General features: G+C 46.9%; 6 protein-coding genes, 1 long non-coding RNA gene and 1 other non-coding gene across 14 annotated transcripts; 5 read left to right on the top strand and 3 right to left on the bottom strand.

The window, feature by feature from the left end:
- The first annotated feature begins 36,811 nt into the window (after positions 1–36,811).
- On the top strand, positions 36,812–47,708 carry LHX8 (LIM homeobox 8). Of its 2 annotated transcripts, none has more exons than XM_062004005.1 (8): positions 36,812–36,892; positions 37,171–37,329; positions 40,155–40,276; positions 41,804–42,024; positions 42,461–42,564; positions 45,600–45,695; positions 46,719–46,902; positions 47,632–47,708. In XM_062004005.1, exons 1-8 carry the CDS (start codon positions 36,812–36,814, stop codon positions 47,706–47,708), a joined length of 1,044 nt encoding a protein of 347 aa, XP_061859989.1. The 2 variants fall into 2 exon arrangements, with proteins under 2 accessions (XP_061859989.1, XP_061859988.1); XM_062004004.1 differs by having other exon boundaries at positions 36,812–36,907; positions 37,129–37,329.
- Positions 47,709–58,987: 11,279 nt separating this feature from the next.
- On the bottom strand, positions 58,988–133,559 carry SLC44A5 (solute carrier family 44 member 5). Of its 4 annotated transcripts, none has more exons than XM_062003466.1 (22): positions 133,332–133,559; positions 103,412–103,460; positions 96,577–96,650; positions 91,371–91,455; positions 87,032–87,116; positions 84,175–84,303; positions 81,752–81,812; positions 80,035–80,158; positions 78,799–78,882; positions 76,975–77,087; positions 76,441–76,572; positions 74,582–74,681; positions 71,065–71,157; positions 70,053–70,140; positions 67,961–68,223; positions 66,823–66,917; positions 66,344–66,447; positions 65,005–65,078; positions 63,351–63,421; positions 61,901–61,989; positions 61,193–61,277; positions 58,988–59,184 (listed from the first exon to the last, which is right to left on the bottom strand). In XM_062003466.1, exons 1-22 carry the CDS (start codon positions 133,366–133,368, stop codon positions 59,072–59,074), a joined length of 2,148 nt encoding a protein of 715 aa, XP_061859450.1. In that variant the 5' UTR covers positions 133,369–133,559; the 3' UTR covers positions 58,988–59,071. The 4 variants fall into 4 exon arrangements, with proteins under 4 accessions (XP_061859450.1, XP_061859448.1, XP_061859449.1 ...); XM_062003464.1 differs by lacking the exon at positions 133,332–133,559 and adding an exon at positions 133,019–133,078; XM_062003465.1 differs by lacking the exon at positions 133,332–133,559 and adding an exon at positions 108,112–108,349.
- On the top strand, positions 100,741–101,617 carry LOC133626194 (uncharacterized). The gene is made up of 3 exons (XR_009819332.1): positions 100,741–100,820; positions 101,384–101,421; positions 101,502–101,617. It is a non-coding gene; the product is annotated as an uncharacterized LOC133626194 (long non-coding RNA).
- Positions 133,560–140,170: 6,611 nt separating the features above from the next.
- On the top strand, positions 140,171–149,651 carry RABGGTB (Rab geranylgeranyltransferase subunit beta). Of its 3 annotated transcripts, none has more exons than XM_062003810.1 (9): positions 140,171–140,234; positions 141,041–141,148; positions 141,712–141,909; positions 143,164–143,269; positions 144,768–144,820; positions 144,952–145,062; positions 147,001–147,126; positions 147,873–148,022; positions 148,682–149,651. In XM_062003810.1, exons 1-9 carry the CDS (start codon positions 140,232–140,234, stop codon positions 148,820–148,822), a joined length of 996 nt encoding a protein of 331 aa, XP_061859794.1. In that variant the 5' UTR covers positions 140,171–140,231; the 3' UTR covers positions 148,823–149,651. The 3 variants fall into 3 exon arrangements, with proteins under 3 accessions (XP_061859794.1, XP_061859795.1, XP_061859796.1); XM_062003811.1 differs by having other exon boundaries at positions 140,207–140,238; XM_062003812.1 differs by lacking the exon at positions 140,171–140,234 and adding an exon at positions 140,671–140,957.
- LOC133626320 (small nucleolar RNA SNORD45) lies at positions 142,209–142,294 on the top strand. Its single transcript, XR_009819408.1, has one exon. It is a non-coding gene; the product is annotated as a small nucleolar RNA SNORD45 (small nucleolar RNA).
- A 3,733-nt stretch (positions 149,652–153,384) lies between the features above and the next one.
- Positions 153,385–180,509, top strand: MSH4 (mutS homolog 4). The gene is made up of 16 exons (XM_062003974.1): positions 153,385–153,652; positions 155,977–156,141; positions 157,397–157,560; positions 159,359–159,469; positions 160,467–160,582; positions 160,999–161,172; positions 162,307–162,479; positions 168,425–168,561; positions 168,974–169,077; positions 169,847–169,971; positions 171,705–171,905; positions 173,627–173,745; positions 174,256–174,384; positions 175,953–176,127; positions 178,606–178,694; positions 180,324–180,509. The coding sequence occupies exons 1-16, from the start codon at positions 153,385–153,387 to the stop codon at positions 180,507–180,509; spliced, it is 2,436 nt and encodes an 811-aa protein (XP_061859958.1).
- A 35,752-nt stretch (positions 180,510–216,261) lies between these two features.
- LOC133626269 (acrosin-like) lies at positions 216,262–220,641 on the bottom strand. The gene is made up of 5 exons (XM_062003916.1): positions 220,607–220,641; positions 218,553–218,714; positions 218,056–218,324; positions 217,418–217,563; positions 216,262–216,339 (listed from the first exon to the last, which is right to left on the bottom strand). The coding sequence occupies exons 1-5, from the start codon at positions 220,639–220,641 to the stop codon at positions 216,262–216,264; spliced, it is 690 nt and encodes a 229-aa protein (XP_061859900.1).
- Positions 220,642–232,135: 11,494 nt separating this feature from the next.
- LOC133626235 (cilia- and flagella-associated protein 45-like) lies at positions 232,136–237,287 on the bottom strand. Its single transcript, XM_062003832.1, has 11 exons — positions 237,016–237,287; positions 235,639–235,781; positions 234,951–235,098; positions 234,504–234,674; positions 234,166–234,344; positions 233,945–234,074; positions 233,529–233,675; positions 233,335–233,448; positions 232,884–233,077; positions 232,490–232,714; positions 232,136–232,312 (listed from the first exon to the last, which is right to left on the bottom strand). The coding sequence occupies exons 2-11, from the start codon at positions 235,743–235,745 to the stop codon at positions 232,255–232,257; spliced, it is 1,473 nt and encodes a 490-aa protein (XP_061859816.1). The 5' UTR covers positions 235,746–235,781; positions 237,016–237,287; the 3' UTR covers positions 232,136–232,254.
- Positions 237,288–255,861: the final 18,574 nt, after the last annotated feature.

Below are 255,861 nucleotides of genomic sequence, written 5' to 3'. Positions count from 1 at the left end.
ACATATGGGTCATGCATTTCTAAGTAAAATGCCGTATTTTCCTGAAGATGCATGAGTATGCAAAGCACATTTATCACTAAGAGGGACTCCGTAAAAACATTCGTCTTGTTGCTTTTTCGATTGATTATGAACCTTGTAGATCTTCCGTGTATGCTACAGAGCCTCTGTCTGTTGAGAGGAGAAAGCAAGTCCCTCTTACTAGTGTTCTCTGATTTTCTGGACATTTCTTTGTCTCTGCTTTTCTTCCCAGACCCTCAACCGCTAACCAAGGTCACATCATGGTCTCAGTGCTTATCTTGGTCACACCCAGGTCACTGTGGTAAAAGAAGTATTTACTAATAGCTACTGCAGAGCAACGTCCAAGGTAGTGCCATATTCCCCTGAATTTAAAGCAAGAGATTATATTTTAAGTGTTGTGACATCTCACAAAAACAATTAGGTGTTACCAGCTTTGGATAGTCTATTATATTCTCCAAACCTTCTAAGAGCTGAAGTAGTTTCAGTGAAAATTCCCTGGAGTACATGCCTAATAGCACAGAAATGTAACTTAAGCACTGTTAGCTGATCACATATCATCTGTGAGAGAACTCTAGATTAAGTGGTAGGTCACTACTTGCTTATTGAAAGACAACTTCTGACAATAATCATCAAAATATAGTTGTGCAAGACTTTAATAATAGGATAATAGTAGCTAAAAGAGAAAAAATCAGATTGGAATCCCATCTCAAAGACTGGTGGGAGGCACACTCTGCAGCCCTGTGAGCAGAGCTGTAATGAAGATGATGCACTGTCACCATGTCCCATCCTTGCCAGCTCATGCCAGAGAATACTGCTCTGAGCAACTCCCTGTCACATCTGGGTGCTGCAGACCGTGACTGCTGGCAACCTACAGCCGTGTTCACAAGTTGCTGAGACCTTGGTTAGAAAAGATGCATCCAGAAGCTGAGGCCAATCATTAATGGCTGGCAATATTGCTGTATCCTAACAAACACACAGGCAAAACCCTCACCCCAGCACTCTGCGAGTTCCTCTAGTGCCCACAGCCCTCAGCCAGACAGATGCCACACTGCCAGCCCTTCTCCCACTGCCCAGATCTCACCATCCAGGACGAGGCACAGCCCTCTTCCTCCTGGCCCTCCTGCAGCCCCAGGGAGAGCTAGAGCCCCTCACAGCCACTTGCTTTGCAGGGGAATGCAGCACCTCACCTGTTCTCTTCAGCATGCTCTCACAGAAACACCACGTGCTTCCACAACAGCAGCTATGGCAGGCACAGCACTTCTGGTGCAAGTATTAGCCAAGGTTCACACCACTCATGTTCAACATCTGAAAGTGCAAACACAAGATTCTTACTCCAAAAGGCCAGTTTGAGTTATTTGGTTGATGTGACAAAAAATGCAATGTCATGCAACACACAAAGGCAGCCAGAACAAGTATCTACAGAAAAGGTGTGCAAAATAATTCTCACTCATGATAAAACTGGAGAAAATTCCAACTCCCACAGTACACAATTAAAATTACCAGCTCCAGAAACACATTCCTATCTGTGCTTGCATCCTCTGCTCTGTATTCTTATCACCTTGCCAAGGCTTTTTAGAGAAATGTTTCTTTTTTAAGATATGCTGATTCATCAACACTGGTTTTTAATGCAGGGAAAAGGTTTCATTACCACAGTTTCAGTTCCAGTGTCCAACTGAAAATCCAGTTTCCATAGTCAGAATGAAAGCTTCCCATTCTTCACCCAAAGCCAATTTCTCACTATGAAAATGTGATCACCTATAGTTAAAATGTAACGTTAAACAAAATAACCAAACCAAACCAAAAGGATAAATTCAGGACAAAACATCCAGAAGTATTCCAAGCAAGTGGTTACAACTGGCTGGCTTTTTAAGAAGTGTTATTTCCAGTGGTCCCACACATCCTAACCATACACCTGGAAACCTCTAAAGGTCCCTTCCAGCCCCTACCATTCCATGAAGTCTTGATAGTGGTCTTAAGTCATTTCTAATGATTTTTTTTTGTCTGCAGCATTCTTCTGAATACCATCAGTAGCTATCCAGGCTTCCTATTAGCACAATTCAGGCGAACACAGGGAGCTCATGGCTCCAGCCAGACACACCAAGACAGTCACATCCCCATGTGTGACAAGCCTGAGAACCTGCACTGACAAAAATTTCCCATTACAGTGCTCCTCTCACAGTCCTCTGCTAAGGCTCCATCACAGCCTGGCACACAAGAGACAGCACTCTGAAACCCCCTTTGGAGGTAAAAGAGTTTATCTCCCTCAAGCACTTGTTTTGTTCCCTCAGTGGCAGCCTTATGCTGTGCAATCATTATTTAGTGCTTGGTCCATCTTTCTTACTCTCATCTCCCTGTTTTTCTGCTTCCTGCAGGGAGCACAGAGGGCTGTCTGGGCTCCCCAGGAGCCGGTCCCTCCTGGGGTCACCCCCGCAGTGGCTTGTGGCCGCTCTGAGCCCACAGCTGGGCTGGAGAAGCGGCGCCTAGCCTCCACTGTCCTTTGCGGGGAGTGAGGGGTGACAGGCACCAGGCAGCCATCCCTGTGGGCACAGACATTTGCACAGTGTTGTGCAGGGGCACCTCCTGGCTCCTGGGCACCTTCAGGACATTGCAGACCCCGAGGTGACAGCACAAAGTGGTTTACAGCTTGGTAAAAGTACACTGCATCACTAAACGCTGTGCAGTATGTGCTGTCCCAAACTACCAGCAGCAGCAGCCCAAGGACAGAAACCTAGACCAGACTGCAATTTGCTCCTGCATTTTAATCAAGAAGTAACACCTAATCAGCCTTTCTTTTATCTCCTCACTAAAACAGCATCAGGAAGGCCTAACAGCATTTGTCAAAGCTTCTTTCTACAACTTGGCTTCAAACCATTCCAAACCAAGGAAAGGTTATGTCTTCAGTTCCAGGTTTTCAAGGCACTTAAACTCCTTCTGCATTAAAACCACCCCACTTCTTTTGTCAGCAGAGTGGGGAAGATCCCTTTTTTCCGTGGGTAAAAATGACAACTGGGATTTACTTATTTGTTCTGAGTGTCTGTGAGGCACCCCACCGCCAAGGCACACCTACCTCCCCCCGAAGACACGCGCCTGGGAAGGGCTGACCCATGCCACACGCATGGAAACGTGCCCTCTGCTACCCACAGTGATCACCACCAAATGTCAGAAAAAAGAGCACGTGGAAAAATTAAATTAGAAAGAGGCAGTAGTACTGAAAGGGTTTCTAGTCCACAAGATACACTTTCACACCCTGACAAACATTTTGCTTTCAAAGGATGGCAATCTGGGAAGCCCAGAATATCTTGTGAGGGACATAGCCAACAGAAGGATCATAAAGTTAAAAAGTCTCTGTTAATCAATGACAAATTTAGTACTTGTTGCTACAATTACAAAGATAATAGTTCCTTTATGTCAGTGTCTTGGGTTTTGCAGCTGTAAAATAGCTTTGAAATTCAGCATTTCAAGTAACAGAAATTAATAGGAGGTCATTTCTACCAGCGAAATTTTAGGGGCCCATCCTCTCTAATCATCATTAAAAACTAAATCCACAGGAGAAGAGGCACTTTACTGATTGTCAAGTGGAAGCTATTATTCATTTGATGAAGCTCTTGGCACAGTGCCATTTATTCTGCTGTAGAGCCTGCTGGTTGCTCTACTTCATCTCATGCAATCAAGGTTGTTTCTGCCTGCCAAGAGTTATTTATAGAGCAGGAAAAAAAAAATCCCAATATGTTCTCTTGCTTCAAAAACAAGTTTAAAACTTTCTAACTGAACAACTGCTTCCCTGCTCCCCAATGACATTCTTTTATTTTGAGCCCCATTTGTACAAAAACAAAAGCACATTCCTCGTTTTCATCTTCCCTAAAACATGGCAACAATTCCCATGCTAAGCACATTTTCATTGAGAAATCGTCTGATTTTCTCAAGGTAAGACTCTGCATAGCTGCACACCTCTGACAGCACACATCCAGCTTCACCACACAGCAGCCCCCTCGGCCCCACCAGTGCCAATGCGGATGTGCAGGGGAAGTGCCACCTTTGAAGGATCACCTTCACTGGTGCAATTCACATGGATCTAAACAGTGGGGAAATTTTGCAGGTGATGGGGACACTTTGCCTGTCCTCACGAAGCTGCCAGGATGAGGAGGTAGATGAGGTATTTGGGCTGAGGTAAGCTATCCCAAAACCTGATCCTCCAGCATCTGGATCATGTGTGATCCTTACACCCAACCAGCCCTTTAGTTGGTTGTTTCTGTCTTTGCTAAAAGAAACCAAACCAAGCCTAGAGAAACTAAATTTGAAGAGCAGTCCCATATAAACATAGGGCTACTAAAATGATGAGGGCACTGGAGCGTCTCACTTGTAATAAAAGGCTGCAAACCCTGGGGCTGTTTAGGCTGGAGAAGAAAAGGCTGAGAGGGGCCCTCATCTCATCTATGCTTACAAATACCTAAAGGGTGAGTGTCAAGAGGATGGAGTTAGTCTTTGTTCTGTAGTGCCCAGTGAAAGGACAAGGGGTAATGGGCACAAGCTGGGACACAGGAGGTTCCTCTGGAAAACCATGAGAAATTTCTTTGCTGTGTGAGTGAGGGAGCCCTGGCCCAGGCTGCCCAGGGAGGGCGTAGAGACTCTTTCTTGGTAGGTTTCCAAACCCACCTGGACATGTTCCTGTGCCCCCTGGGCGAGGGGAACCTCCTTTAGCAGGGGCTTGGGCTGGAGCAGCTCTGCAGGGCCCTTCCAGCCCCCATCATTCTGGATTCTGTGATAAAGCTCAGACTAAACTTCTTGAAAGCAGGGAAAGTGAATGTCACGCACAGTAGAAGTCTCACAAACGCTCAAGAAGCAGAACTATCAGGGTGCAACTAAGTAACTTTGCAGCTGAATTCCAGTTTGTTCAGCTCTATGAAACAGAAAGCAAATCATGCTCATTTTCACTCCAGACAGAAATCCTAGATTTCCAGAACTGTTAACCAGTCCCTTTAAACAGATAGGCTTGTTTTGAGTTTACTCATTGCAGTTCTGATGCTGCCTTTACTCACACGGAATAGTACTTTGTTCCATGGGTGTTTTCCCTGATATCACACAATTACTCCCCGAACAAATTACCTGACACTAGTATGTCCTTCCCTCTTTACCTTCTGACTTCATACACACTAAACAAAGCACGATCCCTGCACAAGAGGCTCACTCCTAAAGCAAAACTCTGAATGTTCCCTAATCCCCCACACAGAAAGTGTCTCCAGTGTCTGATTAACTGACTTGGATAGAGCAATGTCAGGGGCAGCTCAGTCATGTGCAAACAGTGAGGGATCACTGCAGCGGCTCTTCAGGTGATCACAGCTCACAAATTTCTTGTTTGGTTTGCCAGCTTTGTGTGGGGACTAACAAAGATGATTAAACTGGCCCTGTTCCTGAGCTCTTTTTACTCATATCGTTGAATGAACCTCATAGACAAAAAGCAGAGATGTGATTCCAGATCATCGTTTCCTAAATAAAATACCAACCAAACCCAAAAAAGCTACTTTTGAATGGGTTTGATTCCTTTCTTTTTGGACAATATAATACTTGGTATCATTTAGTGGATCTTTATTTAAACAGAATTCATCAGACATACAGAGAGCTACTAATAACCAACTGCCCTTTCGAGTGCCAGGAAATCCCTTCAGCATAGAGCATGCTTCGCAATTGTTAGCCAATTTCCTAGGGATTTTACACACAATAAGCAAAGCACATTAGGAGCTCTTGATTTAACAAAAAACCCTGAATTATGCATTTGTGTAATGACAAGTACTGTAGGCAACACTGACATGAGTATGCAAATGTTATGTAAAACCTAGTTTGCATATGGTGCAACACCCATCCCCCCACTTAAAACCTGGGGTAATTCCAGGGAGGAGTTTTCAGCAGGTACTACCTTCTGCTGCATGGGAAGCACTGCACAAATTGACTGAAAAGGCACGGGTTTCTAACATAACCAGCAAAGCTATTGTTCTAACTGGGATGTGAAAAATCACTGGGAAATCACGTGTGGTTTGATGATTATGTCTCCAAGCTGGTTTTCCCATTGGATGGCATGCCAAAGGCTGGCCACCAAAACGGGTTACGCTGAAGAGCAAACACCAGTCATTAACTTTCCCGTGGTTTAATAATTACACCTCTTCCTGGGGATGTGATTAAACCACACACAGCATTAGAAAACAGAGGGAATTAAGTCAATATGCCTCAGAGCTGAAGAGTAAGTGAATGTGTATAGTACAAAAAAAAGAGCTGGATCAGATGGCTGGATGTATATTTTCAAGGTCTCTACAGCAGTGCAACACACGAATGCAATAAGAATAACATCATTACCAGATGTAACAGCGATCTCCCTCTCCACAAGGGAAATGCAGCATTGCATTACAGAAAGACACGAGGGGCACCAAGATCAGCAGAGACCTGACCCCCCACCATGAGCCTTGGCTCTTTGAATGGAAGGATGACTTCTTGCCAAAACTTTTCGGCCCACTGTTTGCTTCAGCGTTAGCATGATGTTTTTATATTCCTTCCTGGAACACAGGGGAAAAAGCACCTGAAATGCCTGGCAGGACACCGCTGCTTCTTAAAAGTCTAAAGAGAGTAAAACTGAAGCCTGTGGAGAGAAACACTGGGCCTAAGGACAAACCCCCTCACCCACATACACGCCTGGCTGAGGCCAAGTTGAGTGGTCAGCCACTTTGCTCTGACTCCAGCGTTGTAGTGTTAGAAACGTTTCCAGTCAGTATAGTATCACTACATTACACAATGACTCACGTGGCACTGTAAGAGGACACAAACCACAAGAAATGGCATCGCTGAAGAACTGCATTAAACAAAAGCTTCCCTATTTCTACAGTTTTCAGCTGCAGTAACTTCGGGAAATTCACTTGAGCTACTTCTGGCTGGGAAGAAAGGAAGGGAAAAAGCAGTTTCTCTGGTTTTTTCCCTGCCTGTAAGAGAAAGTTGTACAGCACCCTCTCCATGGGACACTGATACTTACCAAAGCATCTACAATGAAAATAACAAATTTAAAGTATGATACTGCCAGGGAGAGATTGTCAGATCCACTCTGGCACTTGCCCAGTCCTCCCCGTGTTTCTCTCAGCCCACTTGCTTTCCAACCCACAGCTCTGCCTTTGAGACTGCAGATTAGCTTAGCAGCAGGGGAGGCTGTAAGTGGGAGGACCACTCATTCTCCAGCAGCACTTGGCTTGCATTGGATAGCTACACCACATTGCCCCAGAGAGAGCAGCTCATGAATATCGATCCAGCCTGGATCTGAACCAGTGACTGAGTGAGAAGAGACCTTGTCAGGATGTCATTTGCCACCCAGTGCTTCTTTATCTGATCGCAGTTTTTGCTGCCAAATGTTTGTGGACCTTGGGGAATGAGATTTTTTTCCCTTTAACACTGGTATCAGTGCAAAGGTAAATGTTCTAGAATTGTTTCTTAAAGACATCAATTAAGAAAGGAGTTATTCAAGTCCTGCTTCCCCTTCTCTGGAAAAGACAGCATTTGTAACAGCTGACAGAATCTGATGCAAGCAAAAAAGTAGTAAATTCAGAGAGGTAAGTTTGTCTCCAAAACCCTTCCAGCTTTAGCAGACCCACTGTTAATACATAATTAAAAAAATCTTCAGGTGGAGTGCAAATTTCTAGGTTGGGATATCTCTTTCCCTAATTACAAGCCTTTGCCTGCTGACCGTGCTCTCTGAACACAAGCCTGGAAGGGGTGGGAAGAGGACTTGTCCTAAAACCATTTTCAAGCAACAGCAACAAGCCAAAAGAGATTTGGCAAAGTTTAAGAGGATGCTGGCTCAGGAGGACAAATTGGTTGGGTTTGATGGAATGACATCAGGGAGGAATTTCAGACTTTAGTCATTTAGGCTCCAATGCCACCATCTGGTTTCGGACAGCTCTGTAACTGTCAGTGCTCAGGGCTGTGCTCCTGGGAAGCGCTGCAGCATCGTGCCAGAGCAGGCAACAGCAGAGTCCTGTGCTGGCCAACGGCTGGTTTCAGTTCCCGTGGTGGGGGAAGTGACAACAGTGACAAAGTTGTCATCTTCTCTGAATGTTTTTCTTCAATAGAAAAGATCTTTCAATCATTTGAGAAATAAAATGAGTGGTAACACCCCCAGAACTTCACTGTAAGTGACTATCCCTGTGTAAACTTACATCTTTTATCTCTGCTAAAGAGCAAGAAACATGTTCCCCAAAAATCTGTACTTCAAGCATATCATGGCAAATGGTTTTAACTAATTTCTTCCCCCACTTTCATAAAAGAAAGAAGAAACTTGCCATAGCACAGCCAGGATGAACTAAGGCAGCAGCCCTGGGGTTTGCCCAGGTGCTCCAATGAGTCATTGAGTCAGTCACCAAAGCCTGTGGGACAGCAGTTTCCTGAACTCAGGCACTACCCCTCACATCCTTCTGAAAAAATTGCTAGTATCAGTGACAACCCCAAATACAGTCTGTAGGAGGCTGGCTGCCCATTATAGCCCTGAATTTTCTGGGGCAACTGGTCCCTCTGGGAGCTCTCCATGGATGATAAGGCAGCCCTGGGAAGAGGCTGACATGTCAGCACATCCACTCCAATAACCACGTCACTTTCTCGCCCTGAGTGCTCTCCTTCTCACAGAACCATTAACGTCGATTCTGCTTCTTTGTGTCCTGGAGTAAAACGTTTAAAAATATCATGTTTTACAAAACATTTTTTTGGGGCTACTTCCACAGTTGCACTTCACCATATGTATTGCACATATTCATTTCCTCCTGAGGTTTAAGGAACTATGCAGCATGTGTGCATAGACACTGTCATTTTGAGCAAAGCCACACTATCCACACAGACCTGTGGATGCAAAGCTCAAATGACGAATTTCACCAGATTCTACTACAAACCCTGCTTAAACAAAACAAGATTTACTGTGTATGCTTTACAAGAAGGTATTTTTCTAGCAACCTCTGGGATTAGCCTAAAGGAAGTGTGGGACAATAGATTTCAAAACTTTGATAAACATGTGATTCCCTGGGGAAATTACAATTTAAAAGAGAGATCAGTTGTTGTGGTCTGTGGGCCAGACTGATTATTTTCCTCTGCCCTGTTATTTCATCTCTCTATTCTTGCAGTGCTTACTGGGGCAGACTTGCTTCTCTTCCTGCAGCTTCCACAGAGGCCAGCAGCCATGGGAGCAACTCGGGGAGCATGGCAGCCTCCTCTTGGCAGGGAAGGCCACGTCCCACGGGTGTCCCACTGCCTGTCCAGGAAAGCTGAGGGCAGAGCCCTAGAGCAGGGGCCACAAGCCAGCCTCAGCACCAGCAGTGCTGTGCCACGGTCAGCCAAAGCAGGTTCCCTGCACCACGGCTGCTCCACATGCAGCCCCCTGTCCTGGGGCTGTGAGCCAGGGCACGGACAGGCTGAGACATGGGGTGAGTGCAGGGCGACATCTGCCTCAGCAGCCCCTCCACACCAGGAGGGATTCTGATGACCCTGCTGGAACAGCCACTGTGAGACAAAGTGGCAGAGCTCTGCCATTCACGGCTCACCCTCACCTCACCTTTGGTCTGCTTCATCCTGCTCTTCAGTTTGCTGTGAGTGCAAACCGGCTTGTTTTGTTTGGAGTCACTTACAGGTTCAAGGATTCTGTTCCTCTGTGCAATTTCACCCACAGCTTCCCAGGGAATTGAGTTATATAAATATTGACAGAGAATTATAGGTAGCAAAAATATTTGTCATTTTTGTTTTTCTCAGTGTTAGAATTCCCTGTCAGGGCACAAGGTACCTGTTTCAGGGAATATGTTCATTAGTAGAAACAACAAACAGGAGCAGAAGATGTTTTTTAATAGGATTGATGATGCAAGCCCTTATTTTAAACTGGTCCTCGGTGCCATGCCCATACACACGCACAAGAAGCCACTAAGCAGAACAGGGTGCCAGCCCAGGGACAAGCTGGGAGCAATGCCCCAGCATCCTGCTCCCTGGCACAGCTGCTGTGCTGCACTGAAAGCTCTGACAATGCCACTTGCTGAGCAAATCTCGAGGCGGGCTTACCAGCGCAGGTGCACACTGACAACGGCGATGCCCAGTACCTCGTCCTGACTGTGTTTAAGTCAGGAGCAATTTGTCCTGGACTGTGCTTCCTAAGGGATTGCACACAGTAATGAATACAAAAATACACACAAGGAGTCTCAGAATAGCACCCCAGGAGCATCATTCCCAGTTCCAGTCAGAGGAATTCTGCCTACCTGCAACTGCTAACGCAGCACAACACATGGTATTACACAGAGCCCTATGCAAGGCATCAGTCACAGGCCAGAAATTATACTGAGAACAGCTTTCACTTCCAGTACCTTCTGCTACAGACACCATTTCTCATCACCAAGAACCCGGTGAACAAGCCCAGGAGAAGGGAGACAGATTGAGGTGTCCAAAACAGCGGCATGCTTTTTGATACAAGCTGATTTTGTATCATCTGCCATAAGAACATAGGGGGAAACATATTTATATGAGGTGGCTCAATTCATAGATACATATCACCTAGGCAAAACATAAGCCTATGTTATTTCTGTCATTACTTATAATTAGAGAATTCTAATCAACCCCCTGCCTGCTCCAGTACTCAAAAGTGTTTGAATCTGCAATTTTACTTGTGTTTTTCATTAAAGAGGGGGAAATGAAAGAAATCCATTCATGAAATTCCCACCCATATAAAATATTTTTATTTTAGTTTTTGCCTTTATCATATGTATCTTTAGTTCTTTGATAAGGGAATACAGTTCTCCTTCTGCCCTGCCTCCAGTAACAACTCTCCCTATGAGAGCCTGTTAAAGGCTAGACATTTCTCATTCCCCTTCAGCAGTAATTATAGGACTTTGGTGCAAAGATAAAGAAGAAATATTAAGGGAAGATAAAGATCTTTTAGACAACCCCAGGAGGTATTCATTGCACACACTTTCTGGTGCAGAAGGGCAAAATCACTTAAAAATCTTCAGCATCTCGAGTCTCAACTATTTCCAACAGATGGTGCTGATGACATAATTGCTAATGATTAAATTTCAACTTCTATTAGTGAAGGATTTTGAAAGGCACAAGTAAGCAGCATCAGTCCCAGACTGAGATCCTCACTGGGGCTACCCAGTTGCTGTGACACCAAATTCCACTTCCACACACTCCACTGCTTGCTTTCTACACTTTGGGTTCCACGCAAACACTGGACAAAAACCTGTTCCTATGCTCACTGCTGAAGTCTGGAGTATTACCTACTACATCCTCATAGGGTGTCACAGATTTCAGAGGATGTTGGACTTAAGAGCTTCACAGAAATGAGAGACAGAGTAACAACCATCCTTTTTTACTCTACCACATCACTGCCTAGAAAGGTACCATCCATATATGCTGTAACATGAACAAAGGCTTCATTAAGTCAAATGTTTCACTCTTACAACCAAACCACATGCTACTAACAGAGAGACAAGATCAGGCCACCTCTGCCTGACACTTCCACGCTTGCGTGACATCGATACAAGAGACTCACACAGGTGATTTCAGAGACCAAGCTGCATGCCAAGGGATGGGAAGGAGGTAAAGAAACACAAAAAGGGTTCTGCTCTGGGAAAGACCACAGATCTGCTGATTGCTAGAATCATGAGTGTGTGGCAAGACCCACTACTCAAACATCCAAGGGGAATATCTTTTTCCTCAGAAAGCCAGCACAGTTTACTGCAGTGTTTTTGTCTTGGACACAGCTAATTGTCTGTATGCTTTAAAGAGCTTGTAAAGTTTCAGCAAAGTTTTGTGCTGCCTTGTGGAGGCAAAAAGTCTCCCTGAACCTAGACTGGAATAGGCAGAAGCCCCAGAGCAGAATATGTCTGGCTTTCATGATAAATAACCACATATGTCAAATACGTGGCCCCACTGCCAGCTCTAAAATACCCTGAGAGTACATTGAACTCCATCAGTAATCGGGCCACGGCTTAATGGGTACTTGAATCCCATGGGTTTCAGTGTTACTGAAGTATGCATGCAAGAACCTTTACTGAGAGGCTTTCCAAGCAGGAATCAGAATGTGTAACATTCATTGAGCCAGACAGACCTGTGTCCGTTTCATCCCATTTGCAGTCCTGCCTCTCAGGAAGGAGCTATGAGGCAGGGTAACACCAGGCAATGCAGCACATGCTGCTCCCAGCAGGCAGCACCCCATGTTGTGTGCAGTCAGGTGGGCTGGAGGAGCAAAACAGACAGGAATCACAATCTGCCTATTCAGCTTACCTGGATGAGGTGCATAACTATCTCAAAGACTTTCTGTTGGTATAAGCCAAGTCAATGAACTAGGCAAACAGACAAACCCACAGCTTGTGGAGATGCAGTGATACTAATTTGCTTACAAGCCCATCATTCGTGTGGCCTCAGTGCCAAGGATCCAGGCATGCCCCTGGGATCCAGCGAGTTCACAGACCTGGCTGTCGCTCATCAGCAATCCTTGTGGGCAGGGATGGGCTTGGACTGAGCAGCACTGCTCTACAGGGTGAAGTTGCAATGTAGATAGACAAGGGCTACAGGGCTTCCTGTCACTAGTGTCCCCGTCACAGAAAGCTAAAAAGAACACGTGTGCCAAGGACAAGCAAATGAGCTTGTGATCAGAACAACAAAGCTCCCCCCTGAGTCACCTCAGTAGTTCAGCTCAGCATGCTGAAAGATATATCAGTGTTCTGGTGCTCTTAGTACTGAGGCTCTTAGAGGAGAGGAACAAGCACCGTGTGATCAAACGGAATCAAATGTTAAAAAAAGCACCTCTCAGGCTCAAAAAACTATTGTATTGAATTTACTGCAGTACTTCCATGTCTTCTGCCTCCCAGAAACCTACAAATACTGCCCCACACCTCATTGATTCTGATGTCCCAGGCAACATATGGGTTTCACTCCATAGGAAATCCTTTGCCAGAGTGGAACCTCCAGGGCCCCGAGACAACCATAGCTCCAGAACACAGAGCTGGGTTTTCTGGTAAGATAACTCCTCTCCTTACCAATTCACGTCCACAGAAACCTGTGCCTGGTTTTGTGCCACTGGAGCAGCCTGGCTCAGCCCCAACAGATGTCTGAGAGCCACCTGTACAGACTACTGAGTCCCATAGTGCTGTTCCAGTGATCACCTTCTATGCCACAGGCCTGTTAGACTCAGTGTTTCAGATCTAAGTGGCACATAGAGCCTACCATGAGCAACAAGCATGTTTCCAGTTAACTTATCCTGATTTCTGACACCAGCATTTCACAGAAAAATTAAGAATAAAACCAATTAACAATCAATCAGCATGACAGAATTGCAAGAACATATCATCTACCTGCAAATTAAAAGTAAGGACAGAGTTAAAAAAGCCTCTGAGGGGGCCCTGCACGGTTGTATGCACTTGCTTTCACTGCTCTCAAGAGCAAACACATTCATTCTGGCTGTGTCAACACTCTTCTAGGAACTTGACTCAGCACTGACAGCATGGCTAATCCAGACATGGTGCTGCACTCCTCCAGTTTCTCAGACAGTTTTTCATTCAGCTAGGACAGCTTCACAAAATGGGTCTCTCAGCAAAGGCACTAGCTTCCCTGCACTCTTCATCATCCACCTTGGTACTCCTTTCTTCTCCACTGATACCATACATCCACAGCCATCTCACTCTCAAGGTTTGCTGTGTTCACATCTACCTCAATTCCGCTATCTCCTGTACATAAAGTTGCTCAGCTTTAGCCAGAGGCGTGGCTCGTCCTCAAGACCATCAAACATCCTGTTCTGTTTTGTGGGGAAGCCTCCCAGGTACCAAGCATAAGCAGCAGGGTGCAGAAGGCATCTTTCAGAGCCGCTGAGTACGCACAAAAGTGTATGTCGACGGCACGAGTCTGCACCATGTTCACGGAAAATGTCACTCCTACGGAGAGTCTCAGGGGTCTGTTGAGTGTTCAGCTCTTGCTGTAACTGTAGCAGTGACACCAAAAATCTGATCCATTGTGTATTACAACTGGATGAGAAATGAGGATTATTTTGACAATGTATTGACTCTTCCCCACAGGTGGCACCTGCTCATGCCGTAGTTTTTATGGCCACCACCTGATCTCTAGCCAGTAAAGCAAACCAGATTCACTTCTGGCTTCAGGTGAGGCAGCTTCTATGAGTTAGGAATTCTAATCCTGTGCCCTGCTAAAAAAAAAGTCATGCCCTAGAACTTCTACCTTTTCACTCAATGTACCTGATGCACGGGACTAAGGACTTGATCAGCAGTGGTTATCTGTTACAAACTGTCTTTTCTCATACCCCAGCACAGGCATCCTCAGCCCCGCAGCACTGAGCTGCAGCTACCTCCTGCCACTACATCTGGAAATACATGGCTACCCGTAGCAGCCTCCAGCTCTCCACAAAGTCACACCAGCCTCCAGGTCACGAGTCTCCCTGTCCGCTCATGCGCCACTCCAACACTCCTCTCTCTCATCCCCTCCCCTCTCTGCCACGGTCCTTCCCCAGCACTTACCTACACAGTCCTGCCCAGACGTAAGCCGTAGCTGTTTCCAGATGGCAGCACTGCCTTGGGCTGTGTTATTTTCCACAGGGTGTGTAATTCTTGGCGCTGGTTCCTGAGATGGCAGCTTTGAGCTCCAGATTGCTCAGCCTCTTCTCGTCACGTCCGCAGACAGTGTGCAGCTCACCCTGCCCCACCTTGCTGGCTTTCCACACAAAAGCCTGGGTCTCCCATTTGTTCTCTCTGTATTTTGTCCCCACACTTAGTCACAGCTGCCTCCCCTTTCCCCAGGCAAGCTTCCCAGCCCCAAGGAAAGGCAGCAGCAGAGCAGAGCAGAGCTGGCCAGAGCCAGAGGCCTGGGGCTGTCCCAGGCCAGGGACGAGCTGAAGGTGATCCTAGTATGGGCCTGACGAGCTCCCTGGCCAGTGGGTGGAGACCCCAGGAGAGGCTGGTTGGGCCCATTAGGCCCTAATGGTGCTCACAGGGCCTTGCCACCTCTGCCCAAGCACAGGAGGAGGCTCAGCACTCTGCAGGGCTGTCAGGAGGAGCAGCATCTGCTGTCAGGAAGGCCACTCTGGCTTGCTGAGCATGGCTGGGGTCCAGCCTCTCCCCAGCTCCCTCCACAGCTCCAGACTCTTCTCCTTGTGTCCTGGCTGCCAGAACAGGGCACATTAAATCTTGTCTTCATTGTGAAATTAAGCCCAAAGACGTCCACTCATTTAACACAAATTAACCCCAAAGCCCTAGGGTTTTTATTTGCACGCCTCAAATAAAAACCATGTATATGGCTTCATATTTGAGGTCTGGCCTGCTAAAGCATGACCTCTGCACTTGCAACCAAGCAAAGAAGAGCCCCAGCAACAGATAAAACTTCTGAAAAGTCTCACGGCTAGCTCAGTGCTTGCAGAGGCAGGCACTGAGTGTTACACTTAGGACGTTTGGGAAGTCAAGGCTGGGAACCAGAGTAACAGCTCAGACTCCACAACAGGCTAGTTTTAGCAAGACTAAAGCTTTTTGGAAGGAGGCCTAGAGGAGCTCTCTGAATGTGCTCACCATGGCAGTAGGCAATAACTTGATGGGAACTCTGGTTCCTTGAAGACAAACCTATGTCCTGAGCCCCCAGAACATGGGAAGGAGGCTTCAGAGGCCCAGAGCAGAACAGGCAACAGAAGAAAATGACTCTGAAGACTACTGAAAATGAGAGAGAAATGGGTTGAGAAGCATTGCCAGAGTAGCTGTAGCTTCCCTAAAAGCACTACAGATAGGATTACTCTGGAAACGAGCAAATTCTCCTATGTGTTAATGTTTTATGATGCACTGTATTTGGGCTTTATAAATCGGCACAAAGGAGCAGCAACAGGAACAGCAACCACAACCTAACCTGTGTTCCTTACTGATGTTGTAAATGTATGTATTGCAGCCTTATTTAGGCAGACTGCAAATTCCATCCCTAACTGGATCATGACCAGGCTTGTGAAAGGGACTGCAAGGGTAACATTGCACCCACAAATCAAGAAACCTTTTCACCCTTCCTGGAACGAGTGGAGGAGTCATTTTACAAGGATCAGCAATAATTGCTACAAGGCTTAGGGGAGTTTATGCAGATGCTCCCCAACTGCCTATCACGACATGCCAGACGTGAAAACCAGAGGGGATCATAAGAATAGCTTATTAAAAAAACCCTCACAAATGTTTATGAAAACTTTTAAAACACAGAAGATGAGGTGGCTGCTGAAGCTACAGGAGTGCTCTGTATTCAGCAGTGTACATTACAGTAAATCTAGCAGTAACATCTTCCAGTAGCTGCATCTTGGTGGGCAAATGAGCTTTTCCATTGTGAATGGCATACTAGGTGCTCTTTGCATTGAAAAGTGATTAAAAGCTTGATTGAAAGGGTCCTTTTTCACCTCTGTGGCCACTAATGCTTCAGTAATAACTGAATGTGAAAATAATCTAATTACTTGGTAACTTTCAAGACAAAATAAAGCGAATGCTTTGAACTTTGGCAATGTATTGTCAGTTGCCATTGGTAATAGTAGGTCAGCTTCAGAGATTAAATGTTAAACTTCCACTAAGTGCAAAAATTGTTCTACATTTCAATGTTCACATTAAAAGGGAGTGCATACTTACTGAAGTTTATGATGATGCAATAAAGGAATGGTAGGTTAGAAAAAAGGGTTAATAAAGAACTAGCTGATTACAAATGTAACTAATGCAAAAAAGGGTATCAGAAAACAGCAGAAGAAAACAAGAAGCTATTTGATTTTAAAACAGCTGTCTTCAGCAAACAAACTTAACCTGATCCAATCACTTATCCAAGGGGAATCAAAAAAAAAGGCTTTTCAGGAAATCCTGAACGTTGCTGAATGACTGAAATTTCACAAAAGACTGCTTATGAGGTTGCTTGTCTGAAGATTTTATAGTGAATGGTTCATCAGAGCTCAGGCCTCAGTAGACTAGTATTGACACTGAAGATCTGTCTTCAAATACTGCTACTATCCTCAGTTTCTTAAAACTGTTGGAATGTATCATGTCCTTAAATGCAGTAAGGGAAAGTACACTTTACTGCATACACGGATTTGGACAGAGTGCAGAAAAATGCTGAACTGGGCTTAAAAGTCAAAAAAGACATTAAAAAATCCTTTCTTATTTAATTAGAAACAGCCCAGTTGTATCAAAACAGAATCTAACGGTCTGAACAGTAAAAGTAATAATAGAGTGGAATATTTGAAGACGGTTGAGATATACACTGGAGGGGAAAATCCATGTCACACTGACCAACTTGTTTTGCCCTAAAACATTCCTTCAGAGAGTTTTCCTGGGTTTTATGCAGTCTGTTACTTTCATCCAGGAAAGATCAATGAACTACCCAAGCGTCAGAGCAGTTCTGGACACACAGCATGGCCCAGGCAAGGCAGCACAGGAAAGGGGATGTGGAGATGCAGGGAATTTCAGGTAAGAAATACCGAAGGGCAGGATGGTGACTGTTGGCACGTGCTTTCCCTACACTGCTCAAACTCCTTCCCAGACTACTACTTGTAACAATTTCCCTAAGAAGACATTTTCTATGCCAAGAAATCACCTCTGACCATTACCCAAGTGAGAAAAAACAATCTGCCTCTTTGTTGAGGATGCACCCATTGCCCTGTCCTCACGGAGAACTTCCATGCAGAGCAGGGTCAGGATCCCACCCCACTTGGACAGGCTGGCACCATACCATGACCAAGCCTGAAAGGGGTGGGACGTGGCACCAGGAACAGGAAAGGATGCAGAAGTTTTGGGTTGAGATTAGGGGAGACCTTTGCCACCACCAGTTAGCCCCATGCTCCCAGTCGCTCCTGCTCCTGTGTTTGGGCTGCCTGGCTAATTGTGGCATGCGAATGGCAGGCTGCACTGATGTCAGATGTCATGCTCTATCTGATGAAGAGGTCTCTGCCTCAGGCTGTTTATATATGACCTACCAGAATTTCCTGCTGCATGATGAAATAATTAGGGGGCCCTCATGCAGGGAATAGTGCTGTGAGTAGCTTGCAAAGGCATTACACATACAAAAAGAAAATCCTAAGCATTTTTGCTTATCTATGATATAATCTTCCAAGACTCCTTACATACATTCAACTTGTTTGTACTATTTCTTTTAAAGTTCTCCATGCAGATGCTAAATGAAGGCTTCAGAAAGTTTAGCAGTGTGCTTTCCTTTATGCTCAGGTTACATAGTGGGAATAGTGGCATAAGCAAACAGGAAAAAAGGGAGATTATTTGTTTGTTTTAAATCAAGATTGCTTTTTGCCTCTTAAGGCAGCAAACTTTAACTGTGGATAGTTTAATAGAAGCTGATCCTGTCATCAGAATGAGTCTCATTTTTGTGGCTCTTGTTTTTCCTAACCAGTTTTAATTTGCAACTGGTTTTATACATAATGTCCATATGCCCACAGATGCTCAACGTACTGATTGATCTCAGTCCTCTCCCCCTCCAGCTACACTAGAAAACCAGCTGGATCACATCTTTGGCTTCAGCCTGGAACAGCTTACCCATGACTATCAAACTTTCAGGTAAAACTTCTAAACCTGAGGTAAGGCTCTGACCTCACATGTCCCACATAATGTCCAAGGCAGGTGAACTGGGTGATTCTGCTGGTCGGCAGTGGTGGAGAAGCCAGCCTGGGCAGGAGCTTGGCAGGCAGCTCTGTCCAGAGATACCCTCAAAGCAGAGGCTCACATGGCCACTTGCTTGGAGCAGGGTGATGCCCAAAGTCCCCAGCCCTGCAGCCCTTGAAACCAGTTCACCAGGAAGGCTGCAGGCAGTGGCCTGGGGCACACTGGGCCCTCTGGGAAAGCCCCTGGTGCTCCACAAACCCGGTATCAATGAGGCTGGCAGGTCTGAGGCAAGAGTTGAGAATCATCTTACTGAAAAAAAAGTTTGTTGCATCTTCTACACTAGGGAGCTGGTTTCCTGGGCTGGAAAATGGAGAGTGTTTGAGAGAGCTGGGACTCTGCAGTTTAGAGATGAGAGGGCTTGGGAGGTCTTACCTGTGTGTACAAGTACCTAATGGGAGGGGAGGAAGAAGAGGCAGCCCACTGACAAGAGTCAATGGGCACAAACTGCAACACAGGAAGCTCCGCCTGAGTGTAAGGAAACACTCCACTGTGAGGGTGGTCAGGCACTGGCAGATGTTGCCCAGAGAGACTGTGGACTCTCCATCTGTGGAGATACTCGAAACTCAGCCTCATGTAGCTGACCCTGCTTGAGCAGAGGCCCCTCCCAACAACAGCTATCTGTGATTCTGCGAAAATAGCATGAGAAAAGTCCGACATGCCTAGAAAAGCTTCCTGGAAGCTCATTTAATCTGCACTTACTCTAGTAACTACTTACAGTGCAGTGAAAAACATTGTGCTATTTCCTCTCAGTTTGGAGACAGACACAGTCGTTAACCTCCCCTGACATTCTTACTGCTCAGGTGACTTCAGCCTTGGGACTTTCCCTCTGTCTTTCTCAGAGTGATTACCTGCTTGGATAGATACTTTATTTAGAAATGTAAATACTTAATTTCTGGTTTTCCTGTTTCCAAAGTATATTTGTACTAAGGGAGGCTTAGAAATGGCATTCTCATTGTTTTTCAGAAGATAAAAATTATCAGATAAATCCTGCAGTTCAGGTTAAGAAAGTAACAGAAAATGAATTCTCAGGTTGGGTGTGTATCTCATAGCCAGATAGCCTGAATTTTCACTCACACATCTGGAGACAGCATGAATTAGTCATAAGCAGATCATTAAATAATCAGAAATCTTTCCAGGCAGTTGAGTAAAACGGGTACTCTCACAGAAAAGCAGCAGCAAGCGAGGAGATGCTGAGGACGGGATAAATTAATAAGTCAAAGTTCTTTCTAAATTTCCCTTGTCACAAGTCATAAAGTAACGTTGGTTGGCAGGTACCTTGGAAGGCGACTTGGCAACCTTTACTCAAAGCAGGGACACTTTGAAAGCAGTAGTTTTGAATGTTTCCACGGATGGCAGCAGAGGAAGGCTAGCCAGCCACTGCTTACCTTCACTTGCTAATCTCCCTGACTGCATGAGCCTCTGACACTTTTGTTTACACAGAGTGTCAGTTACAAACAAAAAAAGAGTAAGCATACCTTCTCATTATCAATTGTGTATTAGTTGCTAGCTAGTCAGGTCCCATTTGAGAGAACACTTCAGTCTCTCAGCAAGGTGCAATGGGTATTTTTGGATCAGATCACTACACATCTTTTTCCTCCCGGTGACTTCCCATTAACTCTTCTTTTTAACTTTGACCTCGTGATTAGGACAGCTGGATCCACATTTCCACTAGATCACAGCATGAAAAAGAAGTTCACATTTCCCAAATATGGCACTGCTCTACAGATAAGGAACACAAATCCTATTTGTAAATTATCATTGCCTTCTTATGTCCATTGATCATCTCTGCAGTCTTTGTTTCCACATCTCCTTTTCTAAATGGATTCTGTCTTTTACCAAAAGTTCAATTTATTGGAGTGTATGCTGTCCCTACAGCCTTCAGTTCATGTTAATACTTCCTAAGTTAGGTTTGTACAGAGCACTGCCTACAGAACTACCACGAAAGTCAGTCTCAAAGGTTGGAATAAAACTTTTTCTGGATCTTAGTCCCCCACTAGGCTCGTTATTTAAGAGCCTATTTAAGAGCCATCTAGCTTACTAGCTCACCACCATTTAAAACAAAGGCTTACTAGCTCACCACCATTTAAAACATACAGGTACTCATCATCAGCCAAGGCTTTGGATGGGGAGAACGGCTGGTGGGACAGGGGTGCATCTCATGTCAAGAGCAATAGTATTCTGCTCTCTGAATAAGACAGAACTGTATTCGAGCATGCCCATATCACAAAGAAGCCGCTGCCAGCTCCATTTCAGTTCCTTATTCTAAGTGTACCAGTGCACCTTCAAGAAAGAATAAAAAGACCACAGACAAGAAAGAAAATCCCTCTTGCTCCTATATTTGAAGACTACAACCATAACAGACATGGAGCTGCCTGTCATCAAGGCCAGGGCCCCCTTGACAGCAGCCATTCTTTTCTGTAGGGAAAATCAGCAATGATATATGATGATGGAAGGCACTGCCTTCCTCAAGGGCCAATTTAGCACAGCAGGGGAAAAGCAGCTAAGGCAATATGCATCTGAAAGCAGGAGAAAAATTAAAGGTAGGAAGAGTGGATTTGGAAGGGAGAGTATGGGATGAAAGTAGCAGTAGAACCATGGTAAGGACAGTGGATAAAGATGAACAAATGCAGTCCTTGCAGTTCATTACTGGAGAGAATATCCGGACTGAGAAAACTGGGACATCATAAGCAGAGATGGAGCCTGGAGAAGTGCAAGTTTACCAGAATATCTGCAGCTCTGTTCAACTTCTTTCTACCAAAAGGCAAAACATCTGTAAGAAGCCCACATCTGAGTGTCAGGTACCACTTGCTGTGGGCACAGATTGCATCACTCACTTCTGACTACTGCACCAGGGTGAATAACGGTAACTGCTTCTGCTCCAGCATGTCCGTTCCCTCCCAACCCAACACAATCCAGGTGAATGACTGGAAGTATATCTTCCTGGCTATCTCTCTGGCTCCCTGGCCCAGTGCTTGGCACGGCCACTTCCATGCAGTGCCATCCCTTTCTTGTCTAGCTGGAGTTCAGCACAGTCACCCTGAACGAATCAGAGCACCCTCGCACCACGCTACTCATGTGCACCCACACCAGGACATGCTGCTGGGGTAGCTCTGTGCTAGTAGACCCTGATCCTGTAAGGACCTTAGGCAAGTTATTTATCTCCCTGCACCTCTGTCTGCATCTATTAAAGCTGAAAGCCGATACACAGAATACACATTTTTCACCCTCCCAGAAATGTGGTCAGTCCTTCAAACCAAAACTTCCATTAAATAAAACCCAGGACTCATTTTAAAAGTGGTTATGGATTTAGGCAGTCCACTTGAAAGTATTCTCCTGCCTGTTCAGTCAGTGAGGGATACCAGTCAGTTCCAGGCCCATACACCCTGCTTCTGAGGGTACCGAGTACCCCACACGCAGCACCAGCTCATGAGGACAGACCAGTAACTGCTGAGTTTGGAGAGAGGCCCGGGGGTCAGCGGTGCAGCCTTGCAGAGCTGCAGCAGGAGGTGTCCTGGGGCCTGGCTTGTGGTGGCACTGATAGCCCATCCCCCAGCTGCTGCCTCTTGTGAAGCCAGCAGCTTCCAGACAGCCTGCTAGGATACTGCAGGCCTGTGAAACAGTCCTTTCAGGGACAGGATCTCCTTCCAAGCAGTGCTGCAGTTGTGTTCTCTTTGGGTCAGAGCCTGCCCTTTTCGCCTGTTCACATGCCTCCCTGACCTTTAGCCCCCACCACACAGTAAATCAGTAATGGGCTTTTTAACCACTAATGATGGATACCTCATATAAAGACATGCAACACAGAAATCAAGTAGAGTTTTACAGGTTCACAGGAAATTTTGTCTTGGTGGTCTACTTGATCGCGTGTATTTGAAGGATAACAATGAATTGTTCTCAGTGTGAAAAGGACTCGGGTCTAGGGGAAACGTGAGCTCCCTTGCTGCCTGTCCCTATGATTTCTGTGACTGATTATATACATAGCCTCATCTTAGTTTTAAGCTATTCTTCATTTATTTCATTTGCAACATTTGCCTTTCCCTGATAATCATTTTATTCCCTTGTCTTCTTTTCATTTGGCAACAGCTGAGCTGGCAGCAATCCCAAAACATGGCAAATGACAAATCATTACCAGATGAAGCTGTGAGTTTTACATAGAGCATTTCCTCCAGCCACAGAATACTTTGAGGCCCAATAAAATTACCAAACTGACTGAGAATTATACCAAGATCAAGATTTACATGAAAGCCTCCCAGTTACTAACCATACTAATTCTTGAAGCCGTAAATCAAGTAACTGGGTTAATGAAGCCCCAGAAAAGCTGTCAAATCAGAAGCAGCAATAGCAGTGAAAATCCATAGCAGGTCAGGGTGTAATACTCACTGCCTCCCCTGGGAGCAGGAACAACCCTTTGTCTCCCTAGGGAGGCAACAGCCACGGAAAGAAATGCTCCCCAAGAAGCAGAAATCCCCCATGCCTTATCTGTGTTTAAGCTAGAGAGCTGTGCCTAGTTACCTCCCTACAGATGGGGCTCAGAGAGAGTGGTGCTTTTGCAACACATCCACAGAAAGCTTCCCGGCCATCCAGGATTCTGGGACAGAGAAGAAGGCAATACCAGCATTGAGGGCTGCTGATAACCATAGTAAATCTTTCTCTGGATAGTGCATTCCCCCTGGAAGGTGAAAGAAAAGTGGGATGACGTTACAATCAAGGAGAGAGATGTTTCTCCTGAGTACCCTCCAAGCAGGACAACATTACCTGGGCAGTCTCTGTGAACCCAGCATTGAAACAAGGCATGAAACATGAATGTCTTCCTGGAGCATGTTTCACCCTCCAAGGGGCTAATGCCACAGGACAGCACCTTTTGTTACCCAAATTTTCTGACAAGAATTGCGACACTCTATCTTGCAAAGAGGCTTCCACGATTTTTGCTTGGTAGTTTTTAATCAAGGCTGTGGCATTTACAGTGTCCTGGGAGCTCATGCATAGAGTTATATTGCTTTACCTAGTTGTACAGACAGAGGTCTGAATTTCTGTCTACAGTAGTTCTATAGGAGATATAGAATGATAAACAAGATGTAAACTAAAAGCATTCTGTGTCCCATGATGTAGACTAAGCAATGCCTGGCTGTGGACATAACCTAAACACAAAAAGTGAAGCCACCAAAGTCCCAAACAGAGAAAACACCCCTGAGGTACACTCATGAAAACTTCATCTTTGCAGTTAAGCATCACCTGAGAAATAATCACCCTGCATCCTTTCAGCCTCCTCAGCTCACAGACCTGCAGCCCTGCACTGTGGGCCACAGGACAGCCCTGGCCCCCTGGGGCTGGGCAGGGCAGGAGGAGGGGCAGGAGAGGTGCTGGGGACCCACGGCCTGCTCCCCGGCTCCTGTGGAGCAGGACCCTTGTGCCCCTGTGGCACCCAGCTGTAATAACCACGGCAGCATCTGCAGCTTCCAGGCATGTGGGAAAAGGGACCACAGCACTGAAATTGCAGCAAGCTGGTAAGTAGAGGTGAGGGAAACTTCAAAGGGTCAAATCCAGACAATACCTTCCTGTCTCGGGGAGTCACCCGCAGCCTGGGAGAGGAGGGCAGGGGGAGGCCTGTCAGCCTTCATTGGCCACAGGTAATGGTACAGGGTAATTTCTTCTCATAATGTCACTGGAAGAGGAAATCCTACAGACTAAACTCATTAAGGTCTTGAGGGGAACATGGCAAGAGGCTCTTTCTGCAGGAATCAGCAGCGTAGGCTGAGTTCTGGGGGCTCACAGACTGGAAGCTCTCAGGGCTTCCTTGTCATGTTAGTTCCTAAAGCCTGACTTCTCACTTTCAAGTCGAAACCCACACGTCCTTCCAAAAAGTATCCCTCTCCCCAAAAATATAAGGTGGCAGATTGATGCTCAGGACACAGTAATTTGGAAGTATTTGAACAACTTTCCTTCATTGGTGCTCTTGTATGAAGAAAGCCAATACATAAGGTATTGTGTTTCCATAAGTGCTTGTTCCAGAGGCTGTTAAATGGAATGCAGACATGTCCATTAGCTTTGGATCAAGACCATCAATGTCTTGCAGCTGAGGCTTTCCAAGTACTCCATGGGCAGTGGTGGAATAGTCCTCAACAGCTCTTCACCAAGGGGTGGCACCATTTGCCAACAACAACCACTGTTACCCACAAAGGCACCTGAGCTATGTAGAGATTCAGCACCCAGTTCTCCTCTCCTTCAGGCATCTGCAGGTCTAGAGCAAGTCCCCTGTGGCATGGGCAGGAAAAGGCACCATGATGTGGGACTGCCCATGAGACGAGCAGCCTGTGCCCCCAGGCACCAGCAGCCTTGCCAGCCCTGTGACCATCATCTGCTCTGACCCTGCCCAGCCACGCACCGCAGTGCTCAACCAGCTGTCCCACACATGCTCTCGGACTTCTAGGCTGTTGCTGCTGCAGCTGCTTTTCTGCATACTGGGAACAGACTTGGAGAGAATTGTGCAAGTATCCCCTCTTCCAAGTCCATGGCACAGCAGCAAAGCTCAGCCGACTCAACACGACAGACAAGGTCCCTTCATTTCAGCGGCAGTGCAGCCCTATCCCTGGTGTTTTGACGGTGCAGCAGTTGAAATTAGGTAAAGCTGGGATGACTGGCATTGAATCTGATAATCCTTTCAGAAATGGTTAACTTGAAAATATAAGACAAAGTTTTAAGTGTATGTCTCCCCTCTTGGCAGGGCAGGTGTTAGCCCTGCTGGCACACAGCTCTGACCCATCCTGCTGAGGAGGAGGAAACTTACTGGGGTCATCATCTTGGCCACAGCTCCTCTCCTGCATCAGCAAAGCCATCCCACCCCTTCTGCCACAACACAGCTGGATCCCACCCATGTCTAGAGAAGGATTTATTCTTGCAACTTGGCACAGGCAAATTTCAATTCAGTGGTTAAAGAAATTTGGCCTCATCAAAAACCAAACAGCGATCGCGAGTACGTGCCAGCACCAGACAGAAAGTTCCTGAGATACCTCGGAAAACCAGACCAGCTTGTCAGAGTGAAACAGGCTACTTTTGAGGAATGTTCATTGTAAAATAAAGATGAAGAGAAAGCACTTCCAGTAAAACAAAATACCCTATTTCTACCTTTTTTTTTTGGTTTTGAAACTAATGTGGTCCAATACACTGTAAAATGAAAGACCGTTATGTCAATAAAGGGGCTTGGTTTTGTTAATCAGACTGCTCACCTTTCTCTTTTTTAATTGAGAATTCAAGATCACAGGAAATGTAGAAGAAAATAAACCACCTGTTCCAAAACAAAAGGCTGAAACCATAAACTACCCTACGAAATCAGAAGTCCTACACCCGCACCGCTGCACTTGGAAGCATTTACCCGTATTTATAAACTATGTTCTTTCACTCAGCATATTTCAAACGTCAGCATAACCATTCTTCTGCGCACAAACATATGTATTTCATCTGTGTGCATGTGTACTCCCATGAAAAACTTACAATCTGCAGAGAGAAGACCAACCTTGTGGTCTTTATTGAGACTGAAAGCAGCGGGCACTTTGACAGAGCAAGGATCACCGGATTGTTGCACGAACAGTGCTGGGATTTGATTTTCAAACAGAACTTCTACACTTGTCATCGCTAAATACACAAGTAGCTTTTGCATCCAAAAGCATGAGTAACACATTACAGGAAATAAACCATTTTCTCTAAGGTGGCCTTTCCTAGAAATGAAAGACAAAATGAAGAAGAGTACGAACTCTCTGAAAATGCAGTAAATTGAATCACCGTGACTCCAGTCCGGGAGAGATGTTTTCACTCAGAATTGGTCTGCTATGCACAGAGTAAGTCAGAAAGCCTCAAAATACCCAGAGGCTAGGTTGTGCCCAGCCAAGTGAAACAGGCGCTGTTTCTCTGCAAAGCAGGTACATACACACTGTAATGGCCACACGTGTGTACATCTGTACTGCAGCACTACACATCCCATTTCCCTCTGCAAAAGGAGACAGTCCATGGGCCACGCTCTGCCTTGCTCTGCCTTACACACCCCAGCAGCCCAGGAAGAGCCAGCATGCAAGCACAGGGTGCTCCTGCCCCGCCACGAGCGCCGGCACCCACAGCTCCGGCCAGCTGCAGGACCCCCACAGAAAGAGAAATCCGACCACATCATGTCTCAGCTACTGGGGCACACTTCCCATGCAAAACTCTTGATACTGGATATTATGCTAAAACCAACCAGCATTGAATACCCACAAGTGACTGAGGTGGCAGAAACCACCATTGGAGTCACCATGAGCTTTTTGCTCTGGGATCTGACAGCTCAAATGACGTCCTGTGACGATAGCAGGGGGCCCAGGCCCGGCCGCATCGAAGTCAATAAGTTCATTGTCTCCACACGGGGCAGGGTAAGCCTAGTGTGAGGCCAGCAAGGGTCTAAATTACTTTTTTCAGATGTACACTGCAGATTGCTGGACTCTTACACAAGGCGTAGGGACACTGCAGCTAGAATCCGTGGTTTCAGATTGCAGGGCAGAGCACTGAGCAGGCAGTGAGAAACTGACTATGAAAGCTGCCCTTAGATGCATGTGTGTTTACTTAATCTGTCCCGGGACTGTTTATTAGTATTGTGAAATGTACACATATAACCTTAAAATAACCCCTTCCTCCAGTATCCCATTTGCAGAGGAAGATATTACACCCCTTAACTGGATCCATTACTCTTCCAATCCTTCCCTAAAATAACTGTTTTGATTTGGGAATTTAAATGGAAGGAAGCATATTTACGTAGGCCAGAGCATATTTAAAGCACCACTTCTGTTCACTGAGTTGGTCAAATTCTGGTTCCTTCTTCATTCCTGATCATGGTCTTTAAAGCACTTTGCATCAGAACCATGAGCTCGTGCTTTTGGCTGGTTATTACCTTACATCTAAAACAACAGAAAGAGGTTTTGTGAGCAGACAAATCCTGCACCAATACGGCCCATGGGCTCTCAACGTGGGACAACGGTGATTCAGGGGAACTTGGAAAAGGTGAGAGCTCTTCTCTCTGCTGGGCTGAACTGAATGGAGTCTCCATGCACACCTTAGTGTGTACCTTGCTAAAGACTAACATGAACCCTAATGAATACACTTTGTGGGAGCATCTGATCTCAACTGGTCTTCAAAGTTACGAACCTTCCATTCCCAGCATATAGCTCTTCTCTAAAAGTGAGGCAGAAGAAAATACCTGCCTCATCCTCTGTGACAAAATGAGAGATGTTGCTGTCAGTGAAACCATGAGGATGCACTTCTAGTGCTGGCCGCCCTATGTTAACTATTCTTTACCAAAATGCAACTGGTGCTTACAAACAGGGGATAAAAATAAGTTCAATTGTCAAATCAAACTGGCGAACATACATTTGGTTCTAATTTCGCTTAAAGTAAAAGCAACTCACTTCACGTAGCATCTCTACAAGCCCTGAAAGACAGCAGAGCTAGAGATACCTTTGTTGCACTGAGCAGAACTCCTTCAGTGAAATGAACTGCAGAAAAAGCAGGATGCAGGAATGTACGTAACATTACTTCTTCAGACTGACCCTGAGAACAAATCCTGTTTCTCTTACATATCTATTTTAAACTACACATTTTCCTACTCCAATAAAAGTGCTGTTGCCTTTGAGGCCTTAATCATATAATTAGTGACAATAACAAATCCAAATTCATTAATCCTATTCTAATTTATTTTGCCTGCAACGTTAAATAAGAAGTACACAAAGCACAATTAAGTAATTTTCAATCCTCTCTTTAAATCTTACTCGTGAATTGCTACATCTAGATAAAAACAGAACAGAACAAAACTTTTCCTTCGGTGTGAGCTGAGAGAGGTGCGTAGAGAGCACATCTCCCCACCAGCTCCAGGGACTGCTTGGGATTCCTGGTTAGAAACTTGCTCAGCAGGATCAGGACTGTGCCCAGATGTTTACACAGCATCTGCTATTTGGAATCATTAGTGCAAGGAAACTTGAACTACAATATGCAATATACAGAAAGACATCAGCCTGAGGATGAGGAAAATCTGATAGAAGAAAAAAACAGATGGAAATGTTTTGTTGACCTGTGCTAACATCTCCCTCTTGTTTGGCAGTGACATTTCTGCAGGGCAGCTCACTCCAAGGCAGCTGTCCATTTTTAAGCTACCACGCAGAACTGAGACTTCTCTAGCTAAGGCACTGCAACGTGCCCAGGTAACAACCAGACACATAGCTCACAGACCACATTTGAGGAGCTTGGAACATGCCCTTGGGACACACCAGCCAAAGACAAGTGTGAGAGCAGTAGCCACGCATCAGGAAAAAAAGCTTTCTCCAGGTAGCCAGACAGAGTTGACTCGTTGTTGAATGTTTACACAGATTAAAACAGTTGCCTTTAAAATCTCCGACGATTCCCTCTGTCACTTATTCCTCCTTCTTGCAACCCCAAGTTGAAGCAATCAACAGAAGATTAACACCAGGTTACCAGTGAAAAAACTCTTCTGTCAGACATTTGTTGTGGAGTACAAAGAGTACTGAAAGTGGCTCTTGGGCTCTACAAAGGGGACAAACAGTTTTGTGTGGAGCAGCTTCTCCTATCTGTGCAATCAGTAAATTTTAGCTGTTTAATGTGCTGCTTAAGAAATCGATGTTTTCTGTTACTTTTGTTTCTTCTTTTTTTCTAGGAAGCTCAGTGAAACACTCCCTTGCTGCCCTTCAAAGAGACACCGTAGTGAGGGGTGTTACCAAGCGCAGTAGGAATAGGACTGGATCCAGATCCCCAGCAGTTACAGACAAGGTACCACAGTGCAGTGCTTTTTCCTAGAGCCACAGTTTTCTCACTGACAAAAGGTCAGTTTTAAATCCTGACCAGTGCTCTTTCATGTGTGAACAGATCAGTAAATCTCAGAAAACTGCTTGAAACGGGCAAGTGGACCAAGGGAGCTGTGTTAAACTTGCATGACAGCACTTCCTCTACCCTGTCACCTGCCCAGAAACACTGGACTGCTTTCAAGCACTAAACTCAGTAAAAGCAGATGGTCTGGCAGAAACATGCACCGTCGGGGCACTTCATTCCACTCTAGAACAATATCACTCCTGCATCAGGTAAAACTTTCCCACCTCGTTCTACAAGTGTCAGTCAAGAGTAAGTGTAGCCCTACCCATGGAAAATGATAAACACAAAGAAGAATAGGAATCCTTATTTCTGCATAAAACACTGCACTGAACACTTGCAGCCTCTGCATTTTCAAAGGGAATGTCTGTAATTTCAGAGAATTACAGTAGCTCTTTGTACACACCAGTCACAAAACTGTAAATCTAGTTCCCTACTTGTAGACACATGTAAACATTTTGGCAATTGCAACCTGTGAGGAGCAAACTGGGATCTTGTTTCTGGAGGCTTGCTGTGGTTTTCAGACGTGGGATGAATGAATCACCTTTTTTCACGAGCTCCCTTCCCAACTTGTCCACTCAGTAAAGAAAACATCTCTCAGTAGGTAGTGCCAAGCATGCTCGGTTTATAACAGATATTTTCATTTTAATACACACGCTGGGCACTGCAACAACCCACAAAGGCATGAATCAGCTGGGGAAGGCTTTGAAGGCTTACATTTTAGAACAGAGTGAACCTGGCCCTTAATTCACATCTCAAAGAATAGCCAGGAGAAAGTCCCAGCACGCCTGTGCAGTGAGGTGTTCATTGCAAACGCTCTGAGATGTGTCACTACTTTCATCACAGTGACCAAAGTCATCCCCGTCTCTGTGCAATGGCCAAAATTTCCAACGGTGATGAGTGGTTAAAGAGATAGAAGTATTAGAGTGCCAGAGGCCTCGACTCCTGATGTTCACCAAGCTAAGCACTACTTGAGAGGTCCCCTGGACACGCCTGCCGCTAAGCTCTGAAAAACTGAAATCCAGACACTTAGAAAGACCTGAATAAACCTGAAGAGAAGGCAAACACACTTCCCTGGCTGCGGTGTGCTTCGGTGCATGGCACCTCTGTGAGCACACAGGGCTGCGGTCCGCGCCGCGCATCCTGCCCGCTCGAGCGGCCCCGGCGCTGGCAAGAGGTGGGATTCGACACCAAGGTAGTGAACACGTTTTTTCTCTGAACAGCGTTTAACGGTTGCTCTCTCGCGGGCGACCGCGGAGTCTCGCCCCAGCCGTCTCCTCTCCGTCTGTCTTCCGCTGCCACCTCCGTGCTTCCCGGCGGCCGGAGCGGGACCGGCCTCTGTCGCTGGCTCCGCCCGAGCGCACGGGGCGGCCGGCAGCCCGAAGGTGTTCGGGGAAGCGCTGCCGCGGAGCCTTCCGCTGCTCTCCTGGGGCGGGCATCGGCGGGGCCAACCGCGGCAGGCAGCGCGGGACCGCGAACAGGGCAAGGGCGGAAAGGCAGAGCCGGGCGGACCGGGCGGCACGGCGCGCAGGATGCGCGCAGCGCCGCGGACACGCGGACCGCGCCCCCATCGGGGCGGGACTCCGCTCCCTCCAGGAGCGGGGCAGCGCGACACAGGCTCCGTGGGGGCGGCCGGGCGGCTTTGGGGCTTCAGCAACAACTGCCGGGGGTCCCGGCGCGGTCTGTCTCCCAGGCCGAGATGCGTCGAGCCGCCGGTGGCATCCCCTACCCCAGCCGAGTCGCGCCCCGACGGCCCCGGCCGAGCGAGGACTGGAGCAGCCGGACAGCCTGCGAGGGGGCAGAGATTGCTGCCGGGGGAACCCTCCTGCTGCCGCAGTCCTTCGGATGCTCCGCAAAAGCCCTTCCAGGGTAGGGGCTCACGCGGTACATGACAAACACCTCCCCCCACCCCCCACCGCAGCCCACAGGGCCGCACGGGGAACAAAAGGTCCCGCTCCTCATCGGCGGTGGCCGAAGGCGCTGAAAAGCTTTAGAGCTCCTTCGAGCCTTCTCGTCCATCTGACGGCTCAGGTCTCCTGCCAGAGCAGTGTTTATTCATCGCAGTAAACCGAAGTGAAAGGGATTAAACGGACAGATATGATGGCTCAGGGAAACCTTTCAGGCTCTCCAGCAGGGAGTTACTGGGATCATAGAAAACAGACCATCATTACAAACGAAAAGATGCAGCGAGCTTTGTAGCTATGCAAATGTTTATAAACAACCCACCATGGTTTCCATTTCGGTTTTGCCCTCCGGTACGTTAAAGGCAAAATGCTCTTTTACATAATCCGATTGCTGCCTTAATTACCTCTGTCCCAGCAGTTTCCCTGCATGAATGGCAGAGTCACACAATGAGAGCATATGCTTAAAAAGTCAACCTCTAGCTAACGTGCTCACTGCTGTTTCAGGAGCGCATAGGTACAACACCGAATTGGAACGCACACAGGTTTCGTCCAGGTGATTTGTTCATAGTGCACGGACCTGAGGTGAAATAAGTAGATAAGTAAATGTAACAAAATTATTGTAGTTGCCATAAGGTGCCAGAATTACTCCCTGCACTTCCTCCCGCAGCGCGAAGGCCAGTGCTCTAAAAAGATGCAGAGCTGCATCCCACCAGCTCCCTTCTTGACCTCTGCCTCCCCGGTCGGGTTTGTTTCCTTTTATTGGGGCGGGGAGGGGGGAAAGTGCGACACTCTGCATGAAGTTCTGGGTGTTGGTGGTGGAACCCCTGGCTCAGGAATCCAAATAGAATCTAAAATAGAAACTTTTCCCTTACGACTGATCTGGTCATTCACAATTAAGCAACACAGAGCTTCACACTTGGAACAGCCGTGAACAAAAGCCACATGTGTGCGGCTTTGGAAGATCCTGGAGACAGCCTGGCCCGGGAAAAGTGCATTGCACTGATATGGAAAACAGGTAAGAGATTGGGTTCGTTTAGTGCTCGCTAAACCATCCCAGAAACAATAATTCCGGGCTAATCCAAACCCTGCAGCTTTTACCAGCGGCTGGAGCCAGCGGGGATGAAAACTCACAAAGAGCAAGTGCGAGAGCACTGGATTGATTTCCTTGCCTGTCTTCCAGAGAAGCCCCCACAGCCCGAGACGCCGCCGCCTACAGATGGAAAACCTCTGGCAGGTGTGCAAATAACAAATGCATGTAAGGAGATGGCTGACACAAGAAAGGAAGCTTGCATGGGAGTGAACTTTGTCCCGCGACGGCTGGCGGGCCTCCGAGCTCTCTCCTGCCAGGCAGCTGCTGGCGAAGGAGGCGACCCCACGGCCCCGGGGATACTGCGGGCAGTGGGAGCCTCCTGCCCGCGGCCCGCCCCTCTCCCCATCCGCGCCCATTCGGGCGTGCGGGGATCCCGCAGGCCCGTGGGCGAGCGGAAAGTGCGGCGGGGTCCTAACACCACAGGGCAGGAGGCGAGGAACGGCGAATCCCGCAACGGGGCTGCCGCGGTGAGCGCCCGGCGCGGCGGAGACCTCTCCGCTGCCCCCGCAGCCCTGGAAGCGCTCGGCCCGCCCTGTCCCGCAGCAGGGCAGGGGGGAGCCGTCGGTGCCGGGCGGCCTGGTCTACTGCCGCCCTAGTCTCAGTGTCCGTCTTTCGTAAGCTGGCCACAATGTCGCTTTTAATTTCTCAGCAGAGCGTGTTTTAACGGGACTTTCACTAGAGCAAACTCCAGCCGCACGCACTTGCGCTACGGTGCAGTCTTTAAGGACTCTGTGTGCCAACACCTTCTCGTTAAAACAACCCCAATTCTCCGCGTTCGGTATTTTCTTCGTGCTGTACCCTATCGTCAGATATTTAAGATACCTCTCCTATGTGCTGCTGATTATCACCCCCACATACACATATCCCCTGATTGCTCGTGCGAGAAAGGAATCGTAACCAGCCGCAGTCCCGGCCGTCTCACTCTAGCCTCGACAAGACCAGGCTGGGGCAACCTTTCCCGGCCTCGGCAGACCGCCTGCCCGCCGGCCGCTCCCCCTTCCGTCTCTGCTGACAGCCGTCCGAGGCTGCTCCCCCCCGCCGCCGCGGTGTCCTGCCCCAAACCCCGGCACTCCGAGCGTGGAGCCCGGGCGAGGAGCGGCGGGATCCCGGCGGCATGAGCCGTGCATCCATCCCCCCGGGCTGCATGGAGACAGCAACAGGGAAACGAGGGCGCGCAGAAATCGGAAATTCCCTAAAGCCTACGTGTCTGCGTGTTTTCAGCTCCTCAAAAACCGGTGCTGGGAATACTCACTAAAATATCGAGGGCGTGTAACTGAAACGACGAAATTTAGATTGGCCTTTGGAGAGAGAGGTGATAAAAGCGCGCTGGCGAAGCACGAGTGGAACTCGGATAATCAAGCACATGCCCTTTCCACGTCCACAATGTAGACCCCAGAGCGCTTCTGACCTCTTCTGGGAAATAACGCTTTATTTCCATTCGCTCGGTAAAAACGCTCACCTCTTGCCAAGCACCCCTGGCCATAGCAATAACCGCAATACCTGACTGTCTCCGTGCCGCTTCTCCAGGCACCTTGTCCCCCGGCCCCCGCGCCCCTCGCGCCCCCGGGGAGGCCCGTGCCCGCTTTCCGCCGCCGCGGGGGGCGCACGGGCAGGGGAGGGGGCGCGGAGGCGGCCCAGGTGCCGCTGCCTGAGCACGGAGGGAACCGCGAGAAGGAGGCCGGGGGGGCGGCAGCGGGGCACCAGCGACGCGGGGAGCCGTGCGGCCGGGGGAGAGGAGGGGGGGCCGCCTCTCCCTGTCCGCCAGCGCCTCCGCCGCGCCTGTTCCTGCCTGGCGGAGCCGGGCGCTGGAGACACACGGAGAAATCTCCGGTATTTTTCTTTCCCTCGACACGTACTCTGTGAAATATAGCGGCACAGTCACAATCGCCGTAAGCAGCAAAGCGCGGATTGACTTTGTTGGCTAACACCGCCCTATTTTTTTTCGCAGAGAAAACCTGTGCGCATACAGAAAGGCAAGTTATTTCATAGAAATCTAATGCGCAGCCCTCCGTGAAGAGCGCACGAACACTCTGAACTAATTCGTTGACGGCGCAGAGAAAGGACCGACGAGCAAAAAATTCGACGCTGCTCCCGTCCGTCTAACTACTCCGTCGCGCCTCGGGCTTACCCCGAGCTCTCTTCAGGAGGGTCTGGCTCCCGTTTCCTCCACAGCACTTCTCTTTGGCGGCCCCTCGTCGGGTGTTCCTTCTCTGTCGTGCCGCCTAGGACAGGTGACAACACTAATGTCGTACCGCTGATGGTCAAGGGTGGCGGACGGGGAGAGCCGCGCCGAGCGCTGAGCGCGGCTCCGGGCCGAGCCCCCCGCGGGACGCGGGCGCTCGGTGCTCCCCAGCGGAGCCCCCGGACGGCCTCGGACACCGTCCGCTCGAGCGCTCCGTCGAGGACGGCCTGTGCCACACCACTGCGGACGGGGAGCAGAGCCCGGAGGGGACGTCCCAGGCGGCTGGCCGCGGGTCGGTAGAGGGAGGGGGCGCGCGGCGAGGGGCGCTTACCCCGGGGCAGCATCCTGTCGTCCCCCGGGGCGGGTGACCCCTCAGGCAGCGCGCCGATGGGCCCGGAGTCTGCGGGACCGAGTCTGCCCGAGCTGGCAAGGCCGCGCTCCGGCGCCGCGGGCCGTCGAGGGAGAGGGGCTGGGGCGGGGCGGGGCGGGAAGCCTCGGGCACGCCGGCGAGACGCCCGAAAGCCGCTCCGGGCCAGCGGCCGGCCAGGGCCCGGTGGTGTCCCGCGGCCGCCTCTCGAGGCTCCGAGTCGCCGCTCCGGGTCACCGCGCCCGCTCTGTCCGCCGTGCCGTGCCTGGGCTGGCGCCAGGTCCCACTGCCCTGACCTTCGTCGCGGCGCGAAAACCCCCACACCCTTGCTCGCTTCGCAGTGACAGCGGCTATTAAGGACGTTAAGACTAATTTGAAGTGAGATTCTGACCAGGGTTAGATCGGTTTTATCGATGGACAAACGAGTGACTGACCGGAGACGTCCCGGTTTTTCCAGCGCTCGGCACCGCCGCTCGTTGAATTACGCCCCTGCAGAATCGGGTCCTGCAATTCGAAACAACGAACGTAATTTGTAGGGGGAAAAGAACACAGGGTTTCACCTTTTATACAGCTACTCAAAAGCAAAATTCGCTTTTGTCAAACTCTTCATATCTCTAAGCGTAGGGGGTTAGCTCTCGGTTTGCTTTACTGTGGCTCTGCAACGTGTCTCGCATCTATCGTCAGGCGGAGCTGAAACAAAGAGAGGGGGGAAAGATGGAAATAGAACGACAAGTTTAATTAAAAACACCTGGCTAGTTAAATACGTGCGGAGAAGCAGACACCCCGGTTATTTACCTCACCTGCGCTGGGTGAAGCTGTTGCTTTTATTGTCCTGAAATGTCCCGAGACCACCAGCAGTATTTGGTCTGAGAGAGTTCTGCGGGCAAGGTTTGTAATCGTGAAAAAACTGTGCCAGTAACCCACAGCCCCCTCCTCTGACAGATATGTTCTAGTTTCAGAGGAGCTGCGGACAGCCAGCTCCCGGCACCCTCTGTCCACGGCGCGACCGAAGACCCCAACGTTAATTTGCAACATCTGCGTTCTTTCAGGGTGGGATTCAGAACCGGAGTAACGCCGCGGCCTTTGGGCAGCTCAGATGCTCCTCTTTTAGCTTAATGAGAAAGGTTTTATCAAGGGATCTTGGAGACAGGAGCAGGAGTAGAAGCAGCAAGGCAGATTTAGGAGTTGTAAGTCTAAGCTATAGGATTGCGCTCGGGTTTGGGTTTCAGAAGAATGGAAACCCCTTTCCTGTTCATACGTACTGCCGGTTTCCGTCGTGTTTGTCTTCTTTGGTAACACAGAGATATAACGCGAATCTTTGTTCGGAGTAGGGCGGCGGAGGGAAGCTGTGGCAAACGACGAAGACAAAAGCGCGGGGGTGGGGGGGAATCCTCTGTAGCTTTTTTTTTTGCATTGCTGTTCTTTCTGTTGCTGGGTTCCCGTGTCCCCCCAGCCCCCCACCCCCCTCCCCACACGAGCCCCGGTGCGGGCTCGCCGGCGCAGCCAGCGCTGCCGCCATGCTCGGAAGGCGGGTTCTGCGCGGGAGGGGAGGCCGGCGAGGCAGGTCCCCGCTCCGCGGGCCCACCCACTTGAAAACAAAACTTTTTTCCTGCAGGCGCTGAGAGCAGAGACCTGGCGCGGGGTTCCCGGAGCCGCCGCGCCGCCCGCCGCCGGGCTGGTATGCGGTAGGGCAGGGCCATGTATTGGAAGAGTGACCCGATGTTCGTCTGCAGGCTGGAGGACAAGGACCTTCCCGCGCTCGGCGGCCCCTCGGAGAAGGTGCGCGGTGCGGCGGCCGGCGGGGAGGGGGCGGTGCGGGGCGAGTGCGGCGCCGGTGCCCGCGCCCGCTACGGGGCAGCGGCCGTGCCCGCCGCTTGGCGGATCTGCCGCTCCCCGCTCCAGCCTGGCGTCCGTGGGCGCGGTTCCCATGGCCGGTCCCGCAGAGAAGCGCCGGCTCCCGCCGCGAGCTCCCTCGACGGGGCCCCGCAGGTGCGGCGGCCCGGGCTGGCGCGGAGCTCCCAGGCGCTGACCGCGCTCTCCCGTGTGCTCCCCCTCAGGCGAGCCCCGCGGCGGCCGACGAGGACTCCTGCTCTTCCTCTGCCGCTCTGTCTCCCTCTTCCTCGCCGCGGTCCATGGCCTCGGGCTCCGGCTGCGCCCCCAGCAAGTGCGTGTGCAGCAGTTGCGGCCTGGAGATCGTGGACAAGTACCTGCTGAAGGTAGGTGTGCCCGCCCGCTGCCGCGCCGGGGAGACACCGGTCCTCGGGCAGCGGGGGCGGCCGCGGCTCGTCCCCGACGTGGCGCCGCGGCTCGGGGCGGTGTCGGCCGCGGGAGGGATGGCCACTGGAGGACCCTCGTGGAGCTGGGCTCAGCCAGGGGACAGCGGGCTCCGGGGGAACTTGTCCCCTCCCGCACTGTTGTGGCTGGAGCTGCGCGTTAACGCGTTCTGGCTTGCTCCCGAACCGGCCTGTCCTCCGGCTTGCGAATGGAGCTGCCGCAGAGACGGGAGTGTATGAAAGTATGGAGTTAGTTGCCTGCTTGCTTGTGAGATTTTACCATGGAGGTAAACGGGATTGCTGCTGGTGTTTTGGGTAACGTTTTCCTGTGCTGGGATTGTATTTGCTTAACGTGCTGTAGGAGACCGCGGGGAAGAAAGCTCGTGGTTCATAACACGGGGAGCTTCCTTGCTCTGCTTTGTGCTCCTGCTTAAACGGTGGCCGTGCGACCCACGTTTTGTTAGCTTAAATGAGTCTTTTACTGGGATGTGAATCTCAAAATGTGCCTCTTGAGAAACACGGAAACGAGTTATTTCTGTAAAAGGCTGTCTAGTGTCTGTAAAAGAAACAAGCTGTGTGATTGCAGAGTAGTATTTAGGACTGAGATCCCTCAAAAACAAACAAAACCATGTGACTTTAAACAGGAGGTGTTAATGTGGTTGGGAGGGGGGCTATTTTCCTTCTGTATTACCACCCCTAAGATTATTCTGGATCAGACTTTTGTCTTCTCTCCTTTCAAAAATGAGATCAGACAGTCGTGCTAGAAGCCAGTTGATTCCATTAGATGCAGCCTTAAATAAAGTCATTGTACATCCTGCGAAGAGAAAGTCAGCAACGTTGCTGAGAAGGTCTCGCTGCTGTTATTAGGTCATATGCTCAGATCGCAGTTGGGGTGAGGAAGTCTTTGCAATGTCTCTCCTGGGTTGATGTTCACTGAAAACAGGGTCGCTGCAGGTCTGGGGAGCTACTGTACATCTTTGCTAGCAAACTCTTGCCACCTTTGCAACAGGCTGGGCTCACACATGAGTAGGACTAGGAGCAGAGCTCACTTGAACTTGGTTCCAGTTCCGTTAACTCCTGTGGCACTTTGTTAGCTGATCATTGCTGTCTCTTAAGAGCTGGGATAATGTGGCTGGGAGTAAAAATCCTCTGAGTTAAAACTTGTTAAATTAGCTGTTACGGCTTCCTCCATAGGTAGAGAGACAGAGATCTGTACTGGCAAACAGGTATCTTGCTGATCATCAGCAGGATGGCTTCTAGCTTTAGCCCTTTAAATGAATACGTAAGCATGTGGACAGGTGACATCAAACGCGACAAACACCAGTGCTACTGATGTCCTGCTCTGTGGAGGAGCGTTGGCCTCCGAAGCACAGGCAGCAAGGTGAGCTCCGTGCAGCGGGGATGTCAGCTGTGCTCCCAGAGCTGTGCACCAGTGGCCTGGCTGCCCGAGGGCTTGCTGGCGTGCACGTGGGCTCCTGGCGTGGGGGCGGCTGGGCAGGCTCAGGCTCTGTCCAGTCCGGGTACTGCTGTCTCCCTGCGGTGCAGCCGTTTCCACAAATGCTTTAAGAAATAGCTGGGAGGATCAGCGTGGTGACAGCTGTTATCATCAGTTTCACATTACGCTGTGGTGTGCTCGGGAAGATGCCTGCCAGCAAGGATAACAATTGGGAGCACATTGGGCAACTGCAAACTGCAGTCTTATAACCCGAAGAATGACTGGAATGGCTGACTCCAGCGTGAGTGTTGGAGTCAATACCTCACTTTCCCTGTGGTTTGTCCGGCAGTGGTCTGATGAAAAGCATCCTGGATGATCTCAAACCTGCTGCTTTGCCATAGGCAATATATGGACTGTTTGATATGAGACAAAAAATTGGCTCAAAATAAGAATAAAAAAGAAATGAAAGTATCTAAACTAATCATTGCTAGGTTGACAGAATCCTTCCTTTGCAGCGTGGGATTATCCAAACTTACTTAATTTTTATGGTTACCGAGAGTCTTGGGTTTTCCAGTTATTTAGCTTGTGTTGTGCACAACGTCTGCACAACAAAGTTCTCTTTATTGGAAAATAAGTTAAAATAATTGTACTCAATTTATTTGCCCTAAAATTGTACGAGAGTTTTCAAAAGCGCTCTGCTTTCCCTGACTATCCAGTTTCACTATGGCTACGACACGTTAAAGCATTGTTGAACTTGTCATTGAAACAACGGCTGATATTTTGAAACTCCCCCTTTGTTTGCTAACTTTGCTTTAACAGAAACCTGGCAAATGTGGTTCGTGGACTGTTCCCATTTGACAGACTAATTTTCCCCTTCTATAAGTGCCCCTTAAAATAAAAAAAGATCCCTTTGCAGAGTTTGTCCTTTGTTAGGATTGTACAGACTGGGAAATAAAAGCATGTCAGTTATCTGCCTTCCCAAGGTCACACGAGGCCAGAACTTGCCCTGTTACTCTAATGCTATGAGAACAGAACGGCACACGATTATCTACCTGGAACTAGAATCTCTTGCTTCCTTTTCTGCTGTTTTTAATTACAAAAGCATGAAAGCTGCTTCTTAAGACCTCCATCAAATTAATTAACCCTTATTATGCACACAGTCCTATAGGAAACATGTTTTGCCTTGAAGATAAATTTTCTGCGTATCATTGTACATGTAAATTTTGGCCTCATCTCTATGGACAGAAAAAAATAGGTTTTTTTTTTTTGTAGATGGGAAATCTGATATTGGCAGCAGAAGGGTTAAGGGGTGTTTTTCTTTTGTGCTTTGCAGGTGAACGACCTCTGCTGGCATGTGCGCTGTCTCTCCTGCAGTGTCTGCAGGACTTCTCTAGGAAGGCACACCAGCTGTTACATCAAAGATAAAGACATCTTCTGCAAACTGGATTATTTCAGGTAGATCACCCAGGACTGTAATATCATTAGATAACCTCACCCTTGCTTGTTACTTTTTAAGTGACAGCTGCAACAGAACTGCACATTTAGGCTCTTTGTTCTTTATCTGCTGGGCACTAGTTAAACTGACATTTCTTGCAGGGGGCTTGGGAAACCCCAGATCTGTGTAATGGAGATACCTCCTAAGTCTCCCCTCTGCCTCTCTGTTGTTAATTAAGCATAGCTGTTGCATTTATACAGTAATTTACCTCTGTATGCGCAGAGAGCAAAAAGCTAAAGTCAGGGTCCTGCCAGGGTAGGGTTGTAAAGCTATTGTATGTGCAAAGATCCATCCTTAGGTAATGCTGACTGAGAGTACCAGGTGGAGATGAGATGATAGTCAGTTTGGACCAGTACTTTGCTGGTAGGAGGCTTAGGGGTATCACATGGAACTACAAAAAAACCCCACCAAAACCCCAAATAAATCCTATGACCTTGGAGAGAAGCTTTCAGCAGTTATACCTTTGTGTTCAATTTGATTGAGAACAGAAGCATTCTTCATGATTAAGGTCCAACTCTGTAAGGGACAATATTATTCATGTTGGCATTGAAAGTACTTATCTTCAAAATATTTAGTCCAGAGAGGAGCAAAAAGTGTTGCTGTTAAGTTTGTTGTGTTTGCTAGCACTTCCCCAGACCAAAACATTGATGGGATTCTCACCTGTGCAGCGAATGGATCGCATTCAGCTACTTAGTTTTGAAACAGAGAGGGAGGGGACAAGCTGACCACTGATAGTTTCTGGAAAAACAAAGTTGTATGGAACTTGGGGAAAAAAACCCCAAACAAAAAACATTAAAAAAACCAAAAACTCACCGAAACTCCAAAGACTTACAAGCCTGCAAAGGTTTTCAGGGCATTCTTACTGAATAGTGAACATATCTCGGTAGCTGATTTTCTCTTTGAAGAAAAATATTCTTCCGTAGTAATGTAAATACTTGCAGATATTTGAATTTCTTTTAAGATCATAATGTAGGGGTAATTAAGGAAATAACTATGAAGATACAGGTTTTCCTTCTTCTGCTGAAGGAGAATGAATAATTACTGAAGAATAATGTAGCTAAATATGATAATTCAGACTACCATGAGTAATGTAAGATATATTTGAGTAATTGGGAGAATTTTGAACACAAAGTCAGCTGTTTCTGTGACCCTGTCGCAGCTTTTTAAAGAGCAAGTATCTCTATAAAAGCAAAGATGAGTTGTAAATTCCTGTAGCGGTCAAGGTGCTTCAGTTTCACTCTTTGCCCTATGAAAATGACGACTTTGGTAGTGCAGCAGTGGTCTTGCCTCAAGCTATTAGATAGCAGCTGCTTTGATTTTTGTGCAATGAACCAACGACTATGGTGTCCCTTCCTCCCTCGTGATCAGCCTGCTTGCTGAGGGCCTTGGCCGCGCTGCCACATCCAGGTCACCTCTGCCCCTCCTGGAGCCACGCTCTTGCCCAAGGTGGCTGTGTCTGTGCCTTCACCTTGCCCTTGTTTTTGCAGGCGGTACGGCACCCGCTGCTCCCGCTGCGGGAGACACATCCATTCCACTGACTGGGTCCGAAGGGCTAAAGGAAATGTGTACCACTTGGCATGCTTTGCCTGCTTCTCCTGCAAAAGACAGCTCTCTACTGGAGAGGAGTTCGCTTTGGTTGAAGAGAAAGTCCTTTGTAGAGTACATTACGACTGTATGTTGGACAATCTGAAAAGAGAAGTTGAAAATGGTAACATACTGCTTTTGCTAAGAACTGTGTGGTTTAGTTTTAATTAAATTGCTGAGTTTTACTTCGTCTTCCTTAATAGGTGGTAATTACCTGGCTTTACTAAGGCTGGAAGCACAGGTTCTTGAATTGACGTGCAAATTATTCGATTTTCTTTTTTAGGTTTGTATAACTTGTTTTCTGTCCTAAGGAAAAGAAGGAAAGAGCGTATCTAGTTGACAAAGTACAATGCTGGATGCATTCCTTCACTTGCGAGGGAGTAATTTTGGGTGTAATGGCTAATGGTGCCAGATTGATTAAACTGAGAAGAGAATATATATGGATCTTTTTAAAAGGTGGACTCAACTGGCTGAATGTCATTGGAGGACTGTCTGACTAATGAAAACGATGGTTTGAATGTTTAGCAGATGGTGTTGTTTTTCTCTTTAATGCTTTTCAGGTAATGGGATTAGTGTGGAAGGAGCATTATTAACAGAACAAGATGTTAATCATCCAAAACCAGCAAAAAGAGCTCGGACCAGCTTCACAGCAGATCAGCTCCAGGTAGAGGCAGTGCTGCAAACTTGCGTAGTTGAGGTTTATGCAGGACATAGATGCTGGACTGGTAGGAAATTAGATGCATATGGGGGGAAAGAGGAAGCTTGCATGCTTTAAACTTTCATAAACTGTCAAGACACAGCATGTTCCTGGAATTGTTTGTTAGCTTCAGCAGCTTGATATCAAATAGTCACTCTTCAAGCTTTTTATTTCCCCGGGGGCAGACAGTAATTCTGCAGAGTGGAAATAAAGAAGTTGTTCTGTTTTGATGGCTTGATGAAATCAGGCTAATCAGGCATTTGGATCACTGCACATAACAAAGACAAAATACTTTTAGAATTATGTAATGTGAAGAGTTGCACTGAAGGGGGATACTGAATATGACTTTAAGACAGTAATAGGATGGAAGCTTGAATTGTGTTGTAAAGCACAATAAAGTCTGCGAAAGAGTGTGTTCTCAGAACAGGTGAGTATCGTGGGCTTCTGTTTATATTCATATGAACACAGATTGACTCCCATCAATGACTATGTGTTGTTTTGCTTTGCTTTGTAGAGAAAATGGGGAATAGCTGTGTGTTTATGTTTTGTTTGCCCTTTTTCCTCCTAAGACAGTTGTCCTCAATACTTGCTTATGCTATAGTCTTGGCTTCTACACGTGTCCACCAGAGAGAGAGGCTATAGATGGGGACTCATCTGTACAGTCCTTCCTTTTCTTCTCCCAGACTTTCTGATTTCCTCAAAGCGACTTTGAGCTTTGCCTGGTAAAAATATGCTAAAGTCATGATAGTCTAATGCTGTGTTTCAATATTGCCTAGCTTCAGTATTTGATGCTGCACATTTTAGGTGAAAAATATGCGCTTTTTTCATAGAGCTGGATGTAGTGAAATACAGGCAAAGCATGTTTGGAGTACTTGGTAACGATTGTTTACTGTCCAGTTTGTTCTTGAACACGAGGTTTTCCCAACATACCTTCATATAAGCTCATCCATTAGTTCTATTCCTTTTCTTGGTCAGGACTAAGGGAACTAGGAAGTCTGGATAATATCAGATTGGAACCCCTCCTGTTAGGGTCGAGCCTGGCCTGAAGAGGGAGGGGCAAAGATTGCCCACATCTGCTTTGCTTTCCAGGCTTCTTGTCTTGTTGCTACCTTGGTGAAAGTTAGCTTTGGACTGCCTTAAATATGAGTTATTTCACCTTCTGGATCACCATCTCACTTAAATGAGCTTTCTAGGAGGGAAAAAAACCCCACCATGATTAGGGCCAGCTTGCTGTGAAACAGGGTTGTGGTGAGACTAGGTTTAGATGTTTCAACCTGTAGTGAGAAGCAAGCTGTGGCTTTCTACCTAGTGCTAGCTATGCACCCCTGCTTTCAGTTTCTAGCATGTCTTTGAATTTCTTGTCGCACACGACCACCATACCATTTGCTATCTTAGTCTGAGTTCTGCTTTGTTGGCCTCTTGTTCACGGTGAGAGCAGTGGAGGAAAACTAAAGCTGAGGCGTAATAACAAACCGAAGCATTTAAGCAGTGCTATGTAACATGTGGCTGCTCAAAGCTTCCTTTTCTGTTTCTGCCAAGCACGTTAGCAACAAACTGACAAGTGCAGAGGGCGAGAGCTCTGGACATCAGGCTCAAACTTCTGTGAAAGGATTGTCAGGCATTGGAACGGGATGCCAGGGGAGGTGGAGATATTCCAGATGTGTAGCTCTGCTGCTGAGGAACGTGGTCTAGTGGTGGCTGTGGGGGTGCTGGGTTAATGACTGGGCTTGAGGGTCTTAAAGGTTTTTTTCCAATGTAAATAATTCTGTGATCCTGTGAAAGGCATCTTTCTTTTCCAGCTGTAGCTGGAGGGGAGATAGGCCCAGCCATCAGGGTAGGGACTGTATTCAGGGCTTCTTCCCATTTGCTGTCACTGAAACTTCCATGTTCCCCTCTTTTTTTTTGAAATGGATTGTAACCTACTTCAGCAGGTGTTCTTAAGGCCTCTTGTTGTTTAATGACATTTGCTATCTGCTCAGTGCATGCTGGTATAAGACTTCCATCAAGAGAAGCATTAGAGGTGGAAGTGACTGTCAGAGTGGCAGCGTGTAGCAACACACACGGTGAAGTACTTGTGCAAAAGGATGTTCACGTGTCTTGATGTCTTTGTTTGAAACAGTAGGAGATTAAATGGCTTCAGCATTTCTGAATATAGAGAGAAATAGCCTTAATCTTCAAAGATGAAGCCAGGAAAAATTTACAGACCATCAAGGGTCAAAATGCAGAAGCGAGAAACTACAGCTTACAAAGCTGCTGAAATCCAGGAAGCTTTACTGCCTTAAATAAGGTACATTCCTACAGGCTCTAAAACTGTTCAGGATGCAGGTCAAATGTAAGCTTGACAGCTACATGTAATTCATGTACTTATGACAAGTGTTCATGTCAGTTTTCTGTAAAAAGATGAGTGTAGCCAAACAATTACATGGTGCAGGTCAGCCAAGGCAAAGCCTCCGTGTTCCTCAGGGTGGCTAATGGCAGATGAGGAACAGAGCAGTTACCCATTGCCTGCACTGTTGTGCAGCTGAGCAGAGGGTTAAGTGGCTCCATGGAATATGAGATGCAGATAGCGACTGCCAAGTCCAGAGAGATGGATCAGAGTTCATTCATTCTTTGTGCTGTGTCCTGCTGCTATGGATGTCTTCTTTATGGTGCACGTTTCAATTGCTTTGCAGTGAATTTTCTCCCGTGGTCATTTTAACACAATCTTAACAGAGTACCTCCTCCACTTTTTACTATTGCCAAATAGAATTCATTTCTCTCATTTCTGGTAAATGTCTTGGCTCAGTTAAGCATTATAATGGGCTTGTATTTTGCCATTGATTGGGTTCTTGTGTGGGGTTTGGTTTTATTTTCTTAATGTATGGGGAACTGTCTGGGACTAGTGATTGCAACAGTTTCCTAAAACCAGGCAACAAGTGGTAGGACCATTGTCTGAGGAGTGTCTGACAGTGTCCTGAGGACTGCATATGCAAAAACTGCAATCTCCCATCTTGCTTTCTCAGGTTATGCAAGCACAGTTTGCTCAGGACAACAATCCAGACGCACAAACACTTCAGAAACTGGCAGAAAGAACAGGCTTGAGCAGACGTGTTATACAGGTAACTGTGCTGAATTACCCGACTGACAAAGTCTGGTACTCATCCACTGGAGATGCTTAATGACAGTTTTCTCCATGTAGTTATTCCTAGATGGAGAAAGAGCTAATCTGTCAGTTTTAACGTACCTTCAGACAACATTCTTAGTCAGGAGTAGCTCTAGTGCCAACATGCTCACTTGGAAAAATTGCTGTATTCTTCTTGCACTTTCTGTGGAGCACTAATAATCTTCCAGGAAGAAACTTCTCAGCCTAACTAGTATACAAATTGGCACTGAACTTTGCTATATACCGATTTCTGACTTGAACAGTCTGTTAACACTTGAACTCTTTCTGAGGATGGGGGGTTGTGGAGGCTCCTTCCTTGGAGGTCTTCAAGCCCCGCCTGGACATGTTCCTGTGTGACCTGATCTAGGTGACCCTGCTTCTGCAGGGGGGTTGGACTGGATGATCTCTAAAGGTCTCCTCCAACCCCCACCATTCTGTGATTCTATGGCTTGTGGTATAATGCATTAGGAGTGAGTGAATATCTAGTGTTCTGCGCTGGAGAACAGAGTTAAAATATATGCCCATGCCATCTGAAACACAAACAGAATCTTTGCTTGAAGGTGCCTCCCAGCAGATAGGATATGCGTGCTCTTTTTAGACATAAATAGAAAATTTTGTATACATTCTGCATGTATATATAAAGAAAAATAAGTTTGCAGTTCAGAGGCAGGGCCTGAGCACCTGTGCAGGGCTGTGGATGCTGTTGGTCAGCCTGTCAGGGAATGCTGCCCCAGAGCCGTGCAGCTCTTTGCCGTGCCACTGCTTGGTGGGCTGCTGGTCACTGCAGAGGTTTTCCCGACTTGATGATGCTTCTGTGAGGCACCGCGTAGGCTTAGAATGATATGTCTTCATTTGGACCATGGGGGTTATGTGAAAGGCCCAACTAACTGGTGCTGACTTCAGCTGAAGGTTTTTGTTACGCTAATGTTGAAACAGAATGCAAGCTATCAACACAATGTACATTTTTCCCCTTTGTCAGGTGTGGTTTCAAAATTGCAGAGCACGCCATAAGAAACACGTCAGTCCTAATCACTCCTCTACTGCTCCTGTGACAGCAGTGCAGCCCTCCAGGCTCTCTCCGCCCATGTTGGAGGAGATGGCGTACTCTGCCTACGTGCCCCAGGATGGGACTATGTTAACTGCTCTGCACAGCTACATGGATGGTAGGTATAATGACTTCACATATCAAAGTAAAATCAGTATTGACTGTAGCAAAAAGCTTACCAAGTACTCACTAAAGAAAATCAATGGAGTTTTAATTTTTAGTGTTATCTATAGAATATCTTAATGCTGTACTTGCTCTCTGCACCTCATTAAGTATGCCTCTTCAAGCAGTAGCCCTTCACTGTAAGAGCATAGCTGAAGATCTGGGTGTGAAGACCACTTTTTCTGCTTCTCTCAAACTATGAACACTAGTAATAAGAAACCAAACACTTTTTAAAACTTCCATGCCACTTTTTCCATTAAAATCACATTATTAAAAGCTGTTTACCAGCAACTGCCTGGCTCTTAGCCCAAGGACTTCAGCTTCCCTTGCTTGTAACACACGGGGTGGGGAGAGGGGAGGTCTGGTGGTCAAAAGTATGTTTTGGTCATTGTGTATCTTATTGACCCATCAAGTCGACAGCTTTGGCTCAGGTGTGTGATTAGGAGAGACTGTGAAGGTTTGGGGAGCACTAGACTGAGCCATATGTATGTCCTGAGCTGGTTTCTCTCCAAAGCAGCAGTGCAAGGTGGGCTGTGGGTGGAGGAGTGAGAGTGCTGGGCAAGGGAAAACAGAGCGTATGCGGCAGTGGGGACCGGAGGGCTGTTATTGCCCAATGGCATTTAGTAGCATAAAACCTTTTTCTACTTCTGATGAAGTTGACTGGTAAATATTTCTGTTTTTGTAGCTCATTCACCTACAGCTCTTGGACTCCAGCCTTTGCTACCCCATTCAATGACCCAACTGCCACTAAGTCACACCTAATTCCTTTTTGTCAGGGATATAAGCTATTAAGGATGTAACCTTAAGTCATTTATTGTGTATTAAAAATACCATTGGAAAGAGATGAATGTTAACTTTTTATTTAACATTTAAAGCATTTTCAAGATCACTTTTGCTGCCCAGGTATGTAAGTATATTTAGCCTGCAAGACACTTTTATGGATTCTGCATAACTATTACGTTGTTTACAAGCCTTATTAAACACCTTTTTGTATTGTCTGGAAGTAGTCCACTCTAGTTATGTGTGTGTTAATTTATTTGTCATCAAAAGAGCACTTTGCCTAAAAGAAAGGACTGACAATTGTGCAAAATGTTTACAATTCTTTGTGAAATTGTAGATGATCATTAGTTTGTGTCTGTAAGTTATTGCTAAGAGTATGACCTGTATTTGAGTTGTACACAGCCTCTATGTTAAAGCTTATTTCTGTGAGTTTACAAAAATAAATTTTGGTTGCAGATATTTTCGAAACAAAGCGAATAAAAGTTTGTGCTGTAGCATGCCAAGCAAAGCTCTTGCTGTGTTCATGGCTGGACTGTGGTCGCTTGTCAAGCGCTGAACTCGAGTCCTCAATTTTAAGAGAAGGTGGTTCCTGGTATAATTAGCTACACTACACCAAAGTCTTTCAGGAGAGTTCATGTATGTCTCAATCTTTTAAATCACTTAATGAGCTGAGATGGTTCTTGGAAACAGCCCAAACAAGTACTCTTCTAAAGTAAGCATACACACAACAGTGCTGGTCTGCAGGGTCAGGGAAACGGATGTGTAGGATGAATTTTTAACCGTGATTTCAGTCAGCAGGAGCAGAACCTGAATTCTCATCTGCTTTAACAGTTTGAGTTTTTACTACTTCAGCTTCTGTTTTCATAGAATCACAGAATGGTGGGGGTTGGAAGGGACCTTTAGAGATCATCCAGTCCAACCCCCCTGCAGAAGCAGGGTCACCTAGATCAGGAACGTGTCCACGTTGGTCTTGAAGCCCTCCAAGGATGGAGCCTCCACAACCCCCCTGGGCAGCCTGTGCCAGGTCTCCCTCACTGAAACAGGGAAATAGTGTTTTCTTATGTTTAAGTGGAACTTTTTGTGTTCCAGTTTTCTTCAGTGGTTTTATCTTCTAGTTTTGTTAAGCAGGATGGTCACTAATATTGCAATGCTTTAAAGAGAGCCTGCATTTTAAACCAAAATGGAGTTCAGTACTTTACCTGACCTGTATCACACTGCTGCTGAAAGGAGGGAAATTCAGTGAAATGCCTGAAAGTCTCCTGTGTTACACTGTTAGTGTGCTGACACTTAGTTGTGAGATCTGCTTTGCTACCCTGATTTGATGGACAAAGTCTAGCGCATACCATCAATTCCCAGACCAGTTTCCTTCCTGCACACCTAAACTTGCATCAGAGGAAATGGTACCTTTGAAGGGAAGGGGTATGTGTGTCTGTGAACCTTTTTATTTTCTCTCCCACCTCTGAGGTTGGGTGTCCCCTCTGAAATTTCTTATGTGTCCCATTGAATGTGGAAATGACAGTATTCTCCTTGCCACCATGGAAACATGTTGGCTTCTGAGAGCATCACTTCAATGGCAAGCCCTTAATTACTCAGGCATTCCATGAATTATATGTTGCCACTGTTTCAACTGCTCCTCTCACATGTTTGAGCTAAGTTGAAGGGCACAAGCAATCTATTTGCACCAGTAGTTTGTCTAGGCTCATATCCTGCCACATTTTTTTTTCACACAACACTCTAAGGACAGGGGCTGTTGTGAACTTGACTGCCCTTACATTGTACTCTAACATATGTGACTTACTAGTGAAATACTCTATTTGACGTGTCCTTTTTCAGTACCTGAGCTAGTTCCATGTGTCTGCATGACACAAAACTGCATGTGCAGCAATACACAGACTTGGCTTCAGTGCACGTGTTGGGTCTGAGCTGCAAGTAGGACAACCTTGCTGCCCAAGTTTACCAGTTAAATGCCAATTAATGCTAATTTAGGTGTTAACTTAGCAAATTAAAATGCTATTCAATTGTCTTGTTTTAAAATGCAACTTACATCAAGTCTCTTTTTAAATAAAGTAATTATTCACTCTAATTGGAAGCACTAATGGCTTCAGGTTGCCAGAAACAAAGTAAGTCTAAGCTTATTTATGAAACACCCTCTTCAGTTCCAAAGTTAGTGCAGGATTAAAGTAAATGCAATTTTCCCATTTCCCCGTGAAAATGGGAAGCAAGAGAAGTCATCTTTTGCTATGGTGAATGTTTGAGCAGCCCTTTGTACGTGTGTCAGGGACACACAATGTTGAAAACAGGATGCTGCCAGCAGAGGAGCTGGACTTGTGAGTTTTCGTTTAAGAGTGCCAGGCTTGTGCCACTGTCTGACTTGATCTGTCTGCAGCAGGTGTTGGGCTGTGCAGGGCTGACAGAGCATGTGGACAATGGAAGGCAGTTTACGTCTGCTGCTCTGCACTGAAGCTGCTTTGAGTGCTTATGCTGTTGTGCCCTGGCTTGCATTTGTGACTTTGCCACTGAGCTGTTCTAACACTAGAGTTGTCCTTACTGCTTCTTGCACTTTCCAGATTGTTGTTGCTGCCCAGGCATGTGAGTATATTTAGCCTGCAAGACACTTTATGGATTCTTCTGCATAACTATTACATTGTTTGCAAGCCTACAAGGTAGGATTATCATATGGCACTTGCTAACAGTGAAATCCAAAGTGGAACTAATGATGCAAAACATATTTTGCACCAAGAGGTTCTCAAAGGACAAAATATCACTTTAACTTCCTAAGTTGTGACACAAAAGTACTATGAGAGACTGGCTGTCGCTTTCTACTCCTTTTCCCCTTCCATCCCTGGCCTGCCTAACCGATGCAAGTTGGGGCTGGCTTGCACTCTACTGTGTTTTGAAACAAGTAACTATACTACAAAGGAAAACTAAACATTTATTATAGTCAACCTGCTATAGGAGGAGGCAGAAATACAAGTGAAAAATGTCCTCCTGCTGCAAAGTTCAGAGAATCTCTAAAGGAGGCCTGCTTATTGTTAGAAGTTGATAGTCCTTCTGTATGCAGAGTGAAGAAACAGTCTCTTGCTGCAGCACCTTCTAAATCTTTTAGAAATATTTCAAATTGTGCAATTAAAAGGATTCCAGAAGTACTGGACTCCAGATGTACTGAAATTCTGCTCACTGGCAGTATAGGTTTGTGTTCATATAAAGATATTCTTTAGTCTGCTTGTCACCCCAAGGCACACACAGGGAAATAGCTACTGCTGGTGAGGATGTCTGACTAAGCTGTTTGTAAGTGACAGCAGACATTTTTACAGGCTCCATAGGAAATCTGTCGCTTTCTCAGGAACAATAGGAAACCCCCAGTCTTCTCCCTGCCAAACAAATCCGATTTATCAAGTTTTTCATACCAAGTAATACTTTCTAAATGCCTGGTTGTTTCCACACTGTTGTCTGTGTCCTCCTTGGAGCACAAGACTCAGTTTTAGCCAGGCCCTTTCTGATGCTTGGGCGGGAAGATCAGGGAGTGTGAGTTGCTCATTGCTGTGTGTTCTGGGATGATGCCTGTCTCCTGTTCACCGTTCCCCATAGATCATTCCACCCTAGGTAAGCAGCTTCTATTTTACCACACTGAATTTCACCCCACTTCTTTCTTATTTCTCAGCTTTCAAAATCATTTGGAACTCTAGTTCTGAGCTCCTCAATTCTGATCTCTTGTGCTGTCAAAAATCCACCAAGAACCTCGTTATTGTGGCACCCAGGTCATTAACTAAAATACTGACTAGAATGTGGTCCCTTGCTAATTCAGTTTTTCAAAGAGGAGAACTGTTTACACGACCTGCTTTCCAGCTTTTCTGTCTGAGGTTATTTCCCTGTCTTGCTGTGTCAGATGGAGACGTAGAACTGCTTGACCACCCACACAGTGTTACTCTTGCTCAGACGAAGCCAAGCTGATTAGAGAGTTTCATTGCTTGTATCGTTGTTATTGCTGGTGTGGCAAAGTAGCTCTGCCAGCCCTGGCTAAGGAATTACTTGATTCCATACTGCTGATTTCACCCATGTCTTTCATCATTACAGTAACATACATATAACAAACATTCAGCTACTCCATAGGTGCTCCCTAGACAACTACTTGGAAAAAAATGTGTTGCTGCTAATTAGATTTTAATGCCTGCTAATTAGATTTGAACACCTGCTAGTTCCACAGTTAAAAGTCAAGCAGCCAGCTTTGTCACACAAGTCACTAACAACATGACAACCAATCTTTTTCAGAAAATGGAAACGATTTATCACAGGTTTAAATGAAGAGGTGAAAAAAGCCTGAACTGGTTTGGTTCATTTCTGAATCCACAGCTTAGCTGCGTGTGTGCAAGTCCCCAGAATAGAGACAAAGATGGCACAAGATTAATAATGAGAGAAACACAAACTGCCTCTAAGTTGTCAATAAACTGATTTACGCTGAAGTACGTGTTTGTGCATTTTAACTCCACTATTTACTTTTTAGAATAAAATTAGTAGCTCCTGAAAACACCCAGATCTGTTAACTCTCTCCCCCACATGCTCTTGGGTAGAACACGAGAGAACGAGATCCTGTAGCGGGTATCTACTGCACTACTACACACTTCTGTCCACAGTAACGGAATGTAATTGTGGCATTGATTTTAGAGAGTGAGTGACCTTATGTAGCTCCCCTGGCTTCAAGCAGAGTTGTTTTTCCTTTCAATTGTGAGAGGATATATTTTCAGTTACAGGTAAGGTTTTAACTAGTGCTTACCCTGCGTGGCCTGGCCTTGGACATGCCAGATGCCAAACAGCTCGGGGAACATGGGTATTCCTCTGAAGCTCACTTTTATGGGTCATCTTCCACTGTTTAGTTTGGACTGAAACTGCCCACATCCAGACCTTCCAGGCTGGGCCATTCTCTCTTGTCAGAACTGTATTTTCTCAGCAGCTTCTGCTGCTCACAGCCACTGACTCACACTATGGCTGACTGGGCAACACAAATCCACCAGCTTTTCTGTCAAAACAACTGGCGCATTTAACCTGCTCAAAGAAGTCATATCCTACAGCATAAGCACAACACAGTGCTCACTTCCCTCTAAATGATCATCTGCTGCAACTCTGAATCCAAAGCATCCTGTGAGCCTGGATGCATCTCTCTGCATCTGTTCAGCCACTGAATCTCAAACACACCGTTTCCACGGAAGGTGGTTCCCTCTCGCTGCAGGTGTCGCTCTGCTGGACCAGAGCAATGCCCAGTTGGCCTCAGCTGTCAGCATCGTAGCTTCTTGTGTTAATTCCAAATCTTTATGTCCAAATCTCACTGCGGTGCTTGCTGAGTGCCAGGAGCATCCTCAAAGCTTCCTCATACATGGAAGGACTTACAGTGCATATCTTAACTGCGAGCCTGAGCTCATAAGGTCTCAAACAGATTCAGCCACCCCCACCACGTTTGTAACCACACTGCTCAAAGAATTTGAATGAAACAATTAACCAACAACCCTCATACCTTTGTCAGTTCAGCTGAGCGTCTCCCTCCGTCCCGGGCTGGTGGCGCGCGGCCTCCCCACGCCGCAGCGCTTCGGTTCCATCGCAATATAGGGCTGGGACAAAGGCCGGACTCGATGATTTTAAAGGACTGCTGAGGGACGGGACCCGCTGAGAGGCAGGACCAGACCTGCTGAGGGACGGGACTGTTGAGGGATGAGACCGCTGAGGGATGGGATGGGACTCACTGAGGGACAGGACAGGATCCACTGACAGATGGGGCAGGACCCGCTGAGGGATGGGACCACTGAGGGACAGGATGGGACCCATTGAGGGATGGGACCACTGAGAGACAGGATGGGACCCATTGAGGGATGGGACCGCTGAGGGACAGGATGGGACCCATTGAGGGATGGGACCGCTGAAGGACAGGATGGGACCCATTGAGGGATGGGACCGCTGAGGGACAGGATGGGACCCATTGAGGGATGGGACCGCTGAGGGACAGGATGGGACCCATTGAGGGATGGGACCGCTGAAGGACAGGATGGGACCCATTGAGGGACAGGACTGGATCCGCTGAGGGACGGGACCACTGACAGATGGAACTGGAGCTGTTGAGGAACAAGATCGCTGAGGGATGGAACAGGACTCGCCGAGGGTCAGGACCGCTGCGGGACAGGACGGGACTTGCTGAAGGACAGGACAGGACCGCTGAGGGACAGGACAGGACCGCTGAAGGACGGGACAGGACGGGACCGCTGAGGGACGAAACAGGACCTGCTGAGGGATGGGACAGGATGGGACCTGCTGAGGGATGGGACAGGACGGGACCCGCCTCGCGCCGCCCCGTTGTGCCCCGTCCCCGCGCGCGCCGCGGAGCACAAACCAGTCGCTTTATATCGAAATCTTTATTAGACAATCCCCAAGAGCTGTAAAACAGTGAAGTAACAACAGAGTTAAATATTAAACACTTCTGTTATCAAAGGTATTCAGACAATACGCCCCTATTTCTGCATAGCAGAAGCGAACACGTTTTAGAGCTCAAACTGTCGTGCTCGTGTTAATTTGGTTTTGGCAAGATAAGAGTACAACCTTAATAATCACAGGAACGAGACAGTAACCTCCCTTCCATGTCTTAAAGAGCCTTTTGCGTGATTTTACAACTCGTTATTTGCAACAAATACAAGTGGACTTTCTGTAGCATAGAGTTAACAGACAAATGAAATATTAGTAGCACTACTGTTACCTAAACATGAAGAAACAGGTACCTCTCTAATTGGATTACAGCCCAGTACAAATTACGTGTTACCTCAAAAATCACCTGTATAAAAAGTTAAAAAATTTAGAATAATTTATAAAACACTTTCAGAATAGCAAATTATTAAGTCTTGAAATGGAGAGTTTTTGCTATGAGACACACACAGATGCATTACAGTAATATATGATGTGTTTGCTCACTTTGTCCTTGTCTTAAGCATCGGGAGCCCGCTTCTCCTGCAGTTAGACAGGCACAACACGTCATCACTGTAACGGACAGCAGGACAGGCCCTACTCAGGAGTTCACTGTACCATAAATTAAAGCTATGAAAAAACCTACTGCTAAAAATGGAGCAGTCTTGCATTGCTTTTATTCCATTACTTGCAACACCACAATCATCACGTTTTCTCCCAGACCACACATCTACTTTCACGATCTGACAACAGCAAATGGGGCAACGGCGCATGCTGCATCATGCACACCTCCCCACAACGCATTTTATATCAGTTAATGTGAAATAAAGAGAGTAATGATTTTTTCCTATCTAGTCTCTTCTGGTCTGTGGTCTACATGAGGTGAATAAACTTCAGACTACGAGTCAGGTGCAGCTGCGGCCAGTAAGGCACTTTGTCAGAGGACAGAGCTGTCCAGGCTGAGCGACTGGCCGCAGGGAGACATTCCACGTTACAGAGCACAGTCAGTCTGTTCTTCATCATCACATCTCTGATCACTCATTTGCAGAAGAATAAGTACTGACTGTCCCAGAATCAGCTTGACATGCTCACCAAGATCTTTTTCCCGTTCTACAGCAGAACATGCAACAGTAAAGTATTTCATACTCTTCAAAACAGATTTTATAAGACTGCTGAGCATCCTTGTAACACCCAGGAAGCAACTGCTGAATGCTACTTGGGGAAAAAGCCCTCAGCATAAGAAAAGATCCCGTCTTTCTTGTGGTTTTGCTTTGTTTCTGGAGTCACTTTTTTCTTTTTCTTAGGTTTTTTTTTTCCCTTTTTCTTTTCTTTTTACAAAATTTGAAGGCTTAACATTAAAACTTTGGTATAAAAGATGCAAATGAAAGCCATCCATTAATATGTCACAGGGAGACACAATGAACCCAACCAGAAATAAACCAAACACAATTGCACGGACACGATAGCGGGTGTTTTCTACTGTCTCTTGGTTTCTACATTCTGCTTGTCAGAGATCCTCAAAAGTGTTCTGTCTATTCTGCCCAGCCCCCTGGCCTTTCCAGCCGTGTCCTGCAAGAGCAGGTACGTGCAAGGGCTGGGTAGGACCGTGGCCTCCTGAGGCCTCGCACACGCAGCGCAAGGGGCGCTCACCGGGCTCCCTCTGCCGCCGCGCCGCGGGCACCGACATCCCCCAGCCTGCAGGCACCTGTGCCATGGGACTGGCCTGTGCCTCACGGCACGGGGGCACTTTGTCACCAGCTCTGCTGGACTCAGGACCAAAGCATGTATGACGTATTTTACCATGTTACAGACAGCCACATGTTCCATTCGCTGAAGTGAAGAATGGAATTTACCAAACCAAGCACAAAGTAAACGTCCAAATCCATAAACATCACTACTGGTACCGCCTCTGTGGCATCAGTCTGCAGATTCTGGCCCACAAAATGAGTTAGGAGCCACTGTAACAAGTCAGTCTTAAATTAGTTTAAGTGATTATTTCCCAAGTAAATACTTGCACTAATTTCTACTTTAATAGCAACTTATTTTTAAAAAGCCAATTTCACATGAAATCACTAGAATTGATTGATTCAGTTGACTGGTTACAAAATCTGCAGGGTATTGCTTTGTGTTTTCACAGTTCTCATTAAGAAAATGGCTTTTAAATTTTCTCCTCAGAAGTGATGGCCACTTACATTCTAAGTACTTTCACAAAATAGTGAGTGGAGCAAATTTATACATATATATTTTAACTGTATATAAATAATAATACCATTTAAAACTTTCATTTTTAGAAACTCTTTTAGTAAATGCATAGGTTTGTTACAAAAGTCTTCTAATCAAATAACTGTATACTATTTCTATTCTGTTTTATTCCTAGTAAACTCTATGGTTACATTCATATGATAAAAAAAGCAGGCTGCATTCAGAAATATGCTTTTCCAGTTGAGCTCCCAGTAAGACACTCAAGACCAGTAGAAATATAGATTACTTAATGCAGTTTCTTTAGCTGCAAACTAGTCACATAGTAGTATTAAAATAAAATCCAAACAAAGCCAAAAGCTTTAGTACATGGAGAGTAACCAGACCAGCAGCTTTTTTAATCACAGAATGGTGACACATACCCCAGAAAGTTACTGACCTAATTCTCACGGGAGATGAGAATAACAGGGGGTTGTATATTTAATTCCATGCACATCACAAGAAAGTCATGATGATGATGAAAAACTTCATCAGCTAGGAGCCTGATTTCTGATGAAGGTAGGCTTCTCAGTCCTATCTGCAATTCAGGTTTACTCTAGGGTACCTCAAGAGGGGTTATCAAATCCAAAGGTGCCCACAACAGTCGGTGGTGGTTGAACCTGTGTGCCTTTCTGCCATGCTATCTGAGTCCTAAACTGAAACACTTCTTTCTGCTTCAGGGGAAAGGGCTACAGTGCCACTGGATCACAGAGAATGTGCATGAGCATCCTGTCTTGTTGGAGCAGTGGGAACAGGCTGCCCAGGGAGGGCTGTGGAGGCTCCTTCCTTGGAGGTCTTCAAGACCCACCTGGACACGTTCCTGTGTGACCTGATCTAGGTGACCCTGCTTCTGCAGGGGGACTGGACTGGATGATCTCTAAAGGTCCCTTCCAACCCCTACCATTCTGTGATTCTAAGATTTCGAGAGACTGCCATGCCCACAACTCCAGGTGGGTGGGCAGGAATGCCCTGTGCAACAAAATGACCCCAGACCTGTGGTGTGAAGGACAGTATTTCTGCTTTTGTGGTGATTACAATCATCACAAGCTGGAGCTATGACTTAGAGAGCAAAATCACTTTGGCATGTGAATTGTCAGTAAATTTTCCCCAGAAACCTGCACTCAAATAATCTGGAAAATAATTTACCTCTCTCTTTGTGACATCAACAGGCTCCTAGGGCTGAAGTGTAGCTGACCTGGCAGAGGTGTGGCCCAGGCCACTTCTGGGAAGCAGACAGTCATGGAACACCTCATTTGGTACGGTGCAATCCATGAGAACTAGAGGCAGGCCCCAGTGTGGTTGGGCCCTTGGGCATCCATGAGACTAATAAAATCTTTTCAGCTCAGCTCATGGCAGTAACTGACTTGAAAAGTACTCCCATGTAAGACCTTTTGTGTGAGCAGAGCTGTTACTAACTCAGCAGCAGTTCTACTAGTACAGGAGGGCTATAAAACCGAACAGAATGTTAATTTTTTCCTACCAATAGATTTTGTACCAATGACTGGGTAAATTTAATAACCAAAAAGCAAACTAAATACTTTGGAGCATCTTTCAATAGCTGAATAATTCATCCTGTATCATGAGGAGGTTTTAATCCAATGTCTTAATCCCTCACTGTGTGAGCCACTGAGGGCCTGGAGACCCACAGAGAGAGCACATCGGGCCCTTGGCACCCACATGGTCGTTGTGATGTCTTGATCAGAAGCCCTCCTGAGCTAGGCAGAGGCAATGGAATTCTTTGTGCACACGTACAGCCAAGAGTTTCTTACAGTGAAAGACTGTGTTTGGTCATCCTTTCAGTGAAGCTCAACCTCCTCATAACAGAGAACACAACTGGAGACTCATTAGGTATGGGGGGATATTAGATATGAGCGCATCTCTCTCAGACATCAGCTAAAACTGATACATTCAACATCTTGTACTAGATGAAACCTCAAATCACTTTAAGCGTAGTGAGACCTCCTCTCAGTGATAACATCTTTTAAGCACAACTCACAGAAAACTCCACTTGAAGCAGCATTACCAACAGCCTTCTCTGATTGCCTTCTTTGGGACGTGCAGCCTACCGTCACTTCTTAAAAGACGCCGTTGTGGATGTGATTAAAATATCACTACGTTTCTCAGTGTAGGGAAACATTAATGCATGTACAGTCACAGTTTAAATAGCTGTGAGCCAGCTTGTACAAAAAATACAATCATAGCACCATATTTACAAGTTTAGTACCATCTCCTGGTTAACTAGAGAGTCTCCAACTATCTTTTATGGCTAATTAGGTTATATGTTAGTGCTTTCCAAAAATTGCCTGAATTTCTTTTACAAATATACACTTATAAAAAGAAACATTATCAAAACTGCCGTCATCTAAGGCAGCACTTTGTGTTACAAAAGTTATTAAAATGTCGTTATAGACTTAAAAAAGCTCCGCATTTACATTTTCCTTTTCATAGGCACTCTATAAACTAAACCGTGGCCTTGCTTTCACAGCTGCCAGTTTAACCATTTAAACTAGTTAAATGTTACCAACGTTGCCCATTTTTAAAGATATAAGCAAAAGGAAAAAAAGAACCACCCATTAACCAGAAGCATCATTTACAGTTTTTACTTTTGCCTACTTTATACATGTTTTGCTGAAAAGTGACACTGTCTTCATGTTGAGGCTGAATGTAAGTTATCCCACTGCCTTCTTAGGGCTTAGCTCCTTCTTCCCTAGAATTCGGTGAAGGCTAGCTGACATGAAGTAGGGTTTTGCTGTAGATCCATCATTTCTTTCCAGGTCTTCACCTGAATTTACATAGCAAAAGCACCCAAAAGAGCAGACATCAGTACAACCAGACACACACATACACAAACAGAGAATTGGGGAAAGGAGAGAGCAAAGGACTCAACATTAAAAAACAAAAAGAAAGCAACTCCAGGCAATCCAGCTGCAGTGTTGAGTGCATGAAGGACACCATAAAATTTCTGTTTCCTCAAACCAGAAGAGTTTTTGCACAAAGCAGAGACACAAACATCTAGGCATTTTAAAATGACAGCAATAGATGTATTTCTTAACTTCCAGTGCTTTTGTTTGACAGGACAGGTGGAAATTTTCAGAAACACTCATGCCTCCACTGGAGACTGGCACCTTGGCTACTACTTGCTAGAAAACTTGTCCCAGAGAGAGCTGTGGATTTATGCACCTTTTAAAACCTAATCCTTTCTCGCTGCCGTGTTTATCACTGCCTTTGGTTTCCCTTTCAGTGAAGCTCAACCTCTGTTGTCTATTATGAACGGAAGCATGGGAAGCAAAACAGCATATGAACTTAATGAGGCAGATGTATGACTTCTTTCCTACAGAAGGCCACGACTAAATCATGTCTCTGGGTTCAGCACAGAGTTTATGCCCTGCAGTAGTCACAGACCAGCGAACAACTTCACATGGACAGGCAACCTGGAGGGACTGTGCAGTAAGACACAGGCATAGCAACTGCAGCCCTCCAGAGGCAGGCAACTCTACCTGCAAAGCCCAGAAGGGAGCGCTAGTTGCTAAGAAATGGCCAAGGAGGTTAGAGGAAGCAAATCTTCCTGTATCTCCATGGCAATATATACCATGTGTCTTTGGAATGAATTACAAAGAAAATCTGTTCATTTTTGAGTGCACGAACAAACTTGATCGATTTCCATTTAATTCTAAATAATATCATTTATTTATGGGAGTATTTTACGTGCTGTGTCTGCCAGTGACCACGTTCCCTTAGAAACAAAGCCTGTAACTGAGGCAGAGGATGAGGCTTTCAACTAGACACCAATTTTCAGTTTTCTGACTGATTTTATTCTTGTGGTTATTTGGCACCCCAGCATTTCCAGAATCAGTACAAACTCATTAGTTTCTGGGGAAGTGGAGCTAAGAAGGTGAATGTTTCAAGGAAAGAAAAATATTGCACTATTGTAAGAGGAGAATCAATATTATCACCTTCATCTTGACTCAGTGATCCACTGTGCACATGACAGATCAAGCCTGTAACTATGTCAGTGTTCTCAGTATTATCAAATCATTCACCAACTGCAAGATGAGGTGCTTAGGGACATGGTTTCGGGGTGGGCTTGGCCTTGTTACATTGGACTCCATGATTTTCAAAGTCTTTTCAACTTGAACCTACCAGAATGACTTTTATGATAGAAAAACTATATCTTTATTTCTTTAATTCAGTAAATCTAGCAAATGTATTCTCTTCTTACAATCATGTCCTACAGACTTCTTTTGTGATTTTAGTATTCTCTGACTGGACACACTGGGCAGCAGTCTCTTTGAGAGTGCTCAGGATGGCTTGCCATTTGGGGCACCAAAGGATAGAGAGGTTTTTAAATGGTATTTTATGCAAATCTGAAGGTAATTCAGCATAATACTTTGTTCAGGGCTATTAAGTTGAAAACAAAGGACTACCTATATACCAAAGAAGAACTTTGTTATTAACAAGAGGTTTGAGCATATCATTGCTGTACATTGTGCTTTTTAAATAAGAAAGCCCCCAGAAACAAACTGTTAATGAAAGTTGAGGAACACCTGAAAAACAAAAGCCAGGTATCCCCTTGAGCCATATAACCACCTTCCATTACTTATTACATTTTAATACTAAAACATTGCTGCACTGAAGAATGCATCAAGGTGCCAGTCTGAAAAGCAGAGGCAGTTTGTTTTTCACACAGCTTGCTAACATGCCATCAGCATTCTGTAAAGAACAGGTAAGATGATTTTCTACTCCTCTTCCCATGGTGTGCAGATATTAGGGAAAGGAAACACGGTACTTACAGAAGCAGAGGAAAAGCGTGTCAACACACATTGCATAGACGCTGAAGAACCCGTGTGCAACTAGGTAGGAGCCGATAATGACTGTCTACAAAAACAAGGCACAATAAAACCCCACATTTAGTTTGGCAACCATGCAGCAGAGTTAATACAAATCAGAAGCCTAGTCTGTTAAGCCAATTTTGGAAGGATTTAATGGCAGCTCTGTAACACTATCAAAGGTCCCTACTGCTGTGGAAAGGGATCAGGGGTTCAAGATACTGTATCCCAATGTGCAGTAACTGCTGTTTCAACTCTCAAAGTCAATACATGTCAAGAATACCCTTAACTCCTTCAGGATTGTTCTAAACACCCACTCATCCTGAAGATGTTCCAGAGTCTAGAGGGAGTACTGCAGGAGAGAGAGATGCATCAAAGTCCAGTCCCTTCCACTAGAAGCCATGCTGCCGTCAGTGCCTCACCATGAGCTTTTGTGGTCTGGGAAGTCTGAGCAAAGCAGATGGGAAACCTAATTTTTCTGAAGGTGCAGAGTCAATGCAGTGCAAGTTTTGCCCCAGGGATCCAGAGAACTAGAGTGTAGCAGATCAGTCCTCACTGCAGAGGATGGTAGGCCACTGAGAGCATGACAACAGGAGCTGTTATGAGACCATGCCCTGAGCAATCTCAGCACCTCAAGCTGCCCCAAATGTTCAGATTTGATGGTGTTCTTACCAGTAATGGTACCCAGTAGTAATTTAAAGTTGGTGCCTCCTGTGCAAAGACTGGTATTCTCTGTGTGAAGAAAAAGAATGCAAGAACACCTGCAAGAAGCACAGAAGATTAGCGGTTCCTCTGCTAATTCTGATCTCTTAAAGAACGGATGAGACAAATCAAACAAACACCAGATCAAAGGCTGGTTTAAATAAATTCCTCAATACTAATTATCTGCTGAACCAGTTTCGTGATAGAAGAGATATGTAAATGATCAATTACCATGAAGATATTCATGGGTCTAGAAAGATATGAATGAATTGTTTTGCTTCATCATTCTACTGGATTTAATATCAAAGTAAATCAATAGTGATAAACAGGACAATGACATGGAATAATAAAAGACCATTGGCTGAATCTTTTCTAAAACAAAAAAGAGTAGGAAAAATTGTGCTGCTTTAAATTTTTTTGCTTGAAGAAACATTTGACTATTTCAGATTAAGTGGAGAAATGGCAGTGACAGTGATAAGCATGACGAGAAGTTTAGAACAGATCAATGCATCTGCGACAGAAATCGCCCAAAGAATTTATTCCTGAAGAGGGTTAAGGCATATTGAATTAATTTCAGTATTTCACAGCTTACATCTCAGACAACACTTCAAATCAAATTTGCTACCTGAGTTTGAAACTCATCCTACAGTAATGACAAAGTATTTTAGATCTCTTCGAGATAGTGATTTTAAAGTTTCGATTAAAATGTAACTCATGAGTTATCTTTTAAAGTATCCAGAATAAAAACCGTGGTTCTTTGTAAAATGGTTTGAGATTGCTGTGACAATTCAGTAAGGGGACACTGTCAACCTGAATGTCTGGAAGTGCTTCATTTAAAAAAAACACTTTTCCACCACAGGAAAATATGAATATATTTTGATATTTACTCAAAACTAAGAAAACCCTGTGAGGATATTAGTGATACTCTATTTCTTTTACTATAGCTTATAGACATAATGGCCTTGAATACAGCAGAGCTTCAAACCCATCTTCTGCAGACCTGTACTGCCTCCTCTTGTATGTATCCTGCTTCCTACTGGGTGACTCTCTCTCTTAATTTTGTCCAACTTTTATGAAAGAAAAATTGACTGTAGCTGACTTATTGGTCGTGAATTTGGTTTGATGCAGTTATGACACTTTGGCTGCACAAGTGCTTTCACCCACAACACATGCAAGAACAGTAAAATAATTAGGGAAAAGATGCTGTCAACATGACACCAGGGTTGGGGGGAGGGAAGGGAAAAAGAGGGAAAGGCATACTTGATTTCAATCTAGCAAATCCTAGTAGGACGGGAACAACTTCCAAATAGTCAGACCCATGAGGAACTCCAGGTACTAACTAAGATATATGAATATGTAAGGCATGCTTGTAGCACCAGACAATAGAACATATCATTTGGAAAAAAAACAGTCGGCTTACCTACACCACCAGCCACGAGAATTTTCCCCAGGAATAAAAGAAAGTCTGTGACTTTGTCCAGAACTGCAACCCTGTTCAGCAAAGGACAAACAACACATTATCATCACAAACCAGATATTTGTATTCCTTCTCCTTAGATCTATGGCAAATTGACAAAACACGGCCATGAAGCTGTTTTCTGCTGGTTTCACAGCCTGACAATACAATCACACAGAAACACAACACTGACATGGGTTTGTTACAGCCTAATCCCACGAGGCAAAAAAGCCCTGAGCCTCTGGTTCAGTTAGGCCTTTACACAGTAATACTGCTACGACACTTGAAGACTGTTTATTGGTCTTTCTGGTCAAAGAAAATCAAACCACACCATCACAAAATTCAGATATGAATCTGGAGATTTAGGTCTTTCTGTGTTTCATTTTCACAGACAGCAGACCAAAGCTCAAGAAATACACACGCAGCAGGTGATGAGCACCTCGGTCCTGTATATCCACAAATCTCCCCTCAGGGAGGCACTATTACAATCAACTGTGTGCTTATTAAGAGTAATCACAATGAAACTGATGGATTATATCAACCTTCCACAGGTTACTGTGCTCGACAGACTGCTGATACACACGGAGCGTTACAAGCCAGGGTCACGTTGGAGGGCAGAAACAGTATTTGGCTGAGCCACCGGAGGGGAAAGCAGTGTGTCTTCCAAGTGCAATGGCAGGAAATGCTAACATTTCCCAGGGCTGGCAGATGGCCCTCACATTTACCCTCAGCAAGTTCCCTGCTGGCACCAAACTGGGAGCACTGGCTGATTCCCCAGAGGCTGTGCTGCCATTCAACAGGATCTCAACCGGCTGGAGAATTGGCAGAGAGGAACCTCCTGAGGTTCAACAAGGACAAGGGCAGAGTCCTGCATCTGGGAAGGAACAACCCCATGCACAAGGACCGGCTGGGGGTGAGCTGCTGCAGAGCAGCTCTGCAGAGAGAGACCTGGGAGTCCTGATTGATAATAAGCTAAATATGAGCCAGCAATGTGCCCTCGTGGCCAAGAAGCCAATGGCAGCCTGGGGGCATCAAGAGTGTGGCCAGTAGGTCCAAGGAGGTTCTCCCTCTCTACTCTGCCCTGGTGAGGCCTCATCTGGAGTCCTGTGTCCAGTTCTGGGCTCCTCAGCTCAAGAGGGACAGGGAACTGCTGGAGAGAGGCCAGCACAGGGCCACCAAGATGATCAGGGGACTGGAGCATCTTTCATATGAGGAAAGGCTGCGGGACCTGGGGCTGTTTAGTCTGGAGAAGAGGAGGCTGAGGGGGGATCTTATTAACATTCATAAATATCTAAAGGGTGGGTGTTAGGAGGTTGGGATATCCCTCTTTTCTATAGTAGCCAGCAACAGGACAAGGGGTGATGGGATGAAGCTGGAACACAAAAAGTTCCCACTTAAACATAAGAACAAACTGTTTCACCATGAGGGTGAGGGAGCAGTGGAACAGGCTGCCCAGAGGAGTTGTGGAGTCTCCTTCCTTGGAGGTCTTCAAGACCCACCTGGACACGTTCCTGTGTGACCTGATCCAGGTGACCCTGCTTCTACAGGGGGGTTGGACTGGATGATCTCTAAAGGTCCCTTCCAACCCCCACCATTCTATGATTCTATGGCCTCTTACCTCACCACATTCCGCATGAGCAGATAGAACGCGTCCTTTGCCGAGGTGCAGAAGTTTTTACCATATATTGCAATCTGCAAAATAACAGTAGCTGTTAAGCAAGTTAAAAAAATAGAGGACCTCCTTGTACGCCAGAATCGTACCATGTGTAATGCAGTTCTCCCTAATATATCACCTTGGAACTCAGATGAACATAAAGCCCTTTCCTCAGTGACCTGCTACCTCTCAATGCTTCCCACCAGGCTGGCACAGCGTATTATCCACCTTGCCTTTCAAAGGACCTGATGATGAGCATGCCATCCTTTGTGATCTTGTGGGCAGTAGACTCACGACTTAGTTTGCCAAGCAGAGCAAATAAGGTACTTGCTGAGGAATTCTTCTCGCTTTGCTAGTTACATACACTGGATTTACAGTCAGGGGAAGGGAACAGACACTTGCAGAGCAGAAGCGAGTCGGTCCCTGTAGGTATCTCCTTTGACCTGACACTGCTCTCTCTTAAGACGAAATCAGCAATACCACCACCAAAGTCAGTGGGTTTACATCAACATAAAGTAAAACAGCAAAAGTTATTCAGGAAAAAAAGCATTTCCTCCTCCTGGAACTGTGTCCACAGTGGTAAGATATACTAGAACAGCTCTTTGTGCAGTCAGTTTACCAGCTGTAGACAAGATAGCAAAAACAGAACACCGCCTCTTCAAGGTGGCATTAATTCGAAACACCACTTGCACGGGTTATAATGGACCTCCTTTGAGACAAATCCATGACTGTACCATGCAATCACTGACATTTCTTCAAGTCAGAACATCCTAGATTGAAATGTGTGTGTGTTTAGTTTGGGGAAAATCTGGATATTGTCTTCTGGAATCTAAGAAAGTTTACTTCAGAGAAATATCACTGCTGCTGCTAGAAGAACTTGTGGTTTAAACTTCCAAGAGAAATTACAGATACCACATGCCTTCTGATCTCTCTATTCAAATGCTGCCTCCAAAATGAAGTGTCATCAGCATGCAATGTGAAAGAAGCTAATACCCCTGTTTAAATCAGGATTTCAACTACTGAATCAGAGGGAGAGTTAACCAGCTATGCCATTCCTTCGTTTGTGCTTTATGGGGTGAGATAGGTGTACGAGAACAGGCATAAAAAGAGGCTGAATTTAGAAGAACAAAATGTTAAAAATCTTACTTTTTCACGACAGGACCACATGCATCTCCTGAACACTCCCACAAACAGCATTATTTATTAAGCAGATTCTAGTACTGCTGGTTGTTGACCAACTAGTAGCGGTTAGGGTATTTTAGTGTCCCAGAGAGGGGAGACCACATGCAGAGACAGCACATACCATGATGTAGGCATTTCTGTTTATAAATTTTAAGAATTTTTCCAAACACCAGAAACAGCATTTGAGGCAGCAGAGTAGAAATCTAGTGAAGGAGTTCTGTGTACCTGACAAAAAAGAAGAGAGCACATCATATGTAGAATTCATCAACAGCCTTCAGAACATAAAAAGCTACTCAGGGGAAAATTGTGACAAAAGCAGAAACATTACTTCTTTTCTTCTAGGTATGGACTTCCCTTCTAACCAAATTTAGCTCACTAGCTTTCATTTAGGTCCACATCCTGCATGAACTGTGCATTGCTCCCAAGGATATAGACTTGAGTAAATCTTTACAAATTCACTGGCTTCAAATGGAACTACAACAGCTAAAAATAATGAAGAATTAATCCCTTTCCATTGCTGAAAAAAAACATCTTGAGAAAGCAATGAATTAATTTACCAAAGGAGGTCTTGATAACCTAGAGCAGATTCGTAAACCTCACCTTTCAGTTTGTGATCCAAGTATTCCAGTATTATTCTAATAAGCTGGACAATTGCAAGAATTAAGGCTCCAAATGCCAGTGAACCTGTGTGGTATCTAAAACAAAATAAATGACACATATTGTACATGTACATATTGCATGTGTACGTGTGTGTATATATATAACTAAAGCTGGAACTGGAGGAAGGTCCCTTAGTGGGAATTACATACACTAATGGACCTTCATCCTGATCTGCCCGAGACAGGAATATAATGAAGTCACTGGTGCTGTTAGTGTTTGTGTGAGTGCTGTGTTTGACTGTCTGTTTTCAATCTGTGTGGCCAACACCACATGCACATGTTGTATACATGCGTTTGGCTGCATGGACTACTGGGAATACATGGCCATGCTCCATCCCAGGGCACAGAACTGCAGCAGCCTTCCCACTATGGGGGTACAGGATTGAGCCTACCCCTAACAGAGCTACATTTTCCCAATTGTGCTGGTTTTGGATGGGACAGAGTTAATCTTCATGGTAGTTTGCAGCGTGCTATGTTTTGGATTTGTGCTGAAAACACTGTTGCTAACACACCAAAGTTGTAGCTACTGCAGAGCAGTGGCAAGGCCTTTTCTTCTCATTCCATCCCATCAGCGAGCAGCTGGGGGTGCACATGGAGCAGGAAGGGGACAGAGCTGGGACAGCCAACCCCAACTGACCCCAGGGACATCCCACACCATATGGTGCCGTGCTCAGGAGGAACAGCTGGGGGAAGGAGGAGGAAGAGGGAGACTGCTATGCAGGATGAAGGCCTGCTGTCCTGGGGATGGCTGAACACCTGCCTGCTGATGGGAAGCAGTGGATGAATTCCTTGTTTAGCTTTGCTCACACACAGCTTTGCTTTGCCTGTTCAATTGTCTTTATCTCAGACCACAGGTTTTCCCACTTTTACCCTTTCAATTTTCTCCCCTGTCCTGCTGTGGTGGAGTGAGCAAGTGGCTGCTCAGAGCTTGTCTGCCTACTGAGATTAAATGACAATGCTGACTAATCATTTTCATTTAATATTCTAAATCTGGCTTCCCTAGATGTAAAAAGAGCACTTGTTGGATACATGACTTGTTGGATATGTGACAAGGCTCACGTCCGGCTCCATGGTCTTACCGTATTGCTCGTCCAAATGAAGAGAAGAGTGGCCACAGTGGAATATCAGCTGGTTTTCGAGAGGCCCAGTAGTAAGAGGCAAAGGCACCAGCAAGGGTACACTGACCCAGTGCAATTGCAAAGTTCACCAGCCAGAGAAAGACAAAGGCATTGGCTAACTGGAAAATGAAGATGTACTTATGGTACAAGCCTTCTCCTCCATAAAAAGCAAAAGTACACTGAGCACCTGGACACAATTTAGTCACGTTGGTTGTGTTAAAAGTCTGCATAGAAAGAAAAACAAACAGCACAATGATAAGCAATGAGTTCTGTGAACACAGTCTCTGAAGTTGAGTAGCCTAACAGAAACAACACCATTCTGTTTCATGTTTCTTTTGCTCATTCAACACTATACTGCAATCCTACATAAGCACAGTTAAGAGTTTATATTAATATCTTATGCAGGTGTTTATACAGTTACCAAACAGGGCTGCTCACCACATCCCTGAAATCTGTATAAATGGAATCAGAATTTCAGAAATCTACTTTTAAGATACATCAACACTTCTTTTTCATTAAAGAAATCTGCTCACGTGAAAAGAGAAATTGAAAGCCAGAGGCCAAATCTGCAGTTCAGGTAAATCACCACAGCTGAACTGGAATCAATGGAACTATGCCATTTAATGTAAGCTGTGGATGTGGTCACAACTTCCCTCACCTATCTCAGAGCAGTAAAACAAGAGGAGTCTTTACACTCACTTACTTCGCTCTGCCTCTGTTCCTCATTTCGTGTACTTGTTAGGCACAAAATAAGTCAGTTTCTAATCCCTTTGGCTCTTAGTGTTCAGGCAGCAGTAGGATGGGGAATTGTTTGGGATATACATAACCACAGCAACACACCCAAATTTAAACATCTGAAAATAACCCTCACATAACATTTGACAAATATTTCTAGCTTCCAAAAAGCACTTAAACTCAACCCCACAGTCAAGCCAAACCATTTGAACTGAACTAAACATTTTTTAAAAGAAGACAAATACTTCTGGAGCTTTGTTAGAGTCTCATTGCTGTGCCAAAAGAAGCTAAGTCTCTCTTTCAATACATGACTGCTCCTTGGGCAAGTTTGAGGCACAGCTTTCAAAGTCTTCTATTGTCGTTGGAGGACTACAAAACGGAATCCTTGTGAATACAAGAACATGTTTCCAAATAAACCTGTGTTTATGTGGGTTTTCTGTTCCTTACTCTGTACATTAGAATGGTTGATATTGACCTGCCTCACAGGACAGCTTAGCAAAAAAGTTAGCTTATGGCTGTAAATCGCTTTGAACAAAGGTGAGTTATCTGAATACTAAGTGCTATTTTCAGATTTAACATGAGGAAGGATTACTTAAATTAGTCACACTTTCATAGAATCACAGAATCACAGAATGGTAGGGGTTGGAAGGGACCTAAAGGGATTATCCAGCCCAACCCCCCAGCAGAAGCAGCTTCACCTGGATCAGGTCACATAGGAACATGTCCAGGTGGGGCTTGAAGACCTCCAAGGAAGGAGACTCCACACCCCCTCTGGGCAGCCTGTGCCAGGGCTCCCTCACTGAAACACTGAAATAGTTTTTTCTTATGTTTAAGTGGAACTTTTTGTGTTCCAGCTTCATCCCATCACCCCTTGTCCTGTTATTAGCTACTATAGAAAAGAGGGATGTCCCAACCTCCTGACACCCACCCTTTAGATATTTATAAATGTTAATGAGCTCCCCCCTCAGTCTCCTCTTCTCCAGACTAAACAGCCCCAGGTCCCGCAGCCTTTCCTCATATGAAAGATGCTCCATTCCCCTGATCATCTTGGTGGCCCTGTGCTGGCCTCTCTCCAGCACTTCCCTGTCCCTCTTGAGCTGAGGAGCCCAGAACTGGACACAAGACTCCAGATGAGGCCTCACCAGGGCAGAGTAGAGGGAGAGAAGAACCTCCCTCTTCTTGATGCATCCCAGGCTGCCATTGGCCTCTTGGCCATGAGGGCACATTGCTGTCTAGTTCTACCAGCATTTTGTTTAGTAGTGAGTAAGAAATGCAATTAGTATAGCTCTCACTATAGGAAAATATTTGTTACACTTACCTCTGGGTCACAAGTCAGGTTTGCATACTTGCACAGTGTTTCATTAGCCATTACTTTATACACAGGTTCTCCTGATGTAGCCAGAAAACTGAACAAAATATTTTAAGGATGAATCACAGAACTGTAGGCTTCGAGCAACTTGGGATTCATCAGGGGGCAGCCACTAGCTCTAAAGAACTTGCACGGATAACAGAGCCACTGCTTTTGCTTTGTGGAGTTGTATATGAAGAACTGATAGACAAGACTGAATAATTATTTAAACAAATAAGGCGAACTCCACCTCAGAGCTGAAAAAACTCCTAACCAAAGGGAATAGCTCTGAAAGTCGACTCAGTCTCTCCTGAACATCTATCTTTGGCAAGGAAGATGATGCAGTAGTTCTTTGACAGTTTGTATTCTGGTGGAAGCAGACACAGAGCATAAGGAGCAATTAACATCCTGAGAAGCGATAACTGACACTCTTTGTGAAAGAACAACTTGCTACCACAAAGCAATTTTCCCGTTCCTGATATCTTGCCATGCCCTTGCTGTTCAGGAAACAGACAGCAGTTGTTGTTTTGCAATTCAGAGAGGACTCAGTGCACTGTATGCTCTCTCACTCCTTTCCTGTACTTTTCTGAACAAAATACAGCTGCAGCCCACCCCACCCATAGCTAAGAGATGCTAACATCAGGTCTATATAGCATTGAGCATACTAGAGGTTGCATTCACTGTCTGCTATGGGCACTTTTCATCCCTTAAAAGTCAACCTTATGTAGTACACAAGGCCTTGTATGATCCACTCATCTTGGTGTGAATTTTAGTCCAGTTCTTTTTAAGGAAACTGAACTCACTATCAGATTTGTGTATTACATGGAAACGTGCAGCGAGGAAGAGTGTATCAGTGCAGCAAATGCTAAGTGACTAAGCAGCCCTCTTAACACTGGCTTGGTTAAAGTGAAATAGCAGAGAGTTATCTGGTCTTGCAGAGCAGAAAACTGTTCCTCCAGAGAGGTGCACAGACAAAGGATACACAGCTGTCACAGCCCAGTAAGAAATACAGATTGCAATGAGTATGAAGGTGACAATTGGGTAGAACAAGGTAGACATTATATAGCCAATAGCCCTGTGAAAGAAAGAAAATGTATCAGTAAGTCATAACAATTTAAGAAACAAGCATTCAATCATTCCTCTTGTAGCATCATCCATTCTCCTTTGAGCTCCTTGTGGACATCACCTAGTGCTGGGATCTCGGAAGAGGGCAGGTTCTTTCTTCAAATACCTTCACGTCCTAATTTTGTCATTTCAACCACTCCACTTCTGTTGGCAGCACTACAGTCAACTTTACCAATCTGCCACATTGAAACCCATCTTCTGTTGTCTCATTTTCAATTATTGCTTCACAGATCCAGCTCTTTTCAGGACACAAACCCATTCCAATCACACCTCCTCGCTGACTGCTGCAGACATTACCCTTCATTTCCTTGCCCCACTCCACTCAGCACCTATGCTCTTCCTTCAGCTCTGACATACCTGAAATTAACACTTGTTACTTTGTATTTGAGGACTCTGTTCCCAGCCCCTTTCCTGCCTTAAGTACTGACCATTTTGGGGCAAGCACATTCAACATTTTCCTGTGACTATTTGCCTCAAATTGCATGTACCATAAAGGATTGGTTCCTGCCTTTGGCTGTTGTCAGGCAGAAAGTGGCCTTTCACTGTTCACAGCTTAGAAAGCTCCTTTTAACATTAAGGCTGATGGTTGTGGTTGATTAGTAGGTTGTCATCCTACTAATATTTCTTATGGTCAGCCTCCAAGTAGTGAGCAGGAACTCGAGCACGTCAGCTTCTACTCTTCTTGGGACTCCTTCATCCTCTGTAAAAGACTGAGTTGGTACAGCCTCTCTGGGAAAACCCAGAGGTGAACACCTCCAGATAGGTATCTCACTGGATGTGACTTCAGACAGCAAGTGTTTTGTTCAGTGAAGCTTAGGGGTTGGTTCTCTTTACACTCCTGTCATCTCCCTCTTGTGATTACTCTAAACCTTTTTTTTCCAGTAACACTCTAAGCTTATCACAAGCCTTTTGTCTCTTATTTCTAATAGCACTTCTCCTATGATTTGTGGCACATATGACGCTATTTGTTTTATAGGAGGCAGTTTCCAGGAGAAAATATACTCTGCTGTTAAACTAATAAACGCTGAGGGGAATGCAAGGGGACTGTCACGTGCAACCACGAGACTAAGAGCAACACACCAATTTCTGTCTGAGTCTGGAGATGTAAAGTCCATTAAGAGTCACACAGGGGGATGCAGCCTTATGCCAACTGAGATCTAAACACTACATAGTGGCAGTGATCAGCAGTTAATCATAGGCCTCTTTGTCACCACTAAGGCACCACTTTGTCACCACATGGACAGTTAGTTACTCCATCAAACTGAGTAACAACTGCTCATTGTTTCTAACTCTGGATTTCAGTCAATTATTAGCATCATAATTGTAATATTTTTCAAAGAGTAGTTAAAAGGTGCTGAAAAAAGTTTGATTTCCAGTCATTTGTAGCGTATTTCACATCTTTCTGAATACAGGACATGGTCTGTTAGGTTTACAGTAATTACATACAGTGTTTCACCTCATGCACTATGCATGAGAACAAAACACCACCCTCAAGTGAGCCTTCTGTGCTCCTGGAAAACATATGGAACGTTATTACTTCTCAGCAGGAAGTTTATGGACTTTCTGAAACCTCTCCACCTGCCAAGGTTGTGAACAGAAGTGTTGCAGAAGTGTTAGAAGTTTTCCTGGACTTTAATTAACAAGAATGAATAAGTATAATTTAGTGTTGCCAAATTAATTGCTATGCTGAACTGGCACAGTGGCATAAGATGAGAAACAGGTACATGAATGCACAACTTCAGCATTTCTTCATCCCATTACAAAAATCCCAAATACTCAGAACCACAATGTCAATGGAGATAGCAGAAAACTACAAGCAAGTGCAGAATGATAGAATCATAGAATCATAGAACGGTAGGGGTTGGAAGGGACCTTTAGAGATCATCCAGTCCAACCCACCTGCAGAAGCAGCTTCACCTAGATCAGGTCACACAGGAACGTGTCCAGGTGGGGCTTGAAGACCTCCAAGGAAGGAGACTCCACAACCCCTCTGGGCAGCCTGTGCCAGGGCTCCCTCACTTAAACACTGAAACAGTTTCTTCTCATGTTTAAGTGGAACTTTTTGTGTTCCAGCTTCATCCCATCACCCCTTGTCCTGTTGCTGGCTACTATAAAAAAGAGGGATGTCCCAACCTCCTAACACCCACCCTTTAGATATTTATAAATGTTAATAAGATCCCCCACAGTCTCCTCTTCTCCAGACTAAACAGCCCCAGTTCTCGCAGCCTTTCCTCGTATGAAAGATGTTCCAGTCCCCTGATCATCTTGGTGTCCCTGCACTGGCCTCTCTCCAGCACTTCCCTGTCCCTCTTGAGCTGAGGAGCCCAGAGCTGGACACAGGACTCCAGATGAGGCCTCACCAGGGCAGAGTAGAGAGGGAGCAGAACCTCCTTGGACCTGCTGGCCACACTCTTCTTGATGCCCCCAGGGTGCCATTGGCTTCTTGCCCACGAGGGCACATTGCTGGCTCATATTTAGCTTATTATCAATCAGCACTCCCAGGTCTCTCTCTGCAGAGCTGCTCTTCAGCAGTTCGACCCCCAGCCTGTGCTGGTGCAGGGGGTTGTTCCTTCCCAGCTGCAGCACTCTGCCCTTGTCCTTGTTGAACCTCAGGAGGTTCCTCTCTGCCCAACTCTCCAGCCGGTCGAGATCCCGCTGAATGGCAGCACAGCCTCTGGGGAATCAGCCAGTGCTCCCAGTTTGGTGCCAGCAGGGAACTTACTGAGGGTCCCTGTGTCCCCTCATCCAGGTGGTTGATGAAGATGTTGAACCAGACTGGCCCCAGAACCCATCCCTGTGGAGCTCCACTGGCCAAAGGCCTCCAACTCAACTCTGATCACCACCCTCTGGGCTCTGTCATTCAGCCAGCTCTCCATCCACCTCACTGTCTACTCATCCAAGTCACACTGCCCGAGCTTTCTGATGAGGATGCTACCTCATGATGAGATGCTAACTCAGAGCTACCTCTGTCCTCTACCACTATCATGTCATTCTGGAGACAATCCAACAACAGAGCAAAGTTGGCAGCTGTAGGTCCCAGGCTCCTATTAACAATGTACCACATTTAGCATTTCTGATGATACACCTTCTTGCACTAAGGGTATGTGGTAACCCTAACAGCATATGTACTCTTAAGGCAGGGTGCAGAGATATAAGAAATGTCTTACTGCAAAAGAAAAAGCTTTTTAAGCACAAACTCATTAACAGAGACCTGGCATTCTTTATACTACCTGTTCGGCTCAACAAGCCCAGTGTGGGACTTCAATCCCCAACCAGCTGCCCTGGGCAGCACGAGATGAAGCTCAAGAAGAGTGTACTCTAAGAGATCTTCTAATAAAATCTAAATGCATTTAAAAAAGCTAGAAAAAACATACCTACTACCTTCCTTCAGCAGTGCAATAGCAATCCGGATGCGATTCCGTAGGAAGATGAGCATCAATATGATGATGATCTCAACAACACAAAGTATTATCACTGCAGGCAAACAGAGAAAGATTCATCAAAAACCAAACCAAAACAATGTCTCTGTAAATCTGGCTGTCTTCCTTGGATTTTACATTACTGTTCAGGAATGCCATAGAATTATCAGCTAGATCAGGTCTCTCTCTCACTACACCTGCCAATCTTCAATCTCATTTCACCACTTTTCGAGTTTCAGTGTAAGGAAATTCTCCATGCAGACAGTCAGGATGTGCAGGATCCTGACATTATCGAACCTCCTAAGGTTCTTTGCAGGGATAGGAGTAGCTGATAATCTTAAAGCTGCTTTCCAATCTAAACAATCCTATGGTTCTATGATTCTAAGTCCCTTTGCAAACCTCCAGACATCGGCTTGTTTTGCAAAGGGACATGGGAATTGGCTTGTAGTCCCACAACTCACAATCTAGACAGATGTCACAGATGATGTCTAGACAGATCAGTTACAGATGATGTTGGACTGTGATCCCCTTGCTGTCAGACCAGCAGGCAGCAAATGACTGTTGTGGTGCTGAGAGCCACTGACTTTGTTCAGAACAAAGGGCTTTTTGCACATACTGCACCTTTTTTTGATACGGTTCCCCAAGAAGGAATACATAACCAGGTTTCTTTAAAGTTGGTCTCATTCCAGTTCATCTCTTTCAAGTTAATGTAGCTTGTCCCAAACTTTGCGAAAAAGGAAAGCAGTGCCAGTACATGATTTCTAGACTAGCACTACGAGGACTTAAGCTTTCTTCAAAGATATTTAACTGCTTTACTGAGTGACTTTGAAAAAGTGATTTAACTCCTAAGTACCTCCATTTACTCATCTTAAAGTGACACTGACCTCTAGATAAAGTAAACACTGGCTGCCAAGGACCAGCTAGGGGAAGAGCTTGGAGAGTTACAAGGTAAAACATCACAGTCATAGTATTCTCTAGGGATAGCACACAAAAAAAAGCTCTGCCTCAATGATTTGTTCAAAGTGCCTCAAAGATTCAACCCACACTTACATGAAGACACAAAACAGAGAAAGGAGATATAAGCAGTAAACTACTGTTCTATTAATTTAGCTACCAATAAGGAGAGCCATTGTTTAAGGTTATGTCTCATTCATCATCAGTTACTGTCTGTGTGTCTTCTAGTAGAGCAGCAACAGCAGTGCAAGTAATATTTGACAGGTATTTTTGCTCTCTTCCACTCTCCCTCTCTCAGGAGGGATGTATATGCTGCAGACTGTCTTGTTTCAGTGGGATTTTGTTTTAAATACACCGCCATTTGTAAGAGAAAGCAATGCAGCGCTTTTGGACATAAAGGTGATGAAATTTGTGATTGTTTCCAACAATTTTAGATCAGCCTCCATGAAAATTCAGTGACCTGAATGCAAACAGTTGTACAAAGATGTGTACAGTTATTAATTTCATTTCTGGGTCTGTCAAAGAGGGAGAATAAACAGATTAGGAGAGAAAAATGGACCCTCCTTATGCGGCTCCATCAGCACTAAGTTAGTGCTTTCTACTTCACCATTATGAAGACTGAACACAGAGGCAGTGGAATACTTGTAACACATGCATTTTCCACTCTCATCACTAGTACAATTGCATGGTCTTCCCTTACAAATAGTAGGTTTTTTTCCCAATACAAGAAAGAGAATTCTGCTTATTTCTCTGAGAGACTGATGCAGAGGAGTAGATTTAACAAGGCAGAAACTGCAGCAAGACTGCCATTAATTCTCCTGAATATCAATTAACAGATACTAAGTTGAAAAGGCACTTACTAAATGCTAACCATGTTTGTCTCAGTTGCAAGTACACTCTGAAGTCTGTCTGGAATCCAATGTCATAGACAGTGAGGTCAGATCCAGGTATTCCTTTAAGATGGTCATACTCCCAGTAACAATGCCAGATGCCTTTTAAAACACAACCAGTATAGGATGAGTGTTGCTGAAGAGTGCAAAGACAAGTCTTTTACAAGCCAAGTGTTTTGTCCTCGGTATGAGAGGTAAACATAAACTAAACTGTGAGACTAGTCAATTATAGCATCTCATATATGGAAAACAGTCATCAGTACAAGTGAGTACAGGCTAAGCACACTGCGGATAACTTAGGTTACTACATTTGGTGCTAAGTATCAGCACAGCTCGATTCTTACTAAAATTTGCTGCCATTTAAGCCTTTCTCGCTTAACTGTGTCTAAAATCAGGTATTAATTCTCCCAAATGTACCACTTGATTGATGTAATTATTGCCTTTGCTGGCCCAAACTTAAGCAATACAGAAAAATAGCCTCAGAGGCCAGAAGACCATACCTACCATAACCTATAATTCCAATCACACCAAAGATGAAAATCCAGAAAAGAACCCCAGCTGTGAACCTCAATAACACAAGGAAGAGCAGACTCACAATCATTGCAATGAACAGCCCACTAGAAAGACAAGAAACAGAAACACAGGGAGAACAAGAGTGAGGATCTCCACCTTCCTGCATGGCGGTTGCTCCAAATGAGAGTCATTTCATGTCATGTAAGAGAATCACTGGTAAAACTGTATTTCAAAATCTTCCTTATGAAATACACCTGTTACTAGAAACAAACAGCTTCCAAATGATGATCTGTCAGGGCAGAGCCAGAAATGCTTGTATACATGAGGTTCTCAGGTTGGCTGAATGTGACTAGTACAATGCCTTTTCAGTCACTCACACCAGCTAAACAACTCACTGCCTTTTCCCGGCCATAGTCTAGTCTACAGCACACATTGGAGAGATACCTATGAGTAGGGAAGTTGCTGTTTTAAGTCCTCCACTAAAAACCTTTACTTGCAAAGAAATAGTGTTAGTAAAATATCATTCTAGGAGCTTTCCCAGAAACAAATAATTTCATTTAGGAGGTAAAGCAGTAATGATCAGGAGTAGAAACCATCAGGGCATTGTGATGCATAAAAAGAAACTGTTAAGAGCTATCAAGTGGGGACACTAGGAAAGACATCTACAGCATATCTTCTCTTCATCAAGTCTGTAGTACAGAAACACTTGTTTTCGTTTCACTTCCAGAAAGAAAAAAAATGACTGAAAAAGCATTTTTTAACTCAGGGAGTTTATCTTTTAGAGTCCTAGTAACACTGGAACTGAGTACATGGTTAACAACTCTTAGACTAGTTGCCTTAAACAGATGGTTGAAGGCAGCAGCTCTTTTGGAGTACATTAAAAAGACTAGAGCAATTTCATACTTAATTTTTAATCCAGTCTCCTTTCAGTATCAGACCTTCCCAAACTCTGATCATAGAATCATAGAATGGTAGGGGTTGGAAGGGACCTTTAGAGATCATCCAGTCCAACTCCCCTGCAGAAGCAGGGTCACCTAGATCAGGTCACACAGGAACATGTGCAGGCGGGTCTTGAAGAGCTCCAAGGAAGGAGACTCCACAACCCCCCCGGGCAGCCTGTGCCAGGGCTCCCTCACTGAAACACTGAAACAGTTTCTTCTCATGTTTAAGTGGAACTTTTTGTGTTCCAGCTTCATCCCATCACCCCTTGTCCTGTTGCTGGCTACTACAGAAAAGAGGGATGTCCCAACCTCCTGATACCCACCCTTTAGATATTTATAAATGTTAATAAGATCCCCCACAGTCTCCTCTTCTCCAGACTAAACAGCCCCAGGTCCTGCAGCCTTTCCTCATATGAAAGATGTTCTATACCCTTGATCATCTTGGTGGCCCTGCACTGGACTCTCTCCAGCACTTCCCTGTCCCTCTTGAGCTGAGGAGCCCAGAACTGGACACAGGACTCCAGATGAGGCCTCACCAGGGCAGAGTAGAGGGGGAGAAGAAACTCCCCCCAATGCTGATGCTTAAATATCACTGTCCAGAAATCAATTGATGTATGCTGTGCAACAGAAGACAGCATCGATTGTTTTTCTGCCCTGTAAGACATTAAAAAGCTATTCCAGATCGACTGTCTCCCTATGTGTTTCTGCTGTACTACCCTTATCCAAATACAGAATCATAACACTGTTGTTATCCCAGTTGCTCCTTGAGTTTAAAAATAGGATTGGTTACAAACATACACATGATGTATTATTAAATTCCTTGCATGCTCCAAGGTGAGTTTGGAAAAAATACAGATATCTGTGAAAATCTTACATTAAAATCCAATACCAAGAAATGGCATAGTCTTCAAAGATTTTCACTCCAACTGATCTTGCATCCAGGACATTATTGATGCCACTGACAAAAGATAAACATAAGAAAAGGTTGTTTTAGGCAGAAAAGCAGTATTTATCTAAACAGCAAACAGTCTCAGTGGAAGAACTGGAAGTATCTTTTCCAGTGACAAGAGTCTGTTACTGTCCTCCAGCTCCAGTTCTTTAACAAAGTCAACATCAATCTACACAGCTCCCCCAAAAAACTATCAAAGAAGCTTTATGAGTACTATCACCAGATAGAATTGCCTATTATTTCACAAGAAAAGTGATCACTATTAAGATCTGCAATGTACCAAGAGCCAAACAGTTGTACCTTCAGAACTGCTAATAGCAGAGGAGCAGAAAACAGCTCTGTGAAGCAAAAGATTCACTTCATGGAACTGTTTTCTTATCCTGCAAAGTGCTCGCTCATATTCATGTTTTCCTAGGAAGAAATGAAGGCTTTTCTTGTCAAAGAACAGACAATATAGTTGTAGATGCCAAAAGGTGGGAACTTAAAAAGATGCAGGTGGTAACAGTGCTGGTAAGGTGCTAGAATGTGACAGCCTTGGAGTGGTAGGAACGGTACCCTGGTGCTCCAGACAGGCTGAGGACTGGCAGCACCTGGAGAAGCAAAGCTACTGCAGTAGTTTTGTCTCATTCTGGTTGATGTCCAGGATTGGAGATGCTTACTGCCCATCTGCAAGGGAAGGGTTGTCATGCACCATAGCTAACCTTTAGACATGTATCAAAAGCAGGAGCACTCTGATGAGGTGAGATGCCCAGAGCACTGGGACAGTCCATGTCAGTGGAAGGGTTGCCATCAGAAGGACCAGCTGAGGATGTTAGTGGCTGGCCTGAGCCCTGCAGCAGGAGGATGTCACTTTGAATCTCCTCCAGCTTTCTTTAATACTAACTTTTGCTGGGAAAACCAACCAAGAATGATTTAGAAACTGACAGTCACTCTGAGACAATCAGACTCAAAACCTTGTCTCCTTGCCCATTTCTGCATAACACGGTAATGGTTTTCCTTCACTGGAATTTTGCAGGTGCTCAGACATAGGCAGACCATGGACGAGCAAGTCTTGCCTGAGTACCTTCAGCCTTTTGTGAGAAGAGCTTCTGATTACTTTTTCAATTCCTAAATTACTGTACAGAATCCAAAAAATGAGCACTTAAGAAGGGTAAAACCTACTTTGCAGCTTCCCTGAGATCAGTTACATTTCTCATTTTCCCTCTTCCATCTTTGAACGTAGTCTGATTTGCCACAGTTAGCACACCATTCTTCGTGGAGAAGTCTGGGAAGCATCTCTTAAGAACTATTCAAAACATCAAAACAAAGCATGCATATCACATTTCATGTCAAGCTCCACTTTATTTCTTGTCTTTTGTAATGTGTTTAAATAATTCTAGATTCAGTTTTTTCCAACTGATGATCATAATGATATGGTGACTTTGACACATCTTGGAAGAGTCATTATATCCAAGATTATGATTCTTATGCTCTGGGGCTCTTTGTCCAAGCTCAGGCATGGTGGGATCATAGCTTTCAACTTGAGATTCTAGGTGCTACTGAAAAAACAGCAGTACTACCTGTAGCAGTTTAAGGATTTGTAATAAACACAGAACCTGCTCTCTGTCAGTATCTAGGCAGCTTACAAAAACTGCAGCTTCTCAAATCTGTCATTTCATGGTAATAATCAAACCAGCCCCCAGGGACAGACTCAACATGACTGCTCAGGAATGGTATTAGCACTCAGAATAATACACAACAGCAAGTGTCAGTTCCTCATAGGCCTGGTGAGCTCCAGGACCAGCCATTATCATTAGATATTCTTGGAGAGGAAGCAATAGGAAAAAAGACAAAAGCTATTGGTTAGACAGAGGGAGGATGAGATTATAAAAGAGGGAGAAAGGGAAAGATGTTTACATACTAATTTTTGTTGCCCTGCTTTTTGCAGTAAAAAATCCTGGTTTTCATTCCAAAGGGAAGAGCAGCTCAGTCCTCCTACACAGCTGCACTTTAACTTTGTATAACAATTCAGTGCTTTGTCAGGTTCCAAGAAATAACTGATGACAGAGCTCAATATTCAGTCTAGAATATCTACCCCATGATTATTCTGAGAACATCCTTCAGTAACATGCCTCTTCTCCTCCATCTGTAACCTCTGCCCCTTACCCTAGTCTAAAGGAAGATAATAGCTTCTTCACAAATTATTTTCTGGCTTCTGGGTCGGTGCACCAGCTTTCACACAAATTCTTAAGTTTCTTTAAAACGGAATCCATATTTTCTCTTCAGAATAACCCGTCTCTGGTTCGCACGACGCGTTTTACGGCACAGGAAAATAAACAGCAACTTCTTATTTCCATGAGCCTCTGGTCAGTAACGGATACTCTTGGTACTACACTTCTGCAGCTAAGATGAGCTCTGAGAACTATACTCATCTACTCAGAAATACCTGCTGTCCATAGTGTCCAACATCTTTTTTTTGCTCCTTAATTACTTTGCATGCCCTGCATAGCCAGCACTGTAACTGAAAGGTGAGCTGCATAGTAACTGCGCTCATCTGAACTTCAATAGCTGGCCATTTGATCCTTCCCATGTTTGTGGCATTTTCTGGATGCCAATAGAGTGCCTTGCTCATATGCTTGGGAAGGTACAACCCAAGCTGTAACATTTTCATTAGCAGTGATGACTCAAGAGCAAGAAAGAGCTTGACCTGATCACACACCGAAAGGTTACAGGAGGCAGTCAGAAACACTAATAAGAAACCTTTATACTTCTAAACATTTTTAAATGGAATGGATGTCACTGTTAGATTACAGACAGCTCCTAAAGACCTTCACTTCCTAGGCTGCAGTTGCGTTTTAATGCAAATGCTTAGATGTTTGAAAGAAGTTGAATCACTCACAAGGCCTGCTTGGAATGATCATCGACGGACAATCTTCATCACGTAGAACTTGAGTAACAGACTAAAAAGAGGAAAAATAAGAACGCTGAATACATACCAGAATAACTACATGGCTTTCATTTCTTAGAATCATAGAATCACAGAATGGTAGGGGTTTGGAAGGGACCTTTAGAGATCATCCAGTCCAACTCCCCTGCAGAAGCAGGGTCACCTAGATCAGGTCACACAGTAACATGTCCAGGTGGGTCTTGAACACCTCCAAGGAAGGAGCCTCCACAACTCCTCTGGGTAGCCTGTGCCAGGGCTCCATCACTCTCACGGTGAAATAGTTTGTTCTTATGTTTAAGTGGAACTTTTTGTGTTCCACCTTCATCCCATCACCCCTTGTCCTGTTGCTGGCTACTATAGAAAAGAGGGATGTCCCAATCTCCTGACACCCACCCTGTAGATATTTATACATGTTAATAAGATCCCCCCTCAGTCTCCTCTTCTCCAGACTAAACAGCTCCAGTTCCCACAGCCTTTCCTTGTATGAAACATGTTCCAGTCTCCTGATCAACTTAGTGGCCCTGTGCTGGCCTCTCTCCAGCACTTCCCTGTCCCTCTTGAGCTGAGAAGCCTAGAATTGGACACAGGAATCCAGATGATGCCTCACCAGGGCAGAGTAGAGGGGGAGAAGAACCTCCCTTGACCTGCTGCCCACACTCTTCTTGCTGCCCCCAGGCTGCCATTGGCTTCTTGGCCACGAGGGCACATTGCTGGCTCATATTTAGTTTATTATCAACCAGCACTCCCAGGTCTCTCTCTGCAGTTTGACCCCCAGCCTGTGCTGGTGCAGGGGGTAGTTCCTTCCCAGAGGCAGGACTCTGCCCTTGTCCTTGTTGAACCTCAGGAGGTTCTTCTCTGCCCAACTCTCCAGCCGGTCGAGATCCCGCTGACTGGCAGCACAGCCTCTGGGGAATCAGCCAGTGCTCCCAGTTTGGTGCCAGCAGGGAACTTGCTGAGGGTCCCTCTGTCCCCTCATCCACGTGGTTGATGAAGATGTTGAACCAGACTGGCCCCAGAACCCATCCCTGTGGAGCTCCACTGGCCACAGGCCTCACACTGGACTCTGTGCCATTGATCCCCACCCTCTGGGCTCTGTCATTCGGCCAGCTCTCAGCTTTCTTACCCAGAGAAAATGCCCCAAACTGCCTTTTGTAGCCTCTTCCCCAAACTTGACTGGTGGAACTATGATACATTCCTGATCTGAGTGAGAATCCAAACCAGCATTGTGATATGGGAAAAGATTCACATTCTTCCCTTTTCTAGTGACAAAACAAGTGAAGACCTGTTCACTTTCCATCAGCATTTAAGTCAGAAGTAACTGGGAAATTGTTTCTTGCCTTCCCTTCACCTTTTCTTTTAAAGAAGCGTAAGAATTTAACACGATTGACATAGTTGAATTGCAAGGTGTTTTAAAGATGGGAGAAAGAACACCGTGTATTTGAGTGCAAAATCAGTTAGGTGAAGGATAGTTTAACTCTCCTAGATAAATTACTAACTATCTATAGATGACTCAGGAGGCTGAAGACCTGGTCTGAGATCATAGAATTGTTTCAGTTGGACTAGAGTTAATCTTAAACTTTTAAGATTGAGTCCAAGCCCTCCCCTCACAGTGCCACGGCCACCACTAACCCAGGGCCCTCGGCACCTCCACTCCATGGCCTCGCAATTGCTCCAGGGATGCGGACTCCTCATCAGCCTGGGTAGCTTGGCACAGGGGCTGACAACCCTCTCAGTGAAGAACTTTCTCCTCATCTCCAACCCAAACCTCCTCTGGCACAACTTGAGTCCGTTTCCTCCTGTCTTGTCACTTGGAAGAAGAGCCCAACTCCCACGTCACTACAACCTCCTGTCAGGGAGTTGCAGAGAGCAAGAAGGTCTCCCCTCAGCCTCCCCTTTTCCAGGCCAAACACCTCCATTCCCTCAGTCCTCCCCAGTACACTTGTGCTCGAGCCCCTCAGCGTCCCTGAACACAGCACTCAAGCTGCAGCCTCCCCAGGGCCCAGCACAGGGGCACAATCACTGCACTGGGCCTGCTGCCACGCTATTTCTTATACAAGACAGGTGGCTTATAATTGCTCTACTGTTGTAGAGTACCCAAGTACTAAAGCATACTGCTTGCCACAGTACTGCAACTACATGGGTAGCTGCAGACCTTTTTTTCAGCAAACAGTAGTTACTTACAGAGTAGGGGATTTGGTGTGAGCACAAGACCTTCGTCCCAGATTAAATCATTATCAAACCATATATATGAGACAACTCATTATATGGTAAAACCAGAATAATTAAAAACTTTGATGTAGCTCAGTAAAATCATGCAGATTGCATATTGCTTGACAAAAAGAAAAGCATTCCATTACCTACTGATACACACACACCTTGCGAGGATTGTTAAAACCAGGTCTGCAGAACTGCCTGAAGTAATTCCACTGATCTGGTTTATATCTGTAGGAAGCCTGAACATCAATGTATGTTGCAAACCTGTCTGGGCACTTTGAGACACAGAGCTGCAAGAAAAGGAAAAAACAAGAGTAAAGATACACTGCAGGTAGAGAAGGGTAAAGAAAGTCAATGCAATAAAATGGCCACCTATAGAAGTGCACTGTCTTAAGGAATTGCTCTTGGTAGTGTTTACTGAAGTATTTAGAAAGGGACATTTGTTTTCCTTGTCACTGCCTAGATATCTAAAGTTCTTTGATAGCATACACTTTCAAGGTCTCTCCTCACATCTGGAGTATCAAGCCATTCTCTGTATCTTCTTAGGTTCTACACATTCTGGTAGGCATGCAGAGCTTTCAGTCTGTTGGGTCCTCCTCTACTTCCATCAGCAGCAGTGTGTATCAGCAAGATGGTGCAGTAGCTGCTTTCCCAGATTACATGGAATTTCCTTCTATTTCATTTCCAAGGAGAATTTTATTAAAAATAAAAAGTCTCATGCAGCTAGAATGATTCCACCTTTCTACACAAGTCTCTTCAGCCAAACACATCTTCACAGACACCATTCAAGTCACCTCAGGTGTAAATCACTCAGTGGCTTTTTACTATTAATGATGAATCTCCTCTGGTTACAAAACAAGAGGGCTGCACATGTCAGGAATGGATTTCACACCACTCAAGGTGCAGCCATTATAAACCAGGTTTATGTAAGGAATCAAGCAAGGGTTTGATGAACGCATTCACTGAGAAGTCATGACTTAGATTTACGTAATAGAGAAGCAGTCAGCCCAACACATAGACTCTGAAGGCTCTGCTGGTCACTGGAATCAAGCAAGTATACAGCTCCTCTGAGTCCACCGCGTTCCTAAACACTGTGAGGTAGTTTGAAATCCCTCTTTTTAGCAAGTTCCAGCCTGTCCTAGAAGGCCGTTCTCTGTTTCGGAAGTTGTGCTGTCTGCACACCCTTTGCAAAGCTCTGCTATCCAAGTACCAGAAAGGCATCATGCGCAAAACTGTATTTCACCTTATGGGCCTTCTGCCATATACCATTCACCCACAGGAATTTTGGGAAAAGATCTTGTATTAATCCTTAGAACTGGGCACATGCTGGAAGAGGGTCTTTCTAAATGAGTGCTACAGTCCTGTGGACTACCTGCAGGCCAAGAAATAAAGATAGAAGAGTTTTGTCCTTGCTGGGACAAACAAGTGACTAACAAGCTTTACTATAACCTCAGTTTCCCATCTATAAAACAGGTGATGAAGCTTTCTGTCTATGGATCCAGGGAACTGTATTAACAGTTTGCAAGACTTGTATTCAAGAGCCGAAGCTCGTCCTTTGGTAGTTCTTGGGATTCTTTGTTCTTTGTATTTGATACAAATGGGACAGGCAGGAAAGACTTTGCCTGTAGTTCAAAAGAGGAATTGTCAAACAAATATTTCTTCATCACTTTCACAAAAGACCAGGGAATTAACCATCTGCAGTAGCAAACAGCACTCAAAAACACTCTGCGTTCTGGAGATGATGTATGTTGGAAAACAAAGCAACTACTCTGTTCCCCCAAACTCTCCTTCAACAAGTATTTCACCTTACTTGATTCATGACCACTACCAACTTGACCACAGCACCTGTCAAATCCCACACAATGACCTCAGTATTTCTGAACATGCTGAATTGTTCCAGTAAGAGTCTAAAGAGTGCAGGGTAACAGTGTTGGTGTCTGCATGTGGACAGATGGGGACTCCTGAAGCAAATCTGCTGTCGACAAAAGAGAGTTTCCATTCTGGCAGCAATTGGTCAGTGTTAAGAGGGTTCTTGCTCTTCCTTGCTGGAGATTTCCATCTCTTCAGCTGTGTCAAATAGTCCATATGGTCAGACTAACTGATAGGCCAGAAACATCTATCAAGGATAGGGATCAGGAGTGAGGGTAAGCTGGAATGGGAAACATTTTAAAATGATAGTCAAATAAATAGACAATTAACACTTGTAATCAGTAAATTGGCTACCATATAGCAACCCTCATCCAAATTAATACCCAACTTAATTGAATGCTATCCAAATTGCTGAGGTCATTCTAGGTCACTTGCAGCTTAATTACACAGTACAATTACTTTGGCAGCAAAGCTGGATCAGAGCAGTCCTGAGTCTAACTCCTCTGACCCCCTCATAACATGAGCTATTGCCTCATAAGATGAACTGACACAATTCATCTGGCAATTGTTCAACAAAGTACGTCAATAAAACGGTCTCACGTTAAAGACATCGGAAGGATAATGTTAAACTTCACAAGTTCAGTGGCTGGGTTTATTTCTCAGTGTGGTGAGAAGTCGCAGCACAGCTAAGGCAGTACCAGCTGTGGCATAAGGCGAGAACAAATTTTCAAGGTCTTAACTTCTGACAGCGCCACAGGCTCTAGCCACACCCAGGTACTCCTGTCACTGCTGAGATGCACATTTTCATGAACATGTCTGGTTTGGAAAACTTTAGATGTTAAGCAACATGCACTGATTACTCCTGGATAGCTGTGATGAATCCTTAAGTAACAAATTACCATGTTAAACTAAACAGACTTTTTTCTTATTTCAGTTCTTATCCAACCTACACATTTTGTGCATTTCTATTTATTCTTCCTGACTATCACAGGTTGCAGAGGCCACGAGCTACACATCATCTACAAAAACAATCATTTCATACTTTGAAAGACACGAACAGCATTTTAAATCCAAAGAAATGTACGTCTAGTTCTTAAGGACCATGACTAAGAGACAAGGAAAATACTTCTACCTGCGTATTTCACTCACCTGTGTTGTAGGGCACTGTAGGTTTATTAACACTACGGGGCTGGCACATTTCAGAATGTTAAAGTAAAACAAAAGGGTCTTGTTCCTAAGGAAGTGGATATAAGACAGTTAGTGTCACAAACAATGGTGCTTACACATCCTACCATTCAAGAATTTATAGCATATTTCAATATTTAAATTCTATTATTCTGGATGGTCATATTGTAAACACAGGCCAAAAAACCAAATCTCAAGCAGACCTTGAATGTTCTATGCCAAGACATCTCAAACTAGAAGTATTTGTTCCAAAGAGTGCTAATTTTGAAAAGCTTTTTCCACAGCAAGGTTTTAAGCTGAAACGACCCCAAGCATTGTAACAGGTATCTGTAATCCTGCCTCTGAGAAGGGAGGTCTGTAAAATACCCCTGCAAAAACACTGCAGTCCCTTTGCTTACACTGACTATATTGTACATGTGCTGTATGCAAAATTACAATCAGTGGATGCTACACTGTAAAAGCTGCCTATTTCTTGTTCATCAGGAGGTGGCACCACAACCAATCAAAAGCTTTTTATGGTTGGGAACCTAAAGCAGCTGGTCAGGAAACAGAATGATGATAATAGCATCTGCTAAAAATACTGATAAGCCTCCTTTGATGGGAATAAGGGACAGTCTGAGGAGTTTGTGCCCCAGAATCCACACACTTGACAGCTTTTGGAACTCGGGACCTTGAGGTAGCTGTCATGTGACTTTAGATTTGTTGAAACCTGATTGCCCCAGGATCTCTGGATTTAAACACCCACATTTTGAAGAACAGCACAATATAGTGTTAAACCTTCCTATGTCAGAAAATTATCAGATGGCTCCAGTGAAGTTGGTATGGCAGTAGTCCTGCCCTGTTAACACAAGACTTCCAAGTCAGACACCCACGACAGGACTATACAGTGTCCCTATAAGAAATGACGGTGCACGTGCCCCCCTGTGGCCTATGATCATAGAATCATAGAATGGTGGGGTTGGAAGGGGCCTTTAGAGATCATCCAGTCCAACTCCCCTGCAGAAGCAGAGTCACCTAGATCAGGTCGCACAGGAACATGTCCAGGTGGGTCTTGAAGATCTCCAAGGAAGGAGCCTCCACAACCCCTCTAGGTAGCCTGGGCCAGGGCTCCCTTACCTCACACTTAAAGAGTTTGTTCTTATGTTTAAGTGGAACTGTTTGTGTTCCAGCTCCATCCCATCACCCCTTGTCCTGTTACTATCTACTATAGAAAAAAGGGATGTCCCAATCTCCTGACACCCACCCTTTAGATATTTGTAAATGTCAATCTCCCCTTCTCCAGACTAAACAGCCCCAAGTCTCGTGAGTCTGAGCCATCACTGGCTCCCCTGAGGCAAAGCACCACAGAGGGAGCTCTGCCCTGTGAGCACATCAGCAATGCAGCATGTTGGGCTAACAAGGCTGCCCTTCCGTTTGCAGACTTGGCACAAGGCCTGCTCCCACATCTTTCCATTGTATGCCCCAGTCCAGGATTGACCGCCCACCAGCACGTAGCTCACACCAGTTGCTGGATCTGACTATGTCCTCAAAGCCATTAGAGGGTAGAACTGCACTTTCAAGCTCCATTTAAAATGAGTTCAACCGCTTGACGTTTGGTAAGGTTTCAGTTGGGATAGAGTGAGTCACCAGCTGTGTGGTGTTCAGCTGCTGGCTGGGGTTAAACCACGACATAAAGTTAAATTGTTTTCACTGAAGTATGTGCACTGTTCAAAAAAAAAGCATCCTGGCAAAAAACAATTTACTATAATTAGTTGTTATTTCTTCAAGTCAATGGAATACAATTTTGGACTGAAATGTCATCATTCTTCAACACTTTCTTGACAATATTTATGATCTGTGAGCTACTCAAAGCCATTCATCAAATCTTTTTTCTTATGTCTTAGCACACTTGCTGATATTGACAGCAGAAAAAGAAAAGTTTAAACATATATGAAACACAAGCAAAGAGCCACCAAGAACTAGGTCTGTACTCTTTATACTGAAATTGGGCTCTGCGATTACGCTGTGCTCTGCAGAAAGCAAAACAAGATTAGAGATTACATGGAGATTAATGGATCGATTACAGGGAGACACAAAGAGGTGTAAGAGAGACTTGCCTGACAACACAATTTCACTGCATGGAATTCATTGGAATTCAAATGGGTTTTTGCAGGAGCTGTGAGTGTTGAGTTGTTTTTTAGTTGTTTAGTTGTTCTCTTTTCTGAGATTGCTGAGAAGGTTTGTTTCAAGCACAAGACTCAAAGCACTGAGACTGTGATCCCTTTCCAAGAAGAAAGTTTCAGACTAAGCCCTCAGGGACTTTGGAAAGCCATAGTCCTGGGTTAGCCTTTCACACTGCTTACTTTCAGAGCATCTGAAAAATGGTATCTGAAAAGTCTGACAATGGCATCAATGAAGGTCTTACAAGCACATCCCAAACATCCACTTTTAGGGACTAGAGGGACTTGTTCAGAGGGGCCTCTTGGTCTACTGCCATAAACACTCTTGTTTTTCCAGTTGGTTGCATTAAGTGTCTTTGGCTTATATTGTGATAAGATACTCCTCAATGTAGCAAATAAGTGCCAAAATGCAGTCTCAGTAGCTGTATTATTCTCCAGCAATCATATATATGGAGTATATACATATGTATATATACATATATGTATGTATACGTTCATGAATACAAACTGCAAATCACATTATAAGAAATCACTAAAGGGAAGACTTGAGCAACAAAGAGAAAGAGGGAATGGGAGTGGATGATAAGAATCAGAGAGAAGCATCTGGCTACATCTGGATGCTGTGTGTCTGAGACTCCTAAACCCATTTGCCCACTGTTTCCTATAGACCAGAGAGCAAAGACAAACTGGGAGTGAGCTAGAGGGGAGCAGAGAAGGGCTTTGGTGAGGCTGTGGTGAGGCAAGCACACACAATACTACAACTTTTTCTCCTAGTTTTTCCTCTTCAGGAGGTTGGACTGTCCAACAACTGCTGTGAAGAATCTTACTCGGAGAGTGGAACAGGTCTTCTTGCACTATCTATTCTGTTTCCTGTGTAAAAAAAAACAACTTGAGAGGATTATCCTGGTTTTGACTGGACAGTTTATATAAACTGGACAGTTTATAGCCTTTTTGGCTAGTTTGGGTCAGCTGTCCTGGCCATGCTCCCTCCCAGCTTCCTGTGCATCTCCAGCCTCCACTGGCAGACGCAGTGAGAGAAGAGTGTGCAAACACTGCTCATCTTAAACACAAAAACATCCTTCTGTTATCAACACTGTTTACAACACATATCCAAATCATAGCCCTGTGTCAGCTACTAAAAAGAAAATTATTGCAGACGAAACCAGGACAAGGATATCAAGTCCTAGCTCTTCCTCTGTTCCACTCCCCATCTCCTGCTCCTCTCCTTCTGAACTGCCCTTTTCACGGTAGCTTTCTCAGGTTCTTTCCCCGAAAACTACATGGGAAAAGAAAGAAGCGGCAAAGAGCTGTTATCAGACACTAGCTACCATTTTGCTTCTTGCATAGCTTGCAGCTTCTTGACAGTGGTGAAGGCATAAAAGATGCTTAACAGAGGGAGAAGGTGAGGGAAAGAGTAAACTGGGTTTTAAATTCCGTTTCATGAAACACTTAGGTTTGCAGAGAAAACACTGATGTGACAGCTTTCTTTCTTGAGCAGCAGATTTAATGTGCAGGTGCTCTGTTGATATCAACTGATTAATTTAACTCTCACAGTTCAAAATTTAAAAAGACTGGGAAACACAGACAAGTAAATGCAGCCATTTGGCTGATATCCCCAAGGCAGCTATGGTTACAGTTATGTGTCTCACAGACCACTCACACTCCTCTCCATTGGCACTGGATAAGCACCAGAGAAAAACAAAAACAATCAGACAAAAAGAACTCTTCCTTACAGTTTTTTTTCTGTTATTTTGGTGCATGTTAAGAAGAACTAAGAATCAGGCTACAATGCCTACTGAGGTGAACAGAGGAATTACTCAATAGTTTGTTAACTGTACAGACTTTGGCAGTTAGAAGTTGTGCCAGCTAGTCACTTTCTATGCAGCTAGTGATGCAATCTTTAAGTTATATCGACACTTTACCAAAAATAAGCTCTGAATTATGAGAACAACAGCATTGCAGTAATAATTTGGGTCTAGATTTTCACTGAGCAACTAATCTATTTCTTTGGAATAAATACAGTAGGAGTGCCCCTGTCTCTTCAACTTCTCACAAGAACTCCTAGCAAACAGAACAGTTTGAAGCTTCCCATCTCATTCATAGTGCACTAGTGATAAAGGTATGTGACTGGATTTAGTACTCACTCATTGAGGGTATCTTTCTGACCGCAGAACTGCCCATAGCTGTCAGTTGGATAAATCACTTTCCTGGGGTCACCGTGCACCCAAGCTGCAAACATACAGATATTTTTTAATATTTGAGTATTATAGACCCAGTTATTCGTTGAAGCCAGCTAGCATGAAAATGTATCATCTCTAATGTACCACTTTAATTTTGGTTGAACACCACTGGAGAGCAGTGATTTGTAGCTTTCCTAATGAAAAACTAACATCTAAACTGAACCAAGGTATGGATGAATCAGTAAGAAAGCAAACCATTTCACTTTTTACCTTCAGGGCACACATATCTGAGTTGCATCCAAAATGCAAGGTAATGGAAATAATGGTTCTTAAAAGGGAGGAGTTAGCTATGTAGACAAGTCTGAGTGTTCACAGACAACCACGATGACATCAACACTACCTGTGCACGTGACAGAAATACAGAGTGTCGCTGAATCTCGTGGACTCCACTTGCACCAAGAATGGAAAAAAAATCTCACTTTGTAAACGAAAGCACTCCCCGACCTCTCAACTCAGCAACTGCCCCATTTTTCAGTTACTAGGTCTGCACCTGGCAATTCACGTATTATATGCTCGCGTGAACCATCCCTTTGAGGATCAAGTACTCATAGACTATCACTACCAGTATCGCTATTTCTAAGCTGTAGTGTACAGACCTGACTAAGCTTCCTTCATGACTAGCCAATGACTAACCTTTGAACCATTCTGACCACTAAGTGCTTATTTGACCCCAAGTAATGGAAATGTCATTTGTTTTTAAGTATCATCTGAAAGACAGATATAATGCTAGAATATAATTCCCTATCACTACCCTAAGCTGACCCCCTGAATTCAGGTTGCTAAAAAAGACCACTGATGTTCTCTCAAGCATTTCCTTGTGCTTGTATTATGTGGAAAACATTACAGCTATTACAAAGATTTTATCCCCAACCTTCCCCCTCCTGCACTATATACTGAATGTCAGAAGCCCACTTGGCATATACTTTAGTCTTTGATCTACACAAACTACCTTGAACTTGCTTTTCCCTAATTATTTCCTCTCAACTTCATGACATTACATATAGTCATTTGTGAATGCGTCATTTTCCTCAAGGTCACTTTGGTAAGGATAATAGTACTTAACAATAACGATACGTGCAGTAGAGGCAGAGCACAGGAAAGATCTCAGAGTGGCAGACTGCAAATTTATTGAAATGTTCAGGTCAGACACTCAACACATCTTCAATGAGCTGCAAATAGTTATGGGGAATTCGTAATGCTCCCTCTCACATGGAACAGTTTTACGCTACCAAAATTAATCTGCTAGTTCTTCTAAAGCCATGTTACTTTCCCTGTGCTTTGGAGTTTGCAAATTAACCTGATGCTGCATATCAACACTTTCTGAAAATTCAGATTAACTGCATTTCAGATAAACTGTGGTTGTTCTGATCCTCAGAGAAAGCTAAGCGCTTCATCGGTGTTAAATCCAGTTTACTTTTTCATTTGAAACTGACCTGCCAGTTACTTCTTACTGCTTTTAACACGAGCAATTGACTAATGTAACAGAACATGTGAGAGAATTTCTAAATCCACGTTGGTAACATCAGTGTTGTGTATTCCTTGGAGCAATACAATAAGAGTTATAACTTAGAATTAACCTGTCCTTTGGAATGTGAAGCTCTTTCCCTAGATAACTTATTTACTGCCTTTGATATGCACTTCTCTGAATTAAATTAGTCTTAAGAGGCTAAACATTTGTAAAGTATCACTTGGATAAACCCAGTGTTTCTGAGTTAAGTCAGTTTGACACAAAGAAAAACTTCAAGGAATGTTAAATTAGTGCTACTAGTTAATCTGTAAAGTTAAAATAACTAAAAGGAAGTAAATCATAGAGTAACTATTTCTACTCAGTACAGTCACTCAACAACACCATCACTGAAGCAGAACTAAGAAAAGTTACTATCAGAAATCATTTGGTTTCATCTTTCAAAGAGAATTAATTACCTTTTCATCAGACTATATTTCCGCTTTCCTGAAGCATAAAAATCCTACCCCACTGCTTCACAGACACACACTCGCAGCCGAAGCCTGTATGAGCTGTATGTACAATACTGAGGGCAAAATTTATGTCAGGTTTTCAGTCATAGCAGTTGTGTGAGGAACCTTCATTTATTGTTTACTTCTCAAGCCAAATTAAACAGGTATCCAGAGCAGTATTCACACATACTGAAGAAATAGAAGAAATCTACCTTTTATAAGTCATAATTCATGACTAAGGATTTATTTATAATCTATTTTCTTTTAATGTGAACTTCTTTGACTCTCACATACTTTGTACATGGCTGGCCCCTGGAACTGTACCAAAGCTGATCTCATCTTTTACTTGAAAATAAATCATGGTAAAAGGAATAGTTGAAGCACAGTACAAGGAAAGAAAAGCAGCGTCCACGTGGATGTGGATTTGAAGCTGAACTAAATGCTTCTAGACTGAATATCCAAATCTTCTCTGTAAGAAAGGTAGAAAAAAATCATCCACAAATTCAGCATCTGGTTCCAGGAATAGGTTCTAGCTGTAACCAATTTTTCATGAGGTTTCCAGGAAAAGGCTGTTCATGCATCCTGTGTCCATTAGGAAACCATTGCACATGCAGAACAGGGAACATGATCAATGCGCTGTCTCACATCACAGTAACTACACCGTCTGAGATTACAGACGTGGAGAAACAAGGTCAGTCCTCTTTCTGCTGCTGTCTACTCTGCAACCTCTAACACATGTGGTTCTTTGGAAACTGCATATGCAAAGTTGATATAAAGTTCTAACCAAAAAATAAGAAAATGTATAAAGTGCTGGAAAGAAAGCCAAGATCCGGTAGCACAAGAATAGCATACAGCTATAAACTGCCAAGGCTTTAATTTCCCTTTGTCCAGGTTACAGCTCTTCAGAATACTGCCTGTCTGCAGAGGCACGTCACCAACCACCTGAGCGTTTATATGCCCAAGAAAACAACAAACATTCCTCTAATCTAAATCCAGTTTCTTCGGTTCTGGCTTTGAGATTGAGCAGTAACAGAAGGAGAGAGTAGATCGTCAATGAAGCTTCCATTGATCATGTAGGATGAGGATGACAACAGCACAGACATCAGAGGGATGTCCTTCAGATACAGCACACTCCTAGCACCAAGCGGGAGGCATGGCAGGCCTGCAACAGCCATGCACACTCCAGAAGATACTGTTGTTTCCTAGGACTAATAATTTACCTCCTCTTTTTCAGTCTATTCCAGTAAGCAGAGACATACATTGAATGTATTTCCTGGTTAAGTTCCTCTACAGTCTTCAACTGGGAGTCATGTGTCATGGGAATGCTCCCAATACTTTCACAAGTCAAACGAACATCAGTGTACACTTAGAATTAAGTGGGAACAATTCAATCAGGCCAAAAGGGCAAGAAGATGCTTCATTTCATAGCAAAGGAAAGGGCTCACATGATCCAAATAGTAGCCAGAACTGTCATGAGAGAGTACATGCATGATTTTGCATAAACAGAATCCAGTAGTGGCTACAAAACAAATTGATCCTGGACTTGCCTACACACAGATGCCACTTAAGCATCACAATCACAGACACTGACCTTGTGAAAAAATTGTCACAGGACTGCATTTCAAATCAGTCTGAAGCTGATTGTACAGTCATGCCATGCAGTACAGTTAGGAACTCTCTTCCCAGATCCAGTCCCTAAGAGAATCCTAGAAGTACAGCATAAAATCAGGTACAGCTTGAAAAGCTTCTGAATCCACTTTTTGCTCTGCTCACTTTTCTTACATTCATAGATCTTGAGTTAGCATTCATTTTTGGGAAACAAGAGGCTCAAAGAGATTAGACAAGAACAAAATCAAAGTGTTTTGAAAAGAAAGAGTTTCTTCCACCTGCAAGCATAATCAACCATCTGTCAGTCTGTTGTTCACCTCCTAGTGTAGCCTTTGCACCTCCTTGCAGAGGTCCTCCACACCTCTGTCACTTGCTGGCATATACTATTTGCTTCCTCACTTCTCTATCTTCTTGTAAACATAAAGGTTCACAATGGGGCAGTAAGTGCAGGTGAATAAGGGAAAGGAAAAATACCTCAGTGCTTGAGAGAGAGAACAGATTTTTCAGAATATGCTCAGTGTTCAGGTACCACAGGCAAAGTGAGAGGAGACAAAATGCTCAACATTGTGGCTTGGAGGACATTACACTACCATGCAATTAGTAGGAAGACAAAGTAGTCTATCAGACAGTTATTGGAATCACTTAGCTTAAAGCAGTCTTGCTTACTGTCATCTTTTCATGCTATAGTTGGCAGCTTTGCACACAGTGTTGGCAGGTGCCTCTGGAGGTCACCTTGTTCAAAACCCCTGCTCAAGTGGGTCACCTAGAGAAGGTTGCCCAGGCCAGCTTTTGCTGGATGCCCACATTCAGAGAGCTTTTATCATTCCCCCAAGGATGGGGAATGCACAACCTTTCCTCTCTACAGAACAGAAAATGCTATTACAGAATTATGAAGAAAACTAACCTTCTTCTATATAAGGCAGGGCCAAAATAATCTTTTACAAGCAAACTGAAAGAGCTCAGACAGACCTGCAGATACACAGGAAGTACACTTACAACATCCTTTGTCCTTTCACACACAGGTATTCACACAGTTCTCACAAACAAAGCAAAATGGCTAATATTAATGAACATCTTGATGTGCAAACAACTGCAGGTCCCACAGTAAATGAAGTAATTTCTCTTACTTCCCTTTACTGCTCATGTAGATCCTTGCAGTAATATTTTACAGAACAAAAAGCCTCTTAAAACCAAAGTGTTTATCTCAGATTAATAGCAAATGGAAGTGAAATTTTTCACCACAGTTACTTAACAATAGCAAAATTATCAAACCGTTTAATTTTTACTTGAACACACTTAATTTTGAGGTTTTTACCAGTAAACACTTTGTTTTGAACTTCTTCCTAATTACAATAGACACTGAATGATAATTTATTAAATGTTTCTAGGCAAGGCATTTCTTACTGATTTTTACATAGAGCTATGTAAAACTTGTTGAGCTTTACATTGATATAAGCAAAAGGAACATCTCAGGCAAAAATTTTAACACTCATCAAGTTGCTTCACCTGTGGATGAGAAAGCACTACCATACCTGGATTTACTTACCAACAATTCCTAATGCTATGTAACCCAGAATGACAGCTATGAAGATCACACAGCAAATAACATCTGTACAGTGCCTAGGGACAGAAAGAAACACTTTTAAAAACCAGGTGTCTAATATGACCCTTTGAGAATGCTGTCACTTGAACATCTGTATGTCTGCATCTTGGTAGAAGTTTTACTTGCCAAAATCACATTTGAGGTACAAGGCCCTGATTTCACAGCAAGACCAGCAACTAAATGTGTACACCTGTTGTGTTGTCGATAACAGCAAAAACATACTGAGGAACAGGTCTAAATATACTTAAAATAAACAATACCTTACAACATTGAAGCCATGAGATCACTATTGGTATGAGCTACTACAGGTTACCTGCCTCAGCGTGGCCCTAAAGCTGGTATCAAATATTACATGATGGAAGAATAATTCAGCACACCTTAACTGCATTATAAATAGTTTATGAATGTAAAAATAAGAGTGAAATGAAAAAAAAAAAAGAATCTGTATGTATCTATGCACAGAATTCTGACTCAGCTCTTTGGCCTCATTTAATGCAACCTAAATATGCTCTATGCAGACAACAAAAAGCCTGCAACATTTTGCAGAGAACCATACGTTCTTTTACAGATGAGCACTCAAAGAACAGCACTCTCCAGTCTGAAAATGGAGCCAGTGAGGAAATCATGAGTATTCAATTAAACTACTGCCTTCTATCTATTGGTCTATGTATTGGGCTTATTTAGGCAGAGTGGTGGAGCATGGACCAATAGACTAATTTTTCTCCATGTTGTTGTTTGGCCCAATCAGCACAGCAGCACCACAACAGTCTCTCCCTTGGTGCCCCCATTCACCCCCACCCTCATTAGGACGGCAGAGGCTCCAGTGAAATGGGAGTAAGAAGATAAGCAAGCTTGTTGTGGATAGAGACAAGGTCAGGGAGGGCTCACTGCCAACTATGGTTCTGGGCAAAACAGACTCCAGCACTCAGCTTAGAGAGGAAAGGAGGAAAGTTTATTCTACAAGAAACAGAACGGAATAAAAGCAAAAAGGGAGCAGGATGATGAGAAAATTACAACCAGAGCTTTAAGATCTCCCTCCCCATCCCTCCTTTCTTCCCCGGCCCAGCTCACTGCTCCCCAGATCTCTACCTCCTTCCCCCTCAGCGGCTCAGGGGGGCAGGGAATGGGGAATGTGCTCAGTCTCTCACAGATGGGCTTTGCCGCTTCTGTGATCTCAGATGAGGACGACTCCTGGCATTCTTCCCCTGCTCCAACACGGGGTTCCTCCCCTGGGACACAGTCCTTAATGAACTTCTCTGGTGTGGGTTGTTCCCAGCAGCTGCAGCTTCTGCCCATACAGGGTCCCTCACACGGGACACAGACCCTGGGGAATGTCTCTGGTGTGGATTCTTCACCACGGCTGCAGTTTGTGCAGTTGCAGGGTCCCTCTCTCGGGACAAGGCCTCTTCTGGGCATAAGTTGAATGAGCTGCTTTGTCGTGGGTTCCTCCCCACAGTTACAGCTGTGGATATTGGGTCCCTTCCTCGGGACACGGCCTGCTCTGGCCACAGTGATAAAGGGCCCCTCCTTCGGGACAAGGCCTGCTCTGGCCACAGTGATAAAGGGCCCCTCCTTCGGGACACGGCCTCCTCCGGTCCTAGTCACTGTCCCTGGCTTGGGGCCTTTAAAGAAGTGAATTGTTGCCCCTGGTCCAGGGTCAACTTTAGCAAAATAAGTCTCTACCCCCGATTTGAGGTCTTCAAAGAAATGCAAACAAACCTCAGCTTCACCAGGTCTCTCCATGGAATGCAGGGGAGTCTCTGCTCCAGCACACCTCCTCCTCTCTTTCATCACTGACCTTGGAGCCCGCATGGTTGTTTCTCTCACTGTTCCTACTCCTTGCACCACCAGCAGCCAGAAGAAGAAGGGACAGAAGGAAGAAACAGGAAGAAAAAGGAGGAAGAAACCTCCTATTCTGGCTTGTTCTTAAAAAGTCATTGTGGAGGCGTCTAATTGGCTCAGCCCCAGCAGTGGGTCTGGCTCAGAGCTGGGGAGAGTGGCGAACTTCTTACAGGAGCCATCTTTACAGCCCCTTCCCCCTTACCAGAATGACTGTCATGTCAAACCATGACAGTCCAGTGTCTGACCTTGACCAGAGCAGTTCCAGGAGTGTAACTAGCATCGGGTATGACACTCCCAAGCAAGCAGAAGAAGGTCGGTACACACTTGAGACTTCTGACTCCAAGGGCTCTGGCTAGGGCAGGACACTCCCTCCTTCACAAGTGAATTTCACAAACCCTTATTTCTGAAGATGCATGGAAGGAAAATCCTGACTTTTCTTTGCAGATCTCACTGGTCAAAGTTAATGGTGTCACCAAAATTGACTGAATTACTCCTAAAAGGGTGTGCTGCCTACAGCCTCCTTATCTGAAAGATTTCAGTCACTGTTGTTATTTACCAAGTCCTGCTTACTTGACATAGTTTTGGTGAAGAAGAGGCTGTTATAACCTAAAGGTGTATGAATTGTAACTGCCCCATTTGGGCAGAATTCATGTCCACAGAGCCTGGCAGTGCTGCTTTGGGTAGAACACACAGCTGTAGTAACAAACTGCTACTCTTCTGGCCTGATCTAAATCCAGTACCACTTTTGTGTGACAGATGAGTGAGCAATAAGCACCCTGGGATATTAATGTGTCCTTCAAGTTACTAAAGGACTACTTCAGAAAATGTGCTTGCAAGGCCAAGCAAGGAGACACGTGGATGCAAGCTGAATCTCACCAGTAAAAGAACTTAGAATATCACTTCTATTATTCTTTAGCATAAAAGTGATAAAGATGGTAGATCTTTTTAAACAGCTGGAGAACTAGAAAAGTGTTTCCAGGTGTGGAAAAGGAATGAAAAATTCTGTACACTTCTATAGAGAGACACAGTTCTACCATCTCATTGAAATAAATCCTTATTTGGCAATGGATTCAAGGTCAATATGACAGTAATCTAAGAAAGGACAATTGCTTTTATTAGAAGTGGTGCTAAATGCTGCTTTTTTTCCCTCAGTCTCCATTCAGAAGCAGTTGTGACACTGCTCAAGTTCAGCAGAGAGATTTTTAAGAGGTATAATATTCAAGATGTTCCAGGAGAAATGTGGCACCATAAATACTTTAACTACAATTCCCATAGTCTCAAAAACTTCTTTGAATCTAATTCTCACAGGCCTCATTAAACTATACTCCAATGCAATTAAAATTTACACCCACTTGTGCTAAAGCTTCCTTTTAAAGGTTTGCAGAGCCACCATGAACAAGGGTCCACAAACACCTCACCAGAATGCAGGAATTGCTGTTCCTTGTAATATACAAACTTGTGCAATGTACCTAGTGAAACTCCCCGATGCCAAGCATTGCTGTTTTAGCGATATGTCTGTACATAAATCCTCTTTTGGGTGAGTTACAAAAAGTTTGAAACAGTCTGTGAAGACTGATTGCTCATACAAAATTGTTGCTTATTTTATTAGATATCTCGGGTGAAACTCTGGCTCCATTTTACATTGAGCTCTAGTAGATCACCTTCAGTGAAATCATAATATACAGGATGCACAGGAGAGGAAAAAATGTAAGCTAAATTAATACATTTTTAAAACTCTGTAAACATACAAGACTATACTATACTATACTAACTATAATTGTACTCACAGATTACACTGTGAGTTACCAAAGTTGCAGAAACTGGAACAATGGGCATTGCCTCTTCCTAAACAGGAGATATTTGAAGCCCATGTTTATTACTGAAACCTGACCAGAAATTATCTAGTCATGGCTTCACTAAAAACAGGTTTGATACATTTTGTTTTCCAAAAGAAGAAGGTGATCTGTTATGGCAAATCTGCTTTTTCAGGTTGTTTCAAGCTAATGAGGCAGAGTAAACTCACTCAGGAGACTAAACTGTTAAACTGAACCCTAAGTGTCCTGGTTTAGCAAGGAGCAGCTTTTGCTTGGTACCAGGGGGAGCGGTTTGCAGTGAAGACCCAGTAAAGAGTTTGTGGACTCTCCCCTGGCTCCTGGGCTCACACCCACCTTTGGCCCGGCTGGGCCAACCTGGCGCCTCTGCCAGCACTGTTTAGGGACGGGAATGTGAAGTGCTGGCAGGAGGTGTGAGAGTGATACAAGATGGAGGTGACCACGCGGACCTCACAGTCAGAGAAGAGGAAAGAAAGGAGAAACACTAGACCAGAGACCCCTCTGCAAGCCGTGGTGAGAATGCAGCTGTGCCCCTGCAACCCCTGCAGGGCCATGGCAGGGCTGAGAGCCACCAGCAGCTCCGTGTGAGTGAGCCCGGACGGGTGAGGGACTGTGTGGGGAGGGGCCATGGCACAGGCCGTGCTGGAGCCTGCGGGCCCAGAGCAGCCCCATACGAGAGGCAGAGAGGAGCTGCAGCCTGTGGGATCAATGCGCGTGGGAGCAGCCCGGGCAGGGCTGTGTGTGTGTGAGGGACCCCAGGGACATGCAGGGAGGATGGGTGCGGAGCCCACCTGCCCTGAGGAGGGACAAAGGGCAGAAGCCATCGGGAATAGACTGACTGAAACCCCCACTCCCTGCCCCCTTGGGCCATGCAGTGGGGGAGGAGGTAAAAACCCCGGGATCAGGGCTCTGAGCCCAGGAAGAGGGGAGGAGTGGGGAGAAGGTGGTCTTAAAGGGCTGGTTGGACTCTTCATTGTTGTATTACTCTGTGTTGTTTTCTGGTTGTTATATTTCGGTGTTTATGGTTTTGCTTTAGCTGGTGTTGCATTACATTATTTTGTGTTTTCTTCCCCAAGCCCAGCAGCCTGCTCTGTTTTGTCCTGGACCTTCAGCGGTAATTAAGCTCTCCCTGCCCTTTGGCAATTCTCAGCCTCTCCAGTACTTGAGGCTAATCGTGGTCTTTTGTTCCCCAAGGTGCCTAAAACCAGGACACTAAGGAAGATGGATTACTGAGAATATGATTTTGAGAATAGGGGCTGACAACATTGTTATCAAATAGGCTCTATAATCTTTCTTACAGGTAGCACTAACATACATTTATATAATAATTATGTGTAAACACACAGAAGATTAATGAGAAAAAACAATTTCATTTTCTTATGGTACCAATGGTGAAAACATTGAAAATGCTTTTGCTGATGGCCAGTACTTGAAATTTTTATGGGTTTGGTACTTTTTAGATAATAAAGTCCCATAATCTGAATCAAAATGCAGTGAGTCTATGTATTTGAACACAAGAGTTTCCATAAAAACAAACTGCTGCTAAAACCATCTGATTCATCATTTTGAGGTGACGTAATAAAAGACCTTCATTTGGCTAAGTGCACAGTTCAGGCTCCCACATCACATTTTACTGCTAACTGCTGTCATCCAGCTTAATTTATGGAGCCTGATTTGCTTTCCACTATGTCCCAGAAACATATGTGTTCCTGGCTTCTCTTACTGTGTCATCTTGTGGCAGTGTGGGCAAACAAGTCTTAGTGAATGTCTAAATTGAGAAAACATCATTCATGGCCTTAAACTACTTCAAGGGTATGCCTATAGTGTACTGCACAGTGCTGCACTGATGACCCCAAAAGGTCAGGAAAGTCATTTGGGTGTTCTGCAGAAATTGTATGTTGAATCTAAATCTAAGTGCACATCACTGCAAAGTGGACTCAATATGCACCAACACAGCTATCAAGGAGCTATTAAAGAACTGACCTTTTTTGTTGTTTTCAACAATAATATCTCACCAAAGCATTATAAAATGGACAGAACATTAGCATTGGATTGTACCCCCTTGGCTGCATTTTTAAGAAGCTGCTGTGGAATGTACAATTAGAATAGCACATATGGCTGCCCAGAGGGGTTGTGGAGGCTCCTTCCTTGGAGGTCTTCAAGGCTCACCTGAACATGTTCCTATGTGATTTGATCTAGGTGAACCTGCTTCTGCAGGACTAGATGATTTCTAAAGGTCCATTCCAACCCCTACTATTCTATGACTCTATAATATGGAAACATCTGGACTGGCAGATGCTGTAGCAGCAACCACACAGATGTATCAGCAAGCCATGGTGCAAAACTGATTTTTACTAACTGTATCACATAGTGACAGTGAAAACAAGAGGAGCCTTCCTGTCATACCATCACCAGTTTCACTACTCCTCATGCCCTAGGGAAAGGCACAAAAGTAGACTCCTCAAAAACACCATTAAATACTTAACAATCCAGCTTTGCAATCCACAGTGACACAGGCAGTCTCACCCATTTCAGAGACGCTCTTCACACATGTAAAAGCTGTTTGCTCAAGTAAGGGTTTCAGGACTGAGTCACTCCAGCAGCCAGTCACACCACTGATGGTACTTTTCTGCCAGTGATACACTCTGTTAGTCATCCACCATACAAATGTAATGGTGCACATCCAGGCCATACTGTGGAGAGAACTAATTTAAGTCTCGAGGTGACCATGGTAGCAGGAAGACCAGCTGCAAACTGAAGGATAGTGTGCTAGGGTTCCAGTCCTGTGCTGTATGGAAACAAGGCAGACTGCATCTCATGGCACCCCAGAACACAGCTACACCTCAAACGGTCCAACTCTTATCAGCATAAGGTAAGACATTTGGTACTAAAGACTATGACAGGTTTGTCATTCAAATCGAAAGAACTCCAGGGTACACAATTAAATACTCCACAGTAATGATACATCCTCAAGGGTGGTAAGAAATGTCTTCTGGATCTGGAAGCACTGCAGAATCCAATTCACAAGTGCTGTTAATGTTATTTTTTATCTGCTGTTCCCTGCAAACCCAAAATAATTAAATAACACGAGTTATGATATTTACCTGTTGTGAATAGGTCCTCTGAACTTTGGGTCAAATTTCCTTGGTTCACCTGCATTTAAAATAAAACAGTATAAAAACATATCCTTATTGCAAATAAAAGCTATAGAGAAGGGGGTGTTAACAGGAGTCTTTGAAGAATATCTTCCATATATTCCTATCTCATCTGTTCCATTCAAACAGTTTTGTGCAGGCAATATCAGTAATTCACCAATACAATTACCTAGTTTTTGATCAAAGCATTTTTCGTCTAGCTTAAAAACTTTGATAGCCTCACACTTACACACAAGAAATTAGCTTTAATACGTCCACAATAGAAAGCTGCTGGTATTTGAGACAAGGGCTATGTCTTACAGCCAGATGCTAAGTGTGTTTGGCAGCAAGTGACTCAATCTACTTCTCTAAGCTTTTCGAATTTTTCTCTAGAAGAACAATTTGAAGTCACATCTGTATTTAATGTTGTACTCCAGTCCTGCAGAACTATTCTTACTTCCCACTGCCTTGGTTACAGGACTTTATGGATGTGGAGTTGTACATTTGCCCATTATGCATTGGGCTTATCAGATGACAAAGCATGGCTTTTCTGAGGACTGCAGAAATGCAGTGCTGACCTTGCTCTGCACTACTACTACAAAAGTAGTTTCTCATTGTGCAATGAGAAACTGCTCCTTCATTCAAATATCAACACTCCAATACAAATTACTGTTTCATAGAGCTTTCTCACTGCCTTCTTAAGGATCTCTTGAATATACCTGATATTAAAGGGTGTTACCAGCCTAAGCTTTCCTCTACCCACAGAGTAAATACTTACTTTATTGAGAGAAGAATTCAGCAACTTCTCAAAAGCAGAATTTACTTATTAACTAAGTGCCAGACTTTGTTCTCGGCTTGTATCACAAAAATCTTATCAAAATACACACAGACCAGTACAGTAAACACAGCATTTCACTAAATTTTATCTGGCCTCCATTCGAGCTGTTCAGACCTACCTTTCCAGGCTCTTGGAACAAACATATTTTAACACAGAAGAAACTGGGAAAGCTAAAACTTTAGAAGAGTGATGTGTGACAGCAATGCTGGTGAATGGAAGACTTAGTTATGCTGTCACGGGTACTTTGGGAACCCACCATGGTCCGGAAAGCAGGCGTACCACACACAGTACCTAACTCTGTATTTTGAAGAATCTTTTTGTAAAGCAACTTCTACAAAACAAGCATTTCTACTTCATAACTTATCTCCAGAAAAATTCAGTCTCTAATATTACTCTCTATTGACAAATTCTGACCAGAAAGTGAAATTTGTTCACTGCTCGTACAAGACTTAAATTTAACATGTAAGAACAGGCACAAGAAAGATATGTTGAAGTCAAATCCTGCATGTAACAAGGGGCCATAGTGAATACCTGAGGAGAAATACAAAATTAAGGCAAACATATTGATATTTCCCTAAAACTGAGGTATCAGAGATTCACAGCTGCGCTTTTCTGAAACAAAGGGAGTGACTTTGTGTTCAATAGTTGTGGATAAATTTCCTTCTCATTCATTCCATAAATCTCTATTTAACTCGCGTTACTTTAACAATCTGCAATGCTCTACATCACTGAGTACCGCAGGTTAATGAAACATTGAAGTATGACCTACTTTTGTCTAAGTTTGCCATCAGTCAGTTCATACCTGTATGGCAGCCTGGTTTGCTACTAATAATTTCACAGTAATAATTTTTATCAGTCTCAAGTTGCCCTGGAGAGGTTTAGATTGGATATGAGGAAAAATTTCCTCCCCAAAATAGCTGTTCAGGGTCATTGTGGAGTCCCCATCCCTGTAAGGATTGCAAAGCCATGCAGCTATGGGACTGAGGGATGTGGTTTAGTGGTGGCTGTGGCAGTGCAGAGCTAACGGTTGGACTCAATGAGCTTAACAGTCTTTTCCAACCTATACGATTCTGTAGTTCCTCTTTACTTGTCTGTCTTCAAGAGTCCTAGTCCGTTCAGTTGTTTTTCTTACATAAGCTGCTCAACAGTTTTGGTCACGCTTACATTCCTTTTCTGTATCTTTTTCAGAGTTACTATATATCACTGGAAAAGGAAGGGCCAGAACTGCACCGGATATTCACTGCAGACACTAGCTATGGTTTACACAATCATATAATGACTTCTTCTACCTTACTTCAGGACATCACTAGGAATTCTTTCTCACAGTCTACTGGCTTTTGGGGAAAACACTTCAACACTTTTCACCCATTAAGACCCTAAGTTCTCATTCATGAATATTAGCAGTTAGCTCAGTCCCACTGCTGGAAGAATCAATTCTCCAAAGCTGTGAATACTTTCCTTAACAATCTGAACAATGAAGTAGACTGAACACTTTGAAACTACTTTGAAAGTACTTAGGGAGATAGAACCAAAGGCATTTTGAGAAACAATTTAACAATTCAAAGTGACTTCTGTAAACTGACAGAAGTTATAAAGACAAACTCCATTCACAAATCCATACAGAGTAATTGCTTTCAACAATGCTGATGTGAAGAACCCGAAAGGATTATGGCAGACTGAAAAGCAGAGAATGATTCGGTAAAGCAATGTCTTCACAAAAAAAACCCACAACTCATTCAAGTGTGAGCATGACTGCTGAAGTCATTGCTCCTTGTGCTTGAGACATGTAAAGCCTTAGCTGATCATGGCACTAGAATTTCAGAAGATATTGACCAATTGCAGAGAGTAGAAGGACTGATAGAAGACACTAAGAAGTTTATGAAAAGAAGTAAATGAGTGTAAACTTCAATGACTGTGACAAAGGGAGGAAAAAGAAAGCAAAAATCTTCAAATACCATACAAAAAGGAAGTGATCAGTTATTCTCAGCTTCCTCTGTGAGAGAGGGAAGCTAGGCATTTACAGGAAAGATGGTTTAGATTAGTGTACTTCCAAAGTTTTCCTCACTCTAAGCTTTTAAGATCAGATTAGACAAATACCTGTTGGAAAAAGAACAGGAAAATGTACCATGTTTCACCACAGCCAGCAAATGGATCTCTAGAAGCCCATCTAGCCCCACATCGCTGTAATCATCTGATCACAGACAGCTAAGACCCAGCATGCCCCAAATGTATTTAATGTGCTTGTTTGCTTTTATCTTTTCTCACACATTATACAGTGTTTCCTTTCCAGATAGAAAAGAGTGAGTTCTATCTCCTTGAAGCAACAAGCTAGATTTTCAAAAACACGATAGACTCTCAGCAGGGAAGTCACACACTTGCATTTTGCTTACAGATGTTTCTCCAGTCAGTGTGTGTTGTATTGAGAATGCTTGTTGACTGTTGCTTGTTTCTTGAGCTTCCAGAATGTCTCCATTAAGCAGAATGATTTTACAATGTAAGTGGCTGGGCAAGAGATGATGTGTCTCCTAAAGTGTTGACCTTTCCATAAGAAAATCATTATTAAGAGTGCCCATTACTGTGAATAGCTCAAGTTTTGTTACTTATGTCATAGCTGTGTGACTCTGAAATGGAACAAAGAAAATGCGTGTCTCAAGATGCATGTATTTATGGAGCACAGCCAAGTGCAGTGAGCAAACTCCACAATACTGCTGCAGTGAAAACTAACATGCATAAACAGGCAAGAAAATAGAAACAAAGCACTCCAGAATACAAGCTCTGATTCAAATGGAGACTTTAATCTCCACCAGGCAAAAGGAAGGATGCTTGAGACAGTAACAGTTATGAACAGCAGTAAAATTTTTGCAGCACTGCGAACTCCTCCTCCCTGGCAGCAGTCAGTGTGCCTACCATGGCATGGTGCAGTGCAACACTGCTCAAACTGCCTTCCTCTGCCACTCAGAAATCCATTACAGAATATGGCAGTTTACATAGGAAAAGGTAACTGTATTCTAAGTTAAAAATACACTAAAATTCACTGTCAGAAGCAGTCTGTAGCATTACTGGAATATCCCTTACCAAAACATATGACACAGCAACTGTGATCATAGTTTCATGGAACAACAAAAACCAAGAAAAATGTTGTTTGTTTCATTCTCATTTTTCTAAATTACATATCAAATGCTCTACTTAGTTCCTACCATTCTTTAAAAACTGAGGTGATTCTTAGGGGGTGAGCTAGGGCTTATTTATGTTACTAGTATTTACACAGCTTCAGGTAAAAGCAAATCACTTCCTTAGCCCTACGAGCCCAAATGTGTTTAGAAAGGAAACTCCAAGCTTTAGGAGTTTGGTAGGCATAAGGAAGAAAGCAGTGATGTGGGGTATCGACCGTCATTTGTTTGCTAAGATTAAAAACTGAGATGATATTCTTTGCAGATGAGGTGGATCCATTTCATAGGCTGCTTTCTAAGAGGAAACTTTTCTATGTTGCATTAAAATCACAGGAAATATTTCACAAGATATTTCATTCACCAATTCTGACTCCAAACAGCAAATTAATGTATTTGTTGTATAATTTTAAAAAGTAAATATAAATTACCTACCCAACACAAAGTCTGACAGCATATGTGTAAAGTTTACCTTTGTCTGCAATTAAAATAAGCTTGCAAATATCATGCTGGAAAATACAGTGTATTGCTAATGATCAAAGGAGTTAAGAGAAAACAATTTGGTGAGGATCCAAGCCCACTGAAGTCAATTGAAACAACCCACTTGGAATAAATGAGATCACATCAGGCATTTATGAATTGTCATAAGAAAGCAGGTAAGTTACCGTGTTTTCCATAGTAGTTTTCTTCGTCCCTATCCATGTTACTGTATCTGGATCACTTCAGCAAGCTGTCTGTATGGACTCCTGTGTTCCTCAGCAAGCACTGATACACAAAATTACTATTAAAATAGATTTTAAAAGAAGCTAAGCACCACAGACTTCTCTAATCAGACTGGAAAGCCACAAAGTAGGCAGACCTTTCTGTGCACAGAAAGTTACCACTCGGCACCTGCTCCAAGCCAGCCTGATAGCACAAATGAACTTTATCAGCTCGTATTAGCCTACAACATGCAATCAGAAAGGGAAATGTCTGCACCTGGATATCATTTGTAAAATAACCCTATGGAAGTCAGTCTAAATGAAAAAATTACTGATGGTTTGCTAATGAGAATAAGGTATCACACTGACAGTAATTACTGTGCTTTTGCAGCCTGTGCTACTGTGAGAGCAAACAGTAAACAGCAACGTCTCCTTTTAGCCACAAAGGAACAGAATCACAGTGTGATGATGCTGACCAGTGTGAAATTTCCATTCCCTGTGGAACATGATTAAATCATCAATTGTAGAACTCTTTTAATGAGGAACACACACTTGTACACACATCCCTACGATGATTTTGCAAGAAGGCTGACTATATGTGGGAACAACAAAAACAATGTTTTTAAGTGAACCTCATCACTCTGCAGTACACAATGACAAAGAATGTTCTCATGTTACAATTCACAAGTGATGCCTGTGATATGAAGTCACAGCCTTTTTAGTCATTACAGAGCTTAACAGTAATGTTTCCCAAATGAGGTATTCAATAAAACCAGTATCAGTAAATGAAGTTAAAAATAGTAAGAGAATACAAATATAGCTTGATCTTTTCTACAATATTAACCATTGACTGACCTTTCACACTACACCTCCCAAGACTTTCTGCCATCCTTAGGCAAATGCAAAAACCCACAAAAGCAGAGGAGATGAGTATGATTCTACCGTGCTCCTACTCAAGTTTGTACCTTTGTCAAAGCCTGCATCAGTAAATCTCAGTGTAGCACAGTAACAGAAAAGCCTGAACAGACTGTGCTGAACACAGATGTGCACTAACCAGCGTGACACTTGGCCATCAGTGTGTTACTGAACCCTAATAAAATGCTATTCTCATTTTAATGACTATCAGGTTTCTTAATAATTAATAACTTAATAATTTATAACTTCAGGTTTCTTCCTTGGTGTTTGGTAAACAATGACCTGTGTCTGTGGCTAGAATAGGTGTGGCTTCTTAAGGAAAGATATTTTTTCATCAAAAGGTGGTGGAACTTTATGTGTGTGTGCTGCTCCCCTCTACTGGAGTAAATGGGTACGTTCAAGTGATCTGAAGTTCTATGATCTGTCTCAACAATAGCAATACTTCCCTTAGGACAAGCCTACACAATCTGCTAATTCAAAGATGGAAGTGCAGAAACCAACAAACTGGGCTGCTAATAAATGCTCGGGGTGTATTAGGATTGAATGAGACTCATCCCAGTTGAAGTTACACAAAAAAAAATATCATGAAGATTTTGATGCTTCTGCCCATCTATTCTAGGTAGGAGGAGGAAAAAACAAAATACCACAAGTTCTTGCACAATTCCTCTGTCCCTTTCAAAAAAGAAACTTCTTGAATGTGTATGAAAGCTTCATCTTTTAATATTCACAGCTGAATTCTGCAAAGAATTCAAATAAATGTCTGAGATGTACTACTGTCTAGTAACAATTTTACTTAAAACACTTTTTTTTTTAGGCAATTTTAAGATACAATGTAAGTCACATGTAATGTTTCTTATATAGAAACAGCCTAATGATCCTAGTAATATAAAGTAACAGAATACTACTGCAGGACAGGAATGTGTAGAAGCAGCCCATTAACTCAAAAGGTTGACATTAGTATAAAAACAGCTCTTCAAATAAATGTTGTACCCGGTTTACAGGCACACTGGGGTTTTAAAGATTCAGGTGTAATTTGTTTGTTATGAGATCATACACTGACACACGAATTTCAATTAGAATAAAAACACATTTATGAATCCTTCCTTGTGTAATAAATCATTCTAAACGGTAGCCTGCTTTGAAACATCTCTTATTGTAACAGTAGGAACCTTTTTGTTTGTTGCTCCTTCAGCCAGAAAAGCCAAAAGACAACTCATCCTGAATTCCATGTTTAAATACAACACACTTTTCTGAGTTGAGATTATGAGTTCTTTTTTTAGTTTCCTGTTAGCCATTCATGCAGACAGATTTTATTTCTTCCAGAACCATAATTAAATATGTTGAGAATTCAGCACAAAAGTCTCAGTAAATGGATGCCACACATTGGAATGTGAGTCAGCAGTATCATGGCAATAAATAATTGTTCCAGAATGTTCATTTCTTGATCCTACATTAAATCATAGGCTTAGACTATGCATGTTGTTTGTTCAAAACCTTGCATGGCAGGAGAGACCCCCTTGGCTGTTTCTTCATGTTCTGACACATGCATATGAGCTCTGATGCCTTCAACACTACAAATCCATTCTTTAAATATGAAGAAGCATGATGCTCTCTATGTGACAGCAACACATCACACAGCCAGCTGGCTGTCAGTTTGCCCAAGAACTGTGCAATGTTTTTCCTGAGGTGGGGCATGTACAATTAACATGCCCATTTTCACTTGATCATACCAGCATGGTATGATCAAATTTCAAAGGTCTGCACCTCACATTCTTCTGATACCAGTGAAAACATAAGCTATTTGGTAGACTTTGAAACATACCAGTTGTCAAACCACTACCCACAGGAAGGAGGTTGAAAATGTATACAGTTAATATACTACAACTAAACTAAACTGCAATTCTGCCATATGGTCAAGAATACTGATCGCCAGTGGAAGTTTTACATTTCTCTAAAGATCAAACAACAAGTTTGCAGACAGCTTGGATCACCTACACAGCTTCATTAAGGCTTCCATTTCAACGTGCTCAGCTGTTCCCCCAGATTCCTCTTCAGAGATGAAATACTGTCTGCTCTTTTGTCTTCTCATTCTTGTTCTGGGACTGTTGCAGATACAAGCTCTGTACAATTTCTAAGCAAAGACACAGCTACCAAAATGCTTCCAAAAGGGAGCAAATTGTGTGAGAACCTCTCTGCAACCTCAACTACTCTGTGAATCTATGACACAATTTGTCAAAGTGAGATTGGATCCAGAAGACTGACTGAACTCTAGAGAAAAGCAAGCTGTTGTCATACATTATTTGACGTAACCATTTTGTTAAGTATCTCCTTTTCCCAAAGCTTTTACTTATCAATCCAGCTAGGAAGAGTGCTTGGTCTTGAAACATATTCTCGTGCTTTATAAAACATCTATAACACATATTTGATGACTTTTTAACTGAAAAAAGTTATGTTTTGAAATAACCAGGTGCCTCCTATTCTAGATCATAAAATATCAGAGGTTTCCACCTCCAGGCTGCTTTACTCCAGTTGACATAGGACAATAGATCCTAGCAAATGATTTTTCCTCCTAGCTGAATCTCTAGCCTCAAATGCTTTATACCACAGCCTTTTCTGGCTTATCTTAGACTGTAAAATGCTGCGTGCAGATACCATACTGAGACCTCTCCTATAAACCATTAAAACAAAGTAACACTTTCATAACCTCAGAAGAAGGATGTTATCTGTCAGCACTTAGCACTAATAATTAAAACACTGCACTGTTTCTACTGGGAAAGGAAGTACAAATATACACATTTTTCAGCATAAAAATGTCAGCTGCAGGAAACAAAAGTTGGATTATTCTGGACTTTGAGTACATCATCTATTTCCCACTATTTTATTTGAACAAATGCATTCCATAACTTTGTATGCATAGGGACAGTCAGACCCACAGCCTTCTGAACAAACCAGTGTCTAATTCACAAAATCCATCTCGAAACTTCAGTAATCAGAGTCTTAACAGCAATGCACAGTTTTGAAGATCTATCCTCCTTTGTATACCAGGCCTTTTCTAATGGCTCCTGATTTAAGCTCAGAATCATAGAATCACAGAATGGTAGGGGTTGGAAGGGATCTTTAGAGATTATCTAGTCCAACCCCCCTGCAGAAGCAGGGTCACCCAGATCAGGTCACACAGGAACGTGTCCAGGCGGGTCTTGAAGACCTCCAAGGAAGGAGCCTCCACAACCCCTCTGGGCAGCCTGTGCCAGGGCTCCCTCACTGAAACACTCAAACAGTTTTTTCTTATGTTTAAATGGAACTTCTTGTGTTCCAGCTTCATCCCATCACCTGTTACAATCCTGTTACAATCCTGTCCTGTTACAATCTACTATAGAAAAGAGGGATGTCCCAACCTCCTGACACCCACCCTTTAGATATTTATACATGTTAATAAGATCTCCCCTCAGTCTCCTCTTCTCCAGACTAAACAGCCCCAGGTCCCGCAGCCTTTCCTCGTATAAAAGATGTTCCAGTGCCCTGATCATCTTGGTGGCCCTGCTCTGGCCTCTCTCCAGCACTTCCCTGTCCCTCTTGAGCTGAGGAGGCCAGAGCTGGACACAGGACTCCAGATGAGGCCTCACCAGGGCAGAGTAGAGAGGGAGAAGAACCTCCCTCGCCCTGCTGCCAATACTCTGCTTGATGCCTCCAGGCTGCCATTGGCTTCTTGCCCACGAGGGCACAGTGCTGGCTCATATTTAGCTTATCATCAACCAGCACTCCCAGGTCACTCTCTGCAGAGCTACTCTCCAGCAAGCCATCCCCAGCCTGTGCTGGTGCACGGGGTTGTTCCTTCCCAGCTGCAGGACTCTGCACTTGTCCTTGTTGAACCTCTGGAGGTTCCTCTCTGCCCAACTCTCCAGCCGGTCAAGATCCCGCTGATTGGCAGCACAGCCTCTGGGGAATCAGCCAGTGCTCCCAGTTTGGTGCCAGCAGGGAACTTGCTGAGGGTCCCTCTGTCCCCTCATCCAGGTGGTTGATGAAGATGTTGAACCAGACTGGCCCCAGTGGAACTCCACTGGCCATAGGCCTCCAACTCGCCTCTGTGCCATTGATCACCACTCTCTGGTGGCGATCGATGGCCAACAGTTAGTTGAACTTGTCTAGTGAGCTAACAGTCTTTGTGAAAAACTGACATCAAAAATCCTCATGCATCGCATTGTTAAAATGTACAACATAAAATGTACAGAGCTGTCACGTCTCATGCTGGTTTGAAATTCCAAAGGTTAACTAATGTTTAGTTTCTCAGTTGTGATTACTTTTTCAGTTTTCAGAAGGCAAAACAGTAAGAAAAGGTTCTAATCTTTCTTTCTTCCCCCCCCCCTTTTTTTCCCCACAACACATTTAAATGCAGCTTGTGTCTTGAAAACAATATTTCAGGTGTCCAAATTTTAAAGACAGTTACCCCAGTTTTATCTCCCCTTTTTGGCTCTTTGTGTCTTGCATACTCAGTTCCTGGTGTGTGCTACCCTATTCCTGGTGTAGTACACATGTACTACCCCTCCATTTCAGCAGCCCCCTGGCAAAGTGCCTGATGAGTACATTCAGCAACTGGTGAATCCACTTTTAGAAGCTGGACCCCACTTTCAGAAGGAACCTTATTCCTGTAGGTGAATTGCAAAATACTCTTCTGTTTTTTCAGACAAGATCAATGAAACTCCAATAATTATTATTACAAGGTAAATGAATCTGATAAAGAAATCAAAGAGAAGGCGTAAAATAAGCAAGAAAACCTTCAGCTCTAGAACATGTTGTAACTTACTGTTAAGGGGAACTTAGAGTGCTAATAAGTGGAGGCTGAGGGGAGATCTCATTAATATTTACAAATATATAAAGGGTGGGTGTCAGGAGGCTGGGGCAGCACTTTATTCTATGGTATCTAGCAACAGGACAAGGGGTGATGGGATGACGCTGGAACACAAAAAGTTCCACTTAAATATAAGAAAAAACTCTTTCAGTGTAAGGTCAGGGAGCCCTGGCACAGGCTGCCCAGGGAGGGTGTGGAGGCTCCTTCCTTGGAGGTGTTCAAGACCCGCCTGGACATGTTCCTATGTGACCTGATCTAGGTGACCCTGCTTCTGCAGGGGGGTTGGACTGGATGATCTCTAAAGGTCCCTTCCAACCTCCATCATTCTGTGATTGCTCTAAATATTTTTAGGAGAAACAAAATTTATTCCACTAAATGCACTCTAGTGGACTCTGGCCTTTCATAATGACTACCATTCCAGTACAGGCAGCGGGGTTGACCTGCTGGAGAGCAGCTCTGCAGAGAGGGACGTGGGAGTTCTGGTGGGTAGCAAACTAAACATGAGCCAACAATGTGCCCTCGCAGTCAAGAAGGCCAATGACATCCTGGAGGGCATGAAGAAGACTGTGGGCAGTGAGAGAAATTCTCCTCCCTCTCTAGTCTGTGCTGGTGAGGATTCATCTAAGAGTCCTGTGTCCAGTTCTGGACTCCCCAGTTCAAAAGAGACAGGGAATTACTGGACAGAATCCAGTGCAGGGCCACCAAGATAATGAGGGGATTGGAGCATCTCTGCGAGGAGGAAAGGCTGCAAGACCTGGGGCTGTTTAGCCTCAAAAAGACTAAGAGGGGATCTTATCAACTTATAAATACCTAAATGGATGATGAGATCAGGGAGTTTCTTGACCCCACTCATCCTACAGACCTGGTCTTCATCCTGACCTGTGCGGCTGCATTATCAGCCTGATGCCAGCCCTGCTTCCTTGCCCCAAACTTGCCAGTGCCTTGGGGCTTGCTATCTGTGAGACAGGCCTAGGAGGCCCCTGCCCTACCAGGCTGTGGTATGTTAATAGTTCAAAGCATTTCTAAAAGCTAGAAAATGTTTCATTTTCCCCTTACAAAAGTCATTTTTTAACCACACACAGAGTTTCGTGGGAGAGCCTAACTACCCAACTGCACAACCAGTTTTTGCACTTGGTTACTAGGATCTGGTATGATATTTGAATACAAAAATAACTGGTTATACTTTAGACTGATTGCAATGTTAGGCAAACAATAGATCTGTCCAGAGAATTACTTACTTGTGACTCACAAGTAAGACTAAAATGCCTTTCTGTTCGACGCTTGCTGGTTCCCTGGCTATTCTCTGTATAGATCCACACACCTTGTAGGGATGTTATTTAAAAAAAATAAATAATAATATACAGAAAGCTATTCAGATGGAGATTTGGTGACTCGTGACTATTGCTGCTTTAACAGTTGTTAAAATTGATGTCTATTTAACACTGTACACAAGATGCATTGTTACGAATGCCTGCCTTTCTGAAAACAGTCCATATACAGCACACTGTCTACTATAATGAACAAAGCACCAGTTCTCCATGGTTGTTTTTGAAACATTAGATATGCAGTTACAAGTGGAGTTTGTAAGAATATGTTAATTAGATCCACTATTTTAATAGGCTGCCACATTTTCATTTATTTTGCCTTCATTTCTGAGGCTACTGCCATTTACTGTAGGACGTGCTCTGCAGTCTTACCAGTGTTAACAATGGCTCTGTGTATCTGGAACTGTGAATATATTCACAAAATAATAACACAGGCAGATTTAATTTAAGAATTTATGTGAGCAAATAAATCCCTTACAGCTTCTTAGAAATGGTCAGAAGTGACCCTTTGTTCCAAGATTTTTCCACTTGTTAAAAAAAAAAAAAACAAGCTTCCACTATAACCTTTATTTTGTCTTCATAAAAAATCCTCTGCAATCCAAACCTTGAGTTTAAACAAAGCCAAATGTGTTCTTAGACAAAAGAAGGGGCTGTGACTACGCCTGGTTTATGTCTCTATACACCCCTAAAAGCGCAACATGTTTTGCTGAGTTTGTCTGCGTCCATTAAGCTTCCTTCTATTCCCAGGTAATAAGACTGTTAATAACTAAGTAATCCACCGTTAATTAAAGGTTTTCATTACTAAAAGGAACTTGACAGCATTTCTAACAGACACAAATAATGAGATATCGTTACACTGATGCAGAAAATAACGTCTCCAAACATTTCATTATCAGGTGCTACAATGAAAAATAAATATTTGAATGGTGATCTGAAATTGTTCCAATGATTCTGAATGTAAAAGGATTCAGTCTGAAAAACTTCTTACTAGCTAGAGACCAGAAAAAAAACTGTTAAATCACCGTTTTTTCACCTGTATACAGGCTAACTTCAAAGATATACTGCAGACACACATCCCCAGTCCTCTATTCGGTGTACAGTGTTACGAGAAGTCTTTCTATGAAACTTGTTCCTGTAGAAGCAGGTATCAAGTTACCCTCTAAAGCACACGGAGCTGGCTGAGATTCTCCTCCATTTCAATAATAAAACAAGTTATATGCTCAATGTATAAGACTCAGTTTATTACAATTGTTTTGTAGATTTGGGATGCAATTAGGAATATGTTTTCTATTGTGGTTGGTACATAAATCCAGAATCAAAACAGCTGAAGAATATAATCCTGGAAGGAAAATCACAGACACAATGGCATAAATAACAGTCCTGAATCTGAGTCCAGGCTAAAATGATTACAGGAGTAAAACTCATGCAATAATCACTAGATCTAGGTAGTGATTATCATATTATTACTATTGCTATTATTATTTTTATTACTATTGATGTTGTTATATGTAAAAAAAAAAAACCAAACTGTATTTCAAGTGGTACAGGTTAACACCCAGGTTACTTATACTTTTCTCTGCCATGTATGAAGTCAGCTGCTAGTACACACATACCAAAAATACAATACACTCTCTGATCTTGCCAAATGCTGCAAAGCACGTAAGCCTAACATTCAGCCATGAAGGTGCTGCCAAGACTCTTTGCTACTAACATGTTTATAGCAGTAAGACAGGTTTCTCTGCTAGTAACTCTGTTACTGATGCCATTATGCTCCCAATAGTCTAGTGACAGAATGCACTCAGGACATATTTACTTATATACATGGCAGGTCTCAGTACTCTCTTCATGACCTTCATATAGCATGCTTCTACAAGAACTGAGCTTACAGAATGCATTACCTTAGTACATTAATCCATCAACATAGATTCCCTAGTCTGCAGTCTGAATTTTTGTCCAACAGTGAACCACCACACCATAGTGCTCATTCTGATGAGCCTCTGGTATTGCAAAAGGTATTGCAAAATTAAACTGTCAGGGTGTGAAGGGAAGATTTCACAGCGCCTGCTTATACCCTACATTGTCCCTAGGATTCTGTTAAACCACTAATCTCTTTAAAAGAGGAAAGTGAAGAGAAAAACACTTTCTCTGTACCATACTACATATAAATGTGAAATACATTAATTTGTCATCACTAAATATCCTAAATAAGAAAAAAAACTACTACTAACAATTAATCAATGATTATATTTTACCTGCAGTTGGTTTCTGTTTGTCTGTGAGCATACACACACATAGTTTTAAAACTGTAATTGGAAAGATTTCTTCACTTTGACTCAGAAATGCAAGACTAACACTCCCAGGTGGCATGGCTCCATGTGTTATTGCATGATAACACTTGCTGCACCTATACATAGCTAGCAGACTGGATACTTCCTATCTAGTTCAGGAGAAATGACTGCCCTGTTAAGATACTGATTGCATAGTAATAGGCAGATCTCCATGGAATTCCTCTGGCCAATGTACGTGTGCACAGAACACAGCCATCTGAACGTGAGCCAGCAGCATGCCCAGGTGGCCAAGAAGGCCAACGGCATCCCGGCCTGTATCAGGAATAGTGTTGTCAGCAGGAGCAGGGAGGTGATCATTCCCCTGGATTTGGCTTTGGTGAGGCTGCACCTCCGAGACTGTGTCCAGTTCTGAGCCCCTCTCAGAAGGACATTGAGGTGCTGGAGGGGATCCAGAGCTGGGTAACAGGAAAGGAATTGGAGCATGTCTCAGATGAGGAAGGGCTGAGGGGTCTGGGGCTGTTGAGCCTGGAGAAAAGAAGGCTCAGGGGAGACCTTCTCACTCTCTACAACTACCTGAAGGTGTAGCCAGGCTGAGGTCAGTCTGTTCTCCCAGTAACAAGCAACAGAACAAGAGGAAACAGCCTCAAGCTGCACCAGGGGAGGTTCAGGCTGGACGTGAGGAGGAATTTGTTTGCTGCCAGGGCTGTCAGGCATTGGAACAGCTACCCAGGGAGCTGCTGGAGGCACCGTCCCTGGAGAGGTTTCAGAGACAGGTGGATTTGCACTTAGGGAAAGGGTCTAGTGGTTGATAGGGCTGGGACAAAGCTGGACTCGATGATCTTAAAAATCTCTTCCAGCTGAAACAATTCTGTGATTCTATGAACATGTGCAAGGATTCATAATTTATATTCCAATAATCTGCAACCTCCAATGTTCCAGGCCCTGTAATCCTTTCCCTTCTGTACCATACAGCCTTCAATTCTCATTTTCCCAGTGAACATGATCTTAAATAATCCTCCATCCTGAATGCCAGATTCTTCTCCCTTCTCCTCCTAACCACATTTTTATTGTCACTTACGCAGTGCCATTTTTGCAACAGGGCTGCTCCTGGATGACAGCTTTTCATTCTACTCAACCTTAGACATAAAAATGTTTCATGCATCTAGTATTTGCAGACTTCATATTAAGTAGGTTGTAATTTAGTCATTAATTGCCAGAATACTGAAACTTATCATTTTTTAAAGTTATCCATCATCCCAACTCTAACTATCCAGCTGTTCCATTCTGGCTAATTACCAGACATGTGTGACTGTTCTAACAGCTACCAAGGCTGGCTTTACGTTCAGGATTTAGGAAGAAGAGCATAGAAGGCCTAAGCATGCAGCTCTAAAAGATCCAGAAATTCTGAACAATATCTGTAGCAATATCAAACAAATACAGGTGTTAGTTCATTGAGATTCCCCAACCACCTAAACAATCTCAGTGTTACTGCTAAAAGAACCCATCTATGATCAGTGCAATAGCAATGTTTCACTTTTTGTGAGTGCTGCTCCTAGGATGGCAGGGTTTGTTTTCATTGGTTGGCGGGGGGAGTGTTTGGTTTAGAAATCTTACAGCATTTAAAGTAGGACTGACCAAACATTTTACAATTCTAATGTTTTCAGCCACCAGATTTCTTCCCCTGCCAATGTAGCAATGGCATTATTTGCTTTGTGTCTTAAAAGATACAATATCAGATCTCCACCTAAACTGCAATTAACAGAGCTTGATTAATTGGAACAAAAATTATTGTGGAGGAGAAAAAACAAAATTAAAAAGAGTGAACTTCAAAGCAAGAGGAAATGGAAACATCGACTGAGGTAGGGAACACTGAACAAGGGAGACAGGAATGAGATGATCCAGTACAATACACTGAAGAACAAACTGTAACATAAGTGTATGAAAGTTTACAAGACCAAAAACAACAGCACACTTATCCATATGTTCTTCACTAAAGACAAGTCTACGATGTTAAATTCAGTAGGCAAACTAAGGGCATTAAGTTAAAACTGGACTTCAGTTATCTTGATAGATGAGAAATAGAATATGCTCTTTAAAAAACAATTTCTGATGAAAATTTTGACTCCAAAGCATAGCGATTTTGTAATTAAGAATGATATGAATTGAAAGAACAACAAACTTCAGCATATTTTCAAGATACAATTCTTTGCAAGCCATATTATGGGCTCCTCAGCTCAAGAGGGACAGGGAAGTGTTGGAGAGAGTCCAGCACACAGGGCCACCAAGATGATCAGGGGACTGGAACATCTTTCATACGAGAAAAGGCTGTGGGACCTGGGGCTGTTTAGTCTGGAGAAGAGGAGACTGAGGGGGGATCTTATTAACATTTATCAATATCTAAAGGGTGAGTGTCAGGAGGTTGGGACATCCCTCTTTTCTATAATAGATAGTAACAGGACAAGGGGTGATGGGATGAAGCTGGAACACAAACAGTTCCATTTAAACATAAGAAAACACTATTCCACCGTGAGGGTGAGGGAGTCCTGGCACAGGCTGCCCAGGGGGGTTGTGGAGTCTCCTTCCTTGGAGGGCTTCAAGACCCACCTGGACACGTTCCTATGTGACCTGATCTAGGTGATCCTGCTTCTGCAGGGGAGTTGGACTGGATGAGCTCTAAAGGTCCCTTCCAACCCCGACAATTCTGTGATTCTATGATATTATGACTTCACCTTAACCATCAGCAATAATTTCTTCTAATACACCTAAGCATTTTCCAACTGAGCAGTACATTCCCATCGGCTGAATCCCAGTAAATCAAACTACAATCCTATTAATCTGTGTCTAAATGAGAATTTGATAGTTAGGATATGGATACACCAATGAAATGATTCCTGAATGCTTACAAAGAAGCACAGTAAGCCCCATATGATTTCCTGACAGAATCATATTGATAATGAGCATGTAGTGGCTAAATGTAGTTTAAGATTATAATATATGTATATCTTGAATGCTTTAGGAAATGCAATGATGAACTTGCCTAAAGAAAAAAAAAACTACCTGAACTATAATCATGTGTTTTCTTGTTATTAACAGACACAATGAAGGATAACAAATCATTTCCCTCTTAAAGCTTCCTCTACACAAGATCTCAATCACTACACCTTATCAAAGCTTCTATAAAAATTGAGAAGATTAATACAGATTGATTAGTGACAAGTTGAGAATACTAGCACACAGAAGATTGACTTCGTAAGATCACGTGCCAGAAGGCTGTTTCAGAATGGAAGTGAATGCTTTTCAATCTCAAGCCTTTTTAGACATACCAATAATTATCCTCAACCTCTCCTCCTGCTTCATTATAGACAAAAAGGAGTTTAAAACCTGCTAGAGTTACGGGTTACTGCACCCAGAAATCAGAATCTGCAAATGTTAAAGTGAAGTCATTTTGCCCATGGCCTCCATAGTCTTGTGATGCATTTTGAGCTATGTGTTTACCGATTATTTTATGACAAGACATGGTCCCCATCTCCCTCACTATGATTTTGGTACCTTCCCCATTAAGTCCTACTTTGATTATTACCCAGCTTGTGCTGGAATGCTGAAGCAATTATGTGTTTTCATAACATGCACAAAAGCCATCATTCAGACTACAAGAGAAAAAAAAAAGATGGCATTACTCCATGTTTGAATTTTCCTCCCCTCTAAGTACTTCCCACTCAACACAGAATTCAATCTGTCCCACAGTTCACATTCCATCCTACTCATACTCCTAGTGTTAGAAGTGTTTCAGTTGTTTTGCACACCAGAAATAAGAACATCGAGCCCAGCAGAGTTCTGATCATTAGGTATTAAGACCTATTATTTCTGGGGTGCTCTGACACTTGGTCAGAGCTGTACCCATACAGTTAAATTTACAACTACTTTGAACGTATTACTTGTTCAAGAAAAATTACTGGAAAAAAATGGTCTTGAACTGTGAGCTTTTCACATATTCTACAACCTTCTTGTCCTGAGCAACACATAGGTCATTGAAACCTAACTGATGAAAACAAGAGGCTTCCTTTACTTGTTAAATATTTCCTAATCTTATTCTAACATGATAGTCCATGACAACATTATCACAATCAGTGCCTTCAGACAATTTTCTCATAGAACAAAAAGTTTATTTTATTCCTGATTCAGCATTTTAACTCACTAGAGGTTGTGAAAAATACATCCAAATAACTTTCAGCTGTATAGAAAATCTACTGTAATGTGCTCTCTACGTGGTTGTACAAAATCTGCAAGACAAATGAGTAAAATCACCTCCAACAACTTGTTGATCAATGTTTATCTCTACTGAGGTTCTGCTAGAAGAAAATGGCAGTTTTCCCTACAGGGAAAAATCGTGCACTACAGGGGATTCACAGTTGAAAGTCAAAGTGCAAATTCATCCTGATAGAAATATCGTATTCCAAGTATGATGACATATTGGCCACCTGCAATTACCCTGAAAACCAAAAAAGTTCTGAAGGTGACATACAATGCAAATGTAACACAGAAGAAAATTCACTCACTTCTATTTTGCTGTAGGTCACATCTGTAGTGTTGAAACCAGTACAATGAGGGTGCCCAAAACTGCACACAGTACTGCTCCCTCGACCAGCTTGCCACTCTTCTGGTTTAGCAAGGAGCAGCTTCTGCTTGGTACCAGGGGGAGCGGGTTGCAGTGAAGACCCAGTAAAGAGTTTGTGGATTCTCCCCCAGCTCCTGGGCTCACACCCACCTCCGGCCCGGCTGGGTCAACCTGGCGCCTCTGCCAGCATTATTTGGGGACGGGAATGTGAAGCGCTGGCAGGAGGTGTGAGAGTGATACAAGATGGAGGCAACCACGCGGAGGAAGAAAGGAGGAGCACCAGACCAGAGACCCCTCTGCAAGCCGTGGTGAGAATGCAGCTGTGCCCCTGCAACCCCTGCAGGGCCATGGCAGGGCTGAGAGCCACCAGCAGCTCCGTGTGAGTGAGCCCGGACAAGCGAGGGACTGTGTGGGGAGGGGCCATGGCACAGGCCGTGCTGGAGCCTGCGGGCCCAGAGCAGCCCCATACGAGAGGCAGAGAGGAGCTGCAGCCTGTGGGATCAATGCGCGTGGGAGCAGCCCGGGCAGGGCTGTGTGTGTGTGAGGGACCCCAGGGACATGCAGGGAGGATGGGTGCGGAGCCCACCTGTCCTGAGGAGGGACAAAGGGCAGAAGCCATCAGGAATAGACTGACTGAAACCCCCACTCCCTGCCCCCTTGGGCCATGCAGTGGGGGAGGAGGTAAAAACCCCGGGATCAGGGCTCTGAGCCCGGGAAGAGGGGAGGAGTGAGGAGAAGGTGTTCTGGAAGGGCTGGTCAGACTCTTCATTGACGTACCACTCTGTGTTGTTTTATCTTGGTTATGATTTGGGGTTTAAGGTTATGTTTTAGTTGATGTTGCATTACATTATTTCGTGTTTTCTTCCCCAAGCCCAGCAGCCTGCTCTGTTTTGTCCTGGACCTTAAGCAGCAATTAAACTCTCCCTGCCCTTTGGCAATTCTCAGCCTCTCCCGCTAATCGTGGTCTTTTGTTCCCTGATGGGCCTAAACAGCTACACTGTGCTTGATGCACCTCAGGACATGGTTGGCTGCTAGGGCACAGTGTTGACTCATATTCAACTTGCCATCAACCCAATCCTTCAGATCTCTTTCCATGGAACAGCTCTCCAGTCTCTCATCCTCCAAATTGTATTTATAACCAGGATTACCCCACCCCAGCTGCAGAATCCAGCATTTGCTCTGGTTAAATGTCATACAATTGGTGATTGCCCAGCTCTCTACCCAGATTTCTCTCTAAGATCTCTCTACTCTTTGAGTAATCCACGACTTCTCCTAATTTACTACCATCAGTAAACTTATTTAATGTATGTTCAATCCCTGCATCCTAGTCATTTCTATAAAGATCAAAGAGCACTGTCCCTAAAATTGAACCCTGGGGACTGGCAGCCAGGCTGATGTCATCCCATGTACTATAACTCTTTGCGCCCAACCTATTAGACAGGTACATGCTAGGTCGTCTTCTGTATTTTTTTGCTGGTAGTGGTTACAGAGCACATAACAGGGAAAAGTCTTGGAAAAAAGCTCTTGGCATCTGGAGGTTTCATCCTCTATTTGCAAAGCCACATCTCCAGGTGTACTATACAGCTTCGAATGTTTATGGCTCAGGATTCTAGTAGGTTGGTTTGTTTATTGTTTTTACTATACAATTAGAGATTCACTTGTTTTGGTGTTGGTTTTGTTAAGAAACTTCCATTGATTTCTCTTTCAGTTTTGTTTTTTCAGTATCCAAAACCAGTCATCCACATTTTTATTCCCTTTTTTGGACACGTAGTCTTTCATAAAACTCTCAAGATGATGAAGGGTGTGGGATGAAAGGGTGTTGTGATGAAAGGCTGAGGCAGCTGGGGCTCTTCAGCTTGGAGGAGACTGAGGGGTGATCTCATTAACATTTATAAATATGTAAAGGGAGGGTGTGAGGAGGCTGGAGCCAGGCTGTTCTCAGTGATGGTCAATGACAGGACAAGGGGCAAAGGGTACAAGCTGGAACATAAGACGTTTCAGAGAAACGTAAGGAAAAAATTCTTCCCTGTTGAGGTGAGGGAGCACTGGCAGGGGCTGCCCAGATGGGCTGTGGAGTCTCCTTCTCTGGAGACGTTCACACCCAGCTGGATGAGTTCCTGTGTGCCCTGCTCTAGGTGGTGCTGTTCTGGCAGGGGAGTTGCACTGGATGAGCTTTCCAGGTCCCTTCTTGTCCTTAATAAGATTCTGTGATTCTGTGAAAGGGAAACTTTTCATTACAAAGAGATCAGAAAAAAAGCCATCAGTTTCCAGTAGCTGAGCTCTTTTCATTGTTTTCTCTACAACCACAAGGCAAGTTTCAAGACAGTTTCTGCGATGGACATTCTCCCTCAGACTGGAGTCCGGAGCTGTGGCTAGCCTCAAGCCTGAGGCAAGATGCTGGACTCATGTTACATTCCTCTTGCCACTACGCTCTGTCATTGCTGAGGAGTGTAAATTAGAAAGGGTCTACTCAATATGAGCTACAGAAACTGAAATACAATGCATGCACACATTACTTGCTTTCCAAACGAAATCATGTATTCATGGCTCCAATAATTTTGTTATTAATGTTTTGTCCAGGTGTAGCTGGGACCTGGAGAGATGCCAGAAAAATACCAACACAGAAATACATTTGTATGTATGAATTATATAAATACTTTCTGAAATATATAGATATAGACACTTTATTATCTCAGGAATCCTATTCAAACCTTCAAATTACTTGTAAGGATAAGTATTACACTAGTTCAAGAGTACTGGTCATAGGCACACAGCACATATTATCATTTCCCTCTTTATAGTAGTTGTCTGGATGCTAGCACAGATATTGCATTGTACTGAAACCAACAAAAGGGGGTATTCACAGATACAGCTCATTGCCTTCTGTTAGACTGACTAAAGCAGCGGCAAAGGAACTATTTATCATTTTCCTGAGGAAAAAAACCCACCCAACTAAAAATAAGCACTGTGTTTTGCTACACTTAGTCAGCTGTTTTTTAGCAACCTGATCACGTCCAAGAAATTCTAACTCTTGTAGAAAAATGTGATTAAAAAAACCCCAATTAGTTTTACTGTAACATCCAGTACAATCATTTTAAATGCTAAGTACCAGAGCTATTGTTCAGCATATTCGTTTATTTCAAAGTACACTGATTATGAAGGACGCTAATTCAGCTGCAAGACTTCATGGCATGTCCGTTTCTACACGTTTAGGTGCTTCACATGCCATTAGCCCAGCAGCAATCTGTTAACCTGAAAAAGATACTTGCTTTCTTATAGATATTATCAGCAGCGCAGAAGAGATAACTAAGCAAAACCCTGGCCCGCTCATGTGATAGACCTCCTCTTTCTCATGACACGTGGTCCTAAGACAGAAACAGGTTCCCATCCTTGTCACATCAGCAGCACACACTAAACTGTGGTGGGTTTTTTTTAACAAATTATCTCCTGGTTTCAGAAACAGGTACAAGCATGGGGCTTCCTGATGGAGAAGTGATACTGAACAATTTTTGAGAACCTCGGTCATTGATTCTCTTTAGGGAAGAGGTGTCTTTAGGCCAAACTTCCTTGTCACGGTAGCTGTCAGAGGTCAATCACCTGCACAGTTTCAGGTTTTGGTACAGTAAAAGAGCTTTGACTGCAAAGTGACTGCTCCAGAGAGTACACTCAAGGAGTACAATCACATGCTGCAGCAATCTTCAACACAGCCTAGGAGGGAAAGGACAATTTCACTTAAGTGGATGGAGGTTGGAAATATGCAAATATTGCTGCATGACCTTTCCTTAGAACAAACAGAAGCATTCCATCTCTGCCTATAAAAATGCCGCATCATTTGTACAGGCATGTGCACTACATTGAATTTCCACATCAGCAGCAGGCTCTCTGGAATTATCCCACAAGCCAGAGAGATTTCTTCCCGGCTATTTTTATTTATGGATACTTATAGCAGCACAGCTGCTACAAAATGCCACAGCAGACTAATGCAATATGAAACACACACCACCACCTCTACACCACCCCCAGTGTTTCATATGGATTACAGCTCCATTATTCAGAATGGCAGGTATAAAGATATTTACACCTGGAGAGAGGTAAAATCCAGAGGCTGGAATTCCAGGATGATAAAAGCTTGATATCAACAAATCCAGACTGGACAATATACAGGGGGGGGAAAAAAAGCAAACCAGTTAAGACAAAGTTTAAGTTGCACAGGTCTTTTCTCCAAAATTATACTCAATTATTGTTGGGATATGTTGCCTAAGAAAACTTAGATAGCTAAGACATCCATCAAACACTAATGGCTGCCAGGTGTTTATTTCCTCTCATCCTAGCAAAAATAAAACACAAGATTACAATAAACTTATTTTTCCTAATAATTACTTATTAGGCTTGTCACTGCTTTCCCACCACCTTCTTGTCCTCTGTGTCACACTGCCTGAATGACATCCCATTTGTTCATCTAAGCCAGCATAGTCCAATGAGCACTATGAACTTGATCTCCTGTCTTGGCAACTATTTTTCTATCCAAGAGGAATGAAGGAATGAATTTTTAAAGTAATGGATACTGACCCAGGCCAAATGCTGTCTACTGCATCTGAACTTTACCAGGAGCTGCTACAAATACCATAAAAGAAAACAGGGATAAAAGCATCCCACACAAACATTGCTTTTTATTAGCTCTCAATTCTGGCTCTCAAACTTGCTGAGGCTCAACCACCTTCCTAATTGAACAAGCCTCCTCTCTTGCCTTTGGGATTTTCACTAGGCTTCTAGAAATATGTCAACAAGTATACTGGGTCTATGTGTATGAGAAAAAATCAACAGGCTAGATTTCATTTCATTTTATATTTATGGCTGTACCTGATTTTGAAAGTGAGAGAAGCTTGGAAAGAGATGCAACACCCAAGGATATTTAACTGCCAGCACACCAGAGCATCAGCATGTCAAAGAGGTGTGAGAAAACCACTAGGTCTCACTTTCACACAACCATTAGTGTCTCTGCATCTGATGTAAAGAGGTTTCTGTAACTTCTTGTTATCAAGTTGAGTTGTGAAAATAACTGCTTTGTGACAAATGCTCAATTTGAGACAATTAATCGAAAAGGATTGTCTTTTAGTGTTTGACTGTCATGGTGAGAAGATAAAATGTGCTGATAGGCTACAGAGTGCCAAGGAGCAGCAAGAAGCATACTGCTCCCTCAGAGGAGGCAAGTCTGGACCCCAGGATGCCAAAACAAAGGCTGTGCAGTGACCTCACACCTATAGTACCAGCGCTATAGGCAAGCACACAAAGCAGCAACAGGTCCTACTAACAATTCAGTAATCATCAGGCAAAACAGTATCAGGCTAGGGTCTGCCCAGTGATTGGACACAGCACTTCAGAAACAGGACTAGAGACAGACACCCCTAGGACACAGGTCAGGTAGGAACCAAGGGCACCAGCCTGAGCTTAAATGGAGATAAATGGATAAATTCTGATACTTTCACACACTCTAAAATCCCAACTGGACTGGAAAACATAGCAATTACTTTGTGTCAAGAAATACAAAGTACTCAATCACTAGATGAGCAATCTGTATTGACTAAATCCTACTGGATTTATTGTTTATTTGCTTACTGACCTAACTGCTTCTGGTATGCAGTACTTTTCATATTTTAAGAAGACATATTAAATTCAACTCAGCTACTTACATTAATAAAGTAAGCACTTATTGTTGCATCAAATGAAAGGTTTGTAAGTTTAACTGAGTTGCCTACATCTCCTCCATAATCTGTTCAAGACCTATTGCAAAAACTTAAGAGTATTGTAGAATCACAGAATGGTGGGGGTTGGAAGGGACCTTTAGAGATCATCCAGTCCAACCCCCCAGCAGAAGCAGGGTCACCTAGATCAGGTCGCATAGGAATGTGTCCAGGCGGGTCTTGAAGCCCTCCAAGGAAGGAGACTCCACAACCCCTCTGGGCAGCCTGTGCCAGGGCTCCCTCACCCTCACTGAAAGAGTTTTTTCTTATGTTTAAGTGGAACTTTTTGTGTCCCAGCTTCATCCCATCACCCCTTGTCCTGTTACTATCTGCTATAGAAAAGAGGGATGTCCCAACCTCCTGACATCCACCCTCCTATACACAGCTTTATACATCCAAGTCATCCCACAAAAGTCTCAATGACAACCCAAATGAGGAAAAGATGTTAAAACTGTTTCTGAGATCAGCACAGTGCAGGAATCCTGCAAAGGTATCACTATCACCAAAATGCTAAGTACAGATGCCTCTGGAATATCACAACTGCACAAAAAGCTCCGAACGTCCAGTTGTCTTTGTAATCAAGGTTTTACTCTAATACACATTTAACCGCACTGCTGGTTAGGAAATCTCTGTTCTACTGGGTAAATACCCTGTAATTTGATAAAATATCCATTAATAGAGGCAGTTATCATAGTCCAGTAAAAATAATACATATCTTTAACATTATATACCTGTTTATATCATATCCTATCACAGTCAGTAATGTGCCTTTAAAGTCTTCAAAATAGGGATTACGAAAATGTGCACTTAAACAGCCCTGCAATGCCCATTTACCTCTGACAGCAATTGATCTCAAAAGTTGTTGAAAACCTTTGAGTCAACTCTCACACAGCTCTATGGGCAACTTTATTTTTTCCTCTAGCATTGTAATTTAGTGTGTATAAGAAGAAGTTAGGATTATCAGCGACGTGCTTCCTAAAGTTCTGGAGCACAACTTTCTACTGACTTCTTTAGACATAAATTTGAGTTAAAAACTTGTCATGAAAAAAAAGATAAATTGAAATAAATTTGTACAACATTTCTCTTGATACCATACTGAACATTCCATCAATTATTATATGTATTTTATGTCTTACCCATTCCAAGGAAACAAATAGATTATAAGAATATAAGAACACGATCATGATGTTTAAATAATAATCTGTATTAATAATAAGAGTAATAAACATGTCATACAGCTCAATCTCCACATTAGACACCTGGTTTAGACCCAATTCTGCTCTGGGGAGAAATGTTCCTTGGACATATTAAAATGGCAGCTCACATACATAAAATGTGGTGGTTTTTTATGTCTCCTACTGTGTTCATTTTATGGTTTAAATATCAAGAGAGAAACAGTAGCCACAAAAATAGCCTCAAATTTCTTTGTCACTTTCACTCCAACTAAAGTACTTACTATTGTGTCTTTTCTTCAACTTTGCAAACATTTTAAGTGTTGTGTTTATTAAACTTACTTTTATGGTATAAACCTTCTCTGTGTGTTTTGTTTATATTTTCCAATAACTGAAAAATGTGGTGATTCCACCATCAACTTTCACTGTACCTGCTTGAATAGTGGGTACCTGTTAAGGTAATTTTACATTTTGTGAGCAAGAGGCAAGGAAAGACAATGACTTGAGACATGAAAGGTTAGGCAAACACCGTATTAGACAGTGGAGCATCAAAGATGGAGGGAGTGGAAGTCCTCCCCAACTTGGCTGACAACAGAGTCAATTAGTCACAAACCAAAAGCAGAGGAAATCTGGCTTCCTGAGCTCCAGTACTCATTAAATGTACTTTTTTAATGGAAAAGAAATGGAACACATAAACCAATTCAATTACTTAGTGTTCAGAACCTTATCATGATTTAAGGTCAGTACATCACCTTCTCCTTCATGCAATTACTACCCAGACAAATTAGAGGTACAGTGTAAGAACTTTAGTTATCTAAACAACTTGGGACCCTATCTGCTTGCTACAAATACAAACACAGTATATACACCATAGAATGCTTTGTGTTGGAAGGGATCTTTGTAGATCAACTAGTCCAATCCCTCTGGCACAGGCAGGGACATCTCTCACTAGATCAGGTTGCTCTAAGCCACATTCAACCTGACCTTTCAATGATGGGGCATCCACAACTTTTCTGGGAAACCAGTTCTAACATCTCATCACTCTCATGATAAAAAAAACAAAACACCTTCTTCCTTATCTCCAATCAAAATCCATCCTCTTTCGGTTTAAAACCATTGCCCTGTCAATACAGGCCCTGGTAAAAATGAAAAAAAAAGCTTCCACTTGGACACTGAGCAGTTGACTGTAACTCTTGGGACGAGGACGTTAACACAGGACCCGGCAAAACATGAAACAGCATGCTAAGCAAGAAAGTTCTCACTCAAAGAGACCTATTCTGCAGTAACAGCTGGTAGGAAATAGAAATTCTCTCTGTTTTTCTCCCCAGTCCCCTGAATTTATTTCACAGGGAATTGTTTTATCTAATAGCAGCATGTTTGCAAAATCAGACGTTGCTGAAGCTCTGTACCTATGGACCAAATCTGTCAGAGGAAGAAAGGCTTAAACCATCTAAATCTGAGTTTCACTTACTTCTAATACCTCTGAGCATGTTCAGATGTGAATAAAGAGTTAAATAAAGTTTCAAGTTTAATATGTATGTACTCCACTGGTATGAAATTTGAACCTCGAAAGGTAAAATGAATGACACAGTATGACATGAAAGCATTTACAGGCAGGAGCTAAGGAGGCTCTCTGCAGCAGTGTCACACATATCATGTGACACTGCTGAGGCTAAATGGGCCATTTTCCTTAGACTGAGGATGTCCTCTCTGCATGGTACATATGTGTAACTAGATTAAATTAAGAAAGGGAAATGCAGTCCAAGCTACTTGGTATCTTGATACCAAGTTTCATCATTCATCAAAAGCTCTTTCAAAGGAAACACCAAAACCTTCTCCACTTGGGAAAATAAACAAATAGAATTCTTTCTGCTAAAAAACCCAACATGATCACTTCAGGAGTAACCAGGAATCCCAATTACAGACTCTAGTTTTGGTTGCACGCACAGGAAAGCAGTAGAGAGGATCCAAATATGCAGATCTAACAAAGTAAGCTAGCTAAATCTGAGTTAATAAAATTTGTCACTTCACACATTTCATACCATGTTTCTTAAAACAGCGCTAAAAGCCTTCTTTAAAGAAAACATCATCATCCATTTGGACTTCAGTGATTTGTAAGCTAACAGCTAAAGTACAGTTCACTACTACATGATTAGTGCTTATGGTAGAACCATTGCTAAGAGCCTGATTCTGCAATGAAGTCAAGAAGAATTCTATCACAAATTCAACAGTCACAGGACAGCCCTTACTATTGCAGTTATATGAAAGGAAATAGTTCTATGTATAGCTAATAGTGCTATAAAATACAAAGATCTCACAAGCTCAAAAACCAGCTCTAACGAGAAATAAGTGATTTGCCTTTTCAGAAGAATTTGCCCTTGTCATTTATAAATGCTGAAACTCTGAGGGATTCCTGAGATTACAAGAAGGGAAGTTTAGTCCCCTATAGATCTGAAAAACATAACTAATATAGTATGAGGGCTAATAAATAACCAATTACTGGTAGAGACAACAAAGTCAAGAGAACAGCTATTACATCAAACTAACTTAAAAGGAAAACCACGTTGTATATACTGAATTTGGAAATGCTGCACTTACCCTTTGTAAGTCTATGTGATCTAACAGGGAAAACAAACCTGAATCCAAACTTTGCCTCCCAGTACTACAGTAATCATTCAAGATTCCTACAAATGTATTAACACAATGCACACTGCCACTAGCAAAATCCACACAGGAAAAGGAGATAACACACTGATGACATGAAACAGCTAAACCAGCAAAATTTCAAGTCAGAAGAATTCTTCAGAATAACTATTGATTACAGATACAATGGTCTCCTCCCTCAAGTTGAATAACCAAAGCATTACCCTTTCTTACTTGAGTAACATGTTTTGAAAGAAAATGAAGCTAAAGCAACCGTTTTACAACACAACACTTGGTACTTACTGCCAAAACTTTCTGACCAGAGTGGTGAGGGACACATACCACACATATTCAACTCTATGCAAAAGGTGTTTTCCCTTCTGCTTACTGTATTCCTGCTGTTTTTTTGAGAAGAATATTTCCACGCCTATCTTCACACCATCAGTGGTGAGTATCTGTGATCCTAGGCCTAGTGTCTGCAATACTCTGCAAAACCACAGGAGTAAGAAGAAGTTATCTCAGAAGTCAGGTAAATACAGATTCACCTATTTAGCCTTCACCTTTGAAACACTGACTATCAGTCTTGTTTTCCACCCCTAAAGGCTTCATTTTATCTTCTTTGGGAGGAAGTCAAGCTGTGAATTTTCCTTTAGCCAGATCAAGGTTCACATCATGGAGGTGAACTATAAAACAGAGTTTTCCAAGTTGTAGACATAACACATGGCATGCCTGGGGTTCCAAGGCAAGGGCTGTTTTACCAAGACACTTCTATCCGTTTGTACAACTCTGCCAATTACAGGCAGCCTTTGGGACCCAGAGGAGAAAAGCCTTATTGCTAGTGGCGGTTGCTCGTCCTGCTGATTTGTTTTGCCATGAAATCTCGTGCACACTGGAAGGGGAAATCGGTTTTGCAGTGACACCTTCAAACAGGCTAAGCGGCTTTGCAAACCCCGTGTCCCCTGTCGCAGACACGTTAGCTCTCAAGCAGCAATTAAAGCAGAGCTCGCGCACTGGGATGAAGTTCTGCCCCCGGTGACCTTCCCGGCGCTCCGGGTGGCAGGATCCAGCCAAGGTGCGGAGCCGGCTCAGTCCTGGTACCTCGGCTGCACCCGTGGAGCTCCCAGACACCAAACGCCCAAAACACCAGCCCACCAGCCCCCCCGCAAGCACCACGAGCACAGCGGGCTCCCTCCTCCCGACGCCGGTACGGCGGGTGAGCAACCCCTGGCCCGCGCAGCGGCCCCGCGGCCTGGCCCGGCCCCGCACCCGCCGCCCCGCGGCCTTGCCGCCCGCCCGCCCGCGCCTGACAAAGCGGCCGCAACGCACCTGCTCCCGCGGAGGGGGCGGCGGTTCTCACGCTGCCCGCCCTCATCTCTGCACCCAGCGGCTCCCCGCGCCCGGCGCTCCCGCCTTCTTCGGGCCGGGCGAGCCGCAGCACGAGCGGATCGGGGCCGCTGGGGGGGGGTGCCTACGCCCACCCCTGCCCCCGGCATCCGCGGAGGGAAACAAACTCTCGCCGCCGCCGCTGCACACGCTGGATCCGCAACGTAAACAGGCCGGAGCGAGACAGAGGCGGCGGCTGCTCTCCCCCGCTGGCGCCGGCGCCCGCCCCGCCTTGCCCCCGCGCCCGGCCGCTCACCGTAAAGATGCGTGGAAGCTTCTCCCTTCCTCGCCATCGTCTCGCGGTGCCCTCCGCGCCGGCAGAGCCAGGGCCCGGCGCCGCCGCCCGCCGCTCAGCGCGCTCTTTGTTGCCGTGAAGGCATGAGAGGCGGCAGCGGCAGGACAACCCTCCCGCACCGCTCCGCTCCGCGCCGCCCGGCCGCGGCTGCTCGTAGCGCGCCCCCCGCGCTGACCCGCCCGTCCCGTCGGCTCCGCGGCCGACGCGTGCGCCGAGCCCGCGGGGGCGGTGCCGAGGCGCGCGGGGGGGCGCGGGCAGCGGGGGCGCGCCAGGGGCCGCAGGACGGCCGCCGCCGGACCGCGCGCCCCCGCCCCGACCGCTCCGGCTGTACCGGCCACAGCTCCGGCAGCTGCTGGCAGCGGGCGCCGTACCTGCTGGGGCCCGCTGCGGCGAGGTGTCCGTCCTCGCCCCTGCGCCGGAGGGACGCCTGGCCGCGGAGCGCTGGTCGGTCCCCCGCGACGCGTGACGGCCGGTAACCGGACCGGCTCCGGCGGAGGCTGCGGGCGCCCGCGCTGCCGTCAAGGTAGAAAGGCGCTCTCCTTCCGCGCCCGTTGCCCTGAGCCTAGTGGTGTTGCCGCTGGTAGGAAGCGGATAGCCGGCCCTGGGGCCGCATGCTGCCCGCGCGGGCCCCGCCGGCCCCGGCAGCGCCCTCGGGCAGCGCCGCCCGCCGCGGCCCCGGAGCTGTCCGGCCGCCCGTGCTGAGCTCCCGCCGTGGGGAGGACGCTCTCGCCCACGCGAGGAGAGCTCAGGAGTTCACGGGGGCTGACAACGAAGCACGTAGGTGTGCTCACGAAGAGCTGCGTTCTCCATCACCTTCTGACCGGGAGGAATTTTAACACTCAGTTTTGGTTTTGGGTTGGGTACACTTTTGTGAGTCGGCCAAAAACCAGGTTCAGTCCTGACAAATACAGACTCTGGTCATAAACTTTCCTTCCGTTGTCATCCACCTCCCGGTGTTTCATCTGAATGCAGCAATGGCAACTTAAATTAGTCTGATTGCTGAGATTCTTTTTCAATCTCGATGGCCTAGATCATCACTGCAGCAAAAGGACGCTACATACAAATGCCACACTGCTACTTATCCATTAGTTTGTTGTTAGGGAAACATCACCAAGCCAAACACACAGAACATTTTATATTGAAAAAATGTTGAAGTAACTCTATGTAATTCTTTACAGAAATGCACCTGTAGGGCATCGTTACATTTTTACCCATGAACAACTTGAGGGAAAGGTGCATTCCAAGGCTTGCAAATAAGGATATCCTTTCAAAAATCACCTGAAGACCCTCAGAAGTACACGATTGGTTTATTTATGAGTGAATCAATATGCATAGACCATGGAAGTTGTTGCTGTGCTTGTATTGAAACAAACCAACTGTTTATGCACTAGAGACAGTGAGGATATGTGTCTCCTCTACGGTTAGCGGAGGAGGTTTTGCGTGGGCTCATTGTAAGAAAACGACATCAAGCATATATAGCACCTTCTCCATCCTCCCAGAGGTATCAATTCAGGACAATTTACTTTCATAATCACCAAATTTCACATCTTGCCTTTTGTCTGCTAGTAGTGGAAGGACTGGGGGAACTTATGGCCTTGGCATTAAAGTTTGAGGATTTATTTGTTATTTCAAAGTGAGTAGTTGCTTCCTCGAGTTACCCTATTTCATCAGAATACTGCCGCAACAGAGATTTATGTATTCTGAGCACCACTGATGGTCTGCAAAGTTAGTGAAAGTTCTTCCTTAAACCTAGTCCCTTGATGCTCCTAAGCCACTTTCCTGGTCTGACGATCCGTAGTGGGTTTGAGGTCTGGGGAGAAGGTAGGGGTGAGGTGGCAGCATTTCCATTCTGATTGTTCATAAATCAAACTAATCGTCCCAAGCATGAACATGTTTTGCCCCTGATGATAATTTCTGAGTGATCTCCATGTGAGTCTCCCTATCTAGACCTGTGAGTCTTTCATTCCATTTTCTCTCCCTTGTCCAGCTTAGAAGAGGCAGTGAGACACCAGCTTTGGTGAGCACCCTACATTCAACGGCTTTGTTGCTGTTACATTTGCCTGTAAAGTTTGTGTCTCCGTATTTTGTTTATGGCTTCCCACTTTTTCTGTTATCCCATTTGACAAGACCTTTCATCAGAGGATCTTACTGAAATAAACATCCCTCATCAATTGGTGTGACTAACCATGTTTGTATCTCATCACCTTTACCATTTTCCAGTCAGGTCTGCGTCTCTTTATGTTCTTATTTATCACAGAGTCATAGAATCATAGAATGGTAGGGGTTGGAAGGCACGTTTAGAGATTATCTATTCCCCGACAAAGCATCGTCTGCGCTGTGCTTCCATCGGTCCCCGCGCCCCCTGCTGGCCCCGCGCCCCGGAGCTGCTGCGGCACCGCGGGGCCCGCCACGGACACCCGCACCTCGCGGGAAAAGGCTTGTCGCTGGCTTTTGGTTCCGGGATCTTGCTGCGAGTGTCAGATGCGTTGAAGAGATGCCTTCTTTGCAGCCGGGCATTTGTCAGTGTACGACTCTACGAGGAGAAGCGCACCCAAGGACGGAGCTCGGAGGTGCATTCCGCTGCGTCCCCGTGCGGGGATGTCGCGGTTTCATCCCGGGCAGCCCCTCGTTCACTCCCCGCCCTCCCCAGTGCGGGAAAAGAAGTAAAACTCGTGCGTTGAGATAACAGCCGTTTGCTGACTACAATGAATAACAGAACAACAGCAATAATGAAATCTGTAACAACTGTAATGAAAACGAATATAATAAAAAGAGAGAGAGTGAAAACGCAAGAAAAGGACACTTCACTGACTTTCTGAGTCTCCAGAAAGTCGTACAGGCCAACATTATTACAAAATGCAACTGCATGTTTCTAATTTGTTCTCAAGCTCTGTCCCTTCCCTTTCTTTATAGGTCGTGTCAGATAGTCCCATAAATGTATCTCAGTATGTTTTTATGACATTAAGGAAAAAAAAATATTTGATGGGTTTACATATAGTAGTCAAATTAAAAGCCTCCAGTTTGACCAGTTTCAGGCAACTGCCTTCCCAGGCTGCACCCACATGCACGGTTTAGTTCAGGTCAGAAGTGTGGTTTTGAGGTGAACTGTTCCCACTTACTGTGCCTCGATTCACAGAGAGATTTCAAAGCGGGTGAACTGAAATTTGCATGAAATTGACTTTAAGACATGATCTAGGAGTACACCAAAAGTGCTCCAGCTGCTTATCACGGGGTATTCTGTCCAGCTCAAAGCAAAAACCCTACAAAATTCTTCTCAGGTCCTGAATCCAACCATTCCACTCTATAAATCCAACAGTATAGGTCTGTGTTACTTCCTAATGTCAACATTCCCCCAGTGTACTGATTTATTCAGTTTCTCAGGCCTAGGGATGTCCTCAATCCCAGGCTAAGCTGTCTCTTTGCCTCGGTGCAAAAAGGGCTTATTTGCTTACTGAAGGGTTATGGATCCTAATCTCGAAGAGAGCTAGAAGTACTATCTCAATTCTGAGCACTGTAGTATTTAAATCCCTTCCTGCATCCTGCAAATATGCTTAGTGTCTAACATCTTTACAGGTGCTTGGGCTCCTGACTAAATCAGGTGGAGCTGCTTGTTACCTCTGAGAGTCAGAGGTAACCTGACTCAGTTACCTGTATGTCAGTTACCTCTGACCAATGACACCAGCTTTTTGTTCAGATTCTGAGCTCATCTATCCATCTTTGGGATTTTGGGGGGTGTGTGTAGAACACATGTAGTAAAATCCATGCTCTATTCTAAAACTTTTAAAACATTGAAATGAGACTAATATATTTCCTTATATATCATCACAAGGATTGTTGTGATGAACAATCAACTGAGGAATACAAAGATACTATGTGTGCACAAACCCTGCAAATAATAGACAAATAATATATGACCAGGAAAAGGACTGCTCAGTAATTAAAATGGCATTCAGAAACATGACCTAAGGAACAGAACCTTATATGAAGTGGAACACACAATGCATACTTGAGTGCTCATATTTAAAAGCCCAACAACCATACGATATGGTGGTATGGTGTACTTGAGATTGTACTGAGAATGGGAAGAACATCCACAAGTCTTCATGAAATACATAAGTAACAGAAAGATACAAATTATGCTTATGCCTTTTACTCAGGTGCCTTTAAAGCACGGGGAAAAAAAATCCACTGATTTTGGAGTGAAAAATCAGCAGCCTATGCACAAAGTCCAAGCTGCTTCCCTGCCTCCATTAGATAAACCACTGGATTCCTGCCAGCATAAAGCCTATACAAGGTTACAATCAGCTTCTTTAATTCAGTTAATGTATGTGCCAAAATAACACCTGTTAGATGGCCAGCTTCCTACTGAAGTGTTTCTTTGGTTTTAAGTATAAAATCAATACTTTGTTACTTTCAGAAGCAAAACAAGCAATTGAGAACCAAGCATACCAAGTTAATAGTGATACTAAAAATATCTGGAACACCTTAGTTTGAACTGTTATGCAAGAATGAAATATTGTCCAAAATCCAACTTCCAGAAAAGTGCTTTGTTTGTCATTAAAATTTCATACAAAAAAAGGTTATTCATAGATAAATAAAAGTAGCTACTTGTCTTGAAAAGGTTATTTTGATTAAATAATACTGCTTTACAACAGTGAAGCAATAATATTCAAGAGAGTACACTTAATGCCTTGCAGATAATTTACACAATCAATGCTTCAACATACAGCTAGAATTCAGTGCACTGATAAGCACATTTTACCTATCTACACATCTGTATTGAAGCCTAGCTGAGAGGGAGCTCATTTTCCCCAGAGACGCCCTCATAGTGTCTTGTGTGGGTAGCTAGAAAGGTGTTGGTAATAGACCAGAGTTTTGGCCACTGCTGAGCTCTGCTGCCACAGCACCAAGGCTGTCTCTCCATTCCTCTGCACACCAGCAGACTGGAAGTTGTCAAGATCTTGGGAGGGGCCAGGGCCAGGACAGCTGACCCAAACTGGCCAACAGGATATTCTATACCGTATGATGTCTACACAGCAATAAAAGCTAAGAGAAAGGAGAAGGAAGGGGGTGCACTCTTTGTTTATGACATTACTCTTTCAGTGCAGCCACTGCACACACTGAAACTCTGCTTTCCATCTCTGCTGATGGGACATGGAGCATAAATGTTTTGTTCTTCAGTCTTTCGTTGCAGAACCTTTGTTTTTGGTTTACTAAACTGCCTTTTATCTTGACCCACATGGAGAGAAGTGCTAGACCAACATGGTGGGCACCTGACAATCAGCCAAGGCCAACCCACCATCACACCACTATGGTATCTCAAAGTAAAAGTGGTATTGTTGTTCACATTTGTATGAAAATCAAATGTCAAAAGCCTGGCTGTGCCAGCAGCTTGTACCCCTTTGCCATGAAAAAAGCGTGGTTGGTTTTTATCAATGTTGATTGTGGAATCACGTACATTGTATTTTCTGTAAGTTATCCGGTGGCTGAAATATCTTAATAGCTGCCCTTCAGTTCTTATGCTGCTCTCCACAGCAGCTGAATAGCCTGTCCAATTCAGCACTGAAGCCCTGGATTGCAATCTTCTGTGTGTTCTGAGATACTATTGGATAATATTTAAATATTATCCAATAGTAGCAATAATGTCTTGAGAGTCTGTGGCCTTTTGCACTGTTACACTCAAGCAAGTCAACGTTCAATTAGGATGATTCAAGTGAAAGTCTGTAGCTTTTTGTTATGAATGACTTAAATCATGTTTACTTCAAATCTAGTATATAATACAATCATAGAATCATGGAATGGTGGGGGTTGGAAGGGACCTTTAGAGATCATCCAGTCCAACCCCCCTGCAGAAGCAGAGTCACCTGGATCAGGTCACATAGGAACATGTCCAGGTGGGTCTTGAAGACCTCCAAGGAAGGAGCCTCCACAATCCCTCTGGGCAGCCTGTGCCAGGGCTCCCTCACTGAAACACTGAAACAGTTTTTTCTTATGTTTAAATAGAACTTCTTGTGTTCCAGCTTCATCCCATCACCCCTTGTCCTGTTGCTGGCTGCTATAGAAAAGAGGGATGTCCCAACCTCCTGATACCCACCCTTTAGATATGTATAAATGTTAATAAGATCCCCCCTCAGTCTCCTCTTCTCCAGACTAAACAGCCCCAGGTCCCGCAGCCTTTCCTCATATGAAAGATGCTCCATTCCCCTGATCATCTTGGTGGCCCTGCACTGGCCTCTCTCCAGCACTTCCCTGTCCCCCTTGAGCTGAGGAGCCCAGAACTGGACACAGGACTCCAGATGAGGCCTCACCAGGGCAGAGTAGAGGGGGAGCAGAACCTCCCTCGCCCTGCTGCCCACACTCTTCTTGATGCATCCCAGGCTGCCATTGGCTTCTTGCCCACGAGGGCACATTGCTGGCTCATGTCTAGTTTATTATATATATCCTTTCAACCAGTGCAGACACTTAACTCTGTTTGCAACAAGAACACGTGAGAAGGAATTGCTATGGATTGCTTTATTTAACCTCACCTCGTTTAAGATACCCTGTGTTTGCGGTCAACCTGCACGGCTTCGTGCACACACAGGGCTGGAGAGCGGCCCCTGCGCGGGCCCGCCGCGGCTGTCCGGGCTCCGCGCAGCACCGGCTCCGTTCAGGCCGCACGGCAACAGACGGCCCCGCAGCGGCGGCTCCTGCCGGCCGCGGGCCCCGTAGCAGGCCGCACACGCAGCACCGGCCCGCGGCCCCGCCGTGAGCTCGCAGCCGCTACCGGGCAGCTTCGTGGGCAGCTAAAGCGAGGCCCCGGCGGGGGCCACGCTGCGCTCCGCCCCGCAGGGTGACGCTCCTTCCGGCGAGGTGACGACCATGGTGGGTACGGCGCGCCGCGCCGGGGACCGGGTCTGGTGCGGCGGGGCCCGGCGGGGCCCGGCGGCGGCTGTGCGCGGCGGCGGCTGTGCGCGGCGGCGGCGGCTGTGCGCGGCGGCGGCTGTGCCCGGCGGCGGCTGTGCGCGGCGGCGGCTGTGCGCGGCGGCGGCTGTGCCCGGCGGCGGCTGTGCGCGGCGGCGGCTGTGCCCGGCGGCGGCTGTGCGCGGCGGCGGCGGCTGTGCGCGGCGGCGGCTGTGCGCGGCGGCGGCTGTGCGCGGCGGCGGCTGTGCCCGGCGGCGGCTGTGCGCGGCGGCGGCTGTGCCCGGCGGCGGCTGTGCGCGGCGGCGGCGGCTGTGCGCGGCGGCGGCTGTGCGCGGCGGCGGCTGTGCGCGGCGGGCCGCGGCGATGGCCCCGCGGGCCCTCGGCACTCCGGCTGCACAACGGGCAGGGACGGTGGAGGGTCGGCGAGGGCGCGGCCGGCGGAGGCTGCGCTGAGCGCGGGCTGTCGGGGACCGCGGCCGGCCGCAGCCTCTGCGCGCCGGAACCGCTCCCGTTTCCTCCTTCGATTGTAGTTTATTTCTCGCGGGTTGGAGATTTTTCTCAGCTTTATTGAGAGATGTCGATCTCAGCTTTTGTCCGGGAAGGATTTAAGCGGAGTGAAGGGTGCCGACCGAACCTGACCCGTGTTCAAAGTCGGCAAACGGCTGTCTGCTCCCAGTTACTGCCGTGAGCGCTGCCTGAATTATAGCCAGGCGCTAAAACCTCTTGAACTGGCAGTAAAACTGACATTTTGTTGGCACTTTTCACAGGGGACACCACAAAAGGATGTTGTGATAAAGCCTGACGCCCCAAGCACGTTACTTTCAGAGAAACATGCAGACTATATAGCCTCGTATGGAACAAAGAAAGATGATTACGTAGGTATTGATTTGTTTCAGTACAGCTGTGGGTTTATTAGCAGTAACAATAACCCTTACCTACTTACTCAGAATTAAGGGTTAGATGCTAATTTTTTTCTTGGCGAGCAGTCCAAAGTGTAAAAGAAATCCATCTGTTAATTTCCCTAGAGCTGTGATGAATTTTGGTATGTGTGATCTGAGTGTTTGTTTGAAGATTATCAGTACTCTGAGACCTAAGAAATTAACCACTTGCTTCTTCACCGCGTAGAAGACACAAGGAGTATAGCTGCATTTACACATTGCTGTTTTGATGGGACAACACACAGGGCACTGCTTTATGCTTACTAGGCTTGATAAACACTCCAGCTAGCAGCAGTTTTATGTCTTTGTGTACATATCTTTGTGTATCCAGAGATGCGTAACATGCAGGGTATTTGCGAGTGCATGGTACCTAATAAGTAGTTAATGGGATGAAAGACAGTTGACACAATGCAAACTGTGGATGTTAGCTAATGTATTTTCATTGCTCTGTATTGGTGATGTGCCTATCTGATCAAGAACTAAAATCATGCACTACTTAGGAATACTGTATGTCGGAGTATTTGAGGATGAGTGGTGTTTACTGGGGGCTGACAGCAATGGATCTCATGGGGCAGCTGCATCGAATGAACAAAGAAGAGATTCTGGCATTCATCAAGTCATGTCAACATGAATGTGGTGGAATAAGTGCCAGCATAGGTCATGATCCTCATCTTCTGTACACTCTCAGTGCTGTCCAGGTAAATGTAAAGGGTAATTTTAGGAAAAATGAAACACGTTTGCTGTGAATGGTTTTGGTGATTGCACGTTTCCTTACAAACCAGGTACTGTTGGATGCCACAGGCAAAAGCTAGTTCAGTACCTTATTAAGGAAAAATTAGAATCTGATGGACAAAACTTTAGGATGTAAGTGTACTATTTCCTAAAAAATTGTCAGCTCTGGGAATGTTGTGCTTTTAGTGATCAATCACGGATTTTAATTACCATTTAATTAAGGATTTGAAACCCTTAGGTAGGACAGAAAAATGCTATTTTCTTGGGTCAGTGATGAGTGTTGGCAAGTATTGTCTGCTCTAAAGTTGATATTTATCACCACCTTAGCTCTAGAATTACTCCTGAGTCCTCTGAGAACCAGGAAACCAAAGTTTCTGTAGGCTGTGACATTTGAGCTTTTCCCAGCTGTCCAGTCAAACTCCATTCACAAATTCTAATTCAGGATAAGATTAGAGATGTTAGGTCTTAAATAAGTATTTGATTTTACTGGGAGAAATTTTCATGTTAACTGAAATATACAATTTTTACATGTACAAACATCTGAAGGGTGGGTGTCAGGAGGCTGGGGCAGCACTTTATTTGATAGTAGCTAGCAACAGGACAAGGGGTGATGGGATGAAGCTGGAACACAAAAAGCTCCATTTAAATATAAGAAAAAACTACTTTACTGTGAGGGTGAGGGAGCCCTCGAACTGCCCAGAGGGGTTGTGGAGGCTCCTTCCTTGGAGGTCTTCAAGACCTGCCTGGACATGTTCTTATGCGACCTGATCTAGGTGACCCTGCTTCTGCAGGGGGGTTGGTCTGGATGATCTCTAAAGGTAACTTCGAACCCCTACCGTTCTATGATTCTATGAATGCAGCCCTAGATGGGTGAAGCTGAAAAGTGCTAGCAAGTGGTGATGTAAAATGTTTGTGGTAAACTTAACCATCATGTCTTAATGAGCAAGCATGTTCTTAGCAAACTTAACACCATTTAGCCCTATCTACATATCCAGTATGTTTCAAGGGTCATGTCACATCTTCCTTTGATCACAATTAATAGCAATTTTACTAGATTTGCTTTCTAAGGAGCGGGTACGATGATATATTTATATATATATTTATTTTAATAAACCTTACCAGATATTATTCACAGTCAATGAAATAAAACCTTTTGTGAATCTAGGATTTTTTTAAGACTTTTTTTTGCCTGTGTTTAACTGTGTCATTTTTTTTTCCAGATTCTTATCTTATATGATAGCCTCCATGTTGTTGATGTAAATAAAATTGTTGAGTATATACAGAACTTGCAACAAGAAGATGGATCATTTTCTGGAGACAAATGGGGTAATTTTTAGATCTTTACAGCTCAGTGACTTGGTTGACATGTGTAAGTCTGTGAACTTAAAGTTTCCTTGGATGGTCTTTATGGTTATGCATTGTACATGAACACTTACTTTCTGAGCTATGAAAAAGGAGATTTTGAGGAGGACAGGGTTTGTGCTTGATTCCTTTAATAAATAAACTTCAGTTCAGTTCTTATATTAAAAATCCATTGTCCATGTCTTGAAGAAGAAAACTTTTGGGCATTTGTATCTTGGCAGTACTTTGATACGCTAGATAACGCTGTTCCATCAGGAATGTTTTATGCTTGCTATTTAATGTCAGCCAGTGGTGATCTTTATCTGTGTCAGCTATGAATGGACTTTTAACTCTATGGGAGTAAGAACTGGTTTTGGTACTCATGAACTTCTGTTAGTACTGATTTTGTTTCTGCACATGAGTTCTTTATGAACAAAGCTGGTATTTCTAAGCTGTAACGTAAGTAGTCACTCCAGAAATACTTATCCCACGGAACACATTTTAGTAAAAGCTCTTACCTATCACTCATGTCATTATTCTGGGTAAGTTCAGCAATCAAGATCATGGCATTATATGTATGCTACTGTGAAGGCAGCTGTTATGCTCTGTGTTGAAATGGTTCACAGCTTGCTGCATACTTATCCAAGTACTGAAACAGTGTACCGACTGCACACTGGTTTTGCATTATTTCTGAAGGGTGGTTATGGCACAGCTGCAGGAGTGTGATACCTGACATGCAGAGCAGCACATCTTTTTATATGTTTCAGCTTGCAGCTTTCTTAAAAAGACAAGTCTTGGATCAGTTTGACCAAAACAAATTAATGTTTGCAACTGGGTTCAGTTTTAAATTTTGACTTCAATTATTAATGGTTCGGAGTTTGTGCCAGGAGAGTTACATTGGTATGAACTTGCCAAGCAGTCATTCTACCACAGGTGTAGTGATCTTGCTTTAGCTTCCAGATCAAAGTAAGCAAAAGAAAACTTGCATCAGGTTTTCTCTAAAGCCAAACATAGCTTCTACCTCTGTCTGAATTTAAGGGAGATCGAGAGTTGCATTCTGAGTATTTTTGAGTCCACTGCTCTGCAGTTACCTAGTGGACCACTAGAGATAAACTAAAATTACATAGTTACGTGTAAATTACCACTGGTTTAATTGATTTTGGTATATATCTGGCTATACAGTACCACAAAGATAATTTGTAAACACGATATTTACTGTACATAGTAAACACAGATCACTTGAGTTGTAATTTACACTTTCTAAATGACTGAGGAAATAATTCATGGACTGGTAAAGAAAACAATATGGAGGCAGGTTTTGGCTGATTTTTGTTGTTCAGTGTAAAACCTAGTATCTTAACGTTTTCTTTCATATTTTCAGAGTATATGTAAAAATACACTTGTGTTTCAGCATACATGTAAATGTATTTCATGTTTTTGTTGTTGTAAATAAAAATGCTCTTCCCCACCCCCTCCATTTTAGGAGAAATAGATACAAGGTTCTCCTTCTGTGCTGCAGCAACTCTTGCACTCCTGGTAAGTCCTAAATCATTACCTATACAAGTACAGAATCTGCCTATACAAGTAGAGTACTAATACTGCTGAAGTTTCTGTAGTTATGAGCTTGGTAGAATGTAAAGTGCATGAGTTGCTTTTCTGACTTGCAGGGAAGGCTGGATGCTATTGATGTGGGGAAAGCAGTAGAGTTTGTTTTGTCCTGTATGAATTTTGATGGAGGATTTGGTTGTAGACCAGGTTCCGAGTCGCATGCAGGACAGGTGAGTTTTTCTTTGTATGGAAATGTGTTAAATTAGCATGCATCACACACTGCTTTTAAATGTATCTTTACAACATAAATCAGTTATGTAAGTTGCTGTACTTTTGTTTTCCAAATGCCTGACTCTAGTACCCTAGTTGAAATAAATGAACAAATAAGTAGGTAAATCTGGAAAGATGAGCAGAGCCTCGAGAGGTTGTAGTCTGGGCAAAACCCAAAAGATCGTAAGAGAACACCTTCCAGGACAGTATTTCAGTGTTCACACAGTGGTGTTGGACTAGTTGGCATGAGGATTTGTAGAAAGTTTGCAGTGGGTATTAATGGAGGTATTGGACAAAGTCTATCACTGTGCCTGTCACAAATGGTAATGAGACATAAAGGTCAATTATGTGATATGTTTGATGTATATCAATGTATATTTGGGTGATGAACCCAAATGAAAATGAGACACAAGCCTTTTAAGGGAAGACTCACTTGCTTTTTTTGAGTAAAGTCAGTTTCAAGCTAAGATGCTGAACTCAGGAACATTTACCATGTTTTTTTGTAGTCACTAAAGAGTGTTTTACTTGTTATAGTGAATTCTGAAAAATGCTTAGTAAGATCTGCTTGAGAAGAGAAGGCAGTAGTGTAATTGGAACAAATGAAGGGATATCTTAAGGAAAAGCATCTCAGTGACTTCTTGCCATAGAAAATTTACGTAAAAGCTACCTTTCCTGCTTTGATTTTTGCCATGGAAGGGATTATTGCACTTTAGCTGAATTCATGAGTATCAACCAACTTTTAATAAGATATGTTCATGCTGTTGCAATCATGTGTTTTGCACAATTGTGGTGAGCAATGCCATAGCCAGGGTTCACCGTGGCACAGGAAAGCACCTGAGGTATTTGGCTGAGGAGAAAGTGGTGCTTTTTTCCGTGCCTTACACTACTTTCTTTAATTTGTGCAAAAAAATAATTTAACCTAGCACATGTATCTTATCTCAGGAGTTGATCTGTGCTAGCATTGCCCATACAGCCTAAATGGCTGGACGATGTTCTAGTGGTCAAGGAAGTCAGATTAAGTAGCCAAACCCACTGTTAGCAGCCGGCATTTCCTGTGAGGATTAGATCTGCGTTGCACATTCACATGCGCCTAAAACGCTGTAACGGGCAGCTCCGTCACCTACACCCCAGTTCACTCGTGGGCAGGCACATCCCTGCTCGATCTGTGCTTGTGTTGGCTTATGTTGGTTTTCTGATGTCGTTCTGGGGACGTGCTTTATTAGGAAAAGGCTCCTACAAGCGTGTTTCAATCGAAGTCGAGGCTGGTTTCTTAGTGACCGCATGACGTGACTGGAGTCCACTGTTGTGTAAAAGTTGACTCCCAGGAAAAGATACACAGGGATTAATCAATGCACGTGTATTACATGGCACATTGAAGGGAAGCCTGAGGTGACTAGATTTGTGATTGCCAGGGTAGTTAATGATGACTGTTAACCTGTTACTGCTGGAGAATTCATTTGCTCTTTTATTTGCTCTCTGCAGTCCTTAGGGTAAGAGACACATGCAGAATGAAACCACAGGCTGCATGCAAAGTTTTCCTGAAGGCCATATCCAACTTAGAGAAATCCATTTGAGCACTCTGGCTTGAGAGTTTGTGTTTTTAAAATAAAACTGTTTGGCTCTGCCTGATCTCATAGGACCTTTCCCCAAACCTTGCATTAGTGTCTTCCATTAGTAAAATGCTACTGTTATATAATTATGTTGTGTAACTGGTCCTTTTATACAAAAGCAATTGTAACAGTAACATACTTTTCTAATGGAAAGGTAAAACTCATTGAAACTAGAAGTTGAAATGTGTGCTTATTGTGTTTGCATGACTGTATTCCTGCTTTGAGATCTTCCTGCTAAACTGTACTCATCTCTTAAACACACAAAAAAATTTATGTCTGTAATTTTAGATCTATTGTTGCACAGGATTTCTGGCTATCACAGACCAGTTGCATCAAATAAATGTGGACTTGCTTGGTTGGTGGCTTTGTGAACGGCAGTTGCCCTCTGGAGGTCTCAACGGACGCCCAGAGAAGGTATTAGATGGCTGCTGTTGTTTTTTCAAACCTCAGTAGAGGTTATGTTTTTTTTAAAACTGAACTAATTGTAGAAGATATCAGGACTTCTACGAAATAGTTAGTAAACTTTTCAAGGGAGTCGGGGCTTCATTTTGATTCCTTGTTCTGTCACTAAGAGTTGTCATCGCAGCCCTTGGCTATGCTTAGTTTGAGCCCTCAGTTTGGGAAGGTACACATACTGAACCAGTACCCTGTTAAATCACAGCTTCAGGATTTCCTGACATTAGGAACGATCTCTTCTGTAGGATCTGCATGAAAATTACTGGTTTACTGGATGTAGATCCTGGTGCAGTGATGTTCCACAGCACACTGGGAAATTGTGTAACCTAGAATAATTTCCCCTGGTAATCAACAGATGGGGTTTGTGTTTTTTTAAATGAAGCTAGTTGATATGGAGCTCTTTGTACATACTCCTGAAAAAGGCACTGTGCTTTTTTTAGCCTTTCCCACAGAAGGTGAAGATGGCTTCAAAATCATGTTCTTGTGGTTTTGTTCCTTGGAGAAAGGAAGAGGTTTGAAAAAGAGACTTTCCTTTCCTAAAAGGGAAGTCCTCTGTAAAGAGACTGCACCCAGGAACCTTTTTCTCCTTTACCCCAAGGAAACTTTGCAACAGTGTTACAACAACACACCAAGTATTTGCAGAATCGCTTGCAACATCAAGTCTAAAACAAAATGAAATAACAATCTCCTTCTCTGCTTGCCAGCTACCTGATGTGTGTTACTCTTGGTGGGTGCTAGCATCTCTGAAGATGATCGGCAGGTTACATTGGATTGACAGCGAGAAACTGCGCTGTTTTATTTTGGCTTGCCAGGATGAGGAGACTGGAGGATTTGCTGACAGACCAGGGGACATGGTAAATAATCCTCAGTGAAATAAAGTTAACTGAAAACATCAACTGAAGAAGCAAGTTTTCTTGTTTGAATGTTCAACGCATGTGTACGCATTTTGCAAAGCCTGTGGTTTACTTGGACAGAGTAGCGTAGAGCTGCTTTTGAAGGCGTGCTTGAGGAGCACATATTGCACTCGCACGGTAGGATCCCCCACTGAAGTCAGTTGTCTTTCCTTACAAATTCTGGTTTGGTTCCCATTACACATAACATAGAGGTTGTTTTTCACAAGACCACCTGGGAGAGCTCTGTAAAAAATACTGTGTTTCATGGCAGTTTTTTGGGGCTATGTGGGTTTTTAGGGGGTAAAATGATAGGCAAGCTGGAGTGCAGCACCAGTTAAGTAGTCTTCAGCTCTTGGTGGCTTTTCCTGCTCTAAGTCAGTCGTAAGTTTATTAAAATGCTCACATGCTAACTTTTGCTCTGTGCCAGCCCAGTCACTAAATAAATCCTCTCACTGGCATTTTCCTAGATGAAGGAGAAAGAAGCTTTTGTGATTACATTTTGAAGAGCCACAGAGTTTTGTGGTTCTCTTGCTAGCAAACGAAAGCTTCATCACAAACAAATGAGAAGCTGATTGACTTTTGGAATCAAACACAAAACTAACTTTCTTTCTTTCTCCCAGGTGGATCCATTTCACACCCTATTTGGAATTGCTGGACTATCTTTATTAGGAGAAGAACAAATTAAGGCTGTCAACCCTGTCTTTTGTATGCCAGAAGATGTCCTTCAAAGAATAAACGTACAGCCTGAGCTCATAAGCTAAGTTTCATAGAAGCAAAAGCTTGATATGCCCAGTTGCGTTGGTTTTGCTGATTTAAGTCATGCCATCTCTGAAACTGTTAGCATATTCTTCTTGGAGATATGTTTACATTGCAAAAGTAAAGCAATAGCTTTGCCGTGGGCTTTGTCACTTTGTAAACTGTATCATAACGGGTTGGCTCCAATAATCTGAGTGTAACATGTTCTTTGATTGTATATAAAAGATGTAGAAACATTTCTAATCTGTACTTAAATATATGGGCATTTTTGGTCTTTTTCTTGGAATATTCAAGTCAAGGCAGTCATGTGAGTGCTTAATGTTTATATTCCTGTGGTATCAACTATACTAGCATCTGTCTTTATACAAGTGTATTTTAACGGTGGATCACACAAAGCACTTTAAAAGAATGTTAAAAGGAACCCAACCAAATCTTACTTCAGGCATTCACTTAATTCCACACACTCCTGTGTTCTTCCCTTTCGCATTTGCCACCACTTTTATTTACCAAGGAACAACCTTTGTCTTCTCATAGTAATTGATACCAATGAAAACAAAACTTACAGTTCCATTAACTATGTCTTCATTTACTGATTAATCCCTTAGACAACATTTCACTGATATTTGACATAGAGCATTCCCTGAGTATGTGTAGTGAAACTGCTAACATAAGGCATTCCAGAGAAGGTCTTCAGAGGACAGTGACTTGTAACTGAATACAGAGCTGATTGTAAATTTGTTGCTGGCTTGAAGTCTTGCTTTCATAGCTTTTAAGACAATAATTGCCACCACCTGATTATGATGTAATCCAGAATAAAATTAACCTTGGAAAATACTCGTCCTCTGAAGGGTGAAGTCCTCTTTGTCTTCACAGAAGCCCTAAAATTGCTTCTTAACTTACATTCCACACACCCTGTCTGAGACTGAATTTTATTCAGGTTGAAATATACAGTAAAAGGTAGTCATGAAGGGAAGGAAGTCTTTGGTAGGAAAAGAAGGTCTAAAGTTGTTTCCAACACAGTTTTAAAAGCCAGATGGTTATTATCCAGCCTATCGATTTTTAGTAGAGAGTAAGCCAGAACTGGACAAAGTAACTTGTTGGTAGACCTCTACTTGCAGAAGATTTTAAAGAGAAAATGTCTGTTTGAATGCTCAAGTATTTCTAATGAATTTTCTAAGCCTTCTCTCGAGGCTTTTAGATAAAAGGTAAAAACCCCTGGTCTTTTTTAGCTGTCTAGTTGCCTAATGAATTCTTTGGTCAAAGCCTGGAATTAATTTATTTTTCAAGATTTGGAAACTAGTTGCAGTGTGCTTTGTGCTGAGTGCAAGGGAATGAGAGTACTGTTCAGGTTTCACCTAACTGTGACATTGAAAATAAAAAATCATTTTTTCTCATTCCAGGTTTTCTTTGCAAGTGCCACTTCTTTTCATCTAAGGAACTCTGTTTGGTATATAGAGGTTTGCCATTTTTTCCATGTTGTCTAGGCAAAACAGAATCTCCTTTAGAATTTAGTACAGACTGAGACACCCTGGGAATTAATTTGTGGGCGATACCGTGTGACAAGCAGAATACTTCACTGTAGGTTGAAATCCTCTTAATGTTATTGGACTTTTTCTCTGAAGGAGACAGAGCCCAGACGGTGGGGATCAATGGCACAGAGTCGAGTTGGAGGCCTGTGGCCAGTGGAGTTCCACTGGGGCCAGTCTGGTTCAACATCTTCATCAAACACCTGGATGAGGAGACAGAGGGACCCTCAGCAAGTTCCCTGCTGGCACCAAACTGGGAGCACTGGCTGATTCCCCAGAGGCTGTGCTGCCATTCAGCGGGATCTCGACCGGCTGGAGAGTTGGGCAGAGAGGAACCTCATGAGGATCAACAAGGACAAGGGCAGAGTCCTGCAGCTGGGAAGGAACAACCCCATGCACCAGGACAGGCTGGGGATGGCTTGCTGGAGAGCAGCTCTGCAGAGAGAGACCTGGGAGTCCTGATTGATAATAAGCTAAATATGAGCCAGCAATGTGCCCTCGTGGGCAAGAAGCCAATGGCAGCCTGGGGGCAGCAAGAAGAGTGTGGGCAGCAGGGCGAGGGAGGTTCTTCTCCGCCTCTACTCTGCCCTGGTGAGGCCTCATCTGGAGTCCTGTGTCCAGTTCTGGGCTCCTCAGCTCAAGAGGGACAGGGAACTGCTGGAGAGAGTCCAGCACAGGGCCACCAAGATGATCAAGGGTATAGAACATCTTTTATACGAGGAAAGGCTGCGGGAATTGGGGCTGTTTAGTCTGGAGAAGAGGAGATTGAAGGGTGATCTTATTAACATTTATCTAAAGGGTGGGTGTCAGGAGGTTGGGACATCCCTCTTTTCTATAGTAGCTAGTAACAGGACAAGGGGTGATGGGATGAAGCTGGAACACAAAAAGTTCCACTTAAACATAAGAAAAAACTATTTCACCGTGAGGGTGAGGGAGCCCTGGCACAGGCTGCCCAGAGGGGTTGTGGAGGCTCCTTTCTTGGAGGTCTTCAAGCCCCGTCTGGACACATTCCTATGTGACCTGATCTAGGTGACCCTGCTTCTGTAGGGGGGTTGGACTGGATGATCTCTAAATGTCCCTTCCAACCCCCACCATTCTATGATTCTAAGGAGGTCTGGCCAACTTTGATTTGTAAGTCAGCTGTGATTTGTAAAGATCTTGTGTAGGTTAAAAAAGGAATGAGGATGTGCACAAACTAAAAATTCAAGAATATTCTTCCATTCTTGAAATCATTTATTTTGTTAAACATTGCATTTGTAGAAAGACAGTTATCACCATTTTCCTTACATTCTGTTAACTGTACTGGGAAACAAAAACAGTTGCCCGGTGTGTCTTCTAAAGACTGAGGTAGTTGTGATGCAGAATACATTGTTACCATCTACCTCTATTTTGTTAAAACTACTGATAAAGATTCTTTTTTCCTGGGCTTATGTAGTTAGAAACTGCAGAAATTAATCTACTGTTCTCAGTCTTCAGTTACAGGATCTTTATTAAAGACTCTCAGAAGTTTGTGTGTTCATAACTGTTTCCCCTTGAAAATCTGTATATGGAAATATCCTGACATCTTAGTCTTTGAGCTCAATTACTGTAGTGCAGCCAAAGTTGGTAAGCAATACATTTTGCAAGATGCTGTGTGTCAATTTGTGAAAGAATAATTAATGTACATCAATTTGCATGTCTGTAGATGTCTAAAAGAAAACCTGTGTGGGAGAAACCAACAGCCATTCTCTGTTAACTTCTAGGAACACAGTTAAGTCCAGAGATATGTGCTTTACTGCTGAAAGATGCTTTCTTTCAGTTTTGTTGGGACAGCTTGTTTAGGTGAATTCAACCTTATGATTCGTAACTATAAGAAAGGAAGGAAGGCAGAAGATGGTCGTTCCTTTTGTTTCTGCTTGTTGTACATTTGGATTTCTGTCAGAGAAGAGTAGGTCAAACACCAGCTTCAGGAGTCTGAATGCGTCAGGAAAACTCTTGTAGGAGTTGAAATGCAGGACAGTGGCAAAACCTGGCATTGGCACCTGCTCTCTTCCATCCTTTGCAGTGAAGCGGGAGTTTCCGGTGCTCTAATTGTTAAGGCTGTCTGATGACGTTCAGTGCTTGTTGTGAACTAGGAGGATGTGAGCAGTGCCTTACAGATGACAGCTGAGGAGTGGCAACTCACAGAATTTCTATAGCCATCATACTAAATGGTCTATGAGTTGTGGCTTAATAAGGCTTCAGCCTGGAGTGGTTTATAATGCCAGTATTTTAAATTCCAGAGACAAAATGTTGTCCGGTCAAAATATTAATTGCAGCAGTTTTAGTGGTCTCTAAAGGTCCCTTCCAACCCCTACCATTCTATGATTCTATGAAAGCAGGGTTACTGCGTTCAAAAATGTGAATAGAAGGACACGTGTTCAACAAGGGCAAGTGCAGAATCCCGCACCTGGGGACAAACAGCCCCTGGCAGCAGCTGGAGAGCAGCTCGGCAGCGACTGGGGAGTTCTGCTAGGCAGCAAATGAAAACATTTGACGTGATGTGTCCTTGTGGTCAAGGCAGCGAATGGTATCCTGGGAAGTATCAAGACGAGTATGTCCAGCAGGTCAAGGGAGGTTGTCTTCCCCCTCTACTCTGCCCTGGTGAGGCCTCAGTTGGAGTCCTGTGTCCAGATCTGGTCTCCCCAGCTCAAGAGAGGTAACTGCTGGAAAGAGGTCAGGGCAGGGACACCAAGATGCTGAGAGGACGTTAAGAGCGGTGTGATGAGGAAAGGCTGCAGGACCTGGGGCTAAACCCTGCCCAGCTCCCGCGGACTCGGGCTCTGCGAGTTGCAGAATGAAGGGGGGACGGATTACGTTTAACGCAGCCCTCCTGACGGAGCATTGCCGAGCGTCTCTGTGCGTTCCAGCGGCCCAGCCGCCCGCTCCCGCCGGGCGCGTTGCTGACGGCGCCCCCGCTCCCGCCGCGGCCCACCCGCCCGCTCCCGCCGGGCGCCGCGGGGTGAGGGGCCGCGCGTGCCGCCGCTCTGAGGCGCCACTGCCGCGGAGCTCGGGCCGGCGCCATGGCCGGCGCGTGTAGCCGGGCGCCCGCCTCCGCCGCCTCCGAGTCCTACACGGGCCGCGACTCCTCCACGTCGGGGCCGAGCGGGCGAGGGGAGCGGACGGCCCGCTACACGTTGGGGCTGCTGCAGACGCCGCGCAGCACGACGGACAGTACCGGCTGCAGCTCCAGCGGCGGGCCGGGGCCCGGCAGCTCCAGCGGCGAAGGCCTCGCTCCCAGCCGCTCGGCCAGCGGCAGCATGGGGAAGCCGCCCGTTTCTGGACCAGGAGGTGAGGTGTTGATATCTTTGGCCGAGCCTTCATCCCTTTATTTTCTCCTCCTGCCCTCTTTGCTTGGGTCGGGCTTCGACAGAGCTGTCAAAAGCTCTTACGAGCTGTGGTTGTACTGAGAAGGGACAGCAGCATCTCTTTGTCTTGGGAACCTCTTTTTTGGGGGGGGATTGTCTTTCAGAACAAGGGCGGGCATTCCTCACTCTTCTTTAAATCAAACTTTATTTCACCTTTTTAGGCAGTAGTATCTGAGTTCCCAGCCAGGTTCAATCAGCACAGCTCAGTTGGTTATGGGTTTTGGGTTTGTGTTTGGCTTTTTTTGTTGCATCATTCCCATGATTTAGGGAGTTTTGGGTTGCGTAGGGTTTTTTTATCCCGACCTTTGCAATAGTTTTGAGTACTGTTATCCTTGATGCGTTCTAAGAATGTTGTGGTCCCAAAACGCAACACTATGGCCGCTTGCCATCCTTTATGTAAAAGCCACTGCTTACACCAGTCTCCTGGCAGCCCCTTGAAGATGAGACCAACAATGACACATACCGAACCATGTGTGCATCAACTCAGTCATAATACTTCTCCCACCAGGCATCCCATCTTGGCAAGCTGAAAAAAATGATTAAAATTGTATGTCTTTCAGTAGAAAAACTGTAAAAGGAAGTGGGAAGTCTTTTAACACTTGCAGAAATGCATTCTAAAGTACATACATTTCCATTGTGCACAAATTGAGAGGAAGGTAGCATGGTTTTGAGTAATGTACGTGATCAGTCATGAATCCTAACATAATCTCCAAAACCAGCCAATGAAACAACTAGCTTGAGTTCTTGTTAAATGTTCATTTTTTAAAAATATGTGTAGACAGTTTGGTTCATCTGATCTTTAAAATGACATTTTCCCCCAACTTATGCCAGATTCAGTACATTCCAAGATAAGAGCAGTCTCTTCTGACAAACTTCTGAGTGAGCTTGTGCCAAAAGCTAAGGGAATGCAATTTTTAGAAGTCATTTATATGCATGGCACTGCTGATTTCCCCACTCTTTAAAGAACAGTTAGTCTGAACTAGTAATTTTTTCTGTCAACTGTCAGAGTTTTCTAAGATTTAACCTCCCCCCCTCCTCCCCCTCAAAAAAGGTGATGATTTAACCCTGTCTGAGTACCAGGTGCTCACAAACACCATTCTATCACTTCCCCTCATAAACTGGACAGAGGATAATGCTGCAGTGTGGGTGCCCCATGGGGTCACAAGTCCTGACAGTCAACCTGAGATCTGCTAGAGATCTGGCTGGCTTTGGCTGTGTCACACACAGGGGAAGCTCCTAGCAGCTTCTCACAGAAGCCACCCCAGTAGTCTCCTCTCTACCAAAACCTTGCCACACAAACCCAATACAGTGTAATGGAAGGAACAGAATCATTTGAGATTGCATATCTCTTAATACTTGAAATCTTGTAATTTGTAAGTGGAAAAACTCTGTTATATCTTAATGTATTTTTTTGTCTTGAAGCAATTATCCAAGCTTAGATTAAGGATGTTACATTGTTTGTAATAGTCATCTCAAGAGAACTGGAAATAAGTAAAAGAAATAATTTATTGAAACTAAAGAACAGAGAAAAAGAGATTTTTCAGGACTTAATGTACATAAATCTTAAGACACATTTGTAAAAGAAACTGCAGATAATAAACAAGTTCCAGAATATTGCGTGATTCTGAGAGCTGAGCCCCCCATAAACTCAAAATGAGATCATTCTCAAGTGGAGGAGTTTTTGAGCATGGTTCCTTATTTTCTTATATTGTCCTTTTGTTTTTTTAAAAAAAGAATGCTCAGCCTTTAAAAGAAACTCACAAACACATGCAGTCTCAGAGATTTTACAACTAATGGGCAAACATGAGACAGAACTGACAAGGTTCTTTCATAAGTCTCGAATTTGTTAGTATATGAGCTTGCCCGTTGTACACTGGCTGCTGTTGTTTTATTCCAGACCAGTAAAGTAAACAAGGATTATTACTGATGCTGCAAGTAATGTCATTGTGGAAACCAACCAAGCTTGTTTTCAAAATAGACATTTTATTTCATTTTTTACTTTGGAGAGCTTTTATAGAGTGACATTAAAGCTTATTGCTTGGATATCTCTATTTCCTGTAAGAAAGAGACATTTTTCTAAGTTGTGTATTTATACATTGCTTTGTGAACAAAAACTGATGAAATCTTTTTTCTTTAGCAGGCAGATTGAAACAGATGATCTCTAGAGGTCCCTTCCAACCCCTACCATTCTGTGATATACAATGTAATGTGTCTGTTTCCAAAAGTCAGTTTCCTTTCCACCCCCAGAATCGTATTTTGGAGATAAAAGTTCTTGTGTAGAAAATGCTAGTGTGTGGAATCTCACAAGTTCCTCTTCTGTGCGAGGCCTGAATAACACATGGATCGGAAAAACACCCCTCTCCTCTAGCAGATCTGCTTGCAGAAGCCATACACCTCTGATGGGATATTCAGGTCAGATAAACAGCTCGAAAAGCAAATAGTCCTGTCTACATTTCTAACATTATTTTATTAAATGCACTTTATTTTTTAATGTGATACAGTAAGATACTGAAATATATCCAAACCACAAAGCATCATGTGTTTTGTACTAAAGGGCATGCCTGCCTATGAAAGATGTACCCAGAGGGGAAAATCCTACCTTAGATACTGCATAGATGTTTTGGTGTTGCAACCTCTTGTCACTTACTTTACATTCATGTATAAATTATCAATGTAGGCAGAATTCAGACATTTCAAAAGTTGAGAGAGAGAAAATTTACTGGTGTTTGAGATCAGTAAACACGTCTACACTATCAAAATCCAGTACTGTTCAGGTGGTTTTGAAAGTGAAACCTGGGCATGCCTTCCATATGCAACTATTTTTCTTACTAATAGCATCTCTTCTGAACATTTAAGTGAATATGGGAAGGATTAAGTGAAGAATCTGTTCAGCTACTTTAAGATTTTGTTTGGCTTTCAGCTAAAAAGAAGATGCAGATTACAGAGGGAATTTCCAGATTGACTGAGAAGTTGTACCAAAGATATATTTAATCCAAACCATTTTTAAGATTATAAAAATGTGTTTTAAAAAAACCCACCAAAATGAAAATCCAATGATTTGGTCTCAAAAGTACCATAGGTGTATATACTGTAAAATAGTTTAACAGCAGAAAATCTTATGAAATATGTATAAACATGTAAAAGATTTGTTTTCCCTAACTTGACAAGATCTGAGCCATCTTGATGATAGTTGTGCTTCTAGTGGAATATAAACTTGCAGTATCTCTCTGCAATGAATTCACCTGATTTTAAGTTTCAGTAATAGCTGTGCATCGTTTTGAGTTTTATTATGGCAAATGTTTAACGGTAGCTATGCCTTTTGTCATGCGCTGAACATCTTTTTTGTACAGAGACAGTGGCTCAGAAACGATATTTTCACTTGCTGCAGAAATGTGATTAGTTCTGACAGTCTTAAATGAATGTATTCAGTTAGTCTTTTAATGTAAGAATATGGTGTTCATAATTGGGAAAGCGTGCCTTGTCTTGTGTGATATTGCAAAGAAGGAATTCAGCAACCAGATCTTAAGTTTTTGGCTAAGTTTGGTAAGTTGAAAGGGCTTTCCATGGATGTGAGAATGTAACCACGTATTTCACTTGGAATGTCTAAGTATGATCCTGTCAATGTAAAGTAGTGGCTCATCAGTGAATATATGCCACTGTTTTACAGTTACGTCCTCATCTGCAGTCTCTGCCAATTCTGTTGCATCAGTTATTGTAGCTGTAGTAGAAGGAAGAGGCCTTGCCAGAGGTGAAGTAGGAATGGCTAGTATTGACTTAAAAAGTCCTGAGATGATATTATCACAATTTGCAGACAATACAACTTATGCCAAGGTATTGTTGCATAGTTAATTGTTGTATCCCTTACAGGCTAAATATTGTGACTTTCTTAAAATGTTTATGATTGATGAGAAAATAATTTTTAGAAATTTAGTGGTTTAGGCCCATCAGGGACCAAAAGACCACGATTAGCCTCAAGTACCAAAGACCTGAGGATTGCCAAAAGGCAGGGAGAGCTTAATTGCCGCTGAAGATCCAGGACCAAACAGAGCAGGCTGCTGGGCTTGGGGAAGAAAACAGAAAATTTACTGCAACACCAACTAAAGCAAAACCATAAACCCCAAAACATAACAACCAGAAAACAACACAGAGTGGTACAACAATGAAGAGTCCAACCAGCCCTTTCAGAACACCTTCTCCCCACTCCTCCCCTCTTCCCAGGCTCAGAGCCCTGATCCCGGGGTTTTTACCTCCTCCCCCCTTGAACAGCCCAGAGGGGCAGGGAGGGGGGTTTCAGTCAGTCTATTCCTGATGGCTTCTGCCCTTTGTCCCTCCTCAGGACAGGTGGGCTCCGCACCCATCCTCCCTGTATGTCCCTGGGGTCCCTCACACACACACAGCCCTGCCCGGGCTGCTCCCACGCGCATTGATCCCACAGGCTGCAGCTCGTCTCTGCCTCTCGTGTGGGGCTGCTCTGGGCCCGCAGGCTCCAGCACGGCCTGTGCCATGGCCCCTCCTCACACAGTCCCTCGCCCGTCCGGGCTCACTCACACGGAGCTGCTGGTGGCTCTCAGCCCTGCCATGGCCCTGCAGGGGTTGCAGGGGCACAGCTGCATACTCACCACGGCTTGCAGAGGGGTCTCTGGTCTGGTGCTTCTCCTTCCTTCCTCCTTCTCTGACTGTGGGGTCCGCGTGGTCACCTCCATCTTGTATCACTCTCACACCTCCTGCCAGCACTTCACATTCCCGTCCCTAAACAGTGCTGGCAGAGGCGCCAGGTTGGCCCAGCCGGGCCGGAGGTGGGTGTGAGCCCATGAGCTGGGGGAGAGTCCACAAACTCTTTACCGGGTCTTCTCTGCAACCCACTCCCCCTGGTACCAAGCAAAAGCTGCTCCTTGCTAAACCAGGACAAAAAATTTCTCAAAAATGAAAGTAACAAGTTGTAGAAAACGTGCAGTGTTGAAGGGGCTGTTGTTATCTTTAGTGTGTCTCAGATGTTAGATAAAGACGAAAGATGATGTGGCAATGTGAGTAACAATTCACTTAAAGGTTTCAAAGTGAAGAACATTTGCTTTTACCAAGAAAAAAAAGAAAGTCCCATGTAATTAAAAAAATGATAAGACTACAGTTCTACAAGCTAATTGTGTTTTCCTTTTCTTGTGCATCCTTTTAGTTTTGAACATTTGGTACATGAACTCAGTGAGGTTTTCCCATATTCTTGAAGTTCCTCAAGGTTTGCTTTTAACTGTGATGCCTCTGGAAAAGTATTCCTAATGATTGTCAAATATGATGGGCCGTGAGAGCTTGCTCCTGCCATCATAGCCATTGGATATAGCTTTGTATTTTTCTCTCTACTTTGATGACAAGCATGTGTCTATGTTTCACAGAGAACACATACCTCTATATTAGTAGTAGTAGTAGTATTTTTATTTAGTTTGGTGTGTATTTATGCATATTTGTACCTATGAATACAGGTAAATTTGACTTAGTCTAGAAGGCACCAGAAAATCTGGTCTTTATTTACAGAACTGGAACTGTGGCTTTTAAAGCATAAGTATTCTTGCTGGTTCATTGTCATGTAAATTATTTCAGATATGTGGATTTTCATTTAATTCTTCTTCTTGGTATTCAGGTTATTACTAAACTCAAGATTTTAACACCACTAGAAATAATAATGTCAAACACTGCTTGTGATGCAGGGAACACAACAAAATTGTTTAGTCTGATAACAGAACATTTCAAGGTAAGATCTTAAATTTCATTCCCTGTTTTAGGGTTCTTGTAGCTTACATTTGTATGATTACTTATTTCAGACTTTTCTTCTAAAACCTTAAACGCAGGCAGATTTTTTTGTTTCCTATGATTTTCAGGCCTAATTTTACCATGATAAATAATAATCTAAATGCAACTCTGATGCTGCTAGTTCTAGTCCTGACAATTACAGAGATGATTGCATTACTGAATAAAACTGAATGTTTTGAATTTGTAGCACTGAAATAATTTGAGCGATATAAATGCAGGAAAGATTCAGAGATTAAAAGATCAAGCATTTTCCTTTGCTCCTTCTTTGCTTTCTCAACCTGACAAATGGGGCTAATGTATCATGGAATAGGAGAAGGAGCACTGGTAGGGTAAAGGAGGGTGAAATGGACTAGTATATGTAATTTATGAGTGTTAAAGCCTCAGAACTTTTAAAATAAATTGTTAATTATTACTTCAGTTGCTTCCATGTCTGAACTGCTGATGGCTTCTTCATGCATCCTGTTCTATTGCCTGACCTTGTTCCTCTTTTTCTGGCATAAAGGCTTGATAAAGATCCCTTGGGCTTAAACCTTGGCAAGAGAAAACTAGAGCTTGAATAGGTGCATTGATGCTAGCGTGAAAATAACTCTTCTCAAAAGGTCATTAATTTGAAACAAATCCAGGTTAAATTCAGAATTCAGAAGTCACTAGTTTTTGGGTCGAAAAGCAACCTCCACAAAAAAGCCTGGGTTAATTTGCTCACAACAGTAGTATGAGGCTTTTTGTGTGTAGTCAATACCAGAGGAGGAAAGATGAGGCACAACAGTTTGTCTTACCTGTGCTAATAAGCTAGATTGAGTACTGCTACAAAGACAGATTGCTGAACCAAATGATAGATCTTCCTGGAAACACAAATTACCAGAAAAATAGAAAAGTCTGTCTGAACAAAAATTCTCTGTAACTTTAAAAGCTATTTGCTTTTCTCCCCATCTTCACAGAATGTGACTTTTACAACTGTCCAAAGAAAATACTTCAATGAAACAAAGGGTCTGGAATACATAGAACAATTGTGTGCATCTGAGTTCAGCACCATTGTCATGGAAGTTCAATCAAAGTATGTTTAGATAAGAAAAACCATACCATGTCTAGATAAGTTTTATACATACTTAATACACAACTTGATGGCTTACTGCAGAAGTTAGAAGGGCTTAGCAAAGCCGTGGCTTGGGTCTTCATTTTAGGTCACGTGTAACTGCTGAAATATCTATGTTCACAATACTAGCTATTTATTGTCGAGTGTCAAGAGTACAGAGACTCAAATGTTCTGGAACATGTGATTTACATGCATATAGAAATATATATGCACTATCCATGGGTTAGTGCATATTTAAAACGTACTATTTCTTCAGTGGTATCAATAGAGTAGTTATCAAGCAGAAGAGTAAATGAGGTTTCTGTAAGTGCACTGCTTGAATGTGTGATATTTAAATAACACTATTCAACATTCATTAGAAATTGTTTCTTTCCAAGGTATTACTGTCTGGCAGCTGCTGCAGCTTTGCTAAAATATGTTGAATTTATTCAGAATTCAGTTTATGCTCCTAAGTCTCTCAAGGTGCATTTCCAGGGGAGTGAGAAAACAGCTATGATAGATTCATCATCGGCACAAAATCTTGAACTAGTAGTTAACAACAGAGATTCTCGGTAAGAATACTTAAGTTTACAAATTACACTTTATACAGTTGTATTTCACCAAGTTTCTTTGATGTTTGTGTCAGAGAGCTGACCACGGTATTTATTTCTCTGTGACAGAACTTTGATACCATTCAGAGTTTTTAAGAAATCTATTTGGACAGGGAAAAGCAATACAATTTAGCACAACATCCTCGAGCATAGGAAATCTTGCAAGTTAATTGTGTCTATATTGTATTCAAATGGGTCAATGATGCAAAATTTCACAGATTGTGAAATACAGGAAGGCAGCATTTCCACAAGCAGTTGTTTATGTTGGATTAAAATGCCTGGATTGCATTCATTTTACACAAGATAAACAATCAGGCTTGAAAGTTGTTTTGTTTTCCCTTATCTCTAAGGAATAGCGGCAAACAAGGTGATTTCTATAATGATGGTAGGATGGTACTTGATTGCATGGTAGTTCTCCACGGTGAAAACAATGCTTGGAGCACTTCCTCACCAGGATTTGCTTGCTTTATAAGCAGAAGAAGCTGCAAGGCTTAACTTCTCAAGACTGTTACCCTTCTGAGAAAGGGAAAGACCTGGAACTTGCACTGTGCTGCCTGCCAGGTTCTGAGATACACCTCTGTTTAGAAGTTCATTCATCACCTTGACATAAAAAAGGAGAGCCTGGAGATTCTTCACTCTCCAAGTGTTAACTCATAAAAGCTTTCCACTTGGAGTGATGCCACAGAATGCCATAGAGTGGCTTGGATTGCAAGGAACCTTTAAACATCATCTAGTTCCAACCTCTCTGCTGTGGGCAGAGACATCTTTGACCAAATCAATTGTCCTGAGGAAGTTGAGGAAAAATGTCAGCTGCACCACTGCAGTGGGAATGGAATACTGCTACAAAAAATGAGGAAAATACTGAGTACAAATGTATTTCTGTGGTTTGGAAAATGATATAATGAGGCCTAATAGTATATTAAATTACCTGACTTCCTAAACTGCTGTAATCCATATAACAGCCAACAGTGGTGCTAAGCATCCCAAAAGCAAGCCTCACACTTGTAGAATACTCTTCTTATCTGAAAATGTCAGTTGGTATTTACTGTCTTTATCTTTGTGAGTGTATTCTTCCTGTCTGGTTTCCTTTCAAAGGAACGGTCACACACTTTTTGGTGTCCTAAACTACACTAAAACTCCAGGTGGAAGTCGAAGACTTAGATCCAATATCCTGGAGCCACTAGTTGATGCTGAAACAATTAAGACGAGACTGGACTGTGTTCAGGAATTACTCCAGGATGAGGAGCTCTTTTTTGGTCTTCAAGCAGGTACTAGGGTTTTTTTAATACATAGTATCATATATCTTCTTAAACACTTTTTCTAATCTAGGAAAGTATGCAGTGTGACTCAATGTGTTTGAAAAGCAGTTTTTAAATGCTTGCTCATGTGACACCTAGCAGATACCTAGTCTTTATTATGATAGTGACATTTTCCTCAAGTATTATGCTAAGAAAAGTGAATTTCTATGATAAGGTAGGTAAAAATGAGTTAATAGCTTTTTTGAAGAAGCTGAGCTTGTCACTTTATCTCAGTATGTCACTTTGGCTCAGGCAGTGTGGCTTGGATGAGTGGACAGTGAGGTGGATGAAGAGGTGGCTGAATGACAGAGCCCAGAGGGTGGGGATCAATGGCACAGAGTCGAGTTGGAGGCCTGTGGCTGATGGAGTTCCACAGGGATGGGATCTGGGGCCAGTCTTGTTCAACATGTTCATCAACCACCTGGATGAGGAGACAGAGGGACCCTCAGCAAGTTCCCTGCTGGCACCAAACTGGGAGCACTGGCTGATTCCCCAGAGGCTGTGCTGCCATTCAGCGGGATCTCGACCGGCTGGAGAGTTGGGCAGAGAGGAACCTCCTGAGGTTCAACAAGGACAAGGGCAGAGTCCTGCATCTGGGAAGGAACAACCCCACGCACTAGGACAGGCTGGGGGTCGAACTGCTGCAGAGCAGCTCTGCAGAGAGAGACCTGGGAGTCCTGGTTGATAATAAACTAAATATGAGCCAGCAATGTGCCCTCGTGGGCAAGAAGCCAATGGCATCCTGGGATGCATCAAGAAGAGTGTCGCCAGCAGGGTGAGGGAGGTTCTTCTCCCCCTCTGCTCTGCCCTGGTGAGGCCTCATCTGGAGTCCTGTGTCCAGTTTTGGGCTCCTCAGCTCAAGAGGGACAGGGAAGTGCTGCAGAGAGTCCAGCGCAGGGCCACCAAGATGATCAGGGGAATGGAACATCTTTCATATGAGGAAAGGCTGTGGGAACTGGGGTTGTTTAGTCTGGAGAAGAGGAGGCTGAGGGGGGATCTTATTGACATGTATAAATATCTAAAGGGTGGGTGTCAGGAGGTTGGGACATCCCTCTTTTCTATAGTAGCTAGTAACAGGACAAGGGGTGATGGGATGAAGCTGGAACACAAAAATTTCCACTTAAACATAAGAAAAAACTATTGCACTGTGAGAGTGAGGGAGCCCTGGCACAGGCTGCCCAGGGAGGTTGTGGTGGCTCCTTCCTTGGAGGTCCTCAAGACCCGCCTGGACACATTCCTGTGTGACCTGATCTAGGTGACCCTGCTTCTGCAGGGGAGTTGGACTGGATGATCTCTAAAGGTCCCTTCCAACCCCTACCATTCTGTGATTCTATGATCTCCATGTCTAGATATGCACTATATACATAATGTTAAAAACAAATCAGGGCATCACTGGTGTGATACTTGTGTATACATACTGCTTTTGTTGCTTTGTAAAACGTAATGCAGACAATTGTAAAAAAAATACCAGAGTGTAAGTCCACCTGAAGCTGGATCACATCATCTTAATCTTCATCACAAGAGAATGATTTGTCACAATAATTATTATTGCTGAATTGGGTGTCTACTTGTACAGTAATTACTTTGTGCTTTGGTTTATTAACCAGAGTACTGCCAAAATAATTTAGATGGCTATTTTTAGCCTGTTTTTTTCCCTGCCAAATAGTTTTTGAAGATAGAATGAAAGGAAAAGTTTAGTGTAAGTATCACTAACTAGTTGTATGCATTTAAAGAAAAAATCTTATTACACTTTCAGCTCAACTTTTGATCTGTTTGCTTTTGTTTGATAGTTATCTCAAAATTCCTGGATACAGAACAACTACTTTCAGTTTTGGTACAAATTCCAAAGCAGGATACGGTACGTTTCGAAGTACACCTCAGATGATCAGTTACCTGGCTGTAACATGCAATGTATAAATGTGATATTTTCTCCACAGCAGCATCAATGTGTAATAGAAATTTAGTCTCTTATTTTTTGAGGTTAATACAATTTTAATAGCCTGAACAAGATTGTCTTTCTTGCTAGAAATTAAATGATTTCTTAGTTTCAATGTAGTAGAAATCAATAGAAATTAGTCTTTATTGCCTAAAAAGGGTATTTTTAAAAAGGTTCTCAAGAAGCACTCTGTCTTTGCTCAGTTCTAGCTACGATACAGATAACCTTTAGTCAGTGTTCAGTTACTGTCGAGACCACCTTGCAGGACAGGATTCACGGACCACGCATCAGACCCATATGATCCATGCAGAAGCCGTTTATTTTAGCATTCAGTCACATTATATATGTTATTCTTTTCTAAATACATGATGCACTCTATTCTGAGTGGATAGCTCAGTCTATCATGCTCTGTTCACGTGCCTAATAGCAAAATGCTATTTGTTAAGCTTAACTGTGTTAATATCTTGATAGTAGGAATTTCTATATTCCTTTACCTAATTCCTTCTTTATCTAATTTCTATTCTAAGCTTACATAGTTTTTTTCCCAGACACAGCTGCCTTCATATCTACATTCTCATAAGCAACTCGTCCTTGATTATTCTTTAGGCTCACTGTTCACTGTCTGAAATAGCCAAAGTCAGAGGCCTGCATCTGAGGCCTGTGTCCGAGGCCTGTGTCTGAGCCTAATGCAGCTTATGGTCTCATATAACCAAAGTCTGGGTGGACACATGTCCATTTTCCTCCAGGTACATTGCTACAAGTTACAAAGTCAATTATGTAAATGTACAAAGCCAGAAATGGGGCTTGCCTGTTAGTTTCCAAGACACAAATGTTGTATGAGCTAAGCGCAGCTTTTTCATGCAGGATTTTAGTGTTTCTTCTGGTAGACAACCAGTTGACAGAAAACAATGTACTCACTTGCACAGCATAAGCAGTACCACATGAGCCACAAGTTTCCCTCGTGCTGGCTGCTCTGATAAGCAGAGAACCTTATGTCTTAAGCACAGAAATAGATATCTAGGTTATGCATACTGTATGGAAGTCCTTGCTGTGTCTGGTTTCCAACTTAACCCATACTTCTCTGTTAACCTTTGAATGTAAGGAAGAGTAATGTATCAGGGAATTGATTACTCATTTTCTCAGGGCCCTGTCTTGCAGATGAAAAGAGTGCCCTGCTCTTATCTGTTAATTTAAATCAAACACCTTACAAGGCGACCAAAATGAAGTGCAGATGAAAGAGTTGCAGTAGCATGCAGTACACATCAGCAGTAAAATCCTTCATCATAGCTGTTCATTGGTTAGAATGTATATGTGGACAGAACATTTTAAAGGGCAATCATTATTGTAAGCAAGTTTTTAAAATATTTTACTGCTTTTTTCTTTTTAATTACATGGGCAGGTATTTAAGGGTATAAATCTGTCATACAGATCGGGTCATGTTGTGTTTAAGATCAGGTATGAAAAGGGCTATGCTTCCTAAGTATAATGCATAATGTAATTGCCTTGGAAGAGTCTACATGCCATACAGAGCTTCTGTAGAGCTATGTGTGCATAGGAGATTGAAAGTTTTCATGGCTTGGGTTAGCAGAGTGTTCTCAGAGTCAGTCATCGTCAGTGAAGACAGTGAAAATAGCTACTGATGGGCAAACTGTCACAGTAGGCAGCGTAACGTTTAGGTCAACATTTTTTTATGCAATTGGACATTGCAGTTGTCAAGGTGAGTTTATAAAGTGTTTCAGCAATTTTCATTAAAAGTATAAACCTATTGACAGCTAATAGTGTGAGTTCTGCTAGTTCTTAAGTACTTTTTTGAACAGGCAGACAAACACCTCCAATATTTCTAAAATTTTTCAACAGGTTAAAACTGCTGAGTCAAAAATAACTAATTTAATCTACCTGAAGCATACTCTAGAACTTGTGGAGCCTCTAAAGGTAAGCTGTCTCTGTAATTTTTTTTTTTACTGAGGTACAGACCACCTTGTCCTTATCTTTATACAGTGCAGTTTGTTAAATTTCATAGAATACAGAACAAAATATCTCAAGTTGGAAGAGACTGATGAGGATCATTGAGTCAAAAGAATAATTTAGTCTTTCAGAGCACAGTACTGCCAACATAGCCTGATAACTCTTCATGCAGCTGAACAGATACATTTTAGTCTAATACTCCTCAGAAAGAGATTATCTAAGAACTTTCAGTCCTTTAGAAGGGCCACAAAAAGAAGTAACTCTCCATGTCCATATTTTCATCATGTACAGGCTGCTTTAAGAAGCTGTAACACACCACTGCTAAAGGCTTACTACAGTTCTCTTGAAGATAAAAGGTATTTAGCATCATAATTTAGCTCATATGTTTTAAACTCTCACCTTTCTTCAGAATGTCTGTTAAGAATAAAGATGTTGTGTCTTTCCTTATTTGTAGTTACAAGCATAGCTCAATTTCTTTGCCTAAAAGCCGATTCTAATTTTCAGCCAACAAACAAGTGCAGGGAAAATAGCAAACCAGAAAGGTCACTGTGATACTGCAGTTGATCATGAACTGTACTCCACTAGAAGTAATTCTGAAAAGACAGAAGTAGTCCCCATAATCATGCAAAAACGAACCGTTGCCTGTATATTTGCGAAATAATTTATGTCTCCCAAGGATCTGAATAATAGCTTTGGTCAGACTTGGGTATAGCCTTGCTGCATTCTGAGGCAAAAATGAACATGGAATTTAGCGTTTGGTTTTAACTCTTAATTTTGGGATAGTATTGCAAATAAAAACCGTGAAGTATTAATTAGCTAATTAGTGATACAATTAATATTGCAGATTTGGAATTATACTTGAAAAGATTACAACTGTGATTAATGATGATACAAGGTACACAAAAGGATGTCTGAATATGAGGACCCAGAAGTGCTATGCTGTTAAGCCTAACATCAATGAATTCCTTGACATAGCTCGCAGAACATACACAGAAATTGTCGATGACATAGCAGGTATTTCTAAACCAAGACTCTTATTTATTTGGAGTTCAAAGTATATTGAACCAGGACCTGTACTGACAGGGCAAGGGGCAGTGGCTTTTAGATGAAAGAGATTTAGATTGGACGTAACAAAGAACTTTGTTATGATGATCAGATGTGGAACGGGTTTCCCAGAGAAGTTGTGGATGCCCCATCACTGGAACTATTAAAGGTGAAGTTGAATGCTGCTTAGAGCAACTTAGATCATTAGTGAAAGATGTCCCGGCCTGTGGTGGGGATGGGGGTGTGGTGGTCTAGATGGTCTTTAAAGGTCCTTTCCAACCCAAATCATTCTATGCTTCTGTATCCTAAGTTGCTAGTCTACATTGTGAGTAGTTGGAAGAGTGGATGAGCTTAGTGAAATGAACACCACTGAGTTACCCTAACCTTTCATTTCACAGGAGTATCACGCTATTACCCTCTTTGCAGTATTTAGAATTCCCATGATTTAACAGTATGTGTTCTTCTATCATCTAAGTTTTCTACATAATCTTCTCAGCTAGGAACAAGATGGATATAAGGGGGGTATTTACAAGTGTAAAGTATTGCCCTCAGTCTGGGGAACAAAGACTGCTTAGAATCATGAACTGATTAAAAACTGAGAGTTAATGTTCTGTCTTCTGGTTAGGTACTGACGGAAAGTTCTTGAGCAAACTTGCCTTTCAGTAGTTGGCCACTTGGGAGTTGGTCAAATGTATTCATTCTCTTTAAAGAACACATGAATTTATCAGATTCTCCACTGGATTTGTTTTCCCCAAGAGCTTTATGCATCCAGATTTGTTTCGTTAATACGTTACTCCAGTAACTCCCTGGAGACTCACGTCTAAGGGTTTTGTCATGTTACATGCCTGACACATTCAACACCTGTAATCACATCAACAGTACGCATCTTTGTACCAATGCAGACGTGTATGTGTGTGTATGCACATGAATGTATGGAATTTGGATCAAATCTTTTATTTCTGATATGTAGGTATGATAACACAACTGGCAGAAAAGTACAACCTACCAATGAAAACAAGTTTCAGCTCTGCTCGTGGATTTTTTATCCAGATGACTGTTGATTGTTCAGCGTTACCGAATGGCCAGCTTCCTTCAGAATTTACAAAAGTATCTGTACCTTTGTGCATAAGTATTTGTATATTTAATGTATATAAAATGTATAACATGAGTGAAGTACACATTTTACAGTAGTTTAAGCAACAAGTAAGATAATTTCAGTGAAGATGTGTAGAAGCAAATGAAGGTGTAATTGGTATGTTTTTATAACTGCCCTATTTCTAGTTAATATAGTCAGAAATATTCAATTATGTGCAATTATGTTGTGTGTAATTATAGAATTGTATAATTGACTGACAGCTGCATTCTCTTATATGGATTTTTCATAACAACTTACATGACAAAAATGAAACCAGGCATTATTTTGTCTGCTTTTTTTACCTAATATTGGCCCCAGTTTGCTTTTTAGAAACTGTTTCTGATAACATGGCAAGTTCTTATTGTTGGTTTGAATTCTCTGTAGGTCACTAAAATGAAAAACACATACAGCTTCACTTCAGCTGATTTAATAAAAATGAATGAAAGATGTCAGGAGTCCCTGAGAGAAATATATCACATGACCTACTTGTAAGACCATTTAAAACTATTTAACATTTGCTAAGTACATTTATTTTGTCCAAATAACAGCTAATGACACGTTGTTAAAGCTAACTTTCTGTGAAGGTAGGGCTACTTAACAGAAATGATCCAAAGCTACACCGATCAAATGTACTTCCTGAGACAAAATAACCCACCGGAACTGTGTAACATATTAATTGTAATTGCAAATATACAGTCATTTATTAATTAGGGTGACACTTTTATGTATTAAACTGTTATGGGTGGTTTATCTACATGAAATGACTCAGTGAACCATGTGGCGGTGTTGGTCAACAGCTACCTGAATATGAGCTGGCAGTGTGCCCAGGTGGCAGAAAAGGCCAACAGCATCCTGACTTTTATCAACACTAGTGTGGCAGCAGGCCCAGGGCAGAGATTGTTCCCCTGTGCCGGGTCCTGGTGAGCATGCAGCTCAAGGGCTGTGTTCAGTGTTGGGCCCCTCACTTCCAGAGGGTCACTGAGGGGCTGGAGCATGGCCAGAGCTGGGCAGCAGAGCTGGGGAAGGGGCTGGAGCACAAGTCTGATGGGGAGCAGCTGAAGGCACTGGGGATGTGTAGTCTGGAAGGACAACATTCTTGCTGTCTGCAGCTTCCTGACAGGAGGTTGTGGCAAGGTGGGGGTCGGTCTAACAGCATATCTTAATGTATGCAGTAGGAATGTTATTAGCTTGCTATATTTGTGCAAGTCGTATGAAGTGACTGTACTGTGCAGCAACTAAATCAATGTCTTATTTCAGAATAGTGTGTAAACTCCTGAATGAAATCTATCAACACATACATTGCCTATACAAGCTGTCTGACATTGTGTCAATGCTGGATATGCTGCTTTCATTTGCCCATGCCTGCACTCTTTCTGATTATGGTAAGTTCCTTCTTTGATTCCATCACTGGCCAGATAAAGGCCTTCCAGTCAAAGGATATCCAGGCTGTTTTGTCTGGCTCTCCAATTGCTAAGGCAACAACATTTATTTTTCTGGGTCTCAGTAGGCTTTAGGTGAATGTCTCTGGTCTGTCCTTTCCAGTCTTGTGCTAATATTCTTTCTGTTCTCATTTATTGAAATTACATTCTGACATTTAGCTGCTGTAAGCCTTTACAGATAATCTTCTCAAGGTAGCCAGCTTAAGCATGTTCTATTGAAAAGCTGTAAGTCCATGAACATTTTGGGTTTACATTTCTGTTCTGAAAGGGCACAAGGTAATATAAGCACATCAACGTCAAGTATATACTTAAACCAAAACATGTAGCTTACCTTTGTTCATCTGATTCCATTTCTGTAGCACTTTTAGACATTTTTGGAAGTTGTGTCTTCTGAGGAATCCAGGATCATGTACTTGCCTTCTTGCTTAGTCCAATTCTGCTATGTAGAGCGCATTGCCTTCCAGTAATGCTGAGCTGAGACCTACCTACAATATGATACAGTCTAGATCCTAAGTTGGGTCTGGAAGCCACCTCAGGAGACATATTAGTTCATCATTGCTGATGCTGCAACGTTAAGTTCCAGTTCATGAGCAGGATCGGTTTACTTTGCAGCATGGACTGTGAGTCTTCGTGTGCTGATGGTTCCAGTCATAGCACAGGAATTGATATGTAACTGAACAGTAACTGATAATGCTTGAGGCATCACAACCTTTTCCTGCCAAATGAATCAGAGCATGAGTTTTCTTCAGCAGTAATAATAAGACCAAAATCACTTAGCTTCTCCCATAAACCTACGCCTGCGGTTCGCACAGCCAGGCACGAAAAGAAATGGACTTTGTGCTTTCAGTCCCCTTTGTCACTCAACTCTTATTACCCAAATCATCAAGTGACTAAAGCCTACACCAGGTAACTAGTTTAAACCCCAAAAACTACTTTGACACTCCTTTCTTCAAGGCTGCTCCATTTAAGTAAACCATAAAATAAAACATTTCCTTGTTACCCCGGGGAACTGTCACTGAGGTGGACAGAGAGGAGGCGTGCAGATTAGGTTCAGAAACGACCTGTATTCTGATAGAGATAGATACAGATAGTCCCACAGTATCAAATGGATCCATGTATACATAGTGTACACCTGAATAATCAATATGATAAAACATAACAGAAGGAATGCTGCCTCCCTGTTCCTGTGCTTATGTAATAAGGTACATATGTAGTAGTCGCAAGAGTCCATGCCTCATGTACTGCATGTGTTCATAACAGTATACAAATAATTAAAAACACATTAGCTAGGAAACTGTCTCTCAGGTTTTCTAGTTTAAATCCTTTTCAAGTTCCACTCTTTTTAGTTATTACTGGAGTCCAACCCTACTTACTGCAGGACACAAACACAGAATGTCCACGTGGAAACAAAGTGTTAGTTACGAGGTTCTTTTTGTAATAACACATCATGAAGGTTTGAATGACAAGCAGAATCTATTCCTGAAAGTGGCTGGTAATTCTTCCCAAGTGCTGCACGTTAGTCGTGCTCACTACAGGAAAGTAAGTACCAGGGATTCAGGACCACGGAGTTTGACTTCTGCTCTGCAAAAATGACTTTATTTCAAAACATGCCAGTTTCACAACATAAAGGTTTCCATACTGACGCTGCAATGGTTTGTGTCCTTTGTCTTATTTAGTTCGTCCAGAATTTACGGATACTTTAGCGATCAAGCAGGGATGGCATCCAATTCTTGAAAAGATAGCTGTGGAAAAACCAGTGTCTAACAACACGTATCTGACAGAAGGTAGCAATTTCATCATTATTACAGGACCAAATATGAGTGGGAAATCAACATACCTAAAGCAGATTGCTCTCTGTCAGATTATGGCACAGATTGGTGAGTCAGAGTGTACCATAATCTTCTGCAGCACGGGTATTTTTTCCTAATTCAAAATCTATATGAAGTCGAATGACTTTACTCCTAGAATAAGATTCTGCCTAAATAGTAATAAGTAATTTTTAGTCTGTTTGTTCCTACTAGCTCTTGTGTTGCTGATGGAGGCCACTGCAAGGTTTTGGATCTGCCATTGGACATTTCTGGGGCCTTGTATGTGCATCTGGAAGCCTCCTCAGTCTGTCTTTAGGAAAGGCACAGCTGTATGCTTTAATCCACTGGAACACTTTAACCCAATCTTGTACCTTATGCTGGATTTATAGTGAGTGTCCTCAAAGTATGCCCATTGGGCTATGTCTGTATTAGTCATCCAAAAGGAACAGATGAACGTGATGAATGCACGTACCTCACCTATGTAGAGAAACGTGCAAGCAGCCAAGTAGAATTAACAGTCAGCTATCTCAAATTAAAGGACTAATAAATACTGGAAGGTTCTGTCACTGAAATTTTAAAAGTGAAACAAATATTTGTGAAGTCTAACTGAAACTCATCCCTATACTCAGGAATGTCTCATCTTTACATTAAAGATAAGTCTGTTAGCAGTGGACAGACACCTTAATAGGCTGACCTTAACTCTACTAAGATGAAACTGTTTAGCAGTGGAGAAGAAAATTTGTCTACCGTGTGTTTATGGGTCCAATCTCCAACAACGGCAAGTTCTTCAGGGATTGGTCTCGGAAACAGGGGTGTAATATAAATAAAGGAGACTGTAAAGTGTTTTGGCACTAATAAGCCTCAAAGCCTGCCAAAGGCAATATAATCGTTTGTTTAGGAAACTAAGATTCCTTCGGATTAGTGTAAATTAATCCTAGTGTTTATTCTCATTTCCATATTCCTTTAGACTGACACACAGCTTCAGGCATACAATTCCTTAGAGTTTTACTGATAAGCTTCTTTAGTTATGGTATCTGTAGGGTGATTTTTTCTGTATAAAGTATTGACAGAACATAGAATCACAGAATGATGGGGGTTGGAAGGGACCTTTAGAGATCATCCAGTCCAACTCCCCTGCAGAAGCAGGGTCACCTAGATCAGGTCACACAGGAACATGTCCAGGTGGGTCTTGAAGCCCTCCAAGGAAGGAGCCTCCACAACTCCCCTGGGCAGCCTGTGCCAGGGCTCCCTCACCCTCACAGTGGAATAGTGTTTTCTTATGTTAAGTGGAACTGTTTGTGTTCCAGCTTCATCCCATCACCCCTTGTCCTGTTGCTGGCTACTATAGAAAAGAGGGATGTCCCAACCTCCTGACACCCACCCTTTAGATATTTATAAATGTTAATAAGATCCCCCCTCAGTCTCCTACAGACTAAACAGCCCCAGGTTCCGCAGTCTTTCTGCGTATAAAAGATGTTCTGTACCCTTGATCATCCTGGTGTCCCTGCACTGGCCTCTCTCCAGCAGTTCCCTGTCCCTCTTGAGCTGAGTAGCCCAGAACTGGACACAGGACTCCAGATGAGGCCTCACCAGGACAGAGTAGAGGGGGAGAAGAACGTCCCTCGACCTGCTGCCCACATTCATAGTCATATGAAGCTATAAGATGCATTCTCTACAGTGCATAAAGACCAGCTGTAAAACTGATTTTTTTCCTCAGCCCCGGACACATTTAGGCAGATTGCCATTTGTCTCACTGATATGAGAAATCTTGTATTTCCCTTGTTTTGTAGGTTCTTATGTCCCAGCAGAGTACTGTTCTTTTCGAATTGCTGAGCAAATTTTTACCAGAATAGGTATGGATGATGACTTGGAAACCAATGCATCGACATTCATGATGGAAATGAAAGAGGTACTAACCACAGCTAATGCAGGGTCCCAGGCCCATTTTTACTGTTAAGCTGTTAGAAATTGTACTATTGTATTTCCACTGAAAGGGTGTGCTTTGAAAAGCAGTTAAAAATTCAGCTTTCATCTGTTACCTTGATGATAAACCACAGAAAACCAGGCATAGCTTAAATAAAATGTATCCCAATACAAGTAGATATAAGTGCTCTGGTGGGCAGTAGTTTCAACGTTTTGTTATTTCTTACACTTATTTGTAGGAGCCTAAGCCCTCTCAATTCCCTCTCACAAACTGGTAGGATTTTGAGGTAAAGTTATCTGTTCAGTGGAAAGAAGTGCTGCAATACAAGTTGTGTGATCAGTGTTTTGAAAGCTGTGAAAAGGTAAAATTCATGGCTCTGACAAGATTTTAAAGTTGTCTGAATAACACAAAGTATTCCTAACAGCAGCAGTATTCCTAACAGGGCTTTGTAAAAATGTGTTTATGGGAATGATAACACATCAAATATTTTCCTAGATAACATACATCATACAAAATGCTAATGACAAATCGCTCATCATAATTGATGAACTTGGAAGAGGTACCAGTGCTGAAGAAGGTATTGGCCTTTGTTATGCTGCCTGTGAATATCTGTTGAATTTAAAGGTAATTCTGTTCTGAAAAAATAATGGAACCTCAGAATCATTTTGTCATAGTGAAAATAAATACAGGATGTGCCCATGTCTACAAACCGATATCATGTCTTGCCTAAATGTGATCGTTTTTTGTAACTGGTAGACACCAAGAATTACGGGGGTAGAGCAAAACTGCTGACATAAATTGCACTTCTGTTCACTCTTTGTTGTGATTTAACCCCAATAGGGGTTAAACACCGTGCAGCCATGCACTTACTCTGCTGCCGTGGGATGGGGGAGAGAACTGAAAGGCTAAAAGCGAGAAAACTTGTGGTCTGAGATAAAGACAGTTTAACAGGCAAAGGAAAGCTGTGTGTGCGAGCAAAGCTAAACAAGGAATTCATCCACTGCTTCCTGTCAGCAGGCAGGTGTTCAGCCATCCCCAGGACAGCAGGCCTTCGTCCTGACTTGGGAAGACAAAGTCTGAACATTCCTCCTTTGTCCTTCTTCTCCGCAGCTGTGGGATGTTCCTGGGGTCAGCTGGGGTCGGCTGTCCTGGCTGTGTCCCCTCCCTGCTCCTTTTACACCCCCAGCTGCTCACAGACGGGATAGGGTGAGAAGGAAAGGCCTTGCCGCTGCTCAGCAGTAGCTACAACTTTGGTGTGTTGTCATAGGATCACAGAATGGTAGGGACTGGAAGGGACCTTTAGAGATCATCCAGTACAACCTCCCTGCCAAAGCAGGTCCAACCGTTAGGCAGCACTGCAATGGCCACCACTAAACCACATCCCTCAGCATCACGTGTTTTGGAATCCCTCCAGGGATGGGGACTGCACCAGGCAGCCTGTACCGGAGCTTGATAACCCTTCTGGTGAATAAACCTTTCGTGATACCCAGTCTGAACTTCGCCTGGCGCAACCTGAGGCCATGTCCTCTTGTCTTGTCACTTGGGGGACTAACCTTTACCTCACAGCAGCCTTCCTACAGGCAGCTGCAGAGAGTGATAAGATCTCAGCCTCTTTGTCTCCAGACTAACCCTCAGTTCCCTCAGCCACTCATCACAACAGGCCTGTTGCCACACTATTTCTAATACAATTTTTAGGTGCGTTGCACGTTTCTCTTCTTATTACTAGTTATGTGATTAACCTCAGGTGTTGTTGACAGCTTTCTGAAGTAAGTGTGTAGGTGTTTAGTTTCTCATTAGAGTTTATTCAAAGTACTTGTGTGGTCTAGTTTGAAAAAGCTCCAATATTTTCTGTAACCTCTACTTTTGGTGATGTTCCTAGAGAGTGTTAAAGCAACTATTTGACAATAACTCAATACTAGCCGAATTTTGTAAGTATTACGGGTCTCCTGTTACTCCTGGTATTCTTTTCCTTCTATTGAGAAAGGAGTGAGAGAACCCTCAGTTGGAAAAGATGTCCTTGTCACTGGTAGAACTTGTCACTTAAAGATTTTACTTTGTTACTGTAAAGACAGCTTTTTGCTGTTTTGGAGGAAAACCCAGACATCTGTGAGATCACTTCAATTTTCTTAGTTATTGTAACTTATTCCAGGATCATTTCCTAAAAACATTTTCTTTCTTGTTTCCTCATTTAGGCATTTACATTGTTTGCTACACATTTCCTGGAACTGTGTCATATAGATGCTGTATATCCCAATGTGGAAAATTACCACTTTGAAGTGCAACATGTCAGAAGCAGTGCTGGAAACAGGGAGAAAATTACTTACACTTACACACTCTCTAAAGGATATACAGAGGAAAAGAACTACGGTAATGGATTCTACACTGTCTTTAGTAAAGATTATATTGGATGCTGTTTCGTTTATTAGGCATCTGGTGTTTTCCTGGCTGACAGATTTCTGCCGAGTTTGCATCTGCCTCTTAGAGAAGCAGCTGCAGGTCTATATACGTTCCAAGTACTTCTATGTTTGAAGGAGCTATGTAGTGAGGTAGTAGTTTGAGGTGCTATGGGCTTACATGACATTTTGTAGTGAAAACCCCCAAATTTGAGTAGTTTCCGTGTCTGCTTGATTCGCCTCCATTTCAGTGAGGTGAGGTGAGCCATTCTGAGTACACCTGAGCTGATTTAATCTCTGCTTAGGGAAGCGCGTGAAGGCTCTGTAGAGACTTAAAGCTGTGAGTGCTGAGGTTGGTGTTACTTAAAGCTCTTTTACAATCTGCCATAGTAATGATATGTCAGTGAAACTGTAGCTTGTCCCTTTTTGATTAGCAAAAAGGACCCGAGTTTCTTTTAAAAGGGGCAGGAATTTTACTGTGTATTTTATGCCTAAGGGTATTTTGAGAGGTTCTCAGGAAAATGGGTTTATTTCTCTTCTAACTTTGTAATAAGTGACCCTGAGGACAGTAGAGATTGGCAGAACAAAGAAATGATGAAGAGACAGCAGGGCATAGCTACATGTATAAAGACGTAGAGAAATATGTACGTTTCCATGTACTGGATTCCAAGGTGGATTCCTTGATTTAGGTGGCATTTAATCCACAGGAAATTAGCTCTGCGAGATTCTGTCTGCAAGGTAGTGGTAACTGCAGACTGTAGATTATTCCAGTACATTTACAGAGTATTCTTATAAAACAGGAGACCTTTGGTAACTCAGTGTTGGTGTCTTTGGCTTTCCCTTGCTGGGGCAAATTAATTCTATGAAAGAGTGCAAGAACTTTTCTTGACTGTTCTGCATTTTTAGCCCTACAGTATTAAAGCACACAATGAAGCACAGAATCTCCTCAGAACAGCTGGGGCCACAGACAGTGGGAAAAGTAAAATCAAAACCAATCCCTTCCTTTCTTACCTTGAGCATCTGGCAGTTTGGTCGCTGGCAACAGAGGAGAAGTTGGAATGTGGCATCCATATCCACCGGTTGTCTGGATATAACAGGGAGGGTGTTTAGCACAGTCTTGGTATCATCCAGCTTGCCAAATTGGAAAACTAACCAGAGAAGGAAGTTAGCACCACTGTGACAGTTTTCTCCTTCAACTTCTAATGTGCCTCATCCTGCCCAGTTACTGAATTGCCAGCAATAACTTTACTTGCAAGTGCATCTTAAAAGATAGCATTAAAACAGAGCAGACTTTTAATTTTGTAACTCTCTGTCCTGGTTTAGGCCCCTCAGGGAACAAAAGACCACGATTAGCCTCAAGTACTGAAGAGGCTGAGGATTGCCAAAGGGCAGGGAGAGTTTAATTGCTGCTTAAGGTTCAGGACAAAACAGAGCAGGCTGCTGGGCTTGGGGAAGAAAACACAAAATAATGTAATGCAACACCAGCTAAAGCAAAACCATAAACACCAAAACATAACAACCAGAAAACAACACAGAGTAATACAACAATGAGGAGTCCAACCAGCCCTTTGAGAACACCTTCTCCTCACTCCTCCCCTCTTCCCAGGCTCAGAGCCCTGATCCCGGGGTTTTTACCTCCTCCCCCACTGCATGGCCCAAGGGGGCAGGGAGTGGGGGTTTCAGTCAGTCTATTCCTGATGGCTTCTGCCCTTTGTCCCTCCTCAGGACAGGTGGGCTCCGCACCCATCCTCCCTGCATGTCCCTGGGGTCCCTCACACACACACAGCCCTGCCCGGGCTGCTCCCACGCGCATTGATCCCACAGGCTGCAACTCCTCTCTGCCTCTCGTGTGGGGCTGCTCTGGGCCCGCAGGCTCCAGCACGGCCTGTGCCATGGCCCCTCCCCACACAGTCCCTCGCCCGTCCGGGCTCACTCACACGGAGCTGCTGGTGGCTCTCAGCCCTGCCATGGCCCTGCAGGGGTTGCAGGGGCACAGCTGCATTCTCACCACGGCTTGCAGAGGGGTCTCTGGTCTGGTGCCTCTTCCTTCCTCCTCTGACTGTGAGGTCCGCGTGGTCTTGTATCACTCTCACACCTCCTGCCAGCACTTCACATTCCCGTCCCTAAACAGTGCTGGCAGAGGCGCCAGGTTGGCCCAGCCGGGCCGGAGGTGGGGAGAGTCCACAAACTCTTTACTGGGTCTTCACTGCAACCCGCTCCCCCTGGTACCAAGCAGAAGCTGCTCCTTGCTAAACCAGGACACTCTCAATCCCATATTGTTTATTAAAAACAAAAAGTGAAAAAAAGCAAAGAGAAAACGTACCTCGAACTTATTTTAATAAAAATGAAAACTTCTCCCCTTAAAAACAGCCCAAGTTGATTCCAGCTCACACTGTGGAAGCTAGGTGGACAAATTACATCAACAAGCCTGATGTGTGTTTTGTATATTTAGGATTGAAAGCTGCAGAAGCTTCCTCCCTACCATCATCCCTAATCCTGGATGCGAAGCAAATCACAAGCCACATTGCAAAACAAATGTTGGTATGTAGCAGAAAATAACAATATTCATGGTGTTTATAAGACTAAAATGTATTTCCAGTTCCTGAAAGGAGGGAGGATACGCAGCTGCCTGTGCTCGTATGGAAATAGATTTCATGAAAATTCAGATTTCTGGAACGAGTTGCAAAAGACTGTGCTGAAGGTCACTGATAGGTGACAGCCCAAAACAGTCCTTAGGGAGCATTGGAGGTAGTGTCGGTGTACCAGCTTGTCGTGGTTTGGCCCAGCCAGCACAGCAGCACCACGACAGTCTCTCGCTCGGTGCCCCCATTCACCCCCACCCTCGTGAGGATGGCAGAGGCTCCAGTGAAACGGCAGTAAAAAGATCACCAAGGTCGTTGTGGATGGAGACAAGGGCAGGGAGGGCTCGTGGTCAACTACAATTCTGGGCAAAACAGACTCCAGTGCTCGACTGAGAGAGGAAAGGAGGAAAGTTTATTCTACAAGAAACAGAATGGAATAAAAGCAAAAAGGGAGCAGGATGATGAGAAAATTACACCTAGCACTTTAAGATCTCCCTCCCCCATCCCTCCTTTCTTCCCAGGCCCAGCTCACTGCTCCCCAGATCTCTACCTCCTTCCCCTCAGCGGCTCAGGGGGGCAGGGAGTGGGGGATGTGGTCAGTCTCTCACAGATGGGCTCTGCCTCTTCTGTCTTCTCAGATGAGGACAACTCCTGGCATTCTTCCCCTGCTCCAATACGGGGTCCCTCCCCCCAGACACAGTCCTGAATGAACTTCTCTGGTGTGGGTTGTTCCCAGCAGCTGTGGCTTCTGCCCATACAGAGTCCCTCACACGGGACACAGCCCTTGGGGAATGTCTCTGGTGTGGATTCTTCACCACGGCTGCAGTTTCTGCAGTTACAGGGTCCCTCTCTCGGGACAAGGCCTCTTCTGGGCATAGGTTGAATGAGCTGCTTTGTCGTGGGTTCCTCCCCACAGTTACAGCTGTGGATATTGGGTCCCTTCCTCGGGACACGGCCTCTTCCAGCCATAGTCACTGTCCCTGGCTCGGGGCCTTTAATGAAGTGAATCGCTGCCCCTGGTCCGGGGTCAGCTTTAGCAACATGAGTCTCTGCCCCTGATACGGGCTCATTATCAAAATGAGTCTCTGCTGCTGATGTGGGGTCTTTAAAGAAATGCAAACAAATCTCAGCTTCACCAGGTCTCTCCATGGAATGCAGGGGAGTCTCTGCTCCAGCACACCTCCTCCCTTTCATCACTGACCTTGGAGCCCACATGGTTGTTTCTCTCACTGTTCCTACTCCTTGCACCACCAGCAGCCAGAAGAAGAAGAAAGGGCAGAAGAAGGAAGAAGATGGAGGAAGAAACCTCCTCTTCCAGCTTCTTCTTACAAAGTGATGGTGGAGGCGTCTCTTTGGCTCAGCCCCGGCAGTGGGTCTGGCTCAGAGCTGGGAGAGTTGCAAGCAACTTCTTACAGGAGCCATCTTTACAGCCCCTTCCCCCTTACCAGAAAAGGCTGTCATGTCAAACCATGACACAGTTGAGAAGCAGGAGATTAGAAATAGGCTGGAAAAGAGCCAATAGTGGTATTTTCGTAACGGAAAAGAGTTAATTTCATTGTTTAATGCATGTTTGTGTTTTTAAAAACAGCACAGGCAGAAGAGCACTCCTGCCATGATGAGGGAGAGAGCTATGTACCATTTAGCAATGAGATTGGTCCAGACTGCCAGAAATTCTCGGTTGGATCCAGACAGTTTGCGTATATATTTGAAAGGCTTAAAGAAGAAATACGAAGCCAGTTGTCCTGCACCCGGGCAGAGTGATGAGCAACAGTAATGTGTAACACAGACTGCTCCTCTGATTTTTGTGACCGCAAGGTGTTTGTGTTTTTTCCCATAGTGTTAGAAAACACTGCTTTTCATGTTTTAAAGTTCTTAAATGTGATGTGTCTGGTGTTACAGCTCCTACATCTGATGAGATCTTGTCTAACAAAAAGCAGGTAGTCCGCTTGTGTTGTGTGGGCAAGCTCTGTTCTCACGCTGCTGGAGATACACCTCCACGTCCTGTTGTCTCCTACTCAGAGGAGCTTCTAGATTTCTCAGTCATTGAGCTTGATCCAACACCATGTAGGCAGTCCGGAACTGCTTCCTATCCAGCACTGGGCAGGCAGAGCTGTTTTGTAACACAGTAACAGCGATTTACTGTGACTGATGCTGTTGGTCAGTTTTGGTTTAGAATGTGAGTAACAGAACTCAATAAAAACTCGAATATCCTCCTCCTCTGAGTTTTTTTTGAGCACAACTCCACAGAGTCACTGCAGCCATGTCTTCCAGCTTGAAGGAACTTGTCTTTCCTTACTTCCTGGTAGCCAACTTTGGCCAAGAGTCCTTTCTTACATGGATTTTAATATGTAATAAATAGATCTGTGTGTGTATGTGGGTACACGTATATGAAATTCATTCTGCTTGTGTCTGTAAGGTGGGTAATGCACAGCAGCGCAGTATGTCATTTATAACAGATACATTGTCGGTGTAGTTACGTGTCTTACCTTGTAAACACAGCAGGTCAGGGGAGGTTCTTCTCCCCCTCTACTCTGCCCTGGTGAGGCCTCATCTGGAGTCCCGTGTCCAGTTCTGGGCTCCTCAGCTCAAGAGGGACAGGGAAGTGCAGGACCACCAGGATGATCAGGGGAATGGAACATCTTTCATATGAGGAAAGACTGTGGGAACTGGGGCTGTTTAGTCTGGAGAAGAGGAGACTGAGGGGGGATCTTACTAACATTTATAAGTATCTAAAGGGTGGGTGTCAGAAGGTTGGGACATCCCTCTTTTCTATAGTAGCCAGCAACAGGACAAGGGGTGATGGGATGAAGCTGGAACACAAAAAGTTCCATTTAAATATAAGAAAAAACTGTTTCAGTGTTTCAGTGATGGAGCCCTGGCACAGGCTGCCCAGGGAGGGTGTGGAGGCTCCTTCCTTGGAGGTCTTCAAGACCCGCCTGGACACGTTTCTGTGTGACCTGATCTAGGTGACCCTGCTTCTGCAGGGGGGTTGGACTGGATGATCTCTAAAGGTCCCTTCCAACCCCTACCACCAGTGAGCCAGAATGACTTGTGTAGTGGGTGCACAGTGGATTTTTAACCTAAGGCAAAGTCAGCTGGGTAATTCAGGAAGAGCAGTCGAGTGACTTGTCATGTGTACGCCTGCAGTTTTGGAGCAGGTGAGTACAGGACGTGGGATCATGAGAGGAGCCCCCTGCAACAAGGGTGTCAAACCTTTGGAAACTTATCCATGTAGGTGTGAGGTGTGGAAATACAGACATAAGGTTTTTCATGTTTCTGAAAAGTACTAATGATCTCCCTAATGATCTTGAGGGAGTTAAACCCAGGCTGTGCTGCGCTCTAGGGGGGCGTTTGGAATAGGAAAAAATTCTAAGCAGAGGTATGTAGAGTTTTAAAGCAAACAACCCTTCAAACTTGCGTCTGTGTAGATTGAACAAAGGACTTTAAACTGCAACAAAACAATCTTATTTTATAGGAGAAGGATTTTTGTGTAGGAAAAAAAGCTTTGTGAGTAGAGCCGTGTGCTGTGCATTCCATAGGGAGGCGTCGTCTGTTGACTGGAGGTTATCTGTCGCTAAGGGCAGGGAGACAGCTGAGTCTCCGTAGATAGGTTATCTGATGTGTGTCAAAAGAGGTCAGTGTGTACAAGCCTAACTGGAGATGAAAGTCTAAGCAGGTGTGGATGTAAGTGTAAAGAGAGACAACACGTGGCTGATGACATATCTGGCTATAGGGAATGTCCAGGGGAACAGTTCAGGAACAAGACGTGATGAACTGACTGCAACTCCCACTCTCTGTCCTCCACTGCTTGGGGGGAGAAGGCTGAAACCTCAGGAGTGAAGATGAGTCCAGGAAGAGAAGAAAGAGGAGGTGATGCTCTGAAGATTTGTTCACATCTCTCATTATCCTCCTCTGGTTTTCACCAACAGTACATTAATTTCTCCAAATTGAGTGTCTTTTGCCTGTGACAGTACTCTGTGAGTGATCTCTTTGTCCCTGTCTTGACCCACAAGTATTTCCTTTGTATTTCCCCCTCCTTGTTTTGTTGAGGAGTGGAAGGGATAGAGCAGCTGGAGGGCACCTGGCAGCAAGCAGAGGACAACTCGCCAGTTTCCTTCTCTCAGGCTCCCTGTCCCTATTTTTCAGCTCTTGCTGAAGCTTGTGTTTCCTGTAGCCCATCACTCCTGGAAGCTTGCTTTCTAGCTCTCCAGCCCTATTTCTTAAATCCTTGCATATGTTTCTTGAACCCAGTTGCTTTTTGCATTTCCTTGCTATCTTTTCCACTGTCTGACCTAATTTTGAGTTCTTCCCCATCTTCCTTGTATACCATCACTTTTAGATATCTGTCTAGGCAGCTCTGTGAATTTTTAGTGCTTGTCTGTGATTCTTGCATCCTGTAGAATTTTTCTTTCTGTGTCCCTCAGTGTTTCCCCCAATCTGTCTCCCCATCTCTGATTTTTTACTCTCCACTCCCTGTCCCATAACAAGTCACTTTTGCTTCTATTTTGTTTCTTGTCTGTTTCTTTTCCCCACCACTTCATTTCTTTCCCTCTTGTTAACTGTGCTGCTGGTCCCTTCTGCCACTTTGTCCCACTCCTTGTCTCTCTTATGAATCCTTCCTGTCCCTGTTGTTTTTTTGCTCAGTCTATCTTCTCTCTTTGATCTACCCCATTGTTCTGCTCCCTGCCCCTTTATATTCCCAGTATCCATTTTTTAGCAGCGTCCCACATCTCGCTGTGCTTCTGCCCATCCTCCTGCTTTTCCTTTCCCTCTTCTGCCTCTGTCCTGCTGGGTTTGGGCACTGAGCCTTTCAGCTCCACTTTGTGGAGGAACCCTGGCAGATGAGGAGCATTGAGACATCCGCTGCTGCAGCTCAAGGGGAGCGGGAGGGACGGGCGCCCTGGAGGGGGAAGGGGCAGAGGCAGAGGCGAGCTGGGGCAGTGACGGCCTCCTGCTGGCACCTGGAGCTGCGATGAGTCGAGCATCCTCTCATCCTGGTCAGTCTCTGCCATTCTTCTCCAGACACCTGCCCGCTTGCCTTCCTCCCTCTCACTCTGCTCACCAACCTGCCCGCTTGCCTTCCTCCCTCTCACTCTGCTCACCAACCTGCCCTTATGGCTCCACAGAGCTTGTTATTCTGCCAGCTCTGCCTGGTGTCCTGTCGCTGCATCCTTGTGTCTGGTTGTCTGTCTCTCTTTCACAGTCTTAATTTCATTATTTTTCACTTTTCCTTAGTACTCCCTCGAAACTCCCTTTTTACATCTTTCAGTTTGCTGTCTTTATTTCCTATTTTTCCCTTTATTTCCCCAATCAGTTCATTGGTAGGCTCTTCAGTTTCTGAACTTCCTTTCTATGCCGAATTTTGATTCCTGATTTTCTTTCTTTTTCTTTCCTTAGTGCTCTTATTTTTATTTCTTTTGCATGTTTTACTCTGCTGTCCAGTTCCAGAATTTCCCCCTTTATTTCCCTAAAAGCCTGTCACTTTTAAGATGTTCTTCTGATGCCTTCTTCTTTTTCCCTTCTGTCTTTTTTTGATTTTTTCCTCCACACCCCACTTTAGTCTCTGTCCCCACCAGTTCCCTGCCCCCGACACTGACTGTGCAGAGAGGAGGCAATGGCAGAAGGCGGCAGGGAAGAGAGCAGGGGAAGGGGAAGGGAAGGGGATCTTAAAGGGCTGGCTGTGCTTCCAACATTTGCCCCACTCTGGGGTGTTTTTCCCTTGGATATTTCTGTTTGTTATGTTTTGATTGGAGGCGGATTCAATCAAGTTCCCTGTTGTTCCCCAGGCTGAGTAGCCTGCCCTGCTTTATCCCAGACCATAAGTGGCAGTTAAGCCCTCTCTGTCCTTCGGGAGTCTCCAGGTCTGTGGTACTCAGTCTAACCGTGGTCTTTTACCCCTGGATGGGCCTAAAGCACAACAATTTCCACGAGGCTGGGGACTTTGGCTCCACACATAGTGCTGAGAATTTGGAATACTCCTTTTCACCTCTCTGGCAAAGGTTCTGTGTGTTACAGCTTCACAGAGATCCAGGCCAGTAGGGTTGTGTGGGTGTATCCTATTCCGTGGGATGTAGATCCTGTACCTGTTGCTGGGTATTTTGTAGCTTTTCCAGGCTCTTTCTAGCACAGTTTGTCCCTGGCAGGTGTGGGGCTGGGAGGGCTTTTCCTATAAGAACTCATACAGAGTTTAGATGACTGTTTATACCGTGGCGTTGCATTCTAATTCTGTCCTGTCCAAGGTAGTGCTTGTGCTCCAGTCACAGCTGTTTCCTGATGGAGTGTTCCCATTTGTCATTTAATTGTATAGTTCATGTTTTCTTTGTCCCGCTTGCTTGTGACTTGCTGGGGGTGCGGGGTTCTTACCTTGTAGCTAAACCTCTGCTTACTTGTATAACTTTAGCAACCAGATGTGTTCCTCTGTCTCAGGATATTGCCTAAAGAACAACAAACCTCGGGATAATTAACAGGATTTTACTCACTTCCCTGGCTTTGTTGGTGCAGCAGGGAAAGGCCTTTGGCCACCTCGAAAACATCCCTCTGATGATTCAAAGATACCCCAGTTATTTTGAAAAAGCTATTGGCCAATAATTTTGTGGGTGATTACTTGATGCAAAGGACTAATCTGCTGTCCCTCCTGGCCCTTTTGAGCTTTCAGAAGCTCAGCCAATTTATTGCCTTCTGGATTCTACTCTGATGGGGTTCCCCACTAGTTTTGGCAGATGAATCTTCTGTAACAGCTCCTGAATCAGGGGCTCTTAACTAACAGATGGCGGGTTCAGACATCCTCCTGTTTCCCATATTTTTGCCCCATGAGCACGTGTGACCATTTTTGTTAGATATTCTGCCTTTTGACTTCATAACAATCAAAATGTGCAGTGTCTGTGCCAGCTCGAAGCTGAGGGGACTGAACATCTCTGTGAGGATGAAAGACTGTGGGACCTGGGGCTGTTTAGCCTGGAGAACAGGAGGCTGACAAAGGACCGTATCAGTGGTGATAAATGGCTAAAGGGTGGGTGTCCAGAGGATGGGGCCAGGCTTTGTTTTGTGAAAGTGGCAGGACAAGGGATGATGGGCACAGGCTGGAACACAAGAAGTGCCACTGTTACAGGAGGAGAAACTTCACTGCTGTGGTGCTGGAGCAGCTCTGCTCTGTGCCTGTGGGGGGCTCGGTGTCAGGGGTTTGGAGGCTGAGTGCTGCCCGGGGGCTGCTGCAGCGGTTCATGGTGTGGCCGGGGGATTGATCTGGGCAGAGCTTCTCCCAAAGCCCCTGTGTGCAGGGGAAGGTGAGAAGTGAGCGCAAAACTCAATTGACAGCATGTTCTTTCTGAGAAAGGATTAAACTATGAAAGTGAGATTTTGCGAAGATTTGTAAGATGGGGACGGGATGTAGGTTTCTTCACCTCCCCACAGGACGTATATGAAATGGGACATTGGGAAAAGCTGGGAGACTCGTTGAATGATGCCATTGGCCTGTGTAAACTGGTATCATCCATTCTACAACAGCTAGAAGCTGAGCGTGCTGCAGCTGCTGCCATGAAAGCAGAAAATGCTGTACCATCTGCGTTCCCAGTAGACACTCAGAGGTTCTTTCGAGGTGATGACTTTATCGTACCATCGACTCCACCTTTAGAAGAAAATTCCAAGAGGTTCTTTGGAGGTGATAACGTTGTAGTACCATTGGCTGCACCTCTAGAGGAGGAAAGTATGGAGCCCACCCCTCCCAGAACCCCCTAGGTCACTGTCCCAGGAGCCAAATGTGTGTACTGTTTCTCCTCCCCTCCCACCCACCCTTCCCTGTTCTGCCCCATCCCATCCTGCCGCCATGCCTGAGGGAGCACCTGCCAGAAAGTTACAGTTTGCCCATGACACTACAGATCTGCCATTGCCCCTGAGCTCATCAATCCCTGAGTGTATTCCTCTTCTGTCATCACCCCCAACATCTAGTGAAGGGGAAGATCAACATAGAGAGCTTTTGCTGAAGGAATTGATAAGACATGGGGAAGAGATGAAACAGATGTTGACCTGCCTAGATGAATTGATAGACAACCCAAAAGTAACAACTAATCAACTGTTGACGTGTCTTAACAAATTAACCAAACCAGAGGTTAAAGTTGCACCCCCACAGGTGGTCAGAGACCCCCGGCCGGATGACTATGATCTGGCTAAGAAATGGAGAGGCCTCATACGTGATGCAGTAATTGAAGGAGAATTCATTCCCACAAGCCTTTCTAGTAATAACAATAGGTAATAATCCTGTGCAACGACAATGGGCACCTTTGGATTGGAAGTTGGTAAGGGAAGGCCAGAAAGCCGTGATGCAATATGGTTTGACCAACCATATTCAAACCGTGTCCAAACATTGTTAGATCACATTTTCACCAGCAGATTACTGACTCCATTTGACTGCCAGAAGCTAGCAGAAACCTTCCTGAAGCCCACTCAGGTATTACTGTGGGAGTCTGAATGGGAAAGAGTAGATGTGGCAGTAGTAGAAAATATGGATTCACAGCAGGGAGATCCGTGACGAATGGTCACAGCTGATATGATGTTGGGAAAAGGACCGTTTGCTGACCCTCGGGTACAAGCTCGACCGCATGGAGCTATTTTACAACAAACGCAGACACTGGCTCATCGGGCGTTTAAGGCCGTCCCTGACATGGGGGTGCCAGTACCCTCATACACAACCATCATACAAAAGCCTGATGAACATTTTATGACTTTTTTTAGACCGTTTAAGAGCAGCTCTGGGTCACATTCCAAATATGTTGGCTGAAGTAAAAGCTGAAATGGGACTGCACTTGGCAGTTACTAATGCTCATCATGATTGTAAGAAGATCCTGCAGGCCCTCTTGTGGACTGCAACTTTGGTGGACGTGATAGAAGCCTGCCCTCGAGTAGGATCATTGGTACATCTAGCTGAAGCTATGGCAACGGCATTAAAACCATTAGTTCGACAGGACAAAGGAAATTGGAGGCTGAAATGCTTCAATTGTGGAAAATTGGGACATGTGAAAAACCAATGTCCTTCTAGACCACTGGTATGGACAAAGAACTCGACTAGAATACCAAGGTCCAATGGCAGATTCAATGGCAATTTCTATAACCATGGCAAGTTTGGACATAGAGCCACTGAGTGCTGCTCTCGAGTGGCCAGACACAACACGCCAAAGGGAAATGGATCAACAAGCGCAGAAAGGGCGAATGCGATGACACAGAAATGCCCTTTGACACCAGTGGCTGCCTGGATGGCCTCAGATCAGCCACTGCAGGAAGCGCAGGAGTGGATGTGGAAACAGCAGTAGATGTAACCATCTACAGATGTAACAGTTATCCCATCCAATGCTCATGGACCCATGGGTTATGGCTTAAGTGCTCTGCTGTTAGGATGGTCATTGGCCTCTTGACAAGGTGTTTTCATGCTCCCCGGTGTTATTGATGCAGATTATCGAGGAAATATTGGAATCATGGTTAAAGTTTGGCAGCCACCAGTTTATACACATAAAGGAACTAGGATAGCTCAGCTAGTTCCCTTCCCGGCTAAAGTTCCACTCACAGGTGTTGGAGAGCATCGAGATGGTGGTTTTGGATCCACCAGTATACCTGAAGTAAGACTGGCAATGCCACTTTCGCAGGCAAAGGCCACGCAGACGGCCGTATTACAACATTCAAACGGTGAACAAATGCGTTACTGGATACAGGAGCAGACGCAACCGTTGTTCCGTTATCCTACTGGCCAGAAAGCTGGCCTTTAGGGACTTTAAGAGACCCCTGTTGTTGGAGTAGGAGGCACACAGATGACCAAACCTAGCAGAGACCTAATTTTGGTATGGATACAGGGTGAAGAAAATAGATGTGTGCAAATTAGACCCTGTGTGATCAACACTTCAGTCTGGCTTTTGGGTAGAGACACCTTAAGCCAAATGGGCTTTCATTTGATAGATGGAAATGTTTAGTGGTGGCTATTGATGAGCAACCAATCCCAAAGTTAACCTGGCTCACAGACAAACCAATTCGGGTTGATCAATGGCAGCTGAGTAAAGACAAGCCTGCCCAGATTCATGAGTTCATGAATTAGAAAAAGGACATATTAAGTTAGAAAAAGGATATATTAAGTAAGAAAAAGGACATATTAAGCCATCTACTGGTCCCTGGAACACACCGATTTTTACTATCCCTAAAAAATCAGGAAAATTATAATTGTGACATGATTTAAGAGCTGTTGATGCAGTAATGCAGGAAATGGGTGCTTCACAGCCAGGATTACCCTTTCCTGCAGTGATTCTGGAAGAGTGGCCCCTATTAGTCATCGTCCTAAAGGATTGTTTTCTCACAATTCCTCTACGTGAGGACAGCAGTGAGAAGTTTGCCTTTACACAACCATCTATTAACAAACAAGAACTGGCAAAATGGTACCAATGGGCAGTTTTACCTCTGGGAATGATGAACTCTCCAACTATTTGTGAAACATATGTTGCCTGGGACCTGGCACCACTACGCAAACAATACCCTTCTGTCTTATTTTACCAGTATATGGATGACATACTAACTGCAGGAAAAGATCTGGATCAGCATCAAATACAGGGAGAAGTGAAGCAACAGTTGGGCATCTCCGGGTCAGTGATCGCTACAAGTAAGGTACAAGAGTACAAGTACAAGAAAACTACAAGTACACGCCTCTTGGAAATATTTAGGTCATATTATCACCAGGGCATGCATTTATCCTCAGAAGGTGGCAATTAAAACAGAAATTGCTCATTTAACAGACGTTCAGAAGCTGACAGGTGATATCCAATGGGCATGAACCACATGTGGTGTCACGAATGAGGGTCTTGTGCCACTAACGCCTTTGCTTTAGGGCCGGTAGAGGCTGACAGTGCGCGGAAACTGTGCCGGGAGCAAAAACAGGTGATAGAAAAAATAGGAAACAAAATAGTCAACAACTACAGTCACTGATATGTCCCAACTTGTCTATTAACATTGCTGTGATCAGTCCAAACCAGCATGGAATGGCACTCTTGATGCAATGGGATTCAGGAGCGAGAGACCCATTGAGCATCCTGGAGCAGATGTTTTTGCCATAGAATTTGCCAAAAACAATCACCACGAGACCAGAGGCCATTGTGAAAATAATAGTTAAGGGCAGGAAACGTCTGCTGGCAACAGCAGGGATTGAGGCAGACATCATTTTCGTTCCTCTCACAGATGAGTTCTTGACCTGGGCACTGCAGCAGTCTGATGAATTACAGTGGCCTTGTTGTCTCATCCAGGGACTACAAATAATCATTATCCGGCCCATAAATTGTTTTCTGTTAAATTTCAAATGGAAGATGGGCCAGTGAGATCAACAGCACATGTTACCGGCCTGACTGTGTTCACTGACACAAGTAAGGCACAAGCCAAAGCAGGAGTGGTTTGGTGGGAGAATGGACAATGGCAAAACCGAACTGTTCACTCCCCAGGCAGCTCAGTCCAACTGTTGGAGTTAGTGGCTGTGGTTACAGCTTTAGAGAAGTGGCCAGACGTCCCATTAAACATCATCTCGGACTCACTATATGTGGTTGATGCCGTCACTTGTTTAGAGTGACCATTACTGAAAGAAATCTCTAATCAGAATCTGTATAACTTGTTCGTATGGCTCTGGCATTGGATAGATGAACGTCGAACTGCCTATTATATTGGACATATTCAAAGCCATTCGGGATTAAAAGGTGGGTTATCAAAAGGCAACAAAATTGTTGATAAGATAGTTGCAGCTCTTTATTGATACCTATGGGGCTGATGATTGACAGATTTTCTTCAGCCTGTAGTTCACATGACTTTTTTCATCAAGGTGCAAAGATGCTGGCAAAGCAGTTTGGCCCGACCGTAATCAGATGCTCAGAGTATTGTTTCCACATGCCCTGCATGCCAGAATCAAATCTGCCTAAGTATAGGAGTCAATCCCAGGAGTCTGGCGCCATTAGGAATATGGCAGCCTGATATCACAGTCTATGTTCCTTTTGGACACTTTAAACAACTACATTGATACCTTTTCAGCGTTGGTTTGGGCCATAGCCCTAACGAGGGACAGTGCTCGAGATAAGACATTGGAGGAGATGTTTCGCAGTCCTTGGCATTCCCTGAGAGACAGAAACTGACAATGGCTGGGGATATAGAGCCAGTAGAACATGTGAGTTTCTGAACTTATGGGGTGTCAAACACACTACTGGGATCCCAGGGAACTCTGCTGGTCAAGCCACGATCGAACGTACTCACCAAGCTCTAAAGGGGCTGATAGAGAAACAAAAAAATGGGGGAAGAGGAGCGCTCAAGACAGACTAGTGAAGGCCGTTTATATGATGAATCATCTAAGAATTGTGTCAAACCAGAATGAACCACCGGCATTAACACACTTTGCCCAAATGAGCTGGGATCTGTATTTTACTAATAAACGTAATGTTTGGCATAAGAACCCCACTGCTGGACAGTGACAAGGACCTGAGGATCTGTTAACATGGGGAAGAGGCTGCGCTTGTGTTGTTTCAGATGAAGGTCCACGGTGGATTCCAGCAAAGTAGATCGAGCCATATCAACCAAAAGGACTGCATGGCTGTAAGAACAATGGAAAAAGCAACCCTGAGGAAAAAACCAATTGATCCACCCTCAATCCGACACCTCATCAAATGTAAAACCTGTGAACTGTGGCGCCATGCATGTTGTTGCAAATTCCTCAAGCAATCTGTATCTCATCAGGAGAACTAAAGAACAAGACTGCCAATGGGAACACGGGAGCAAAAGCAGTGTGTGTGCATAGATGAAGAAGATATTTCCCACAGCCTAATAAGCATGCTAAAAAACATCTGAAACTGCAATTGAAAAGTGAAAAACATCAGTTGAGGTGCAGGAAGCTCACCCTTTCTCGCCAGCACGAGTTCCTTCCAGCAACACGGACTAGATTGTGTTCATTTTGAGTTTATAAAGTGGACTTTTATGTTCTATTATTCAGCCATGTAGCTGTTATTGATCTTTTGTTGTAAACTCATAGCCATGGGTAAAAATAATTCTGTTTTCTTGATGTACTTTTGATTCTGAAATGTGTTGGTAAAGGCTGGCTGGTCCAAAAAGGGAAACAGGGGAACTGTGGATATGAAAATGACTTGGACCAGCCAGATACTTCCTCAGTGTGAATAAAGATGGCAGGGACAAGTTGATGGAGCTGGCAAGCTACTCCCAATTATTAGGAACAAGTGCTGTGTGTTAATCAATTAAGCCCTGTGTGATCACATGGACAGAGCACCATATAAGGAAGTAGCTAGCAAAGGAAGGGCAGCTTAGAGTCAACCTTGCTGGTTACTCTTGCCCATGTTGGTCTTTGTACCTGCATTTCCTAGGTTCTCTACATCTTTGGATGAGCATTACCTGCATCTTTACAACACTGCACATCCGGACATTGCAACAGGGCTGTGTTAACATCACAGCACATCTGGCAAGTGCAACAGTGCTCTGAGACAGTACAGCACATCTGGGAACTGCAACAATTGTCTATGACATCACAGCACATCTGAACACTGCAACGGGGCTGTGTGACATCACAGCTCATATGGCCACTGCAACAGTGCTCTGAGACATCACAGCCCACCTGGGCACTGCTGCAGTGCTCTGTGACATCAGAGCACATGTGGGCACTGAAACAGGGCCATGTGACATCACAGCACATCTGGGAACTGCAGTGGGACTCTATGACAAAATAGCACATCTAGGCACTGCAAGAGTGCTCTGTGACATCACAGTATATTTGGGCACTGCAACAATGCTCTGTGACAACACAGCCCATCTGAGCACTGCAACGGGTCTGTGTGACATCACAGCACATGTGAGCATTACAAAGGGGCTGTGTCACATCACATCACATCACATCACATCTGGGCACTGCTACAGTGCTCTATGACACCACCGCTCATGTGAGCACTGCAACAGTTCTCTGTGACACCACAGCACACCTGGACACTGCAACAGTGCTTCGTGACAGCACAAAACATCTGGGCATACCAAGGGGCTCTCTGGACATCACAGTACATCTAGGCACTATAACAGAGCTGTGTGACATCACAGCACATCTGGGCACTGCAACAGTGCTCTGTGACATGAAAGCACATCTTGGCACTTCAATGGAGTGATGTGACATCACAGCACATGTGGTCATTGCTGAGGGGCAGTGTCACATCACAGCACATCTGTAAGCTATATCCAGGCTATGTGACATCAGAGCACATCTGGGAACTGCAACAGTGCTCTATGACATCACAGAATATCTGGGCTTTGCAATGGGGCTGTGTGACATCACAGCACATCTGGGCACTGCAACAGGGCTATGTGGGATCACAGCACATGTGGGAACTGCATCTGAGATATGTGACATCCCAGCACATTTGGGCATTGCAGTGAAACTCTGTGACACTGTGGCACATCTAGCACTGCCACAGCTCCCTGTGACATCGAAGCACATCTGGGCACTGCAACAGGGCTGTGAAACATCACAGCACATCTAGGAACTTCACTGGGGCTGTGTGACATTACAGCACATCTAGGAATTGCAATGGAACTGTGTGACATCATAGCACATCTGGGCACTGCAAGAGTGCTCTGTGACATCACAAGACATCTGAGCATTGCAAGGGGGCTCTGTGACATCATAGCACATCTAGGCACTGCAACGGGGCCATGTGACATAGAACATGTGGACATTGCAGAGGGACTGTGTCAAATTACAGCACATGTGGGCACTGCAACAGTTCTCTGTGACATCACAGTGCATCTGGGCACTGCAACACTGCTCTACAAAATCACATCACAACTGGGCACTGTAACAGTGCTCGGTGACATTACAGCATATCTGGGCACTCAATTGGTGCTCTGTGAAACAACAGCACACTTGGGCACTGCAACAGTTCTCTGTGACAGCCAGCATATCTGGGCTTTGCAGTGGGGCTATGTGACATCACAGCACATCTGGGCACTGCATGCAGGCTGTGTGACCAGCCCATTTGGGCATTGCAGCGGGACACTGACACCACAGCGCATCTAGGTGGCTCTGTGACATCACAGAAAACTTATGCACTGCTATGGGGCTGTGTGACATCACAGCACATGTGGGAACTGAAACAGTGCTCTGAGACATCACAGCACATCTGGGCACTGCAACGGACCTGTGTGACGTCACAGCACATCTGGGAACTGCAATGGGGCTCTGTGACATTACAGCACATCTTGGTTCTCAATCAGTGCTCTGTGAAATAACCTCTCCTCTGGGCACTGCAGCAGGGCTATGTGTCATTGCAGCACATGTGGGCGTTGCAGAGGGACTTTGTTACATCACAACACATCTGGACACTACTACAGTGCTCTGTGACATCACAGCACATCTGGGAACTGCAACGGGGCTCTGTGACATTACAGCACATCTTGGTTCTCAATCAGTGCTCTGTGAAATAACTTCTCTGGGCACTGCAGCAGGGCTATGTGTCATTGCAGCACATGTGGGCATTGCAGAGGGACTTTGTTACGTCACAACACATCTGGACACTACTACAGTGCTATGTGATATCAAAGAACATCTGGGCATTGCAACGGGGCTCTGTAACGTCACAGTACATCTAGGCACTGCAACAGGTCTGTGTGACATAGCACATCTGAGCACTGCAATGGGGCTCTGTGACATCACAGCACATCTAGGCACTGCAACAGTTCTCTGTTACATTACAGCACATCTGGGAACTGCACCTGGGCAGTGTCACAGCACAGCACGTGTTTCTATGTTGCTCCCAGATGCAGTGGCATGTGTCTGAGCAGCAGCAGCCTGTATTTTCAATAGCAGCTGAGCAGGCAAATTGCCTGCCTCTGGAGATAGCTCCCACAGGAAAGCTGTTACGAAGGTAGCACAGTACTGGCTGATAGGCTACACGGGGACCTACCTACCAGTGCAGATAAGGTCTGACTATGTGCTTTCTTGTAGTTCCCAGATGCAGTGGCATAACTTCTAACAGCAGCCTGTATTTTCAGTAGAGACCAAGCAGGCAAAATGCACAGAATTGGAAATAGCTCCTACAGGAAAGTTGTTAGGAAGGTACCACGATACTGCCTGATAGGCTACATGGGGACCTACCTAGCAGTGTCAGCAAAGGTCTGCTTATGTGCTTTCTTGTAGCTCCCAGATGCAGTGACATGTCTCTGAGCAGAAACAGCCTGTATTTTCAATAGGAGCTGAGTAGGCAAAGAGCACAGGATTGGAAAGAGCTCCTACAAGAAAGCTGCTAGGAATGTACCACAGAACTGGCTGATAGGCTAGGTGGGGACCTACCTACCAGTGTCAGCAAGGTCTGCCTGTGTGCTTTCTTATAGCTGCCAGATGCAGTGGCATGTCTCTGAGCAGCAGCTGCCTGTATTTTGAGTTGGATCTGGGCAGACAAAATGGCACGCCTCTACAGAGAGATCCCACAGTAAAATTGCTAGGAAGGTAGCAGAGTGCTGGCTGATAGGCTACCCAGGGACCTACCCACCACTGTAGGTAAGGTGTGCCAACGTGCTTTTATGTAGCTTCCAGATGCAGTGGCATGTTTCTGAGCAGCAGCAGCCTGTAGTTTCAGTAGGATCCGAGCTGGCAAAATGTACTCCTCTGGAGATAGCTCCCACAGGAAAGCTGCTAGGAAGGTAGATCAGCGCTGGCTAATAGGCTACACAGGGACCTGCACACAAGTGTAATCAAGGTCTACCAGTGCGCTTTTGCCAGATGCAGTGACATGTGTCTGAGTAAGAGCAGTCTGTATTTTCAGTGTGACCTAAGCAAGCAAAATTCATGCCTCTGGATATAGCTCCCACAGGACAGCTGGTAGGAAAGCAGGCAAGCTCTGCCTGCGTGCTTTCTTGCAGCTCCCAGATACAGTGGCACGTCCCAGATACCCTCAACCAGCTGCTCAGCCACAAAGAAAGGAGCCTGACACCGCCGTGTGTCCCACCGATACAATGCCATCTCTGCCACAAAAGTGTAATTTCAACATGCTTCCTCAATTCCTTCCAGTCATCACTGCACAGGGAGTGATGGAACAATTTGATGGGCACCAGGCAGCCAGCCAGGGCAAAACCGGGGGCTGGGGCCTTTCGGGTGTCCCTCAGTGTCCACCCTGTCGCCTGAATCTCTCTTGGCTGCACCCGGGCTTTTTCAGTCTCGCCTGAGCAGCTTAGAAAGAAAACACGGGTGCCCTGCACAACCCTTTCTGTTCCTGTTTCAGGGTTTTTTCCCTTTGATCCCTGTAGGATGCCCTGTGGTCAGCACCATCGTTGCGCTGGAGCCCACGCGCAGCCCGGCGGGTGCAGCCCTGGTGACGTCAGTGCTGAGAGAAGGTGCCCGAGAGCGTGGATGGGCCAGAGAAGGTGGCGCTGTCACCAAGGGCCCGGCCCCAGCAGCCCTGTAAAAGCGGGCCGGGGGCAGGGAGCCGGCAGCGCGGGCAGCGGCTGAGCAGCACGCTCGGGCAGCGGCAGCATGGCCCGGGCCCGGCGCCGCAGAGCGCGCAGCAGGAGCCGCAGCAGGAGCCGCAGCAGGAGCCGCAGCAGGAGCCGCCGCTCCCGGGGCCCACGCCGAGCCAAGAGAGCCCGCAGGGCCGAGCCGAGAGAGACGGCAGGGCCAGCTGTGCCTCCGCAGCGGCGCCGCCACGGCTCCTGCAATAAAGACGAGCCCGTGACGCAGCCCTGGGCTGGGGGTCCCTGGCACTGGGGCTTGGCCAGGGGGGACACGCCGTAGGGAAGAAGATTGAAGCCAGCTGCTCGGCACTTTGGGGCTTTGACAGTTGCATGGCAAGGGGATGGGGCGGGATGGCAGTGCCCAGTGAGAGCACCAGGGGCGATGGACAATGGCTGGAACAGAAGAAGTTTCGGTGAAGGAAAAGCTGCTTTAGAGGAAGGGGGAGGGAGCCCTGGCACAGGCTGCCCCGGGAGGGTGTGGAGGCTCCTGCTCTGCAGGTTCTCAGGCCCGGCCTGGACATGTTCCTGTGTGACCTGATCTAGTTGGGACCTTTGGCAGCGGGGTTGCCCAGATGATCTCTAGAGGTCCCTTCCAACCTCTACCACTCTGTGATTCTGTCATAGCTCCCACATCACAAGAGCTGGGAAGGTAGAACTTTGCTGGCTGACAGGCTCCCCTGGGACCTCTCTAAAGGGTAGGAAACTTGGAGCTGGGGCTTTCTTCTGTCCCTCAGTGCTCTCTGTTCCTTGCATCTCTTGGGGCTGCACCCTGTTGGCTGAGAAGGCTGCCTGCAAAAATGTCACAGAACTCCCACCCCAAAAGATGGAGGATGGCAGAACCTTGCTGGCTGGCAGGGTCCATGGGGCCCCACTCTCAAGTGGCAGGAAACCTGAGGCTGTGGGCTCTCTTGTTTTTCTCCGTGCCCGCTGTTGACTGAATCTCTCTCTGCTACACCCTGGCTTTTTGCAGTCTGGGCTGAGCAGACTCACTGCACACAAGTGAGGAGAGCTCCCAGAGCAAAGGGGCCAGGAAGGGAGGAAGGGAGAACTTTGCTGTCTGACAGGCTCCCCTGGGACCTCTCTATAGGAGTAGGAGAGCTGTGGCTGGGGGCTTTCTTCTGACGTGGGGCTGTTGAGTCTGGAGGAGACTGAGGGGGGATCTCATTGATAGTTACAAATGTCTAAATGGTGGGTGTCAGGAGGCTGGGGTGTCTCTTTTTCCCTTTGTATGCAGTGACAGGACAAGGGGTCATGGAAAGAAGCTGGAACAACAAAAGTTCCATTGAAACATAAGAACAGAAATGTTTCCCTGTGAGGTGAGGGAGCCCTGGCCCAGGCTGCCCAGGGACGGTGTGGAGGCTCCTTCCTTGGAGCTCTCAGAACCTACATGGACACGTTCCTGTGGGACCTGACGGAGAAGGACCTGCTTTAGCAGGGGGGTTGGACTAGATGATCTCTAAAGCTCCCTTCCAACCCCACCATTCTGTGATTCTGTGATTCGATGATTCCCTGACCATGGCCAGCTTTGAAGAATGGTTTGTTCATGTCAAAGCTGGCACCACAAGCCCAGTCACAAGGTGTCCATCCCATGGGCCCGGAGTGTGCTGAGCTGGGCCATTCCTGGCCTCTGCTGCTGCCTGCAGGACAGCCCAGGCAGACCCAGGGTGTCCTCACCACAGAGCCCCAGCTTCCCTGCTAGACCTCTCAAGCTGGAGGGGAGCACCCTGCCCCTATGGACACAGCTCAGCTCGCACCAAGGCCCACGGTCTCTGCCAAGCTGGCAAGTCATCATTTGTGCCAGCATCCAAATCCTCTCCAGCCAGCAAAGTTCTGCCTTCCAGGCCCTTTTGCTGTGGGAACTCTGCTCAATTGCATGCACCGAGACTGCTCAGCCCAGACTGAAAAAGCCAGTCTGCAGCCGAGAAAGAGAGAGAGTAGATCCTGAGGGACAAAAGAAAGTCCCCAGCCTCAGGTGTCTTTCTCCTGTAGAGGGGTCCCAGGGCAGCCTTTTTTTTGAGTCTGGGCTGAGCAGACCAACTGACTCTGACATACTCCAGTACACTGGAAAGATCCCAGGAGACAGGGCTGTCAGCAGCAGAGCACGATCCGGAAGGTGATCATTTGTCTGAGCTGCTGAAAGCTCCCGAGAGTAACTTGACTCTTGGCAGTTGATCCATGGCTCTGTGGCTGTTCCTGCGTGCTGCCCGTGTCAGCTCACACAAGGACAGGACTCAACGTGCCCCCCCGGCAGCTCCTCACCTCTCTCCTGGGCATGACGTCAGGATGGGGTGCACCAACCCAGCCCCAACCAGGACAGCCCCAAACCAGGGCTCCCTACACAGGGCAGTTGGGAGCCAAAAGCTTCTGTAAAGTTTCCCTTGTTGCCAGTGTTTTTCTTGTCCAATGTTGGGCTTTAGTTTGCAGCACATGGACAGAGTTGTAGGATATAGCCAAGAGAAACTACAGCTGGGCTTGGCAAGACTTTCTCCTCTTGCTTTTCTCTGCAGAGAGTGATGGAGGCAGCTGGGACTTTGCAGCCCTAAGGACAGAAGGACGTGTCACTGGAGCAGGGGGACGGACAGGGTAGATGTCCTGGTTTTGCTCAGCCGGGGACAAAGAGCCAGGAGGGTGCTGGCTCACTGCTGGAACCAGACACAAGGGAAAACACCCAAAAGCTCCCAGAGGTTGCAATCAGAACAGTTTAATAGAACAGAAGAAGTGAAAATGACAACAGGTATAACCATAAATGAGAGAGTACACAAAGGGAATAAACAACAACAAGAGACGAGTGGTGGCACCTCCCAGGTGCCACCAGCCCTCACTGAGCGTGTGCTCTGCATTCTCCTTACCCTACACCTTGGCAAGCAAAGCCAGAGCATTTCCCAGCACTCCTGATGAAGGTCTGTGTGCCCAGAGTCACTCCAGCCCCACCTGGGAGGGAAAAGGACTCTGCAAAGGGCTTAAGAAAGGGGGCTGTTGGGGAAGACACCATCGTGAATCAGTTAGGGAAGGTTCCAGCTCAGGCTGCCTCTGACTCGTGGGAGCAGCTGACGGCTGCACCTCTGCACCCACAGGGACGCCTCTGGCTCAGAGCTGGTTGTGCCAAGGGCTGGCTGGGGAAGCTCAGCCAGGGACAAAGAGCCAGGAGGCTGCCGGCTCACTGCTGGAACCAGACACAAGGGGAAACACCCAAAAGCTCCCAGAGGTTGCCACCAGAACAGTTTAATGGAACAATAACAAGGAACAAGGGAAGGAGAAACAGTTCTAACAATGCACGAGGGGATGTACAAAGGGAATGGTGAGTGACACTGTTACTCATCAGCCGGGACTCAACACAACTGCACACATGTGCTGGGCACCATGTCAGGATGGGATCCAACACCTGCAGGCCAGCCTGGGTCAGCTGCCCATGCTGTACCCCTTCCTACATCCTTCTAGAACATAACCTTTTCCCAGCAGAAACGAGCACAGTGTTTGTTGTCCAGACACAGGTGCTGGAACCTGCTGCCAATCAGGCTCAGCGCTCTGTCCACTTGATGGGAGAGGCCGGGAAGACAAAAATCCCACCCAAGGTCATCACACAGGTAGGCTGAGGACACCTCCAGCTCTGCCATGGGAAGCAACCCAGCTGCCAGAAGCCTCCTGTGCTGCATCAACAAGTTCAGTTGGAACAGATTGACCCTGATATCCAACCACCGTGAGCAGCTCAGAGCCCCAGACCCCACTTGGAATGGCTTTGGCCTGCAGCAGGGACACAATTGTCTGGCAGATACTTCTCAGTCCCAATTGATGCAACATCCTTCCCAGTCAAGATGCTGAAAAGCATCCCCTATCTGTACCTTCAAGCCCAAAGGGATCTTGCAAAAGGGGCTGGTTCAGCTCCAGCAGCCAAAGCTGCTCAAATGCATTCTCAGCCCTACAACAGAGGCTGCACGTGCCCAGGCCCAGGCCACTTGCTGGAGCAGCCCTGAGCAGAACACTTGGGTAAAAGCCATGGCCTTGCCAAGCCACTGAATCCATTTCTAATTCAAGGCCCCCAAGCCACATCCTAGACCCTGAACAAAGAGGCATTCCTCTTACCTTTGATTTGACAGACTTCATAGTCATCCACATCAGGGAGCGCTGAGAGAGAAATTGTGGCCCCAGACTCTCTCCTCAAGCTGTTAATAAACTGTCCCTGTTTGCCAATCAATTGTGTGACTGTATCCTTGATGAAAGACAAGAAAGCAAGAGTCAAGGAGAGAAATGTAGATCAAACCCCACTGTGCCCTGGGGCTTCTTTTGCCCATCTTCCTGGCTCCTGCAGCTCATTTGCAGGGTGGGTTTGGACAGGCAGCTGGAACGTGACCCTCCTGCACAGGGGAAAGCACCACAACTCATCCCCTGCTCTCAGGGACTGTGAACCCTCAAAGCCTTCTGAAGGCCTTCAGAGCATCACCCTGACAGATCAGGGTGGAGTGTGATAGAGAAAAACAACTCCAGCAACCATCCCAGGGAGTAGCCCTAACAGCTAAACGCTGAAACCCTCGTTGGCTGGCTCTGTATCTCCCTGGGGTGGCCCTGAGATGGAAGAAGCAGGAGATGGCTGTGTAGGGCAGGGCAGGAGGCACGAGCAGGACAGTGGCTGCTTACCTTTGGCACCTCTATTTCCCACACAAGGACATTGGACTGCCTGGATTTTTTCCTTTGGTGACGGTTCTGGCGACTCACTGTCTGCCCCTCGAGACCGTCAGTGTCCTCCAAGTCCATGTGAGTCGCACTGAAACCTGCCAGAAAGGCACCATGTCAGCATTCAGACAGCCCACCCAACGCAGCTCCCACACACCAGCCCAGGAGAAGAGATCCTTTTGCAGAGAGATGCCACTGAGCACTTGCTCCGCATTCTGTTGGGATGCTCCTGCCTCAGGTTCCCCGGGATGTCAGAAAGGGTCAAGTCCCATCACACAGAGCCCACTGAAAGCTTCCCTTGATGCCTGGGGACCACCCAGCCCAGCTCTGGGAATGCCAGCACAGGAGGCCCGAGTCGAGCAGCAGCCCTTCACACACAGCGAGCCCTTCCCCAGCACACACCATCTAGGATCTGGAAGCCAAGAGCCAAAGAGCCCAACGGGGCCGAGCAGCCCTTACCTGGCGCGTGCTCCACTTCGCTGCCCGCCGGCATCCAGCCGCCAGCAAACCTCCTGGCAGCCGTGTGCTGAGCAGTGGGGAAGGGGCTGCGTGTGCCACAGCCGGCAACGGCCCCGCTCGCAGCCCGGGGCTCTGCCTGCGGGGATGGCGGCAGCGCAGCGGCGCTCTGGGCACGGCTCGGCTCCGGCGGGGTCCCGCACACGCTGCTGGCGCTGCCGGCGCTGCTGCCGGCCGCGGGGCTGGGTTGGCAGCTCAGCCTCAGCCCTGCCTGGGACACTGCGCTCTCAGGGAGCGGGAGGGCACAACAGCCAGCGGGGACGGCGGCTGCTGCTTCGGGCCGGGATTCCTCCTCTATCCCTCGTTCCTCCTGCGCTTCCTCAGCGCCTGTGGCCGCTTCCCCGGGAGCGCTCTGGGCACTGCTCAGCTCCTGCCCGGCTCCTGGCGCTGCCGGCGCTGCTGCCGGCCGCTGCTCTGCGTCGGCGCCTGAGCCTGAGCCCTGTGCGGGGCTGGCTGCAGCGCTGCCGGGACACTCTGTGCTCTGCACGGGGACAGAAACAGCAGCAGGGACGCCGCTCTCCTCTGCACACCCTCCTGTCTCTGCTCCTGCCGTGTCACCCTCAGCAGTGCTGGGCTCAGCTCTTGGTGCCGACACATCCCGAAGGTCAGTCTCTGGGTGTTCCTCTGCTGATGACACAGGCAGCTCCTGAGGGACACAGGCTTCCCCTTGGGGCCAGGACTCTTCCTCTGTCCCTTCTCTCTGCTGTGCTTCCTCAGCAGCTGCTGCCTCTTCAGCACCATCTCTGGCCTGCTCTCTGCGGTAGGAGTAGAGCCACCAGCAGCCCAGCAGTGCCAGCGCTCCAGGCACGGCGTAGGGGATCACGCTGGCCAAGCAAAGAGCCATTGCACAGAGCCACAGCAGCATCTAGCAGGAGAAACAGACAACAAGGTCAAGTCGTCCCAGGGAAGGGAACAGGAATAGCTTAAGCTATTGCTCTGTGCTCTCAACCCTCCTGTTTGGGCCCAAAGCATTCCTTTTAGCTTCCAAAGCCTCATTTGGGGGCAAACACCAGACACCAGAATCACCAGACAGCAACACTACCCATAGCCTTGACCAGGCTCTGGAGGTGGAAGAGCTCAGCATGGAAATGGACTGGGAGGTGCAGAGCAGCCTCTCCTGTCAACCCTGTCTACATCCTCTTCCCTGTCCTGAGAGCTTAGGTCATCCTTACCTTTGGAAGAGGATGGAAGTTGAGAAGTGGTCAGCAAATGAGAAATGTCTGGAAGCAAGCGTCAGTCAGCGTCTGTTCAGGTGCTTTGTGGGCACGTTCAGCCACAGCTGCCCAGGGCCATGTGGGATTCCTGCTGTGGCGCACGCCCCGCTCTTGTAAAAACAGTTGTGTGGCTCTGGATAGAAATGCAGCCCCACTGCCAAATTGTAACGTGCTGTGGGGCTCCCAGGGAGGCACCAGCAGCCAACCTGAGACGCTGCACGCCACGACTTGTTTCTCCTGGGTGTGTGGTGGCAGAAATAACTGCAGAATGTGTCTATGGCGACATGCACCAAAACAACCCAGTTCAGTGCCGTGAGTTACATCTGGTTGCCAAATCTGTTAGGGAGAGGTGCCACGAGGACTGGCTCCCATTTGAGGCACTGGGGGAGAGACTGACGACGGGGACGAGCTCAGATGACGTCAGGAGCTCGTGCTGTGGGTAACTGAAATTGTTTCTGCAAGGCTCATCTGTTTTGCTGAAAACGGTGACGTGAGAGTTCAGCTTGTTGCAATAACTGAGGGGCAGCCAAAGCCACTGCGGCGTGATCCGCACCCCACTTTCCTCTCTGCCAGAGGCCCGGGCAAAGCTCTGTGTGACGGCTCCCGAGTGACAGCACACGAGTGCGAACGCCTGGAAACACAACCCCACCGTCTGTGAAGCTGGACAGCCCGCTCAGCGTTACCGGCTGCCTTCAGCCCGCTTCCCTGCACCTGCCACAGGGAGGGAAGCACAGACAAGCTCCAGGGCGGCGGCCGGCAGCAGCCGAGAGGCCGGAGCAGCCGCGGCGAGCCGCAGCCCCTGAGCCGAGCCTGCGCTCACCGGCACGGCCCGACTCCAGCCGCCCGTCCCGGCCTCCAGAGCACCGCCGCACGCTGCGTTCTCCCCGAGCCGCCGGTCGGCACGGCGATCCCTTGTGCCAGAGGCCCCCGAGGCGGCGGCGCCGCGGCTCCGGGAGGGGAATCCCGGCGAGGATCCGGCAGCCGCCGAGCCGCGCTCGGCCCCGGCGCCGCCCGCACGGAAGGGCCCCGTTACCGCGGCCCCGGGGCCGCCCGGCACGGCGCCCGACTGGAACGGTGCCGCGGTGCCGGAGCGACGGGCGCTGCCCCTGCTCGTGGCCGCTGAGGGGAAGGAGCCGCGTGCCGCCGCTCGCTAAAAGCACCCCCTGAGATACAGGCCCTGCCGGAGCCCTGGGCACTGAGGGCAAGCCTCGCACAGCCGAGTGCCCGGGAAACAAACCCGCGAGGTGCTGAAGAGCAGCGAGCTCTAAGCAAAAGGAACCCGAGTGCAACAAGTATTGTCAGGGCGGGCGAACGCCAGCACGGGCACCTGAGCTGTGCCGGCAGCAGCCGCTCAGCGCGGTCCCAGAGGCTGCTGTGGCAGTGACAGCCCCAGGGCGGTGGGAGGCAGCCAGGAGGCCGCCGTCCCGCCCCTGCTCGTGGCCGCCCTTCTGTGCCCCTCTGTGCCCGGGGCAGAGCCCGCTGAGGGGAGCACAGCAGCCCTGCTGGCGCTGCGAGGCGGCACGGAGCCGTTTGTCCCCAGCGTGGGCCGTGAGCCCCTGTGCCGGGCTGCCCGGGGACGGGGGGAGTCCCCAGCCCCGCAGCCATGGCCCAGCCCTGGAGCTGAGGAGCTGGGGGCCGTGGGTTAGTGCTGGGCTGCGCAGGGCGAGGGCAGGGCCGGGACTCCGTGGGCTTCAAAGGTCTGGTGGTGCTTTAGCCCCATGTCCACAAAACAAGCCAACCTGCTCTGGCCTGGGCTCCTCTCTACCCACGGGCTCGCAGGGCCCGCCAGGAACTTGTTCCAGGGGGGGTTTCCCACGGAGGATGAAATCTCCTTTGTTCTTTCATGCCAAAGAGGTTTGCATTGTCATTTTGCTCTTGGAGGAAAACGCCTCTCAGCTTTGGCATTCGGGCACTTCACAGTGGGAATCATTAGAGACAGAACAGCTGCAGTTTAACAACCCCATTGTGCACTCTCTGAGAAGCAGAAGGCACTTGGAGAACGACTGGAGATGACAGAGAATTGAATCAAGCTCCCCCGTGCCCCTGCAGTTACGGTACAGGACGTGGTTACTGTGAGAGAACAAGTCAGCCAACATTTACAGCCTTGGAAGGGGCTGATAGGTCTTGCTAATCCTGTCTGGTTTAGAAGTTTCTAGAATAATTGAACATGATGGGCCTGCCACTTGGAATCCCAGTGAACCAATAGCCAGGGCAACAGAACCAGGTTATAATTTGAACCACAATTGGATTGCAAGTGCTTATAGAAATTATTACTGATAAAACTGCCAAAGCTCTGGATCTTTTAATCCAACGTCACTCTCCCCTTCCTGGATCCTGAGGAAGTGGCTGATAGAGCGGTGTGGTGGGAAGCTTGTATCCAGCCAGGCTCAAACCAATACAAAGAACTTGACTCTTGGCAGTTGATCCGTGGCTCTGTGGCTGTTCCTGCGTGCTGCCCGTGTCAGCTCACACAAGGACAGGACTCAACGTGCCCCTCCGGCAGCTCCTCACCTCTCTCCTGGGCATGACGTCAGGATGGGGTGCACCAACCCAGCCCCAACCAGGACAGCCCCAAACCAGGGCTCCCTACACAGGGCAATTGGGAGCCAAAAGCTTCTGTCAAGTTTCCCTTGTTGCCAGTGTTTTTCTTGTCCAATGTTGGGCTTTATTTTGTAGCACATGGACAGAGTTGTAGGATACAGCCAAGGGAAACTACAGCTGGGCTTGGCAAGACTTTCTCCTCTTGCTTTTCTCTGCAGAGAGTGATGGAGGCAGCTGGGACTTTGCAGTCCTAAGGACAGAAGGATGTGTCACTGGAGCAGGGGGACGGACAGGGTAGATGTCCTGGTTTTGCTCAGCCGGGGACAAAGAGCCAGGAGGGTGCTGGCTCACTGCTGGAACCAGACACAAGGGAAAACACCCAAAAGCTCCCGGAGGTTGCCATCAGAACAGTTTAATAGAACAAAAGAAGTGAAGATGACAACAGGTATAATCATAAACGAGAGGATAGACAAAGGGAATAAACAACAACAAGAGACAAGGGAAGGAGAAACAGTTCTCCTAGAACTCTGCTGGAAGTGAAGCCCGTCCCAGCCCAAAGCAGGTCAGTAGATGTTGTCCAGACACAGGTGCTGGAACCTGCTGCCAATCAGGCTCAGCGCTCTGTCAACTTGCTCTGGGAGGCCTGGAAGACAAAATCCACAGTCAAGGGCAGCAGCACAGGGAGGCTGAGGACACCTCCAGCCCTGCCATGAGAAGCAACCCAGCTGCCAGAAGCCTCCTGCGCTGCATCAACACGTTCATTGGGAACAGACCAGCCACAGAAGCCGATATGGAACCAATGTGAGCAGCTCACACCCCCAGGCTCCAGCTCCAACAGCTTTGGCCTCCAGCGTCAACCCATCTCGCTGGCAGACACTTTTCAGCCACAATTCCTCCAACATCCTTCCCAGACCAGACTGCCTGTGCTGATACACATCCCACAGCTGCTCCTGCAAGCCCTAAGGGACCCTGCCAAAGGGGTTGGTGCAGCTCCAGCAGCCAAAGCTGTTCAAATGCAGCCCCAGAGCAGAGGCTTCACGTGCCCAGGCACAGGCCACATCCCTCTGCTGGAACAGCACCGAGCAGAACACTTTGCTAACAGCACTGGCCTCACCAAGCCACTGAATCCATTTCAGTTCCTTGCCTGTCTAATTCAGGCCCCCGAGCTGCATCCTGGACCCCCAACAAAGAGACATTCCTCTTACCTTTGATGTGACAGACTGTGGAGTCCCAGCCACCTCGGAGCTCTGAGACAGAAACTTTGGCCCCAGACTCTCTCATCAAATCTTTAATAAATTGTCCTTGTTTGGCAGTCAGTTTTCTCACTATTGCCTTGATGAAAGGGACAAGAAAGCAAGAGTCAGAACTGTAGATCCAACACCACTGTTCCCAGAGGCTTCTTTTGCCCACATTCCCGATTCCTGCAGCTTATTCAGAGGGTGGGTTTGGACGGGCAGTTGGAACGTGACCCTCCTACAGAGGGGAAGAAAGCAACTCATCCGCTGCTCTCAGGGACTCTGTACCCTCAAAGCCTTCTGAAGGCTTTCAAAGCATCACACTGACAGATCAGGGTGGAAGGTGAAGGAGAAGGACTCCAGCAACCAATGTCACCCCGGGCACAGCCCCAACATGCCCCTTGTTTACAGCTGTGCTCTGGTTCTTCATTGCTGCTGGGTCCTCTTGGGAGCCAAACGCTGAAACCCTTGTTGGCTGGTTGTTGATGTCCCTGGGTGGCACTGGGAAGGTATCAGAGTGGGAGAAGCAGAAGATGGCTGTGTAGGGCAGGGCAGGAGGCACGAGCAGGACAGTGGCTGCTTACCTTTGGCACATCTATTGCCCAGACAATGACGTCAGACTGCCTGGATTTTCTTCTTGGGGGAGACTTCCTGCCAGGCCCTGTCTTCCTCACGGGACAGGCAGGTTCCACCAAGCCCGTGTCAGTCCCATTTAAATCTGCAAGACAGGCACACAGGTCAGCATTCAGACAGCCCACACAATGCAGCTCCCACACACCAGGCCAGGAAAACAGATCCTTTTGTAGACAGGTGACCCTGAGCACTTGCTGCACATTCCCACACACTGAGCCCTTACCCAGCAGCAGAGACAAGACACTGCAAGAAGTCCAAGTCCCCAGCTGAATGAGAGCTGAGCCAAAGTCAACACAACGCTCCTGCCCCCTGTCAGGGGTGCACAGTGACTGGAGGGCTGAGATTGAAGAAGGACCCCTCACCCAACAGAGCCACATTGCCAACTTTCCCTGCTCTGTGCCCTGTCCCTACCCCTCAGCTGTCTCAGTGCAGAACTTTCAGCCTTGGCATCACCAGGCTCCACAACACCCTCTTGGGCCTTCTGGTCCCACCAGCATGAACAAGGCAAAACCATTCTCCTCCCGGGGTTACTCTCACTGGTGAAAATGTTCTGTGGGTTTAGTCCTTAGTTGTAGCCAACTCCCTCCCTGTGTCTTGCCTCAAGCAGTGGTTCAGCTGCTTTGTAGCAATGGCAAAACACAGTCTTATGGGTTTCATGGCCTTAAGGGCTGTTGGCAGCACAGGCTCCTCTCAAGGATTGTCATATCCATGTCCAAGGTCACAGGGGTTCCCGTGTGCTCAGACAGCTTTGTGTTCTGTCAGGCACACACCATTTAGGATCTAGAAGGCAAAAGCAACACAGAGACCCTGGAGCAACTCCGGGACTGTGCCTTCCTGTTGGGATTTCTCTCCATGCACCCACCCTTGCGAGTCAAAAGGCTTCACAGGAATTGCTCTGCAGCACCCTGAGGTGATCCCAGTCCCTCAGAGCACCTGCCTGCTTCCTCCAGTAGCACCTCAGCAACCTGCCCCACAGTTTCCTCTCAGCAGCAGCCCAGAAAGCCAGAGCAGAGCCCAGTGCTGAGGGGAAGCTGCCCCAAGTGGAGCAGCAGCCGTTTGTGTCAGCCCAGCCAGGTGCCCAGCAGCCCGGCACAGCCCTTACCTGCCGCGCCAAGTGCGTCGCTGCCCGCCGCCAGCAGCCCTGCAGCATCCCTGCTGGCAGCCGTGTGCTCAGCCGCTGCCGCCGCCTCCGCCAGCCCCAGCTCAGGGGCAGCAGCGCCGGCCGCCTGCGGAGGGGCATCAGCTGGGGCGGCTGCAGCCGGGCAGAGCCCAGCGGGCACATCCCGCGCGGCACCCGGCAGCGCTTCCTCAGCCCGGGGCTCTGCCTGCGGGGATGGCGGCAGCGCAGCAGCGCTCTGGGCACTGCTCAACTCCTGCCCGGCTCCTGGCGCTGCCAGCGCTGCTGCCGGCCGCTGCTCTGTGTCGGTGCCTGAGCCTGAGCCCTGTGCGGGGCTGGCTGCAGCACTGCTGGGACACTCTGTGCTCTTAGGAAGCAAAGGGACAGAAACAGCAGCAGGGACGCCGCTCTCCTCTGCACATCCTCCTGTCTCTGCTCCTACGGTGTCACCCTTAGGAGTGCTGGGTTCAGCTGTTGCTGCTGACACATCCTGAAGGTCTGTCTCTGGGAATTCCTCTGCTGCTGACAAAGGCAGCTCCTGAGGGAAACAGGCTTCCCTTTGGGGCCAGGACTCTTCCTCTGTCCCTCCTCTCTGCTGCGTTTCCTCAGCTGCTGCCACCGCCTCTACCAGCCCCCACTCAGGGGCAGCAGCACCGGCCGCCTGCGGAGGGGCATCAGCTGGGGCGGCATCAGCCCAGCAGAGCCCAGCGGGCACATCCCGCGTGGCACCCGGCAGCGCTTCCTCAGCCCGGGGCTCTGCCTGCGGGGATGGCGGCAGCGCAGCCGCTCTCTGGGCACTGCTCGGCTCCGGCGGGGTCCCGCACATGCTTGTGGCGCTGCCGGCGCTGCTGCCGGCCGCGGGGCTGGGTTGGCAGCTCAGCCTCAGCCCTGCCTGGGACGCTGTGCTCTCAGGAAGCGGGAGGGCACAACAGCCAGCAGGGACGGCGGCTGCTGCTTCGGGCCGGGATTCCTCCTCTATCCCTCGTTCCTCCTGCGCTTCCTCAGCGCCTGTGGCCGCTTCCTCGGGAGCGCTCTGGGCACTGCTCAGCTCCTGCCCGGCTCCTGGCGCTGCCAGCGCTGCTGACAGCCGCTGCTCTGCGTCGGCGCCTGAGCCCTGTGCGGGGCTGGCTGCAGCGCTGTTGGGACACTCTGTGCTCTGCACAGGGACAGAAACAGCAGCAGGGACGCCGCTCTCCTCTGCACATCCTCCTGTCTCTGCTCCTGCCGTGTCACCCTCAGGAGTGCTGGGCTCAGCTGTGGCTGCTGACACATCCTGAAGTTCGGTCCCTGGGCATTCCTCTGCTGATGACAAAGGCAGCTCCTGAGGGAAACAGGCTTCCCCTTGGGGCCAGGACTCTTCCTCTGTCCCTCCTCTCTGCTGCGCTTCCTCAGCCGCTGCCACCGCCTCCGCCAGCCCCCGCTCAGGGGCAGCAGCGCCGGCCGCCTGCGGAGGGGCATCAGCTGGGGCGGCTTCAGCCCAGCAGAGCCCAGCGGGCACATCCCGCGCGGCACCCGGCAGCGCTTCCTCAGCCCGGGGCTCTGCCTGCGGGGATGGCGGCAGCGCAGCAGCGCTCTGGGCACTGCTCAGCTCCTGCCCGGCTCCTGGCGCTGCCAGCGCTGCTGACGGCCGCTGCTCTGTGTTGGTACCTGAGCCTGAGCCCTGTGCGGGGCTGGCTGCAGCGCTGCCAGGACACTCTGTGCTCTGCACAGGGACAGAAACAGCAGCAGGGACATTGCTTTCCTCTGCAGATCCTCTTGTTTCTGGTCTTGATATGTGACCATCAGGAGTGCTGGGCTCAGCTGTTGATGCTGACACATCCTGAAGGTCCGTCTCTGGGCATTCCTCTGCTGCTGACAAAGGCAGCTCCTGAGGGAAACAGGCTTCCCCTTGGGGCCAGGACTCTTCCTCTGTCCCTCCTCTCTGCTGCTCTTCCTCAGCAGCTGCTGCCTCTTCAGCACCAGCTCTGGCCTGCTCTCTGCGGTAGGAGTAGAGCCACCAGCAGCCCAGCAGTGCCAGCGCTCCAGGCACAACGTAGGGGATCACGCTGGCGAAGCGAAGAGCCATTGCACAGAGCTCAGCAGGATCTAGCAGGAGAAACAGACAGCATGGTCAAGTACTCCCAGGGAAGGGAACAGAAATAGCTGTAGCTATTGCTCTGTGCTCTAAACCCTCATGTTTGGGCCCAAAGCATTCCTTTTAGCTTCCAAAGCCTCATTTGGGGGCAAACACCAGACACTAGAATCACCAGACAGCAACACTACCCATAGCCTTGGCCAGGCTCTGGAGGTGGAAGAGCTCAGCATGGAAATGGACTGGGAGGTGCAGAGCAGCCTCTCCTGTCATCCCTGTCTACATCCTCTTCCCCGTCCTGAGAGTTTAGGCCATCCTTACCTTTGGAAGAGGATGGGAGTTGAGGAGAAGTGAGCAGCAAATGAGAAATGGCTTGAAGCAATCAGGAAGGCAAGTAGCCAAAGGAGGAGCTGAGTCCTCCCGAGGGCAGCTCAGCCCAACTGGCTCTGGCTGTCCCGCTGGGAGGCTTTATAGACTCTGGCCAGGTGAGGTCACAAACGCCGGCTGGGGTCTGGAACAGCCCCTGTGTGACATCAGCAGCGCACAACGTTCTCCCTCTCCCTTGGTGATGGCCACAGCTCTGCCCCGCCCCTGGGATGGCCTCTGGAATCATTCCTGGCAATAATTTAGAACTTCAGCTTCTACTAAAGGCACAGCACTGTTGACACTGTCAGCAAAAGTCTGACACTGAGCAGGGCTGCAGGGAGGATGCAGCTGGGGAGCAAGAAATCCACTTCACAGTGGCTCCCTGGGACACCAGCACGGAGGCTGGGACAGAGCAGAGACTGCGTGGGCAGCCCTGTGAGCTCTTGCAGAAGAAGGGAGCTGCAGGGTACTGTGGAACTCACAAGCTGTATGTTTGTGATGCCAGGAAAGTGCCAATCAGGACTCAGTAGCCAATGTGACTGTCAAGCAGGCCTTTCTGGCAGCGCTGGGCACACAGGGGATGGCTCCACCAAGTGTGTGCCCTGCTTAGAGCAAAACTTTCCACATGTCCCAGACTAGATCTGCATATTCACTGCACTTCTTCATGAGTTCCCCCCATTGTCCTGCCTCAGTCTGCCCAGGCCACAGCTCCCTCACGCCTCCTTTGCTGGGCCTCGGGAGCCATTGAGGATGAAGAGCTGAGTCTTCCTCACAGTGTGTTTTTCACCTTTGTTTGGCCAAACCACAGGACAGGCTTGAGCAATTTCTGATTCATTTTCCTCACTCTGATTTGCCCAAGATAAGTTCTGTTCTTGCCAGATAACAACAGGAGTGAGATGGGCTGCAGTGACGGCTTCTTGTGACTCTCCAAGATCAGCAATGTCCTGATGCTTGTGCTGCCACAAGGGAACAAGTTCCTAACGCCAATATTTCAGATACCAAACACTTACAAATGTGTTCTTGCAGATTTCTGGCTGAATGTCGCTTCTGTGCTCTGATGCTTCTGTAACATCTGCAATTCATTTGACACCTGGGCCAACAGTCTGTCATTGTCTGAAAAAACGTTGGGTTTTGGGTGAACTTTGCTCATTAGACTCTCATTATAACACTGAAACACAGCTCCATCCCAAAGCCCATACAGCTCCAAGGTGCCACCAGCCCTCACTGAGCATGTGCTCTGCATTGTCCTTACCCCACACCTTTAAAAGCAAAGTGAGAGCATTTCCCAGCAGTCCTGATAAAGGTCTGTGTGACCAGAGTCACTCCAGCCCCACCTGGAAGGGAAGGAGACTGTAAAAATGGCTTAAGGGGGCTGTTGTGGAAGACACCATCATGAATCCGTCAGGGAAGGTTCAACCTCAGGCTGCCTCTGACTCCTGGGAGCAGCCGATGGCTGCACCTCTCTCCCCCCACAGGGACACCTCTGGCTCAGAGCTGGTTGTGCCGAGGGCTGGCTGGGGAAGCTCAGAAATCCCTCTGCTCAGTCGCTTCTCTCATCGCCTGCTGCACTATGCGCAGTCTCAACATCTGCACGTGCTGGTGAAGGGTCATGAGAACAGGTCTGATGAGCCTAGAGGAGAGGAGGCTGAGAGGAGACAGGATCACTCTCTACAGCTGCCTGAAGGGGGTTGTAGTGAGCTGGGGGTCGAGCTCTTCTCTCCAGTACCCAATAACAGAACACGAGGAAACGGGTTTGAGCTGTGCCAGGGCAGGTTCAGGTTGGACATCAGGAAGAAGTTTGTCACCCAGAGGGTTATGAAGCACTGGGATGGGCTGCCCAGGGAGCTGGTGCAGTCCCCATCCCTGGAGATATTCACAAGTCGCGTAGATGAAGCGCTGAGGGATGTGGTTCAGTGATGGGCCTGGCAGTGTGAGGTGAGGGCTTGGACTCCATCATCTGAGAGGCCTTTTCCAACCACAACAATTCCATGGTTCTATGACAGAGGTAGGAAAGCTGCGGCTGGGTTCTTCCTTGTGTGCCTCAGTGCCCACCCCATCTCTCTGGCCTACACCCTGCATTTGTTCATCTGGGCTGAGCAGACGAACTGCACACGACTGAGGGCAGCTCCCACACCTAAAGGGCTGGGAAGGTAGAACTTGGCTGCCTCAGTCCTCGCTCTGGAGCCAAGACCTCCTGGTTGGCATCCAAACCCTCATTTTTAGCTTCCAAAGTGGTACTTTTGGGAACAAAGCCTCATTTTCACCATCCAAAGCAAGAGGTTTTGCTTCCAAACCCTCCTCTGGGGGCCCAAACCCTCCCTTTTAGATTCCAATGCCTTATTTTGAGGCCTAAGCCCCCATGTAAATCTTTCAAACCTCACTTGGTGATCCAAACCCTAATTTTTGCTCCCAAAGCCCGATTTTCACCTTCCAAACCTTGGGTTTAGATTTCAAATCATCCTCTTCTAGGTCCAAACCATCACCTGTATTTTCAAAGTCTCATTTTTGTGCTTAAACCCTCATTTCTTTGCTTCCAAACACTCAATTTTAACCTCAAAAGGCTCGTTTTGTGGCCCAGATGCTCATTTTGAGCTTCCAAAGCCTCCTTTTTGCCTTTTTTAACCTTATTGCTTGGAGCACATTCCTCCAGTTTTTTGTTCCAAAGTCTCACTTTGTGACCCAAGTTCTTTTTAGCTTTAACCTGTTCCTTTTCAGCTTTCAATCCCTCATTCTTGGGTCTCAACCTCAGTTATCAGCATCCAAGGCCTCGTTTTAGCTTTCTAACACACCTTGTTGGGTAAACCCCCTCCTTTTCAGCTGCCAAGGCCTCCCCTTGGAGGGAACAAGCAGGAGATGGGCAGATGCTGCCCTTGTGTGTCTCTGTGCACGTGCAGCCACTCACACCCAAGGCTGCACATGGGCAGTGCCTGGGGGTACCCAGGGAGGGCCTTGGGTGGCCGCCCCTGTGTCAGCGTGTGCCCGGCACCCCGTGTCCCGTCCCTGCCCACCACACAGCACACACCGGCCCCAGCCTCTCGCCCCCCGCCCTGCAGGGAGCCCTCAGCGCTGAGAAGGGCCCCTGAGCTCAGCCTTCTCCTCTGCAGGGCCGCAGCCTCTGCTGCCCACAGCCATGTGCCGGCCCCTCAGCACTCGGCCCCTCGGGGCCTGTGTCCAGCAGCTCCCGTCTCTCTGGCCCTGCCTCTGCCTCTGCCTGTGGCTCAGGGGCTTTGCAGCACAGGGCGGGAGGGGCCAGAGCCCGCCCTGAGGCGCCGCCGCCTCTGATTGGCTGCGGGGCTGTCACTGCCCTGCCTGGTCCCGCCCTCCCTGAGGCGCCGCCACCTCTGATTGGCTGCCGCTCACACGTCAATCAGGGCTGAGCCCGCCTGCTGCGCTGCCATTGGCTGTGCGGGGCGCTGGCTCCCCTCTGGGCAGCCGCTGTCAGGGCCTGAGGGCTCCTGTGGCCGCAGCAGGCGGGTGGGACCCTCAGCATGGGGCTGCTGGGCCTCAGGCGCAGGCTGTGTGCAGGGGCAGGAGGGAAGCGCTGCTCAACCCTGAGACCCGGCACAGCGCCATGGGGCTGCTGGCCAGCTGACAGCCCCCTTCTCTCTGCTCCCTCCAACGTCTGTCCCCTGCAAACAGGACGCCCCCACCAATGACCTTGGTGCTGGGTGACAGGGGCTTGTCCCCAAGGGCTGGCCCAGCAGGTTGGAGAAGCCTGGCAGAGGCGGGTGCCCGGGAGCAGACACCCCCCAAAGCACCAGCGTCCCCTCCCGTGGGGCCTGGGCTGAGGGCTCAGGACGGGGCGTCTGTCCCAGGGCCAGGCAGGATGCAGCGAGGGCCAGAGACAGAGCCGGGGGGACGACTGGCCCGTGGGCAGGAGAACAGTGTCGGCAGGAGGCTTTGGGGCAGGAAGGGTGTTTTTTGCTGGTCTTGGGCGCTACCTTTGTCCTGAGAAGTCCAGCCCCCAGCTGGTCAGTCCAGGGCCTGGCCCACCCTGCTTGGGGTGATCGGTGCCTTTTTTCCCCCCAGCCCCTGCCAGAGAGATGTGTGGTGCCCGAGGGGCTCCCGTTACAAACTGCTTCACTGCCTGGTGAATCTGCTGAGCAGGGAGCAGCCTTGCTGGGAGCTCCCCGCCATGGCGTTCCTGGTCCAGGTGAGCCTGGTTGCTGGGAGGAGATGGGGGAGAGAGCAGTCAGTGGGGCAGAGGATGAGTGCTCTGTGTGTTTCAGCTCCTGGCCTGCCCTGACATGAGCCCTGTGATGAACGTGCCCTGCAGCTGGAACCGAGGTCCCTGGGGAGCGAGAGCAGCGTGATGCGGTGCCTGGTGCTCAGAGCCCTCAGCGCCCTCTGCCACAAAGCCGCGATGGTGAGCAGGGGGCAGCCGGCCAGAGCCATTTTGCCTGGTCCTGAAGCCTTGGTTGTCTTCTTTGTTCCCCAACCTCGAGTTCAGGCCAACAGGCCTCAGACTCATGGTGGTTATAAGTCAGATGCCTCAGCAAAACCGTTCACGTTCTGGGTCTCCGCTCACCCTCTGTACCAAGTGGTCCCTTTTACAAAGGCCTGGTGTAAAAAGAACCAAGCAGCAAGATCTGAAGTGCAATGCAGGGTCTTTCATTTGCCAGGCTTGAATTCATTGGCATTTTAACTAAACTGAACTCAGCTGACTCAGGGATTCGGTTCTTTATTATGTGCCATTCCATGCAATGACAGGGAATGACAAAGGCACTGAGGTGAGGACTGCGAGTGGCAGGATCCTGTCCTTGGCTTGGAGCGGCTACATGAACTTCTAGAGCAAGGAGTCTGAAAAACACCCAAACACAGAAAAATCAGTTCACTCAAAGCTCTCTCTCTCCAGCTTTTTTCCTCCCCAGCTAGCTTTGGGTTTTTTCCTCCCCATATGTTTATGTCAAAGTGGCTTTCAGCTGCTGACATCATAGTACTGCAAAGGGAAGAAGTTACTGACAGGGGAAAGCTTCTGTGCCTAGACAGAGCAGCTGCTGCGTTGTTGGAACAGCACAGGAAGGGCAGGTCCATTTCCACTCGCTCCCATCACATGAAGTGCCACAGCTGTTGATTGGCCTCAGGTGGGATGGACTGTGGTGAGAAGCTCCCGAGCTCAGGGCTGCCCCAGGACATTGCAGAGTGCTCTTACTGCTCACACAGCTGCATGGGCACCTCACACACACAAATCCTTGGAGGGGACAAGCAGGAGATGGGCAAATGCTGCCCTTGTGTTGATCTGAGCAGGCTGGGAGGGGATGGGCTTGCAGGGCCTGTGAGGCAGAGCCAAGATGCCAGGTGGGCAGCCAGGGCTGAGCACAAACTGCAGCCCTGCTCATAGTCATGGGGTCTGGTCTGCTGAGGCAGCAGGAGGACATGCCCATGCTGCTGTTGGCGAAGGACAAGTCCTTCAGCCACGTGAGACTGGTCACACAGTGCTCCAAGTGAACCTCTTTCCTCTCTCACAGGCTCCCCAGGCGCTGCTGGTTCACACGCGACCGAGGGGGCTGAGCCCCCAGGTCCTGGGGCTGGGTGTCCAGCCAGGGCTGGGCTGGTGAGGTGACCCCTTCCTGCAGGGCAGAGGGAGGGGAGCCAGGCCGTGCTGCAGGGACACCAGGAGGCAACGGGGCCTTTTGCTTCTTCTTTTGTATTTAATTTTGATGAACACTGTGTCAGTAACTCTCCACTTCAAAGGTTCCAGTGCACAGGTATTGCTGCACTTCTGCAGCACGGGTGCAGAGGCCAATGAACTGTGAAACACAAGAAGAAACACATACAATCTTACAAAGTCCAACAACACTGTGTCCAAAGACACTGCTACAGCTACAGCTTCTACTGACTACTGCCTAAGCACTACTGCTGAGAACCTCCAGTGAAGGCGAGGGGCAGGACCCAGCCGTGCTCAGAGTCCTGCTGCTTAAGCCACTTTTCCCTGCAGAGACTGCAGGAGCTGCTGGATCCAATTAACGAAATCCAGCAGCTTCTGGAGTGGGAATGAGCAGGACTCAGTCACCGCTGTTGTTGCCAGGGCTGAGCCTTGTGATGGTCTCTTTGGCCGGGCGAGTGTCACAGCACTTCCTCCAGAGCGAATCCGTGACTGGACCCAGTTGAAGAAGTGCTGGGTGGAGGTGTAGACCCCAGGCTGCTTTGGTCTGGCACAGCCTTTCCCCCAGCTGGTCAGGCCCACGAGCCAGAAGAAGTTGTCGTGTGGAGCTCTGCAGACGAGCGGGCCCCCGCTGTCACCCTGCAGCACAGGACAGAGGGTGTGGGGGTGTTGGGAAGCCCCAGCAGGGTCAGGGGGGTGTTGGGGAGCCCCAGCATGGTGAGGGGAGTGTTGAAGAGCCCCCAGCATAGTGAGGAGGGTGTTGGGAAACCCCAGCAGTCTGAGAGGGTGTTGGGGAGTCCCGGCATGGTGAGGGTGGTGCTGGGAAGCCACAGCATGGTGAGAGGGATGTTGAAGAGCCCCCAGCATAGTGAGGAGGGTGTTGGGGAGCCCCAGCAGGGTGAGGAGGGTTTTGTTAAGCCCCAGCAGTGTGAGGGTGGTGTTGGGAAGCCCCAGCATAGTGAGGGGGGTGTTGGGGAGCCCCAGCATTGTGAGGGGGGTGTTGGGGAGCCCCAGCAGGATGAGGAGGGTTTTGTTAAGCCCCAGCAGTGTGAGGGGGGTGTTGGGGAGCCCCAGCAGGGTGAGCGGGGTGCTGGGAAGCCCCAGCAGTGTGAGGGGGGTGTTGTGGAGCCCCAGCAGGGTAAGGGGGGATTTCGGGAGTCCCAGCAGCCCCACGTGGGCCAGGGCTGCGGGTGCTGCCGGGGCTGGCCCGTGGCTGCTCCTACCTGGCAGGTGTCGATGCCACCCCGCGGGTAGCCAGCACACAGGTTGTAGCTGTGCACGGCCCCTCCGTACCACTCGCTGCTGTTGCAGAGCTTGACATTGATGAGGTGGACCTTGGCCCCCTGCAGCACGTTGGATGCTTCTGCAGCTGTGAGCATGGCAAAGAATTAGCCCCCAGCAGCTCTGGGCCACTTCCCCTCCCCTGTCTGGGCAGAGCCCTTCCATGAGCCTTGGCTTTGCACCTTGCCAAAGAGGCACTTGACCCTTGTCTGATTTTAGGCCATGGCTCAGAATCATAGACTCCCAGATGGTGGGGTTGGAAGGGACCTCTAAACATCATCTAGTCTGACCCGTCTGCTCAAGCAGATTCCTCTAGATCAGGTCACACGGGAACGTGTCCAAGAGGGTTTGGAAGACCTCCAAGGAAGGAGCCTCCACGCCCTCCCTGGGCAGCCTGGGCCAGGGCTCAAAAAACCATCCCAGGTCCTGCAGCCTTTCCTCATGGGAAAGTTCCCTCAGCATCGTGGCAGCCTGAGGTAGCTCAGGCCCCTGCCTGCAGCCTGAGCCCGGCCCTCGGGCAGCCCGAGCCATCTCCCCAGGCTCGCCCCAGGCACACAGGCGCTTTCCCGGGGGCACTCACAGCCTTCCGCGGTGTAGCCCCAGCCAGCGACGCGGCAGTCTGTGAGCTGCGACACCACCACGTCGGAGAAGTGAGTCACACAGGCCAGCTGCACGTAGTCGCTGCACTGCACGGGCTCGTCCAGCTCCAGCAGGGCGATGTCGTTCTCGAAGGCGCCGCTGCGGTAGCTCTCGTGGATCAGCAGCCGCTTGCTCTTGCGCACTTGGGCCTCGGGGCCCAGCTCAGACAGCCGGGTGGCCCCGATCACCATGCGCCACGTCGGGACGTTCCTGGGGGGCAGATGGGGAGCAGAGGGCTCAGAGGGAGCCCAGCAGTTCCCTGCCTCCAGCTCGCCGAGGGAGAGGCCAGGTGCCCCGCGAGCCCCGGGCTGCAGGAACGGCACCAGCCCAGCCCGTGCCGAGCACGGGACGGGAACTCTGCCAGTGCTGGGGGCACGGCCCTGCCCTGCTCCTACTCACCTGTACTTGTCAAAGCAGTGTCCTGCGGTCAGGACCCACCGGGGATGGATGAGGGAGCCTCCGCAGATGTGCCCGCTGCCCACTGCCCCGGGAAGCTGGACGCTGACGATCCAGGGCCAGGCTCCCGGGGAGGCATCGCTGCCGCCCACGACGTGCAACGGCCCGTGGTGCTCAGCCAAGGGCCAGGTCCCGCAGCTTCTCCTGTCACCAGAAAGTCACGAGTGTCCTGCTGGAGGGCTGGCTGCTGCTGGGGCTGCAGGGCAGCCGTCTGCCCTCCCCACCGGGCAGCGCACAGACAGTGGGGCCGGGGAACCCTGCGCCCCAGCTTCTGCCTTTGACCCGCAGGCGAGTGGTGCCAGCAGCCCAGCTCCCAGCTCCTGGGCTTTGGGAAGCTGTGGCAGGGCCATGGGGAACCAATGAAGCCCATCATATCATCGAATCACACAGTCACAGAATGGTGGGGGTTGGAAGGAACCTTTAGAGATCATCCGGTCCAACCCCCTGCAGAAGCAGCTTCCACCTAGATCAGGTCACACAGTAGGGTCTTGAAACCCTCCAAGGAAGGAGCCTCCACACCCTCCCTGGGCAGCCTGGGCCAGGGCTTCCTCACCTCACAGAAAAAACTGCAGCCCCAACCTCCTGACACCCACCCTTTAGGTGTTTGTAACTATTAATAAGAAGCCCCCTCAGCCTCCTCTTTTCTGCCCAAGCTCCCTCCCAGAGCCACTTACCCACAGCTTTGGACTGAGGCACTCACAGGCCAGCAGCACAGGCCCAGCAGGACGAGGACAATCAGAACTTTCATCATTCTGACAGCACGTGGCAGCTCCAAGAGCCAAAGACACGTGGCAGCTCCAAGAGCCAAGGGCACGTCACCCCCAGCGCTGTGTCTGATGCCGTAGTACTGATAGTGCCTGGAAAGCCTCGGCCTCGGCGCTGATATCACAGAGCTGCTGATTCCAGGGGGACTCTGTGTGGGGCACCACGAGGGGTCCAAGCTGGGGGGAGGCAGAAGCAGGGATGGACACCTGAGGTCACACCACACTCAAAAAGCCCCTTTTCCTCCTCTTTGCTCTTGGTCAAAATTGGTTTGGGAGCAGCATGACTTGTCAGAGAGCCGAGATCTGGGTTGTAGCCGCAACCCCAAATCTCCAGGGTGCTGTTTGGCTGCGCACAAGGGCCAAAGGCCTGTGTGTATACTGCCTGCAGGAGGGGAATGCCACTTGGCTTTCCCTGGCTCTCGGTACCACCTCCTGTCCTCTCAGGATCCAGCATTTGGTCAGCAGAGAGCCTCAGCAAAGTTGTTTCACCTTGACTGCGGTGGGATGAGGACGAGGCACAGGAGGGGGTCCTGTTCTCAGGGACTTGTAAGGGTTACTGGGTAGCTGGGCAGAACCATGGCGGGGCAGGGGGGTGGCACGGCACAGACACACGGACACATGTGGGCAGAACCACGGCGGGGCAGGGGGTGGCATGGCACAGACACACGGACACGCCGGGCAGAACCACGGCGGGGCAGGGAGTGGCACTGTTAGCATTACTGTATATGGAAAGTTAGAAGTAGTTAGGCTAAGGTCTGTATCGAGGCCTAGTTAGCAGTGTGGGATGTTGATGTAACCTAGCAGTCTAGGGAACTAGTGGGGGATGCTGAGCTTGTGCATTCTTGCTTAAACAAGCAAAGAGATTAGTGAAGAATGCTGAACGCTGAATCTTGTTTTTCTCAAAGAAATCGTTATCTCGAATGTTTACCTGTTTGTTATCTATGGAAATTTCTGGTTGTGAGTTCAGATAAGCATAGTCTCAAGTAACTACATGAAAGAGCACGACATAATCCTAAAGTCTAAGAAAACTGGTAAACATCACGGGCACCTGATGAAGTAATCATTTGTGGAAAGTATATAAACTCTGTGAAATTTTCTGTTAGTGGGGGCTCTGACTTTGGACACTAGTCCTCAGGTCCCTAGGGCCCTCAATAAAGCACCGCATGAAACGACCTCGGTTGTTTTGTGTTTTCCTTCGGGAACGGGCAGCAGTTTTCTGGCGACCGCGGCAGGACTCCGAAGGTGGCTGGGGCGGTTCGCGTGCTGATTTACTCCACGCCGGCACCGAGAGATTCTCGGGGAGTCATCGGTTCGTGCCCGACCCCCGCACCTGGCGGACGACTGCTATAAGGTAAGCCCATTTTCTGGTATGGGTGCCTGCTCATAAGACGAGGCGGCGATCCTCGCTGAGTTGGGCTAAGACGTCTTGGTGGATGCCCAGGCGCCGGCTGTAAGACGCGGCGAAAGCTGCGCAGGTCCGGCACTTGCCCCTCACGGCGTCGAGAAGTGGCAAGTTGGTTTGGTACTGGTTATTGGTTTTGTGGTTTTTGTTTGTGTCGTTACAGTGTTTGTGTTTGCTGTTTTTTTGTCTGCTGTTATTTGTTTCATGAATACTTGAAATGATGCCGCTTAAAACTTTTAAGGCGTTAGTTCAGTCTAATAGTAAAATCCCAGGAAACACCCCATTAGGATGTTTGCTGGGAAGATGGAGGGGTGCTGGATTTCATCAGGATTTGAATAAGGGTAAAATGATAAACTATTGTAATCATTGGTGGCCTTTATATGAGTCAGAAGGGGGACCTGCGTGGCCCCTAAACGGTACTGTCGATCCGGGTATTGTATCGCCTTTGATGCAGTATTTACGGGACAATGAGAAATGGGATGAGATCCCGTATTTGGATTTGTTTTATTATTTAGGGCGAAAACTGGACTGGCAGAAGGAATGTGGTATTTTAGTTTTGGAAACAAAGGAATTAGGGTGTAGTGAATGTAAGAAGAGATCTATGTGTGTTAAGTGTTTAGCTGCCTCCTCTGGTCCAGAGGAAGATTTATCGTTATTAGTTGCTCATAGTGGACAGGGTCCCTCTGCTCCACCCTATGTTCCACCTCAGATGGAACAGGATAGTGAGGACGATGATAATGAGGAGGAAGAAGAGGATGAAGATGAGGACACCAGGAACTTGGATAAAATGTTAGAAGTTGCGTGGAAGGTTTATAATAGTAGGGGGAAAAGAATCAGCTAAGCGGCAACAAGCAGGTATACTGGCTGTAATTCAGCAATCAGGAGGACAAAGGAGCCAAGGTCGTGGTAGGGGAGGCTCTGCCCAAGGAAGAGGTGGTTATGGTCAGGGAAGAGGGGGATTTCGAATGGGAAACCTTAACCAAGGAAAGCTAGGTTCTAATTAGTGTGCTTTTTGTCGACAGATAGGACATTGGAAAAATGAATGTCCTGTGAAAAATGGAATGGGGGGTGGCGCCGGGACAATGGGTAGTTATCCTATGCCTCAGGCAGATGTCGCCCAAGCCCTGGTTTTGGGGAATTACCAAAATCAGAGCTGACTAGAGCAAGGGTTAAAGGTAAGGTTAGAGATAAATGGTAAAGAACAGGAATTCACAGTTGATACAGGAGCTACTTATTCAGTTCTCAACAAAAGACTGGGACCAATAAGTGATACCACCGTACAGGTGGTAGGGGCTATGGGTCAGCTGGAAGAAAGACCATTTTTGCAGCCTCTAAATTTGAAATTTGGGGGAAAGGAATTGGATCATCAATTTTTGTATATGCCCAATTGTCCCAAGCCCCTGTTTGGAAGGGATTTATTGTCTTTGTTAAACGTGAAAATAATATTTGAAAATGGGAGAGTAAAATTAGAGATTCCAAATGAAGAAATTGGGAAAATTTTTGTAATAAAAGAAATAGAACCTACTCCCATTCCAGAAGAAATAGGTCAGGCAGTTGTACCCTGGGTATGGGAAACAGGGACCCCAGGAAAGTCAAAAGCTGCCCAGCCTGTTGTTGTAGAACTAAAGGAAGGAGCCCAGCCGGTTAGGGTTAGACAATATCCAATTAAGTTGGAGGCTAGGAAAGGAGTGGCTCCTCTGATAACCCAATTTGTGATTCAAGGAATTTTACAGGAATGTGAATCTGAGTATAACACTCCTATTTTTCCTGTAAGTAAGCCTAATGGTAAATATAGGCTAGTGCAAGATTTAAGGGCCATAAATGAAATTGTAAAGGACATTCACCCAGTGGTTGCTAACCCTTATACTCTGTTAACATCTGTGTCGGAAAGGTTTAAATGGTTTACAGTAATTGACTTGAAAGATGCCTTCTTCTGCATCCCGCTGGCATTACCCAGTAGGAAGTATTTTGCATTTGAATGGGAAGATCCAAATTCGGGAAGGAAGAAACAACTGACATGGACACGGCTTCCGCAGGGTTTCAAAAACAGCCCCACTATTTTTGGAAATCAATTAGCCAAAGAGTTGGAGGAATGGAAGACCGAACAGGTAAGAGAATCTCCATTCTCTTATGTGATTTTGCAGTATGTGGATGATATTCTGTTGGCAACTGAGGAAAAGGAAGTTTGCCTGAAGCTTACAATTGCCTTACTGAATATGCTGGGACAAGCAGGATATCGAGTATTTAAGGAAAAGGCCCAGCTCCTCAAAGAGAGTGTTCTTTATTTGGGATGTGAATTGATGCAAGGTCAGAGACGATTGGGCACAAACAGAATTGAGGCAATATGTGCCATACCCCTTCCAAGGAATCATCAGGAACTGAGATCATTTTTAGGAATGATTGGTTGGTGTAGACTGTGGATTCTAAATTTTGGATTGTTAGCCAAACCCTTGTATGAGGCTTTGAAGGAGCCCCAATTGGAATGGAGTCCACAAAGGAAAAGAGCCTTTCAGGAGCTAAAACAAGCTCTGAAAGAAGCGCCTGCCTTAGGGTTGCCGGACTTAAATAAGGATTTTCAGCTTTATGTAAATGAAAGGCAGAATCTGGCTCTGGGAGTGTTGACCCAGAAAATAGGGTCATGGAAACGCCCAGTGGGATATTTTTCAAAACAACTGGACAATGTTAGTGCTGGTTGGCCGTCATGCTTGAGGATAGTTACGGCCACAGTGATCCTCATACAGGAAGCCCGAAAACTAACTTTGGGAAGGAAAATGGAGGTCTTTGTGCCCCATATGGTCTTCGCTGTCCTGGAACAAAAGGGGAGTCACTGGTTATCATCCAGCAGGATGTTACAATATCAAGCTATATTAAGAGAACAAGATGATGTGGAACTTAAGATAACTAACCATATCAACCCAGCAGAATTTCTTCGCAGCAAACAGGAAGAAGGGGAGCTGGTTCATGACTGTGTAGAAACAATTGAACAGGTGTATGCGAGCCGAGCAGACCTAAAGGACACACCGTTAGAAGATTCAGATTGGGATCTCTTTACCGATGGATCCAGCTTTGTGGAAAATGGAACCAGGTATGCGGGATATGCGGTGGTCACAGCTGCACAAGTGATTGAAGCAAAGGCTTTAGCCCCTGGGACATCTGCTCAAAAGGCAGAGATAATTGGACTTACCGGGGCATTAATTTTGAGTACTGGAAAAAAGGTAAATGTATGGACTGACTCGAAATATGCCTTTGGAGTTGTACACGTTCATGGTGCCTTGTGGAAAGAACGAGGACTATTAAACTCACAAGGATCTATGATAAAACATAGATTGGAAGTCCTTGCCTTGTTGGATGCGGTACATAAACCAGAAAAGGTAGCAGTAATGCACATCAGGGGACATCGTAAAGAAGAAGGAAAGATATATCGAGGGAATAAACTAGCAGACATCACTGCTAAAGAAGCTGCTCGACAGGTTTGGACTCAGATGGCTTTAATACCAACCAAGGTGAGCCCTGTTTCTTGTTATATGATTCGGGGACCGAGCTATTCTGCCGATGATGAGAAATTGGCGACATATCTAAAGGCCCAGAAGAATGCAGTTGGATGGTATGTAACGACAATGGGACAAGTGGTGGTGCCCAAAAATGTTATGAAGTCTATATTAGAGACTGAACACAATAAATGCCATTGGGGAGCAGAGGTGTTGGTAAAATTTTTGAAAAAGGAAATAATTTCCAACCAAATGTTAACACTGGCGAAAAGGGTGAATGCCACGTGCCCAGTTTGTTTAAAGAATAATCCTATTGTAAGGAAACAGGTGCAGTTGGGAAAATTACAAATAGGACCAGAGCCTGGAGAGTATTGGCAAGTCGACTTTTCAGAACTTCCAAGGGCTCAGGGACTTAAATACCTGTTGGTGTATGTGTGCACCTTTTCGGGGTGGCCAGAAGCCTTCCCTTGTAGAACAAACCAAGCAAAGGAAGTGGTGAAGACTTTGTTGAAAGAAATAATACCTAGATTTGGAGTACCACTGGGATTATCATCAGATAGAGGCCCACATTTTGTGGCAGGGATAGTTCAGGAGGTGGCTAGGACGTTAGACATTACCTGGAATTTACACACTCCATGGAGACCTCAGTCTAGTGGTCAAGTAGAAAGGATGAACCAAACACTGAAAAATCAGATCAAAAGGATATGTCAGGAGGCCAAACTTCAGTGGCCCCAAGCTTTGCCGTTAGCGTTACTTAGGATTAGGATAAAACCTAGGGAAAGGATAGGAGTAAGTCCGTACGAGATACTGTACGGCAAGCCTTATCATGCCACCGTGTTAAAAGGAGACCCGCATGCATTGGGAGACCAGGTGATTTTTAACTATGTTATGTCACTCAACAGAGTTCTCAACGCCTTACGGGGTGCCCTTCAATGGAATCGGCCGCTCCCGCTGGAAACTCCAGTGCATGATATTCAACCGGGAGATCAGGTCTATGTGAAGAATTGGTTCACAGACCCACTGAGAGAGACATGGGACGGTCCCCATCAAGTGATCTTGACAACTTTCACAGCCATAAAGGTAGCGGGAATCGACGCTTGGATCCACTACACTCGAGTCAAGAAGGTTCCAACCGAATGGGAAACCCAAGTGGTATCCCCCACACGAATGATATTTCGAGCCAAACAGCATTCTTAACTGTTGTACTGTTGATATTATTGAAAATGGTATCGGTCAATGGATTTGTATTTGTCACTGTTACAGAACCTGTGGTTACTGTTATGGAAGGGATGGATGTCAATTTAACCTGTGACATTACTGATGACCAGGGAGCTGGAGCCGAGGAAATAATTGCGATTTGGAAACAAGGACAAACCAGATTGACTGCAAGTATTGTTATTGTTTGGAATAAGGATACCCAAAAAGGAAATGTTACCTTGCAATTGACTAATTTAACGTTAGGAGAAGCGGGAGTGTACATGTGTTTGGTATTAATTCAGGAAAATTTTGATTATAAGCGAATAGATTTGAGAGTAGTACCTTGGTCCCCGATTCAGGAGGGAGTAGAAGTAATACCAAAAATAGCTTCAATGGATATGTGGGATGGCCCACCCTTGAGGATAAACTGCGCATTTACTACACAAAGAGAATGTGAAGCCCTGGTTCAAGTTAAATGGTGGAAAATGGGACCTCAAGGATTGTGGGACAGGATCGAGGAAGGAATCAGTTGGTGGAATGTGGAGAATAGAGGGATAGGATGGCTGAATTATACTCAACCTCTGTTGGGTAAGATGGATGGACAATATCTATGTGTAGTTGTATGTGGACCCTACTCTAATTATGGAAAAAGAAATGTGCAGGGCCAACCTCATTTGAATCAAGGAATTAGGGCCACACAAGGGGTGTATCAGGCCAACGAAGGGAAAATAGTTATTTTAACATGCAAAGTGAATCCCAGAATGAGTTTCTCAGATTTTGGGTGGTGGTTTGGAGATAGCAGTTTACAGCCTGGAAGGAAATATCGGATAGAGAAGAGGTTAGGCGACACCATAGTATTAATAATAAATGATGTACAATCAGATGATGAAGGGATGTATTGGTGTTGGATAGCCAAAGATGCGTGGTGGGCCCACTCTAGGATGTTAGTATCATTAATTAGAGGCAAATATAGCCGAAGGAGAATACAGGATCTAGGAAATGGGACAATAAGCTTCCATCGAGATGAAGGACGGGAAAACTTAGTGGTTGGGTTGATTAGAGATTTTGGAATGATTCAGAATGTATCTAAGATTACAGCATGTTTGCCACTACCTCAGGCTGCAGGTGAACCTATACCCTGGGGAATTATTCCATTAACAACCATGCCAGAAACCTCTGTTAATTTTACTTGGAACTGCAGGCAAGTATCAATAAAGTACGAAGAGTGGATAAATGGGTGTTTAATAAAGGGGGATTTAACGGAAAAAGAGTGTAGATCATTGCCGGGGTATTATAGATGGGTTAGAACAGGTCCTTATGGAAAAGGTCGCTGTACAGTAGATAGTACTCTTCCAATAATTGGATATTGGTGTAGTAGCACAAAAATAAAAGTTGAAAAGATTAGGAATGAAGAGATCTGCCAGAATGTTACACAACAACAAACTTTGGAAGATGAATGGGACACAGTATGGGGACCTGGTTTGTTGGAATCATATAGTTACCTAGGTCCAGTACAATGGTGTATACAATGGACAGGGGAGAAAGATCAGACTCACGATGGTGTGATGGCTACATACACTTCCATGAGACCATCCAGAGATCAGAAAGAAATATGGAACTGTAAGAAAGTTTTTACTTGTGACTCCCCAGAGAGTCAGATAGGTTTAGTCCCTGTTAGAGTTCTGCTGAAATGGGGGTGTGAATGTCGGGGATACAATCATACGATTAAAGGCAAAATAAAGGGAGATGTACATGAGAAAGGGATGTATGGAAAAAGGGTCATTAATTGCAAATCCACCACAATCAGAAGTCCAGGAAACTTAGTTTGGGTTATGGGTCATGGGCAATGGACCACCCATTTACCAATTGATGGTCCAGTAACTCAAATAACCTTGGGAGTTCCCACATTATGCCCATTTTGGAGACAATCTAAATTAGAAACAAGGATAGCTCGGAAGAAAAGGGAAATAGGTGATGATATCAAAGTAGAAGATGAGTGGCATGAACCAAGTGATGGAGTAAAATTTGGCTGGGCTTTAGAGTCTTTGTTTGCACAGGTTGCATCTTACCGTAATAGGGAAATGTTGTATAAGCTACTGGGCCAGACTAAAAGATTAGCAGCAGCCACCAAGAAAGGGTTTAAGGATATGAATTTGCAGCTACAGGCAACTAGCAGAATGACTTTGCAGAATAGAATGGCCTTAGATATGTTGCTGCTGCGGGAACATGGGGTCTGTGGTTACCTGAGCAAAAGAATTGATCACTGCTGTATCCATATTCCAAACATGACAATCGAAGTAGAAAAGGATATTTTACAATTGGAGAAGGTTGAAACCGAAGCCAAAGAAATTGAAAAAGAAGCTCAACATAATTGGATAGGAGCAATATTTGATTCACTGGGGCTCCAGGTCTCTGGGTGGATTTCCTCAGTCATCCAGTATATAATTATGTTTGTTATACTATTGATGATAATTTATATAGTTTACAAGTGTATTTTAGGAACCATTACCAGAGAAAAGCTCAACACCTGGAGATTAATGAATGCGATGACCAGAAATGGAACTGGAAATGGGTCTCCTCCTCCATCATATAAGGAAACCACTACTTGAGACACGGACAATAGAAACAGATGATGTTGAGCATCCTTGCAAGATAGAAGAATGCTCAAAAGGGGGGACTTGTTAGCATTACTGTATATGGAAAGTTAGAAATAGTTAGGCTAAGGTCTGTATCGAGGCCTAGTGAGCAGTGTGGGATGTTGATGTAACCTAGAAGTCTAGGGAACTAGGGGGGCATGCTGAGCTTGTGCATTCTTGCTTAAACAAAGCAAAGAGATTAGTGAAGAATACTGAATGCTGAATCTTGTTTTTCTCAAAGAAATCGTTATCTCGAATGTTTACCTGTTTGTTATCTATGGAAATTTCTGGTTGTGGATTCAGATAAGCATAGTCTCAAGTAACTACATGAAAGAGCACAACATAATCCTAAAGTTTAAGAAAACTGGTAAACATCACGGGGACCTGATGAAGTAATCATTTGTGGAAAGTATATAAACTCTGTGAAATTTTCTGTTAGTGGGGGCTCTGACTTTGGACACTAGTCCCCAGGTCCCTAGGGCCCTCAATAAAGCACCGCATGAAACGACCTCGGTTGTTTTGTGTTTTCCTTCGGGAACGGGCAGCAAAGGTGGTTCAGATTCCCTTATGTTTTCTTGAATAAGTGATTCGCAGAGGCGAGGGGTGGGATGTTCTGGTTTAGCAAGGAGCAGCTTTTGGCTTAGTAACAGGGGGAGCGGGTTGCAGTGCAGACCCGGTAAAGAGTTTGCAACTCTCCCCCGGCTCCTGGGCTCACACCCAGCTCCGGCCCTGCTGGGCCAATCTGGCCCCTCTGCCAGCACTATTTAGGGGACGGGAATTTGAAGTGCTGGCAGGAGGTGTAAGAGTGATACAAGATGGAGGCGACCACGCGGACCCTTCAGCCAGAGAAGGAGGAAGGAAGGAGAAGCAACAGACCAGAGACCCCTCTGCAAGCGGTGGCGAGAATGCAGCTGTGCCCCTGCAGCCTATGGAGATCCATGGCAGGACCGAGAGTTACCAGCAGCTCCGTGTGAGTGAGCCCGGACGGGAGAGGGACTGTGTGGGGAGGGGCCATGGCCCAGGCCGTGCTGGAGAGCCTGCACGCCGCAGAGCAGCCCCACACGAGAGGCAGAGACGAGCTGCAGCCTTTGGAGTCAGTGGGCATCGGAGCAGCCCGTGCAGGGCTGCCATGCGTGTGAGTTACCCCACGGACTCGCAGGGAGGACTGGTGTGGAGTTCACCCGTCCTGAGGAGGGACAAACGGCAGAAGCTATCGGGAACAGACTGACTGAGACCCCCACTGCCTGCCCCCCCGAACCGTTCGGGGGGGACAGGGTAAAAACCCCGGGATCAGGGCTCTGAGCCCGGGAAGAGGGGAGGGGTGGCAAGAAGGTGTTCTTCAAAAGGCTGGTTGGACTCTTCATTGATGTATTGCTCTGTGTTGTTTCATTTTGGTTATGTTTTGGGTTTTTGGGGGTATGTTTTAGTTGATGTTGCATTAAATTGTTTCTCTGTTTTCTTCCCCAAACCGAGTGGCCTGCTCTGCTTTGCCCTGAACCTTCAGCGGCAATTAAGCTCTCCCTGCCCTTGAGCAATTCTCAGGTACTCGGGGCTAATCGTGGTCTTTGTTCCCTGATGGGCCTAAACCACGACAGGGTCTAACTCCTCATTTTTGGGGCCTAAAGTCTAGTTTTTAGGGTCTAAATCCTTGTTTTGAGGTCTATACGACCTGGTTTTAGATCTAAATCCTCGTTTCTGGTGTCTAAACCCCTCATTTTCGGGTCTAAATCCTTGATTTTGGGGTCTAAACAAGCAGTTCTAGGATCTAAATCCTTGTTTTCAGTATAAACCTCCTGTTTTAGGGTCTAGATCCTAATTTTAGCGGCAAAACCCATACTTTTAGGATCTAAATTCTCTGTTTTGGTCTCATTTTTTGTCTAAACCACAGTTTTAGGGTCTAAATCCTTGTTTTTAGGGTCTAAACCCACTGTTTTAGGGTCTAAATACTCATTTTTGGGATCTATACCCCCAGTTTTAGGATCTAAAAGCTAATTTTTAGGTCTAATCCCATCCTTTTAGGGTCTAAATCAATTTTTTGGGGTCTAAGCTCCCGGTTTAAGGGTCTTAATCCTCGTTTTTTGTTCCTAAAGTCTAGTTTTTAGGATCTAAATCCTCGTTTTAGGTCTATAACACCTGGTTTTGCGTCTAAATCCTCGGTTTTGTGGTCTAAACCCTCAGTTTTACCATCTAAATGGCCTTTTTTTGGTGTCTAAACTCCCAGTTGTAGGGTCTGGATCCTCGTATTTAAGGACTAAACCCTTGGTTTTAGGGTCTAAATCAATTTTTTGGGGTCTAAGCTCCCGGTTTAAGGGTCTTAATCCTCGTTTTTTGGTCCTAAAGTCTAGTTTTTAGGATCTAAATCCTCGTTTTAGGTCTATAACACCTGGTTTTGCGTCTAAATCCTCGGTTTTGTGGTCTAAACCCTCAGTTTTACCATCTAAATGGCCTTTTTTTGGTGTCTAAACTCCCAGTTGTAGGGTCTGGATCCTCGTATTTAAGGACTAAACCCTTGGTTTTAGGGTCTAAATCCTTGTATTTGGGGTCTAAACACCCTGTTTTAGGGTCTAAATCCTCATTTTTTTTGGTCTAAACCCACACTTTTAGGGTCTAAATCCTTGTTTTTGGGTCTAAACCCTCAGTTTTAGCGTCTAAATCCCCTCTTCTTGGTGTCTTAACTCCCAGTTTTACGGTCTGGATCCTCATTTTTAGGACTAAACCCCTCGTTTCAGGGTCTAAATCCTTGTTTTGGGGGTTTAAACAACCAGTTTTAGGGTCTAAATCCTCGTTTTAAGGACTAAACCCCTGGTTTTAGGGTCTAAATCCTTGGTTTTGGGGTCTATATTGTGGTTTTTAGGATCTAAATCCCCATTTTACGTCCATATCGTCTTGTTTTTCGCGCCTAAATCCTTGTTTTTGGGATCTAAACCCTCAGTTTTAGGGTCTAAATCCCCTTTGTTGTGTCTAAACTCCCAGTTTTAGGGTCTAGATCCTCGTTTTTAGGATTAAACCCCCGGTTTTAGGGACTAAATCCTTGTATTTGGGGTCTAATCACCCAGTTTTAGGGTCTAAATCTCCATTTTTTGGTCTAAACCCACAGTTTTAGGGTCTAAATCCTCATGTTTTGGGGCCTAAAATCTAGTTTTTAGGGTCTGAATCCTTTTTTTTTTGAGGTCTATACCACCTGGTTTTGGGTCTAAATCCTTGGTTTTGGGTCTAAACCCTTGGTTTTAGCATCTAAATCCTCTTTTTTTGGTGTCTTAATTCCCAGCTTTAGGGTCCAGTTCCTTTTTTTTAAGGACTAAACCTGTGGTTTTTGGGTCTAAATCCTTGGTTTTTTGCCCCTATAGTCTAGTTTTTATGGTCTAAAACTTCATTTTACGTCCACACCACCTGATTTTCACATATAAATCCTTGTTTTTGGGATCTAAACCCTCGGTTTTAGGGTCTAAATCCCCTTTTTTGTGTTTTAACTCCCAGTTTTGTGTTTTAAATCTGTGGGGTGTGCTGGGTTTGTGGAATTCCCAGCCAGCAGCCGGGCCTGCACAGCCCTGACATCAACCAGCACCGTTTCTGCCGAGCGTGTGACTGTTGGCGAGTGGCACACGGCTGCGGATCCGCTTCTGGGGCGACAAAGGCCCCGGTGAGACGAGAGGGAAGCAGGGCCCAGGCTTTGCTCCTGCTCTGGCAGGGCCCTGCTCGTTCCACACTAGCCCACAGGTTGCCCCAGCTGCACAAGAGTTGCAATAAGCGGCTTGGGGAAAAAAGTCCCTGGAGGTGAGAGCTGGGTGAGAAGGTGGCACTGCCAGGGCTGTGTGCACGGAGAAGAGCCTGCCTGCCTCATGGGGACCCTGCCTGGGGCAGCCCTGCTTCAGTGGGGACACCGAGCCGTGCTGAGGGCCTGGGGATGCTCCTGGGCCCTCCCCTGGGCCCTCCCAGCAGATGTGGGGAGATGGGCAAGGGGCAAGCTCTGCCCCAGGAAGGGGGAAGTTGGGTGACGCGCCTCTGGGGGACTCCAGCCCCGCGGGCAGCTGCTGGCCCACAGACCCCAGGCAAGAGAAGGACAAAACACACCATCTGCTCCATAAACAACTCTCTTTATTCTCGACAACCCTAACGAGTAAAATGGAAGCCCCGAAATGGCTGGGGAACTGAAGTTCCCTCCTGCTGGCGCTGAGCCTGGCCAGGAGCTGCTCCTGCTCAGCTCTGGGCCTTCCGCTCCAGATGGGCACAATATTTCTCAGGGATGCCTAAGGGCCTGCAGAGGAAAGAAAGCGTCAGTCAGCCTGTGCTGCAGCGGCATCGAGCTGCAGGAGCGTGGCCCGGGGCGCAGTCTGGCTGATGAGGATGCCACGGGAGCTGTGAGGTGGCTCAGGGCAGCCAGGAAGGCCTGAGGGACAGGCAGGGGAGCAAGCGGGCGCCGGCAGCCCCTCACCTGAACTCCTGCAGCAGCTGCTGCTTGTGGCGGGCGATGCGCAGGCTGCGCTGCTGGGCCTCCTCCTGCCGCCGCCGGGCCTCCTCGAACTCGGCCACCCGCTCCCGCGTCAGCTGCTGCTGCCGCTCCTGCATCTGGCGCCGGACGGCGCTGGCGTGGGCGAGCCGCTGCTCTGCCCTCCGCGCCGCCTCGGCCTTCTCCTTCTGCAGCTGCTCCCGCAGGGCCCTGCGGGACGGGGGACAGAGAGGGCAGAGGGGAGAGGGGCGGGTGAACGGCCCCGCCGCAGCCCCTGCCCGCGGGGGCCTCGGCCGGCACCGCAGCCCCCAGCTGTGGCCGATTCTTGCCAGGAGCCCCCTGTCAGCTCCCCTCTTGGTCCAGGCAGGGTCCCTCTCACCTGAGGCTCCTCTCGAAGTCTTGCCGGTCCCGTTGCACCTGGATGGCTGCCTCGTGCTCACGCTGCGCCATCTGCTCACAGCGGCTCCGCTCCAGCTCCTGCTGCAGCGCGGCCTTTCTCCGCGCTGCCTCCAGCTCCTTGCGCCGCCACTCGCGCTCGGCGGCCTCCTGGCTGCGCTTGGCCCTCAGCGCGTCCTGCCCAGGGGACCGCGGTGACGCTGGAGGGGGCGGCGGGGGCTTCCCGCAGAGGCCAGCTCTGCCACCGCTGCAGCGGGGCTCTGCCTCTCTCCCTCGCCCTGCTCCAGCTGCTGCTCGGCGCCCGCAGCCCCCCAGGAGAGAGGCCCCGTGCAGGGAGCTCCCCCGTTGCTGCCCCGGGGGGGTGATGGGGAAGGTGGCAAGGGAGGCAGTGGGGGAGGGAGCACGTGGCATGTGCTTGGCAGCGAGTTGCTCACCTGCTCTGCCTTCTGGTCCCGGGCCCTCTCCTGCATGGCCCTGAAGCGTGCAATCTCCTTCTCTTTCTCCTGGCGGAGTCGCGCCTGCTCGGCCTCCAGCTTGGCCTCCCGCTCCTGCGTGGGACACAGCCTCGTGGCAGATCCCTGCAGCCCCATGAACCTACCCCACAGCCACCCACGCCCAGGCCTCTTACCATTTTCTGCCGCTGGTACTGCAGAATCCGCTCGTCTGCCAGCCTCTCCAGCTCGGTCTGCTCCTCCTTGAGCTTCCGATTCGCGTCATTGACACGTTTGATCTCCGCCTGGGTTTTCTTCTGCTGCTCCCGTCTGCGCTGCAAGTCCTGACAGTGGTGCAGAGGCTCCGAGGGTGAGAGGGCAAGTGCCACAGCACAAATCGCTCCCTCCCCTCTCCCCAGGGGCCTTCCTCAGGGCCCAGCAGCAAGGGGTCGCTTTCTGAGGATGCCTCAACTTGCCCAGCAGACCAGAGCTCTCATTCTGACGGCTGTTGCTCCACACACCCAGTGTGACTTGCCCAGCACGGGCTCACCCTTCCATCCAAGGGGAAAACCCAACCGCAGCCCCCCTGCTCCCCGCGGGTCCCCGGTCGCACCTTCTGCTCCTCCATCTTCAGCTGCTCCATCTGCTGCCGCAGCTCCTGAGCCTCCTCCTCCTGTTGCACAGCTCTCAGAGCGCGCTCCTCCGCGTTCTTCTCCATCTGCCTGACGATCTCCTGTCTCCCTCTGGAGAGCAGAGAGCAGAAGGGATCCCTCCAGCTCCGTCCCACTCCCAGAGGCAGAAAGCCCAGTGCTCCATCAGGACTCTGCTGCAAACCTGATCAGCTCCTGCTTCCTCCTGCGCTCCAGCTCCTCCTGCTTCCCCTCAGCCTTTTTCCTCTCCGCCTCCACCATCCTGGCCAGGCGATTCTCTTCTTCCTGCAGCTCTTTTGCGATGAGCTTCTTCTCCAGGATCTGGGCGTCGCGGATCACGTGGCACTTGGTGCCCAGGAGGAGCTGTGGGGCAACAGGGCTCGCTGGTCTCTGAGCCAGACTCTGCAGCGGCAGCAGGGCCAGGCACAGGGATGGAGGCGGGGAAAAGGGCAGGAGAGGAAGGCCCTGGGAGCAGGCAGCTCAGGCAGGGGCCAGCTGATGCCAGGCAGCCCCTGCACCCACCGTTTTGAACTCTTTAATCTCCTCCTCCTGCTCCAACCGCTTCCTCTCGGACTGCTTCAGCAGGGCCTGCGCCCGCTCCCGCGCCTCCTCCTCCAGCTCGCTCGGCTTCTCCCTCTGCTGCTGCTCCAGGGCCTTTTGCCTGGCCGCCTTACATCGCTCTCTCACGGCCTCCTGAGGGGACAGGATGTCTGGCTTTCAGCAGCCCTGCCAGCCCGAGCCCAAGCCCGAGCCCAAGCCTGAGCCCACCCCGGGGTGCTGCGGGGCAGCCTGGCTCACGAGGGACATGTTCCCCCGCAGCCCGGCCCCTTCCCACAGCCCTGCTAAGACACCCCACTCCCATTGCAGGCTGCCAGAGATGCAGCACAGAGGCTCTCCCACAGCACTCAGGGCTCCCCACGCACTGGGGGAGCAACCAAGGAATGAAGGGGCAAGAGGAGAAATCCTTACGAGTGCGGCTGCCCTCTGCGCTTTGAGGGCTGCCAGCTGGGCCTCACGCTCCTCCTTGGAGAGGACTCGAGCTGATTCCTCAATGCGCTGCAGATCCCTGTGGCTGATGATGAGGGATGCTGCTGGCTTCTCTGCACGGACACTGGGGCTACGTGGGACAGAGAGTTGTCAGAATGCAGTGCCCGAGGGCCACCTTCATAGGACACAAGCAGCAGGCGCCTGGCGACAAGGACCCTGAGGAGCCCCAGCCAGGGGTCGTGCTCAGGGCCACAGAGGCACCAAAAAACCCCAGCGACAGCCACTCAGGCAGTGCAGGGGAAAGAAGCTTCCTCTCCCCGAGGCAGGGCACAAGAGGCCATCTGCGTGGGGCACGAGCAGCAGGCAGGGACCGAGCCACCGTGGAGCTCAGGAGCCCTGACCAGTGGTTGTGCTCGAGCACAGTGCCAGACTGCCCCAGGGGAAAATCCCTTCCTGACCCCAGTGCTGGCCCTGAGCTTGTGAGCAGGACCTGCCTCCTGCTCCCACGGGCTGCTCACACCTCCCAGGACATGCCCGAGCCATCTCAAATGCCCCCGGCCTGACCTGCCCTGGGGCTGAGAACCGACCCCCCCCCCGTGCCTGGCAGGGCACCAGTGGGTGCTACAGAGCACTGGGACCCCTGGCAACATCTCTGCACCCCATTGCTTACGTGTTCTCCCTCTGGATCCGCAGGGCATGAGGAGGCTGGGCTCTGCAGGGCTCCTTGGGAAGGCGTCTTGCTCTAGACCCCGCTCTGCGGTGGGAAAGGCTTTCCATGCCTCAGGTGGGCTTTGAGGGTGGCTCTGGCAGGAGCTGAATGGCAGCAGAGAACTTCCAGCAGCCTTGTCTGGCCTCTGTTCTCCGGTCTCTCTCCTTGCCAAAGAACCCCACTCAAAGCAGCCCCTCAAGGGTCTCCTCTCGCCTGCCTGCAGCTGCCTCTGAGCTGCTCTGGCAGCGGGACCCAGGAGCTGCTCCCTTTTGTACACCCCCCCCCCCCCCCCCCCCCCCGGAGCACTGTGACATTGGCGTTGCCGGGTGGTGCTGGGACACGGTGGGGATGGGGCCCCCTGCACAGCCCTGGGCTTGTGCCCCCACTCTGGGAATTGTCCATTTCATTTCAGCAGCACTCACTATGACCTGGAACGGCTGCATCAGGCCTCTGCCTCCCTCCCCCATTAAAAAGTTGTGGAGATGTGTTCCCCACACGTGAAGAGAGACTGTTGCAATCTTCCCCCAGAGCTGCTGGGCTGTTCCTCTGGCCTCTCTCTGCATTTCTGTCCTTCAGTTCCCTTTCCTTTTAGCTCTTTGCACACTTTAATCACATGTAATAAGGAGTAATGGGATGAAGCTGGAATTCCATTGAATCATAAGAAAAAGCTCTTTCACTGTCAGGGTGAGGGAGCCCTGGCCCAGGCTGCCCAGGGAGGCTGTGGAGGCTCCTTCCTTGGAGGTCTTCAGGACCCACCTGGACACGTTCCTGTGTGACCCGATCTAGGTGGGAGCTGCATCTGCAGGGGGGGTTGGACTGGACGAGCTCCAAAGGTCCCTTCCAACCCTCCCATTCTATGATTCTACAGTTGTTTCCTAGTCCAAGGATTGCCTCCCGGATCCTTCCAGTGCCTCAGTGTGCATCCTAAGGGGATTCCTTCAATCCCCTGAGGGTCTATTCCCCGTTATAAAACGATGCAAGGCAAAAAATATTTAAAAAGCCCCTTTTCCCCAAATCTCAAGAGGTTGGGGGCTGGCAGGGCCCAGTGAGCTGTGGCTCTCCACAGCTCTCAGGGGACAGCAGACTGTTCCACACCTCTGAGTGCAGACTCACTGCAGGTTAAACACAAGTCAATACTTGCCGAATTGGTATCAATTTTGGATCTTCTTTTGTTTTAATATCATCAGGGAATGAGTTTTCTCATTGACAGGCACTGCAGTTATCTGCACTCCTTGTATAACCGAGTGTCTTAGTCTAGTAAAACAAGGTATGAAACAGGGAATTCTTAACAATCCTCCAAAAACCCCAAAATTCTACTATTCCAGTCCCTGCACCCACCTTTCTGAACTCTTTCATCTCCCTGGTGTCCCAGCTCTGGCTGCTGCTGGTGCCAATGTTTCTGGTGAGGAGCCTGGAGAGCAACCTCGAGAAGCTGCTGCTGGGGCTCTGAAGGGGGTGGGAGGGGGTCCCGAGGCTTCTGTTCTCTCTCTCAGGCAATAAAATGGGCTGGAAGAAGCAAAATAAACACAGGAAAACGGCGATCACCCCGCAGCGAGCAACCTGAGCCCCGATCTGTCTTGTGGGCAGGAACGAGCCGCCCCCGGCCCCGCTCCTCCCTCAGGGCCGGAACGAGCCGCCCCCGGCCCCGCTCCTCCCTCAGGGCGGGAACGAGCCGCTCCCGGCCCCGCTCCTCCCTCAGGGCCGGAACAAGCTGCTCCCGGCCCCGCTCCTCCCTCAGGGCGGGAACGAGCCGCCCCCGGCCCCGCTCCTCCCTCAGGGCGGGAACGAGCCGCCCCCGGCCCCGCTCCTCCCTCAGGGCCGGAACGAGCCGCCCCCGGCCCCGCTCCTCCCTCAGGGCGGGAACGAGCCGCCCCCGGCCCCGCTCCTCCCTCAGGGCGGGAACAAGCTGCTCCCGGCCCCGCTCCTCCCTCAGGGCCGGAACGAGCCGCCCCCGGCCCCGCTCCTCCCTCAGGGCAGGAACAAGCTGCTCCCGGCCCCGCTCCTCCCTCAGGGCGGGAACGAGCCGCCCCCGGCCCCGCTCCTCCCTCAGGGGAGCAACGGAGCGCCCTCAGCCCTGCTCCTTCTCCTTCAGGTGCGGAACGAGTCTATCCCGGCCCTGCTCCTTCTCCCTCAGGGCAGCAACGAGCCGCCCCTGGCCCTGTTCCTTCTCCCCCAGCGGGGAAAACGGGCCGCCCTCAGCCCCATTCCCATCCCAGTCCCAGGGCAGAAGGGGCCCCCAAGCAACCCCAACTCCGGCATGATGGCTGCCGAGGGGCCTTCATCCCCCTCACCTCACACCCAGGCGTTGCTGTACCCGCTGAGGAGGCTTGAGACCCTGCAGAACACCTGGCCAAGCAGGGACCCACCAGTTCCCCGTGGTGGGCAGCAGGGCGAGGGGACAGAGCCTTCCATCACCTCTCCCTCTCCTCGGCACACGGCAGCCCGGGGCGTCATGGCCACAAACCAGGACACCAACTGCTCAGAGGAGTTTGTCATCAACTACACCTTCAGCGTCTGCGACCCCGAGCACACAGGTAGCCAAGGGGCCAGGGCTAGTGCAGGGGGGTGGTCCACAGAGCTGGTCACCAGCCGGAGCTCTGTCAGGGGTGGCCCCAGGGCCCGACAGCTCCCCCTGTGCCACAGGGACGGTGGTGGCCCAGCGGGTGGTCGAGTACCTGCAGGCAGTGAGCGGTCAGAGCGCAGAGGAAGGGCCTCTGAGAGCCCTGCGCCTCATGCTGGAGCCCTCGGCCACGGGCACGGTGCTGGACATGCCAACCTTCTGCGCCGTCATGAGGGACTGGATCTCGTCGTGCCGCCAGGAGAGGTCAGTTGGTGGAGGAGCAGGGCCAGAACTCGTGCTCCGGGCAACGTGACCCACTGCTGCCACTTCCTCAGGGGCTTGCAGCTTGCCGAGGAGCAGGACGCGGCGGCCGGCAGCGTGACAGACAGTTGCCACCTCCCTGGGGACTCGTGTCTGGCCCAGGTGGCCACTGACCTCAGCCTCGGGCCAGCAGGTGGGTGTCAGCGGAGGAAGGGGATGAGGGGTGGGAAGGGGGTGGCACATTTTTGCGGAGATGTGGCCACTGACTTGGAAATGGCAGTAGCCAGTAATTTTGGAAACCTGAGGGAGTAGTTTCGGTGCTGCCAGTCCTGGGTCAGACACGCTCAGCCTGGAGAAGGAGAGGCTGAGGGGAACCGTGGTCCCTCTGTAGCTCCCTCGCAGGAGGCTGGGGTGAGGTGGGAGTTGGTCTCTGCTCCCCAAGAAGAGGAAACGGCCTCAAGTTGCCGAGGGGGAGGTTGAGATTGGAGCTGAGGGAGAGCTTTTTCCCCGAGAGGGTTGTCAGCCCCTGCCCCAGGCTGCCCAAGGGAGGTGGGGGAGTCCCCAAAGCCATGGAGCTGAAATGCTGAGGGCCATGGGTTAGTGGTGGCTGCGGTGGGGTGAGGGGAGGGCTTGGACTCCAGGAGCTTCAGGGGCTTTTCCTGCCAAAACAATTCCTTGATTCTGAGGGGAAAAGTGTGTGTTTGATGTGGTTTTGAGGGGAAAATGTAAGCTTTCTGTGAACTTCTGAGGGAAAACGTGGAGCTTAGGCGGGCTTCTGAGGGAAAAAGTGAATGTGTGAGGGAAAACGTTTTTTGTGGACCTCTGAGGAAATGGTGTTTTCATGGACTTTTCAGGGGAAAAGTGGGGGTTTGTTAGAGTTTTGTGGGAAGAAGTGGCGATTTGGTGGAGTTCTGAAGGAAAAAGTGGATCTTTTGTGGTCTTCTGAGGAGAAAGTTACTGTTTAGGTGGACTTCTGAGGGAAGAAGTGGGGTTTTGGGGTTTCTTCCTCATCCCCAGAGCTATTGCAAAGCCGTGGAGCTGAGGTGCTGAGGGCCACGGGTTTCCAGTGGGCTTGGCAGATTGAGCCTCCAGGAGCTAAAAGCTCTTTTCCAACCCAAATGATCCTCTGATGACTCTATAAAGCAAACCCACCCAGGTGGTGGCCCCCAAAACTCCTTTGTGCCCCCCCCGCCCAAAATCCCTTTATGCCCCTCCTGCAGCTTGGGAGGGACGCACAGCCCTGGCAGCTGGGGCCGACAGCGGTGACACGGACACCATCAGCAGGTAAGTGCTGCCTCACTGGGGGTCCCCAAGCCCCCTCCCCACATTCTCAACACCCTCAACCCCTCTCCTGCAGCACAGAGGCCACTGGCCTCCGCAGCCACCTGCAGCAGTTGGCTGCCCAGAACTCCAAGCTGCGACGGGACGTGGAGTTGGCTGAGGAGCTGAACATCCAGCTGGCCGAGGAGATGGCACGGCTGAAGGCAGAGCTGCGCTGGTGAGGGGCGGCTGAGGGGCTTCCCTGGGGCTCCCAGGGCTGTTCCCCAAGCCCTGGCACATCTCACCTATGAAAAATGCAACTAAATCTCTTATTTATTAACTCACAAATTATTAACAAATTCTTATTAATAATATTATTAACCCACAAATCCCTTTTTTGTGCTCAAATTGCCTGGTTTTGACCTCAAATCCTCATTTTTAACCCTCAAATCCCTGATTTTTATTCTCAGATCTCCCATTTTTAACTCCAAATCCCCAATATTAACCCCAGCTCCCTCATTTTTAACTCCAAATCCCTCATTTTTCACCTTCAAATCCCAATTTTTAGCCACACATCCCCCTTTTTAACCCCAAATCCCCATTTTTTCACTCAAAAATATCCCTTTTTCCCCCTCAAAATCACATTTTTTCCCTAAATCTCCCATTAACCTCCAATGCACGTTTTTAGCCCCATTTAGCTCTAAAAACCCGTCTTTCTTTTAATCCTCCCCAAACCCATTTTTCCCCAGTCTTCTATTTTTATCCCCTAAAATCCCCCTTTTCCCCCAAACACTCCATTTGTTCCCAAATGCCCATTTTTAACCTCTCAAATCCCCCTTTCCCTCAAAATCTAATTTTTAACCCCAAATCTCCATTTATTAAGCCCTAACCCCCCCTTTCCTCCCAAATCCCCAATTTTACCCCAAACTCCCCGTTTTTAAACCCACCTCCCTCTTTTTTACCTCCCAATCCCACTTTTCCCACCCCAATCCCCCCTTTTTTAACCCTTTCACCTCCCTCTCTTGAATCCCTTCCACTCCCACCCCCGCCATGCCCCTGGCCAGTAGCCCCGGCAGCAAGCCCCTTTGCCCCGGTCAGTAGCCACCAGGCCCTGGAGAAAGCCAAAGCCACCCTGGAAGAACTGGATGTGGCAAGGACAATGCTGACAGGACTGGAGGAGCAGAACCATGAGCTGCGCCGGCAACTTCGCCAGCTGGTCAGTAGCCCAACCTCCTGGCTCCTCCGTGGGCTGCCAGCCCAGCCCAGGTGGCCGGCGGCTCAGGGACCATGTGGCAACCTCTCTCCAGGAGAAGGAGGAGAAACTCCTGCAGCTGCAAGCGGAGAGGCTTCAGGAGGAGGTGAGGTGGCCACCACATTGCTGAGATGGCCACCAAGGAGGTGGCTACCAAAGAGGGGGCCACCAACTTCGACCTGCCTTCCTGAGCAGAACCAGCAACTCCTTGCCGAGGGCCACAGGCTGAGGGAGCAGCTCCAGGCGCTGGGAGCTGAGAAGGCTTCCAAGGAGGCAAGTGGTGACCACTGTGGACAGCAGCTAGCACTAAGGTGGCTACCAGAAAGGCAGCTGCACTTGCCCAGGCTAATGCAGACTCTTCCCCTCTTGCTCAGGCCCAGCTCTGCCATTCCACTACGCTCCTCCTGTCCCAGGAAGGAGCCCTGGCCCAGGTGAGTGTGGCTAGTGCCAGCTCATGGGCTACCTCACGACCCCCTCCTGTGGCAGTAGCCACCCGCTCAGGTTTGGTTGCCCCCTCCCAGGTGCGGCAGGGGGCGCTGCAGCTGGCGGGGGCGCTGGAGGGCTACAAGAGCAAAGTGCAGGTAGGGCTATGGGGGCTACCAGCCCACGAGCCCTGCTGGCCACAGCCAGGGAGCCAGAGCCCACACTGGGCTACCAGGCAGAGCCTCGAGGTTACCACTTTGAGGGGGGAGGAGGTGTCAGAACCCCCTTTTGTCCCACCACAGGAGCTGCAGCTGGTGGTGACGCGGCTCCGTGGCCACCTGGGTCAGTCCTGGGCTACCTGGGCTACGTAAGTCACTGGGGTGGGAGGGAGCTACTTGAAGGGGCAACTGTGGCTACTGGCCTGGCCCAGGGGGCTACCTGGTGCCTTCAGTTCATAGCCACCAGCCTCTGTCACACAGGCGGCTGCATCTGGGCCGGGCTACCAACCACCCCGCGTGGCTACTGGGCAGCGAGACCTGGGCAAGCTGCGGGGTGAGGAGGAACTTGTGGGGAGAAACGGGGGTTTTGGAGTTAAAGACAAGGGGATTTGTGGTTAAAAGGGTGGATTTAGGGTTACAACATTTGGGGAAAAAACTGGGATTTGGGGGGAAACAGAGGGATTTGGGGGTTTAAGAAATGGATTTGGGGTAAAAAAGTAAATTTGGGGCCAATAATGGGGGATGTAGGGGGAAAAAAAGGATTTTGGGGGGGGATTTTGCAGATTAAAAACTGGGAGTTTGGGGTTAAAAATGGGGGATCTTGGGTTAAAAATGGGAGTTTTCAGAAAAAAATGGGAGTTTTGAGGAAAAGAGGGATTTTGAGGGTGAAAAATGGTGATTTTAGGTTAAAGGTATAGATTTGGGGTGAAAAAAAGAAAAATTGAGGATTCTAGGGGTGAAAAGGGGGGTTTGGGGGACTTAAGATATGGGGATTTGGGGTGAAAAATGGGGATTTGTGGGTTAAAACCAAGGGGCTTTAAAGTGTGGATTTGGGCTTAAAATGGGGATTTGGGAAAAATTGGGTTGTTTTGGAGAAAGGAGGAGTTTGGGGTTAGAAATGGTGATTTGGGGTTAAAAATGGAGGAACTGGGAATTTAAAGGGGGTGTTACAGTGAAAAACATGGATTTGGGGTTAAATCTGTGCCCAGGAGGAGGAAGAGGAGGAGGAGGAGGAAGAAAAACAGGAGGAAGAGGAGGAGGAGCAGCCACAGGCTGTGCTACCAGTGCCCTGGCAGCCACTAGCCACACTGAGGGTGTCACTGGCCACGTGGTGGGGGCCAATAGCCACGTTGTGGCCACTGGTGCTGCTGGCCCTGCTCTGGCTCCTGCCCCACCACTGGCTCTGGCTGCCCCACGGCAGGGCCACGTGGCCCCAGCTCCAGTACTGGAGACCCCCCCCTCAGTAGAAATGAAGGGGAGGGGGCTGTCCCCAAAGCCCCCAGTCCATCCTAGTCCATTCCAGCTCGTTCCAGTTCATCCCAATCCGTCCCAGATTGTTCCAGTTCATCCCAGTGCTCCCCCCACCCCGCAAAAATAAACAGCCTCAGACTCAACATCTTGACAGCAACTTTATGAGCCTCCCTCAATCTCTCTGTGGGTTTGGGGTGGTGGCCCAGCGGGTGGTCGAGTACCTGCAGGCAGTGAGCGGTCAGAGCGCAGAGGAAGGGCCTCTGAGAGCCCTGCGCCTCATGCTGGAGCCCTCGGCCACGGGCACGGTGCTGGACATGCCAACCTTCTGCGCCATCATGAGGCACTGGATCGCGTCGTGCCGCCTGGAAGGGTCCATCGGTGAGGAGCAGGGCCAGAACTCGTGCTCCAGGCAACGTGACCTGTGGGAACAAAGAACTGGTAATTGGCAAAAATGTGAAGTGACCTTAGAGTATGTGACTGATTGTGGGCAAATGAGCTGATGTTACAGAATGCCCTGTCCAGAGTGTGCGAAGCAGCAGTGTGAGGGTGGAAAACAGACAAAGCGTGAAAGTCAGCAGTAATTACAAACAAAAACGAAGATGATGTGACTGACAATAAATTAGGGGCACACAGCATGGCAGCACTTGCTCTTGGCAGTGCTCCCCCTTCAGCAGCCCAGAGTGGGTCTGATGTGTTTCAGCGCATTGCCCCTATCCCCACCGGCCCGAGAGCAGCAAGTGGTGCCCCGTGTGAGGCAAAGCAGGCAGCGGCTCGTGTGCCGAGGAGCAACGGTGCTCTGCACCTGGTGAGCACCAGACAGCAGCACCTGTCCATGGGGAGCTGCCGGCACCAGTGAGTTTGGAAGGGGCTTTCTTTTCTTTTCTTGTCTTTCTCCCCACACCTCTCCTTGTCCCTCCCACAGGGCCCTCAGTGGAGCCAGCGCTCTGGGCCCTCAGCCCCACAGACCAGCGCCTTCCGACCAGGCCCCACGGCACACAGCTTGCCCGTGCCAACCACCTCACACTGCCGCCAACCCCGGTCTCTCTCTCTCTTAAATCATGGGATCCAACCTTTTTAAAGGAAAAAAGTTGTATCTGCAGGCTTTAAAGCAGCTACTGATAAGAGCACAGGCAAAAGGAGCAGCAAATAGCTGGGGCAGGGGTTGGGCAGGACTTTCCTCTTTCATTTCATTATGAACTTTGGAAAGCTAGCTTGAAATTTCCACATGTAAGCAACATTTCATGCTAAGCAAGTTTTCCTCCCATTCATTCAGATTTCTTGTTAAATACTCAGAGGTTCCTGTGTTTCTGCTCTCTTTTTTTACTCTGTTTTAAGTGTTCAGCAAAGTGTCCTAGTGACTTCTCCACTGGGGGCTTTCCTAACAGTTGAGTTTCTCTAATGTCCACCAATCTGCCGTCTGCCTGCACATCTATGCACGGATATGTGTGAGACAGGAGCAATTTGGGGAATATGTTAAATGGAATTGGGCATGTTTATAAGATAAAATGATAGAATTGCTTTGGTCAGAAGGGACCTCTGGAGATCATCGGAGCAAACACACTGCTCCAAGCAAGGCCAGGATCAGGTTTGCAAGTAACACAACAAGAAAGAAAGATCAATTGAAGTCAGTCTTCATCTTTCCTTCTCAAGGCTGTACAAATCCATTTATCTCAGCATCTCCCCGTGTGTCCTGTGCTCCAGCCCCTCCGGTCCTCTTCTGTAGAGTATTTTCTGTCCCATCAGCACCCAGCCTGTGCTGGAGGTTATTCCATCCCAGCTACAGTATTTCACGTTTTCCATCTCTGCACTATGTGAAGTTGCCATCAGGCTATTTCTCCAGCCTGCCACGGCCCCTCTCAATAGCAGCCCAACCTGCTGTGTTGACTACTCCCCCCAGTTTGGTGTCCTTCAATTTTGAAGTGTTTCCTCCTGCTGGCCAGGTCAGGATGTCCCTGTGCAGCTCAAGACTAGCACAACCTCTAAAATGAGGCCGTGGTGTGCCAGGAGCGGCTGTTTCAGACAGTGCTGGGGACTGAATCATGTGTCCTTGCCTTGCACCAATGCTCTTCTTGCAGCCCGGGTGCCTCTGCACCCTCTGGCACACCTGCAAACTCTCACATTAGTGACAGTCTCTTGCCAGCAGCAATCAAGGATTGGTTCCTTACTTGTGCTGTGAGAAGTTGCTCAGGTACTTTCCACCCATCTCCCAGGCGAGCCCTGGGGTTCTGGCAACACCAGCAGAAAAGAACTGGCCTCTGAGCTGGAATGACAAGTGGCTCAAGAATCAGACCAATACACCACAGGCTTTTAGATCATGAACTGGCAATTGTCTCGTAGCAGAGAGGCCATTTCCCTCCTGCTATCAGGGGTTTCATTTCCCTGTTACAGAGGCTATAACCAAGGCTGCATCCTTATTAACAGCAGAGGCAGTGAAGATTGAGTTTACTGTCACCAGTTCTTTGAAATGACTTCCATAACAACGCGATGATTCATTATTCTCACAGCACATGCAAAACTTTGCTTTGGAAACAAAGGAGCTGTGTTCCCTGTTCTGGAGAGCTGGAAGTGTGAATAGGAGATGCAGTATTCAAGAGTTATGGCACAGGTGGTGGGGGAAAGGAGGACCAGCCCCTGAATTTCAGGGCTGGATTTGTCTGTTCTTGCTTAGCAGAGAATTTAGGCATGTTCAGTTCAATGTGTGCTTCACGTGTGCTGAGTAAGGATCACCCCCAGGCATATTCCTCTCACCCCAGGCATCTGAGTGCAGGAGTATGTAGATGTGGGGAAGGAACAGGAAGGTGATAGGATGGGAGGTAGTGTTGAGTGTTGTCAATGATTCCCCTTAATGAGAAGCTTTTCTGTTCTGGCAATAGAAAAGAGAAAAAAATCCTGTGCATTTCCCACAACAGGCAATGATCCCAGCTAAGTCCCAGCTAAGTGGATCAAGCCATTTCAACAAAAAGGACTTAATGGCTGTAAGAGCAATGGAAAAAACAATCTTGAGGAAAGAACCAACCGATCCACCCTCAATCCATCACCCTATTGAAATGTAAACCCTGCCAACTGTGGCGCCCCATATGCTGCTGCAAATTCCTCCAGCAATCTGTATCTCATTAGGAGAACTGAAGAACTGAACAAGACGGCCAGTGGAAACCTGAAAGCAAAAATGGTGTGTTTTCTACGGATGAAGAGATATTTCCAGCTCACAGATAATGCTCACAGATAAGCACGCTGAAGAAATTGAAGAATAGTCCAAAACTACATTCAGGAAACAGAAACGTCAGTGGAGTTACAGAGAACTCATCCCTTCTCGCCAGTGTGCGTCCCTCCTAGCAACACGTATCAGAGTCTGTTAATTTGAATGTGTGGATTTCTGTGTTGGATTGTTCAGCAGTGTAGCTGTTATTGACCTTTTATTGTAAACTCATGGCCATGGGTAAGAACACTGATGTTTTCCTCATGCACCTTTAATTTTTGAAATGTGTTGCTGAAGTCTGGCTGGTGCAAAAAGAAAATGGGGGGAACTGTGGGTACAAATATGACTTGGACCAACCAGCAAGGTCCCTCCCTTGTTTCCCCATTGATTAGCTACTCCAAGATTTACAACTTCTCCAGCCCCCCAGAGGATGGCTGGTTTTTGTCTCCTATGGTCAATTCCCCCCCCAGTCGTAAGATTTAAACTCTAATTAACACTTCAAACAAAGAGATGTCAGTTGCTACACAGAGCCAGAGAACAGTCCCAGGGCCAATTCACCGATTGACACCATGCAGAAAGGGACAAGGCCAGGACAACCCCAATTCTTTGGCTTCATTTCTTTTCCAATTCTGCAAAAACAACATCAGCGTTTCTCACAGCCACCAAAACCGCACATTTCCCCTCAAAACTCCACCAAGAAGCCATCTCTAGCGCCTCACGACGCCTGTGTCCTTTTTCGGGGGCTGCTCTCACCACACCCGGGTCCCTTTTCAGAAGCTCCTGACACCTCCCCGCGCCCCCACCCCCGGGCAGGCGACAAGAGGCCGAAGCCGCCCGAGTCGGGCCACCGCGGCCTCGCAGCGGGGGCAGGGGCCGCGGGGCACCATCAGACCCCTCCCCGCTCCCGGCAGCGGCCGCCCCGGGCCCGCGCTCCGCTCGCGCGTGCGCCGAGGGCAACGTGACGCTGCCGCCGCCATCTTGGCTGAGGGCACGGGGGCCGGGCCGTCGCCTCTGCCCACGCTCCTCCCTTCCCGCGCCTCCAGCGGACACGGACCGCAGCCCGGCCCCGCCTCCCCCCGCCCTTTGCTGCAGGAGGGAGCGCTTGAGGATGACACCGGCCCCCCACCTCCCCCCGTTTTCCGCTGAGGCTGCCCGATGGGCACCCGCGGGCCGACACCCGCCGCAAACCTTCGGCTGCCACCCCCGGCACCTCTGGGTCCCCTTTGGACACCCCACACCCTCCCCCAACACCAGTGAGGCTACTGGGAGGGGCCCGATCCAGCCCCGAGGAGCCCCGATCGCGCCAGCGAGGGCCGCTGGCGAGGACTGGCAGCGCTGGCAGGGCCGTGCTTTCCCCTCCTGCTTTCCCCAGGGACGGCCCTTCTGGGCACCTCCCAGCCCAGGCGTCTCCCGCAGGCGCCAGAAAAGGCTGCGCCGAGCTGCACGAAGCTTTGCCCCTCCTCAGAGCCCCTGCAGATGGAGCCCTGGCGATGAGCCCAGCGGGAGAGGCTTGTCCCAGCTCTGCAAAGGCACCACGAGGACATGGGCACAAGTTGCCCCAGGGGAGCTTTAGATTGGACATCAGGGAGAACTTTTTTACCAAGCAGGAGGGTTATGAAGCACTGGAGAGGGCTGCCCAGGGAGGTGGTGGAGTCCCCATCCCTGGAGATACTCAAAAGCTGCCCGCATGAGGTGCTGAGGGAGGTGGTTTAGTTTAGTGATGGGCCTGGCAGCGTCAGGGGTTGAACTCGATGAGCTTAAAGGTCTGCAAACCCATCACAAACACCCTTCCCATTCTCCTCTCCACTTTGCATTTCAAAGCTCTACCTGACTTAAGGACTACAAGGTGCACATGATGTAGAAGCTGTCAGTCGCAGGAGTGGCAGCTGCATCTGCTCACAAATGGGCATCTGGCTCTGCAGCACAGCACACTGTGTTCCTGCAGATGCAGCGAAAACAGAGCCACTTGTCCTTGAAGGAAGCATCTGTGTGCATGGGGAGAACAACAGACTTCCAAGTCTCCTCTCCATGGTACCTTCATGTACAGGAAAAAAAAGCTCACAACAACCCCATGGAAATTTGGTGACATTTGTTGGGAAAAATGAGGACACGAGGCCTCCAATTCATAACTGCAGTGTTTGTTGGGAAAAATGAGGACACAAGAGGCCTCCAATTCATAACTCCAGTTCAATACTTGCCAAGCTCTCTACGGTTGACGAGAGGCCTCCAAAGGAACCGCAGAATCCATGACATGAAACTCCAGCGGGAAGACTCCTTGATTTCCCATGAAACTTTGATTGCTCCTTGTTCAGTTCCTTCCAGGAGAAATCTGTTCCTCCCCCATACACACACTGCTTGCGTCGTGTGTCATCTTGGTCTAAAAGAGAATGCTCTCCATCAACCGGATCAACACAAATGTCTGGACTTCAGTAAAGGCCTGAAACGGTCACGACGGGTGTCTTCTGGAGCTTTGGCTCTGCTGGTCTGCTCAGTGGCCTATTCCAAACTGCAGTGCAGCCTCACTTGGCCAGGGAGTGTCTAAAATGAGGGCAAGAGCAGCGAAATGGGGGCATAGTGGCAACTTTGGGATCTGCTTAAAAATATTCTTGAAAACATTGCCAAAGATGCTGGTTGAGATCTTTCCCTTTCTTGTTTTTCATGGCAGCTTCTGCTGCAAATAGGTTTGGAATTCCAGGTAGAGAATTCTGGTCATTTCTGAAGGGAAATGGGTCCCAAATTGCTTTTGGGGTTTGGTTTTTTTTTTTGGTAAATCTGGTACGCTGTCTGTGCTACAGTAACAGCTGCCCAGTGCATGGGTTCTCACAGCTGTACAGTTCTTGATAGGAAAAGGCGAACCAATCAAAACACTCCCAAACGCTGCAATCTTTGTTTTCCTGTGTGGGTGTATCTCTTTGGAACTGCCCACGTTGGTTCTTTCTTCACGGCTTCTCAGGCAGGATGCCTTGGCTCAGTTTCGAGTCGCTTTTGTATGAAAAACCCATTTTTTAAGGAAGGTCTTAACCGACAAACAGAAATAAACGGCATCGTCATGACAAGGGAAGATACACCGGGTTTAATCTTCACAGTGTCCGTTGGAGCAGAAATGGATGCCTCTGGTGCTTCTGTAATATGACAGGAGAGCCGCGGGAGCTCCGGTCTCCGACACCGCGACTCACAGGCTGGTTCAGCAGGTTCCGCCCCCAGCCGAGGAGAAGTGCCTTACCACTGCAGGGAACGTTGCGAGGAGCTGTAAGGGGCACAGGCGATGGTCCTCCCTCGCTGCCGGCTGGAGTTCGATCAGCGTCCGATCCCGTCCAGTCTCACTCGCAAGGTCCCATCTGGGTCGCCAAAACTGTTGTCGGGTCCGCAATTGCGAAAAAGCTTCTCTACACAGGAATGCAGATCAGCAGAATAACTGCAGCCCTGGGAGACACAAGCTCCTCCAAACGTGCTTCGGCGTTAGTTACCAGTGTCAAGGTTTTGATCCGCTTCAAACAAAGAACTGCATTTGCCAACAAAAGCATGCATCAAATGTCCGTCTCTTCATTTGCCCTTTGCCGTGATTGGTTCCTAACTACTCTAAAATGTCTCAGTATCATAGTGATTGGTTAAACACTAGTAAAACAAGATATCAGTCTGTTTGTTTTAGGAGCAGCTAGGGGAACAGCTAAGGTAACCTAACAAATGTATATACGAGGGTCTTGTCTGAACAGGTCCTTTTCATGTGTGGTAAGCCACTCTTGCAGTTAGGTCATGCAGTTAGGGCATGCAGGGGTGCAACTGGGAAGGCGAGCCCTTCTAGAATTAAATGTAGCCAGGGATGGTAAGGACAGGAATGAGGCATTTTTCAAGTACATCGGCAGCAGAAGGATGGTGAGGGGGAATCAGAAAGGTTTCATCAGAAAGCTCAGGCAGTGTGGCTGGGATGAGAGGACAGTGAGGTGGATGGAGAGCTGGCTGAATGACAGAGCCCAGAGGGTGGGGATCAATGGCACAGAGTCGAGTTGGAGGTCTGTGGCCAGTGGAGTTCCACAGGGATGGGATCTGGGGCCAGTCTGGTTCAACATCTTCATCATTGACCTGGGTGAGGGGACAGAGCGTACCCTCAGCAAGTTCCCCGCTGGCACCAAACTGGGAGCACTGGCTGATTCCCCAGAGGCTGTGCTACCATTCGGTGGGATCTCGACCGGCTGGAGAGTTGGGCACAGAGGAACCTCCTGAGGTTCAACAAGGACAAGGGCAGAGTCCTGCCTCTGGGAAGGAGCAACCCCCTGCACCAGGACAGGCTGGGAGTCGACCTGCTGAAGAGCAGCTCTGCAGAGAGAGACCTGGGAGTCCTGGTTGATAATAAGCTAAATATGAGCCATCAATGTACCCTCGTGGCCAAGAAGCCAATGGCAGCCTGGGGGCATCAAGCAGAGTGTTGGCAGCAGGTCGAGGGAGGTTCTTCTCCCTCTCTACTCCGCCCTGGTGAGGCCTCATCTGGAGTCCCGTGTCCAGTTCTGGGCTCCCCAGCTCAAGAGGGACAGGAGAGTCCAACGCAGGGCCACCAAGATGATCAGGGGACTGGAACATCTTTCATACAAGGAAAGGCTGCGGGAGCTGGGGCTGTTTAGTCTGGAGAAGAGGAGACTGAGGGGAGACCTTATTAACATTTATAAATATCTAAAGGCTGGGTATCAGGAGGCTGGGACATCCCTTCTTTCTATAGTAGATAATAACAGGACATGGGGTGATGGGATGAAGCTGGAACACAAAAAGTTCCACTTAAACATAAGAAAAAACGATGTCACTGTGAGGGTGACGGAGCAGCGGAACAGGCTGCCCAGGGGGGTTGTGGAGGCTCCTTCCTTGGAGGTCTTCAAGACCCGCCTGGACACGTTCCTGTGTGACCTGATCTAGGTGACCCTGCTTCTGCAGGGGGGGTTGGACTAGATGATCTGTAAAGGTCCCTTCCAACCCCACCATTCTATGATTCTGTGATTCTATGGTCCTTCAATAAGTAATTTAAAGTTACTGACCTACCCATGAGGTGACTCAACTATTTGCAAGTGCTAATTGATGAGACTATTAGCAAGTGCTTAACAAGTGCTCAGCTGGTTACTGTGGTGTTAGGTGATTGACTAAAAGGGTTTTGTATCTGCAACAGACCCACCAGGGGCAGTGGGGACCCTTGAGCCAGTGGCTTCTTGGTCTTTGTGTCCAGCTGAGCTTAAACCACTTCAGCCTGCAAAGCCTGTCCCTGGAGCTGCCCACAAAGCCTCCCCCAGCAATGAGCTGCCGTTCCTCTGCTGCCTGGGAGTTGTTTCTGGGCCGTGGAGGGCTGCGAGGTGCCGGCCCAGGGAGCTGCTTTGTGGCGGGGCTGGGGCTGGTGTGAGGGGGAAACGGGGCCCCACGGGGCGTGGCAGCGTGTCACAGAGCCTCTGACGGGATGTAGGCGCTGGCGCTGCCGTGAGCACCCCAGAGTGCCCGGAGGAGGCGACGGGACAGGACGGGACAGAGTGTGGCTGCCAGGAGCCCCTGTGCAGACACCTCGCTCCCCCTGACCCGCACCCACGGCGCATTGCCCACAGTGTCTCTCAGCCCTCGAGGCCAGGCCTCAACAGGATGGCAGAGAGACCCCCCTGGTTGCCCAGGCTGGCCTGGATGGAGAAGAGAAAGGAGAAAGGCCCTGGGGCTGTGGCAGCAGGGCAGCCCAGAGTGGTGGAGAAGGTGCAGCCACTGGAGGCAGGTGAGTGGCTGAGCTGGGCCCCAGCGCTGGTGGCCGCAGCCACCTGGGCCCTGTCCCTTCTCCCCTGGACGTCCCCAGGGAAAGAAGGGACGGGGCTGTTCCCCACGGCCCAGCTCCATGCCCTGGGCACCCCCAGCCCCAGACTGCGGCCAGAGAGATGCGAGTCAGCGTCCCCAGAGCCCCTCAGCTCTGCCTGAGCTCGCTCTGTGCCCCATCCAGAGTGCAACCTGGTGGAAGAGGAGCGGCCCCCTGAATCTTTGCCTGATCCAGACCGGGACCTGCCAGAAGCAGAGCGGCCCAGCAAAGTGTCTGCTAAGCACGTGCTGGGCAAGAGCTTTCGGGAGCTGAATCTTGAGGACCTACATGACGTGGTGGCGACCCTCTTGCACCATGCTCCATCATGCAACAGGTAACAGGGCCCAGCCGCCCTGAGAGCTCAGGGATCACCGGCTGTAGAGCCCGTCCCATGGAGCTGCCAGGCACATGGAGGTCTGCAGGAGCTTCTAGCCCCTCTGTTTGCCAGTGCTGGCCCGGCAGCCCCAGAGCCCACTGCCCTGCTCCAGGCCGGCTGGGTGCTGCTGGCGAGGGGCAGTGGGCAGACGCCGGGCTGGTGACCGACCCCAGACCCCATGGTTGCCCAGGCCACGGGGCTGTGGCCGCCATCCCCCTAACACTGATCTCTGGGCCCGCAGAGATGCTGCAACCATCTGGAGGGAGATCATCCCCAATGGCGAGACAGCAGAGAAGGTGCTGCGGGAGCTGCTCCTCGTGCTGCAGGACTGGCCCCTGCACAGCACGTGCACCTCTGATGGGGGCAGGAAGGACGTCTTTGCCCTGGCTGTGAGTTTCTGGCCCCTGGGCTCAGTCTCTGCAAGGGGCTCTATCGGCACTGAGCACCGTCTCAGGCTGTTCTCTTTTCTGCAGGCAACCAGGGCACTGCTGGAGATCATCTGCAAGCCCGACTACTTTATAAATGTGAGTGATCATTTCCCCCAACTCTTCCTGGCTCTGATCTTCCAAATTTTCTCCAGCACGGAGGAGCTGCCTGAGGACCTCGATACTCTCTGGCAGGGACGCCAGCAGGAAGACTGCCTTCCCACTGCTCCCAACAGGTGCCCCATGCCAGTCCCATCATGCAGCCCATGGCCCGGAGCTGGGACCAGGGCTCCCAGCGTGACCTGGGCTTTGCTCTGCACACAGGTTTGCGTTGCAGACCCTGAAAGAGCTGTTCTGCTGCCTGCGCTATGATAGGGTGGTGTTTCAAGTCGAGGAACAGGGTGGCTGGGAAGGACTCCTCAACCCTGAGTCCCGCCACTGTATGATGGGGCTGCTGGCCCGGTGAGAGACCCCTTCTCCCTGCTCCCCGCACCATTTCTCCCCTACAGACAGGGCACCTCCCTTGGTGGTGGCCGAGAGGGGTTTTTCACCGAGGGCTGGCCCAGCAGACTGCAAAAGCCTGGCAGAGGTGGATGCACAGCAGCAGACGCCCCCCCAAAGCACCAGCATCCCGTCCCGTGGGGCCAGGGCTGAGGGCACGGGACAGGGGGTCTGTCCTGGGGCTGGGCAGGATGCAGTAAGGGTGAGAGACAGAGCCTGGGAGCCGACTGCCCCATGGGCAGGAAAGGGGTGTCCTCAGAAGGGAAGGCTGTGGGGCAGGAAGGGTGCTTTTCCCCTCTCAGGCCCAAAAGGAGCCTGCTGGTCTTGGGCACTGCCTTCCTCCTGGCGAGGGCTCCCTGTTGGGGAAAGACCAGCCCTCGGTGAGCCAGTCCTGGGAGAGGTTTGCCTGCCCTGCTTGGGGTCAACGGTGCCTTACTCTCTCCTGCCAGAGAGATGCGTGGGATCTGGAAGAGCTCCCTCTACGACATTGCTCAGAGCCTGGTGGAGCTGCTCAGCAGGGAGCAGCCGCGCTGGGAGCTCCCTGCCATGGCGTTCCTGGCTGAGATGAGGCTGGGCTGGGCTGGGCTGAGATGAGGGGGGAGCACAGTCGGAGCCGGACACCCCCATCACTGCTCGGTGTGTTTCAGCTCCAGGCCTTCCCTGACATGAGGCCATTGCACAAAGGCTTCCTGGAGCTGGTGCCAAGGTACCTGGTGAGCGAGAGCAGGCTGATGCGGTGCCTGGTGCTCAGAACCCTCATCGCCCTCTGCAACAAGCCCTCAGTGGTGAGCTGGGGGCAGCCGGCTGGAGCCGTGCTGGGGGTGTGGGGCTGGGTGAGGGATGCTGAGGGACACAGTAGCTGGGGCTTGGCTGGGTTTCAGGAGCTCTGGCAGCTACTGCCAGCCCTCCTGCCTCCCTGCTGGCCTCCCCAAGTCCTTTGGGGATGATCTTTGGCATCTGGATCCCGAGGCAGCAGTGTGGGGTTGAACCTCTGCAGTGGTTTGGGCAGGGCAGCTTTTCACGGCTTCGCCACAAGCATCGTTTTGCACGCAGGCCAAAACATTGTGGATCCTGCAGAGATGGCTCATGGAGCTCCTGGAAGGTGCAGATGAGGAGGCGGTTGAAATGACCCTCTCTTTGCTCAGCAAGATGCTCGAGGCCACCACCACCTCAGTTATCAACACCGTCACTCTGGAGCTTGCAGAGAGGCTCCGGCCACTCTTTCACCATGTAAGGCTTTGTGCCTCCCACCTTGGGCACTGGCTGCTGCCAAGAAACTTTGTGCTCTGTGCCTTTTTAGACCCCTGCCCATGTGGGCCGGCAGCAGCCGGTGCTGAGATCTTGCCCTCTTCCTTCCCACCAGAACACCAGCCGTGTGCAGCTGCTCTCCCTTCAGCTCTTCCAGCGTGTGATGGAGGGGGTCAGCCGAACGGGAAGGAAGCTGCTGAAGCCACAGGTGCACCAGAGCCTGATCCTGCTGCTCTGCCTCCTGCAAGAGGAGAGCCAGGAGGTGGCAGAGGTGAGGATCTCTGGCCTGCCCGTGTCCCTGTGGAAGGTGCCTGGGGCCTGAGCTTTGCCCAGGTGAGGGGATGCAGGTCCTGTGCCCTGGGCAGCGTACCATCTCCCTTCTCTGTGTCCCTGCAGGCCTCTCGGGTAACCCTGCTGCAAGCTGCCACCTTCCTGAAGAAGAGGAGGCTCCGACAGCTGCTGGAGAAGAGGCAGACATGGGCAGTGGGCGAGTACCTGGTAAGGATGGCCCCCAAGCCCCAGCTCCAGCCTGGGCAAGCTGTGCCCCTGCCCGCTGCTGCAGCTTGTCCCGGGCACAGGGACCGTGCGGCCAGGGGGAGAGTTGGCACCAACCCTTCCCTTTGCCTCCTCTCCCTCTGCAGCTCTCAGAGTTCAGCAGCAGAGCTGGGCTGTATGCACAGGAGGCCGTGTGGTGCCTCTGCAGCCCGCAGCAGCCCGTGCAAGAGGCGGCCATCAGGTTCCTGGGTGAGACACAGCCCCATCCCTCCCTGAGCCATTGCAGCTCGGCCCCAGCCCCGGCCCCGAGGCTGCGGAGCCCTGAGTGCCCGGTGCCTGGGGAAGAGCCTGGGCTCAGCCCTGCCAAGGGGAGGGGGGTTGGAGGCTGCGCTGCTGGGGCCATCGTGGGGCAGCTGTGACTGGCTCTGTGTTCCCAGGGCTGGCCGGGCGGCACCTGAGGGATCAGGAGGAGCAACTCCAGGTCATCCATCAGGGTGAGTGAGGGCAGCGGAGTGTCAGTGGGGACTGGCAGGGAGGCTCTGGGCAGGGAGCTGCAACCCCTGGCCCACACTGGGAGAGCAGAGGGTGTGGGCAGAGCAGAGAGAGATGGCAGGGGCACGTGGGGTACTCGTGGGCAGCACCTTCTGGCTCATCCCCTTGGCCCATGCTCCCTGCAGGCCATGGGAAGAGCTGGAGGGCTGGCCCTGGCAGGAGGGATTTCTGGGGTGAAGCCAGGCTCTGATCTCAGCTCTGCTCCCCTCTGCTGCAGCCCTTCAACGCGTGACCAGTGACAGCAGCTCCTCGGTCGCAAACCTGGCATCTCAAACCCAGCTCAGCCTAAGAGCATCTTCCTCCAGACTCAGCCTGCGACAGCGGCTCAGCAGGGCCTGGAGCAGACGGTCTTCTCTCTGG

The sequence above is a fragment of the Colius striatus genome, chromosome 10 (assembly GCF_028858725.1).
Source record: "Colius striatus isolate bColStr4 chromosome 10, bColStr4.1.hap1, whole genome shotgun sequence".
Classification (NCBI taxonomy): Eukaryota; Metazoa; Chordata; class Aves; order Coliiformes; family Coliidae; genus Colius; species Colius striatus.
This window is presented reverse-complemented; position numbering and strand designations above follow the sequence as displayed.

Bases quoted from the DNA above. Each gene is read 5' to 3' on its own strand.
- LHX8 (XM_062004004.1), top strand. From the start codon at position 36,812: ATGTATTGGAAGAGTGACCCGATGTTCGTCTGCAGGCTGGAGGACAAG. The intron at 42,565-45,599 runs GTAGAGGCAGTG...TTGCTTTCTCAG, and splicing joins TCACAGCAGATCAGCTCCAG to GTTATGCAAGCACAGTTTGC. The intron at 45,696-46,718 runs GTAACTGTGCTG...CCCCTTTGTCAG, and splicing joins TGAGCAGACGTGTTATACAG to GTGTGGTTTCAAAATTGCAG.
- LOC133626269 (XM_062003916.1), bottom strand. From the start codon at position 220,641: ATGACTCCCCGAGAATCTCTCGGTGCCGGCGTGGA. The intron at 218,715-220,606 runs GTAAATCAGCAC...TTCTGGTGACAG, and splicing joins TCTCTCGGTGCCGGCGTGGA to GAGAAGCTGCGGGACCTGGC. The intron at 217,564-218,055 runs GTGAGTGCCCCC...CCATGCTCACAG, and splicing joins GGGCTACACCGCGGAAGGCT to CTGCAGAAGCATCCAACGTG.
- SLC44A5 (XM_062003464.1), bottom strand. From the start codon at position 133,064: ATGAGGGCGGGCAGCGTGAGAACCGCCGCCCCCTCCGCGGGAGCAG. The intron at 80,159-81,751 runs GTGAGTGATTCA...TGTTTTGAATAG, and splicing joins GATCATTCCAAGCAGGCCTT to TTCTTAAGAGATGCTTCCCA. The intron at 61,278-61,900 runs GTAAGAACACCA...TTGTTTTTGTAG, and splicing joins ACTACTGGGTACCATTACTG to ACAGTCATTATCGGCTCCTA.
- LOC133626235 (XM_062003832.1), bottom strand. From the start codon at position 235,745: ATGGAAAGCCTTTCCCACCGCAGAGCGGGGTCTAGAGCAAGACGCCTT. The intron at 234,075-234,165 runs GTTTGCAGCAGA...TCTGCTCTCCAG, and splicing joins AGGAAGCAGGAGCTGATCAG to AGGGAGACAGGAGATCGTCA. The intron at 233,449-233,528 runs GTAAGAGGCCTG...TGTCCCACGCAG, and splicing joins AGTACCAGCGGCAGAAAATG to GAGCGGGAGGCCAAGCTGGA.
- MSH4 (XM_062003974.1), top strand. From the start codon at position 153,385: ATGGCCGGCGCGTGTAGCCGGGCGCCCGCCTCCGCCGCCTCCGAGTCC. The intron at 169,078-169,846 runs GTAAGACCATTT...GTCTTATTTCAG, and splicing joins ATATATCACATGACCTACTT to AATAGTGTGTAAACTCCTGA. The intron at 178,695-180,323 runs GTATGTAGCAGA...TTTTAAAAACAG, and splicing joins ACATTGCAAAACAAATGTTG to CACAGGCAGAAGAGCACTCC.
- RABGGTB (XM_062003810.1), top strand. The intron at 141,149-141,711 runs GTAGGTATTGAT...TGCACTACTTAG, and splicing joins GAACAAAGAAAGATGATTAC to GAATACTGTATGTCGGAGTA. The intron at 143,270-144,767 runs GTAATTTTTAGA...CCTCCATTTTAG, and splicing joins ATTTTCTGGAGACAAATGGG to GAGAAATAGATACAAGGTTC.